This window comes from Sminthopsis crassicaudata, chromosome 3 (assembly GCF_048593235.1).
Source record: "Sminthopsis crassicaudata isolate SCR6 chromosome 3, ASM4859323v1, whole genome shotgun sequence".
NCBI lineage: Eukaryota > Metazoa > Chordata > Mammalia > Dasyuromorphia > Dasyuridae > Sminthopsis > Sminthopsis crassicaudata.
Window position 1 is genome coordinate 617786894 of NC_133619.1, and position 272500 is coordinate 618059393.

Genomic DNA, 272500 nt, shown 5'->3' on the forward strand with positions numbered 1-272500 from the left:
GCAAAATACCAAAATAGAAAAAAAAATTCTGCCCTTCCATCTGATTAAGCAGACAAATAATATGGGTTACCAACTGAAGAGAGGAGATAATGAGAAAGTCTACTCAGCTTTTTATCTCCTGAAACCTTCCACACCACTTCTATAAACATCTGTTCCGGGCAGGGGGCAAGAGTCAATGGGATTTATGTATGGCAAGCACAAATGCTTCTGGACTGCTGATTTTCATCTGTTCTCCTTGCTTGCTGGTCCTGTGCTTCCTCATAAACCCAAGATCAAGGTCATTGTTTGCAATACCACTTTCCTGACCTTTTTCTTTTCTTGTCAGCAGACAGGGTTGCCCATGAGGAAGACTTGATTTTAACCAGAAGAAGGGGCCATCACTGGCAACCTAGAGACCTCTAGCTTGGAGATGATTTGCCCTGAGGACTATGGTATATATATTTTTACTACCAATGGTTTTGTCATTGTGGACACTCCTTCCACTAAGGTAGAGAGCAGCCCCTCTGATATTTCAGAAGTAATTTTGCTTGGGTAAGAGAAACCCACCTCTACTTTTGTCTTTCTTCCCAAGTTATTTTTACCTTCTGAATCCAATTCTTCCTATGCAAGAAGAAATTTCGGTTCTGCACAAACATATTGTATCTAGGATATACTATAACACATTTCACATGTATGAGACTGCCTGCCATCTAGGGGAGGGGGTGGAGGGAAGGAGGTGAAAATTCGGAACAGAAGGGAGTGCAAGGGATAATGTTGTAAAAAATTACCCAGGCATATGTACTGTCAAAAATATATAATTATAAAATTAATTTAAAAAAAAGAAACCCACCCCTGTGCCAACTAGGCAATAAAACTCTCTGTATTCAACAAGGCTGATCTATGGACCACAGATTCAGGGTCTATCAGGAGACCTATATTCAAAAACTTTTCTAAGATCCATATGAGCTCCTAGGATATGCATTATGTTGGCAGAGCATTCAAGAAGCCATGTTTTAGTGAGGTAATGAAGGAGTAGAATTAACAGAGATAAAAAACCATCTTAGATAATTTTATATGCCTCTCAAGAAATTTGCAGCTCTTAAATGCCACTTAAAGAAGCATTCCAATTCAATTACTAGGCACCGATCACCATCAAGAACAAATATTTAGTAAGGACCTACTATGTGCCAGGCACTGTTCTAAGCAGTGGGAACAAAAGAAGGGCAAAATGTGGTTGCTGCCCTCAAGAAGCTTACAATCTAATGTAGGCAACAACATGCACAAGGACAAATAAGATATATACAGTAAATTGTAGGAGAGAAACTAATATTGGGGGAAAGGAGCAGGGAGGTTTGAAGGTGAGATTTGAGCAAAACTTGAAAGAGGTTCAGGAAGTCAGGAGGCAGAAGTGAAGAGCTAGGCATATAAGCATATAATCTGTGTTTGAACCTTGCCCTTCTACTTATCAGGGTCTATGTTTCTGTCCCAAGTTCATAGCTTATTTAGGGTTAGAAATTCTTTATGATTCTCATAGGGAGCCTTTGCTTCAAATCTATTTCATGATGGAGAGTCAGATATCTCTACTAAAAGCAAACAAAAAAAAACTGCAATAACTATGGATCTGAAGTATTTTGATTTTACTTCAGCATTTTCATGCAAATTAATTGGAAGAAGAAAGGCAAGGATAAATAAAAAAATTAAAAAGAAAAAGCTAGATGGGGTCAGACATTGCCCTAGGAGTTCAGCAACAAATATTCAGGACTTTCAGCTCCCATAAATGAACATGGGCAAAAAGTGCTAGGAGATTGAACTAAATGGTGATTTTATGGATTGAGATTATAATACCTCTCTTTGTCTTTTCTTCCTATTCTTCTCACTCATCCCACACTCCCACATTCATCCTTCCTGCATTTCTCCCTCCTCCAGTACTGCCCTGGCAGAAGTACCCACAGACCTAGCTCATCTTTCCTAAAGGGCATAAGGCAGATCTTCCTGACTTGGATAAACATGAAGCATTCTCTTCATGGTATACTGTAGGGCATAGATTTAAAATGATAAACAAGTTTCCATCACATCTCAAGTGAGTACATATATTCCAATGGCTCTGTTCCATCAACTAAAGGTCAAAACCAAAAGCTGAAACAAATATCTGGCAAGATTTTTCTCTACACTTCACTTGCCCTTTATCTGATTCCAGGATCTGAGTCATGACCTGGAATGGAGAACGGCAGCTGAAAGACGGACTACAATGAGAACGGGGAGAAACAATGGCAGCTACAGTTGGCCAAGGTGATCCAATGGGGAGAAAAGGAAACAGTTAAAAGTCCTTCCAGCACAGCCAATCTAGTGATGCTTGAAAATAAAAACCTTCACATTCTTAGTCAAAAGAGGGGGTCCCCCATGACTGGAATGTTTGCTCTCCTCAATTTTAATTTGTAGACGCCCTAACTTCCTGCAAAACATACCTCAGATACCGCCTCCTACCCGAGGAATTTCCTGATTTTCTCAGTTGTCTGTACTTGTCTCTCTTGATATTACTGTATTTAGTATCAACATTATATTGTAGCATATCAATTTTACTCTATCAGTATAACAAATTTAATATAACATAACTAATATATCTACACAAAAGTATGTGTAGATATAGTATTTACTTATAAAATCATTGGGAATCCAAGACAGTTCCAAAGGACTTATGATGAAAAATAATATCCATCTCCAGAAAAAAAAAAACTGATTGAATCTGAATGGAGATCAAAGCATACTATTTTCACTTTCTATATTTTTCTTTTCACTTTGTTATTTTTTTTGACCTATTATTTTTTCATGCCCTGTATTTTCTTTTACAATGTGACTAAATGAAAATGTTTTGCATGCCTGTACACATATAACCTGTATCAAATTGTTTGCCTTCTCAAAGATTTTTTAAAAAATGAAATGCTAAATGAATGTTAAAAATTCTTTTGCATATAATTGGGGAAAATAAAAAAATTAAATTAAAAAAACATAATTGGTAACATAGATTTAGAATTGAAAGTGCCTGTAAAAGTTCAATTAATCTCATTTTACCAAGGATGAAATGGAGACCTAAACAACCATCTGAAGTGACTTGTCCAAGATCACACAATTGATAGTGATAGAACTGGAATTTGTACTCAGTGCCCACTGACTCCAAATCTATCACCCTTTGCCTTCTACTAGATGGCCTCTTAGGCATGTTATCTATGTACACATGTATCTTGTATACTTTTCTGTGTAGATTTTATAGATTGTGTAACAGTATAATCTTAGTTTCTTGAGAACAGAGATTGCTTCTATTTTTGTCTTTGTATTCCCCAGAGGCATGGAGAAAACCCTTAATAATGTTTGTTGAATTGATGACCTCTAAGGCCTCTTCCAGATTGACTTCCTATGGATTTATGAATTTGGTTTGCTGGAGGAAGCTTGTTTTTTTGTTTTTGGTGTTTTTTGGGTTTTTTTGGTTTTTTTTTTAGTCCTTCATTCTCTAAGAGGACCAATGACCATGATGGTGATGTCTTGACTTGCAAGTAGAGTTTAAGACAGAGCTGTGCGGAGTCATCAGCCCCCTTGGAGATGGCCAAGGTCAGTCCTTGACTCTCAAAACCGGTTCTAACTCACTGCCTCACCTTCGGTAGGTTGCTTTACCTTACTTTCATCCTCTATAAAAAAGAGAGGATTAGATTATGTTAGTGGTTCTCAAACTTTCTAATTGTGAAGACATCTTTTTATTATCAGAAAGCTTTATGGACCTCTATATAGCATCAACTGCAGTCATGCAACTGTGTATTTTGTTGTAATGAATAAAGATGGAATTATTGAACCCTATGGGGATTCATGGATTCTTTGCAATAACTCAGGGACTTCAGAGACCAACTTCTTGTATAAGATCCCCCTCCAGACTTTACTCAATGAAAAGAAATGCACTACTTCCCAAGGAAACCCATTCAATTTTTGGATAATAGGAATTGGTTTTCCAGTCCTGTTGAATATGAAAAAGCATGTGACTTGATAAAATAAAATTTCATCTTATAAGTAAAAACAATCCTTGTTCTCAGGGAGCACATTAGTAAAAGATGTCATTAAGGGAATATATGATAGGAAAAGAAGATGGAGTGGTCACATAGTGAAGATAAATTTGCTCAGTGGATACTCCACTCATATCTTCATAATGTTAGACAAAATCAACAGGCTCCAAGAAAGTTGTGTTCATAAATCCTTTTAGAAAACTGATGAGATATCACACGACTAAGAGTTGCATAGGACAGGCAGGTATAGATGGATGTAGCTCTTTGCCATTGGAGGAAAATAGCCAAATTAATGAATCATAATTCTATTTGTATATTTGAGAGTAATAAGTCTAAACTTCCCTGTTTGCAACTTCCACTGATAGTTCCTACTTCTACCCACGGTGGTCAAGCAGGAAAAAAATCCAATCTCTCTTCCATATGATAGCCCTTCATATTCTTATAAGCAAATATCATCTTCCCCACCCAACTCTTCTCTTCCCTAAGCAAAACATTCTCAGTTCCTTCTGATAATCCCCATAAGCCCTTGCACCATTTTGATAATCTTCCTCTATATTCTTTCCAGTTTATTAACATCATTCCTAAAACGTGGTGTCCAGAACTGAACATAATATCCCAGATGTGATCTAACTAGAGCAGAGGACAATGCAATGACAATTGCCTCCCTATACTGGTCATTATGCCTCTCAATTCAATATAAAATATATTTAAATTATCTATTATTATACTGTTGACTTCCTCTGGGGTCCAAGAATAACAGATTAGGAACTTCTGAACCAAATAATCTCTCAGGCCCCTTCCTTCCCTATTATTCTCTAATTTCTATTCTTCCTTTGACTTTTAGTAAGTGAGCTAATATATAGAATGCACTCCACTAGCTTTAAAGCATTAGATGAATGTATGTGATGATGATGATGATTTTCAGGAATCATATAATCTCAGTTTCTCTTTTTTCCTATTAGCATTTTCATTATTAATCTCACAACATAGTTCCAGGACAAGTCACTATCCTGATATGATTCATTCATATTTAATGTTCTCTTGACTATTTTGCACAAATGAATAAAATAATTGCTTTTTATTGTTAAATTATATCTAGCTTTAAAGTTTGCCAAGCACTTAACATGCATTTTCATTTAATCACCACCTTCGGAAGGTAGATGCTATTATTATTCCCAAATAACAGATGAGGAAACTGAGGCAATGAAGTTGATTGATACAACTAGTGGCTAGGTTTGAATTCAGTCTCCTTGTTGTTAAATTCAGCATTCTATCCATTATGCCACCTGGATCTTTGTTAGGATATGTTTCTTTATGTAGACTCTCTGAAAGCATCTTTGGGACAATTCCAACAGCAAGAGGAGATATAAGGATGATATTTACTTTATTCTTTTCCCAAATAATTTTAATTTCTTCTTCTAGGTCTCTATGTGTTGAAAGCTCGGAATATTTGCTATGATGGCATCCATCCACCAAAAAAAACATTATCCCAGGGGCAGCCAGATGGCATAAGTAACACTTTGATGGCACAAGGGATAGAGAACTGGTCCTGGAGTCGAGAGGACTTGCGTTCAAATCCAATACTAGATACTTATAAGTTGTGTGATCCCAGACAAGTCTCTTAATCTCAATTGCCTCCAAAAAAAATCCTTAAGTTTTTGCAAATCACTACTATGTCTGGGTGATTGTGGGTACTAGTTTTGTCTCTGAAAATTCTCTGATTCTAACTCTCCGATAATTTGCACCTTCCAATGTATAATTCTAGCCACCAGATTATGTCTTGCTAGGTATTCAGTAGATTCTAGTTTTTTGCATTTTTCAGTGATATGTCATATAGTTTCTAATATTTCTATGAATAACATTTTGTACTGTTGTTCTGTAGTCATTTTGTTTGCAGAAAGGGACAGAGAAAAAGAACATTTGTCAGTTGGACACTGACAAAATTAGTGTAAGAAGCAACATGATCCCACAGATAAAAATGCTTGAGAAGAGACACGAGGACTTAGAGGATGGGAAATAGAACAGTCTCTCTTAGAGGCAAGGTCGGGATGACTATAGGGAATTGTTATCCATCCATTCCTTTATTTATGTCTGCTTTCAGGATTTTAAAGTTATAACAGAAACTACAAATCAAACAACTAGTTGGTGCTATGAGACAATAAAAAAGGACTACTGGGGTCATAGCTGAAAGAAAGTAGATTTTTTTAAGTTTTCCCATCATAAGGTAGAAATGAGTCACTTAACAAAAAGTGTTCCTGATTTGAAATTGAGTAGCTATAAGAGAAGATTAAAGATAAATGTTGTTATAAAAGGTTTTGAAAAGAAGCCAAGTACAGGAGCTAAAAGAAACAATAATATTTAGAAAAATAATAGGAGCTTAAAGATGACAGTTGATATAAATGATAGATGGTGAGCCCAGCTGACAGGCAGGTTTTGCATCTGCTAAGAACTGACAGAGAGCACTATAGCTGCTGGAAGCTGATTGGAGAAAAGTAGAATACTCCTCCTTACTGAACAGCTGACTAGATAAATCTGTTGCCCTTAGAATTGTTCATAGTCTGAGAGAGTGGAAACTTCTCAGGGCTTAACCTGTTTCCATTTATGGTTCTCAAGAGCTTAAAAGAAAAAAATAGAGGGGGGGGAAGATAGGCTTTTACTATTTTGTTTTTAAGCTATGCCTGTGAGAAAATTAATGTTTTGCTGAGAGCTGTTCAGAGTGGGGATAGAGAGGAATAGAATCCTCTTCTTTTGAAGAGCTGATTGGGGAAAAGTTGATTTTTCTTGCTGTTATGTTTAGTAGGGCAAGTCCCCATGTGCTTGACTATGTTGTCTCTACAGCCCTCTCTGACTTGAGAGAAATTCCTCACAATGTCCAAAGTAGACCTGAAGATCCTTGAAATTCTCTGGCTTCAGGCAGCTACTCATCACAGAAATAACTTAATATATTCTCAGTGCCCTGACATAAGTGACTGCATGCTAAAAGGACTTGATATTGCTACAGTTTTATAAGGGTAGCAGATAAGCATCTTTGTTCTGGAGGAGGGCTACTGAGAACAAGAAAAGAAGCAACAGGCACATTGATTGATGCAAAAATCTGCTTTGATTTATAAAGTATTCTTAAAATCTTGTCATTCAAGTTTTAAATGATCTCCTTGAAAGGTACCACATTTTACATCAAATGTTCTTGATGTTAGGGTGTAGATGACATGTCTTAAACAGAGACCAATTTTTCATGTGGACATTGGACATTCTAATACTCTATCATTACATCTCTTTCACATATCTGTAGTCTAATTGAAGAACTGAGCCAAAGACTATAATTATCTATAAAGATTCAACATAAATGTTACAGAGCTTTGGGTTACCTAATTAATGGTTAGTTGTTCTTTATATCCTTAGGACTTTTTGCCAAACCCTTTTTTCTTCCCTCAGCTGATACAATTTTTTTCATCAGTATATAAATACACACATATATGCATATGTATACAAATAGATCTACTTAATTCTAACTCTCCATGCCCTAAATCTCCTCCCCCTCAATATATATGCATATAAATATATACATGTGCTCTAAATCTCCTCCTCCTCAATATATATGAATATAAATGTACACATATGTGCATACATAGCTTCTATATATTTATGCAAGTTGTGAATGCTTTGAATAAGACATATAAACATATAATTGGCCTATATTTGAAAGAGTCACTGTGTTTGGTAATTAATACAAGATGCCTTCTGTTAAGAAAGGTCCATCTGTGGCTCAGGTTTATATCTGAGAGGAAGCTGTAAAGTATTTTGCTAGTAATTATGTACTGTGAAGTATTTGAGTCAATCATCACCGTTCTTATCCAGCCTCTGTTCTTTCTGGGTTCACAGAGAGAGATACCTCCCTCAACAGCATCACTTTTATTATTATAAAATATGTTAGCAATTGGTAAACTTTGTTTCACATTTGTTTTCATTGCATCATATTTCTTGCAATCATATAGATGACCAGAAATTTTCTATATTTTCCTTCTTCAGAAGTTCTTTCTTTCCTCAGATTTCTGTTTTCAATGTTTTAGATAATATTGAATTGTCTATTTTTAACAGCAGGTACCAGCTAGATATTGATGCAGTCTTCCATTTTGTTTTATTAATGTATGTATATGTATGTATTATTCAATGTTTGTATTAATGTATGGTAATTGATACCAAAGGAAGTTCTTTTTATTGTGGGCCATGAGTTTGCAGTAGAAAACTTGACTCATTTGGAGGCACCAAATCTTTATAATGTGGCATTTCCAGCCCAGGATCATAGAAATGAAAAGATCTTTAAAAAGATAAATCACCCCAAGGGACCATCTTGTTTTCTTAGAAGATATATACACAGCACAGAAGGGTGCATGGGAAATACAGTGAAGCCATTAAAACTAAAGAATAGAGCTAGACAAAACCAGAATCTATTTTGATCCCAGTTCCCAAGAAACTGTCTACTGGACTGTGAGAACCATGGTGATCCAAATCTTGTCTAATTTAAGCATTTCTTCCACAATGAGAGACAGTGTACTATAATGGATGGAAGATCAGCTTCAGAGCCAAGAAGATTTGGGTTTAAGGTCTGCCTCTTCTGCCTCGTTGTGTGACTTGCAACAAATATTGAACCTCTTATTTCCCCTAGGAATTCTCAAGTATTCACTATATTACAGACACAGGAGATACAAAGGAAAAAAAATTAATTCCTGATCTCAAAGAGCTTATTTTCTGTGGAGGGAAAAGGACATTGGAATATATTTATAAAAAAATGATAAAGTGGTATGGGGATATGGGAGGGATGGGGCTTATATAGAAATAACAACAGAGTTGAAATGATGAAAGCCATTTTCACACGAGAATTCACCTACACAAATGAATCACAGATTTGAACCTCCCAGAAAATCGTTCCCCATACAATAAACAATAAAAAAATGAAGTTGGATACATCCAATTTATTACGTTGTTATAAATGCTTTTTATGGCCTTTCCCCTAGAGCTAAGGTCATATTAATCAATTCAAATAATTCAAGGTATAGGGTGGTCTTTCCATTAGCAAAAACTCATTGGCTAAGGTCCTGAAAGTTACTTTTCCCCCCTTCCAATCTATCCTATATGTAGCCACCAGATTTTATCATTCTAAACTTTTCATCATCTCACTCCCTTGCTGGCTCCTGATTCTAGCAACAAATTTCTTAGCCAACTATCCCAAACCAACTACTTCCTTCTGCATTGCACCCTCAGCTCTCATCTGGCCATTCTGCTCCTGTGTCCTCAAAGTGAAGACTGGTGGAAAGAGCATAGGACTTAGAATCATGACGGGCCCTCCCATGTAGGATTGGAGAGTTAGGACTAGAAGGATCCTCAGAGGCTAGCTTGTCAACTCCAACATTATAGAGATGAGAAAACTGAGGCATGGGGACATTGTGGTTTATCCAAAGCCATACATGTCGAGTATCAGAGACAGGGCACATACAACTCACATGACCTTGGATAAGTCACCAATTCTAAACCTCAGCTGTGAGATAAAGGTATCGAAGAGAGGCCTCTGAGGTCCTCCTCCCAGCTCTCAATTCCAAAATCCATAAGGGTGATGCTCATTAAGAAATGGATGTTTTCTCCCTCACTTCAAAGTCAGCTCACAGATGACAGTTCTACTGTGATCTGCCTTAGACTACATCTGGTATAGTTATTTCTGGACCCCATGGTTTGGGAAGATTATCCAATAAACTGGAGGGTTGTCAGTATAGTGATGGGACTTAGCATTATTCCATTCAAGAACCAGATGAAGGAAACAGGGAAGTGTACCCTGAATTAGAGAACATTTAGAGGTAGAGGAAAGAGTCATGAAACCCGCCTTCAAGTATGTGTAGGATTGCTGCCTAGAAGAGGGATTCAACTTATGACTCAGTACCAAAGGCAGAAACATGAATGATTAGGGTAGAAACCAAAAATAGGGAAATTTGGTCTTGAAGAAAACCACTTCTTACAAGAGACTTCTCTAGAAATGAGATGCATCATCTCTAAAATTAGTGTTTGTCCTCACCGAAAGTCTTCAAGCAAAGGCTGAGTGACCATTTTTTGAGTAAACCATCAAGGGGATCCTTTTAAGGACATTAATGGACTCTGAAGTTCCACTAGGAGGCTCTGTGACTCTGTGATGCTCCACAAGGCCTTCCCTGCCTAAGATAGCACTGGCTCACATACTGCCTTCTACTATGCTCTTCTTGTTCAGTCATTCAGTCAAGCCCAACTCTTCATGGCCCCATGGAATATAGCCCCACTATCTCCCAAAGTTGGTCCAAGCTCTAGTTGCTTCCTATTTGTAAATCATTTCCTACATGAGACCATAAACTCCTGAAGGGTATAAAATGTTTGTTGGTTCTGAATATCCCACAAGGCCTAGCACAGTGCTAAACATAAGAGGTAATTCATAAACTTATTAATTGATCGAGTGAATCAGTTCCAAGAGTTTGGAAAATCAGGTGGTAAAAAGGGCATGAGGTGCAAACTATATATACCATTATGGAGATGGGAATGGGGAGCCTAGTATACATAGGCAATTCTCTAATTGCCTAATTACAGAAGGTCAATACCTGAGAAGAGGGGTGGGGTCTTAATCAGGTTCTAAGTGAACCAAAAAGTTCTGGCTAAATTGTTGTCTTCTTCAAAGGTCCAAAATTCAAGATGCTGTTGAGATGTTTAAGAAATGGCTGAAAAATAACTGTTTGGACGTGTATACATATATTGTATTTAACATATACTTTTAACATATTTAACATGTATTGGTCTACCTGCCATCTGGGGGAGGGGGCAGAGGGAAGTAGGGGAAAAATTGAAACAAAAGATTTTGCAATTGATTTAATGCTGAAAAATTACCCATGCATATATCTTGTAAATAAAAAGCAATAATAATAATATTAATAATAATAATAAAAGAAATGGCTATAAAGAGTTCATGGTAATAGAGTCAGAGGATCTACATTCAGATCCTTCCTGTAATGTTTTATTAGCCCCTGGGACTTTAAGCAAATCATTTCCATAAGCCTCAGTTTTCTCACTCACAAAATGAAAGAGGTGGCCTAGATGGCTTCTGGGGTCTTTTTCAGTTCTTAATGCATGACTAAGTCTAGCAATAGAAAGTGAGTCAGGATGTCAATATGGCGACTGTTAGTCTGACCACCTGTTTCTCAAAGTTCCAAATGTTCACCACAACTTTGTGTGTCCCCTATCCCTGACCTCAGCTGTCGGCTTGATTATGTTGTGCCCATTCCTACAAGAGCCCCACCAGAAAGTAAGCAGAGATGTCAGCCAACTTGGACCCAATCACATCACAAGAGAAAGAGCCGGTAGTTGAGGAACTGAAAAAAAAAAAGAATATTTTTTTGAGTGTATGTGGTGTACATACTTCCTTTTGAAATCAAAGAGAACATCCACCCTCGTTCAGAGGTTTATAAATTTAAAGTTTGAAGAAACCTTAGGGATCATTTATTCTAACATCATTTTTATACAGAAGGAAACTGAGTCCCAGAGAGGAAAAGTGACTTTCTAATTCTGACAATCTTCTCTTTGTCTTTCTCTTTCTGGCTCAATTTATTAATCTCCCTAGCCACCTTTAAATCTCAACTAAAATCCCCTTTTTTTTTACTGGAAGCCATTCCCAACTCTTCTAATTTCCAGTGCCTTTCTTCTATTATTTCCTATTTCTCCTGTATCTAGCTTTCTCAACCTATATCTATTCGCTTCTTGACTCTGTCATGAGATTGTTAGCTCACGGATTGTCTTTTTGCCTCTTTTAATATCCTCAGCACTTAGTACAGGACCTGGCACATAGTAGGCACTTAATAAATGTTTTTTGAATTACTCGTCTATTATGGGAGGCTCCCAGAGTAAGGAAAGCATTTAATAAATAAACGCATAGAAATTGGCTGGTTGAAACCCAGGATTTTTGTCTACAAGTCCTATATATTTTCCCCTACAACACATTGCCTTCAACTCTAGATCTCAGAAAAAGAAATTTCTAGGACTGGCTGACTGGATTAAGACAGATTAACAAAGTCCTCTAGGAAGACAATGAGTTTAGGGAGCCAGGGGTGCAGGCTTCTGGTGCCTGGAACTTGGCTGTCACATGGGGCATACAAGAGCAATTCATTTTGACGGAACTGTAGAATACAAACATGAAGACTGCCCATCTCTCCACCCCAGGACTTTGCATAGGCTCCTCCTCTACTCCTCTCTGGTGCCTTTGCCTTGGAACCTCCAGCACTATCCCCTAGAAGAACCTTTGCCTGATAGTGTCCACCAGCACCAGATGTATGTATTATGTATGTATGCATGTATGTAAGTATATATAACCATATACCTATATGTGTGTATGTTTATGCACAGTATGTATATATGCATATACATTCATCTCTGAATATTGTATGTGAATGAAGTAAAGGTAGTCCCTGTCCTCATGGAACTTAATTATATTGAGGCAGAAAGGACACAAAGGGAGTAGAGATCAGGGAAAGGGAACAAGCATTTTTTAAAATGCCTACTATGTACCAGGCACCGTGCTGTTTTACAGCATTTGAAGGGATTTGGATAGTGACAGGGCACACTTCATATGGAAACAGTGGCATAATGGGGGAGTTGCTATGGCCCCAGAAAAGGGATCGAGGACAGAGAAAGAAGGACACCATGAAGTCAAGCACAAGCTGGGGCTGTCTGGGAGAAGGTCACTGGTAAGGAGAGTAGTCCTCCATGGCTCCCCTCCCAGGCAGAATACAATAAGTTCCTATTTTCTTTTGCCTACTTTTACCCCCAGTGCTTGTCAATGCTCAACACATAGGAAATATTTAATAAACACATACACATTGGCTGGCTGGTTGAAACTCAGTATTGTTGTCTTCAAGTCCTCTATATTTTCCCCTATAACACATTGCCTCAGAAAAGGAAATTCCCAGAACTGGCTGACCGGAAAGACCAGTAGGTGAACAACAAGTTTGGCCAAATCAGGAAGATAATAGAATATGGCAGATCTATAACTAGAGCAGGGAAACAGATTTGTGTACAGGGCAGCTCAGTCCTCCGCAACATAAACAATGAAGCTTAGTAACTGTTTAGCAAGAAAATAGGAAGCTGATAAATGACATCATTTCCTCTTGCCACGGCTGTATTTCTCTGCACTAACTCTGCCCTCATCCCTGCCACTCCCAAAGGAATGGCTTAAAAAGTTGGTTTGGGGCTATGATTTGTATCCCTTGGCCAGGGCACAAAAGTTGCTATTTTCAGCTCTCGAATCAGTGTTCAGCCCATCTATCAGTCCCAGGCACATCTAAAGCCAGGATCATGTATATACCTGGTTAAAGGGGCGGAGGGGGTCTGCCCTGAACTAGCAATAGGACACTTTTCGCCAAAATATGTCCAGATTTAGACTAATCTATACGGAAAGATTCCTCCGACCTGGTGAGTTCCAGAACTCCAGTAAAGCTGGGTTATCTTCCCAGCTTGGTTTGGGAAAGTCAAAGCCCAGGGGATCTTGTGACAAAAATGTGAGTTTTTCTAAAAATAAAAGTAGCCACTACTCAGTAAAATAGTCTACACATTTCCAGTTAGGGCCAACCCAAGAACAATGCTTTTCCTGCTATTCCAAAGATTTAGCAAAGGATTCATGATATAGATGCAATGGACCTCAGAGGCTCCAAACCTTTCATTTTTCAAATGGGAAAATTGAGGCAGCAGAGGTAAAGTATCTTGCCAATTATAAGTTGTAAACATCAGAGACAGGATTTGAATCTAGGTCCCCAAGGATCTTTCCACTGTAATAAAAAACATTTAAAAACAAAACAAAATTGGGTGATTGGTCTAGAGAAACCCAGGGTGTGGATGGTAGGGATGAAGTTCAAGCTTAATAGCAGGAAAAACTTCCTATGCATTTAAGAAAATAAAATAAAACTGCAACTAGAAATTGTTCCCTGGTATTTATTAAGAACCTTCCATGTGGTCAGAACTGTGCCAGTGACTGAGCTTTCCCTGGAGGTCTTAGGTCAGTTATTGAGTAGACAGAGCTTGGAGTTCAAATCTGCTCTCAGAGACTTACTAGCTGTGTGGCCTTGGGCCACATTTATATACACACATACATATCAATGTACATATACACATGTGTGTCTGTATACATATGTATATGTATGTGTACACACACACACACATTTTGTAAAATGAAAATAGCAGCAGCCTCTCCCTCCCAGGCTTTTGTAAGATCAAATGTAATATCTGTAAAGTGCTTAGTACAGTGCCTGGCTCACAGCAGGCGCTTTCTATTCTTCGTACCCAGGCTGAAGACCATTCGTTGGATATTTTTCTGGAGGCTGTTACGTGGCACCGTGGAATTTTGCATTTGAAGTCAGTAAGATCTGAGTTTGAATCCTGCCTCAGACACTTAGTACAGATATGTGACCTGGACAAGTCACTTAAACTCTCAGCCTCAATTAACTCACCTGTAATACCTAATATTTAATACACAGGATTGTTGGAAGCAGCATAAGTAAAACACTGGGACACCTGAGAGTGCTACATGAGTATCACCAATCAAAGGAAACATGTTTTCAAGTATGGATTCCACTAGATGGCTTCTGAAAGTCTGTGAGAGCCTGAAGACGTCATCAATACTAACTCCATTACGTGGAGAGAGCACTACTAATAAGTCAAGAGACCTGGATTCACGTCCAAGCTCTAATTACTATCTATGGGATTTTGGAGCCTGTCTCATTGGTGAAATGGGGATAACAGCACATATACTATCTACCTCACAGGGCTGTCATGAACCAAGTTTCTCTTTGTCTCTGTCTGTCTCTCCAGCTCTGTCTCTCTTCCCTCTTTTCTCTGTCCTATATAAAAAAATATGCCATATGCTAAGTGAAATGAGCAGAACCAGGAGATCATTGTACATGGCAACAAGAAGATTATGCGAAGATCAATTCTGATGGACATGACTCTTTTCAACAAGGAGATGATTGGAGCCGGTTCCAATGATCTTGTGATGAAGAGAATCATCTGCACCCAGAGAGCAGACTGTAGGGACTGAGTGTGGATCACAACACAGCATTTTCACTCTTTTTTGTTTTTCGCTTGCATTTTGTTTTGTCTTTTTTTTTCCTTTTTGATCTGATTTTTTTTGTGTGCAGCACGATAATTGTATAACTATGTATACATATATTGGATTTAACATATTTTAGCATGTTTAACATATATTGGATTACTTGCCATCTAGGGGAGTGGGGGGGAGGAAAAAATTTGGAACACAAGGTTTTGCAAGGATCAGTGTTGAAAAAATATCCATGCATATGTTTTGAAAATAAAAAATATTAAAATTTAAAGATATATATCACACATAAAAATATAAATTTATATACACACATACATATAAATGTACATATATACATGTGTGTCTGTATACATATGTATATATGTATGTGTATACACACACACACATAGACTATAGAGACATTTATATGTCTGGGCGGCTTGACAATGTGAAGTAGTGTCATTAATCTTTCTTCAATGCCATTTGTCAAAAGTATATTTGAGCCAGTTTAAGCGACAAGAGATTTTCTTAGGATGACTACTTTTCTCATTTGCCAATTCTTTTATACAGGACATTTTGCCCCCATCAAGTCATGACATGGGATTACAGACAGAGCTGGATCTAAAAGGCGAGGAGTCAGTGTTAAGTTTTGGGAGCTCATTAACACAGCATGGTCATTGCCTGAAAACAGATGAGTGTCCTTTACTTTTCAAGCGTGGAGAGAACAGGTCTTTGAATGTCCTAGAGAGGTTGGCAGCCAGGGCAAGGCCACAGTTTGAACAGGCTCTCCCATCATCTTCTCACAAGGAGGTTTTCCCTCCTGCTCTAATCCACAGGGCTTTGGACAATATCAGCAGGACAGGATGTCAGGGGGAGGAAAAAGTACAGTTTCTGGCTGAAACAAAGCCCTTAGCTCAAACAGAGGAGGTGGTGTCAGAATGGTGTCAGAATGTCTCTCAAGCCCTTCCCTGTTCTTTCCTTCCCTCCCCTCTCTTCTCTGGAAATGGAAAGGAAAATGGCAGAGTGCGAGACGAGCTAAGAGAAAAGGACTAACAATCTATTGCTTTGGCCTTTCCCTTTCGTTTTTGTTCTTTCTAGTCTGAAGTAAAATGTGTTTATTTCTTTTTTTTTCCCCCTGAGGCTGGGGTTAAGTGACTTGCCCAGGGTCACACAGCCAGGAAGTGTTAAGTCTGAGACCACATTTGAACTCGGGTCCTCCTGAATTCAGGGCTGGTGCTCTCTCTACTGCGCCCCCTAGCTGCCCCAAATGTATTTATTTCTTTTCATTTCTTCAGGCAAGGTGGATAAGGGAAGATGATGCATTAATGAGAAAACTTTTGAGTTTTTATTTCTAACCTTTGAAGAATTAAGCCAATTCTGAGCCGCTCCTGAACCTCCCTTATCAGCAATGTTCCCTTCCTAACCTTCCCCTTTACCTCTTCCATTGATAGCTAACCTAACCTGCATATTAACACTCCCACTTCCCACCAGTAACTTAATCTCTCATCAGTATCTTCTCACTTCCTGTCTACAGCTTCCCCAACTAATCTATTAATACTCCTTCACAACCTTCTCTGCCAATGTCTTCACTTCCTAGTAATGATTTCCTCCAATTTCTCTATCATATCAATTTCCCATCATCTCTTATCAATGTTTATTCTCATCTTCCCTGTCAAGTTTCCCCAAATTTCCCATCAATGCCTTCACTGACTTCCATTTCTTTGCCAATCTTCCATTAATGAAAGATTTTCAAATGCCCATCAATAGATGTCTTTAATATCACCTATCAATGCTTCCTTCCCCATCCTCCCTATAAATATCATCTTCTCCTCAATCTCCTACATCGGTACCATAATCCCCCCATTTGTTATCTGTTTCCCAATTCTACCTTACAAATATGGCCTCCTAGCCCAGACAGGCTTAGTAGTCCCCTGGAAAGCCCTATAATGCTGAAAATGTATAGAAGATGTGGCTCCTGATTGGGGAGGAGGTAGGCAAAAAGATAAAAACAGACAGAGAGGAAGAGAACAGAGGAGAAGGAAGGGGAGAGAGCGATAGTAAGCAACAGAGGAGAGGGAGAGGGAGCAGGAAGAAAACTGTGGATGATGAACAGCAAAGGGGATAACAAGTCAATGGCTCAGCCCCCAGAACTTCTATTTCCCTCTCAGAGTCAGAAGCTCTGGGCTAGCCCAACCTCCCACCAAATGCAGAATTGCTACTGCAAGCCGAGACTAAGAGAAAAGGACCCTTCTCCACACGTGCTTCTCCTATAGATGCACTTCGTTTTTGATTGTTTGTTTTTATTGTTAATTTTCTTCACATGGCAGACAAACAACAGAGTCTTCAGCAATCTGACTCAATGTTCAGAAGACCAGCACTGACCAGGAAACACCACTTTAAAAAAAATAAAACTTTTTTTCTTTTTTTTTTCTTTTCCATTATTGGGACACTCAGATCAGGAATCACATGAGGAGAGTGCTAAAAGATGACCAGCAAAATTTCACATGCAAAAAAATGATTTCCCCTCAGTTAATAAACCTTACCCCCAATAATAGTCATTATTTTAGGGTAGAAGGAGAAACTCATGGACTTTCAGCCACAAAACCCTTTCCCTGGAAGCAGAAATACTTTGGGAATTGGAGGAGGGAAGAAGGAAAATTTTGTGAATTTGAACAATAATAGGGTCAAAATTTTATCATTGGGATAAGAAAAATCCACCATTTTCATGCTAGAGAACTAATTTGGAGAGGAGAGTAAGGCTTCCATTTTATTATCTACTGAAAAAAGTTTTCCATTGGGTAGAAATGTGCAAACTGTGACATTAAAACTGTGATTCCATTTTTTTCCTGCCCATGTGAGGATTTATCTCCATGAGATCCTTCTCCTGGACCCATTTCCATCACCTTACTGCAGTTGGTTGAGTCATTAAATAACACGAGTTAGAAAACTTTAAAAATGGAGCATTTACAATCAGGGACATAAATACATGCTTTTAAAATCATCTTCATTCATATTTACAGAGTTGGGGGATTAAACCATTGTAGCCCTGAAGGAAAAAGGAAAAAACAAAACAAAACAAAACAAAAACAAAACCCAATAGCCTCCAATCACATTATGTCAAGATTCTTATATTTTCATAAATGTCCTTCAACTTTGGGTTTGAAATATCAAGCCAAGAATATTTAATGGAGCCAAAATGGTCCCAAGAGTATCTTTCCACATGGCCCGCCTTCAAAAGCACAAAGCCCGGGAACTGCATTGGACCAATTCAAAATCCCAGCCTTAGTTCATCTATTCTTCCTAGGTGTAGAGGGCTCTCCCACCTCCACCCCTACTCCATCTGGTGTTCCTGACCTCTTTTTCTATACTTTTAAATCTTTTTTTTTTCAAACTCATATGTTACTTGAAACTAAGAGCCCAGGGACTTCAGATGTCCATGACAGCATCACAGTCAGGGACAACAGCAGAGGTGAAAGCATCCCAGCCCACCTTCTCTGCCTTCCCTGGAGAGGCCAGACCTGAAGGGAAGGGCCCAGGCCCAAAGTCAACAATACAGGCACTGATGGGAGTTTGAAATCTGGAGGTAAAGACCCACCAAATCATTTTTAGGCAAGAAGGCTCGCCTCTTCCTTATCCCCTCCCAGGGATGGGGGAGCCTCAGGTCACCAGGAGAATTACACAAAACTCCAGGAGCATCTCTGCCCTCTGCGGATTTCTGCTGAACTTGGAGAAAAAGAAGCTGGGATTGGGAAGTTGGAGGAGGGGAGTATCAAATCCAGGAACCTTCTCCTGGGGATTCCCCCTTGGACGGGATAGAAATTGGTCACAAGATTGAAGCCCATCCCACTAATGGCAATGGATGACTTTAGAGGCAAAGACAGGGTGAGGGACTCTTGAAAAACAATTGCATAGAAAGAGAGACCCAAACCTGGCCATGACCTTCTGCCATGGGGTCATGTTGTTCTTCCCCTGCAGCCCACCCCAGAAAGGAGACACTCTAACATCACCCTTGAAGGGACCCAGGGGAGTCAGTGACCATCACATGTCCCCCTAGGGCTCAGGTCTCCTTTTTGAAGACAGAAATTCACACCCAGAGACTCGTCTTTTTCTCTCTCTCTCAGGACCAAAGGACAGGAGGAGCGCGTCATGCATGGCAGCCTCGGGGCCCGTGGGCCTTGCTCATGCAGGTGTCATCTCAGGAGCTGTGGAGGAGCAAAAAGGCACAATTGGGTTAGGATTCGTTTGCCTGGCACCGGCTCTCACACTAGGGCGACTCTGCCTCTCCTCCAATTGCACATCTCACGCCCTGTGAGGCTCCTCTGAGCATCACCTCCTAGACAAGGCCCTTCCTCATGGTCCCAGGTGTTAGTGCTCGCCACACATACACCACCCATTACTTTGTACATGTTTCAAACTTACTGGTGTATAGGTTGCTTTCCCTTAAAGTACACAAACTCCTCAAGAACAGGAAAAGGTTTGATTTTTATTTATGAACTGCTTGGTTCTTTGGATTGGACTTTGGACCTGGGGTCAGGAAAATGGGAATTTCAACTTCAGACACGTAGTAGCTGTGTGAGCCTGAGCGAGTCATTTAACCTATCTTCCTCAGTTTCCTTAACTGTGAATTGGGGCTCATGGTAGCAATTACCTCCCAGGATTGTTAGGAGGATCAAATGACATAATAAATCACTTTGTGATTTTTAAGACACTATATGAACGTGGACTATTATTATTACCATCTTCATTATTTTTACTGGCACCTGGTTGTTCAGCCTTCATTGAAGGAGGATATCATGCAGCAGAGTCTTGATTTGTGTGCAAACTGGATTTAAGTGAGGCAGAGTTCCAAAGTCTCGACCTCATTCCCTCTTCTAGAGTTATCGCAGTTCAGAGGCAGGACAAAAGTCAGTAGGACTGTGATGGTCCAGGAGGCAGAGGATGGTTTGGGCATCTTTGATGTCTGAGTAAGCTCTAGTTCCACAGCTGCTGCTTCAGCCGCCTTCAGGGCTCCTGGAACAGGCTGTTCTCATCTGCCCATTCCAGAGAGGCAAGTCTTCGCATGCTTGGGGTAGACACCATCCTAACTCACCAAAGGACCACCTATTACCCTAAACCTGGTGCGGCCTGTCTGCCGTGAGGTTCTACCGGGGTATGGCTGCCAGAAATGCTACAGCTTCTGGGAGCCACCTGGGAGAACTGACTAGCAGGTGGACACTAAAGGTGGATGAGCAGCCCTGAAAAGTGCTCGGTAAGCCCCCACGTCAAAGCTGCTGGTCCTCCCTGTACATCTGCACCCCACTAGCACCCATAAGTGTCTGGCAAACAGTAGGCATTTAGTATCTTTTTGTTGAATGGACTGAATTCCCATATATGGCTGCATGCAAAGATTTTCTGTGTGTCAGGCTGCTGGGTTTCTTGTTTTAGGTACCTGGGGAGGGGGTGTATTCTGAGATCCATTTATCCTCCTAATGGTCCCTGGAAGATCCAAGGATCAATCCTTCTCTTAACCCTTAGCAACCACCCAAAATGGGTGGAGTCTAACTACTATGCCTTAAAAAATGGTGAATATAAGGAATCCAGGGATTCGTAGGAAGATGGACAATGGATGAAGTGACAATGAACGAAGTCAGCAGACTTCATAAAGTTAATAAAAAGATGAACTGGGGCAAACTGCAGAGAGCAGGAGCGAGGGGAGGGCAATGGATGCAAGATCCTGCTTTGCTGTCAAGAGTTACAAGGATGGGGCAGTGGCAGAGACCATCAGGGAAACTATCAGGAAAGAGGAGAAGTCCAAGGATAGGACCCAGGAATTCCCAGGCACAAAGAGCCCTTCCAGAAAGGGAGCTGCCTCTACCAGTGCAGGTCAGCACACTGTCCCGCTCTTAGAGAGTTGCTTAGAGCACAGAATGTAGTAAGAAGATTTGCCCAGAGTGAAAAAGCCAATCACAGGTCAGTGGCAGAATTTGAATTCAGGCCTTCCTGGTTTCGTCATCAACTCTCCATCCATGTGCAGCATGATAAAATGTATAAATATGTAAAGAATAATTGCACATGTTTAAAATATGTTGGATATCTTGCTGTCTAAGGAAAGGGTAGGAGAAATGAGGGAGAAAATTTTGGAATATAAGATTTTGTAAGGGTGAACACTGAAAACTATCTTTACATATATTTTGAAAATTTTTTTAAAAGTTATTTTTTTAAAGAGCAATATGATGGCATAGAACAAGTTTGACAGAAGATGTCAGGGCCACAACATGAAACATCCCCTTAAAGCCATCTACTCTTTAAGACAAATATAGTTATGAGGGTGAGCAGAGATACCCCTAGACATAGGACCAGGAGGGAATACAATGGGAGATATATTTAGGGAGAAGATGGATCACCAGGTAGCTTTCCAGTTTATCTAATTTGTTTTGAGAAGCACTTTAGTGTAGTGGAGAGAGAGTTGGCTTCAGAATTAAGTTTTGCCTCTGAACCATGCTGGCTAAGCGACCCTGGGCAAGTCTCCTAACCTCTCAAGGGAGACAGGCAGCTCTTCAAATCTATAAATTTCAGAGAAGATGGCCAATGTGAATTGGGAGAAAAAAAGAAATAGACATTTATCAAGCACTTACTATATTATCAGTGTGTTTGTGTGTGTGTGTGAGTGTTGGTCACTTGTCAGGGGCTTTATAAATATTATTTCATTTCATTTTCACAACCACCCTGGGAGGTAAGTTCTATTATCCCCATTTTTAGTTAGAGAACCTGAGGCAGGTAGAAATTCCCAACATTACACGTCTAGGAAATGTCTTAGGTCAGAATTAAACTCCAGTCCTCCTGTCTCCAAGTCTGGCACACTATCTACTGCACTATCTTGCCACCTCTAAGAGATGAATAGAATTTCTTCAGCCCAGAGTTCTCTATATCAATGAAATCAGGCCCCTTTTCCATCCCTATTCTGACTAGCTAGATACTAAGCTCAGCTGTTTCTGTGCTACTTGGTGAAAATAATGCTGCTAAATGCTAGTAACTAATTACTACTTCTAGTAACAACTGTCTAAATTCGTGTTCCCTGCAACAAAGCCCTGGTTATAGCTCTGTCAGTTTATGTTCCACCAACCTTGTCTTTGACAATCCGGGATCATATTCACACACACACACACACACACACACACACCCTAAATGTGGGGCCACCCTGGTACCTGGGCTTCATTATGTAGACAGCTCCTACCAAATATAAGATATATTCTAGCCCTTCTGACCCACGTCTCTGGGAGTTTCCTGGAAAATGTGTTACTCTTTGAATTAGGACAGTAGCACTTCAGGCAGCTAGGTGGGCCAGGTAAATTGGAGCGAGGCAGACCTGAGTTCAAATCTTTCCCCTCTAATTAGCCTTGCAAGTCACTTAAGTGCTTTGTGCTTCAGTGTTTTCAACTGTAAACCCTACCTTCCAGGGACACTTTGATAATCAAGTGAAATAATACTAGTAAATCATTTCACAAAATTTAAAGTGCTATTTAAATGCTAGCTATAATCATTAATATGATGATTAACTAGCTTTGCCTTGTCCAACTTTGAGTCTAATGCCAAGTGTAATTCTCACTATGTTCTGAGAGTCCTATACAAGAAGCAGGGAGGGGTATGAAGTTCGTAGCATCAGCAACAAATAAAAATAAAAGAATAAACAGGGGATACTGGAGGCCCTTTCCACTCTGAGATCTGGTAAACTATGAAAGAAGGGCTGGAAATTTGGAACTATGCTCAAAAAGTTATCACACGGTGCATACCCTTTGACTTGGCAGTGTTTCTATTGGGCTTGTATCCCAAAGAGATCTTAAAGAAGGAAAAGGGACCCACATGTGCCAGAATGTTTGTGGCAGCCCTCTTTGTAGTGGCCAGAAACCAGAAACTGAGTGGATGCCCATCAATTGGACAATGGCTGAATAAATTATGGTATATGAATGTTATGGAATATTATTGCTCTGTAAGAAATGAGCAGCAGGAGGAATACAGAGAGGCCTGGAGAGACTTACATCAACTGATGCTGAGTGAAATGAGCAGAACCAGATCATTATATATGGCAACAAGACTAGACGATGACCAATTCTGATGGATGTGACTCTTTCCAACAATGAATTGATTCAAACCAATTCCAATTGTTCAGTGATGAAGAGAATCATCTACACCCAAAGAGAGGACAGTGGGAATTGAGGGTGGATCACAACATAGCATCCTCACTCTTTCTGTTGTTGTTGTTTGCTTGCTTTTTGTTTTCTTTCCCAGTTTTTTTCCTTATTGATCTGATTTTTCTTGTGCAGCAAGATAATTGTATAAATATGTATACATATATTGGATTTAACATATATTTTAACACACTTAACATGCATTGGACTACCGCCATCGAGGGGAGGGAGTGGGGGAAAAGGAGGGGATAATTTGGAACAAAAGGCTACCACAAAGATCAATGTTGAAAAACTACCCATACATATGTTTTGTAAATAAAAAGTTTGAATAATAAAAATAAAAAACTTTATTAAAAAAGAAAGAATCAAGAAGGAAAGAATAAAAATGCTCAGCAAATAGCTTTGAAGATTTTGAAGAAAAAAAAAAGAAAAGAAAAAGGGGCTGCAGCATGGGCTCCTGGGAAAGGTAGGTTTAGTAGCAGCACTGACAGGGTCGGCTGTGACCTAGGGCCCAGAAGTGGGGAGACTGAGTAGCTGCAAAATAAATGTCACTAGCTTTCCCATCCTGCCTGGGGCAAACTGTGTGGGTGGCAGGAACTAGAGTTCAAAATTTTCATTCTGTTCCAAATCTAGGACATAAAGCTATGGGCCCAGTTCTCTGAAGAGAACATAAGTCTTAGACAGGAACCAGAACATGGTGTTCTCCTGGTAAAATGTTTTTGAGCCATGTCTTTAAAAGCCTGAGCAATACTTAAAGTCTCCTACTTAAGGTTAAGGTTAGTTTGGGGCATACTTCATTTGACTTGAGACTGAAAATTAAACACCAATAAGCAGAAGTATAAAGTGTAATCCTTGCCTGAATCTGAAGCCCACTGGGCTTGTTGAGCCTGGCTGATTCATGAGAAGTGTGAATGTTATGAAGGCAGATGTGACTGCTTTGGGGTGTCTGGATCAATATGTAGGTGAGAGCTGACACTGTAGATGGAGCATGAGGGCTGTCTTACACACATGCTACATGTGATTTCTCAGTTCTGCCTCTTAAAAGCCCTATCATTTCTAGGTAGGAACCATCACTTGTAGAGATTCCCAGGTACTGAGGCTCTTTCTCTTCTCTATCTCTTTGATAGAGCACTTATCTACACATCCATTTTTGTATGCTGCTCTCCCCATTAGAATCTAAATGCCTTCACATCAGGCAACCTCTTTTTGTATCCTCAGCACTTACTACAGAGCCTGGGACAGAGGAAACATTTAACAAATATTTTTTGCCCCCAATTCAGTCTAAAAGTCCACTGAGGTCTGTTTTCCCCCCACTATGGGGGGGAGGGAAGGCTGCCAGGGAAGCACAGAGCTACAGTTTACATAAAACTTCTTCAGAAGAGTCATTGTGAAGGGGCAACGGGACAACAAGAAGAGTAGACATATATGGAATCAATTCACCGAAGATGAATCAGGAATAGTATAGACATTGCTCTGAGAAGATAAAGTAGATCAATTAGGAAATCAGATCAAATTTTCAAAATCTTCATCATGATGCTCAACTTCTCAGGCAGCACGGGGATGATTTGAAGAACATTGGATTCAGCATGGGAAGACAGCTTCAGGTGCTGGCTCTACTGTTTGGTGAGTGACCTCTTTCTGCCTCAGTCTCACTATCTGCCAGACCTGACCCAGGCAAATAAATACCTGTTCTCATGCTGCAGCCAAAGAATCTTTTTATTACCTCAGGCTGCCTTTCACATTTGGGAAGGGATAGAGCTAGAACTTAATTTTGTTTGGATTGGACTGTAACCTTTTCCATTTTTCCCTTAGAGAAGAACAAGAAAAGCCTCTGACCTTCAAGCAATGTACCATTTCATTTGTTTTTTAATAAGTCATTAACTGATATACTTTTCACTTTTTTCATAATCTCAACCTTCCAGTGATTTCCCCCAAATCTTCCTTCAATAAAGAAGCACAACCAAGAACAAGGAGCCAACTCATTGTCCATGGCTGACCACGCACGCCTCATTCTGTACTAACAGTCCGCCACTTTCCTACCGAGAGGAGTTATGTTGCACAGCAAACCCTCTGGTCAAGATCGCACTGATCTGAGAACCAGTGCCTTTTGTTGCTGTTTTTCTTGACATGATCACTTTTGTCTGAACAGTTTAATTTGTTTAAGCAGTTCCTAAATATTTCCTTAGGATAGGAAAGAAGCTTTGCTGTCTGGAATACCCACTCTGCTCTGCCTCATCCTATGAATTTACAGATGTTACCCTTCCCTGAAATGTCTCTCTCTATATTTTTATATATGGCTTCTTCTCAAGCCTCCCAGGGATCTTTTTGGGGGCATGCACCTGCTCTAGTCCCTCATATCTCCTTTCAGCACAGCCATGTACTCCAGTCAATCTTTGATATGTATATATACACAAACTGTATACATGCATGTATACGTGAGTGGATAGGCCAGATATAGATAGATAGATGAACTACAAAGACAGATAAACAGACAGATAGGTATATGAACAGTTAGAAAGATAGACAGATAGATGATAGATATATAAATGAACAACTACAAAGATAGACAGATGAACAGTTAGAAAGAGATAGATAGACAGACTGATAAATGAACGACCACAAACATTAGTTAGATAAATAAATAGATAGATGAACAACTACAGATAGGAAGATACATGCATATATACTATCTACCCAATGAAGATTAAGAGGCTCCAAAAAATTCCCTGGACTCTAATATCTGCCCATTCATTGCTTTATTTCAAATTTCTCTGTCAATCAAGACTCTTGACAATCTAATAACAGTATTTTTCCAGGCACATCATTTTCTCTGTATTCCTTACCCCCCCACATATACATATACACACATATATTTGTATGTGTTTATGTGAATATTTTATATACACACATATATACATATACAGACATACACATATATCATACACACACCACCATTACCACTTCTGGAAAATAAGAAAAAGAAAAACTTCTTATGACTAATATGCAGAGTCAAGAAACAATATTGGCCCCTTTCAAACTTTTCTGATTCCTTCTGGCCCCTGAACCCATCCACCTCTGTCAGGAAGGAGGTAACCTGCTTTATCACATGTCCTCGGGAATCATGATTGATCACTGAATTAATTAGGGCTTTTGGGACTTTTAAAGTTGTTCGCTTTTCTGGTTGTCATGCATCAGTTGTTCCAGGGGTTTATATTCTAGCAGAGGAGATAACATGTAAATAAATAATCTTTCCCTAAAATATGTATGGAGTAGATAAAGTCATTTCCAGGGGAAGGCACTGGCATCTGTCCTTAATGTTGATGCATAGATCTGATCACAGTCCCTCCTCTGCTCACAAAATGCTAGTAGCTCTATACTAACCCCTGGAATAATTAGGGGACACCACAGTGCATAAAGCATCAGGTCTGGAGTCAGAAAGATTCATCCTCCTAAACATCAAACACTTCCTTAGCTGAATGACTCTGAGAAAGTCACTTAACTCTGTTTGCCTCAGTTTTCTCATCTGTAAAATGAGCAGGAGAAGGAAATGGCAAACCTCTCCAGTGTCTCTGCCAAGAAAACTCCAAACAGGGCCAAAAAGAGTCAGATACTAAAAGCAACTGAACAATGAAAACTAACTCCTTAGAAAACTTTTTTGTCTGGCATTTAAGGCCTCCACAAACTAAAACAGACTACTTTTACACCTGCCTTGTAATCTATGCTCCAATCATATTAAACTTTTTTCTTTCCCTCTGAACATACCCTGTGCAGTCCTGCCTCCATGCTTTATATCACACAATTCCTTATCCCAAATGTCATCCCAAACCCAACGTAAATGTTGCTACTTCTATGAAATCTTCCTCACTCTTTGTTAGCAGTGATGACCTTGTTCCTGACTGGCACTTCCCTCTCCCCAGCATCAAGACTCTGATACATTTAAGCAGAAACTGTACTGTGTAGTTATCTATGTTCTGTTCTCCCTTTAAACTTTACATTTCATAGAAGAAGGGTTCCTGTGTCTAAATTAAACTCTTCCATTCTGGCACCTAGCACTGTGCTCAGCATAGAGAAGATGCTATACAAATATTTGCTGCATTAAATTGGCACTCCAAATTCCCAGCATTACAGCCATTCTTTGGGGTTTGTTTTTAGTACAGACTGTGCATTGGGAGAGATCTCAGAATTTATCTAGCCCAACCCATATATGAAGAGGAATCTCCTCTTTGATCGTTCTGACATGTCAGTCAGCCTCTATGTAAAGTCCCAAAGACAGGGACCTCACTACTTCTTGGGGCAGCACATCCCACTTTTTGTCAGCCTTAATTGTGAGGAAGCTTTCCCTTTTGTGGAATCCAACACTGCCTCTGTGTCACTTCCATCTACTGCTCCTAACTCTGTTAGAGCTGTAGAACCATAGAGAAGGCTGGTTCCTCTTCCTCCCTTTTGAGAACAGTAGAAGACTTCCTAAGGTATAAATGTTATCTAAAAGGAGTAATATATTAATCTATCACCATCTGTTCCTACAAATGCAGTTGTCAGAATATGAATTTATAGACTACCATGAGTTTAAAAAATAAAACCTTAGAACACTGAATGTTAGACTGAGAAAAGGATGGGGTTCTATTAGCATAGGAACTGGTATAGGGAAACACACACATAAAAGGCTACTTTGAGTCCAGCTCTCAGGCTAAGAACAGGGGCAAAAAGTGGGGAATGGGTGGGGAAACTATTCCCCTAAAAGTGCTAAGGGAGAGAAGGGGAGGAACTTGTGAGAAGGCCTTTGCAGACTGTTCTGACCTGCCAGCTAGAGAGTGATTGCATCATCCTCACACCCTCCTTACCGAGTAGGCAGTACACACTGTCCTAGGCATACATGGGACAAGAGACATATCCAAGACAAAAGATCCCTATTACTTGTGGGCTAGGAAGTGGAACACCATGATCCACCAGCTGAAGGAGATGAGTTGACTTCAGGGTACTTTGGAAATGATAACAATTATGAAACACTGAAATTAGGAACACTTAATGCACTGTGACGCCTCTTAGCCAGAGGTTATCCTTACCATTGTAAGGAGGGCAAGGAGGCAAAGGGTATGGGACGAGCACAAGAATACAGAAAAAAGATATGGGCTTGAAAGGCTGCCCCGCTCCCCACTGCTTTTGTGAACTTAGACAAGCCCTTTTGGGAAAACTGGGGTGATGCAGAGAATTGCCAAATTGCATACAAGTGTCTTCAGAAGCCATCTCACCCAACCAGTTCTTCAAAAAGCATTCCTTTCTACACACAAGACATTTTCAGGCTTCCAAAGAGAAGCTGGCCTCTAAGCTGAATTTTGAAGGAAGCGAGGGATTCTAAGAAGCAGAACTGGGGAGGAGTTCACTACTAGCATGGGAAACAGCGTGAAGGCCTGGGCATGGGAAATGGAGCAGCGTGCATGAGGATCAGAAAGCACAGTATGGCTGAACCATAGAATGCATGAAGGCTGATAATGTAGTAGAGGTTAGGAAAGGTAGGAAGAGTCAGGTTGTGAAGTGCTTCATATAGCAGAAGAGTTTATGCTCCATCACAGAATTAAAAGGGAGCCCCTGGGATACAACAAACAGGGAGTGCAAAACTGGCCTGAGCCTTGATCACATCACTTTAATGACTCTGGTTTAAATTCCAATATAGTGGAGACAGAATTGAAGCAGAAAAACCAAAATGAAGGATTAGAAGAAAACTTTGGGAGCATTTAATTCAACTAATCCACAATCATGGTGAGCATTAGTGAAAGGATTCCTTAGTTTTCAGTTTTATATTCTTCTCAACCCATTATTATCTCTCAATAATTCAATGTTTAATTTATCAATATTTATTTATTTAGTAAATAGTATTTTATTTTTTCTAATTCATGTAAAGATAGCTTTCAACATTCATTTTTATAAGATTTTGAGTTTTACATTTTTCCTCTTTCCCTCTTCCCATCCATCTTCCCCAAGATGGCAAGAAATCAAATATAAGTTGTTCATAAACAATCATGATAAACATAATTCCACATTAGTCATATTGTAAAAGAAGCAACAGAACAAAAGAAGAAAAACCTGTAAAAAAGTGAAAATAGTACACTTCAATCTGCATTCAAACTCCATAACTCTTTTTCTGGATATGGACAGCATTTTTCATCAGAAGTCTTTTGGAATTGTCTTGGATCATTGTATTGCTGAGAAGAGTTAAGTGAATCACAACTGATCATCACACAGTGTCACTATTACCGTGTTAGGTGTTCTCCCAGTTTTACTCTCTTCACTCAGTAGTGTCTTCATGTACGTCTTTCCAGGTTTTTCTAAAACCCGTCTGTTCATCATTTTTAATAGCACAATAGTATTCTTTCACATTCATCTAGTACAACTTGTTCAGCCATTCTCCAACTGATAGGCATTCCCTCAATTTCTAATTCTTTGCCACCACTAAAAGAGCTGCTATGAATAATTTTTGTACATATGGGTTCTTTCCCTTTTTTATGATCTCTTTGGGAGTCAGACCCAGTAGTATGGTATTGCTGGATCAAAAGGTATGCACAGTTTGGTGGCCATTTGGACATAGTTCCAAATTGCTTGCCAGAATGGTTGAATTAATTCACAACTTTACCAACAATGCAGTAGTGATCCAATTTTCCCATATCTTCTCTAACATTAATCATTTTCCTTTTTCTATCATGTTATCCAATATATCCAACATCCAATATGAGGTGATACCTTGGAGATGTTTTAATTTACATTTAGATTTAGATTTAGATTTAGAGCATATTTAAATAATAGTGTTCATTTCTTCATCTGAAAACTGCCTATCCATATCTTTTTACCATTTATCAACTGGAAATGACTTGTATTCTTAAAAATTTGATTCAGATCTCTGCATATTTAAGAAATGAGGCCTTTATCAGAATTGTTCCTATTTTTCTGCTTTGTCTCTATTCTTAGTTGCATTTGTTTATGCAAAAACTTTAAATATCCATTTTCCATTTCAAAATATTCTCTAACTCATTTGGTCATAAATTCTTCCCTTCTCCATAGATCTTACAGGTAAATTATTCCCTGCTCTCTTACTTTGGTTATGGCACCATCCTTTATATCTAAATCATATACCCATTTTGACTTTATCTTGTATGGTCTATGAGATACTATGGTCTATTCCTACTTTCTACCATACTATTTTCCCAGTTTTCCCCAGCAGTTTTTGTCAACAGTGATTATTTATGCCAGAAGCTGAAATCTTTGAGTTTCTAGTTCCATAAAATAATTTTTGGTAATTTGATTGATATGGCATCAAATAAGTAAATTAATTTAGACAGTCATTTTTATAATATTAGCTCAGTCTACCCATGAGCAATTGTTTTTTTCCATTTTTTTATTTGATCTGACTTTGTGTGAAATGTGTTTTGTAATAGCGTTCATATGGTTCCTGGTTTTTTCTGGGGAAGCAGACTCCCAAATACTTTATATTGTCTAGTTATTTTAAATGAGATTTTTTTTTTTATCTCTTCTTGATGAGGCTTTGTTGGTAACATATAGAAATGCTTTATTTCCCTGCAACCAAACTAAAGTTGTTAATTCGAGTAGTTTTTTAGTTGATTGTTTAGGATTCTCTAGTATGTACCATTATGTTATCTGCAAAAAGTGACAGTTTTGTTTTCTCTTTGCCTGGTCTATTTCCTTCAATTTCTTTTTCTTTTGTTATTGCTAAAGCAAACTGTTCTGGTACAATGTTGTGCTCATGGGATATTGTATTCATGGGAATCCTTATTTGATCCCTAATCTTATTGGAAAGGTTTCTGGATTATCCCCATTATAGAGAATGCTTGCTGGTAGTTTTAGACAGATAATATTTATCATTTTAAGGAAAGTTCCATTTATTTCTATTTTCTTTAATGTTTTTAATAGAAATGAATGTTGTATTTTGTCAAAAGCTTTTCCCACACCTATTGAGATTATCAAGATAATTATATAATTTTTGTTGATTTTGTTATTGATATAGTCAATTATGCTAATAGTTTTCTTAGTATTGAACCTGTTCTGCTTTCCTGGTATAAATCCCACCAAATCATGGGGCATTATCCTCACGATAAATTGCTGTAATCTATTTGTTAATATCTCCTTTAGGTATCAGCCCCACATTTGTGTCCTTCTTTGCCTATTTTTCCAAATAATTTATTTAATTTAAATAAATTATTTAAATAAATAAATAAATATAAATAAATTTATAAATAAAATTTATATATATATATATAAATTTATAAATATAAATAAATTATAAATTAAATAAAAATGCATTATTTAAATAAATTTATTTATTTAAATAATTTATTACTGGAATTGATTTTTAAATGTTTGACGGAATTCACTTGCAAATCTGTAATGGACTAGAACTCTGGAGAAATATACTTAGGCAAGCATTCTTACATGATGATGTTAACTCAGTGGAATTGATAAGACAATGGTCATCTAGTTTAGCATAGTGGTTAATAGTTCCCTAGTTCAGTATGACTGATTTAACCTAATAACATATAATGATTCCCTAGTGATATAATGATTGGCTTATACTCCCTATGATGAATGGGTATTTAAGAGGTCAGAGTCAGACCTAGAAGGGGACTAGAACAGACTCGGAGAAAACAAAGGACTGGAGGCTAGCCTGTTCTCCTGCTTCCCCCCACTGAGACCAAGGTCCATCAGAAAGCTTCAGAAAGCTAGCCCGGACCCCAGGCAAGGAGACAAACTGTGAAGGAGACAATAAAGGCCTTTGGACTTTATCACCTGGCTCTCGTAGTGATTACTATACTGAAACGAAGGCTGGTCTAGAAAGCTAAACCAGAACATTACACAAATTCATGTGGATCTGGATTTTTTTTTTCCTTAGAGATTTCATTGATGACTTGTTTGATTTATTTTTTCTAAAATGGGATTATTTAAATATTGTATTTCTTCTGCTAACTTGGGAAATTTATATTTTTGTGAATATTCATCTGTATCATTTAGATTGTCAGATTTATTGGCATACAACTGGGCAAAATAGCTCCTAATTATTATTTTAATATCCTCTTCACTGGTGATAAATTTACCTTTTTCATTTTTGATGCTGGTAATTTGGTTTCTTTTTTATTTTTAAAAATCAAATTTATTAAAGGCTTATCTATTTTTTTTTTACAAAACCAGCAATTAATTTTATGTATTAGTTCGTTTCCTTATTTTCCATTTTATTTATATCTCCTTTGATTTTCAGAATTTATAATTTGATATTTAATTGAAGATTTTTAATTTGTGTTTTTTCTATGATTTTAAGATTAAAAATTTCCCCTAAATACTGCTTTGGCTGCATCCCATAAATTTTGGTATGCTATCTCATTATTGTCATTCTCTTTGATGAAACTATTGATTGTATTTATGATTTGTTGTTTGACTTATTCTTTAGGATTAGGTTATTTAGTTTGCAAATACTATTTCATCTATTTTTGTAGCATTTTATTATACATATGCATTTATATTAAATGCACACAAGAATGAATTTCATTTTTTCTGCCTTTCTACTGGTTTTTATGCTCTAATACATGGTCAATTTTTGTGTAGGTGCCTTGTACCATTGAGAAAAAAGATTTTTTTTCCTATCTCCATTCAATTTTCATCAGAAGTCTGTTATATCTAACTTTTCTCAAGTTCTATTCACCTTCTTAAATTTTTTTATTTTGTGGTTAGACGTATCTAGTTTTGATAGGGAAAGATTGAAGTCCCCTTAGTATAGTTTCGATGTCTATTGCTTCCTGTAACTCATTTAACTTCTCCACTAATTATCTGGATACTATAACACTTGGTACATATACATTTAGTATTGTATTACTTCATTGTCTATGGCATCCTTTAGCAAGGTGTAATTTCCTTCCTTATCTCTTTTAATCTATTTTGATTTTGCTTTGAGATCAGGGTAGCTACCCAAGCTTTTTTTTTTTTTTTTAATTGTAAGTGTTTCTACATTTCAAGTGTGTTCTCTGTAAACAATATGTTGTAGGATTCTGGTTTTTAATCCACCATGCCATTCACTTTTTTATTGGAGAATTCACAGTTTCGACTACTAACTGTGTATTTCCCTCCATCTTCCCCCCACCTTTTTATACTTTTCTCTTTTCTTTCATTCTGTCCCTCTTCACCAGTTTTTTGCTTCTGATTACTGTCTCCCACAATCTGCCCTCCTTTCTATTGGCCCCTTTCTCTTTTCTTTCTCCTTTCCTCTCTTACTTCTCTATAGGATAAGATAGATTTCTCTACCCAACTGAGTGTTATGTTATTCCTTCTTTGAGTCAAATTTGATGAGAGTAAGATTCAAACAATTCTCACCCCCACCCTTTTTTTGCTCTATTGTTTTAAGTCTTTCCTGTCTTTTATGCCCCATTCTGCCTCACCCTTTCCTCTTTTCCCAGTACCTTTATTCACCCCTTAATTTTTTAATCATCCCCTCAAAGTCAACTTATATGCACAAATCCTCTGTCTAAATATATACCTTCTAACTAGCCTAGTAGAGATAAAACTCTTAAGAGTTACAAGCCTCATCTTCCCATATAAACAATTTAACCTTTTTGAATACCATGTTATTTTCTTTCCTGTATACCTTTTTATGCTTCACTTGAGTCTTCTATTTAAAGATAAAATTTTCTGTTCATCTCTGGTCTTTTCGTTAGTGAAGTTTGAAAGTACTCTATTTCATTGACTATCCATCTTTTCCCTTAAAGGGTACAAGGAGCACTATCCCAGACTTCTTGCACTGGTCACTGGCTTTCTATGCCAGGCCATCTGGGACTGGAAGTTTGCCCACTGCAATGGGATGGCTGGCCAAGTCAAACCTGTTGTGTCCTGGGTTCTAGGGCTAGCAGTTTGCCTGCTGTGCCTGGGGCTAGAGGTCTCATAGCTGGCCTGCTGAGCCACAACTTCTGCACTGTGTCCAAGAGCCTCCACTTGTTTGCCCAGGCACCATCTGTACTGTGCTGCAATCCCTTTTACCCAAGGGAGGCAGATCTTTCAGGAAGTCCTGCTAGCTGGAAGTCCATGGGATGGAAAATTGTTTCACTCCATCTTTAGGTGGATTCTGTCATTCCGGAATTCTTTTAAAACTTGTTTTATCATTGTTTTCAAGGGAAATGGGAGAGAGCTCAGAGAACTTCCTGGCTTCTCTCCACCATCTTGACTACTCCCCCTCATCAAATATTTATGAAGTGCCTTCTAAGTCTTAGCATCAAGAATACAAAGATAAAGCCCTGGCACTCTACTAAATGGTAAAAATAGAGAGATCAGTGAATTCAGACAAAAGACCTCGGTTCCTATCCTGTGACTTGCTTATCTAGAGCTTCAGTTTCCCCATCTAGACAAGGAAAAGAGGCAAACATATGGGCTTTAAACCTTTTTCCAGCTCTAATTTTAAGGACCCTATAATAAATATTATTTTTATTCCCAGCACTTTTATAATGGGAGTAATGTTTTTATTGATTATTAATATTTTAATAATTTTTAACTAGATGAGGCACTTATGTGTTGTACATTCCTAACTCAAAAAGTTAGGAAGAAAAAGGTATTTTTGGGGGGAGTGAAAAGAAAAAAGGAATGACTAGCCAGGTTCAAGGGAAAGAAGTTCATAAGGTCACTGAAAACATTTCCATAGGGAGATAAGACATATTGGGTGAAAAGTCTCATTGGGCACAAAGCCAGACCTCAAAGATTTTGCTACTTCCCCATAAGGACTTAATTGGGGGTTTGTTTAGTTTGCTGAAGAGTTTGCTACTGGCTTTTAATTAACCTCAGGGGAGCTTTAGAGCACAACACCACAGATAGGTTATCCTGGTAACTGAAGCATAGAATGTCACAGCTTGGAGAGACCTTAGAACACAATGTCAGAACACAGAGGAGGACCCTTAAAAGATAGAATGCAGAGCTGGGAGGGAGGGACCTCAGAATTTAGAATGTCAGGATCAAAAAGGGACGATAGGATATGAAATGTCAAAGCTGGGAGGGCCCTTAGAACACACAATGTCAGATGTAGATGGGGTTTTAAGACACAGGATGTCAGAAGTGGGGGGATGGGATCTTAGAACAAAAGGCTTTCAAAGTTGTTGGTGTAATCCTGTGAATGCAGATGTAAGGTAGATAACATAAGCTTTATTATTTTGTTTTTATTTATTTGTTTATTTTTTTATTTATTATTATTCCTAGTTTACAAAGGATAAAATCCAGAGGCTTCAAAGTTAAATGAATTGTCCAAGATCAGAGTGAATGTTTAAACCTGGGTCTCCTGACTCCAAATTCACTATTTTTTCCAGTCTACATGCCTTTGAATTGGCTATTCCCTATGCCTGGAATGCCCTCCCTCTTTACCTCTATTTAAATCTCCAATTTTCTTGAAAGCCTAGTTCAAATAGTACCTCCTACATGGGGCTTTTTCTGTTTTTCTAACTGTGACTCTAACTGAAATTACCTCATCTTTAGCTTGCATATAAATATATGCAATATATTTATTTATATATATAATAAATATATGGATACATTTATACATATACATAGGATTTGTACTTTGAAGGAATCTCCAATGGTCAATAAGCATTAAGTGCTTACTGTGTGCCTATGAAATCAGCCCTGTCCTCATTTATATTCTGATATAGGAGACAGGGGAGTAGACAAAATGAATATGGTACAAAATGGCATAAGGAGGATTGGGGATATCAGGAAGGCTTCATGAAGAAGGTGGTACTTGAACCAAAAGAAACCAGGAATAAGGATGAAAACCAGAAGTAGAGGGAAGGGAGGAGTGCATTCTCAGAATGAAGGGCAACCAAAGCAAAGGCATGAAAGTATGCAATGGAGAACTTTACGCTTGGAGAGACAAGGCCGTTGTATTCGGATCATAAAGTTCATGGGAGTTAAGTCTAAGAAGACTAGAAGCTAGCAAGGGGCCAGGTCATGAAGGGGCTTAACTGAGAATTTACATTTGCCTCCTAGAGGCCCAGAGGCCATCCATGTTTGTTGAGCAAAGGGAATGCTTTAAAAAAATCGCTTTTTTGTCGAAGATGGAGTAGGAAGAGACTTGAGGAGCAGAGACTATTGCAATATTACAGGCGAAGGGTGATGAACTCGGGTGGTGGCTGTTGAGTAGAGAAGAGAGGATGTATATAGAAATGTTTTAGAGAGAGATGACAAGTTTTGGCAATTGATTGGATAAGCTGGGGGAGTGACAATGATTTAAGGGTGGTGATGATGCGACAAACCTGAGTGACCAATGAAAGTTTTCATCAAGTCCCAAAGGAAGTATCAGAGACAAGCTTCATGTCCAGTTCCTCTGAATCCAGAGCCGTTCTCCTACACTGCCTCCCAAACATGTAGTTTCTCCCTACAGAATAAAAGCTCCTGGAGGACAGAGCATTTTATTTTTGTCTTTGGAAAAGCACTTCTCAGAGTATCCAGCACAGCATTTGGCATACTGTGGGTATTTTAATAAATGCTCACTGATTGAGTAATTTCCTTTTTTTTTTCCATATTACATAGAATGAATCTTTTCCATGGACTGGAAGGGACCTTAACTCCCTTTACTTAGACATATACTTAACCTTGGAGTATCAGTCTTATTTTCTGTAAAGCAGAATCACACTTGAACTATTTGTTTTACCTATATTCACAGAGTTGTTCTGAGATTTTCAAATGCAGAAATTATGATCTTCTGTCCCTACAATATATAACAAGTCATGAGTGTGAGAAAAAATGCCTAGAAAAGGTTGAATCCTCTAAAAACGCTATTGATCTGTCCTTCAAGCCCTCAGCCAAGCTCCGCCCAACCTCAGGCCTCTGTTTTTTTCTTTCAGGGAAGATCCTGCAATGATAATTCTCAATTCTAGCTTTGCAGCATCAATTTTTTCCAAAGGGATTGGGGAGAGGGTTTCAATTTTAACTCTATGTTTTTCTGTGCTCTTTAAGGAAGAGGAAGTTGATATAAAAAGGGAGGGAGACATGGACCAGTGAAAAAGAATGTGCCAAACTCTGGAGAGCACCAAACTAGGCAATGCATTCTCCTTTCTTGCCACTGGAGGGCACACTGATTAGTAGTGATAGGTGATTTCTGGGCAGGAGAAGTAGAGCAAGAGAACACAACTCTCAAAGGAAAGCAAGCCTGTAGCTTCCCCAGGAGACTGAACAGAAAAGAGCCTTAGAGATCACCTGGTCCAACCTCTCCCTTTTTACAAGAGGGAAAACTGGAGTCCAGAGAAGGGAAGGAACTTGCCCAGAGTCAGATAGCTAGTAGAAAGCGATGAAATCTGTCAAAATAACTCTCATTGGACAATCGAATACTGAAGCTGAAGCTGAAACACTTTGGCCACATAATGAGAAGACAATACTCACTGGAAAATACCCAGATATTGGGAAAGATTAAAAGCAAAAGGAGAAGGGGAAGGCAAAGGATGAGTTGGACGGAGAATGTCATGGAAGCAATGAACATGAGCTTGGACAGACTTCGAGGGAAAGCAGAGGACAGAATGGCCTACACTATAGTCCATGGGGTCATGGAGAGTCTACTGTGAATGAATAACAAAGTGAGAGTGTAAGAGGCTGAAACTCTTGAGTTAATGCACTGAGATGGGACAATCAAGCACTTGAGGCTAATTACTGATTGGACAATACTCTATGAGAATATGCTTGGAAAATGGCCCTTCCCACTATCCTGTGCTGGCCCAATCATTTGGTGTATACAGAGAATTGTGGGAGGGACTAGGAGGTGCAGGGAGACTAGCCAAGGTCACTTCTGGGAGAGAGACAAAGAGGTGAGGTCGCAGAGATCCTACGAGTCCACTCCCTTCACTTCTACGGCTAAAGACCAAGAATAAATACTTTTGCTTATCCTGACTCAGCTGATTCTAAGGTATCCAGGGTGCTAGCTCGGTGGCCACATGGGAGAATCAGAACTATCAATCAAGTCCCAAACATCTGTAAAGCTCTGATTATGAGCCAAGCACTGTACTAAGAACCAGGAATACAATGATGAGAAATAATGAAATAATCCCTCCTGAAGAGGAGCTTGTACTCTATGAGGAAGATCATAAGGAGACAGCCTAAATATCAGGCAGTTGGGGAAGAAAGAGCCTGGGCAGATGGGGAGATGAGACCCCAAGTCTACAGATTCCCAGACCAGAACTCTCTCAACTAGGCTAGAGAAGTATTTAGAATTGTGGACTCTTACTGGAAGAGATACCTTAGGTCATAGGATCATAGCTCTAGAGCTGGAAAAGAATTCAGAGACTAGTTCAACAATTTGGAGATGAGGTTACTGAAGCCAGAGAAATTAAATAATTTATTCAAGGTCACACATCCAGTAGGCATCTGAAGTGGGATCTGAATTCAGGTCCCAATGCCAGGGCAAGGGGTTTTTCTTTCCAGCAGACCTCCATTTTGTCTAACCCCTCTACAATACAGCCATAAAAAGGATTCTCCAGATTCAGTTTGACCACTTCCAGGGGAAAAAGAGCCCACTGACTCCAAGATAGTGTTTTCCTATGAGACAGCTCTAGTTGGGAAAATATTTTCCCTAATGTCTAACAAAATTCTTGCTTCTCTTAAACTCATCCCTCCCACTCCTCATTCTGACCTCTGGGGTCAACAGAACAAAGTTAATCTCTCTTCCCATGGGCAGTCTGAGTATTTGAAGATAACGATCTTGTCCCCCTAATTCTTCCCTTCTCCAGCCAACATTGATTAAAAAAAAAAAAACAAACCCGATGTCTTTGAGAATGTCAGATTATTACACAAAGCAAGCAGAAGTCCCTCTTCTGATACACAAAGACTTCACTTGGATAAATCTCTCCAGTCTCCTCAACAGATTATTTTCTGAGAGGATGGCAGTCCTCTGCAGTTCATTAATCTCCTCTAGAAGCTCCCCACCTACTCAGTGCATCTAAGTGTATGGTCCACAAGTGATGTTACAGGTGGGGTCTGACTAGGGCTGAGTTCAGTGAATCTATCACTTCCTTATTTCTGAAAAACCATGCTGCTGTCTATCTTACAGTAGCCTACAGCTGTTGTAGCTTCCATTAACTGATGTCAATCCACTAAGATAATAGGATCTTCTTCTCACAGCTCATAATCTATCACTCCCCAAAGCTATAGCTCACTTTCAAACCTAATTGTAAGACTATGGATCTCTTCAATTTTCCATGTAGTACAAAAGAACAATCATGGGCAAGAGGAAGGCACAATGGATAGAGCATCAGGTCTGGAGGCAAAAAAAACCTGAGTTCAAATGCAGCCTCAGATATTTAGGAGTTGTATGATCCTGGACAAGTCAGTTTATCCTTGTTTACCTCAATTTCCTCTTCTGTAAAATGAGCTGAAGAAGGAAATGGCAAACCACTCCAGTACCTTTGCCAAGAAAACCCCAAATGGGGTCACAAAAGAGTTGGATATGACTCGAATGATTAAACAAAGAAAACCGAATTTGGAGTCAGAATTCTTAACTTCAAATTCTAGATCTGTTGTTCCATAACTGCATGACCTTAGGAAAGGTCACTTGCCTTTGATACTGTCTTATTATTTATAAAGAAAGTCTTCAATCACAACAAGGCTTCTGAAATTTTTCTGTGCCTTGGGACTACATGGGCAATATCTAGGGAAGCCTGGGGATCTCTTAGTAGAAGAATATTTTTAAATGCATAAAACAAAATACAAAGGACTACCAGGGAAACAATTATGTTGAAATAAAGATGTAATTTTTTTCCTGTCTAGTCTCAGAGATTCTCTAAAATCTATGCACAGATTTCCTCCAGTCTCCAAGATCCCTTAAAGCTCTAAATCTTATCCTATGAATATGTCTACTGTTCATCAGAATCTTAATTGTAACAGTCAACACACTAGCAACTATGAAACAAAATTCTAGAGGTTTGAAGGGAATGAAAGAATGAAGAATTTTAATAACATAAATGAAAATTACAGTAAAAAGCAGCTAAACACAGGTAACAACAATGTCAGATTACAAAATGTTAATAATGTTGGCTCTGAAGAAATGAGAAAGAAACAGACACACCCCTCTTCTCTGTAAAAAAGTAGAGGATTAAGGGTGTGGAATATTACATACTATGGAAGAGCTGTTTGCTCTTCCTTAACTGTTCTACCCATATGTGCATTTGCAATAGTGGGTATTAGGAAATTATTGTGATGTTTACCCAAAAAAAAAGGAATTTTGTTGTTGTAGTTGTTGTTGTTTAAAGAATAAAAGGGAAGGACAGTATCCAGAGGGCATGGCCTCTTTAGATACATGAAGTCCCTGCTAGTAGTACTAGAGGCCATGCTGTCCTTCTCAAAGTCATACAAACTTGAGGATCCGGCCTCCATGGCTAAAAACCTGGTAGTTTCTAATGCAACATGATACAACCCAATGATTTACATTAAGGCCATCTCTTGGTAGTGAGCCCTCCAAGGGAACCAAACAATGGGCCCCTTCTCAGGCTGCGCAAGCCTGCTTCCACTTACAGGTAAGATATGTGGCCGCCTACTATTGCATCAGCTCTCCACCAGCGGACCATATTACAGGGGCTATTGTTCACCTGTACCTGTTTTGCTTGAACTATTAAGGTCCCAGGGCACAACAAGCTTGCAAACCGCCGGCCCTGGAGAAATTGGAGGAGCTCGGGGGAAGCTGGGCCTGGCATGTGGTTACCCCAGCAAACTCCAAGAAGTGCAGAGGGAGACAGGCAACTCAACTAATAATAGTGGCTGAATAACAAGTTGGAAGCAGGCTTGTGTCTCCGAGGGGAGAGGGACAGAACCAGAGATTTCATTAGCATAGAGAACTCCTGGATAAAGAAATCCCTCTCTCAATGGCAGTTGGTACCTTCTCTGCTCCTGATAGGGTAGAGAGCTAGAACCCAAGTCACTGTGTGCCAGAGGTGGCACTTCTGGCTCTAAGGCTACGGTGACTTCCCACAGGCAGAGGAATCATAAGATCGTAGAAATATTAGCTAAAAAGGAACATCAGGGATAGCTCACCCCATTTTACATAGGAATATGCTGAGGTCCAGGGAAGAGAACAGACTTCTCAGCGATCACAAAGAGAAAACCTGGCTGTATAAATATTGGGGGGGAGGGAGGGAGAGGAGTAAGGGTAACACTGGCGATAGAGGCTAAGCTTTGGAGTCATAAAGACCTAGATTCAAATCCTGCTTTTGACATGTAGGATCACAAGCTTAGAAGCAATCTAGTCCACCCCCATTTTACAGTTGAGTAAACTGAGGCCCATAGAGGCTCAGTGATTTGCCTGGAGTCACTAGATAGCTCAATTCAAAGCCCCTTGTTTCTCTCCTCTGCTTCTTACCACATGACCTTCCTCTCACTTTGCAGGGGCATTTCTGATCCTCAATAATCTAAGCAATCATATATTCCATTACAATCATAATCAGAGCTCAGAACCCAAGATGTCAGAGCTCGGAGGGCCCTTAGAACATAAAGTATCAGGGTCCAGATTCCTCTATATTTTAAGTAATCATAGTCATAAATTTATATCAGGAAGGGATTCCAACTCCTTCATTTTACAGAACAGTAAAGGCTCAGAGAAGCTAACTGGTTTTTTTAGGGTCACTTAGCTAATCAGTGCCTGAGGTAAGACTAAAAGCTGGGTCATCCTGCCTCCAAGGCCCAGCACCCCATCCACTAGAGAACTGTTGGTCCATATTAGTTGAAGAAGTTTCCACATTAGAGTTCCTAGATTAAAAATCATAAAAAAGGTCATCCACACAGTTAGGGTCCAAACCAAGTCTACTGGCTCCCAACTGCAAGCCCTTTTTATGTATTCTATTGTTTCCTGATAGGAACCCAAACACTCTGATCCATAGGGCACGCCCTCCCACCTTCTTTCACAAGGCTCCATTAAGACCTATGGTTCAATCAAAGTCCGGTGTTCATGTTCTATGATAGGAAGATATCCTATTTTAGCTCCTACTGCTGAGGGGGATCACCAGGATCCTTAAACAGGTTTATATCTTGTTAAACAGGAGAGCAGGTGAGAGATGGGGAGCTCTTGCCCAACACTGCATGGCTTTGTAGTCCACCGGCTTTTTCAGATGGCCTTGTCATCTCTGAGGTATAAGCCCTGTCACAGAAAAGGCACGCTTGCTATATGTGGTTCTGTAAGGCCATAGAGTGAGCTGACCTCCCAAAGAGACAAAAGGTCACTCATCTACTAGAACCTAGAAGAAAATGGGCTGTTGTCTCCTCCTATAGAATGTAAGCTCTGAGGGCAGGGAATGTTTCATTTTGGTTCACAGAATCAGAGCTTCTACAGAATCTAGTGTTAAAAGAGACTTTCAAGGCCATTGAATCCAGTCCCTTTATGTTCTAGAAGAGTTAACTGAAACACAAAGAATTAAATATACTCAGGGCCACACAGCAAAGCCTGAACTCTCTTAGGAACCCCTAGCCCAATGTGCTCTCCACTTCAGCACCTGCTTTGTTAACTGATTAAGCTGGGTCCAAGTATGATTGTGAATAAAATTCTGGAAAAACCTGAGCTCAGATGCCTCCATTTATACTTCCCAGGAGCAGAATAGACAAGTCCAGCTCACCAAGACTCAACTGCCTCAGCGTATCAGTAGGATCTACTGCAAAGCATGGCATGCCAGCTATTACATCATCTGACTCCTTCATTTGACAAAGAAAGAAACTCATGTTCAGTAAGAAGAATGAATTTGCTGCAGACAAAGCAATGAGCTGAAATTTCTTGATTCCTTCCAAATCAAGCATTCTTTTGTAATAAGAAGGCTGAGAATTAAAAGAACTCTGAGATATCTTATTGTAAGTTTCAAAATGGCTAATAAGACAGAAAAGGAGTGACAAATATTGGAGGGAATATGGGAAATTAGGACACTAATGCATTGTTAATGGAGTTGTGAACTGATCCAACCACTCTAAAGAACAATTTGGAATTATGCCCAAAGGGCTATACAACTGAAAATCCTTTGATCCTATAATACCACTGCTAGATATATATCCCAAAGAGATTTTTAAAAAATATTTTATTATAATTCTGGTTTTTCAAAATACGTGCAAAGATAGTTTTCAACATTCCCCTTTGCAAAATCTTGTGTTCCAAAATCTTCTTCCTCCCTTTCTATCTACCCTCTCCCCTAAACAGCAAGTGATCCAATATAGGTTAAACATGTGCAATTCTTCTATGCCAAGAGATTTCAAAAAAAGAAAGACAGACCTACTTGTTCAAAAATATTTATAACAGCTCTTTTAGTAATAGTAAAGAATCAGAAATTAAGGGGATGCTCATCAATTGGAGAAAAACTAAAACAAGTTGTGGCATATGATTGTAATGAAATAGTTCTGTGCTATAAGAAATGGTGTACAGGATGGTTTCACAAAAACTTGCAAAGTCTTCTATAAACTGATACAAAGTGAAGTGAGCAGAACCAGGAGAAATAATAGATTACATACACTGCTGAAATGTGAATGACTTAGCAATTCTCAGCAAAACCTTTTCTTCAAAACAATTCAACAGATTCTTGAAGAAAAATTCTATCCACCTCCAGAAAAAGAATTGATGGCATTTGATTGCACAGATCGAAGTATGCTATTTTTCACTTCCTACATTTTAAATTTTTTTTTCCTTTAGGTCTGTATCTTCTTTCACATCATGACTAATATGGGAATATATTTTGCATGACTGAACATGTATAATCTATGTCAAATTACTTACTGTCTCAAGGAGGGAGGAGATAAAAGAAGAGAAAATATGGAATTCCAAATCTTTTAAAAATCAATGCTAAAAATTATCTTTACATGTAATGAGGGAAAAACAAAATATTTAAAACAAATAAAAAGGTTAAGGATAGCATAAGTCATCTAAATGACAAAAAGACTCTCAGACACTGGGACCCTGCAAGGGAAAATTTAAATGGCCCTTTTCCATAAGGTCCAACCATTTTTCTACTTGCCTGGAAATAGCAGAGAAGGAAGATGGGTCGGCCTAAGCAAGAATTTTTTAATCAAAGGGAGCCCAGGTAGCTCAAAGGACTATATGTTTTGGACTGGAAGGGACCTCAGAGACTATGTAGTCAACTGGGTGTCACAGAATATCTGACTCAGAATAAGCCACAACCTTCTGGGGATTCATTTTCTTCTTTAAAAAAGACTTTTTTTTTCCCACAGTAGAAAAAGCTCAGAGAGGTTGTGACTTGCTCAAGGTTAAAGAATTATTAAATGGCAAAAATCAGGGTTTGAATTCAAGTCCTTTGATTTCAAATATAGAGTATAATCCAATGCATTGTGGTGTCTCATATGTACATGCTCCAAAATATGTCAATCCCAGTTTGGTCGTCATCAGCAATGTCAGAGCCCTTAGAACACAGGATATCTGAGCTGGAGATTAGAGTAACTTCAAAAAAAAAAAAAGTTAGGATGTTAGAAGTGGCAATGATCTTAAAAGATTAGCTAGTCTATCATTGATTCAAAGCTGGAGAGGTAAAGCCTGGTCATACAGATTAAAAGACTTTCCAAATATCACAAAACTAGTTCATCAAAATTAGAGAAAGCAAAAAAGACTGATCTTTTCACATCAGCATTTAGTTCTAGAGGTAGAACTATGATGAACTATGGATGCTACCTAGCCTGGGATATAAAAAATAGTTAGAAACCCAAGGCACCAAATAATTCTAACCCTTGAATGCTGAGCCCAACAAGTCCACAAATTATACTCTGTGCAGCTCATCTGTGAAGGGGCTTTAAAACCCTTTTATATAATATTAATAATAATAACCGGAGCAGCTAGGTGGGGTAGTGGATGGAGCATCAGTCCTGAAGTCAGGAGGACCTGAATTCAAATCCAGCCTCAGATACTTAGCACTTTTTAGTTGTGTGACCCTGGGCAAGTCACTTAACTCCGATTGCCCCAGCAAAATAAATAAATACATACATATATACCACAACAGCTAACATTTAATACAGAACTATAAGCTTTGAGAAGTTTTTTGCAGAAGTTATTTTATCCTCACAATAAACCTGTGAGAAAGGGTCTATGGTCATCTTCAGCAAACAAGAAAAAGAGGTTCAAAGTTCAATCACACAAAATAGACCTGAGGCTGCATTTGAACTCAGGCCATCCTGAATCTAAATCTGGCACTCTATTCACCAAGTCACCCAGAATCTCATTGTTAAGCCTCCTCTTTGAAATTGTGGAACAGGGAATAGGCCTGAGTCTATGTTTGAAGCAGTGACAGAAAAGTGACTTCTTCCAAGATCGCACAGGTAACCCAAGAAATGAGGTTTTATAAGGACTTGTTTCTCTTAAGTACCCTAGAGAAGGTTGTGTAGAGTTTGATTCAATGACATAAATCAGTATAATAGGTTATCATAAACACCCCCACAAAATTTCTGGAATCAAATGTTTCCAAGGCCTCTGACTTGCCTTCATTTAGAAGCAATCCCCTCCTTGCCAAAAAAAAGCAATTACAACAAAACCTAGAGCTTAATTTCTCCTTCCCTCACATTACTTATTAGAAGTAATTCCTTAGTGTTGACTGGAACACTTCTCAGGTTAGCTGGGCTCTCACACAAGGCATTCTTGTGCCTCACCTGCTATAACTGGGACTGTACCCAGATAAGGGAATGAAATTCTGCAGACTGCTGGCTGTCCCTCCCCACAGGATCAGGTTCTTAAGGGTTAGAAAGTTACAGAGTTAAGATGCCGCCCCACTTTCAAAGGCACTCCTGGCCAGCAAGCCTTCCTAAGTAAAAGTTTGAGGGAAGGTAAGAGCAGGACAGCCTGTCAGCCTGCATCTGCTCATGGATCTGTTTGCTTTACGGGGTTATGCCATTTTTGATCTGGAAAAGATCATCTGGGCCAGTCCCTCATTTTATGGAGGAGAACATTGAGGCCCTCCAAAAAGGAGTGACTTGCCGATGATTACAAAGGACATAAGCAAAGGATACAAGATTTGAAAAGAGTTTCAGATCAGGATTTTTCAGGGTAGTTAGGTGGTTCAGTGATTCTGGAATCAGGAGCACCTGAGTTCAAATCCAACCTCAGAGACTTACAGCTGTGTGACCCTGTGTAAGTCATTTAACCCAGAATGCCTCAAAGAAAAAAATCACTATACTGCAAACTTAAAGACAAGGGAATGAAAAAGGAAAGAAAAAAACACTGATTGAATATTAAAAATTGCTTTCAAGGTTGCAAGGGAAATAAATTCTTAGAAGAAACATTATGGCCACTTGTGGTATCTAAATCATTGCCTCTGTGTCTCCTTCTCTCTCTTTTCTGACCCACCTGAGTATTATACCCCATGGGTATTTCCTGGCCTTGGCAGAGAACTTCATGGTACACAAGAGGCCCAGTCATTCTAAACTGTCAGTTTTGCAGGGATTGTAAAGTGGTAGATGTGAAGTTATCTAGGAACTAAGAAATCACCTAACCTGACCTCTTCATTTTACAGATAAGGAAACTGAGTCCTGGAGAAGGTCATGGAAGGGGTGCCAGAAGCAAGTTCTCAAACCAGGTCCTTGGGTTCTAGATCCAGTCCACAAGAAGCTAGAATCTAGTTTCTCACAAACTGGAGCAAAGCTGGAGAAAAACAAAGGAAGGTTTTCAAGTCTTTTAAACTTTACAAAAGCCAGATACTATTGTTAAGAGATACTTTTTTGCTTTTGTTATTGAACTTTTCTCTTTGGTTTGAGAACAAGGCTGGGCAGGCACAGGGATTCTTACAGGTTCATGCATGATTTACTCCACAAATGGCTTTTCAGAAGGAAGCCACACCACCCACCCCACCCCACCCCACCAGCTGGAAGAATGGTTGGACAGCTGTAGGTGATTACGCATGTCCCTCATTTGAAGAGGCAGAAGGGCATCTTGACCCACCATGCAGAGCTAACGAAGGTTAGATTTACACAGAAGCACATAAAAAATTCCACTTGTGAAATAAGACTGCAGGGGTGCTTTGGTCTCAGGGCAGGCTGCCCCAGACTTCTCAATAGCTCCCGTCATCCACCCACCATCAAGACATTACTTCCTTAGTTAGCCACAGAACATGCTTGTACGATTCCCATCTTGTATCCTATTCTAATCAGAGAAACAAAGCTGGAATGAACCCTAAGGTCGAAGGTCCCATTGTACCGAAGAACTAGCTCTCAAGAGAGATCACGTTGTCTTGCTCAAAGTGATACAGCCAACAAGTGCTGAGGATGGTCTGAATCCAACTCTTCTGACTCCAAATCCAGCGCTTTGTGAATATGGCCCTAACACCACCAGGATACCCTGTGAACCCAGAGAGAGAGGTAGAAAGGTGTGGGGGAAGGGCACTGAGCAAACACTTAACCACGCACATGAGGTGATCAGATAGGAACTCTTAATTCTTGCTATAATCAGATGAATAGAACCATGACCATTTAAAACTTTTTAAAAATTCGTGTGGCTATTTGTAGCTTTTTAAAATACCATTTATTTTAAAGACAAAAAAATTAAAATAAAACACAATTTATGTGATCATCTCATTTAAGATACCATAATAATTTCTAAAAGGAAATGATAATGGAAATTTCTGCAGTAGAATTAATGACTATTATCAGTCAGGGACAATATTGGATTCTTCCCATTTTAATACTTCTGATGATTTAGGAGAAATCTAAGTTTGAATCCAGCCTTTTTGATTACTAATTGTGTGACTCTAAGCAAGCCTCAGTTTTCTTATCATAAAATGAGCATGGTGCTATTGAACTCAAAAGGTCACTGTAATCAAATGAAAAAAAGTTTCAAGACATTTTAAAGAATAATTTTAAAGGATACAAGATATATATAATAACAAACCTTAAATCATTATATAACTTCATAAGTTAATTGGGAGGTAACAGGATCCATAGTTAAGAGATCTTAAAAATTATCATTGGACCCAATGAAACAATCTGAGAGGAAGGTACCTTTTCTTACTCACAGATTGAAGAAATAGAATAATTTATAATATGACCATGAAAATGTCAAGGAGCACAATACTGAAAGACTCCAGAATCGATCCATTGATGGTGAAGCATATCTCCTACCTCTCAGTAGAAGAGGTAGTAGACCACAAGAATGAGGCACACATTTTCAGACATGACCAAGGCATTGATCTATTCTCCTTAACTATACTTATTACAAAAAGAGATTTCCATGAGGGGCTGGAAGGAAGGGGACAAAGTCATTGCAATCAGAAAAGGAATAAATAAAACACTGGATTTTAAGTCAAAGGTTGGTTCAGTTTTAAAACTTGTTTCTGCCATTTACTACCTATACAGCACTGGGAAAATGGCTTCATTCGAGACCTCCCTCTTTCTCTTTCTCTCTCTCTTTTTTAAGGCCTGTTTCTTTAATCTATCAAAGGCGTGTATCAATCTAGTTGGGTGCTAAAATCTCTTCAAAATTGAAATGTCTTTTTTTTCTAAGGCCACCCAACATCTTGGCTCAAATCCAATATCCTTATTTTACAGAAAAAGAAACTGAGGTCCAGAGAGATAAAGGAATATAAGGGTTAGTTTTCCAATGAGGCAATGTGGCACAGTGGGTGAAATGTTGTAGGTGGAATCAGGAAGACCTAAGTTTAGACCCAGAATTAGCTCTAATTCAGGCCTGTAACTACTGTGGGTCACATGGACTTTGTGAGCTTCAGTTTTCTTTACTGTAAAAATTTGAAAGTGAGAAGAGACCTTAGTGTTCATCTCATCCAAACTATACACAAAAGGAATCGCCATTATATCCTACAAGGACTCATCCAAATCTAAACCATCTCTGAATCTTATTACAAGCTCATACATGTCCTATCTAGCTGGAACAATTTCGAATTAAGACAAAATACTGGATTTGGATTCTTCTACCCAAAGACAGGCCCTGCTAAGGTTCTGAGGGAGGCTCATAACATTGAAGAAATCATAGATTCCTGACATACACAGATAATTAGGGCCTTTGACAAGCTCGAAGAAAATTCCTGGGTATTTAAGACATAGTCTGTTGGTGTTTTCCTTTGTGGTTTTACTCAATATCCATTCAACAAATATTTATGAGTGCCAGCTACATACGGGTCTTCCTGCCCATGTCCTGCTCAGATTTAGGGGATTTTTGAGCCAATGACTCATAAACATGCTCCGTTCCAAGTACTTGTAGCACATGGAATATTGATATCTATCTTTGATGTAGATTTTCTGTAGAATAAATGGCAGCTATTGGTGTCAAGTTCACAGAAGAGAAAGCAGAGATTCAAAGAGTGACTTGAGAGAAAACAACAGGGCAATATTTGAGCCATACATTCTTGATTCCATGCTAAACTGGATTTCTTGGGATTATTGTATCCTTAAATAAATATCTCATGGATAAGAAAAAGTTACAAGAATTAAATCTGTCTCTTAAAGAATTAAAATACTCTACTTCAAGATTTTAACACTCTAAGGAGCCTTTCCCGAACCCTTCCCAACATAGCTGTCTCCCATCCCTACCACTACCATTGTCTCTATGTCTCAATAAATAATTCTGTGACCAAAATTATTCATCATCTTATAAGTAATCTGGAATGAGGTCTGTAGATCAGAGATACACAGCTCCATCCGGGATGGTTACTCAGAATCTTTCCAGCCTAGGAAGATCTGCCAAAGCTTATGCTCCTCTGACTAGTGTTTGAGAACACAGGGTCACATCCATGTCATTTGGGGTATTCCTGGACATAGGAGACTTTACTAAGCAATAAGCAAGCTTTCATATTATTTGAGAAGGATGGAATTTTAATCTTTTGCCTGACCTTTCGCTTAATAACCTTTACAAGCTATATTCAACTCCTCAGGTAGAGGGAAAATACCTCAATTCACTAGTCAGATTAATAAGCATAATACAGCATCATATACAGGGAGGTGTCTTCAATTCTAATAAAAAGAGAGTTCAGTTATAGCAGACTGGCTGTGTGACTATAGACAAGCCAATTATCTCTCAGTGCTCTGAACAGCTTTCTGTAAATTGCAGAGAAGATGCCAGCCTGAATCAGTATTAGTATTTAGTATTAGTAGTTTCCTCTCCTGAAGAGTTTCCAGCACCAAAGAAATACGAGGTATGGTACCATTTAACAACTCAAAGAAAATTAAGCTCACATTTTGTGCTAGACACTGTGGTAGGTGTTGGAGAAAACCAAAATCAAAATTAACTACTTACTACCAGTTTGATTTTGAGCAAATGATTTCACTTCCCTGAGCTTCAGTTTCTTTATCTGTAAAATGAGGTTGGGCTAGAAGGTTTCTGAGCTCCCTTCCACTTCTGGAGTTATAATATTATGACACCAGATTCAGCCCTTAGAGAACTTACATTTATTACCCATGACTCTCTTTGGAGCTCAAATATATATTTGTACTGCCAGTTGAACATTTCCATTTGCATATACTGTTGTCAAAGATGATAGGTCTATAACCAAAAATCACTTTTCCTCATGGAAACAACCAATCCTCCTCCTCTTCTTGATTTCCTGTTTCTGATAGAAGCAGAAAAATTTCCCCATTCAGACTGGTTTAAAAGTACCAGGGAAAAAGCACTAGGAGCACTGGGTAGAAATCACAAAGAGGGAGATTTAGCGGGATTGTAAGAAAAGCTTCCTAACATTTGGAACTATCCAAGAGAGGAAATAAACTATATGGGAGTTCTTGAGTTCTCCTTCGCTAGAAATCTTTAAGCAAAGACTAGATGATAGCTTGTGGGGTATGTTGTAGAAAGAACTCTTGTACAAGAGTTAGTTGGACTATAGTTTCCATGGATCCTTACAACTCTGAAACTAATTGTAATATCTCTGGTTCACGAAATGTCAAGTTGATATGCTATTTCACTTAGACAAAAAAAAACCTCCAGGATCTTGGTATGGTAACATCTCAGTTACTTGATCCCTTATCTAGAAACTTCATCCACCCAACTGAGAAACAGGTGGCCAAAACAGATGTTATAAAATCCATGTGACAGAAAAGAGAGGATTGTGATATACCCCCTCCCAATCTATTTTATACTCAGTCCCTACAAGTTCAATTATCTGATTTCTAGTCCAGTAGTTTAGAAGCAATGGTGAAAGGCGTGGCTAGAGGCAGCAACAACTTAATTTGGCAAAGACAAGCAAGGAAGAGGGTGAGGGGGGAAACTATAAAAAGCAGATCAAGCTGTGACTATTTATTCAATACAGGGAGGAAATAGCCTCAACAAGCCCCTGGAGGTCTAGATCAGAATAGAAATTAGTGATGATGCCCAGACATTTAAAAAAAAAAAGGTTTAAAATATAGTCAGTGTACTCTGTCCGACAAGCAGCTTCAGGCAATGCCTCCGGTGTTTGGTTTGGAGTCAGGAACACTTAGATTCAAATGTCATTTCAGATACTTTAAAACTACACAATTTTAATCCAGTTTTACCTCCTTGAGCCCCAATTTCCTTATCTGTATAATGAAGGGGGTTGAACTAGATGATTCTCAAGTCCTTTCCTGCTTCTAGTTGTGAACTGTCTCTGTGAAGGAAGTACACAAGAAATTTCTCATACCGACAGAAACCAGCTCTTTTGGGATATTCTCATACCTTTTTTAAAGGAAAGAAGGGGCAGCTAGGTGGCGCAGTGGATAGAGCACCAGCCTTGAATTCAGGAGGACCCGAGTTCAAATATGGCCTCAGACACTTAACACTTCCTAGCTGTGTGACCCTAGGCAAGTCCCTTAGCCCCAATTACCTCAGCAAAATAAAGAAGGAAAAAAAATGACTCTTTTTTTCTTTAGGATTAGGGTTATATGTTAAACATGGTTAAGGGGGGGGGGGGGAGAAACCAAATAAGTTTTTTTACCTAAACAGGTAAGCTTCTGGAAAATTCATTGGTATGAAACAATTTATTTCTCAATAAGGTGTGATCTTTGACTCATCCCCTTCTCCCCACATCCAATTAATTAGCAAGTTCCCTCAACTTCAGCTCTGACTAGGTGCTTGGCTGCAAGCTTTGTAGAGAGCCAGCCTGGGCTACAGAAACAGCCTCCTAATTGATCTTCCTGTCTCTTCCAAATCGGCCCATACTCCACCCAGACCATGCCACTTCCTATTCAAAAACTGTCCCTGCCTCCCTCTCTCCTGCAGGTAAAATACAAACTCCTTCTCCTCAGATACAAGAAAAATCTGGACTTAACCTACCTCCTACCTTATTTCAGTCCATTTCACATTCTTAATATTCCAGGCCAAATGTCAACATCATATCCCACCTCCACTCATTTCTGCAGGTCATGCCCCGCGCTTGGAATGCAGTTATTCATCTCCACCTGTCAAATTCCTTCCCTTTCTTCAAGGCTCAGCTGCCACCCCCTCCTCAGGAAGCTCCCCTTCCTACCCAACCCCTCAGCTGCCAAACTACAAGTGTTCCCTCCTTCCTGACTCAAGTTCTGCTATTGTCTGCATCTTTTAGTTGCCCCCATACATCCACGCTTATATATTTAGTTTTATCTGTATATTTCTTTCTTCTCCCAAACTGTAAGACTTTCAAGGGCAAAGATAGATTAATCTTTTTTTCACTTCTATAGCCCTAGTTAGCCTAGTATTTTCTATGCTTTAAGTATGTAAATGCACGCCTGTTGAATTGTTTGTTGGTTAATTGCTGCCCTCAGATATAAAGAAGGGTGATCTGTGAATCACTGATTCCCAGCTTCAGATCTGGAAGGGACCTCAGAGGCCATTTAGTGCAACCCTCTCATTCTTCAAAGAAGGGAACTAAGATCCAGAGCGTTTAAAGTGACTTGCTCAAAGACCCACTGATTCCAATTCCTGAATCTTCTCATTGTGCCATTAGTTCCTGCTTCCTTTGTTATATTCTACATTGAAGCCAAAATAATTTGTTATGCTTCCGAGGTTGGGTAGGTTGCTTAGATCTTCCAGCACCTAGATATTTCCTGTTTATGCTGAAGTCATTATTATTTGAGCAATCATAGACTGCCTTTGTACAGCAACACAATCTGAAATAGTGGGTAAAATATAGGACTTTTCCTCAGGAATACCTGGATTCAAATCTCTCCTCTAACATTTGTGAGCTGTGACCATGATAAGTCACAATCTCTTTAAGCTTTTTAGCTTCCTCATCTTTAAAATGGGGATAATAATTTCTACAATATCTTGTTCATGGAGTTATTCTGAGGCTCCAATAAGATGTTAATAAATTGTGTTAGTAACTTGAAAGCAACTATGTAAATGTTAGTTGTTGGTGTTATTACCTCTAATCCTGGTTTCAGCAGGTTCAGGCAAGTCAAGGGAAGACGGGGTAGGGAACAAGAATTTGTTAAGTACTTACTATGTGTCAGACACTCTGCTAAGCACTTTGCCAAGATTATCTTATTTGAAGAGAGAAGCCCCATGGCAAATTATCTGAGAGGAGAAGGCACATGGATTCAGATTAGGACTTCCATTTTATTTCTTTATTCACAACATAATGGCATCAGGCTCCTTTAGTTTCACTTTCAAATTTCTTTTCTCAGAATTATAAGAGAAATCTTTTCTTTGGACCCTAACCAGTTTCCCTTCTCTCTTCTTAACCCCCACCTTTCAGCTTCTTCGGACTTTGAAATTCAATACCAGAGGAATAAAACATTATACAGGGGGAAAACAGAAAAAGATGGAATCATTATATTTCTTCGTTCTTCTTCTCACCCTTCTCATCCTGTTTTACAAAGGGCCTATTACTTCTGAGTTCTGAATAGTTGGAAGAATAGGACATAAGAAAAAGAAGCTTGTATACTCCTTTTTATTAAAAAACAAATAAACAAACAAACAAAAAACATCAAACCTCTGGCCCAGGGCATAACAAAGGTCTCTTTGTGCCACTGAATTCAAGGCCAACAAACAATTTACAGGCAAATGAATGGAAATTTTTCTTTCTGCACAGAAAGATAACCAATGGCAGTTTTGGCTACTACAGCTGAGGGAGCCACAGAGTCCTTTCCAAGGCAAGCCCACCCCACCACTGGTTGTGACCTTACCATTCATCTTACTAGGTTCATTTTACTAGATTGATCCCATCAGCATTCAATAGCACATATGAGTTAGGAAAATGATGCTGAGGCATAAGGTCTGTATGAACACTGGAGTCTTACCTTCTCCCTTTTCCAAAGAAGATTTTTTCCAAGGTCTGGTTTGGGCTTTTGTTTCCATTGGATGACAGGGAAGGACAAAGGACAGCTTTAAGAAGTGCACTACACAAAGACACTCTGGGTCAGTTGGCTGACTAAGCACTGTGCTAAGATAGGATGTTACAAAGGAAAATTAAAAACAGTCCTTACTCTCAGGTGCCCCCAGTCTAATGGTGGAAACAACATATAAACAATTACATGAAAACAAAACATAGGAAGTTGAACTATGGATAATGAACAAAGGAAAAACACAATGGGAAAAACTTTTTATGGGAGAGGAGGGTTTTCTGGGACTTGAAAGAAAGCAGAGAGGCCCGGAAATAAAGATGAGGAAGGGACATGGGGAAATGCGGTCAGGAGAGGAAGTGTCCTGAAGAAACAGCAAGGAGGCCAGGGTCAGTGGACTGCTGAATCTTGAAAAGGCAAGGGGCAAGTGGTAATGTAAAGTTTAAAAACTGCTAAGTTCTCCCCAGGCTATTTCAACCTACATTTTGTTTTTGTCTTGGCATGGCAAACAAGCTGAAGACATCTGGGATATATAAACATGAAATTCAATACAAATTATTTTCTAAAAAGTGAAGAAGGTTATTGATGAGAAACTTATGAACCAAATAGACTAAAATAGAGGATAATTAAAATAATCATTGAAATGAAAAAGTAACATAAGAAAGCAGACGATATTCACTACATTAAAAATGTTCTCATGAGAAGAATCGTACCCTATAATGAAAATCCTATCCTCAGGAAGAGAGACATTCTAAGGCAGTATTAGTGAAGCTATCAAACTAGTTCAGTTGTTTCAGGTCATTCCACATTTTCCTCTTTTCTACAATGAGGGGATTGACTCTTTTGGCTTCTAAGGTCCCTTTCAGCTCTAAATCTATGATCCTATGAATAGATTTAGGAATTCTAGAAGAAAATATATATCCTTTGACTCAATAATACCACTACTAAGTAGATACTTCAACCAAGGACACAAATGGTTTTGTAAAAGTCTCACTGAATAAAAATACTTGGCATAATAATAAAAATGATGGCAACAAAGAACTGGAAACAAAGTGGATGTCTTTTGGTTAGGGGACAGCTAAGCAAACTTAGTGTATGTATGTATGTAAAGATATTAACCCAGAAAAAGAAACAACAAACACAAAGAATTAAGTATAACCTGAGAAAATTTGTATGAATCAATGTGGAAAGTAGACTATGAAGAACAATTTACACAAACTCTCACAGTAATGTAAAAAAGACACTGATGGGGGTTGGGGTCCCTTTAAGATTCCTTTCTAATTGTCCAACCCATGGCTGACTTTGATTCACAAATCCTGGTCAAAGGCACCCTTTGAATATCTGGGCCCAGCCCCACTATCAGCTCAGCTTCCCCCAGCCCTCACCTGATCTGAGCTAACTGAAAAGCCCACCAAGAACTTGGAACTGCCCACTATCTTTTGGGTATAAAAGATGTGAGCCGGAACTCTTTCTTTGCAGGAGCCCTCCCAGCCAACACATGGTATCCTTCCAGCCATGTAAGGGTTCCTGCCCGCCCAGCGGCCAGCTCTGGCCCTGGAGTCTTTCTAACTGAGCTTTACTTCCAAATTTCTACAATAAACCTTTTATTTATCGATCTAGGTTTCCGGGCCTGTAAATTCTTTTACAAGGGACACTGCGCCTCATGGGATTATCTTACTATCTATGCACCGAGAAATGGGGTTCTCCCTTTCCTTTCCCTCATTAACACTGAAAGACTTCAGAATTCTGATCAATTCAATATACAATCATTTCAGAGTACTGATCAGACAGGCAGCCTTTTCTATGCAGAAGTAGTAGATTTTAGGTGCAGAATGAAGCTTACATTTTTCATATCTGGATACCACAATGATTTTTCTTAAACTATATCTATAACAAAGAAATATTATGGTGGGGCAAGGCAGTTGGGGGAAATGTCAATGATATTTAAAAAGAACATCAATGAAACATTAAAACAAACCCGCCGAAAAAAATTAGATTGGGGAATTGTGGCTGACACAACCAATCATGTGAAAAAAGACTTAAGGTGTTTGGTAGGCTACAAACTCAAACTTAATTAGTAGTGTGATATGACAACCAAAAAAAGACAGTGTAAGTTTTGCTTCACTGAGGGACACGGTGATGAGGATTACAGAAATTGCAGTCCTATTGTACTCTGCCCTCATCCTTCTGAAGAATTGTGTTCAGTTCTGAATACTGCAGTTCCAGAAGTTCTTTGGCAAACTGAATAGTGCCTGAGAGAAGACATCTAGGAAGGGAAGGGGAAGGGGAAGGGCCTTAAGTTCATACTATATGAAATACCAGGGGATATTTACTGCAGAAGTAAAAAGGAGAGAAAGATATTTTAGAGTGCTTCAAAGTATCTGAAAGGACATCAAATGAAACAGGTACTATTTATTGTTCTTGGCTCCAGAGATCTGAACTGGGGCAAGGATCAAAGCTACAGAGACAAATTTAGGTCTGATGAGAAGACAAACTTCTATCAGAAAGAGTAACAGGCCCATTTTGGAGATAGTGGATTCCCATTCAGTTGAGTCTTTAAAAATAGGATGAACTGACAAGATTGATGTAGTAAGGATTCTTGTTCAGGCTAGCTAAGGTCTCTTTTCATTCAGCCTATGCACAAGAGCACGGGACTGGTAGTCAGAAGCCCTAGGCTTAAATCCCAGCCAGTGGTTTAATAAGTCTCTTAATTTGTTTCCTCATCTACCAAATGATAGAATTGTATTATAATAGTCTTTAAGGTAAATTCAACTTCCAAATTTATGATTCTCTGACACTGTGCTTTGATTGTGGGTAGGAACCACATTATTCATGTTTTGATATATCATAGCAAGTGATCAGTAAATATTTATTTAATTAAAAAATCTAGTAAACAATATGCATTGACAAAAAGGCCCTTGTAACTAATGCGACAGATACAGCTTTGTTGTGTGCTGAACCAATAAATAAAAATTACATTCATTGATATTTATTACTTTCTTGCTCCCTACACACTCCTTCAGGATCCTTGAAATATAACATTTCTCTCACATATTCTGTAGCAACACAACTATTCTTTTAGGTCATGTGCTTCTATGAATAATTCAACAGATAAGAATATATAAGCTTAAAAGCTTCTCTTAGATAAAGTTTTTAAAGTACTACAGGGAACAAGTAAAATGGAGGGGAAATATAAATTTTAATTGTTATAAGGAAGGAAAAAAAGGACATCTTTAGAACAAAGTAAAAAACTAACTACAATGTAGACTTGTATATCTCTAGCCACAGTATGATAAAATCTTCTAGCAAGAGAGGTGATGGAACAATAGGCAGAATGAGACACATTTTTGGATATAGCTAATAGGAGAATTTGTTTTATTTTACTAAGCATTTATTATAAGGATTTTTCTCCTTTTCCCTGGGGGAAAGTGGTAGAAGAGAAAAACAATAAATGTTTGATAATTTTTAAAATTTTTATATGAGGAGATATGCATATATAGTCTTATTTTTATACATATCAAATATACATATATATATTTCCTACATGGCAATGTGGAATGTAGCATACATTCATATGAGGATAAAATGGTAGATTGGCAACAAGCTGTAAAGGGTTTTAACAGATAACAGTAAGAAATTTTATTTTTTTCTAGAGATAATAAGGAGTCATTGGAGGCTTAAAGAGGGCAGTTTACTGACCAGGTCAGTTCGGCACTTAAGGAAAATCACTTTAGAAGCTGTTGAGATGATGTATTGGGTAAGAAGAACCTAGTAGCAGAGAGAATCCATATGTAGAGTCAGGAATGTCACTTGTACCTTTTTTTCTGCATCACTCTAGTAAAACGGGACCAAATTTAGATGTTTTGCAATAGCTTCAATACACGCATTTGTGAGATTGGAGAGGCAGTAATTGTTATTGGGTCATTGTTCAGTCATGCCTCACTCTTCATGACCCCATTTGAGGTTTTCTTAACAGAGATGCTGGAATGGTTTGCCATTCCCTTCTCCAGTTCATTTTACAGATGAGGAAACTGAGGCAAACAAGGTCAAGTGACTTGCCAGGGTCACATAGCTATTAAGTCTCCGAGGCTAAATTTGAACTTTGAAAGATGAATCTTTCTGACTCCAAGACTGATGCTTGATCCACTGCTGGAAAGAACAGTGAACTTGAATGGCAGAAAGCTTAAGTTCATATCATGGCTGTCACTTATGAGCCATTGATTCCAAAAAGACACTGCAACAATTTGATTTCCTTATACTATGGGGATGTCTTACTGCCTATTTCACACATAGGAACCAGGCTTTTGGTCTGGGAGACAAAATCTTTCTTGAGGTTTTTAGGCTTAAGATCCTGGACTGTTTGCCTCTGGGTCTGAGGGACAGTAGTAGTCCAGGTGCTTTGGTCCACCTACCCTGTCTTCCCAAAGTATATCATTAATGTTGTATCTAATTGTTTTTTGGTGTTTTGGCTTTTTTTTTCAAATGTTAGTAATAAATTCTATTTCCATAGTATTTTAAGGTTTCCAGGAGTGGAAAATATTCATCTTCAAAATTGTAGGATTCCTATATGTTATCGAGCTCCCTCTCTACCTCCCCTTGTCCAGTTGTCATCAAGACCAGTCCTTGCAGAGAAGGGGAATGGCCTTTCCCAACACAAAAGTCCTGGGAAAAGTAGCACTCTTTAATCTTTCAGCCTGCTTTCAGGCTGACCCCGGCAACCACAGTCCAAATTAGCAATTGTTATATACATTGCATGCTGGTAATTTCCCTTGTACATAGTACAATTCCTGTTTCCTAAACAGCCACATCTACTTAAGACCTGGGAAAGAAAATTCTTTCCCCCAAAATCCCTGGTACTGTCAGCTGATTCACTTTATGTTTTTAATAATGAAAATAGCATTATTGCCTGCTGTTGTACTTTAAAGACCACTGAGATATTTCGTATATGATGTTCACGTTAGAACATGGACTTGAGAGCCTGTTCTGATTTTCTATTTGTATACTAAATCGGTAGTGAAGTTTAATAAATGCTTTATAATTATTACTTTTTTATTCATTTTTAGTACAGCATGTCCAACTCCATAGCATGCTGAATGGCTCTCTAGCCACCATTTTCTTATAGTAATTGAAGGGCCCGAGCTCTGTAACTCAGAGGTGAGACTAGCGAGCTTTTCACTTACCTTGCCCAATTTCTAGCTGACTAGGACTTTCCCAGACATCTATAGGCCATTATGCATTGCCATTAAAGGAACCCTCTTCTCCTGCTCCCGTACTATCATTCTTGGCAAGGACATCTTAAGCAACTGCCCTGTTACTCCTATTGCTATATCGACTTTCCTCCCCAAAATACTTCTTCCCTGATTGCCAATCTCTTATATGTGTTGTCTTTTCCTATGGAAATTTATTCTTGTTTTGGACCTGACACAAAGTAGATGCATGACAATTTTATTTTTAACTCATCCAGGGGTAGCTAGTTGGTGCAGTGGTTAGAGTACCAGCCCAGGAGTCAGGAGGACCTGAGTTCAAATATGGTCTCAGACAGTTAACACTTCCTAGCTATGTGATCCTGAGCAAGTCATTTTACCCCAATTGTCTCAGCCAAAAAAAAAAAAAATCCATCCATTCAAAAACTGTTCTAAAAATTATTATCCTATAAAAAGCACATTAATATTTGCAGTGTTTATCACTATCTAAAATCTTTCCTTATAGTACTTTTTCAAGATTATGGTAATCCATCTTCAGGGATCTACTTACCCTTATATTGTGTAAATGTTGCTAAATCAACAAAGAGGGATGAGTAGTGGCACTTGTAGATTCCTTGCTCAGAGGTAAGAAGCTAAATAGTTATTGCCCTGATAATGTCTGATGTCTTCCTAGGATATGCATCTAAGACATGACAAGAAAGTGATATGTCTAACTGGGATATATTAATACGATTTCAAGTGATTGACAAGGCCAAAGATGGTACTGCCAGAAGCCTAGACAGCACAGCTAAAGTTTCTATAGTTTTGGGCAATGGAAGACTTGAGGGGCATAGAAAAGGGCATACTGCCCTTTGAAAGCAAAGGATTTAGGGGGGGAAAAAAAGGAATATCTTTGAGAAAGGTGTGGAAAATGAGAGATGTTTTTCTGGAAGATAGGGCAGTGTCAAGAGAACTGGCCTTCCTGTCATCATCAAAGACCTGGGCCCACATCATACTTTGGATACTTAATAAGTGTGTCATTATGAAAAGTCTAACTAGTCTTGCTTTCATCTCAAGGTTATCATAAGGCTCAAATTAGTGTGCATAAAGCACTTCTTAAAGTGTTAGATAATTGTCAGTTATTCCTGAATTTAAAATACAGGTATGCCAGGCTCATGATCATGAATCATGGCTCGTGGATGGAGGGCACCGGAGCAATACCTAGGAAAAATCTATTTGCCAAAGGCCTTGCAAATCTCTTCATGGGGGCTTTCAGCCAAAAAAGGCAGGTGAAAAAACTATGACTCAGGAAAAAAAAAGGGACTCTCAGGAAACAAAATAAAAATCTAAGGAGTCAGAAAAAATTACTTTAATCATCCACAAATAAATGCACAGGATGGTTAATAAAAATGAATTTGAGAGCTTCTTGACCACTTCTTCTCTGCCTCCTTTGTTGCTCATCCTTCACAGAATGCTTCCTAAATGTGATGTACCCCATCCCTTGTAACTTCAGTCACTATTTAATGATCACCTCTGCAGAAATCACACACACATCTATCCATTCAGTCCCAGTCTCTACTGAGCTCATACCGTATCACAAATCAATTCATTCAGTAAATATTCAGAATGCATCCAATTATTTGTTAAGCATTATGCTTACTGCTGGGGATAGCAAGAAAAGTAAAATGGCAATTGCTACTTTCAAAGACCTCACAGTCTAATGGGGGAGATAGCATGTGAACAACTACTCGTAAACAAGCTATATATCAGATAAATTAGAAATAACTAACAGAGGGAAGGCATTAGAATGAAGATTTATAAAAGTTTCCAGTAGAAGGTGGGATATTAGCTGAGGTTTGAAGTCAAAGAAGCCAAGATGAGAAGAGAGAGCATCCCAAGTTGAACAACCAGTGAAAATGCCCAATGTTTAGTTCAGTGACTGAGGAGGCCAGTGTCACCAGATCAAAGTGTTACATATGTGTGTGCCTATGTGTTTGTGTGTAAAATGTAAGGAGACAGAAAAGAACATGGCAGGGTATGAAGGGTTTTAAATGCCAAGCAGAGGATTTTATATTTAACACCTGAGGTAACAGAAAGCCACTAGTTTAATTGGTGGAGGGTGGGGAACAAAGTAGTGGTGACACGATTAGATCCGATGTTTACGAAAATCACTTTGTCAATTAAAAGAAAGATGGACTTAGAGTAGGGAGAGATTTGTGGCAGGCAGACCACCTATCGGGGTATTGCAGTAGTCCAAGTATGAAGTGATAAGGGCCAGGACTAAGATGATGGCAGAGTCAAAGGAGAAAAGAGGCACATATATGAGATTATTATCCTACATTCATAAAGATTCACACCATTCTTCAAAAGTCTCATATTTGCAATCTTGGTATTATCCCAATTCCTTCCTTTCCCACATCCACATATCTAATCAACTACCAAAATTTGCTTTTCCTGTATTCAAAAAATCATCTAATCCCCTTTCTCTGCAGTCATATAGCTTCCAACTTCAGGCTCCTATCACAATCTAGATTATTTCAAAAGCCTCCTAATTGGCCTACCTGCTTGAAGTCTCTCCTGATCTCCAATCCATTCAGAATTCAGAGTTTCAAAGGTGACTTTGTGCTAGTATGCCCATATCACTCCCCCTTTTAAATTTAAGTGGCTTTCCCCCCCCCCCTTTTTTTTAAAAAAGAACAAAATGCAAATTTCACCTTGTGGTTTTTAAAGCACTTCTTTATCTGGCATTAAATCTACCTTTCTAGTCTTATAAATTAATTGATTTTCTGCACTCACCAATCTAGTCTTCTTGTTATTCCTCACACAATCTACTATCCCAGACCCTGGAATGCAACCCCCACCATTACCTCTTCCTCATATGTCTTCCTGTAAACAGCAGGGAAGGGAGGTGCTCTTAGATGAAAATATTAAGCATTTATTTACTATGTTTCAGGTACTTAGCACCAAAGTTTCACTCCTGAAGGAGTGTACATTCTAATAGGGAAAGGAGGGAAGGGGTAACACTATGTAAGTAATCCTGTACATGCACAATAAAAACCAAGTAAGTGGGTAGTATAGGACACTAGTCTCTGAGTGAATCAGGATTGACTTCCTGAATAATGGTTGTTTGAGATAAGTCTTGGAACAAGCTAAGGAAAGTAACTAGAGGTGAGGGGTGAGATTACTGAAGGTGTGAAGAAGAGTTAATGAAATAACCCATGGAAGTATCATTTGTGAGAAACTGTAAATCATTGAGTGTGACTAGAGTGTAGGAATAAAGTATAAGACTATAAAGTTAGGAAAGGATCAGGGTATAAAAACCATTAAATGTTAATTTTACTTTAATCTGAGAGGTAAAAGGGAATCATTGGAGTTTAATGAATGATATGGTCAAAATAGTGCTTAAGGGAAATCACTTTGATATGAATGAAAGAAGAATTGGGATGGGGAAGATACTTTAGGCTGGAACACTAATTATTGCAACAGTCCAGACAACAGGTGATAGAGACTACATTTGATATAAAGTAAGAAGCCATGAGAATTTACAATAGATTGGATATGCAGGAAAAGAAGATGGTGGTCCCTATGACATTTCTAAGGAAGAGAGAAGGGTGTGGGAGAAAAAAAATGAGTTGTTTTGGAAATAGTACATTTCATACAAATTAAAATAACTGAGGTACCACTTCACCCCTCTCAGATTGGCTAGGATGACAGGAAAAGATGATAAATGTTGGATGAGATGTGGAAAAACTGGGACCCTAATATATGGTTGGTAGAGTTGTGAACTGATCCAAACCTTCTGGAAAGTAATTTCGAACTATGCCCAAAGGGCTATAAAACTGTGCATACCCTTTGACCCCACAGGGCCATTATTGGGTCTGTATCCCAAAGAAATCATAAAGAAGGGAAAAGGACTCACAGGTGCAAAAAATGTTTGTAGCAGCCCTTTTTGTAGTGGCAAGGAACTGGAAACCAAGTGTATGCCCATCAATTAAAGAATGGCTGAATAAGTTATGGTATATGAATGTAATGAATTGCTGTTCTGTAAGAAACGATCAGCAAAAGGATCTCACAAAAGGCCTGGAGAGACTTACATGAGGTGATACTAAGTGAAGTGAATAGAACCAAGAAACATTATACACAAGAAGATTATGTGATGATCAACTGTGATGGACTTGGCTCTTTTCAACAATAAGGTGATTCAGACCAATTCCAACAAACTTGTGATGGAGAACCATCTGCATCCAGAGAGAGGATTACAGGGATTGAATGTGGATCACATTAGTATTTTCACCTTTTTTTTTTTTTTCCCCTGCACTCTCCAATCTTCTGGTTATTCCTCAATCTATGGTCCCAGACGCTGGAATGCAACTCCCACCATTATCTCTTCCTCATATGTCCATATTCAGGAAGTCACTCCTGATTCACTCAGAAGCTAGTGTCCTATACAATCCACTTACTCAGTTTATATTTTGTTCGTTTGCTACTTGTTTTTTTCTCATTTCTTTTCCTTTTTGATGTGATTTTTCTTGTGTAACATGATAAATGTGGAAATATATTTAGAAGAATTGCACATGTTTAACCCATATTGGATTACTTTCTGTCTCAGGGAGAGGAAGAAGTGGGGAGAGAAAAAGAAAATTATGAAATACAAGGTTTTTGCAAGGATGAATGTTGAAAACTATCTTTGCATGTATTTTGAAAAATAAAATTATAATAAAATGGTACATTTCAGATTACAAGATGCCTAGTTCAAGATGTCTAAGATGCAATTGGTAATGTATATAGCATTATATAATTATAATTGCATAATGCATATACTATAGCTCAAGAAAGTTCTAGAAATCATTTGCTTAGAGATAATTGAAGAGATCACCAAGGGACAGTAAAGCAAAAATAGGAGAGAAGCCTGAATATATCACAGGAGTTCGGGGAGAGGCAGAAGACCCATAGTGGGCATGACAAGGATTAAAGCTAACAAAGGAGATTGAGAAGGAATCAGGTAAATAGGAGAAAAACAAAGAGAAAAGTGTCATGAAAACCAAGACATTATCCACAAGGTGATTAACTGTGTCAAATATTAGAAAAGGTCAATAGATTTAATAATTATTAAGAGTATTGTTAATTTTAGAAAACAACTTCAGTTTAACAATGAGGTCAGAAACCAGACTACAGAGCTTTAAGAGAGTGAGGAGAGGAAGAAGAGGCAATAAGTGTGGGTGAATTTCTCAAGTTCAACTAAGAAAGGGAGGAGAAATGAAGGTTAATATAAAATTGGCAGGAATGGTAGGATCAAGTGAGGCCTTTTTTTTTTTTTTTTTTAATAAAAAGATGGGCATTCTTGCAGGTAACAAAAAACTGAGAGAGAGAGAGAGAGAGAGAGAGAGAGAGAGAGAGAGAGAGAGAGAGAGAGAGAATATGAATAAGAAAGCAGGAATAATAGTGGATACAATTTGCTGGATAAAGAAAGAAATGAGATTAAGAGTACATATGGAAAAATAAATAAAAGTATATGCAGAGGGATTGGCATTGGCAAGAAGGATCACTTTATCATCTGAGACCATAAAGATGATGATAGAGGAACACATCTGAATGTGAAATGAAGAAGAGAGAAAGGGGAACTCTTGGTACATAACCTCATTATTTTTTTATGTGAAGAATGAGGGGAGGTATAGTGGAAGACTGAATTGGATCACACTCTATGGAATATGTACCAATCCTCCACTTTATTTCTTTTACAAAATTAAAGTAATCACCATCTTTCTATAAACTTCTCTTAACCTCCTACAAGCTAGTGTGTTGCCTTCATTACTTGATAGATGGAATGTAAAGATGGGCATATACACATATACACACTGTCTCCTTTGAAGCAGGTAAGGTTCTGGAAGACAAAGACTTCCACTTTTATCAGTGTGACCCCATCATCAGAAACAGAATAGGCTTGGTAGAATGAAAAATGGCTAGAGAAGATCCTTCCTTGCTCAATATAAACAGGAAAAGCAAAGCATTTAAGAACATGGAAATCTAGCACTGTATATCATGAAGATGGATCAGAAAAGGAAGGAAGGATTATAGCTTATAATAAAGGATTGAAAAATTCCTGGCTAGAGACGGAGTACATGTCACAAAGATATCTGATCATTTAGCTATATATCATGTTAAGTTTAACAAATGGGCCTTTAACTAAAAAAGTTGGAGGGAAAATAATATGCAACAAATCAACATAACTTATAATTAAACTAAAAAGAATGGGAGGGGGGGGAACTAGTTGGTGTAGTGGATAGAGCACAAGCCCTGAAGCCAGAAGGTCCTGAGTTCAAATCTATTCTCAGATGCTTAACTCTTCCTGGCTGTGTAATCCTGGGGGCTGGGGGAGGAGAAAGAGAGGAAGAAGGGGAAGGGGAAGAGGGAGGGGGGAGGAGGGAAAGGAGAAGGGAGTTAGGAGGAAGGGGGAGGAGGGAAAGGAGAAGGGAGTTAGGAGGAAGGGGGAGGAGGGTTGCAGGGTTGCTGTGTCAAATGAGACATGACATAGTAAATGCTATATAAATGTTTATTCCACTTGCCAGACTCCAGAATTCTATACATCAAGCTATCCTATTTTCAAATTCTAAACACAAATACCCAGAATTTAGGTATCTTTGAGATTTGGGTGGATGAAAACCTTGACAGATTCTGAATGAATAACCATATTCAGGTTGTCAATCAACAAGCATTTATTTATTAAGTACTAGGTTCTAAGTACTATGATGTTACATGCTACAAAGAAAAGCAAAAACCATGTTTGTCCTCAAGGAACTTACATGATAATGGGGAAAACAACACTACAAATATACAAGACATAATTTTTGTTCTTCATACTCAAAAAGGACCAAAATGACATCATAACATCAGGTTCATTGTAAAGAGTGTCTGACTATGGCTGATTAGACTAATATGAGCTCAGAAGGTTCTACCACAGATCAAGCCCACATAGTCCAATGTATGAATGTTGGGATGGATTTGTGCATCTCAAGTTTCTTTAGAACTACTTTGTATAAGATATATAAAGGATAGATGAAAAGTAATCTTAGATGGAAGACAATAACTTTCAGGGAGACCTCCGAAGGTTTCTTGAAGGTAAGATTTCAGCTGATACTTGAAAAATGAGGAGCCAGAGGGTGAGGAGAGCATTTCATACATGGGGTACAGTTGGTGAAAATGGAACCAGGAGATGGAATACTTTGTGTGAAGAACAAGCTAAGAGACTAATGTCACAGATCCTAAGTGAATGAAGGGAAATAAAGTATGAGAAAAATCAGAAAAGTAGGGAAGGGTCAGGTTATAGATAGCTTTAAAATTCAGAGGACTTTATACCTGATCTTAGGTGTAATGTTCAAAGAAACAAGATAGGCAAAAGTAGAAAGGGGTAGGAGGAAGACGAGGAAGAAAAGTAGAGGTAGGGAAGGAAGGAGAGAGAAAGAAAGGGAGAGCACAGCATTTTATGTTAACAATGTACACTAACTTTTGGGAATCCATAAACCAGAGAGAGGAGGTGAAACATTATAGGATTGAGGGAAGAAGACCAAAGGAGATACAGAAATGACTAAGTATACTACATAAAAAACATCTGGTCAGAAAAAGGAAGTATATAAAGTTTGGAAAACTGATCACAAGCTTGGTGTAGAGGCATGATATAGTAGTAATGGGGGTACTTCAATTAACTAGACATCCACTAGAGTTCTCTCTTTACCAAAATAGGAGGAACAAATAGTTATCTTTTCTACATCATGGAGATTAGAGGGTATAGCACCCCCATGATTTGGAAAATCTGTGTAAAATTTTTCAGTCCTCTCTTCATCCCAGAGAAGTCTTCCATTTTTCTTTTATGGAGTAATTTACAGCATCTTATTGTAAAAGTTGGGTTAAACATCTTATCAGAGATTCCGTATAATGTGTCGTCCACCAAACTGCCAAAATTCCTATTTAACTGGGACACTAATGTATTATTGGTAGAGTTGTGAAATGATCCAACCACTCTGGAGAGCAATTTGAAACTATGCTCAAAGGGCCACCAAACCATGCATACCCTTTGATCCAAAAGTGTCACTTACTGAGTCTGTATCCCAAAGAGATCATAAAAGAGAGCAAAAATGTTTGTTAACAGCTCTTTTTGTAGTGGCAAGGAACTGGAAATTGAATGGATGCCCATCAGATATGAATGTAATGGAATATTATTTTTTAAAATAAGCAGGCTGATTTCAGAAAAGCCTAGAAAGATGCAAACTGATGCTGAGTGAAGTAAGAAGAACCAGAAGAACATTACACACAGTAACAGCAAGATGATGTGATTGTGATAGATGGACCCAAGGTAATAAGTTTGTTTTCCACAGATAGCTAAAATTGTGAGAATTATGATAATATTTAATGAAATTGCTTAACAGGTGGATCCAACCAATCAGAAGTGAGTTTATGTATCCTCTTCAACCACATTCTTACTACAAACTCCGATCTGGCTCAAACTAGTTAGGGTCAATGACTTGGCAAAAGCAAATGCAGAATAAGCATGCTTAATAGACTAATTGTACATTAACCAACACAGCCCAAAGGAGTAGTTTTCTGCCATCTTTGAATATGGGACACATGTGTGACAAGGGAGAAGAAACATATCTGGGAGGGCATAAAGAAAGGAAAGGGAAATACTGTTATATTTGTTGGTCAGCAGTGACCAATCAGGGATGACTAAGAGGAGGCTGGATGGTACATAAGAGGAGTTTGGTTAATAAAAATATGCTCTTGCTTCTGTACCAACACGCTCTTCCACATGCTTCCTGCAGGAACATAATAAATGCTCCTTTACTCACTCTTGAGACTTGTTTTTTGGGAATTCTTGGACCCTTGATCGAATTGATAACAGTGATGATTGAGTATGATGGGTTTAAGTCTTCTCAGTAACAATAGCGATCCAAGACAATTCCAATACCCTTGGGATAGAAAATGCCATACACGTCCAAAGAACTATGGAGACAATATGTGAAGTATAGTATTTTCACCTATTTTCATCTTGTTTGTTTTTTTGCTTTTGCTTTCTCCTACTTTTCTTGCAAAACATGACAAATATAGAAATATGTTTAGAAGGGCCGTACATGTATATAACCTGTATCAGAATGCTTGCTATTTTAGAGAGTTGTTGAGGGAGAAAAAATTTGGAACACAAAATCTTACAAAACAATGTTGAAAACTATCTTTACATGTATTTAGAAAAATATCACTGAGGAAAAAAAAATTACTACTTAATTTCTTATGCCAACCTGCAATATATTGAAAGTCTGATGGTAGGGAAATTCATAATGTGGAACGGATAACTAATTTTTTTGACTTGCCTTGACAATTTCATCCTTCAAAAAGTGGAGGAATCAAGAATGAAAATTCTATTTTGGATCTCAACAATAGGATTGATGAGAATTAAGTAAGGGGTAATCAATCCCTTTTGGTTCCTCGCAAGGATGCATAGTTAAATGCAGAGAACCCTGTAAAGGAATTTACAGGCCTGAAAACCTAGATTAATAAAAGAGGTTTATTTGGGGTTTGGAAGTAAGGGTAAAGGTAGAAAGATGCCAGGGCCAGACCTGGCGCTGGGCGGACAGAAACCCTTGGCATGGCCGATATAAGGATTCCATGTTTGGGTCTCCTGGAAAGAGTGGACTCCAGGGTTCCCCTTTTTATAATGGGGGCTTCTGATTATCTTGAAGGTGGGTGTCCCACATTCCTGGCGGGTTTCGGCCAGGATTAGAATTGAATAGTATTCAATGGGTTTTTAGATAAGGAAGAAGCTGTTTGTGGGGGTTGGGGAAACCTGAGCAGATAGTGGGGCCTGGAAAAGCCCGGATATCATTGGAATTCAAAAGGGTGCTTTTGACCAGGATTTGTGAATCAAAGATCTTAGCTTCTTCAGCCATGGGGAGGGGAGGGGCGAGAGAATCAGAAAAGAATCTTAAAGGGACTTCAATCCACATCAGGATGATTTGCTGGGATGAAAATGATGGGATTCACAAGGGGACAAAAAATTACTCCACACCTGTTTGCCATAGGAAATCTGAGAATGGGGGGGCATTTGTCCATTTTAGAAAAGCAGATTTCAAAGATTCAAAGGAAACATAGATAGAATCCTTGGACTTAAAATGTTTCAGGGGGAGCAAGCTTAAGGAAGAAATGGAGATAATGAAGAATGAGGAGGAAAAATAGGATTTTTTTTGGGAAAACATCAATGTGCATGCAACCACACTTAAATACACATATACACACAAAGAGAAAATAGACAAACTCAATTATAGAGAATGAATTTTAAGTGCTGCACAGAATGTCAGGAATGCCAAAGCTGAAACTAAAGAGAACAAAAAAGTGTTTTAAGTCATATTGAGAGAAAATGATCAAAGAATAGGGCATTTGTTGGAGGTGGAGAGAAAAATAACTGACAAGAGGGCAGGCAGAGTTGCTGCTCAAATCCTTTCCACATGTAAAAAAGAATACATTAAGAATAATGGGACAAAAATAACTAACCATCAACAAGTTGTAATTAAATACCCACTATGTGCCAGGCACTGTACTAAGTGCTGGAGATACAATGGTTCTCAAGGAAGAAAATGAAAAGAACTATGTATAAACAGCTGAGGAGGAAAATTTTAGTTGCAGGAATGGGGGATAAGTCAGTGAAAATGCCCAGTCAGGACAGGAGATAGAATGTAAGGAACAACAATGTGGCCAGTGTCACTGGATCAAAGAGAATGTGAAAGCCATTAAGGGATAAGATGACTGGAAAATTGGTAGGAGCTAGATTATGAAAAGCTATTAAAAGACATTGAATTTTTGATCCCAGAGGTAACAAGGAGTCACACTAGGGAAGTGGGGATAGAGGGGTGCATGGGTGCCAGTAAGACCTGTTGACAGTTGAGGGGAAGGAAGACTAGAGTAGGGAGAGACTTGAGGAAGTGAGATCAACCAGAAGGTAATTGTACAGGTGTGAGATCATAAGGGTCTGAACCAAAATGAAAGCAATGACAAAGAAAAGGGAAAGTAAGGAAGAGGTATTATAAAGGTAAACATAATAGGCCTTGACAACCCCTTGAATAATGGAGAGAAGAGAGGAGTCACCTGAGGATGGCATTTACATTTTAAGTTTGTATGACTGAGAAGCCAGGGGCACTTCAACAGTAACATCAAAGTTAGAAAAAGGAGAGCGCTTGGTGGAGGAATGCATTGCAAGGTAAATGGGGACAAAGAGATGGGGACAAAATCTAGCTGCTTTTGATGAATGAACTCTAAATTCAAGTCACATGGCCCAGATGAACCTAGGTTCTTGAACGAAGTAGGGGAAAAAAGTGACTGCTGAGGCATCATCAGTGATATCTAAAACATCATGGAAAATGGAAGAGTTCCACAAATTGGAGAATAAATTAAATGGAAGCAAAAGAATCTGCAAACTAATCTGTAACACTATTTTAAGATTGACTTTAATTTCTTAGAAAATTAAGTAATGTATCATTCAAGAATAAGTAGGCCAACATTTATCAAGGGAAGCAATGATTTACAGGAGCCAGCATGAATTCAAGCTGTAAAGCATGCCAAAGAACATTTGCTATTTCCTTTAAAAAAAAAAACAAAAAACCAAGATCACTAAATTAGAAGGAAATATTACTTGTATATTTCAATCTAACTAAAACTTCTGATAAAGGATTACATGCCTTATGTGAAGATAAACAATAGAACCAAATTAAATTCAGAATTGGCTGGATGACTAAACTCAAGGAATAGTTTTAAATAAGTTCAATGGCAACATGGTAGTTAAGAGATGTACTTTGCCCTATGCTATTTAACATTTCAGTCAATGACCTCATTAACAGGTAACAGAATCAAGCCCTAAAAGAATCCTGAAAAATTGGAGCATTGAGCTTAACCTAGAAAGATGAAATTCACTAGGATTACACCCTACACATGGTACTGGGGGGGAAAAAAGTCACCTTTACAAATATGACTGGGATAGGAGTAGGGAAAAAGTCACTGATATAAAAAGTTAACAACATGATGCTTAAGAGGAAAAATAAAACACTAATACAATTCAGAATTTCACAAGAAGGACTTCTAGGAAGAGAGTAGACAATTTTGTCCTAATCTAACCTTATTGGAGTACTTTGGTATCAGGTATCATGGTTTAAGAAGGGAATTGATAACATGAAGAGCATAAAGTTCCCTAAGTCCATGACATGAGAATCAGCTGTATGAACTGGGGAAGACTCAGAAGAGACAGAAAAATTGTCTAAAAATTTCTGGAGGGCTGTCAAATGGAAAAGAAAAATTTGACTTTTTTGGCCACAGACATGAGAACCAAAAGGGGTGAGAGTTATAAAATTATCAAAGTAACCAGTTAGGGCCTATGTCAGGAGGGGAAAATAAAGTTTCATTAACAACTAGCTTTTCAAAAGTGCATTATTGCTTAGAAAGGTGATGGGCTTCCCCTTCCTGACCCTCTCCAAATAGAGGTTGAATGACCATCGATGAAACATGTTAAGAGTTAAGAGTAAGAGTTTTTTTTCACATGTGGCCTGGACTACATGGACAATGAAATCCTTTTCAAATCTCAAATTCTGTGATATCTTTGGACAAAATCAATTAAATATTTCTTGTACTGGTTAAGGTTTAGCTATAACCTGACTTGAAGCTATGTGGGATTTAGTTTTTCTATTCCACTCTAGACAATCCAGAAGCAGGACTAATTTTTATTGCAGAGAGAATGAAGGAAGTTGTGTTAAATATAAATTAATTCAGTAATTCCAAGAAAAATTTTTGATTATTCAAGAAATAATTTTTAAATGCTGCAAGGTAGGTGACCCTTAGTAATCAATAACTAGGAGTTAGTAGACAGACAGCCAACACAAGGCAAGATGAATAGAAATCTAAAAAAAAGATATTGCCAAAGATAAAAGGGAACATATGCAGTGGACTCTTGAAAATCTGATAGGATAAATATCACCTACAAAAGGAAAAGAAAACTATTTTCTACTAACAGTATCATCTTTAAATCACTTTCATTTCATTCTCTGGTTTTCTGATCATATCTCTTGCTTTCTGACTGCTCCTATTCCACCTTCAAGGTTGCCCATCTTTGATAGTTTGCATTCTGATTAAAAAAAAAAAATCTCTAAAAGGATTCCATAAACAGAATAAAATTTAGATATAATGAACACAATATCAAAGCCATAAAGTATGCTGTTATTTTAGCAAAAAAAAATTTTAATGCATGTATGACATCTACAATTTATTATTAATAACTGGCATTTTAATAGTGCTTTAAAGTTTGCAAAACATTTTACATACATTAATTCATTTGACCCTCACAACAACCCTGTGAGGTAGGTACTGTCCAGGTATTAACCCTATTTTACATATCAAGGAACTGAGGCTGATAATTAAATAGTTACTTGTCCAAGGTCACACAGCTAGAAGTGTCAGAAGTGAGATTCCAATCCCAGCCTCTTATTTCCAAAATCCAATTTTTTTCCACTATGCTGCAAATATCATCCTTCTGAAGGTTTAAAACTCTCACCTGTTCGTTTTTAAAGTTACAAAAACAAAATCACCACTTAGATTAAAAAAAAAAAAAAAAAGTTAACCACTGGTTTGGGAAAAACAATAACCAAGCAACATTTGATTGAATCCATATTCATTTTGCATGAAAGAAAATTTTTAACATTCAAATGAGAACAAGTAGAATAAAAATGAATTTCTAATGAGAAACACAAATTGACACTTTAAAATAGCAACAGGAACAAACTGCTTCCATGAATAGTTTTTAATCCTTCAGATTTTTAAGCCTAAAGAGATTCAAACCAGCCACTCCTGTTTTAAGAGCCTTACTGTCAAAAAGGTAAGCAATTATCTCAGTTCTTGTGCTTTCCCTTTATCAGTGTCCTTTACAGTAAAAAAATCTGTTCCAGAACCTTAAAGAGAATTCCAGTGATATATTTAACTCATATGGAGCTAAAAACAAGACCAATAGGATGTGCTGGCACAATAAACTAATCACTTTGGCTCCAGGTAAAGCATGTCTTGAACATTAGAAAAACAGGTAGAGATTAATATAGAGACAGGCTTAAAGCAAATAAGAAGACTATCCTGACATAAACTACACTGTCATCATCATGAGTATAAGGAGTCTGTAGATCTAGATTGGGTGGTATTGTAGGGCAATCTCATCGTGGGCAAGATAATTACAAAGTCGATCAAAAGAAAAACATTTGTCCCCCAACAATTAGCCAAATCCAGAGTTAAGTGCTGAAAACATATCAAGGATCATAAATGTTATTCACATGAACTGTAATGGATGTTAGCCAGTTCTATGGAATGGGCAGTCAAGCAGAAGAAAAAACTGAACAAGTATGTCACTAGTATATGCTAAGCAAATTTCAGTGAAACAGGTAAACTGTTAATACTAAGTATCATCTCCTCTAGGCAGAAACCTGGTCATACAGCACAGAATGGTTATACCATTATTTTAAATTTCCCTTTCTGTCTGAGTAGTGAGGAGCTTTTAAAGCAGGTGTAAATACAGCCATCTGAAATATTAAATATGTTAGAACTGTTGTTTTGTTTCATGGTATGAGATTTATATAATTTAAAATGACATCAACTTTGTTTAAAGGTAAAATGATGTCAACAAAATCAAAACACAGAGCAATGTTTAAAACAAGTGCCATGTGTATGAAATTCATTTCACTCTTGCAGACATTCATTAGTTCTCATTAGCACCAGTGCTATTATACTGCAATCACCTTTTGGTGCAGTGTCTCAATTAATACATCTTTAGCTCGATGCCAGAGAGACCACAAAACTGAATTTTTTTTTTTTTTTTTTTTTTGGTTTGCCTTTTTATTGCACTACTCTTACTGAAGAGCACAGGCTTTCAAAAAGTCTTCTCCCATATTACTTTGATGATTGGGAGGTGGGGAAAAAGGTGGGGGAATTTGGACAATCTGGATTTCTGTACAAAATGAAAGCCTTTCACAAGTGTTTAGAAAGTTTACTTTATTGGTTACAATTATAGAAAAAATGTTTCATTAGAGCCCATCTATCTGGCCATTAAGTGTTTGCAACAGCATAAAAAGATCTTTTTAAAGATCTGACAGGTTCACAAAATTTATTTCATGCTGGGGGGATGGGAGGGAGAGCAAACACCACTCTGTAGTCTTCTACCTGTACTAAAGATTTCTGTCAATGGTACATTGGTTAAAAGCAAAGGGACAACCCCATTTGTACAACAAATTGTAAATTTTAATGTTTGCATTAGAATAGTCTTTAGATCACTCTTCAACAAGAAACAGTAATGTAACTAACAGCAAACTTCAAATACAGGAACACTCTCCAGATTAACAACTCAAAATAAAACAAAAAATTAATGTAAAATGTAAATCACATATAATACAATTGAAGTGTCCAAAACAATTTAAATAATTTTAAATATTTTATTTTTTTAAACTGCTACAAATGCTTTATACAATATTTCAACATAAAGTCCCCATAACAGAAATGTAACAAAATGGGAATGATAGTGAAAGAGTTAAAGTGGCACAGATTCACCAAACAAGTATTAAACTACAAATTTTAAGAGGTAGATTACTTTTAAAAGTCAAAAACAAATAGGGTATGTGAATGAAATTAACCATTTCCACAAACTCTGTCATTGACCCTTTTTGAAAAGGGCATAGAAATGCATGGTAAAGTATTTTCCAACAGTAATATCATACTTAAGGAGACCAATTTGTTACTTTTAATCTCAATAAGAGAGTGAAGTGTAAGACCTGGTACAGTAAACTCATTTAATATTTATGTGTAGAGACATACATTTATACAGACCTGCTTTCTTTATCCTGTGCATTAATAAAATGCTACACAGCATCCAATAATATTATAGTTATAAATTAGTGCCAGGTAATAATTTGTAGAGGATAGTTTCCATTTGGATACATAAAAAAGAAAATTAGAAAATGCATAAGAGTTCAAATCCAATCTGGTTTCCTCAAAATTATACTGGCAATCCACTCTTGATAAGAAAAAAACAAAAGAAAGAAAGAAAAGAATGGGATAGGGAGAATCCTGACAATTTAGATTCCTTTCCTTCTACTAATTCATTTAAAAGAAGGCATCAAGACAAGTGACCAAAATACTTTAAAATGAGTGCATAAGAATTTGTCATCCCTGAATCTACAAGAAACTATTGATAAAACAGGGAACTTGCTTTGCAAGAATAAATTCAAATTGTCTTTCTCTGTGCCATTCACCAGAAGCAGGGCAACACTAAAATCTGAGTTAACAGTCCAATGATGACAGATTCAGTTCACCTCAGCCCATTTTTACAGTACCCTTCTCTTTGCATCTGAATCATCCTGTAGCCCAGCATGCATCAGGCACCAAGGGAGAAACATAAGCCTGACACTAACAACATTAGCACAAAGCCTGCAGGCAATCACGGTTGCATTTAAGATTTTTTTTTTTTTTTTTTTTGAGTCAGCTTCAACCGGTCTTGAAAGCTTGGTGGATTTCACATCCATTGTCGTAGTGCTTATCCTAAGTTGAGCATGCAATAGCTTTACTTTGTCAATTAAGATTTGTTTTGTTTTGTTTTTACAGGAGGTTCCTAGAAAATAAGAAAACTGAAGATAAATGACAAAATAATATAACCTGCTTATGAACTGAACATGCTTAAAAAGAAAAAGGTGAGTAGACCATAAGACAAACAGTATTAAGACAGTGATGCAAATGAGCCTGAAGGAATGCCTAGGACTTAAACTTCTGATCAAAAGAAGACAAACTAAAAGAAGTCAGTCAGCAAAGAATTGCTTTTGTTTTATCAGCAGACTTTCATGGCAAAATCTGTTTCTCTTTGCATCAAGTTAATATTAATTAGAAACCTAACATTTAAATTCTCTTTAAATACAAGATCTCCTGTTAATTAAGCAAGATACAGGACTTCTATCTACAGGATTTCTTACGCAGTCTATGCATAAATCAATATGAAAATTATTCTAAACTATGCTTACTCCTATTTCACAAAGATTTTAAAGTATATCATTACTGGAATGACGACAGAAGGAGATGGAAAATGCACTTCTTTCTCTATAGCCTTCATTTGGCTATCCTAGAAATTAATCTAGTGCTGCAGACCTGATTATTTAGCATGTAAAAGAAAGGTCCCAAAGCTAGCTTTGGAAATAGCATTAAAACAGAGTTCATTTATTTTAAGCAAGAAGTGTGATAGGTGTAGGGGAAGTCAAAGATTGGTGACACATAGTTTCCTTTTCTCCTTTATGCCATGAAATTTCTTTATCTCATTTTGATTGGACTATCCTGGGCTAGGTAACAATATTGAGTAAGATGTAGATTGTGCTGAGCCACTCAAGACACTGAATGGAAAAGTTTGTATGACTAATTAAAATGGTCAGTTTCAAACAAAAAGGCTGAAAAAACTGTGGTGGGGGAGTGGCATAATGGGGAGGAGGTATCACTATTATAAAATGGTCCTTACACTGAAAAGTAAGGGTAAGAACAATGTAAAATCTCTGGTTACTATTCCTTAAAAAAAAAAAAAAAAAAAAAAAAAAAGTTAAGAAAAGAAAAAATATATATTGTTTTGTAATGGTGTCTAGAATATGAACCTCAACCAAAATGATTACTAAAAAATTATAATAAAAATAACTTTCTGCCATATAATGGCTGACTTTTAATAATACAATGTTTTCATTAGAAAGAATTTTTGAAGCTAAAAAGTATTGGAAAGTAAGGAGAATTTTCATTTGTTTTTAAAGGAGAAAATTCTTTAGTTTCCAATTTAATTCAAACAAATATTTATCTGGGCTATAGAATCAAAAGCAGCTGCCATACTTAAAAGAAACTAACTCAGGAAACCAATGTTTAGAGTTGCCATTCAGCAGACAGAGTTTAGAAAAAGAAAATGACCTCTGCCCAAGAAGCATTCTTTATTACACATTTTTAACAACCAAGTCTCCATTTCCTTGTGAACATTTTGGTTTTTTTAAAAGAACACTTCACAATATTTATGGTCAGCTACATGATAAGAGCCCAATAGTGAAAGTGAGACTGTTTAGGATTCACTCATTTTGAAGTCACAATAATCATGTATATGACCCAGGAAGAGACAATGATTTCATACCTGTTAAATGAAAAACTGTATCATTGGTTCAATTCTTTATCTAAATGTTTAAGTCTTTCTGCATATCAAATTTTAATTCAACAATATAAAAATTCTTCAATTGACTACTGAGAGTAAAAAAAGTACCACTAAACCATAGCAACAGGAGTAATGCTATATTCTGATAAGACTTTTCAAACTGTTAAATATTTTGAGATTATTCAAAGTAGTTTTTAGATAAATTCCAATAAAGGATGTACTTTATTTTATTAATGCAGCTGTTGTGTTATTCAAATAATTTATGGGGTTTTTTTAGATCAACTTTCCACTCAAAACCAAAAAAATTAGGATTCAGAAAAAAAGAAGCTATTCCCTTTATAAAATATTCAAATAAGAGGCCCTCCCCAAAGACCTATGTGAGGCACATACTGGAGGTATTTTAAAGAATTACATGGAAGTGCCTGAACTCTTAACAAATTCATGAGCCTGTTCTTAAACATGAATATAGGCAGAAGAAAACAAAAAAGAATCTGTGCCCAACAACCTCTTAGAGAGGTGGCTTCATCTCAAAATATATATAAGCATATATTTGCATGTGGTATATTTATGTAGGTAATGGCTCAAGAACAAATGTAGCTTAATATTTGCAACAAAAAAACAATTAGTACATTCATGAGGTTTATAACAGTTGAAGCTAACTATCCTAATGGTTCTTCCTCTGTTGCTTGCCATGGTATAGTATATATCCTATACCAAAGCACAAATACTTTGAACAAATGTACAATGATACATAACAGATTTTTTTTTTAATGTTCTTAAGATGACTATGTCTCCAAGGCAATTTCTTCCCAGACAGAGTAAGAACGAATAAGCAGCTAGAAAGAAATTCTGGAACCACAGGTTAAGTAGTACTGTTTCAAAAGGCAAGAATTTTGCAGAACTTGGGGCATTATATCTAGTAGGGAATGCATGAATGAATATGCTCTTGTGGGATTGCTTTGTACACAGGAATCCCAAGAATGTGTTCATCATCTCCAAAATTTTCCCCTAGCTGATTAAAAACATCATAAAGTAAGGGAATCTAATGTGGCAAAAATAAGTGCCACAATCATTTTGGCTTTCATCAAAAACCATGGTCATTTTAACAACAGTAAAAATGGTATCAAATATTCCACCAAGATTCAATTCTTTAGGTAAAAATAAAGAAGCACATCTATCTCATTAGTATGCAATTACTTTCATGGTAAAATTATATGCAAACCAAATAACTGTTTTAAAATAAATTTCTTTATGATTTATTAACAGTAAATGTTTGATTTACATATCTTATTTTATAAACCTATATATTCAGGGTTATATAAAAGCTTCTCTGATGAAAAAAAAAGCTTACGTCCTGCTACAGAACATAAAACTCTGGTACTAAAATCAATTCATACATTCTAATTTAAAGACAGCAAAGCAAGAATCCTGATCCATTAAGTTAACGGGTCAATTAATTAGAGGGGGGAAAAAAAGACTTGGGAAATTTTCAGGGTTCCTGTGTTGCTGTCCCATTCCAGGTTCTCACAGTCTATCTAACCTTCATCTTGCCTCCCTGACCAAAAAAGGAGCATTATTTACCATTTTCTTGCTAAAGAAAAGCATGGGTAGCATGTAGCATATTCAATGAAAATGTTGACATATTTATTAATATGCTAAATACTTCAAATGATAAACAATGAGCAATAAGAATGACCTGATGAATGGTAACAGAGAAACAAATTACTGTCATCAAAAGAAGCAGTCAGCATGCTCAACAATGTCAGGAATCATGTTTAAAGTATGTACAAGCAAAAACAACTCAAGACACAAATTACAAAGGACATTTTCAATGAGTTTCGTTTTCTTCTAGTGCACTGATAGTACTTTTACCAGATTTTCAACCCTAATTACAACCAACTATTTTCTGTAAATAATGCTAATCCCTCAAAATTTCTCAGAGATGAAATAAAACCTGGCCATTGATTCACACACCCAAAGCACTGATAGTCTCCTTCAATTTTTACAATAAAGATTGTCTTTTAGTGCTCAAATTATTTGATTCAAAGATATTAACAGAAATGGGGGCTTTTCTTCCACTAAAAGAGAAAGGCTTACCTGAAGTCCTTGGGCTCCTGCTTTGTACTGCTCTCTTCCCTTTTGCTTTCAGTGAGGTCTGCTGAGGCTGCCAGTTGCAAGCTTCGAGTTATGGGCCCTCCACTCCTTTCTCTAGATTTGACACTAAATCTGTCTGATTTTTTCTTGCTCACTAAAGCAGGCTTGCTTGGCAAAACAGCTTTGTTTTTCTGTACCCTCACATGCAGATTCCGGGATGTTTTGCTGGAGAGATGAGCAGAATGATTCTTGGCTACTGCTTTTGACTTCTTTCCCTCCATATGAGATATTTTGGCCATTCTTACAGGACTGGAGTTTCTTACAGAAGTAGAGCTTGATTTTTTGGACTTCACTGAAGGTACAAACTTTACCTTCTGTTTCGCTCTAAAAGACGGAGAGGGTGATGGATTTGTGGTGGGTCCTGAGCTTCGTGCTCTTGTCTTACCCAAGTGGGTTTGCATGCTCTGCATTTTAATCTCAGCATCAGCTGTCCGTCGTCGTTGGTTACCATTTTTCTCACTGTTTGCAGGTGATGAGATCCCACCTTTCTTGGACGAATGAGAAACACTTCTTTTGGTGGAAGGAGAAATTGGCTTTTTAGGACAGCTGTAAGCTGCATGTTTATTCAGGCTTCCAATGTAAGTGAACTCACGATCACAGTAAGGACAAATGTGTGAGTGAGAATCTGAATCGTTATTTTTTAAGTCTGCTTTTTGCTTGGCAGATTTATTTTTTTGCAGAATTGCTTTATGTACTAATTGATTTTTCTTCTTCAGTGCACTTAGTTTGAGCTTGTTAGATGACATTTTGCTGAGTTCAACACTAAAATTTAGTCTTTTGGGTTGTCCCATACGTCTAAAGGCATTTTTCCCAGAGTTATCTATAACCACGACACCATTTTTGGGTTGTACAGTCTGTTTCAGTGGTACTGGATTTTTCTTGGGTGTGTACCTCTTTTTGTCACTAGCTGAAGCACATGCCAAGATATGTTTGTGTAATTCAGGCATATTGTCAACACCTTTCCCACATTTGGTGCAGCGAATGGCAGTAGTAAAGGTCTGTGGGATATTGTGAGTGGTGAAATTTGTGGCGGTAACCCCAATGCCCATAGGGTTTCGGTGGTGATACTGAAATGGGGGTGGTTTAAAGCTTGGGTAGTGCTGATTGAGGCCCAATCGAACATCTGGATCTTTCGACTTAACTCCAGAAGCCATTATTTTTATGGTAGTATAAAGTTCTTCTGAAGAATCATTGACCTCTTCTTCTTCCTCCTCCTCTTTTGAAGCTTCTATAGGATGCTCCGGTAGACAATGAACATGGTCTGCCTTGGCCTTGGAGGGATCTGTAAAATTCTGGGGCCTAAGGGTGCCACTTTCAAACTGATGGTGTGTGCATTCTCTATCTGGATGGAGATCTCGCTGGTGCTGCTGTAAATTGCACAAAAAGGCAAATTCTTTTTTACATACTGAACACACAAATATATTCCCAACTCCATGAAGCAAAAAACGATGTTCTGACAAGCCTGTTTTGTCCCTAAACAGTTGCACACAGAATTCACATTTGAAGGGCCATTCTTCAGCATGAACAGTTAAATGTTTGGTTAAGTCTTTAATAGAAAGAAAAGGTGATTCACAAACATTACAAATAAAGTTTTTATTGAATGTTTCTTGAACAATATCCTGTTCATCTGATGTCTGTGGATCATCACTTGGTTTCTGATCCTCATTCTCTGTGTCTTCTTGTTTGAAAGATATAGGGAGAGGAGCTTCCAAGTTATCACCAGATGAAACAACAGATGAAACCACTGAGAGGGGTGGTGGTGATGGGGAAGAAGAAGAAGAAGAAGAAGAAGAAGAAGAAGATGAAGAAGAAGAAGAAGATGAAGATGAGAATGAAGAGGAGGATGAAGAGGAAGAAGAGGAGGAAGAGGAGGAGGAAGAGGAAGAAGAGGAGGAAGAGGAGGAAGAGGAAGACGACGAGGAAGAGGAGGAGGAGGAGGAAGAAGAAGAAGAAAGTATAGGTGGCCCAGGAGAAGCTGCAGAGTTCAGAGGCTCAACAGATGGAACAGGAGATGCTGATGGAGACACTGTAGGTGAAAGAATGGGAAGTGGTGATTGTGTAGTAGTATTAGAAAGTGGTGAGGAACATGAAGGAGGAGAAACACTGGAAGATGGAGCTGGAAGTGTAGGAAGGAGAGGTGGCGGAGGTGTAGCCACAGTTAATACAGGTGGGCAGGGTGGAGGAGAAGATGGATTTGTAGGGATTAGAAGAGGAGGCAGCTGACCAGAAGATACAGAAGTCTGTGGGAGGGGTGATGGAGAAGTGCAAGGAGAGGAATGAGCAACTGGGGCTGGTAAACTAGAATCTGGGTCAAGATCTGGTTCTGGCTGGGGATCTAATGATTTACATGGACTAGGACTCCTATTTTCATCTGGAGCCTTTTCCACAGCTAAATCCACACCATTGTATTCATTGAGAAGAACTTTCTGTAACATGCAGGTTGTTGGTTTCTTCTTCTTTATACCACTGCAGGTAGGTTGTGCTGAATTGTTCTCTTTGTATTCCTTGATATCCATGTCACCACAGGATTTCTTATTCACACTAAGATCCAATACAGATTCCCAAGGGACCTGGGCCTTTCCTGTAAGCTCAGACTTCTGCTTTACACCACTGGATAAATCCAGAGGCTGCTGATTGCACACATTACCAAAAGTGGTGCTGGCTGCCCAGTCTTTGGATATTTTGTAATCATCAAAGCAGGAAGGGCTCACAGTGTCACTCTCTTCCCGTCCAGATAAACTCCAGGCAGGGGAACTGCTATGACTTTCTAATTTGGGTATTTTAGAACTAACTGCTGGATCGTTCCATACTGCTTTGCCCTCACTCTGTTTTCCAAAATCTCGGAGAGCAGGACTATGCTGTGGAGAACTTGGAGGAGAGCTGGTTCTTCGCTTAAACCTACTTGATGACACAGGCAATATAGAAGAAGATGATGAGACAGATGAACTTAATTTAGGGATGTCTGTTGCAGAGATAACTGCTGTTAGCTTGTTGCTATCTTGTGTTTGAAGAAGCTGTTTGAGCTTTGAAGACAAAAAGACATTTTTCTCTTTGTGATAAGAAACAGTCTCTGCAGTGGATCCACTGAGAGGTAAGTTTAAGGAGCAGGATGGTGTTATAGGTTCTGCATCAGTTTCTGCCTTAATTTTAGGTAAAAAAGGTGGACTGGTGGTTCTTCGCTTCTTTGAATCATTATTTGTGCTACTAGAGGAGTCCTTGGGAAGATCCTCTGTTACATGCACTTGAGAAGCCTTTATACTCTGAGTAATTTCCACTGTAACAGGAGTAAGCAAACAATTTAGGCCATACAAATCTGCAGTATTAGGTTCCATTTCAATCACATCACAATTACTAGTGCTGTTATTAGACTGAATCTTCCCATCAATATAATAATTTAAATTCTCAGAGATATTGCTGGAAATATCCATAATGTAGACATCATCTGATTCTCCTTCTTCTTCTAGCTCTGTGCTTGCTACATATACATTCTGGGTCGGCTGAGTCTGCTCTGCTGGAAGTTGTGGCTCTTCAAGTAAGAATCCTTTTCTCCTTACTCCTTTAGGAATCAGATGACGTTCATGAACCCTACGCTGATGCCTCCTCATGTTTGTATGTGTTCCAAACACTTTTTTACAGTATTTGCATGGATGCAGTTCTTTGAGGTCTCCATTCTCTTCTGCAACAGAAGAAACGGCAATTTCTTGGGAAACTCTCTCTGAATCCAAAGTCATGCGATCTTGCAAAAAATTTGAAGCATTTGATTCATCTTTAAGGCTTATATCATCTCCAAACACTGGGCCATCTACAAGGTCATCAGGCTGTTGAAGAGTTGAGATTGGTTTCCTTTTTGGCCCTGCTTCATGACGTCTCTCATGCCTTCTCCTGTTAATCTGGGTACCAAAAGCTTTTCCACAGTACCTGCATTTGAAAGCATGATTGACAGTAGATATATGGATGTGCATGTGACGTTCCAGTCCTTGTTTGGTTGTAAACTTCCTTTCACAATGTTGACAAGGAAACATGAATGTTTCAAATACATCACCGTTGGAATCTCCCTTTGTTTTAGGAATTTTGACTGCTGGCATTACTTCAAGAGAGCCATCTAGATTTTCTTCAGTTGCATTTCTTGGTTCTTCTGATGTTTGTTTTTCTTCACATTCTACTTCTGGCTCTCTCTCAGAACTTTCATTTGGTATATTAGTATCTTCTTCCCCTTCCTCCTCTTCTTCCTCATCTTCATCCTCCTCTTCTTCCTCCTCCAAGTCATCTGATCCACAATGTACTACTTCAGGTGTCCCTTCTGGCAGTGTTTGAGGCTCAGAGACAGGAGGAGGGATTATTAATTTGGGAAGTACATCCTGATTTACCATCTCCTGAATAACAGCTGTCTGTTCTAGGGAGAGCACTGCTGAAGCTGAAGGCTTCTCTTCCTCCTCTTTAGGTCCTAGAATGAATAAAGGAAAGTAGAAGTAAAAAAGAAATATGAAGTTTGCCAAGTGGAAATATTGTTCTAAATATTCTTGACACTAAAATTTTTACAACTCACGAACAGTAACATATAACTCCTTTCTATTCAACTGTCTAACAGAGTTGTATAATAATTACTTCATATTAATGAATCACTTCAAATTTACAAAACATTTTTTTCAAAACAATCCATTTTATAAGATGAGAAAACTTAAATTCAGAGAAGGTAAGTGATTTTCTTCTCAGCCATATAGCTATTAGAAGCCTTAAGCCCAGAGTTTTCCCCCACTACTCTTCAGTGAGTATCTGTAACAAAGCTCAGTACATGAGAGGCAGATGATGACACAGCAAAGGAATAATCAAGATATAGGGAAGAAGCAGGAAAAACCAGGGAGGGCCATGTAAAAGGAAGAAAGAGTATCCAGAAAGACTAGTGCCAAAGCCTACAAAGTAATGATACTATGAATAAAGATAATTGAGGAAAAAGCCATTAGATTTGACCACTATGGAATCATTAGTGGAATTGGATGAGAAATGAATGAAAGGTTAGGAACTATATATATAAAAATAGACTTTTTTTTTTAAATAAGAGAGAAAAATATATAATAATTTAAGGAAATGACAGGGTCATGAAAGTGAGAAGTTCTTAAAGAAGGAGGAGCCTGGGGCACATTAAGTAAGGCAGTGGAGGTAAAAGACAATTGAAGTAGGGAGAGGGGGTAATCAAAAGGACAAGCTCATAGGCCTTGGCAAGAATACCTCATTTTGAAATTGCTGAAAAGACAGGATGAGGGAGGGAAGGAGGGAAGGAGGGAAGGAGGGAAGGAGGGAGGGAGGGAGGGAGGGAGGGAGGGAGGGAGGAAGGAAGGAAGGAAGGAAGGAGGGAGGGAGGGAGGGAGGGAAAGAAGGAAGGAAGGAAGGAAGGAAGGAAGGAAGGAAGGAAGGAAGGAAGGAAGGAAGGAAGGAAGGAAGGAAGGAAGGAAGGAAGGAAGGAAGGAAGGAAGGAAGGAAGGAAGGAAGGAAGGAAGGAAGGAAGGAAGGAAGGAAGGAAGGAAGGAAGGAAGGAAGGAAGGAAGGAAGGAAGGAAGGAAGGAAGGAAGGAAGGAAGGAAGGAAGGAAGGAAGGAAGGAAGGAAGGAGGGAGGGAAAGAAGGAAGGAAGGAGGGAGGGAAAGAAGGAAGGAAGGAAGGAAGGAAGGAGGGAGGGAGGGAAAGAAGGAAGGAAGAAGGGAAGGAAGGAAGGAAGGAAGGAAGGAAGGAAGGAAGGAAGGAAGGAAGGAAGGAAGGAAGGAAGGAAGGAAGGAAGGAAGGAAGGAAGGAAGGAAGGAAGGAAGGAAGGAAGGAAGGAAGGAAGGAAGGAAGGAAGGAAGGGAGGGAGGGAGGGAGGGAGGGAGGGAGGGAGGGAGGGAGGGAAGGAAGGGAGGGAGGGAAGGAAGGAGGGAAGGAGAGAGGGAAGGAGAGGAGGGAAAGAAAGGAAAAGGAAGGAAGGAAAAAGAAGGAAGAAAACCAGTACTAACAAATGGCATCAATTTATTCAAGCAACTAAGGAAGAAAGGAGATGTTGTCAAAGAGAGGTGGGATTTTTTCCCCCTGTATTTCTTTTTCTTTTGAGGAGCTGGTACAGTTTTTGTGGTCTGTAAAATCTTCTATCCAGTGTTTTCTCAACAGCACTATTGTAACCAGAACATTTTTCTACTCTTTGATAATTAATAGAAGATGTAAATAAGCAAGGCTTCAAGGCTATCTGGTGAAACCCTACTCAGGAACCAGATGGCAGGATTAATCTATACAATAAATTATTTTGCCTCAGAAATCTCTATCCTGGCTTGCTTTTGAAAGGAAATCCCTGGACTCCAAACAGAAAACCCCAGGATTTCAAACAAAAATGCCAATAATAAGGAAATTTAAACTACACACATCCATTCCAGCACATTATGTCATAAGTCCAGGAACAAATACTTCAGATCAATTCATTTTAAAATAAGTTATTTCTCCCTAAATGGGGAAAAAATGTTAGATATAAATAGGCTAAAAAAGAGGTGGCAAGCATGCAACCCAAGAAACTGAAGCCCAAATCAGATTAGAATATAATTAGAGATATTTAACGAAAAATTAAAATGCAACAAAATATAGATAATACATCGTGAGACACGAGGCCAGGAAAGTCTGAAGATTGGTGACCTCCAATTCCATTTTAGCTTGAGTTTCACACCATTGGGTACACAGCATGCTACCAATAACAACTTCTGCTTATACAGAGAATATAACACTAAAGAGGTGTATAAAACAGAAAAGCTGTTAACTAGTTATGTTGTTAAGATGAATAATGCTAGACAGCTCACCTATTCCAAACTGATATCCATAAAAAATAGAATTAGGATCCAATGAAAAGGTATGGATCATAAATTTAGTTCTGGAAATAACTACTGATCTCATGTCCCAGATTAGGATCAGTCACACAGGGAATAAGTGGCAGGTCTAGGAGTCAAATAGTGGATGTTTTGTAATTTATACCAAGAAAAAGGTATTCAAAGGGATAGGACAAAAGAGCTATTAAATTATTGCATTTGAATATCCAGAACCAGAAGATGGTATTCACTACTATAGAAAAAATAAGACACTATAAAATATTGAATAAATGTATATTCCATCATCTATTTGGGCTCTTTGTTTTGAAAAACAAACTAAGAAAACTAACCTCTTCCTTGTGTAGAAATGTCATTTTACTATTAAAATGGAAAATATCAGAAAGCAGAATATTTTAAATCTAAAGGAAATCATGATTAGATAACACAAATAAACAAAGATACCTAAGTATAATCACATATAGTGTTCTCTTGAATTTTCCAATACTTGGATATTTTTGGTTTTTATGATCTCTAAGAAAATGTAAAAGTCTCCGTCAAATCTAATATCATATAGCATGAGCATGCAAGAAAAAAAGAAGCAATATATACTGAAATTTTAAGACTTGGGGGGTGGGGGGAGAAGAGAGAGGCAACATGGGATAGTTAAAATAATACTGATCTTTGAAGTCACTTCAAGTTCCAGCTGACATTAATACCTGTATTACCTTTGGACAACTTATCTCAATTTCCAAATCTATAAAAAGAATAAAATACTTTCTGCCTTGCATCTCATCTAAGATTGCCATTATTAATCCAGTCACGTAATGATGATGATGTTGCGTCCTCATAGGCTATGCCAGCAGAGAACGGATTCCTTCTGAAACTGGAAAGTCTTGGCATACAAGCCAGGCAACAAAAAACTGTTTTTGTAAACTAAGAACAAGTCTAGCTCAGCTCAAAGAAGCTCATTACCAGAAAGCAGGCCACCCCAAGTAGTGAAGTATTTAGGCCCAGAAATTAGCTGATGAAATGGCAAAGGATTGTGTTGTCATGACAAGATATAATAGGAATCATGGAAAGTACTCAGATAGAAATTCAGATATAATGATATTTCTATAATGATTTTGGAAGAACACAGGACAGTTTTTATTGGTAGGGTGAAGGGAGGCAGGAAAAGTGGCTCAGAAAAGTCCAGAGAAGGGAGAAGAGCAAGTTAGCAAGAACTGGGCATTTTAACCCATTAATCATGAAATCCACAAATACACTTTTCAATATGTTTTAAAAACTGTCATTCTGATATTAAAAGGGGAGCCCGTCCAGTCTATTTAAAATGATTCCAAATGCTATTTGATTTACATTTTTGTAATTATCTCTTTGAACCTGAGTAAATCAGTAAAGACTTTCCAATTACTCAAATAATCATTAAAATACCTACCTACCCTTTTTCTCCACAAATGACAAGATTTGTTTTCTTCTCCTACTGAGCTTTTGTTCTTTAAGTCATTCCCTACATCAAAAAGCCAAATGAAATAACTAACTCTGTATTAGTATCTGACAACTTTAAAAGTATTCTGTTTAATCTGAAATATCATTTCTATATTCATCAAGCTTGGTCAAGAATTTTTTTCAGCTTTCACTACACAAATTTGAAGAAACATTCTAAACCAATTTCTTCAAAAGACATATCATGCCTTCTCTAAGTTATTACTTTAATACAAGTAATAAACAAATATATGTTATTATTGAGATATCAGCACACAGTCAAAAGATTGGCTAAAAAGAAATTAATTTCTTCTGTCATGGTAATAAAAACGTAGTTTAACAAAGGCAACTAGAAATTACATCTGTGTCCATGTAGGGAAGTTTCATATCAAGAATACACCTCTGAACTCTTAATGAGTAGTAGTATTCATTTATTCAACAAAAAAAATGCAGTGAATTAAGGAATGGCCTCAAAGTCCTTCAGTCCTACCTCAGATGCACATTAGCTCTGTGACCCTGTGTCAACCTGGCCAAGTTACTTAATCTCTTGAGGCTTTAGGCAAATCTCAACAGAGCTACTGTTATAAGTTTCTTCCCCAAGAACATTCCTATAGCAATGAAAACATGTGTCCAACCCCTACAATATCCCTTTTTCTTATTCATTTATGTCAATCTCCCCTTTTTTCTAAGCATACCACTCTTGCTTTTCCTCCTGTTCTAATATATCTATACTATAAAAAACCAATGCTAAGTGTAGTGATTAATGAAAAACTAATTCTCTATGTTCTGAAAAATACACAAAGTGGGGCTGCAGGACTCAGTCATCAAGCAGAAAGACAAGAAAAGTGCTAGGGGCATCAGATAACAAAAAAAAGCAGAGTTATTAATTGAAATGTTATGTAGTTGATGTATGTGTTTAGCAGTATGGTTTTTTCTCCTTTAATATAGTTTAGCTTTTCTTCTTTAAGTCAAATTTTACGAATTCTACTTCCATGAATTTTTCCACAAAAATGAGGAAAACCAATAGTTTCAATGGTGCTAATTTCAAAAAGAGATTCATTTGTGACCTTTCTTAACCAAAATTTCCACACAGGATGTTGCTTTAAAAAAGACAAAAAGAAAATAAAAATAATCTTTTCAAGTTTTGGAATTCTATCAATAGCTCAGTTTACACAACAATAACTTGCTTTTTTATAAGGGTAAAAACGTATACATTTAGAAGGAAAATAAAGTGCTATTTAAATAAACAATTTCCAGACTTGGCACTTAAGATTTTGAGATACAGAAGTGTACAAAGTAATAAAAGCTAAAAGCTATTCAGCTCTACTCACTACTAAGGAGAACAAAAAACAGTCTCCATGCCTCTGATGCAGGTTCTTTACTTTCTATCTCTAGAAAGAACATTGAGTACAAACATGCAGCAAGTAAAATTGTTTAATGAACAATGGCAGAATTAATTACTCATCATATCCATCATTTTGTTAAACAAAAATACAGCACACATCCAGGGAAAGTACTACAAATGATTTTACACAGTTGCAAAAGTATTTTTAAATATTAACTGAATCTCTTGTTTCAAAGATGTAATTGTTTTTAGAAAATCTAATGTTACATCAGGGAAAAAAAAAACAGTACTTTTTTGAATGTAATCTTTTTAAAACTTAGAATTTTTTCAATGGAAAAATACTGACAAAATTGATTAATGTTTTTTCCTTCCTGTTTCTGACAATGTTTCTCAGCAAAAATCCATGGTCCCTACTCTGATTAGTCTCCTAATCTCCTGAAAGTAAGATTGCTTGTATGCATTTTTATAACTCATCATGAAAAATTTTACAATCCTGTATAAAATATAACCACTGGTGATAATATTGAGGAAATGATGTTAAAAGAAAAACTCAGTTTCCAGAATAGTTTCTTTGCAAATGAATCTGAAAATCATTCATACAACTCCATTTTTAGAGTCCATATAAAACAAAAGAGAATTGAGCAAGCTACTTCTTTTACCTTCATTTAGTACATAACAAATGGAGATACCTTATTAGATAGCTCTACTAGCAGCTCAATAAACCTAACCATAAAACCAGTAGCTCTACTTCTTAAGGAATTCTAAAAACCATGTCTCATTTGAGAGGCTGACATACTAGTGTACCCAGAATATTAACATTTAAGGTATCTTTAAAGCATAACAAGAAAATAGAATGAGGATTGGAAGAGCCTTGGGGGAGGGAGGAAGAAGGGATGAGAAACTATCAGGTCCCTTGAAGGTCTAAATCTTTTTTTTTTTATTTTTTTATTTTTTTTTAATTTTTTTTATTATATATATATATATTTTATAATATTATCCCTTGTATTCATTTTTCCAAATTACCCCCCCTCCCTTATTCCCTCCCCCCGACGACAGGCAATACCATACATTTTTACATGTGTTTACAATATAGTCTAAGTACAATACATGTGTGTGAATATCATTTTTCTTGTTGCACAATAAACATTAGAATCCGAAGGTACATGCAACCTGGGGCAGACATATATTAGTGCTAACAATTTACATTCCCCTCCCAGTGTTTCTTCTCTGGGTGTATCTACCTCTGTCCATCATTGATCAAACTGGAAGTGAGTTGGATCTTCTTTATGTTGAAGATTTCCACTTCCATCAGAATACATCCTCATACAGTATCGTTGTTTGAAGTATACAGTGATCTTCTGGTTCTGCTCATTTCACTCAGCATCAGTTGATTTAAGTCTCTCCAACCCTCTCTGTATTCCTCCTGCTGGTCATTTTCTTACTGAGCAATAATATTCCATAACTTTCATATACCACAATTTACCCAACCATTCTCCAACTGATGGACATCCATTCATCTTCCAGTTTCTAGCTACAACAAAAAGAGCTGCCACAAACATTTTGGCACATATATGTCTCTTTCCGCTCTTTAGTATTTCTTTGGGATATAATCCCAGTAGTAGCGCTGCTGGGTCAAAGGGTATGCACAGTTTGATAACTTTTTGGGCATAATTCCAGATTGCTCTCCAGAATGGCTGGATTCTTTCGCAACTCCACCAGCAATGTATTAGTGTCCCAGTTTCCCCACATCCCCTCCAACATTCATCATTATTTGTTCCTGTCATCTTAGCCAATCTGACAGGTGTGTAGTGGTATCTCAGAGTGGTCTTAATTTGCATTTCTCTGATCAGTAGTGATTTGGAACACTCTTTCATGTGAGTGGATATAGTTTCAATTTCTTCCTCTGAGAATTGTCTGTTCATATCCTTTGACCATTTATCAATTGGAGAATGGTTTGGTTTCTTATAAATTATGGTCAGTTCTCTATATATTTTGGAAATGAGACCTTTGTCAGAACCTTTGTTTTTAAAAATATTTTCCCAATTTGTTACTTCCCTTCTAATCTTGTTTGCATTATTATTATTTGTACAGAAACTTTTTAGTTTGATGTAATCAAAATCTTCTATTTTGTGATCAATAATGATCTCTAGTTCTCCTCTGGTCATAAATTCCTTCCTCCTCCACAAGTCTGAGAGGTAGATTATCCTCTGTTCCTCTAATCTATTTATTATCTCCCTCTTTATGCCTAAATCATGGACCCATTTTGATCTTATCTTGGTATATGGTGTTAAGTGTGGATCCATATCTAATTTCTGCCATACTAATTTCCAGTTTTCCCAACAGTTTTTTCCGAATAATGAATTTTTATCCCTAATGTTGGAATCTTTGGGTTTGTCAAAGATTAGATTGCTATAGATGTACCCTTTTTTGTCCTTTGTATCTAATCTGTTCCACTGATCTACCGGTCTATTTCTTAGCCAATACCAAATGGTTTTGGTGACTGCTGCTATATAATATAGCTTTAGATCAGGTACACTTAGACCACCTTCCTCTGAGTTTTTTTTCATTAGTTCCCTTGCAATTCTTGACCTTTTATTCTTCCATATGAATTTTGTTGTTATTTTTTCTAGGTCATTAAAATAGTTTCTTGGGAGTCTGATTGGTATAGCACTAAATAAATAGATTAGTTTGGGGAGTATTGTCATCTTTATTATATTCGCTTGGCCTATCCAAGAGCACTGAATGTCTTTCCAATTATTTAAATCTGATTTTATTTTTGTGGCAAGTGTTTTGTAATTTTTCTCATATAATTCCTGACTTTTCTTTGGTAGATGGATTCCCAAATATTTTATACTATCAACATTTGTTTGGAATGGAATTTCTCTTTGTATCTCTTGCTGTTGCATTTTGTTAGTGATATATAAAAATGCCGAGGATTTATGTGGATTTATTTTGTATCCTGCCACTTTGCTGAAATTTTGAATTATTTCTAGTAGCTTTTTAGCAGAGTCTTTGGGGTTCTCTAAGTATACCATCATGACATCTGCAAAAAGTGATAGTTTAATTTCCTCATTTCCTACTCTAATTCCTTGAATCTCTTTCTCGGCTCTTATTGCCGAGGCTAGCGTTTCTAGTACTATATTGAATAGTAATGGTGATAGTGGGCAACCTTGTTTCACTCCTGATCTTACTGGGAAAGGTTGCAGTTTATTTCTATTGCATATTATGCTTACTGACGGTCTTAAATATATACTCCTGATTATTCTAAGGAATAATCCATTTATTCCTATACTCTCAAGAGTTTTTAGTAGGAATGGATGTTGGATTTTGTCAAATGCTTTTTCTGCATCTATTGAGATGATCATATGGTTCTTATTAATTTGATTATTAATATGGTCAATTATATTAATAGTTTTCCTAATATTAAACCAGCCCTGCATTCCTGGAATAAATCCTACTTGATCATAGTGTATTATCTTGGAGATGATTTTCTGAAGTCTTTTTGCTAATATCTTATTTAAGATTTTAGCATCAATATTCATTAAGGAGATTGGTCTATAATTTTCTTTCTCAGTTTTCGATCTACCAGGTTTAGGTATCAGTACCATGTCTGTGTCATAAAAGGAATTTGGTAGGACTCCTTCATCCCCTATTTTTTCAAATAATTTATATAACATTGGGGCTAATTGTTCTTTAAATGTTTGGTAGAATTCACATGTGAATCCATCTGGCCCTGGGGATTTTTTCCTGGGGAGTTGATTAATAGCTTGTTCTATTTCTTTTTCTGAAATGGGACTATTTAAGCAATTTATCTCCTCCTCTGTTAATCTAGGGAGCCTATATTTTTGGAGGAAGTCATCCATTTCACTTAAGTTATCAAATTTATTGGCATAAAGTTGGGCAAAGTAACTCCTTATTATTTCTCTAATTTCCTCTTCATTGGTGGAAAGATCCCCCTTTTCATTTGTAAGACTATCAATTTGATTTTCCTCTTTCTTTTTTTTGATCAAATTTACCAAAGGTTTATCTATTTTATTGGCTTTTTCATAAAACCAACTCTTGGTTTTATTTATTAATTCAATAGTTTTTTTACTTTCAATTTTATTGATTTCTCCTTTTAATTTTTGTATTTCGAGTTTAATTTTTGGTTGGGGGTTTATAATTTGGTCTTTTTCTAGCCTTTTAAGTTGTAAGCCCAATTCGTTAATCTTCTCTTTCTCAATTTTCTTCAAATAAGCTTCTAAAGATATAAAATTTCCCCTTATTACCGCTTTAGCTGCATCCCAAAGATTTTGATATGATGTCTCATCATTATCATTATCTTGGGTGAAATTGTTAATTGTTTCTATAATTTGCTCTTTCACCCAGTCATTCTTTAAGATGAGATTATTCAGTTTCCAATTACTTTTTGGTCTATTTATCCCTAACTTTTTACTGAATGTAGCTTTTATTGCATTGTGATCTGAGAAGAAGGCATTTATTATTTCTGCCTTCCTACATTTAATTTTGAGATCTTTATGTCCTAGTATATGGTCAATTTTTGTATAGGATCCATGAACTGCTGAGAAGAAAGTATATTCCTTCCTATTGCCATTCAGTTTTCTCCAAAGGTCTATCATACCTAGTTTTTCTAATGTTCTATTTACTTTTTTAATTTCTTTCTTGTTTGTTTTGTGGTTTGATTTGTCTAAATCTGAGAGTGCAAGGTTGAGATCTCCCACTATTATAGTTTTACTGTCTATTTCTTCTTGCAGTTCTCTTAACTTTTCCTTTAGAAAGTTAGATGCTATACCACTTGGTGCATATATGTTTAGTATTGATATGGCTTCATTATTTATGCTACCTTTCAGCAGGATATAGTTTCCTTCCTTATCTTTTTTAACGAGATCTACTTCTGCTTTTGCTTGATCTGAGATAAGGATAGCTACCCCTGCTTTTTTGGCTTTACCTGAAGCATAATAGGTTCTGTTCCAACCTTTTACCTTTACTCTGTATGTATCTCCCTGCTTTAAGTGTGTTTCCTGTAGGCAACATATTGTAGGGTTCTGCTTTTTGATCCAATCTACTATCCGTCTCCGTTTGATGGGATCGTTCATCCCATTTACATTTACAGTTAAAATTACTAATTCTGTATTTCCTGCCATCGTATTATCCCCAGATTATGCTTTTTTCCCTTGACCCCCCTGATCCCCCTCCCCGATATTTAATTTACAGACCCCCCTTGTGACGCGCAACCCTCCCTCTTTTTTTTTTCTTTTTTTTTAGGATCCCTCCCCCCTCCCTCCAAGTCCCTTCACTTATTCCCCTTTTCCTTTTCCCTTTTCCTCTCCCCCCTTTTAATGAGGTGAGAGAAAATTCTCTGAAAAACAAATATGTTAATTATTTACTCTTTGAGCCTCTTCTGATGAGAGTAAGATTCACACAATGATTCTCCCCCTCACTAAGTTCCCTCAGATATGGTGTATTTTCTATGTCTCTTCCTGGGATGTAGTTTCCCTCTTTTTATCACTCCTTCCCCTTTTTCTGAACCGACCTCCTTCCCTTTACTACACCCCCCTTTTTTTCTTTTATATCAGTAAAATCAAATTATCCTTGAGTATTTTTTATATACCCACAACAGAGTTACAGTTCTCAAGGGTTCTGTGTACCTTTTTCTGTTTCTCTTCAGTCTTGTGGATGTAGATCAAATTTTTTGTTTAAGTCTGGTTTTTTTCTTAGAAACATATAGAATTCCTCTGTTTCATTGAATGACCATCTTCTTCCGTGGAAAAAGATGCTAAACTTAGCTGGGTAGTTCATTCTTGGTTGCAGTCCTTGATCTTTTGCCTTACGGAATATCAGGTTCCAGGCCCTTCTATCTTTTAATGTGGAGGCAGCCAGATCTTGGGTGACCCTTATTGTGGCACCTTGGTATTTAAATTGTTTTTTTCTAGCTGCTTGCAGGATTTTCTCCTTTGTGTGGTAATTCTGCAGCTTAGCCACAATATTCCGTGGTGTTCTTTTTTTAGGGTCTATTTCAGAAGGAGTTCGATGAATTCTTTCCACATCTACTTTCCCTTCTGTTTCTATTATCTCTGGACAGTTCTCTTTGATAATTTCCTGTAAAATAGAATCTAGGCTCTTTTTTTGGTCATAGTTTTCTGGAAGTCCAATAATCCGCAGATTATCTCTCCTAGATCTATTTTCCAGGTCTATAGATTTTCCCAGTAAGTATTTGACGTTGTTCTCCAGCTTCTCATTTTTTTTGTTTTGTTTGACTGATTCTTGGGTTCTCTGTGAATCATTCATTTCTATTTGTTCCATCCTGACTTTTAAGGAGTTATTTTCTTCTTTCACAGTTTTTAGTTCTTTTTGTAAATGCCCAATTTCGTTTTTAAATGAATTATTTTGCTCTATTGAATTTTTTTCCATTTCCCTAATTTTTTTTTTTGAGAATTATTTTCTTTTTCCAATTCAGAAATTCTATTTTCTTGAGACTTTTTTATCTTTTCCAATTCAGAAATCCTACTTTCCTGTGTTTTTTTAACCTTTTCTAATTCACTAATTTTGTTTCCCTGCATCTCCTGTGAATTCTTTATTTTTTCCAACTCCAATTTCAGGACGTTGTTATTCTCTATCATAACTTCCCTTTCCTTGCCCCATTTTTCTTCGATCTCCCTCAATTTCTTAAGAGCTTCTTCTAGGAGAGAGTTATGTGATGGGGGGCAGGAATCGTTCCCCTTTAGGTTGTTATCTGATTCTCTGCTGTCAACTTCCTCGGGGTTGGACACCCGCTCTTTCTCTGTATAGAAGGAATCTATGGTTTTTCTAGCTTTTTTGCTCATACTTAAAAAAAATCTTTTGGGGTCTGTCCCTGGGGTAGGAAATTATTTACTTCTTTACCAGCTTCCTCCCAGACCGGATGGATGCAGCGGCCCCTGCGCCCGCACTAAGAGAGAGCTCTGGGAGAGAGTTCCCCACCCCCTCCCTGGAAGTGCCTCAGAGGTGATTAGCACTGCTGTGCTTTGAGGGCGTAGAATAGTGAAGACAGCAAGAAGCTCAGCCTATGTGTCCGGGTGGGGAGTGGATGTCTGCAGCAGGTGACGTGAGAAGCCCCTGTGCTCAAACTGGAAGTGTCTGCCAGAAACCGCGGTCCCTAGTTCAAAGGTTCCGCTTCTCTGGGACTTCCTGGAGCTGAGTTCCACTCCCTCCAGCTAAGCTAGGCAGTGTGTGTTGCCTTGGGCCGTATCCACCCACTTGTCAGTCTCTTAACTATTCTCAGGAGGTAGCTGAGGCCACACCCCCTGGTGCCGAGTCTGCCGAGTCACCCCCAGGGTGGGGGGAGGGGGGGGAAATCTAATCTGAGTTTTAAAATATTTTGGCTTTCTCTTCTGAACTGCTAAATAATTAGCAGAGAAGAGCTAACAGCCTGTGCCAGATTCCTTTACCTCAGTGGCTTCTCTGATCCCAGAGCCCCTCCCAGCGCAATGGGCGCAGTGTGCCCCTACCCCACCGTCTGTGCTGGTCTTTCTTATTCCTCCCCTGAGAACTGACCTTTCCTGTTGAAACTCCAGATTCTCTTCAGCTGGTAAGTCGTGCTTCCAGTCCTTGTGGTATCTATCAGTCCTGAGCTAATTTTGAGACTTAATTTATCTAATTGGTTGTGAGGGAGTGAGGACGTTCACTGAGTAGTGTGTTTCTTCTCCGCCATCTTGGCTCCGCCCCCTTGAAGGTCTAAATCTTAAAACCTCAGATATGGGTGAACAATTAATGAGGAGCTATAGAGAACATTTTACAAGCCAACAAGACTTACTCCCCTCTCTTATTCTGTCACCACTGTTTGTTTTAAGGAAGAAAGACCATTGTCCCATATAAATACATTTATAGCTTGTTGCTATTAGGTCAATGATTTAATCAATATGGAACTTCCCTAAAGAGCAGCAACTCTTCTGTAACTAATAGTCTTGGCTATTGCCTAGTGCATTGAGCAGTTACATGACCGCCATATGGTCAGTCACATCAGTTATATGTGTCAGAGGCAGACCCTAAATTTGGTTCTTTTGAATTCTAAGTATATATTCTATATATATTTTAAATTTCCATCTTCTTCTCCTATCTAGAAACAATTAAGATTACACCACTAGAAGTCATTAATTTATCCCTTAAACATACAAAGCTATATTTCCCCATTATCAACCTTTTAAAGTCCTCGGAAAGGTGGGACACCAAGAGCACAAGTAATCAACAAGTCCGACATGGTCAAATCTCATTTTAAAGTTCAGTCTCAAAACTTACCTTCTTCAGAATCCCTCATGTTTGTATTAGCTGAGTCACTTTCACCTTTCTTTAATTTTGCTTTGTCTCCGGTCTTGTTTGCCTTATTTTTACCCTCCTGGGATTTTTTCTTTCCTGAAAAATAAGAAATCCATATTTTACTGCTATTCTTGACATTAATCAGTGGTATAAAACAGTGAAAATGATGATGACAATTATTAATCTAATCGTGGGAAACTGTTTACCTTTGGACATTAACTACTTTAGTTTCTTTTAAATAAAATAACAGACAAATTACCAATATAAAAAGTTGAGTAGAAAAAGTAAAAGGCAACATTTTGTAAAATAAATACTAAAAGAAACTTGCTGTGCCTATTTTAATAAGGGGCATGGGGGAATTAATTCACTTTATAGTTATGTCCACCTTAAAAAAAATACATAAAATCTGATTCAAAAGTAAAGATGTTGATTTAAAATTGCTGAAAAGAAAACAAGATAACAGCATCATATAATACTGGTAATTCATAAAAAGCAATTGGGCAGTAAATATTAGCAAATTTAGAGATTTTAAAATTATTTTTATTTATTTTGTTAAATATTTCCAAATTATAGGCAAATATTTTTAAACAATTTTAAAAAAAATTCGGAGTTCCCAATTCTCTCCCTTCCAATTGTCCCTCCTCACCTCTTGAGTTTGAGGCAAACATTTTGATTACAAGTATACATTTGATATCATACAAAATATCTTCTGGTGCAAAAGAAAATATAAAACAATAAAATATTAAAAAAAAAAAAAGATATGCTTAATCTGCAGTAAGAGTTCATTACTTCTCTCACTAGAGGTGAGTAGCATTTTTAGCATGGGTTCTTTGAAATTATGCTGCCTCACTCTCTTGATCAGTCATTCACAGGTGATCATCATTACAATAATGTTATTACTATATACAATACTTTAGTTCTGCTCATTTCACTTAGCTCTATATCATATGAATCTTGACCAGGTTTTATGAAAACCATCTCGCTTGTCATTTCTTACAGCATCATAGTATTCCATCACAACCATATACCACAACTTGTTCAACCATTCCTTAATTGATGAGCATTCCCTTAATTTTCAATTCTTTGACACTAAAAAGAACCGCTATAAATATTTTTGTGCAGATGATCCTTTCTCCTCTTCTTTGATCTTTTTTAGATAGACTTAGTAGTGGTATGACTGGGTCAAAGGATAAATTTCAAAGCCCTTACAAATTGCTCTCAAGTGGATGGGTCAAGTCCACAACTCTACCAACAATGCATTAGTTGTTTCAATTCTTACATTTCCCAAAGGCATTTAACATTTTTCTTTTCAGTCAATTGATAGGTATGAAATATTAAATAGTATTCCACAACTGTTTTAATTTGCACTGCTTTGATCAGGAATTATTTAGAACACTTTTTTCATATGACTATTGAGAGCTTTCCTAAAACTGCTTGATCCTATCCTTTCTCAACTGGGAAATGGCTCTTGTTTTTATAAATTTGGCTCAGTTGCCTATATATTTATGAGAATGAGGCCTTTATCAAAGAAACTTGCTGTAAAAATGCTTCCCCCTTTTCCCCCTACCAGTTTCTAATTTTGGTCACACTGATTTTGTTTGACAGAAACTTTAATTTCACAAAATCAAAATTATCAATTTTACTTCAGGTCACTTTTTCTCTTGTTTGGTCAGAAACAATTCCTTTTATCCATAGATCCGGTAAGTAGATTTTTCCATCTTTCCCTAATTTACTTATAATTATCACTCTTTATGTCTGAATTATTTATCCATTATGATTTTATTATCATGATATACAGTGTAAGATATTGGAATCTATGTTCTGCCAAACTGCTTTTCAATTTTCCCAGCAATTGTTGTCAAATGCTCCAAAATCTTTGGTTTGGGGGTTTATCAAACATTAGATTACCATGGTTACTTATTACTTTATATTATACACCTAAATTATTCTACTGACCCACCACTCTATTAGACATTACTAAATTGTTCTGTTGATGACCATTTTGTAATATAGAATATGGAACTGTTAAATTGTTTCAATTCACACATTATTTTTTTTTAATTGACTCTCTTGATATTCTTGATCTTTTGTTCTTCCAGATAAATTATTCGACTTATTTTTCATAGATCTATAAAATAATTTTTTGGCAGTTTGGTATGGCACTGAATAAACAAACATAGGTAGAATTGTCATTTTTATTATATAGGCTTAACTATCCAGAAGTAAATAATATTTCTCCACTTATTTAGATCTATTTCTGAAGTGTTTTGTAATTGTCTTAATATAATTCCTAGGTTTGTATTGTTAGATAGACCCTCAAGTATTTTATACTATCTGTTATTTTAAATGGATCTTTTCTATCTCTGGTTGCTGAGTTTTGCTGGTAGTACATGGAAATCCGCGCATTTATGTTGGTTTATTTTATATCCAGCAACTTTGCTGAAGTTGTTGCAACTAGTTTTTTTAGTTAGAATTCTCAAAGTATACCATCATATTATTTGCAAAAAAGTAATAATTTTATTTCTTCACTGCCTATTTTTTCTTTCAATTTCTTGCTTTGTTAATTGGTTTTCAATAGATGCTAATCATTTTAAGAAAGGCTCCCACTGACTTCTATACTTTCTGGTGCTTTTAAAACAAATATTGGATTTTGCCACAAATTTATTTCTGTTTCTCTTCATATAATCATGATTTTTGCTGTTTTGTTATTGATATTGTCAATTGTGCTGATAATTCCTTAATATTGAATCAATCTTGTTTTTTTTTTCATATAAATCTCACCTGGTAATGGTATGATATTTGAAATAGATTCTAATATTTCATTTAAAATTTTTGAATTTCTTCTCAACAGTATAATCATCTAAAACAATTCCAAAAGACTCGTGATGGAACATGCTATTTTTATCTAGAAAATGATATAGCATCTGAATGCAGACCAAAATAGAGTTATCTTCACTATTTTGGAAAAGGGAATATTTTGTTCACAGTTTTATTTTTCACAAGATAACTAATATGGAAATATATTTAATATGATTTCACACATATAACCTATAAGGTAGGAGGGAATGAGAAAAGATTTTAAACTCAAAATCTTATATAAAATGAATGTTGAAACTATCAACCTAATTTCTTTGGGGGGGGGGAATTTTGCATCAATATTCATTTAAGGAAGTAGATCTATTAATTTTCTCTCTGTTTTTGTTGTTCCTAGTTTAGGTATCAAAATTAAATTCTCCTACTATATGTTGTTTACAGGAAACACACCTGAAACAGGATGAGACATTCAAACTAAAAGTAAAGGGTGGAGCAGAATCTATTATGCTTCAGGCAAAACCAAAAAAGCAGGAGTAGCCATCCTCATCTCAGATCAAGCAAAAACAAAAATTGATCTAATTAAAAGAGATAAGGAAGGGCATTATATCCTGCTAAAGGGAAGCATCAATAGTGAAGCAGTATCAATATTAAACATGTATGCACCAAGTGGTGCAGCATCTAAATTCTTAAAAGAGAAATTAAGAGAGCTGCAAGAGGAAATAGATAGCAAAACTATAATAGCGGGAGATCTCAACCTTGCAATATCAGAATTAGATAAATCAAACCACAAAATAAATAAGAAAGAAGTCAAAGAGGTAAATAGAATACTAGAAAAGTTTGATATGATAGATCTTTGGCGAAAGCTAAATGGAGACAGAAAGGAATATACTTTCTTCTCAGCAGTTCATGGAACCTATACAAAAATTGATCATATACTAGGGCATAAAAATCTCAAAATCAAATGCAGTAAGGCAGAAATAGTAAATGCATCCTTTTCAGACCACAATGCAATCAAAATAACATTTAATAAAAAGCCAGGGGAAAATAGACCAAAAAATAATTGGAAACTAAATAATCTTATACTAAAGAATGATTGGGTAAAACAGCAAATCATAGACATAATTAATAACTTCACCCAAGAAAATGACAATAATGAGACATCATACCAAAATGTGTGGGATACAGCCAAAGCAGTAATTAGGGGAAGTTTTATATCTCTACAGGCCTACCTGCATAAAATAGAGAAAGAGAGGGCCAACGAATTGGGTTTACAACTAAAATTGCTAGAAAAGGAACAAATTAAAAACCCCCAGACGAACACAAAACTTGAAATTCAAAAAATAAAAGGTGAGATTAATAAAATTGAAAGTAAAAAAACTATTGAATTAATTAATAAAACTAAGAGTTGGTTTTATGAAAAAACCAACAAAATAGACAAACCCTTAGTAAACCTGATTAAAAAAAGGAAAGAGAAAAAGCAAATTGATAGTCTTGAAAATGAAAAGGGTGAACTCACCACTAATGAAGAGGAAATTAGAACAATAGTTAGGAGCTACTTTGCTCAACTTTATGCCGATAAATTCGATAACTTAAATGAAATGGAATACCTTCAAAAATATAGCTTGCCCAGATTAACAGAGGAAGAAGTAAGTAGTTTAAATTGTCCCATCTCAGAAAAAGAAATAGACCAAGCTATTAACCAACTTCCTAAGAAAAAATCCCCAGGACCAGATGGATTTACAGGTGAATTCTACCAAACATTTAAAGAACAACTAACTCCAATGCTATGTAAACTATTTGAAAAAATAGGGATTGAAGGAGTCCTACCAAATTCCTTCTATGACACAGACATGGTACTGATACCTAAACCAGGTAGATCGAAAACTGAGAAAGAAAACTACAGACCAATTTCCTTAATGAATATTGATGCTAAAATCTTAAATAAGATATTAGCAAATAGACTTCAGAAAATCATCCCCAGGATAATACACTATGACCAAGTGGGATTTATACCAGGAATGCAGGGCTGGTTTAATATTAGGAAAACTATTAGTATAATTGACCATATTAATAATCAAATTAATAAAAACCATATGATCATCTCAATAGATGCAGAAAAGGCATTTGATAAAATCCAACATCCATTCCTACTAAAAACGCTTGAGAGTATAGGAATAAATGGACTATTCCTTAAAATAATAATGAGCATATATTTAAAACCTTCAGTAAACATCATATGTAATGGTGATAAACTAGAACCTTTCCCTGTAAGATCAGGAGTGAAACAAGGTTGCCCACTATCACCATTACTATTCAATATAGTACTAGAAACTCTAGCCTTGGCAATAAGAGCCGAGAAAGAGATCCAAGGAATTAGAGTAGGAAATGAAGAAATCAAATTGTCACTTTTCGCAGATGACATGATGGTATACTTAGAGAACCCCAAAGACTCTGCTAAAAAGCTATTAGAAATAATTCAGAATTTTAGCAAAGTCGCAGGATACAAAATAAATCCACATAAATCCTCAGCATTTTTATACATTAACAACACAATCCAACAGCAAGAGATACAAAGAGAAATTCCATTCAAAATAACAGTCGATAGTATCAAATATTTGGGAATATATCTACCAAAGGAGAGTCAGGAATTATATGAGCAAAATTACAAAACACTTGCCACAAAAATAAAGTCAGATTTAAATAATTGGAAAGACATTCAATGTTCTTGGATAGGCCGAGCGAATATAATAAAGATGACAATACTCCCCAAACTAATCTATTTATTTAGTGCTATACCAATCAGACTCCCAAGAAACTATTTTAATGACCTAGAAAAAATAACAACAAAATTCATATGGAAGAATAAAAGGTCGAGAATTGCAAGGGAACTAATGAAAAAAAAGTCAGAGGAAGGTGGTCTAAGTGTACCTGATTTAAAGCTATATTATAAAGCAACCGTCACCAAAACCATTTGGTATTGGCTAAGAAATAGACTAGTTGATCAGTGGCATAGGTTAGGTTCCCAGGACAAGATAGTGAATAAAAATAGCAATCTAATCTTTGACAAACCCAAAGATCCCAAATTTTGGGATAAAAATTCATTATTTGACAAAAACTGCTGGGAAAACTGGAAATTAGTATGGCAGAAACTAGGCATGGACCCACATTTAACACCACATACTAAGATTAGATCAAAATGGGTCCAAGATTTAGGCATAAAGAACGAAATCATAAATAAATTGGAGGAACAGGGGATGGTTTACCTCTCAGACTTGTGGAGGAGGAAGGAGTTTGTGTCCAAGGGAGAACTAGAGACCATTATTGATCACAAAATAGAACATTTTGATTACACCAAATTAAAAAGTTTCTGCACAAACAAAACTAATGCAAACAAGATTAGAAGGGAAGTAACAAATTGGGAAAAAATTTTTACAGTTAAAGGTTCTGATAAAGGCCTCATCTCCAAAATATACAGAGAATTGACTTTAATTTATAAGAAATCAAGCCATTCTCCAATTGATAAATGGTCAAAGGATATGAACAGACAATTTTCAGATGATGAAATTAAAACTATTTCCACTCATATGAAAGAGTGTTCCAAATCACTATTGATCAGAGAAATGCAAATTAAGACAACTCTGAGGTATCATTACACACCTGTCAGATTGGCTAAGATGACAGGAACAAATAACGATGAATGTTGGAGGGGCTGTGGGAAAACTGGGACACTGATGCATTGTTGGTGGAGTTGTGAAAGAATCCAACCATTCTGGAGAGCAATCTGGAATTATGCCCAAAAAGTTATCAAAATGTGCATACCCTTTGACCCAGCCATACTACTACTGGGCTTATACCCCAAGGAACTACTAGAGAAGGGAAAGGGTCCTGTATGTGCCAAAATGTTTGTGGCAGCCCTTTTCATAGTGGCTAGAAGCTGGAAGATGAATGGATGTCCATCAATTGGAGAATGGTTGGGTAAACTATGGTATATGAATGTTATGGAATATTATTGTTCTATAAGAAATGACCAACAGGAGAAATACAGAGAGGCTTGGAGAGACTTACATCAACTGATGCTGAGTGAAACGAGCAGAACCAGAAGATCATTATACACTTCAACAATGATACTGTTCGAGGATGTATGCTGATGGAAGTGGATTTCTTCAACATAGAGAAGAGCTAATCCAATTCCAATTGATTAATGATGGACAGAACCAGCTACATCCAGAAAAGGAACACTGGGAAATGAATGTAAACTGTTATTTTTACCTTCTGAATCCAATTCTACCTGTGCAACAAAAAATTCGGTTCTACACACATATATTGTATCTAAATTATACTGTAATATATTTAACATATATAAGACTGCTTGCCATCTGGGGGAGGGGGTTGGGGGAGGAAGGGAAAAAATCTGAATAGAAGTAAGTGCAAGGGATAATGTTGTAAAAAATTACCCATGCATATGTACTATCAAAAAATGTTATAATTATAAAATAAAATAAAAAATTTAAAAAAAAAAAAAAAAAAAAAAAAAAAAAAAAAAAATCGAGTAATAATAGCACTGACCTCACAGAGTTGTTATGAGGATCAAATGAAATAATACATATAAAGTACTTTGCAAAACTTAAAGCACAATACAAATGTTAACTATTATCACAAAAAAAAAAAAAAAAAATTAAATTCATGTCATAAAAGACATTTGGTAGGACATCTTTACCTATTTTTCCCCAATAGTTTACATGGTATTAGATTTATTGTTCTTTAAATGTTTGGTAGAATTCACTTGTAAATCCATCTGGTCCTGGGGATTTATTCTTAGAGAGTTCATTGATGGCTTATTCAATTCCTTTTCCAAAACTAAGTTATTCAAGTTATTTTAATTCCTTAGGGCAGTAAAAATATGTAAACTGGGAAGTATAAAATATGTAAATATACAAAGGATAAAATATAAGCTGGTCAGTTTATATTTTTAAAATATTAATCCATTTCACTTAAATTGTCAATTTTACTGGAATATAATTGGGCAAAATAATTCCTAATAATTGCTTTAATCACCCTTTTTATTTTTGATACTAGTCATTTGTTTTTTAATTTTTTTCTTACATCATACAATATTAGTCTAGTTACTTAGAAAATAGAATAAAGTTGGGTATCTTTTGGCTACAATACAGTTAATCGCTTATCAAAATGAAACCACAGAAATATGGATTCTATTGAGCTGAAAAAAAGCAATAATGGACTCCAAGATCAAATGCAGAATAATTCACTATCAAGTTATAAGGCATTCATAGTATCCTATGGGATTCCATTTTATTTCAGTATAATTCAATATTTCATTAACAAATATGAAAAGAACATTCTTAAAATAGTAATTGCATTTTTAAAAAAGTAATATCATAATCTTCTGGGATAGGAAGCAAACACTTTAAAAGACAGAATGAAAATGCAATGTTTCTGGTAAATTTAAAAGGGTATGCTAAAAGCATTAAGATAAATATTCAATAAACAAACATGTTCGCAATAGAAAAAATATGAAACATTCCTAAACTAAGTCTAAGGAGCAGGGCTTGATATGTTGTGACTTTTATCCCCTTCTATTTCATATTCTATTTATTTTCTTTCTTCATAGGTCTCACAATGTTTTGTTTCAAGGACAAGTACTACTTTTAATGAATTTGCTTAATGTTCATTTCCTAAACCTTCCCAGCCAGACGTCAAGGTATCAATCTGATCTTTTCTCTTCTCAGCGATGCTTCAGCAGCAGTTTTAAGGTTTATAAAATGTTTTCTAAAAAAATAAAAAAAAAGGGGGGGGGGAGGCAGGGGAATTGACACAGAGTAGGTGTTAGACAGCTAATAAGGAAAAGAGGTAAACTTGAACTCAAATCGGATTCCAAGTTCAGAGTTCTCTCCATGACACTACACTTTCTGTAACAAATGGGTAACATGTTAAGAACTAGTGCTAGGAAACATAAGATGGCCAGCTATAGAGCAATATTTATGAATTAGTATAGAGGACTGCAAATATTGGGGAACTCTAAGAAAAGTATACTTGAAGCAAAGATTCTTATAGCAAGGTATTAACTCAGTGTGATTAATGAGATGATGGTGCTCTAGTTCACATATACTTAGTGTGCTGTAATGATGTAATCATACTGAGGTATTTAAGGGCTGAGAGAACTGCAAAGAGACATTCCCTCTTTGACCATCCTCCTGATAGCTCTCCTACCTCCTGCATTCCTCCACTAAGAGCAAGGCTGGTCCCAAGATCCTCCAGAACTAGTCCAGATATTACAAATTAGCTATTATACCACATTAAAAAAAAATGGCTTTCTAGTAAAATAACAAACCTAGAAAAATATATACTTTTAGGTACTGAATTTTGCAGAGATATGAAGAACATGACAAATTAAAAAATATTCAACACTGGGGGTGGGAAGGGAGAGAGCAAATGATGTGGTTTCTCAGAGACTATCAGGTACAGTAGATGAAGCTTTAGGCCTTAGTTTTGATTTCCTAGAAATCATGAAATCTTAAAATTGTAATTTTTGCTTGCTTACCTCATTTCAAGTTGGCCCATTGTCACTCCACCCTCCATATAAGGGAAAAGTAACTGCAAGAGCCACTCAAGACAAAACACTTTGCTTAAGGGGGGGTTTGAGGAGGGGTTGGGTACTGCTTGTCTATTTAACCAGCCCTTTTATTTCTGGATCCAGCTTTCCTCATTCTGAGTTTGCATTGTCTGCTTCTCGTGAGATTCTAATGAAGATTCTACCTTCACTTTTAGATATCGTTGAGTTGTCAATTTGGATTAGGTTCTCTATACCTCACACAAACACTATTTAGAATTAAAGACTAATCTTTAGAAGAAAAGGATACACATGTGCAAAAATGTTTTCGTGGCAGCCCTTTTTGTAGTGGCAAGAAACTGAAAACTGAATGGATGCCCATCAGTTGGAGAATAGCTGAATAAGTTATGGTACAAGAATGTTACAGAATATTATTGTTCTATACAAAACAATCCAGCAGGATGATTTCAGAGAGGCTTGAAGAGTCATGAACTGATACTAAGTGAAATGGCAGAACCAGGAGATCATCGTACACAGCAACAGCAAGATTATATGACAATCAATTCTGATGGACTTGGCTCTCATCAACAATGAGGTGATTTAGACCATTTCCAATGGTCTTGTGATGATGAGAGCCATCTCCCAGAGAGAGGATTGTGGAAACTGTGTCTGGATCACAACATGGCATTTTCACTTCTTTTGTTGAAAGTTACTTGAACTTTATTTTTTCTCATTTCTTTTTCCTTTTTGATCTGATTTTTCTTGTACAGCAAGACAATTGTATAAATAAGTATGCCTATGTTGGATTTACATATATTTTTACCATGTTTAACATATATTAGATTACTTGCTATCTAGGGGAGGGGATGGGGAAAGGAAGAGGAAAATTAGAACACAAGGTTTTGCAAGGGTCAATGTTGAAAAATTATCCTTGCATATGTTTTGAAAATAAAAAGCTTCAATAAAAAAATTACTAATCTTTAAAAGATCTCATTAAAATTATAAATATTTTGCCTCAAACAAAAACAAAGGAGTATAATATTGTATAAATATGTGAAGATTCTTTTAGATAACTGAGAAATTTTTTGGATTCTTGCAGAACTGAAATAAATTTTTTTTAATTACTATGTGAAGTTTTATATACACTCTCAAAATTAAAACGAGTTATTAAAAGTTCACACTTATTCATCATACTATTTGTAATCTACTCCAGTCCTTTCTTGAAGAGCTACTTCTGGACTTCAACAATTTTTTTCTGTATAGAGAATTCAAGAAATTTCCAATTTATTAATAATTCATTATTTCATCTCCCCTCAATTATTTTTTCTCTTTTCAAATTAACAAAGATAACCCATGACTTTCTCTCAACTCAAAAGTTTACTATCTTTTAAGTTCTTTTTGGATTTGGTTGTTTGGGAAGTGGGGGCAGGAGGGAGAAAGGGACCAAGATGTGAGAAGAGAAATATTGCTTAAAGAAAACAGGGATTCTATACTTTTTTTTCAATTCTACAAATTTAAACATTTCCCTATATCTCTCTTCTGTACATAATGTCCCTTTTGGTTCTCAAACTTTCATAACATCTTTTTTTTTTCCCAATTAAAAAAAGACCCTTTCAATGATATGGACAAACCTAAATCATGTATAAATTATTTTGGCATTATGATCTACCATTGATGAAAACATAGTAACAAAACAATTTGTCAAAATAATATTTAACAAATGATACACTTAATAATACTTGTTTCATTTTTACTAATGATTGCATAAAGAATAAATGCTTCCTTGTTGGTTGTGTGAATCAAAATTCTGCTCCTTTGCCAAAAATTTAAAGAAACTAATAGTTCATTTGCCATGCTTCCTAATACAAGAATATATATTAGAGTTCTTTACTTTCTCAATAATCTGGATTTAATTACCTTTTGTGGAAAAGTTCTATATCACCCAAGCAGAATGAAATTCAAGGACAAAGTTTTCATCTTGGCTTCTTTGTCACCAGACTGCGCACAAAGTAAACACTTAAGAAATGTAAGCTGAATGAACAGCAAACTAAGAAAATTGTAGACTGTTCATTTCTCACAAGACAAGAAGAGTCAAATATTGTTACCATGATGCTTCATTGCACAGATTACCTGATCTGGACCACACTGAGTCCATTCATATCAATCAATGCCTAGAAACACACCTACTGATCAATTACTGCGGATACCTAGAAAATAGAATCTTGATCAAGCGCTTAGGGATACAGTGCCACAATTCTTTAGTTCTAGATGCAGTCAAAGGTCATAATAAACATCTAGGAGAGCTTGGTATTCACCAATCATCAAAGCAATACTGGTAGTTTACAAATAAATACAGACACATACTAATTTTTTTTTTCTACTTCAAAATGGGAAGAACAGAATATGCAATCTCCCTTCCATCCCCAAAGTGGCTTACTAATTGTTACAGTGTATAGAGTACAAGGTCTGGAGACATCTCAATTCAACTACAATTTCACATAAACTGTGTGAGACCCAGGCAAATCAAAATCTCTTATTTGCCTCAATTTCCTCATCTTCACATCTCTTACGTGAGGATTACAATAGTAAATCCCCCAGGGCTTGTTGTGAGATTGAAATTTGATTAAAATTGTTAAATGCTTGGCATTGCATCTGGCACACAGTAAACAATCTATGTTAAAAATATACATAATAATATACAAAAATGTCACTATTACTTTAAAAGATAAGTATATGGAATGTCAAATATCACATTGCAAGCAAAAAGACATGAAACCCATATCGAATATATTTATCAAATCTTTCTTAGAATAATCAAAATTTGTTTCACTAAAAATACATTTGGTCTGATACATATGTACATATATGTTTGTGTACATATGTATGTGTGTGGACACATATCTATATCTATATATATCTATAGATATATCTATATAGATATATCTATATAGATATCTATCTATAAACAAGATTCTCAGCACTAAAAAAAACCAATTTCAATATTTATGGGATAACCTACTCACTTCGACTCTAAGCAATTGTGACTACCTACCACTAGAATGAACTAATATTAGGGCACTGGTTCTAACTTGGAATATAAATGCAAATTATTAAATTGGGCAAGATCAGGGATTTCACAAATTTGAATATTCCTGCAATGCAGAATGTTACCTTCCAGGTCTTATACATACCATCCCAAGAAAAGATTTTTTTTTAGCTGTTCAGTTGATGTTAATGGAGTTTATAAATGGCATCCTTCTTGCCATACTCTTCTCTGATCAATTACATCTTTATTCTAATTATGTTGTAAAATTCCTTGCTTGTCCCTCCATCCAATTTTGGGTAATTACACAATTTCTTTTCCTCCAATACCACTATTTGATCTGTATTCCAAAAAGATCAAAGAAAATGGAAAATGACCTATTTGTACGAAAATAACTCTTTGTGATGGCAAAGAACTGGAAAGCTAAGGAGATCTCTATCAACTGAGAAATAGCTGAAATAAACTTATGATAAAATAGTTTTGTGCTATGAAATGACAAACAGGATGGCTTCAGAAAAACTTGGGAAGTCTGATATGAATGGATTTAAATTGAAGAGAACTGAACTAGGAGAACACTGTACAGAGTAACAGCAATGTTGCAATGATGATCAAGTGAAAGATTTTGCTACTTTGGTCAAAACAATGATTCAAGATAATTCTAAAGAATGCGTGTATGTAAGTTCTTTTCTGCAAGATGGCTAATATGGAAACATGTCTTACATAACATCATATGTGACCAATATCATATAGCTTGCCTTCCAGAAATTCATTATTAAAAATGAATGTTACAAAAATTTAATTAGAAGCATTTGAACAAAACAAAAATATATTTGAAATACATATACACAGTCAGACTAAGTTGATGTGTTGGTTAGTTTTAGAGAACTACTTTTGGGGGAGGGGGGTCTTTTTTATTCTTTGCTACCCCAGTAAGGATGAGTAGGGATATATTTGAAAATGAAGGCGATATATTTTTAAAGTCAGTAACAATTTTAAAAGAATATTTTAAAATTTATTTTCATCTTTTGTCCTTTCAAGTTTTACTCTTAAATTTACCAAACATTTATTAAGTGCTTACTATATGTCTGAATGACTGCTCCATTGGATCCCTTATGAAAGGTTTGTTGGACTAAGTTTTCCTTCATGGTTTTGGTTTTATGAGGTACTCAATCTTCCATCATTCTTCCTAAGAATTTTTTAAAACAAGTTTACATTCTAAATCAATGTTTCTCTTGGCTCCATCTCTCTTCACTTGACAAATAATTGTGTTTGCTGGCTGAAAAAGATAGCTTCTAATGTTTTTTTTTCTTTTTATGGCAACTAATTTATATTAGGTAAATTTCTCTATGAAATTATCATAATCAATGCTAATATACTTTCCTCCATCCACACTCCATATCTTCCAGTATCAGTGTAAACATGTCTGAATAGATCAAGTTGGGATTGTTTTAATTTCATGCAACAGTTTTATTTTCATTTTTTATTATAGCCACCTTTTCATTTTCATCTTTGCTCTAACAACTTTTATAACCAACTTTAAACAAAGAGTTTATTCAAGAGTGACTAACTAAATTAACTAATTAGTTATTAGTTAATAGTATAACTAAATTAAAACAATTTTATTTCTAAGTGATGTTTGACATTTATCCATTGTCCACTTATACTAGATGATGCAATGAATAAAATGCCAATCAGTGGCCAACTAGGTAGCTTCCCCTTTCCCTCCTCTTATTCTTAACATTTTACAATCTGGCTTTCCACTTCATTCCAAGAAAATGCTCTCTCAAAAGTTAACAAAACTTTTAATTGCTAAAAAGAATGACAACTGTTTCAATCCTCACTCTTTTTACCCACTCTGTAGGTTTTGACACTTTTGGACCATCATCTATCTTCTCCTTGGCATTCTCTTTTCTCTAGGTTTTGGGGATATTACTTGATTCTGGTTCTCCTCCCATCCAAGAGCTTCCTCTGGATTAAGACTTCTAATCATTTGTCTCCTAAAAATGCTACCCTGGTCTCCTCTCCTCTTTCCTTTGAACTACTCCACTTGATGATCTCACCAATTCCTATGGACTTAATTACTAATACTACTATATCATTATTCTATATATCTTACTATATCATGATGACATCCCTAACATATAGAGTACCTACCATGTCAGGCACTGCACTAAGCACTTTACAAATCTTAGCTTATTTGGTAAGGCAACCCTGGGAGGTGATTGCTATTATGCCATTTTCCCAGATGAAGAACTGAAGCAAATATTTAGTGACTCCAGATCTTGATTTCCTAGCCCAGCACTCTTTTCCTTGTAGTGTGCTTCCCATCTCTATGCTGATTGTTCTTAAATCCACTTCTCTTGCTCTAACCTCCCTGCTGATTTTCAATTTAACATCTTCAACTACCTTTCAGATATCACAAACTGAATGGTCAAAAGACATCTTAAAATCTCCACTCCAATCCATCTCCCATTTAGCCACCAAAGTGATTTTCCTAAAGCACAAATCTGACCCTGTCTCTTCTCCTTCCTTACCCATAATCTCAATTTTTCCTATAAGCTTCTGAAACAAATACAAAATTTTCTGTTTCACTTTCAAACTCATTCATAACCTAGCACCCTCCTACCTTTCCAACTTCTTATACTTTATTCCCCCATCAAATGCCCTTCAATTCCATGACACTGACTCTCCTCCATCTTTAAGGTCCAAGAAAAAAAAAAATTTTACTGCCCCCTATGCCTGTAATATACTTCCCCCCTCATCTCTGCCTGCTGCTTCCCTGGCTTCTGTTAAGTCCCAACTATAATTCCACTTCTATAGGCCATTCCCGGTGGCTCTCAATTTTAGGGTCTTCCAATTATTTCCTATTTTCCAGATGTGGTTTATTGGCTAATGTCTTTCTTAAGGACCATGCCTTAAATCAAAAACAATTTGATTCTCATTGGCCACCCATAGGTCCTAGACCAAGTCCATTTGTTCTTCATTTGAGTTTGGCTCAGATTGAATGTAAACAGCAACCATTTGGCCAAAATCCTGAGAGATTCTATGCCTCCACTACTACCTAGCCTTAATCACTGAATAAATGTGGTTTAAGTCAAACTGATACTTGTAGAAGACCTTAGCTTAAAAAAAGCCAAATTCTCTCATTACATCCAGTCAGCTTGAGAGCCGATAAAGTGAGGCAGCTACTCTATGACAGCCCTCCCTTCTTTAATCCAATCACTCCCAAGTCATGGCATCTCCCTTTCCTACCCCCACTGATGTCTTGGGTTCTCTTCAACAACTTTCCAGATGTAGAAACTACTGCCCAGAAAAGCTCTAACTCAGTTCGTTGCCCACCTAATTAGTAACAAAGTCAAATTAGGACAATGGGAGTCAGTTTCCCGATTTGTAATCAATGCCACTTTCTACCATATCATACTATCTTCTTCACAGAAAGGAACTTCTCATATAAAATGAGGAGATAAATAATATTATTATATGTTTTTCAACAAGTAAATGTTACTCTTGGAATTTATTTTGTACTTTTGTTTTTATACTTTGATTTTTAAGCCATTCTCCAATTGATAAATGGTTAAAGGATATGACCAATTTTCAGATGATGAAATTGAAACTATTTCTACTCATATGAAACTGTTCCAAATCACTATTGATGAGAGAAATGCAAATTAATACAACTCTAGATACCACTATACACCTGTCAGATTGGCTAAGATGACAGGGACACTGATACATTGTTGGAATTGTGAACAAGTCCAACCATTCTGGAGAGCAATCTGTAATTATGCCCAAAAAGTTATCAAACTGTGAACACCCTTTGATCTAGCAGTGTTATTACTGGGCTTATATCCCAAAGAGATACTTAAAAAAGGAAAAGGGACCTTTATGTGCCAAAATGTTTGTGTCATTTGTGTGACTTTGTAGTGACTAGAAACTGGAAAATGAATGGATGTCCATCAATTGGAGAATGGCTGAGTAAATTATGGTATATGAATGTTATAGAATATTATTGTTCTGTAAGAAATGATCAGCAGGATGAATACAGAGAGGCTTGGAAAAAGCTGATGCTGAGTGAAATGTGCAGAACCAAGAGATCATTATACACTTCAACAACAATACTTACTGTATGAGGATGTATTCTGATGGAAGTGGAGATCTTTGACAAAAAGAAGATCTGATTCAGTTTCAATTGATCAATGATGGACAGAATCAGCTACACCCAGAGAAGAAACACTGGAAAATGAATGTGGACTACTTCCATTTTTGTTTTTCTTCCCAGGTTATTTTTACTTTCTGAGTCCAATTCTTCTTGTACAACAAGAGAACTATATGATTCTGCACACATATATTGTGTATCTAGGATATACTATAAACTATTTAACATGTGTAAGACTGCCTGACATCTAGAGGAGGGGGTGGAGGGAGGGAAGGGAAAAAGTCAGAACAAAAGTGAGTACAAGGGATAATGTAAGAAATTACCCATGCATATGTTCTGTCAATAAAAAGTTATAATAAAAAAAAATCTTAAAAAAAAATTACAGTGATTTTGCAAAACACACCAGTGCATTTTCAGATTCTAAAGCTATATAGGTGCCTATAGATCAGCACAGAACCCCGTGGAAGCCTGATAAGTACACATGTGCACTTACCATAAGGTTCCTGTAGGGTCCTACATGGTGGCTACTGACAGCTGGATCCTCCACATGGTCTAAACAGAAAGATACAGGAATGAAACATAAGGAAAGTGAAATGGAAACAGTAACAAAGAATATAATGAAGAACAGAACAAAGCTGTGTAAATATAGAGGAAAGAGTGATTCACAGCAGGGTGAAAAAGAAATCAGAATGAAATGCAAGACAAGCAGTCAAGTAATCTATGGCACAGTGGATAATATCATACCTGAAGTCAGTACCTTTACTAGATGTTGGCCCTAGATAAGTCACTTGACCCTGTTTAAGTTTCCTTAACAGTAAAATGAACTAAAGAAAATGGCAAACAACTCCAAGATCTCTGCCAAGAAAACGCCAAAAAGGGTCAAGAAGAATCAGACACAATTAAAAATGACTAAACAATAAATTTATAGCAACAAAGTTGACATAAGGGAAATTTCTGATATAATATTGCTTAAATTTATATTTTGGGTTATTAAAATCAATTTGGCTTTTCACTATTTTTCATCCTATATTTCCTAATGTCTATATCATACTGATGTATTAAAAAGGATAAATTTTTATTACCTTAAAGAAGGTAGCTTATAGAGTTTCTGGTCCAATCCTCTCATTTTAAAGATGAAAAACTGAATTAAGTCTTGAGAAGGTAAATGATTTAAAGTCTGACAGTAAGTGGTCTGGCAGAGTTAGGATTTGAACCTAGGTCTTTAAACTCTGATGAGAGGTTCATTCTATTCTATTATAATGTCTGCTGCAGAACTAGACAGCACAATTCTTATTCTTAAACCTAAGGACCTCAGAGAGCTTCTATCTTGCCTACTCATTTTATGTGTTAAGTCTGGGGGTTACTCAAACCTGGATTCCCATACAACTTGCCTAATGTTATACCTATTTTCTAGGGTATTTATATTTACTATCTCATTTAATTTAAAATACAGTACTAGAAAACTGAATTAATCAAAAAGGAACACCAACAATTGTTCAGATTGCAAAAAAAAAAAAAAAAAAATTAATTAAAAAAAATTAACAGTCAATGGACTTCCTAATTCTTTGACAAATATTCAATTCAAAACCACTACAGTAAATGCAACTAGCAAATACAAAGACCTATCTGAATGAAAATGATTCATTTTTCAAAGAACCATGAAGGAACACACAGCCAAACTGGGGCAAATGAGTTACACAGCTAAAGGCATGAGAGACAACACAGAAATAATTCAACCCCAGTCTAAAACATGAATTGCTAGTTTTAGACTCAAACCATAAGACTTAGAAAAGAAAGTAACTTTGCCAAAAGCTATGGGTGAAATTTTCCAGAAGATACAAAACCTTAGAATAACCATTCAAGTATCAAAAAGAGAGATAGAAGATAATTTGTATGTAACTTCAGTTTTCCTATAGATTGGATTAAGATACATTTCTAAATTTCATTAACTTTGAAATCCCACCTCTTTTATTTGGGAGTGCTTGCTACTAGAATGTATAAAATATAAACCTAAGCACCAGTGCTTTCATCACATGAATGTTTACTTTTTTATACAGTTAATCTTACAGAATATGCCCCAAATAGGTGATAAAAACAATTTTTCAAACAAATTTCATTTGGCAATGAAAGCAAGGAGTAACATGTATTGGTCAACCTGCCATTGGGGGGGGGGGGGAAATTAGAACAAAAGGTTTGGCAATTGTCAATGTTGTAAAATTACCCTTGCATATATCTGATAAATAAAAACTATTTTTAAAAAATATATTAACAAGCATTAAACTGCCTTGTCTTCAGTTTTCATTCAACTTATCTGTTACACAAAATTCAGCTTGAGAAGCCCTCTTGAATTCTTTCCTTATGTTTAATATGTTTAGTAGGATTGTACATGTTTAACCTTGTTGTCTTGGCAAGAGGGTGGGGTGGGGATGAAAGTTTAAAACTATCTTTATATGTATTTGAAAAAAAATAAAATACTACTGAAAAAAATTTCTACCTTTGGCTTCTATAATTCAGATTCTGAGTTGGAAAGAACTTTAGAAAACCTACTTAGATCCAATACATTCACATGATATGAAAAATGGAAAATCTTTTATTTATCCCTATTAAACTTCAGCCCAATACTCTGGGCATGTAACAAAAATTTTAAATCCTGATCCTGCCATTCAGTCCTCCCAGCTTTTGTCATTTGTGATTCTATTAATCACGGACAATTATAGCTTCACACAAATTACTGATGATAAAAATCTTATAGTGTTTTCACAAAATAACATGTTTTAAGGGGTTATAATCACCAACACAATAAGGGCAAGTATTGTTATATGGAAGCCATCTGTCTGTGCTGCTAGAACTCTAACTCAGATTTGTAAAATGGATCTCTTCATGTGAGGGGATGATGATGATGATATAAGGAGATTGAGAGGCAGTTGTGTTGTCTGATCTCTCTCCTCTTCCCTCTGCCTCCAATTTATTTCATTCCCAGTCCACAAGCAACACCTGTGTCAGTAAAGGCTGCTTTGCAACTCTTTCAGACATTATGATTCATAGCTGTGGAGGCTTCTGGAGAATTGACCTGCCCCTTCACCTAGGCATGGTCCTTAACAGACAAGAATTAATTGAGTAAATTCACATTTCTATAGCAACCTTTAAGTTCATAGAACATGAGACTAAATAACCATAACAAGAATAATATACTCAAAAATATGATAAAGCAGCTACACAATAAGGATCCAATCTCCCTATGATCAAATAGGTTCACAAAGACAATATTTTTTAAGGATCTGGCAACTCCCTTTAGAAAAAAAATAAAGAAAAAAGAAGGAACAGAAAACACCTCAGAGAATGAATTATTTGCTCTCCTTCAAAAGGAAACTTTCTGTTCATAGGTGACATGATAAATATTCTCTACCGAATTTGATCAATACTACAATGCTATCTTTATGTATATTTTTAAAAGTTTCTTTGATTACTGCCATGACTCTTCCATTCAATCCTTAAAAAGATAAGAGATTCAATTTCCACTATGCAACAGAAAACTATACCTTGATCACTACATCAGACAGAATTTAGTCCAAGTCTCATCTTTCTAACACTGTCTCTCCTAACAATAAAGAAGCAAGGTTCCTTTTGCTTTCTGCACTATTATGTTTCTCAAACTGACACCCATATAAATAAGCAGCCTCACTTTGGGAAAATGGAAATTATTCTGCAGAAATAATATACCAATCTTGAATTGGATTCAGTTTCTGATAAACAATTGCAATATTGATCATGCTGACAGTAGGGAAATATGTAGTAACACTTTTTGATTCTGTTCCTACTTCCTCCTAGGCCTGATTCTGGCTGTCTAGACGACTTCAAAATCATGTCTCTACTGACATCTTAACACAGAACTTTCCTCAGTGCTAGGGCCATTCTCATCCTAAAAAAATCCCACCACTCCTGCAGTGTATTTACCTTGAATTATCTATCCCTCTGCATGACCCTAAATCACTCCACTTTTCCCCTACTGCTAAATCCCTATTAGTCCTTTAATTTTTTCTTTATTTTATTTTTTTAATTATAGCTTTTTATTTACAAAGCATATGAATGGGTAATTTTTCAACACTGACACTTGCAAAACCTTGTTCCAAATTTTCCCCTTCTTCCCCCACTACTTCCCTTAGATGGCAGGCAGTCCAATATGTTAAATTATATGATAAATCTAATACACACACACACACACACACACACACACACACACACAAACACATATAGTTATCTTGCTGCATTAAAAAAAATCAGATCTAGAAAGGGAAAAAAAAAACCTGAGAAGGAAAACAAAAAATGCAAGCAAATTATAATAGAAAGAGTGAAAATGCTATGTTGTGGTCCATACTCATTTCCCATAGTCCTCTCTCTGAAGAGAGTGACTCTCTTCATTAGTGACCAATTAGAACTAGTTTGAATAATTTCATTGTTGAAGAGAGCTTTTAGACCCTTCATTTTGTAGGAAAAAAAAAAATCAAAGACATCTGCCTTCATTCCTCTTCTAGACCTGTATTTAACCTTGATGGATGACTTCAAAATAATGTTTCCCTTTTCAAGTCCCTTATGAGTCGTCACTCCATCTTTAAGCTCCAAGTGGGCAAGGGACTATTTTTCTTTATGTTTATATTTGCATCTCTGTCCCTTAGTACTGTTATTTAGCACTTAATTGCTTCTTTCCTTCCTTCCTATCTCTATATGTATTTCCCTTTTTTCGTTCTCCATACCCAAATGTCATTGTTCACAACCTCTACTTCAATCAAACAATCAGGTAATTTAAGAGATAAAAAAGTGAACTGGGTCTGATTCCAGGCTCAGTTTGCCATCCACTCTACCACCCAACTGCTATTTCTCCATCTCTTTATGAAGTCAGAAGTCAGAGATGCTTTGATTTTGCCTAAGAGAGCATTAGCAGATATCCAAATGAAGAATTCCAAATTATAACATCATGCATCTTAAAAGTATTTAAAGTTCTAAATGCCTGATATTATTATGCCAAGTTTCTAATTTTTTCTCCAACATCTCAATTAGTTCTCCCTTCTACCTAAGTGATTTATATCACATCTGCATGGAAACATTGCATCTGTTGTATCTTCTATTGATTTTCACCCAAAAACTATTCCCTTTCCCTGCCTCAGTAATCCCCCAGAGATGGAGCGAAAATGGCAAATAAAAAGTAGTGGCTTGCCAAGATCTCCCTAAAACCCCTCTAAACACCTTTAAATATCGCCATAAAACAATTCCTGAAATGGAAAAACCCACAAAAAGGGCAGGGTAAAATAATTTTCCAGCCAATGAAGTTAGAAGGCCAGCAGGAAAGATTTGTCACATCAGGGCGAGAATGAAGCACAGGACAACTTAGGCTAATACAATCAGCACAGGCCAGCTCCAGAAAACTAGGAGCAGGGCTTGGGAGCTACTCAATCTGCAGTGGCTACTTTTGGAGTTGTAAGGCCATGTTTAGTAAGGGGGCATCAAACAACTGAAATGAAGATTACAAAGGTCTCTTTGCTAGCAATAAGGCAAGACTGTTGCTTTGCCCATGGTCAGATTTAGGAGGAGCACTAACACACCAGAGCTTGCAGCCACAGTAGAATGGGGATCCTCCTCACAGTTCCAGGGCAGAAAAGAGTTCTTTTGCTCACTTACAGACTAGCCTAGAACATAGGCCAGGAGAATAATAAATGTCTCTCCTTAGATCATACCATACTTTAAAAGAACTGAAAACAGGTCCCTAGAAATATCTCTGAAAATTGTTGCACAAAAACTCAATGTTGAGATAGTATACCTTTCACTCTGGAAATAGATCCCATTTTAACAAAAGAGCTAGAAGCAGAGAAATAGACTGAAAAAATGAGCAAGAAACAGAAAAAATAAAAAGTTACATATACTAAAAAGATTACAAAGTCAAAATACTCCCCAAACTAATCTATTTATTTAGTGCTATACCAATCAGACTCCCAAGAAACTATTTTAATGACCTAGAAAAAATAACAAAATTCATATGGAAGAATAAAAGGTCGAGAATTGCAAGGGAACTAATGAAAAAAAAGTCAGAGGAAGGTGGTCTAAGTGTACCTGATTTAAAGCTATATTATAAAGCAACAGTCACCAAAACCATTTGGTATTGGCTAAGAAATAGACTAGTTGATCAGTGGCATAGGTTAGGTTCACAGGACAAGATAGTGAATAAAAATAGCAATCTAATCTTTGACAAACCCAAAGATCCCCAATTTTGGGATAAGAATTCATTATTTGACAAAAACTGCTGGGAAAACTGGAAATTAGTATGGCAGAAACTAGGCATGGACCCACATTTAACACCACATACTAAGATTAGATCAAAATGGGTCCAAGATTTAGGCATAAAGAACGAAATCATAAATAAATTGGAGGAACATGGGATGGTTTACCTCTCAGACTTGTGGAGGAGGAAGGAGTTTGTGTCCAAGGGAGAACTAGAGACCATTATTGATCACAAAATAGAACATTTTGATTACACCAAATTAAAAAGTTTCTGCACAAACAAAACTAATGCAAACAAGATTAGAAGGGAAGTAACAAATTGGGAAAAAATTTTTACAGTTAAAGGTTCTGATAAAGGCCTCATCTCCAAAATATACAGAGAATTGACTTTAATTTATAAGAAATCAGGCCATTCTCCAATTGATAAATGGTCAAAGGATATGAACAGACAATTTTCAGATGATGAAATTAAAACTATTTCCACTCATATGAAAGAGTGTTCCAAATCACTATTGATCAGAGAAATGCAAATTAAGACAACTCTGAGGTATCATTACACACCTGTCAGATTGGCTAAAATGACAGGAACAAATAACGATGAATGTTGGAGGGGCTGTGGGAAAACTGGGACACTGATGCATTGTTGGTGGAGTTGTGAAAGAATCCAACCATTCTGGAGAGCAATCTGGAATTATGCCCCAAAAGTTATCAAAATGTGCATACCCTTTGACCCAGCCATACTACTACTGGGCTTATACCCCAAGGAACTACTAGAGAAGGGAAAGGGTCCTGTATGTGCCAAAATGTTTGTGGCAGCCCTTTTCATAGTGGCTAGAAGCTGGAAGATGAATGGATGTCCATCAATTGGAGAATGGTTGGGTAAACTATGGTATATGAATGTTATGGAATATTACTGTTCTATAAGAAATGACCAACAGGAGAAATACAGAGAGGCTTGGAGAGACTTACATCAACTGATGCTGAGTGAAACGAGCAGAACCAGAAGATCATTATACACTTCAACAATGATACTGTACGAGGATGTATGCTGATGGAAGTGGATTTCTTCAACATAGAGAAGAGCTAATCCAATTCCAATTGATTAATGATGGACAGAACCAGCTACATCCAGAAAAGGACTGGGAAATGAATGTAAACTGTTATTTTTACCTTCTGAATCCAATTCTTCCTGTGCAACAAAAAAATTCGGTTCTACACACATATATTGTATCTAAATTATACTGTAATATATTTAACATATATAAGACTGCTTGCCATCAGGGGGAGGGGGTTGGGGGAGGAAGGGAAAAAATCTGAATAGAAGTAAGTGCAAGGGATAATGTTGTAAAAAATTACCCATGCATATGTACTGTCAAAAAATGTTATAATTATAAAATAAAATAAAAAATTAAAAAAAAAAAAAAAAAAAAAGATTACAAAGTCAAAGCTCCTACATTCAAAGCCTCCAAGAAAAATAAGAATTGCAGGAAAGGTAGAGAGAAATGAGAGTGATGCAAGAAGACCATGAAAAATTAATTTAATAGACACAAAAAATACTGGAAAAATAATATCTTAAAAATGAAGAGGAAGAGGAAGAGGAAGAGGAGGAAGAGGAAGAAGGAAGAAGGAAGAAGAAGAAGGAGAAGAGGAGGAAGAAAGAAAAGAAAAGAAAAGAAAAGAAAAGAAAAGAAAAGAAAAGAAAAGAAAAGAAAAGAAAAGAAAAGAAAAGAAAAGAAAAGAAAAGAAAAGAAAAGAAAAGAAAAGAAAAGAAAAGGAAAGAAAAGAAAAAGAAAACCCCACTGGAAAGACAGAAGGTTGAAAAGCAGAATAAGGAGCAGTTAAGTGCTCAGGGGATAGAGTCCTGGAATCAGGAGGACCTGAGTTCAAATCAGACCCCAGACACTTGACACTTAGTAGCCCTGGGGCAGACAACAGATGGAAGGAAGGAAGGAAGGAGTGATATTGGCCAAATGGAAAAGAATCACAAAAATTCACTTAAGAATAAACTTTAAAAGTAGAATTGGCCAAATGAAAAAAGAACTATAAAAGCTCACTGAAGGGGAACAAAAAAAGCACTTCATAAAAATTAGAATTGAGCAAATATAAACTAATGACATTATGAGAAATCAAGAAACAATAAAACCAAAAGAATGAGGGAGGAGAGGGAAATGAGAGATTTCACATGGAAAAATACTTGACCTCCATGATCTAAAAAAGCCTAGATATAATTTTTGAAGAAATTATCAAGAAAGGAGGATGCCAGAGAGATGACAGAACAGGACAGAAAGTTCCAAACTCTCCAGAATTTTCCAACAAACGAACAACAACAAAAAAAAAATTGTACTTCAAGGCAAACAGAGACCAGTGAAAAACAAATAAAAACTGGGGGAGAATCTGAGAAGATGGATGAAAGTTCTCAAAACAGAGGATAGGGTGATGTGAACAATAATCATCCCCAGGCTAGCTCCTCAGAAACAGCAAGTGAGGAACCCTGAGGCAAAAAAAGGGAGGCCAATAAAAAAAAAAAAAAAAACAAAACACACACACAACGAAATAAAATATAAAGAATGCAAAAATGGATAAGAATGTGAGGCACCTCATAAGAAAAATCAAGATTTAGAGAGCAGCTCAAAAATACATAATAATTGGACTATATGAAAGCTATATCCACAAAAGGAACCTTGATATTATAATACAAAAAATAATTAAAGAAAATCATACCAAAACAATAGAACAAGGAGGGAAAAGTAGAAATAGGAAAAAAAAAAATCCAATTACCCCCCTGAAGGAGATCCCACAAGGAAAACATACATGTGCTACAATAGGAATTAGGATTATAACTGAAAATATTACATCCAGTATAACACTGAATCAAAAAAAATGGACATTCATAAACGCTCAGATTTTTATGATTTTGTTGCAAACAAACTTGAACAATAGAAAATTAGACAAATAAGAATCAATATAACTGGGTAGATCAAAAGAAAAATTGGGGTAAAAACTGGGGTATGTGATTCTAAAAAGGAAAATGACGTAGAAAAAGTTAAAAAGAGAAACAGCACTGTACAAATAAAGTACAAGAGCAGGAACTGACAGAGGAATTTGATGGGGAAAGAGGGCTTGTAGTTCTAAATTCTACTTACAACTTGAATGGGTTAAAGAGGGATCTATTTATAAATCTACATATACATACATATTATATCTGTGGTGTGTTACACATAGCCATACCCAATAAGAGCATATAGCATTCTCCAAAATCAGTGAAGAGGGAAGGGATAGTATAAGGCAGGGTATACATGGTATGTAGATTAAAGGGAATGGGTAAGATAAGTTAAGCATAGATCTACCTTAGGAATAAATAAGGCAAAATTACATCTTTGCATGACAACTTCCTGCAGCATTTGAACAAAAGTATTTAAACTTGTAGTTACACAGATGCTAAAAATTAGTTGGAACATATTTTGCTTACTTTTGCTTAATTAAGTGCCTATTTATTCATAAGCTATTCATATTGGAGTTATTCATAGGTATCTATGTGAAAAGTTTCATTATCCCAACATTCACTTATTCATTTGTCCACTAAACATTTATTAAGTACTTACTGTATGTAAAGAACAGTGCTAGACATATTTTGTATGCAAAGTGCCAAGTATCTGGATATTTGGCAGCCTCTGGATGCCTGAATTCCAGATAAGATTGTTCACTATTTAATTATAAGATATTTATGTTTGTGTTACACAAGTAAATCAGATTCCTTTATTTAGTAAATAACATGGTATAAGTCCTGGGAAACCTGGGTATATTCACCGGCAAGCATTTTGCTATTAAGAAAACCTTTTAGCATACTTAAGTATTTTGTATGTCCCATTTGAACATAATAGTATCGGTACTGTATAAAAGCCATAACTTCACCCCTTCTAATAGCATAAAATCAACTTGACCAGAACCAGGACTAGGAACAAGACTCCCTGGTTTTGTTTTATTTTGTTTTCCCTTTCCATTTATCACCTAGAGATTTTGAAACTGGAATAATTTTTATTCATAATCACTGGTCTTTTTAATTAATGTCACAATTAAACTGTAATTCCATTGGACAAAGATCATCTGTAAATTGTACCAGGATCCATAATCATGTATGTTATTATGTTACATTGTTTATAAGAAACAAAAGTAGGGTTGGGCTATTTCACATCTGCTTATTTTCTTGGATTGTTGACATATACATTGTTCTTAAATCTGTATTAAATAATATTATTTGCAAGCCATCTCTACCTGCAGTTTATACTTTCTTCCTATGAAAAGATGTATCTGTTACTATTTCTCTCCCCAGTTCTTTATTAATCTAACAAAATGCTATATCAGTATCCACCCAGGAACTTCAAAAATTAACTCTGCTCTGTTCTCTTCTCACCATGAAGAGATGGATGGTACTTGTGCCTCTCTCTATCTACAATTTCTACTCTGCAACTGTAGGGTTGCAGTAGTCTTTTCTCCTTTCTCAATATCCTATTCTTCAACTCTCCAATGTCATTCCCCTCTGCCTCTTTTTTTTTTTTTTTTTTTTTTTTTTTTTGCTTCCACAATGAAACACTTCTAAGAAACATTTCATTTTTCAAGAGAACTTGGAGTAGAAATGCATTCCCCAGCTTATTCATTTTCTCCTTTAGCACAGTGATCAATATGTACTCCTTACATAAGGAAGAGATGTTACAGAAAAAACATATCATCTCTGGGTACATCACTCAAATTTAACCCCAACCCAGAGCTCGCTTCTAATTAAAAAACTGGTAATCTACACCTGAATATCCTACTTGCACCTAAAACTGACACATCCAAAATCAAAATCCAATCTAATTCTACCACCCCTCCACCACTAGAAAGTAGTTAGTTCATCTAATAGCATCATGAATTCCACAATTTATATGGAGTTGGAAGAGAGCTAACAAATCTCTCATTTTAAAAATATATGAGAAAAATGAGGCCTTGGGAGCTTAAGTTTTCTAAAGATAATCTAATAAACTTTTACTAAATGCCTGCCACATAAATGATATTGGGCTAGATGCTAGAGATAATGAAGTAACAAGTTCTTGCTCAAGAAGTTTTCCAAACTCCTTATATTCTAGAATCTCCACTTGTAAACAATACTAACCAGCTCTGTGAAGAGCAGAGAAACCGATTTGTGCTTGTAAGCATTCTGTTACACATGATAATCAGACCATAGGCACGGTGCAGTCTTCATTGAAGACCTTAGTAGAATAATATCTGACTGCCCAAATCTACTCCACTTCCACCATTCCCTTTTATTGTAGAAGACACCACTACCCTTCTAGTCACCCCAATATGAAACTTCAGCATCATCTGTAACTTCTCCCTTTTCCTACCTCCATTTCTAAATAGATGTTAAGTTGTCATTCTCCACAATATTTTTTTGCATCTACTCCTTTCTCTACTCTCACAACTACCAAACTAGTTTATGCCTCATCATCTCTTATCTGGATTGCAAAAATGTTTTAATCGATTTCCTTTCCTCTAAAGCATAGGTCTGAGAGTATAACTCCCCTAACTCAAAAAATTCTAGAGGCTCCCAATTGACATCAAAATATTTCATCATTATCTCCTCCTTTAAATTTTCCTTTTAAGTTTTATGATGTGCATAGTAGTAAGGTGTTACATGTACCAATTTATAAAATATACACAGATGGAGGGGGCAATTGAGGATTTTTTGTTTTTACAGAGGGAGTACACAATCATAAAAAGTATTCACATGGAGAAGAAATCTGGAAAGATGGCAGATCAAACTGGTAAATTTCAAGCTCTTCAGATTTCCCCACAAATAGAACAAATTTGTACTTCAGGGCAAAGAGATGGTAAAAATCCAAGAAGACTTGGGGCACAAAAGGGTCCTCCTCATACAACTGCAGAAGTTCAAAGAAAGATGCAAGACTGGGGATTAACTTCTCTGAATCCCTGTAGTCAGCCAGTGGGGTGGCAGGAACCTCAGCAGGAACCACAGACACTTTCATCACCCAGACTGTGGAGTCAGAGTTTGAGTTTGGGAAGACTGAGTGAACCTCAACTGAATGGAAATGCCAGGCCCAGCTGTGCTGAGACTTGGCCCTGGACAAGAAGAAACTAGCACCAGCTTGGTACAGCAGCTGAGCAGGGGCCCTGCTGGTTGTAGGCACTTACATGAACACAACTCTTCATTTGGGGCTTTTGGTCAGAGTGGAGAGCTGAAGAGAAAGCTGAGGAACTATCCCTTCACCCAATGATTGATTAAAAGTGCTTACACGACAAAAAAAAAAAAAAAAAAAAAAAAAAAAAAAAAAGCTGGCAAAGAGGAAAGAACCAAAGAACCACACCATTGAAACATATTAAGGGAACAGAGAAGACCAGGAGACCAGGACTCATGTTCAGAGAGGGACACTTTAGTTTAAAAAAAAAAAAAAAAAAAAAGTTTCTACCCTAAAGAGTAACCTGAAATGGCTTCTTGCCACCCAGAAAGACTTAATAGATCTCAAAAAAGAATTTAAAAATCAACTGAGAGGCACTATGGAAAAACTAAAAAGAAAAATAAAAACCATCCAAGAAAAAAATTCATGAAAAAAAAAGTTAACGAACTAGAAAAACTAGGTACAGAGCCTCAAAGATGAAGATAATTATTTGAAAATTAGAATTGGGCAAGGGAAAGCCAGTGAAGCTATGAGAGCTCAAGAAATAAAACATTATAGAAGAATGAAAAAGTAGAACAGAATGTGAAGCATAAGAAAAACAACAAATTTGAAGAACTGATCAATTAGACAAAACAAAAATAATTGGACTGTCAGAAAGAAAAATAAGCTTGACACAATAATTCAGGAAATAATCCAAGAAAATTGGCCTGTAGTAACACAACATGAGGAGAAAGTAGAAACAGAAAAAAAATCCACCAATCACCACCTCCAAGATCTTTTGTGGAAAACACACAGAAATATTACTGCCAAATTTCGAAATGCCCAAATCAAAGAGAAAATTTTGCAAGAAACAAGGAAAAAAAATTTGAATATGCTGCAGCTACACAATTAGAATTGTGTAAGATTTATCAGCAGCTACAATAAAAGAACTCAGGTCCTTGAATCATATTTACCAGCAATCAAAAGAAGTAGGCCTGTGGCCAAAAATATCACATCCAACAAAATTATATATAATTTCGAATGGGGAAAAACAGACATTCAACATACTTTAACAGATTTTCAGGCCTTTCTATTAACCAAACACAAACAGAAAATTTGAAATATAAGAGCTAATATTAAAGATCAATTTTAAGGAACTTAACATGGACAAACTGTTCAAATATGGATAAATTATTTGGTTTTTTTATATATGTATACTATATGCTTTAAGATTCACATCAACAATAGGGTAGCTCAAAAAAAAAAAAAAAAAAAAAAAAAAGATCAGCCGAATTAAGATAAAAATAATAACCATGTTACACAAATGAGGTACAAAGGAAGAATTAGACACAGAGGCACTGGGTGGAGGGGCTCCTAGTTATGAAAATTTAGTCACATCAGGAACAAGTTCAATAGGCAATACTACATATATACCAAGAAGGATACAGCACCCTCCAAAATCTATAAAGTAAATAAAGGGGTAGGGATGGGCAAATGGAGAACCAAAGGGTGAGGGAAGAAAACAATAGAAGAATCCCTGGATGGGAGGAGATTAAGTAATAACAAGGCAAATTTTGGAGCAGAATTTAATTAAAGAAGCAGCAGGGATAGGAAAGACTTATATGTGTATGTAGGGTAGGTGTGAGTGTGTGAAGTATCTATTTATGCACACAGGCATATATAAACATATTTTTTTCTTAACTGTAGCTTGCTTGGAGGTAGGGCGTCGAGATAGAAGAGGGAAAAAAAGAATAAAGTAAATAAGGTGTGCAGCAGAGAATCAAAAAACAAATTGCAAGGAAGTAAAGAAAAAATGGACATTCATGAATATAACTGTTTTCTACTAATATATACTTTCTTGATCTAGTTATTTGTTGTTATATATTTCTAATCTTCCCAAATGTTCTACTGAAAACATGACAATGTTCTCTTTTGTTTTGTTTTATTTTGTTTGTATTTTTCTGTTTTTCTTTTTATCTTACTGTTTTCTTAAATTAAATAATTTTTTTAAAAAAAATTTTAAACTAAGAACTTCCATGTCCTTGATTTAAGAGATTGGCTTAATTATGGAAATGAGGGGGAGGGGAAGAAGAGGGGAAATATAAAACCAAATACTTGAAGAATACATATTGCCTTGATTATAACATGATGCTTATCTAATCATGTCAGTACATACTGTCTTGGACTAAACAAGGCAGACAGCTATATCTTTCTGGGTTCAGTTTATTAACTAATAATAGCTAGGATTTATATAGTGCTTTAAGGTTTGCAAAGGACCTTATATTTGTCTCATTTATAATACTATCATTTACTGTTGTATTTATTTAGAAGACTATTGAGCTATACTGAATTGGGGAAAACTGACAAGCCACCCAAACTGCTCATTGCCACAAAAATCCATCTTTTTGATGCCAAAATTTACCTGCTGTAAGTCTAATGAATATATCTTGTCAGAAAAGGAAATAACTCATCAAGAGTTGGGGATTACAGAAGAATAATTCAAATGCTGCAGCTATAACTACACAAAAGTCTTCTACATGGTTCTCTTGAATCTAGTTTGCTTTACTCTGCATCCATTGATATTTTTCCAAAATACAAAAACTAATGTTTGGACAAATGATCATAGATTACTATGAGGAGAGCATTAATCTCTTCAATTGTGATTTGCTAGCTTTTATTTTGCTTCTAAAAATTCAGAAATGGCAATGATATCATACATGGTCATCATAACCATGCTGGAAAACAATTTGGCTTTATGCAATTAAGATGATTACAATCCCTCTGACCCAGAGATTATACATACCAAGCACATACCCCCAGTAGGTCACTGACAAAAAGAAAAGTTCCAAACATACTATTTACAGTAGTACTTTCTACAGAAGAAGAACTGGTAACCGAAAGGATATCATCACTGACTACATAATGGCTAATTAACTGAATGCAATGAAATATCACTTTTTTAATGGATAGATCAATGGCTAGTTATGTTACTTCCAAAAGTGCATTAATAATTCTGTTTTCTCACAGCTTAATTTGCATTTCTGTTATGGACTTGGAGTATTTTTTCAAAAGGCTATAGACAGTTTGGATTTTTTCATTTCTTGAGAATTGCCTATACATATCTTCTGCCCACTTATCAATTACCAGATGTCTTATATAAGTCTCTAACAATTCTTGAAAAAACGAAACCATTACTGGAGAAAACTGGTGCAAAGATTTTTCACCACCTGTTTTCCTTCAAATCTTAGCTGCATTGGATTTGTTTACATAAAAACTTTCCGATTTTATGTACCAGAAATTGTGTTCTTTATATACTAAAATCTTCTCTGTTTGGAATATGAACTCCTCATAGATTTGAAATTTCTTCCTTGTTCTTCTCATTTTTTATGATTTGTTCTTTTACATCTAAATCCAAACAGAACCTATTTGGAGCTTTTATGTGGAATGAGGTATTGATATCTACTTTCTACTGGACTTAGCAGGGTATTTTGTTTAGTTTTTGTTTTTTAAATAATTAGTCTTTTCCCCAGGAAATGGGGTATTTGATATCAAATATTATTTGTATATTGAGTGCTTATTTGCTCCACTGAATGTCTTCTTTATTTTTTTTAACTAGTACCAAACTCTTTTGATTACTGCATTTTAATACGGTTTGAGATCTGGTACTGCTGCACCTTCCTCTTCTTCCTCCATTTTTCCCTACCCCAAAATATTAATACTTTTTGAGGTAGCAAATAACCAGAAATAAAATAGATGCTCATTAATTGGTAAGAATAAAATTAAGTGTTACATGAATATTACTGGGCCATAACAAATAAAGCTCTAAGGAATCACAGAAGTAGAACCAGAAAAATTCACATGATGATTATAATGTTAACAGTAAACACAAATAACACCAAATACTTGAAATTACAAATATTTGGCAATTATCTATCATTAATTGTAATTATAATAACCAAGATTAAGCAGTCCACAAACATTTACTAAACACTTAATAAGCCAGGCACTGAAGATAAAAAGCAAAAGCCCTCAAGGAGCTCATAATCTAATGGGAAGACAACATATAGAAGTTCCAGGAAAGCACCTTCTCTTCTTTGTAGAAGTAAGGGACATAAAGTGTGGAACATGACATTGATTGATGTGAAATTGATAGGTATTACTGATGTGTTGATTGGTGCAGCTGAAAGGGAAAGGGAAATTATTCTGAAATGATGATGGTAAAAAAGCACAGAACCCGTATAAAGTGGCCTTGAAATGAGGAAGACCTAAGTTCAAGTTCTAAGCAGGATTCAGGAGATCTGACCCTGAGGCAGCCCTTTTAACTTTCCAGTGCTTCAGGCAACTCTTCAATACTATTCTGCAGTAGGGCAACCATTACTCTTGCATTAACAGAACAAATTCCTTTTCTCACCAATTAAATCATAGAAAAGAAAGAGAGGAAAGAAAAGGTCTTCTCAAAACAAAAAGTATTAATGAAAATAAGATTCTAAAAAAAGACAACAGAAAAAGCGTTTGAAGAGTCCAGCAACATTTAACATGTTTCATAAATCTCAATGCAGATCTCAATCTCTGACTATTTCTGGGGCTGTCAATTATCATTCTTACAAAGCAGTGTCAACTACTTCCAGGGAGAATAGTGAAGAAACTAGTGCTGGAGGGGTTCCCCCAAAACCATAAAAGACAGGAGGTCAATTATTAATCAGGCAAGACTATAGAAACAATTTAATTTGGTTTGTTCAATTCCTAAACTTGATTTAGCATTCTTCATTTCTAGCATCACTACTTTAAAAAATCCTCTTTCAGATACTATATTTGTGCTGTTGAAATGAATATCAATGAAAAACAACATTCAACAAGGTTGAAAAGTCCAACATTTTAAATAAACCAATTAAGACCAACGAATATAATAGACCATAATAGACCATAACTAAGTTAGATTATAAATGCTGGTTTTTCTAATGGTTTATTTGTCATTTTGCCTTATTTATTAACAAGACTTTATTACTATTGAAATTCATAAATTGGTCTGAGTTGGAAAGTATCTTAAGAGTTCATCTAGTCAAAATGAAGAGACTACCAAGGCTTCAAAGGGTGAAAAAACTTGCCTATGGCCATATAGAAATTAAGTGACAGGGTCAGGATATCACATCTCCTAGACTCAAAGGGAAGGTTTTTTCCACTCCTATCAGCATGCTATAAATCCCTTCTGCCTAGCTATTAACTTTCATTGTCAAACTCAAATCACAGAAACAGACTCAGAAAACAACTATAAGGCCATTTAGTTCAAACTCTTTAAACAAAGAATTCCTTCTAAAAAAGAGCCAATAAGTTATTTTTGCTTGACAAGTTCTAAAAGAAAGGAACCCAATATCCAAGATAGTGCAGCCCACTTTTGCATCATTCCAATCGTTGGGAAATTTTCTCTATATTAAGTCTGTCTTTTGGAGCCAAGAACAAGTTTAATCTTTTACTTGCATGAAAACCTTTCAAATACTGAAAATAATGATATTTCCTGCAAGTTTACTCTTCTTCACATTAAGTATTCTTATTTTTTACTAATCCTCTTGTGCCATGAATTAAAGCCTTATTTTTACCATTCTGGTTGCCTGCTCCTGGACACTATAGTTTACGAAAGAGAGCCCAGAACTGAAAATAAAAAACTGTATGTATGGCCCCAAATAGGGCAGCGTGGGAGGAGTACATCCTACTATTTTTTTTGACTACCTCACCTCATCCCATCGACTCACACTGGGTTGGGCAGGATCTCCCAATTCTTTTTCTAGCTATGTCTTCTTGATCTTGTAAATGTGAATCTGATTTTTTGAACTTAACTCAAAGATACCACACTTTTGTCAATATAGTAGTCTATCAAAATCTATTTAAATCCTGTCATCCACCATGTTAATTATCCTACCCTACTCTGTCAAGGACAAATCTGATCAATATACCATCTATAACTCTCTGAAGGTCTCTGTCTCCCTTATTTTATAATAACTATCTCAGTGAAAAACAAAAGCAAAAGAACAAAAATGAAAAATCAAAACAAAAATCCTCAAGCTCCTATATGGGGAAAGAATTTTTTTTAATGAAAAAATTTTAAAACGAGAGAAATAGCATATCTCATTATATGTGTGTGTATATATATATTTCTCATTTTATATATATATATATACATAGCATGTAATGTATAAAGTAGTGAAAAGACAAGCCCAAAGAATATACTTCACAATACTTAGATTCTGTTTTAAGAGATATAAAACATTTTACATATATTATTTCAGTTTAAAATAACCTTTGCTTATGGTTTCAAAGGATGGTACTATCCCCATTTTCAAGAATTAAGGATCAGTATAAATGTTTTGACTGAGGTCACAAAGTGTCAGAGGGATTTTAAACTCAAGTCCTCCTATCTTTGATCCTAGCAGTCCACCCACTATACCAATTTAGGTGTTTCAAAAGTTTTCTTGTCAAAGAATGGTCTGCCAATTCCTTCTCCAGCTCATTTTACATGGGGAAACTGAGGCAAACAGGGTTAAATGACTTACTCAGGATCATACAGCTAGTAAATGTCTGTTGTCAGGTTTGAAATCAGGAAGGTAAATCTCCCTGACTTCAGGTTGGCTCTCTATGCACTGTGCTACCTAGCTACTTGGATGCCCCACCACAAAAGAAATAGGCAACAAAACTCACATCAAAACACAAAGGATAATATTGATTCTACCTCATTAAGTTTAAAGTTTCTTTGTTAAGTCAAAAATTACTATGTAGTAGGGAAGCACCCTTTGGTATGATTTTGCTAGACTGTTCAGGAAATATATTTTGTATTTAATGTCTCCTTTTTAAACTCAAAATTAATCAGTATTTTTAGAAAGTTTTAACATAGAAGCATTAGAATTATACCAAATCATCTATATTGATTTTGTAGAGCAGACTACAAAGCACTTCAGCACCCAAAGTCTAAAATATCAGATTTTTTATCTTTCATTTGTTCTACATCTGTAAATTAGATTCCACTCACCAACATTATAGAAATGTGCTAGGAGTATATAGCAGCAACAATGTCATTTTATCCTAAAGGCCAGGGGAAAAAAAAAATTATCAGTCTTGTCCACATTTACTGATATCAACAAAAATGAGTCAATTATTGATAATCATTTTAAAAATCTTTTATTCAAGTTAGAATTTCTCTTTGGCCCAAAAGCATTCAATTAATTTTTTCTTCAGATTCTTAAGAGCTTTTCTAGAATCCTTTAGTTAGCTCCATCTCCCTCTACTGTAATACTTACAAGCCCAAGTAAGTTTGACTCATAGAACTGCAAAGTTTTTCAAAATTACTCCCAAAAACTTTATGAAAGTTACTCAAAGACAAGCAGAACATAAGTTCATTTCAACAATCATTTATTAGAGTTGTCTATATGGATGGTAAAGTGCTAGATGTAAGGATACAGAGATGGAAAATAGTCCCTGTTTTCAAAAAGCTTATAATCTAATAGAGAAGATGATATGTACAATAAAAGAATGTCATTCATTAAAAATTACATTTATATATAAATTACATATAGTATATTTAGGGTAGAAATCACTTTTTGATGGCAGACATAAAAAGGAAGAGGCCACTTACTAAATAATACATGAGCCAGGCCTTTAAGGGATGGTTGTGCACAAAAGGAAAAAAGAGCAGGATGAGGTCAGAGAACAGTTTGGAAGTTTATACTGTTTGTAGTAATACAGTCAGTGAAGAAGTATTGAATGAAATAAGTTTAGAGCTTTCATCCAATAGAGTATAAGCTCTTTGAAAGAAAGGATTGCTTCATTTTTTACTTTATTTCCCCAGGACATAGTAAATAAATAATAAATGCTTGCTGAATTTTAATACTGTGGAAGACTTTATAACACCCAATTAAAACATTTGTATTTTATCATTTAAGTAATGAGGAGTAACTAAAGGAATTTTGTTTCTGGTTTTGTTTTTTAAACAAGGGAATAACTTGGTCAGACTTGTACATTCAATCAATCAATTTCCATAAAGGTTTTACCAAGCAGAACAATTTGGCAGAATGGTAGAATGCATATAAGAGAATAACTTCTGAACAACCTGGAAAAGAAGCAGCAATCTGTTGTTATATCATTAAAGCTTTTAAATGTCATTAAGAAACAATATTTTATCCTAGAGGCAACAGGGAAAAAATAAAGCTTCTGAAGCAGAGGAGGAATACAAACTTGGTGGCTGTGTGTGGAAGATGGGATGGGAAGAGATCACAAGAAAAAAAGACCAATTAGGAGACTATAGCAATAGTCCAATCAAGAGATAACAATGGCCAGAACTATGGTGATTGTGTCAGGAACAGAGAAATGCAAGAGATGCTGAGGAGGAAGAACTGATATAGGACTTTTTCATTAACTACATAGCACTATACAGCATCTCAGCTATATCCAAATTAAATTTTCCGGACATCAGGCCTAGCCCTGTATCCACTGTTTCCTAGCTAAACAAAATAAACAGTTGAAAATGACATCTATTTTACAAATCTAAATAACTAAAATAAAATCACAGATTCCCAATATTAAAGGAGAAATTCATTTTGTAAATAACTGTTGAGTATCCAACTTCATACTAAAGCTTGGGGAGGGGGAGAAAACGGGGAAGGGAGCCCTTGTAGTATGTCTACTTTTTCTCATGGCTCCCTTTGAAGTAAGAATTCTTAGGTTCAATGAAGAATAATTTGGTAGGGAGGAGATCCAGTGGACAGAGTGCTAGAGTCAGGGACGCCTGAATTCAAGTCCTACCTCAAACACTACTATCAGTGTAACCCTGAGCAGGTCACTTAACCTCTATCTACCTCAGTTTCCTCAATGTTGAATTGGGGGTCATAATAGCACCTACCTCCCATGGTTGCTTTAAGTTTCAAATGAGAAAATATTTATAAAGAGCTTAGCAGAGTATTTGGCACATGATAGGTGTTTAATAAAAGCTTATTTTCTTCCTTCTTTTATACTACAACTAAGATGCATAAACATTACATTTTGACAACTAAATCCCCTGTCTCTTCAGTATCTTTGATAATGGCCAGTGAGATTCAGTATAAAATTAGAGACAACATAGTTATGTAGGTACAAACTCAGAAACCATTTAGTTCAACCCACAATGGTTAGTTAGGCATAACCTGTTCTAAGATTAATACCCAATTGCCCCCTCCTCTTTGGTAATCATTTCCATATTATCATTTTACATCTTTTTAAATTATGAAAACTGGATTTACAAAAAAATCTTTAAAACACTGATTTTTTTTAAATTAACTTTTATAAATAGCAATGAACTAACACTAACACTTTGCAACAATACCTGATTCACCTCTTTCTCCAAGGAAGAAATGCTGACTTGGTGAAGAGTAAGCAATAAAAGAAACTGATGAACTGAGATAAATTTTAGAAGGGGCAAACTTTATGTAACAATGCTTTTGAAAGTCCTAGTTTAATTCCCCAAAAAAAACTCAGTGACGATTGAATGTAATTACTACCTGTTTGATAACCTATGTGAAGCTGGAGTTTCTATTCCAGGCATGTGTAGGCTAACTACAAATAATTCAAAAATCACAATCACAAATGATGGCTTCTTGTCAAGTCTTTGGCTAAGCAGACAAGAAAAGTATCAAGTATTACTATCTGACAAATTTCATGATACTATCTGCAGTTCAAATCAGCCATGGAATAATAGAAAACTCTACCTTTTGATGATTAAAAGGCCCTATTTAAATCTTTATATTAATGCTAAGCTACAAAGTGGGAGACAAAAGACAGGCATATTAACCCCAAATGCCTCATTGGGGGCTTAAATATATTGCCAGGAGCATTTTCAGAGAAAATGTTATAAACACACAAAAATTCAAATTATAATGAACACAAGATCACACACAAATGTTCTTAAATCCAAAGAATAAAACTAATAAAGGCCTAAAATGTTAAGGGGGGGGGGGGGGGGAGAAAGCTAAGGAATTAGATTTCTGCATACCTTGTTAAAACAAATATGCACTGTCAAACATTAAGTATACAAAAGCAACTATTCAGTTTAGGGTGCTAAGCACCAGTGAACAAACCAGTTTGCCTTCATTTTTTGTGGCATGCAGTGGCTCATGAAATCTTCAGTACAAGACAAATCTATTAGGATTATAAGAACAAAAGAAAAACTTATCATTCTACCTTTACTAGAAACACTTAATATCAGTATAAACAAAGAAATAAGCTTGACTTGAATCACTGGAAATTAAGGCCTTTACCACTAAAATGATTTTTTAAAAAACCTACTTGATTGATTAGCAATTTTTGCTAAATCATCAATAAAACTTAAAATACAATGTAATTGCAATGCTTTAGAAAGAAATGCACCAAAACCTATTTTTTAATTTTAAAATATCTGGAATAAAATGAATGGCTCACTTTTTTTGTACAATAAAAGACATACTCCTGGAATTACTCATCTTTTTTTGTGAACTGAAAATAACTTATAAACATTTACCATTCTACTGTTAAAATAATCTCTTGAAAAACATTTTAATTAGTCACTGATAAACATGATGGCAAACTCTTTAGAATGCTAAGAATTTGCCAATATCAGAGTTTTATTTTTTAAGTTTTTCTAATCGATTTTACTTTTACAATGCAGGTTTTCCAATCTATCTTAACTATCATCACTGCTCAACATGTCTGCTTTCTATTCAGAATCAAATCTTTTTAAAATAAAGCTACCTCCATCTGAGTTTCTGGGAGGCAAAGTTAAAAGGAGAGAAAATACTACTACTTAGAATATTTTTTTTAGGGGCAACTAGATGGCAGAGAGGAAAGAGCACCAGCACCAGAGTAAGTAGTATTTGAATTCAAATTTGAACTCAGACATTTAATATTTCCTATTGTGTGACCTCCAACAAATCACTTAATCCCAATTGCCTCAAAAACAGAAGGAAAAAAAAATTACATTTTTTTTTTTTTTAAAATTAAGAGCACACAACTGTTAAGCGGGTTGGTCTTGCCTATATAGTAAAAAAACAGCTATTTTTAAAAAAACTCATTGGACAGAGTTTTTATAGCTGTGTTCATAAAAAATCCAACTAAAATACTTTCAAAATATGTTTATTCTCTATTTTATCAATTAAAGGCTTTAAGCGTATATTGTTCAACACACACGCGTGCGTGCTTGTGTCTACCTATACAAATTCTCTTTTTTCTATATCAAAAATTGAGTAAATAAAAACGATTAAATAATTTTTTTACACTCATTAAGAAATTCCAAAGATCTGAAACACAAAACAGGTTAGGACAGATTCCTTCATGTTCCTTCTAGCTTTGTTTTTTAATTTTTCTTTGTAACAAATAAAATAGGTTACCAAGAAGGGGAAAAAAAAGTTGTCATCCTAAAAAAGATGCTGCTACACTAAACATGTTCAACATTAATTATTTGGTTGGAAAAATTAAATAATAAAAAAAAAAATGGCACAAACTCTTACTCCAAACAAAACCAAAATCTATTTTAAGGGGAAGAATAGTCATTATTAGAACAAGATAACAATGAAGAAAATCTATATGGATGAGATTAGAAGGCAAAAGTACTAGATCTGGAGCCTATAAAGACAAGCCAATTATTACTCTCGGACTAAAATTCACTTGCCTACTCTAGGCCTCAGATTTCTTAAATATATATGGGGGAGCAAGCAAGGGATGTTTAGACTACAGAGCTAGCTGAAAGGGACCTCAAATGTGACCTAATTCAGCCTTTTCACTTCACAAATGAGAAAACTGAGGACTAAAAAGAGATGTATTTGTTTATCCAAGTTCACACAAATAGAAACTAAACTTTAAGGTCCTTTTTAGCTCTAAATCCAATAATCTTATGAATTTAATAAATATCACAACCCCTAACTGATTCCCCCCACCCCAAACCAAGCCCAGGTTGAACAGATTCATTTTTAACCTGGAAAGATCTTTAAAATAATTTCTGAAACTTGATTTTGCGTACTTTTTGTTGCTTAACACATTTTGCATAAAAGAGTCTGATTTTGTTTTCTTCCACTCACAGTCATTCTGCCTTATTAGGAGACTATCTGCTACAGATAAGAAAACTGAACGTAACACTAGTACAACAAACTTGGTGAAAGCAGGACTGCAAAATTTTCAATTTCTTTCTGCACCCTGCATTGCAGGGGAACGTAGACTCTTTCACACAAAAGTGTAAAGAGCAGATTTTTCATGAACCTCCTGAATAGGAAAATGATAAATCAAAGAAATGTTTATAAACAGCTAGTAATGGCAGGTTAGTATAAAAATACTTTAGAAAAACAAGAAACAGCAAAGAACAGAAAAGTAACTACATATCAGTTTATTTTTTAATGTAACATGAACCAAAGTTACCAGCTACAGTGTGTATATCCAAAGCATCAGACAAATATATACCTATTCTAAAGTACTGAGGAAACAAAATAATTTAATACACTGCAAAAAATAATTACACAAATCTCAGAATTTGTTAGTCACAGCCTTATTATTTGGATTTAAAAGAAGCTATTCTCTTTACTGAAAGAATGAGAAAGCAATGAGAACTTAATGTGGACAACAGGGATCAAATAATAAGATTTAAAGTGCCATGATTTTTAACAAGTCATTATGACATGATATAAAAGACAGACCAATCATGTAAAATCCGAGAATTTATTTTGTACACATGCACACAGTGGAATTATCAGATAAAGGCAGAAAAGGTTTCACTGATAACAAATGGAAGGTAGTTAGGGATTAGTGAGGAAAGTCTTCCTCTCCCACACACAAAATTTCTCAAACTACAAAAAGTTCTTATTAGAACCAAAATAACCTCACCAACAGCAAGGCCAGGAGTGTAGAATATATCCCCATGCAAAGGGAGTCTCTACAACTTTGCCAGTTGTGGACCATGGGCTAGATACTTCCTCTTTCTAGAAAGGATATTACCACCAGAGCTAAAATCCTTTAAGATTTATGATTATTCCTGAGCACCAATCTCTGAGCATCAATGAATCTATAAACTTGAGAGATTGGCAGGTCCAAAAAACCCCCCAAAAACCTTCTCAAAACAAATTGAGATACAAGACTCAAATGAGATTTAAAGCTAATTATTGCCATTAGTTTATCCAAAACTATGGCGATGAAGCTTTAGGTAGGAAGGAAATCTACTCAGTAAACAGTGACAATTATTATTATGATTCCAACTAGAGGAACTGCAAGAATAGGGTTGTGGTAGAGGACTGAGAATACAAATAAAATGGAGATATTCCACATAAGCTGTTATTGATTATACTATGAGATATACTCGTGTGGCTAAAAAAAGAACAATTAGTCTTCCAATATGCATTAATAAAGAAATTACATTATATTCTTAAGTATGATCACAGAATTTAGAATGGAATGATCATCGCATCCAGGGTGCTGGAATGTCTGCCCGGCAGATCACATATCATAAAATTACTTGCTAAGGCAATCCCAATAATAGCGGAAAACTGGGTACAACAACCTCTTACTGTTTGAGTTCTGTAAATTGATAATTTTTAATGGCCTATGAATGATGTTATAAATATCCAAATGACCGCTGACAGAAAAAAGGTTTTCTAACTCCTGATCTAATTCAACCCTTCCCCCAATCTTCTTTTAAAAACCCAGGGGCTCTAAATTCAAATAGAGAATTGTATGCCTCTCAGAAATTTTTGGAAAACTAAATACTACAAGATGCATTGGAATATAGTCAAACAGAATTAACAAACCTAGGCCAAGAGACCATACAGTAGGCTATTTGATGAAGCTAGTAAAATTTGGGAAATTTATTGTTCCAGCTGCTTCACTGAGAATCATAATTACCTATTAAATGTTAGAGGAGAACCTAACTTTAGCAAAGAAAGTGAAGAAAATGTAGAAAATAATATAAACACAAATATTTTAAGCAGGTTGGTTTTTACAAGTTGTTAGGAGATGTTGAGGAATCAGAGTAATGTGAGAAAATTCATTTTCACACATCAATATAAAAAGGTGAACTAGCTATGTGTCATACAACATCAGAAACTCATTACCTCAATAAACTTAGAATATCTTTGGCTAAACAGCCATGAACTATTATAACATGCTTTTTTATGTTCATTTGCACAATTTTTTAAAAAATCATATTTTTAGTATTAACATTTAACAGTGGGGACAGCCATAATATTACATATTTTCTTTATGTTATAAAGAAACTCTTAAATTGACATTTTAAAGCTTTGAAAAAAACAAAAACTATTCTGGACCCCAAAACCAAGATTCCAAAGTATACTATTTGAAATACCAAATCAAGTGTATATTAAGAGTATATATAGAAAAAAAAGAAAAAAGAAAAAAAAAAAAACAACTAGAGAAGCATACACTTAAATATATGTAAATTTCTCATCTATCCACTAAAATTTGAACTACATAAAGATGTGGAAAAAATAATGTATTTGTGACTTTTATTAATTTTTTAACAATAAAATTATTGTGACTTTTATCCATAAAATTTTAGAATTTCAGATTGTAATTTTAAAGATCAGGTAATTCAAGCACACATGGTCGGAAGAGCCCAAAACTGTTATGTGACTTTCATGAAGTGATGCAGTTAAGAGGCAAGGTAAGGAGTGAAACAAGGTCTCCTGACTGATGCCAGGGATCTTGCCACCTCATTGCCTTATCTTTCTCACAATAAACCTTAAATCTTAAAATCCTACTATTCTTCTTGCTCTTCTTGTGGTTCCAATATGCAAACTACAAGGTGGAAACTCTTGAAACCAGGAATGCTTCATTGAGAACATCAACATCAACCCTGTTGATGAGTTTTTGTTATTTTAATGGAGGAGAGAAAATTGCTTAGCTAAATGGAAAAAATAAAATTATTCTTTAAAAATTTTAACTTTACAGATTCTTGGGCACTTGAGAACGAGCAAACCATGCATGGCAAAAGAGATAAGATGATTGGCTATATTGATATCCTCAAAATAGAGGTGAATCGTTTACAGAAGCTAGGGACTTACTATCGTCAGTTTTTATTAAAAGTGATTGACTCATTTTTCTGAGTTCAAATCCAGCCTCGGACTCTTCCTAGCTGTGTGACCCTGGGAAAGTCATTTTATCCTGCCTGTGTGCTTCAGTTTCCTCATCTGTAAAATGAACTGGAAAAGGAAATGGCAAACCACTCCACTATCTTTGCCAAGAAAATTGCAAATTTCAAACCCCAATCTTATAAGAAAACCCTCATGAAGAGACAGATATGACTGAAAAATGATTCAACAATTATCATGAGTTAAACATTGCAAAAACACTGACTAAATTTTCCTTTTTTTTTTCTTTTTTTTGAAAGAAAGTTATTGAAATAAGTTCTTATAAACGTTACAGTCATTCTTACAGTAAAATAAATCTTTCCTAGCACCTTGACATAAAGAGATATGAACTAATATGCTAAATTAATTTCATATTTATAACAATTTATACTATATCTATCTACTTTGGTTGCTAGTACCCATACCAACCAGGCCTGGGGAACTATGGTTTCAAAGTGTGGAGTTTCTTGTGGTGCCAGAGTGGCTAAGCTGGTCACTTCATAGAACTCCTTATAGCCCCATCTCCTGGCACTTTGCCAATCTGCCATTCTGCATGCGCCATGTGGCCTGAAATAGTCACAGAACGTCAGCAGGAACCATCTCCACTAGAGTTCAGCTGCTGTCTCCATCTATTAAATGTATTATTTAACTTTAAATAGAATCACTCTTGCCATTTTCATCCTTGCTGTTTGTAGCAGAGGTAAACTGACTTCTTTACTATGCTAAACAATAAGGTGATTTTGGGGAAAGAGGAGGAGTTGGAATTTCTATATGGTTGTAAATATAGTAGGAAAGGATATAAAGAAAAAGGACAAGTTAAGAAGAGAAAGAAATTAAGATGATAGGCAATGAAAATCTTCAGTGGGTGACAGAATTCTCACATGAAATTATTTCTTATCCAGTATAACAGGAAAATCAGGCTTAACACAATCTCAATTAAGATCAAAGGATTTAAGAATGAAAGGGACATAGGAAATAATCTAATTCAACTCCCAAATTTTACATATAAAGAAATTAAGGTGAATTGACTTGCCTATTATCACACAGCTAGTGAGGAGCAGAAAATAGAAAACAATCACAAATTCTTCATCACAGCACAATATCAATTAACACAAGAAACTTTTCTGGGTGAAGTCAAGTTCTCCCTTCAAGGTTCTAAATCTAAAACTTCATTATCAAAAAGGGGACTAATATAACTAAGAATTCTTTCAACATGTTTTCTTTAGGCACAATCCATCCAGAGAATACCAATTCATAATTTCCAATTATAAAGTAGTTTAATGTTTGTGAAGTGCTTCCCCCAAAAAATCCAGGGAGGCAGGTTGTACAAGTAGCCTTAATCCCATTTTACAAGTGAGGAAACTGAGGTTCTTAGAGGTCCAGGATCCCAGCTAGCTAATGAGAAAGGCTTTGAACACTGAAGTCCTAACTCTAAATCTAATGCTCTTTCCCCATAATACTAAAATGCCTCCCTAGAAAGAAAAATTCAAAGAACAAAGTAAGTTTTATAGCTCATGTAGATTGTTGCCCAATACTAAGCACAAAGATTAAAATATCAGGAAACAGATTTCATTTTCTAAAGCTCCAACCTACACAGAAATGAAACCTTCCAATGAGTGCTAGAGAGATCAGTGACAGTTATTTTGTTTTTAGAACTCAAGCACTAACTCTATCTCTAGAAAATATTTCTTTTTCTTAGAAACAATGAAATATGCAAGTAAACTTATGAAGATATTTAAAGATCAAAAAGCTGGACACAAAAGCTCAAAGTCTGTTATGGTCAAAAATCATCTTAGTTGATTTCTCTCTAGACACACATGCCCATGGGTATATACCTTATTCCATGAGTACATACATAATAGATATGTACACAAAATACACACACACACACACACACACACACACACAACTTAGTGGACTCAATCAAAAAATACCTTAATTGTATTAATGACAACATAAGGATGAAGAATCTCTGATCTATCTATGGGCAAAGATCTAAACAGAGTCAAATGCAAGTTACAAGTACCAAGAAAGGTCCTGATTCTCTGACATTAGAAATGCTTCTCCATTCAACACTCAACATAGTGTAATCTCCTGTCTCAGATCTTTTCTCAGCCTCCTACTAATATCTTATCAATCCTTTTAAGCCCAATTCCAATACCAACAGAATCTGCCAGTAAAGACTATTCCACAAAGGAAACATAGGGAACTTTAGTACTAGTTGGTATACAGATACTTGTGTACATGTCATTTCCTTCCCTCTAATATACAAAATATAATTATACTAGACTATAAATTCCAAGAAGCCAAAACTATGGGTTATTCAAATTTTATCTCCTCAAATGTCTAGAATAGTACTGAGCACACAAAAGTTCTGTGCTTATTAAAAGTAGTTATTCAATTCAACAGACATTTATTAAATGTCTATTTTAGAGTCTCTCCCTCTCCCTCTCCCTCTCTCTCTCTCTCCCTCTCCCTCTCCATTCTGACAACTTGGAGAAAAAGGTATTTCTCTGAAGTTTTGTCCTTATGTGATGAATTTTTTTTTCATTTAAATGGATTTTTTTTCCCTAAAATATATTATGTATTCTCCTTTCTTCTTAAACTGAAGAGTATTTATTTTTTTCTGGAAGGCCCTAGGTCATCATTCTGAAGAAAACCTCTGATTAAAAGACATTCTCAAGACATCTATGATGATGGTGAAAACTGGCATCTCCTGGGTCCTTTAAAGGACTTTGTTCAGGTTCTTTAAACTTGATTCAGCTTTCTCTTCCCAACTTTGGAATCAGTGCACAAGTCTTACTGGCCCATCTGTCAGCTGAGGTCCAGGTTCAGAAGGGCTGAAAGGATTCACCCATGTCCTAAAGCAGGGGTTCTCAAACTGAGGCCTGAGAGGCTATGGAAAAAATGGGCTGTGGGGCGGAGACAGTGTGAGTCCGGCCCTCCAACAGTCTGAGGGACAGTGAACTGGCTCCCTATTTAAAAAGTTTGAGGACCACTGTCCTAGAGTTAGCAAGTGCTATTCAACTCCATCGAGGTCAGTTTTAAGTCCCAGGCTCTTTGAACGCCTCCATGTTGTTGTCCATCTCTTCCTGACCCTGTGAGCCATACTGTCCATAAGATTTTCTTGGCAAAGATAGTAGAGTGCTTTGCCATTTCCTTCTGCAGCTTATTTTACAGAAAAGGAAACTGAAGCAAGTAGGAGGATACATGACTTGCCCAGGGTCACACAGTTAGTGTTTGAGCCTAGATTGGAACTCAGATCCTCCTCACTCCAAGTCCAACACCCTATCCACCAAACCACCTACCTAGCTTTCTCCTTTATGCTTTCACTCACCAAAAAAGGCAAGCTTTCCCCCATATATTATAATATGCCAGACAATTATACTTTTTAAATTCTGGAGTTGGAGGGGCAGCTAGGTGGCGCAGTGGATAGAGCACCAGCCCTGAATTCAGGAGGACCTGAGTTCAAATGTGATCTCAGACACTTAACACCTCCTAGCTGTGTGAACCTGGGCAAGTCACTTAACCCCAGCCTCAAAAAAAAAAAAAAAATTCTGGAGTTGGGGAAATGCATGTATATTTCCTTCCTGTAAAATGCCATTTAATACTAGAGTGATGTCACTATAACAATCTGATTATTTGGAAATACCTTCCTTTGGCAATGTATCCCTTTTTTTCCCCCCTACTATGACATGATTAATTAATCAAAATACCAATTTTGTAAAAATTTGTCTAAAAACCTAATAAATTTAGAGCATGTGCCTATGAGGTTCCCCATGAGCAAAATATACAAACTTTGGGATACAGACTTTGTATCACCACTTAAACCATTTTTGGTTGTCATAAAGTCTTTTTTGTTGTTGTTTCTTTCTGTTTCTCAGACCATGTTCTAAGGAAAGTTGCTAGCTAACCAATGTTAGGCTAAGTATTTTGTAACCCCCATATAATTGAATAGGTACCACAGAGAGAACACGTAAGGATCATTCCGTTCTGTATCTGCCACTCTGCTACATTTCAACTCCACTGTATAGAATTAACTCATCCTTTTTAAACTCAGCATTACTCTGATAACTCAAACTAGCACCATCTTCCTTCAGCTTCTTCTCCTCTCTGATTGGAAGACATCACACCAAACTCTTCTCAAAGCATTCCTTTATAGTGGACTTAGGCTCATTCCACTTTACACCTGCTGCTCTGCCTAGTTTCACCTCCACAGAACAAGACACACCTCCAGTCGGAGTATGACACTTTTCGTAAGATTTTAAGTTTTTTGAGGGCAGGGATTGTCCATTCATTGTATCTCTATAACTCGCATAGTGTCTGGCACATCAGAGGCACTAAATCAATATTTATTGGACTGGATTGTAGATCTAGAGCTAAGGAGTCTCAAAAGCCATTTTCCCTTATTTTAAAAATGAAGAAAATGAGAACCACAAGTTCATACAGGGAGGTGCTATAAGGAGGATACCAAATATTTCTTTAGTGGTTTGCATTGTTGTTTTGCTCTTCAACAAGGAAGCTAAGCAAACTATCATCACAAACTATGCATATAAAACATAGTCTTCCTGAAGTTCAAACCAAAGTAAATGTTCTACATTACCAAATACTAAATTTTCTCAGTAAGGAATCAATTTGTAAACTGAGAGGATGAGACCTAATCCACCCAATATAGTTATCATAACCAGTACAATTTAATGGATTCCTCAACCTTAATTATAAATACCATCACCCAAAAGTAAGATCAAAATTAGGCGACCTTCAAAGTTAAGACGCCAAAGAATGTCTGATATACACTTATAGTCCATCTTCAGATCAAAGCAAAATTGTGTTGGTTGCATTCATTGGTCAGAAGAATAAAGATGACTTGTCCACTTTGAATCTGCATCACTCAGAACGTCCATTCTATTCTAGCCTACATGAGGATGATGGATTCTGAAATGTATTATATTCAGTACATAGCAGTGCATACAGTAGCTGTTACAAAAAGAAAACTTAATAAGTGACACAACTATGTACTGCATGTATCATCATATGACATGCACATATATCACTGTGTGGTTTTACATTACTTTTACATTTACTCAAATAGAGCCTTGCAATAAACCAGGAAGTACAGTACAAATACTAGCAACCCAAACTCACAGCTACAGGTCTAATGGGAATCAAACCCATATCTTACCTCCTAGTCCAGCTGTCTCAGACATAAGATTTGAAGTTACATAGCTTTTTCTCCTCCACACCTAAAACAACGGATTTCGATTAATTTTCATCATCCACCATACAACTTCAGTGCTTGACATTTGCATCCAATTGTCCGACAGGATAATGGGGCTCAATCAACATGGGCAACTTGCCATATGCCTTTTTGTAACAAGCATACACTATCCTCCCTCTTGTCAACTTTTTATCTGGAAATAATCAAATCAAGACTATCTCTGCTACTGGAAGACACACAACAATTTACTACTTCAGGGAGTAGGGATCCACACAGAAAGCCCCTAACTGTCCAGATCAAAATTCCTTTCCTGATACTGCCCTAGTAGAATGAAGGAAGCACTATTTGATTTTTGCATTTATTTTCTCAGGACCCAATAGAGTACTAGGCATAAAGCAAATGCTCAATAGATTCCTGCTGACTTATAGCGAGCTGTAGTCTCCAGAAGCTGCCGGATCGCTCTCTGGGAAGAGATCTGCTGTGTCTACTCAAATCTCTCAGACAGATTCTTCTTCCTGTGGTGAACCGTTGTCTCCAGGCAGTTGCTGTTAACTCTCGTCCAGAGAAGTGACTTCCCTTCCTGCAGAGAGCTGTGTCAAGCCAGATGTAGTGCAGAGTCTTCTCCTTGAATCCTGGCTCTGAATCTCCTCCAGCTCTTATCCTTCTCCAGGCAGACTGCTCTCCGGGCCCAATGTTGTCTCTTTTATCCTCCCAGAGAATGGGCGTGGGATAATGCAAGGGCTTCTGGGAAGAACCACTTCAGCCAATGAGCTTGCTCCTTCTATCAAGTCAACCTGAGTTCTCACCTTGTAATTGTCCAGACAACCTGAATTCTCACCTTGTCACTGTCCAGACAACCTGAGTTCTCACCTAGTAATCCTAACACTGACTGACAACCCAAAAGTGAAATTTAATCTGATTCACTTAGCTGACATCACTGTGGGAGAGGCTTTTTATCTAAATGTTTTTGAGTTTACACATAAATCCTATATAGGTTTTCTTGTGGTCACATGTATTTTTTTTTTAAATATGTATCCAAATCTTTGGCATTTAAAAATCTGTTCTCACATAATAGTTAATTCAAAAGAGATTAGGAGTTACCACATGTCAAACTTTTGGTTCTGAATGACAAGCAGGACTTTTTTTTTTTTTTTTTTTTTTTTTTACTCATTTGGCCCTAATTAATTTATCTAGGGAATGAATTTCAAGTTAAGTATTTCAACCAAGACATAGTACTCATTGGTTTTATGTTGAACTATAATTACTAGAATATCATTCAACAAATGATGGGATATCCAGCAACGTGTTACCTAAATTCAAAGTTGTCTCTCTCTTTTTTTTTCCCCTCTGAGGCTGGGGTTAAGTGACTTGCCCAGGGTCACACAGCTAGGAAGTATTGTGTTTGAGACCACATTTGAACTCAGGTCCTCCTGAGTTCAAGGGCTGATGCTCTATCCACTGCGCCACCTAGCTGCCCCCTAAAGTTGTTTCAAGCTCCACAATGTTATTAAAAAAAAAAAAAAAAAAAAAAGACTAAACAGAATGTTCCCTAACTTTCTTTTATACAATTTTAAATATACAAACTATAAGACCTCATTCTTCATGGCAAATGTTTCCAACTCAATTCATCAACAACAATATTAAGTAACAGTGTAAATAAAAGCACACAAGATGAAAGATGCTATATTAAAAGGCAGAAAAGCTTCAAGGAAACTCATATGAATCAAAAAATTTGCCTTTAGTGAGTGAATATAGATACCTATTTAGCAACTTATTTAAAAAATCTATAGACAGATAATGGTCATTTTTAAGTATTTTTAAGGTAAATTTACATCATTACTTTAACAAAAAAATTAATTTAAGAAATGCAAAACAATCCCAAAATTTTAAAAGAACAAGAATTGGGCAACATTTTGGTACTAACAAGTTTTTTTCCAATTATAAATAATAAGATATGTAAAATTACTCTTAGGGAACATATCCTTGATTTTGATGAAAAACCAATTTTACTGAGCAAAAAATGTTATTCATAAACAGGCTGGTCTTTTCAAAGTTTTTTTTCCTTGGATAAAACTTTTGCACCTCCATTACCCAGTGGGGAAAAATGGCAAAAAAAACAACAACTATGTAGTTAAAAAGTAAAGAACAGTTGAAAATGTTTAATGTGCATTTAATATGACAACCCTAAATAATTCATATTTAGGGATATCTGATGCATGGGATATTACTAAATTATTGACATTTATAACTGAAGTTGGCAAACAAATGTGAAAATTTATTTTTAATAAAATCTCCAAGCTTACGACATGAATTATGTATGTATATTCAATCTCTGTGAAAGTTCCTCAAATTCACAGCAATACTCCAAATAAAAGCTTCAACAATGTGTCAAATGGATTATCATATGAAATATTCAATCAAAAAATTGTCCTAAACAGAAATGAAATGGGAGAGGGAGAAAGGGTAACCGTAACCTTAAACTCAGATTTCAAAATGTCTTGTCCATTAATTATATTCTATTACATTTTGAAGGAAATTTCCACCGCGAGCGACATTAAATGACATTGTTTTTATTTTCCTAGAATACCACTGCTGAGGTGGAGTCTTCACAGCCTACCTTAGAGCTTATTAGTAATTTAATTTTTTTTCTCTCTATCCCCCTGAAAGCAAACCATATGTACCTAGAGTAACACTGTTTTTAACTGTAATTATACAATTATTTACAAAGGTTCAATTATTCATCCCTTGAACAGTATTTAAAAAAAAATTAAACCATACGTCCAGTTTTACCAAAAGTCGAATTACGTCTGACACTTTCAGCTGTGGCTTGCTGCCTTAAGACAAAAAGGAAACTCTGGGACCGTCTTGCACTGAGGTAACGCTTCTACAAACTGAAAATGTCGCTCTTTACATTTTACGTCCCTTGGGCTAAAACTGCACTTCAAACACAGTAACTTAAAAATACTCCTTTCCCGTCAGAGTTCAAACTCTTTTTACATTTACACGGACCGGTCGCCCACAGCCCACTTTCTTTTCCCCAGGAGCAGCCGGCTCTTGCACCCTCTATCTGCGGAGGAACAAGTCAGAAAGGCACCGAGTCGGTGCCCGATTCCAGCCCGACTCAGGGAGCCGCGAGTCCGGGGGCGCTGGCGCGGCCGCCTATGATTCAGCAGACGCGCCGCGGTCCCTTTAAGTCAGAAGTGCTGAGCCCGGCGGCCGAGCGGGTGGACCGCGGAGTCCGCAAAGGTCACCCAGCTCCGGGAGCACGGCCCGGCCTCGGGGTGCCCCGCCGGCGCTGGGGAAAAGTTTCTAAGTCGGACGACCCCCCTCCCGCCCCAGTGCGGGCAGGCCCGCGGGGTGTGCGGCCGTTCCTCGGGCCGGGCCGAGGCCGGCGGGGCGAGGATCGGGACGAGGCCCCGGGAGGTGAGGGAGGGAGAGAGGCCCGGGAGGAGGAGGAGGAGGAGGCGGCGGCGGCGGCGGCGACGGCGGCGGGCGGCCCCTACCTTTCTTGGCTTTCGGCGAGCTCCGCTTGCTCCGGGTATTGGCTCTCTCTTCCTCTATAGCAGCTGCTATCTCCGGGTTGTCTTCCCCATTGTACCACACTAGCAGCTCCTCGCCCGGCTCAATTGGCTGCAGGGAGAACAGAGAGCCAGGCCACACCAATCAGGACGAGGGTTGTTAGCGAGGGGGGAGCCAGCCCGGGCTCCGGGCCAGAGGGCGTGGAGCTGGCGCTGGCGATTACAAACAGCTGGACGCGGCTCTCGCCACAGATTTCCTAACTCACTCACTCACTCACTGACTAACCAAACAGGAAGAACCCTTTAACCCTCGGCGGCGGCGGCGAGGCAGCCAAGTCTGGGCCGAATAGAGCGGCCGCGCCTTCGCTCCTGCCCCCAGAGAGCAGAGCGCCCCTCAGCGGGGAGGAGGACCGACGCCCGCCTCGGGGCGAGCGGGAGGAGGTCCGCCAGACCCGCTTAACTGGGCTGATCCAAGGAGATGGGAGATCGCCTCTTTATTTAATTAAAAAAAAAAAAGAAAGAAAGAAAAAAAAGGATGCAAGTCCATGGCAAAAGAGGAGTGAGACAAAGTATAGCCAGGAGAATATCTGCCCCTAAGAGAGGTCATTCGGCTCTACCGAGAGAGGGTCCTGAATCTCACTCAAGGTTCATTTATTTATTTTTAAAATTAAAAAGAAAGGGCGGGGACAAATAATGTAACTGTTTAGCCTTGGGAAGCTATTAATTCCTTCAAGGCTGTCAGATTTCAAAAAGGTTCAAGATTTCTTCCCATATTTCATTGTAAAGTCCAACTAACTAAGAAGAGTTTCAACCTGAAAGACCCCAAAGGAGATTGAAAATTGAAAAAACTTAAAAAGCAACAATATAATTGCTTATTTTACATACATACATATACACACATATATGTACCCACACATAACTGAGAGGCAATAATATATTTGCATAAAAATCAAAATTATTAAATTATAAAACTATTTATTATTCAAAAAAGTCCAAAAAGAATTTAAGAAATTCAGCTTAATAATACTGCATATTTGGAAAGAGATTAAAAGCAAGAGACACAGAAGCACAGAAATATGTTTAAGAGAATGCCAATTAACTGATATAATGACAAAAGTATACGTGCCATTCCATTTATATACTACTATTTATAGCATGCTAAAAAGAGACAGACATCAGGAGTACAGAAATACGTTTTATTAATATGGCATTTTAATACTAGTCAACTACTTAGGAAGAACCATTCAGGAATAGGACAATTATTTTAATGTTTGTATCATATCAGAATACTTAAACATCAGTATGAAAAGAAAATACTGAACTTTGAAAAAAATATATCACATACAAACGGATTAAATGGAAATTTTGATCCTTTTAAGGTGAATACTGGAATTGACTAAAATTCCTTTAACCTTTACAGCTTCTCCATACACTACCAACACTCTCCACACATAAGATCTTTCAACAAATATAAAGTCTCTCATCCATAACAACATATTCATCTATAATTTCTTAACTAGAATCAATTAAAGTCTAATGAGTCCTTTGAGTTTCTTGGTCTAAATTTAATAAATCAACAGTTAAAATTGCTATTTAAAGTTACTTTTTAACATTCATGGGAAACTGAATTATGTTTATCAACTTATATATATTTCCCATAACTTATACATCCCAGACATAAGCATTTCTTACCCATAAGTTAGCCTGTTCCATAGCAATATAATTTCAAAATATTTTGTCTTCTTGTTTGTTGGCATGTACAATAAATGGAATATGGGAAAAATTATTTGAGGAAAAAAAGCAAAGTAAAATAAATATCTAGATGACCTAGGTGAAAAATAGGAAGAATGTTAGGGAAAGTTATTTTCCTTTCACAAAATTCAAAGAATCTTCAATTTTTAGAGTAGCACAAACTGCAAGCAATTTTTACAACTCTAGTATTCTATTCCATAAGAAGATAAACTACACGAGAGTTGAGATTATGTGTTTTTTTTTCTTTAAATTCCCAGCACCTAGGTATTTAGGAAGCATGTTATTTAGCTGAACAGAGTGATAATGGGAAGAATGCTATATTTAAAATCAATCAGGAGAGCCGACGCAGCCTGGTATAAAGAATGAAGTCTGAATGTGGGAGCCAAAAGACTTGGGTCCAAATCTCTTGGTGGTCTCTAGCTGGTGATTTTAAACAATTACCTTAATCCTTCAGGACATTAACTTTCTTACCAATAGATTATTAGGCCATAAAAAAGTCATCTACACAAAATCTGAGTTTGAGGGAAGCTAAAAGGTCTAGTCCAACCTGTGCCAAAACAAGAATTCATTCAAAAATACAAGTGATATACACAGGCTTGGCGTCTGAAGACCTTCAGTGAGTAAAGCCTACTTCATACTAACCCAGTCTGTTTTTTTCCTTCCACCAGGCCCCCCATCTGCCTCTCTGAGGCTTTTACCAAATGCTTCATATTCATATTCTTCTGAGCCAAAAGAAACAAAAGTACTATCTCTTCTATTTTATAGCACCTCAAAAACTGAAGGCAGTTATCCTGCCCTTTCTCAAACCTGCCAACTCCCTCTTCTATGATTCTGATATAGCATTATATTGAGGTCATCAACCAAGGTGCCCTCCTCTGGAAATGATTCAATTTATCATCATACTTCCTGAAATGTAATACCCAAAAATGAATAAAATACTTCAGGAGTAGTGTGGCCACCTTAGTTCACATTCAATTTCACCTTATTAGGCTTACCTCAAATTAAGACCTTTTTGGATCCTATCATTCAGTATATTAGCTGCCCCTTCTCTTCCAATTCTGTGTCATAACAAATATGACAAGGCATAGATTTAATGCTTTCATACAAATCACTGACAAACATGTTAAATAGCAATAAATCAAGCATAGATTTTTGGAGGCACTCCACTAAAGACCTTTCTATTTGGTCATTCCACTAGTGCTAAATTCATGTAAGTAATAATACTTTCCCATCTTATTCATAAATATATGATGCTATTCTGTCAATGGCGTTCTTTAAAATCTAAAGTTTGTATTCCACATCCCCCTTATACCCTAAAAAAAAAAAAAGGTCCAAAAATAAGAAGTAAGGCAAGATTTGTTCCAGACTTTGTGATCACTTTCTTGCTTTTCTAGATATCTTCCAAGTATCTCTTTTATAATATATTTTACAGTTTTGCCAAGATTAAACTCAAAACACAATATCCTATAGTTTGCAGGATCCATTCTCTCTCTCTCCCACAACTCTATCCCTTGCCTCATTTTTGGAGAAAGGCTTCTTTCCCCTTTCCCCATCCCATGGCATGTCTTCAATTTCCAAAATTTTTCAGAAATAGCAACTTGCCAATAACATTTAACATGTATTTTGAAGGGTATAGTTTATCTGAGCTAAATGACTTGAATTTATCAAGAACAGCTAGATACTCTCATTTATTTGGGATTTCAACTTTCTATATCATTTATGTTCTGTCCAAATGAGTACAAAGACAGATTATTCATTCACTATGATAAAGAATACAAAAGCAAAACAAAAGCTTTCTCACCACAATTCATCATCCTTGTTCCAGCAACTGCAAGTCCTATACTGCATTAGATCTTTCTCACTTAACAGATGGAAGAAGGAAGATTACAAAAGTAAAAAATAGCATTTGCAAGGTTCTAATCCATATCCATTAGCTCCAGATTCATTAGCTTTTCTAATGGTTATTTTCAGTTCTAATGTTTATTGACTGGAGATTCAACACCTATAAGTAACACATGAGCAAGTCATTTAAGTTGAGTTTGGGTTTCTTCCTTTGTGAAATGACGATAGTAGTACTTACTAATTTCAAAGAGCTAATTTAATGCAAGTACTTTTGTAAATTATTATAGAAATGTTACTTATTAATGTCCTCAAGGAACAAAAAGTTTCATTTTAGGGAACTATTCTGCTATAAACTTCTGAAAATATTAAATTACTATATATTGTGATTACAACTTTGGTGATACAATTTCTGTATTTTGGAGAGCTCCTTTTTCTCAAAATATCATCCTCACCCTAAAACTTTATGTAAAAAAAACTTCAATAGTTGTTTGTTTTTGTTTTTGTTTTTTTAATCTGAAATCTCCTAAACTATACCACACAGAGAGAGTAAGATCATAGATCCATCAGAAAATAAACAATAATACAAGTAACATAACACTTTAAGGTAGACTTTAAAAAAATCTATACTAACATCCAAGGAATTTTATCCCTTTTTAGAATCATTTCTGGTCTTATTTGAGAATAATAAAAAACTAATAGCAAATATCTCAGAAAGTACAGACAATGCCAATTTTTTAAAAGGCAAAGGATCACAAAAATTCCCAAAGATGCCTCAGTGCTATTTATATTAGCAAATGGTTTCCTATAAGAACACAGTTTCACAAATATTAGTAATACTCCTTCGATTTACCATAACTCTCTCACTCCTTTTTATGTCCTATCTGAACGGAAAGGCAACATTTTTGCTCCCTGAATTTCAGAGCTTTATATAACATAAGCTTCTAATATTCTCCTGGGGGATGACTAGCATATAACGTTTTAAATGTCATAAAAACTAACATGCTTCAGATAGAAAATTTCACAAATTGAAAAATATATGAAAAAAATAGTCTAATAAATTATTTGTCTCTAATAAAATTTAAAATTAGATACCTATACCGTTACTACTATGGCTTCTCTTCAGTTCAAATAACTACCATAACACATTACATAAAATACCAAGAAGAAAAGTTCATATAAGTCAGCCTGTTTTTTATATCATCTAAACCAGAGTTACCAAACAAGGGGCCAGTAAAAGCAGGTAGCCCAATACTCCAAAGTGCAATCAGAACCAGATTCAAATGTAATTAAGGAAATATTTAAGAAAATAAAAACCTAATAAAACATAAATAATGTCACATTTTAAAACTAAGTCAATAAATATGCAGCTTCAGGGATCCTTTTATAAAAAGATTAGGTGACACACCATTTCTATTTGACACCAAATATTTAAATAATTAGATGAAGACTAGATGTGAGAGCAGGGGAGAGAGAGAAGTAAGCATAATGTCAATTTCTTTCTTCCTTTAAAACCTTTAACACAGAAATTTGGCATAATGAATATAATGAAAAATTAGATAACAAATGAGACATTCAGAAAAACATAGGAAGATCTATATGAACTGATCCAAAGAGAAATAAAGAAAAATATGAGACAAAAAAGACATGCTATATTTACATTTAGAATATATGTAATATATATAATATATATGCATTATAGTATATTATATATATATATTCACACACAGATACACATATATAAATAAACTGGGAAAGACGGAGAGAAGGGAGAAAGGGAGAGAACATGACATCACATTTAGCTAATAGAACCTAGATATTATCGTACAACATCCGGAACTCTTAAAATCTTTACAATTTACTAATGGTTAACTTGTGAAGTGGTTAAGACAGATTAGATTTCAATTTGGAATTATAAGTGAGCTCTTGATACCCTTTAACCCATAATCCCACTATAAAGTAGAAAGACAAAAACAAAAGTTCTATCAATATAGTAAGAGAAAGAGAAAAAGAAATAAATGTATATATTTTACATACACATGTCTTGCTATGTAACTAGATATTATATCCACTAAGCCTTAGTTTAAGTTGTAGCTTAATTGAGCTATAAATATAGTATGATAGAATCATACTTTTTTTTGAGTTCACCACTATAATAATAAATACTACTATGAATGGAGGTTGGAGAGCAACGAGAGGTGTATAAAGAGCCCCACTTTGTCATAACCAAGAACTGAAAACAAACTATGTTCTTATGAACTGGGCAAAGGCAAAACAAACAATGAAATTAAAAAAAAAAAAAAAAGCAAAAAACTAAGGCATAATGAACATAACAAAAAATTAGGTAGTAAAATATAAACAAATGAGAAATTCAGAAAACCATGGAAAGATCTATATGAACTGATCCAGACCTAGAGAAATATATATAGTGAATCCAACAATGTAAATTAAAAAAAAAAAAATTAGGTAAAGTGAAACTGAACTCTAACAAAAACAAAAAAACAACACAATAAAGTCCTGGAGGACAGCTAATAAAACATTTTCCCTTCTTCATGACAAGAAGTTATAAACTTCCAGAAGAGAATATTCTATATCACGATAAAGACAGTCACTATTTTTGATGCTTTTCTTTTTCTTTTTTAAAGGGGGGGGGGACATGGAAGGGGAGAAGAAGAAAAGAAAGGAAGGGAAGGGGGAGGAAAAAATAAAAATTAAAAAAAAAATATATATATATATATATAAATATATATATATGAAAGAGAGATCATAATCTAGAAGGGATTGGAGGTATAAAATTACCAACATAACAAAAGGCATTAATAAAACAATTTTCAAAAAAAATTTAACTTAAAATCTTAAAAATGTGACAAAACAAAGTCAAAATTGGCTAAAAATAGGGAAGGCCAAAAATAAAATTAAGAACATTCAAAATTGACAGGGCAGCTAAGAAATAAGCAATCAAAATATCTGGCACAGATTATTCTCCTTATAGAATAATTTGACAATATAAATTAAGAGCAGAAAATGGGTCATACCCTTTGAGATAATTATCTCATTACAGATACTATATTTTAAATATAACATATAAAAAATTTTTTTGTCTATTTAAAAATAGTTACTCTGTACAAGCAAAAAACTGGTAACAACCAAAATAGTCAACACTCAAAATCTGAAGAAAGTATAATCTGTGAATATTATGATGATATTTAAAATGAAAAAATGTTCACTTGTAAAGAGTGAGCTAAGACCTTGTGAAAGCCCAATCGGCTTGGGATAGTTTCTACCAGACTGGAAAGCCTATTTCTACACATTTCCTAAGGATTTTCTAAGTATGGAAAGTCATATACACAGAATATTTATAGAAACACTTTTCAAGGTAGCAAAAAGGAAAGGGGGAAGTAGGATAGAGAGGAAACAAGTGGTAACAAATCAATTGAGAAATGATTAACAAGAATGTGAATTATGATGTCAAAGGAAAATGATTATACTATAGAAAGATACAATTGTACATCAGGAATTCAGATATATGGAATGATGTCTACGAACTCACAGCACAAACTAAACAGCACCAGAATATACACAATCACAACAACATTAACAAAAACAATACTAAAAGGTAATGGCATGTTGCAGAACTCTTTAATAACCAACCAGTCTAGAGAACTGATTATGAAATATTCTTCCTCCCTTCTTTTAGTGGAGAGGTGAAACACAATCGATTAGGAATGTGGCACAGTAAAAGAAAGTTACCTTTGGCTGATTTTCCTATAATTTATCTTTGTTATAAAGGGAGGTTTCCAGGGGGAAATTCAAAAGGGGACAAGAAGAATGAAAAAAGAGGGAAGAGGGAAGTCTCAAGAAGAAAAGACAAATTTAAAGAGAAATGTTGGTGTGAAAACAAAATAGAACAATATACAATTTTGCTTACAGACCTTTTAAAATTTATGATTTTTGTACCCTTGTGCTTCTATACTTTGTGAATATATTACATTTTAGAAAAACTAATTCTAGAGGCAAATAGTGTCTCACTGTTAAATGATTGTCGAACAAAGAAAATGTCCTGGAGTCAACCATTTAATACTAAGAATGAAAAATATAAATGATAGTGATATACAAAATAAAAATGATCCAAAAACCAGAAAGATGGAATAAAACAAATATATGGTATGTTATTGTGGCTTTGTTCTCTTTTTCTTAACAAAATAAAAATGATTGAAATTTTGGAGTTTAGCTTCAAGATGAATTCCACATTTGGTTCTCTTGGAAATGGTAGCTCTTTTTAAGTGTTGTAAATAACACATTTATAATTTTTAAAATATTTTAAAATGATACAAATACTTATCAGAAAACAGATAACATGGCTTATAGTTTATTTATAAAACATACATATAGTAGCAAGGATAGAATTCCATTAAGCGGCAGTGAACTGTTTTAAGCATTCCTTAACAGGCTTAATGATCCTATGATCCTTTTCCAATGAAAAAGTTTCTTTTGTTTTTTGTTGTTTTCTTAATGCATGAAATAAATGTGTTTTCTGGTGAATACTAAAGATCAAAACTCATAAGAAATTCATAGGCAGGCCAAGAGTAGGTGTTTCCCAATTACAAGGCACATCCAGGTGCAGAGCAGCTTCTAACACTTCCCTACAGGTTCTCCTGGTGTTACTCCTTAGACCTTCTACTTATATCACTTTTTCCAAAGACATATTAATTTGCAGGTACTACTCTAAACAATCAAAGAAGTTGGGGAAGCTAAGTGGTGTAGTGGATAGAGCACCAGCCCTCAAGTCAGGAGGATCTGAGTTCAAATCTAGTCTCAGACACTTAATACATACTAGCTATGTGACCCTGCGTAAGTCACTTAGCCCTAATTGCCTCAGCAAAAAAAAAAAAAAAAAAAAAAATCAAAAAAGTCGATATTATCAAAGGAAAATGAACTCCTAGGGGTCTAAACTACCAACTCAAGGCAGGGTAGTTGAAAAATTCTAATAACTAACCAGTCTTTCCTCCTGAAGGGGAAAAAGGCACATTTCTTATTCAGTATTTAACAGATTTGATTGGACAACTTTCATATGGAACTTAGGTATGATTCTAAATGGTGAGTAAAAATGATATTCTCTTTATAATTAATATTGCTAAACCTAAGTCATCATACAAAGAAATATCTGTATTTATGGCCACTGGAGGCTGAGAGGCTTGGAGGAGTATTTTACCATACACTAAAAATCATAATGCTACTTGGGTTTTTTATTAGGCTTTTTGATACTTCTTAAAATTGTGCTATAACTTCCTCTATTCAGGTAGGAAACGGTTAATTTTATCATGAGACCTCACTGTCCTGTAAGTCTGGGAGTGCTGCTCTCTTGGTTTAAGTTACACTATTCTGTAGTTCACAAAGGTTTGTTTCCCCAGTATCTCTGATTATATTCCTTGTTTCTTAAGCCATATTATTATTCCATTACATCCATGTGTCATAATATGTGCAGCCATATCTTAATTAAAGTACATCTTAATTTATTTCAAATTTTTGCTACCGCAGAATGCCACTAAGATTACACTGTTATATATTAATCAACCAACAAGCATTTAAGCAGCTAGTATATTCCTGGCACTAAGGCTTCAAAAACAAATAAATGAAATAATCCCTATTCTCAAGAAACTTATATTGTCAAGATATAGCACAAGCACATATACATGTAAATTTATTTAGGACAGGACCTGTAATTTTATTGACTTATAAGTTAAGAAGCTCCCTCTCCCCCAATGTAGGTAGGGGGGATCATTCCCTGACATATTCTTGAGCCCTAAGAATTTAAGTGCCTTGCCCAGGGTCACACAATTAAAATTATAAATTATATATATAGATATAGATATGTACATATATATCTATATCTATATATATAAATAATTACATATATAAAAATTGTAGAACTTGAACTGAACTGAGTTTTTAGTGATTTCAAAACCAGCTGTCTATTATATTATGTTGTCTTCTCAGTACATACAAAATATTCAGAACACATGTCTATTTAGAATTTTTAAAATGCACATTTATTATTACTATTATTAATAAAGTAGCTAGAGAACACTCGTACTTGTGTAAAAGAAGTGCTTAAACTGAGCCTTGAAGAAAGTGAATTTTATGAAGCAGAACTGAAGAGGGAATGTTTCCCAGGCAGTAAGTACAAAGGCAGGAGTTAAAAGATGGAATGCCACATGGAAGAAGCCCAGTCACACTAAATTGGAGGGGAGGCAGCAGCCATGTAAAGTAAGGACCAGAAAAAAATAGGTTGGGTTCTATCTATGAAGAACCAAACCTAATCCAAGTTCTGCTACTCTACTTGTTGATGACCTTAGGACAAGTCATCACCCTACTGTGGGATCTCAGTTTCCTACAAAAGATGAAATAATTGGATTTAATTGGACCTAAATCCAATTACTTCTAGTTGCAAATCACTTCTATCACTTCTAGTTGCAAATTCTATTATCCTACAAAATACCATTTTGTCATTTATTTGTGGCACATAGATGAAAGAGGGTAGAGACAATGCAAGCAGATCAACATCAAAAGGCTATTTTAATATTCCAAGGAGGGGCATTTAAAGGCAAAGATAGTACTCATTCTAATAAAAGATTTGGCAATATAGAAGTAATAAACACTAAAAGATAGTTATTTGAAAAGACCAATAAAAAATATAAATCTTTAATCAATCCAAATTAGAAAGAGGAAGAAAACCAAATAAAATTTAAAATGAACAAAAGGAAATCCTAACAGAGAGGACATAAAAATTATCAAAATCAATTATGCGTTTAGTTATATGCCAACAAAATAAGAGATTCAGAAGAAAATATACAAAAATATAAAATACACAAAATAAAAGAATATCAAATAAAAAATAAAAGTGGGCTATATATAAATGAACCACTAAAGGGGAAAAAAAAGATCCAGAAAGATTTACAGAAGAATGCTAACAAATTGTATTATTTATACTTCACATACTTTTTATCCTTTTATTTTTAGTACCAGATTCTCTCCTTCTCCATACTCATTAAGATGGCAAGAAAAATGTTTTTTGTAAATATGAAGGTATGTTAAACAAAACATTATTGTCTAAAACTGAGGGGAAAAGCCATCTACAAAACTCAAGAAGTACATATAATCCTAAGACCTAAGCTAAGGAGGAATAAAACAAAGGAAGAAAAATGTAGAATTCACTAATGAATACTGATTCAAAAATTTTTTCAAAGTCTTATTCAAAAATGATTATAGAAATTTATTCCAAAAAATTATTCATTATGATAAAAATGTATTATCACCTACTTCACAGGATTGTTGTAAGGACAAAAATGAGATAATTTCTGTAAACTATTATATAAACTAAAACCACTATATAAATAGCATCCACATAGCAATAACAAAAATTAAAAAAGAAAACAATAAAGGAAGTTCCAGTCAAAATAAAGATGAAGTAAAATATTGGAGCCAGTTAATTAATACACACTCAAAATCTGTGTATGATCCTTAAAGAAATAAAGAATAATTTAAGTAAGTGGAGTAATAGTTTATGCTCCTAGCTGGACCATTCCAATAGAACAAAAATGACAATAATACTTAAATTAATTTACAGAATGAATACTATAGCAATCAAAATAACCAAGGGGATACGATAAATTTGGAGGAATAAGGGACATACAGAATCAAGGTAGGTATTATGAAAAATAATAGTAGACAAAGTAGATAATTTTAATTGACTGAAATTTTAAAACTTGGGGGGATTTTTTGTTTTGTTTTGTTTTGTTTTTTAACAATGGTTCCTTCTAGCTACAAAATTGTTCTACAAAATAATTCAGAAAACCAAAAAACAACGGATGTACAAAATCTCTGATAAGGATCTAATAAGCAAGAAATATAGAGAACTAACAGAAATATATGACTAAAAGTCATTTCATTATAGTAGGTAGGTAAAGCATATGAATAAATAGTTCTCAAAAGAATCACAGACAACCACATGAAAAAAGATCCTAATTTACCAAGAAGAGAAAAGCAAACAAACAATAACTAAAAACCCTGATGGTTTCATGCCACACCCAGAAAATTAGCAAAGATAAAATAGTGAATGTTGGAGGACCTGTGACAAAACAAGTACACTAACATGTTGTGTGTGGAGAAGTAATTTGTTCAAATAATTCTTAATTTCAATTAAAAATTCAATTCAAAAAGTGACTAAAATGCCCATATCACTTGACCCAGAATATATACCACCTAAGTGAATGACAAAGAGAAAACACCTATACGCACCAAAATAATTTATATGTACTATATTTTCCCCAGTAGCAACAAACTAGAAGCAAAGTAAATACCCAAAGACTGAATAATTGCTCAACAAAGTGAGATGCATATATGTAAATGGAATATTACTATGATATAAGAAATTATGCCTTTTTTTATTACTGTAAATTTAGTTTGTTACAAAGGAGGAGTGTGAATATAAGTGATATAAAAATAGAAAATAGGAACCTGTGATTTCATTGATGCAGAGAGGAAGGGAAAGAGAGAAGAAAGCAAAGAAGAAAGTTCTCCCAATGCAGACACCAATATAGTTGCAGATTGGTAATTTCTGTTTTATAGTTCCTTAGAATTGCTTTGATCATACTGCATGCTTAAGTGGCTTGTCCACAGGAGCACTGCTAGTACACGTCAGAGGTAAAAACAAAAGATATCCATCTTTTGCTCATCAGAAACAAAAGATAATAATAAATACTTTATACACACATAAGCATACATATACACAGATTTTCTTTATAAAAATGGCATTTGAATAATGGAGACAAAAGATACCTTCAAAGTTTTATAGTAAATGGTCCTGTTGATTTCCAGTGGAAAAAGATTTTGCTCCTTTCCTGATCGGGCCCAGTTCACATACCGAAGCCAATTCCCTTTCTTTGGATCAGTGGCATCAACACACATCCATCCCAAGTTTGGATAATATACCTTTAAAAAAAAATATTATTGTTGGTGTTGTTACAGATGTGACACCTTACAACTTAACATATAATGCTTTATGGAACACAGAGAACTTCCCTCACAATTTTGTGAGATAGGAAATATAACTGACCACCCTAGCCAACAGGAGTTGCTTTTATTATTTAGAACAATGATTCTAAATAATAATGGGGACCAACATAATTATTTCAAAAGGTGCTGAGGCCTAGGTGCATAATAAACCTTGTTATTTTGAGTTTTCTTACCTCTAACAAAATGAGCCTTATGATTCCGAATAGTAAGAACAAATACATCCTATTAAAAACAAGTTTATTTCTATTTTTCAAAAGAGATTTTGATTCTGGTTAATATAAATTATCTTTTCAGCACAAATTAATTCATAGTAACTTTTTATCACATTTATTCAATTAATACGGGCTAAGAATACAACTACTATCACATGGAGGTTTCCAAAATAATGAAATCTGAAGAAACAAAAAATACAGAATATCAAAAGAAATAATGGGAAAATATGGGAAAAGGGAACAGCACTTCTAAACTGCAAACAATAGTATAAATCAACATTTAATATTGATTTTTTTTTATAAAAGCATATCAATGGAATGGATTTAACAAAGGAGAAACAAATAATGAATTTCATTATCCCAGGGTTTGATAAACCTGAAAACATAAATTGCTTAGGAAAGAATTTCCTATTTGATGAGAGCTGCTGGAAAACTGGAAAGCAGTCTAGCAGGAATCAGGTTTAAAAGCCCATTCTATATATATTCAACAATAAATTCAAACTGATAAACAACTTGAATTTTAAAGTTTATACCATTAAGAATTATAAGAGAAGCAGATCCTCTATACTTTTTTACAACTTTGCAAAAATGTATCCCTAAATAAACAAGGGCTAGAAAAAATTTTAAAAAATAGAATAGATAACATGAAATAAAAACGGTTCAATAAAAGTACATCTAGTTAAGAAGTGGTTAAAAAAAAAGAAAAAAAATAGCAGTTACACTTAATACCAAAAGTCATTTTTCACCAGGTAAGTGAACAGAAGATATAAACAGATTTCTTCAAAAGAGCTGTGAACTATTAGCAACTATATAAAAGAATGCTTCCAATTACAAATATTAAGAAAAATGAAAAATCAAAACAATCCAAAAATGTTTCACCTCATATCCAGCAAAAAGACAAAAATTATCAGATGGAAAAGTCAATGTTGGAAAAGGAAGAGTTGTAGAGATAGACTAGTGCATTGTTGATAGATTGAATTAGAATAATTTTGTAAGATTTATTGTGGAATATGTTATAGAATGTTAGCCAAAATCTAATTTCTAACAGACTTTTCCAATTTTGCCAGGTATAATTAAAAATTGGTCATTTATAATTTCAAGTTTAAAGAAGAGTGAATTATTGAAAAGTAGGAAGTAGGTCCTTAAAGCAGGAAATGTATGTTGTTTTTTTTTTTTTTAAATCAAACAGAGGTGTCTGTACCGAAAATAAGAAGCCAGTGACACCTCTTGAACAGGGAAGCAGCACAGTTAAACCTGTGCTTTGAGAATATCCATTTGGCAGTTAAGTGGAAAACAAAATGAAAAAGGGAGAAACAAAGAGACCAATTAAAAAGCCACTCTCCCAACCTTGAATATACGTGATATATACTTGTATTTTTATTTATTCACTGAATATTTATGTCTCCCTCATTAGAATCAAAGTTCCTAGTATGTACATTCTTTATACATGTTATTTCATTCTTTATACATGTATCTCCCATACCTATATGGTACATAGTGGACACTTAAATACTTATTAATATGTATTTATAGAATGTAAACTAAAAGTCCAAGCAACTAAATTATGGAGTGGATAAAGGACTACTTGATCTTAGGAATCTCTGACTCCAAATTTTGCCTCAGATACTTACTATGGAACATTGAGCAAGTCACTTAACTTCTCTTTGCTGCAATTTATTATAATACCAAAGTATTGGACTTGATATCCTCTAAGGTCCATTCTAGTTTGGAGTTTATGATCCAGTGTTTCCTATTTAGGGATTCATTATAGTCCAAGCGGTTTGAGTTTAAAAAATCTGTAATTATCCCTTAAGCAATAAATGACAACAAATATATTTTTGCTATGTATCTTGAAGTATGTACATGTTTGAAACATTGTTATCACCTAAATGAAACCATTACGACCATATGCAAAACAACTTTGGTGTTCATGCAATGATTACATTCACTTCAGACCACTTCTAACTAAGCATAATGTATTCTTGCAATTTGTCAACCTGTCATCAAATAGTTTCGAAACTATCCAAAGATTCAGCATTTTAGTAGCAAACCCAATAAATGGTCAGATGTATGGCTATGCCTTCATTGGAATTCTGTAATCTGCACCAGAGTAATTCTCTCATTTCTATTACCCATAATCAAGCTGTTGACAAATGCATTCTTACACCCAGTATCTGGTTATTTGAAAACCATGTTCACTAGGCATTCATATTACAAGTCATGTAGAAAGCAACATAGACTCTCATAAATGTTCTGCCAAAAACAACAACAATAACAACAAAAACCTTACTGAAGTATTAAGATTATTTTCCAATTTAAATTTATCATCCATTTACTTCCAGCTGGAAGAATTTCAAATGCACTGAATGGAAAAACTGATCAATCATTCTGTAATCTCTATCAGTGTTACTGGGTATGCCACTAGTAGAAAAAAACAAATTCTGCTGAGAATCTTTTCTTACAAAATTTAATTTATATGTAAATATTGTTAAAAGTGAAGCAGTATATGAAATTGAACTTCCAACTATACTCATTACTTAGTACAGTATTTACCACTAGGCAATAAAAAAGTAAATATCTCATATAATAGCAATTCATGTTCATTAATTTGCTAGGTAGCAAAAATCAATCAATTTCTACTGTCCAGCAAAAGTCCTTGTAAAATTCTAATAATACCCAATACATATTTGTGTGAACAAGCATTTTTACTTTGTTGTTTCAAATCAAAATGTATAAATATATTTTACACAGAACTGGATTTCAGTTTGTCTAGTGCTTAATTAAATATTTTAAACTTTTGAACAAAAAAAAATCACAATACTGAAATTAAATTCATGTCATTACATGGTATTAAATAAAAGTTATGGTGTTCCAAATTGTACTATTTATTTAAATTGTTATTTCTGGGGCAGCTAGATGGTGCAGTGGATAAGAGTAGTGGCCTTGAAATCAGGAGGACATGAGTTCAAATTCAAATCTGGTCTCAGACACTTACTAGCTGTGTGACTGAGCATATACCAATTGCCCCCCCCACCCCCCCCCCCAAAAAAAACTATGTTAACAATGTATTCACAACCACCATGAGGTACTACTGGTATTATTCCCATTTTGCAGATTTTTAAAAAACCAGTTCAAAGGGGAAGCTAGGTGGTACAATTGATATAGAGCACCAGCCCTGAAGTAAGGAGGACCTGAGTTCAAATATTACCTCAGACACTTAACACTGCCTAGCTGTGTGACCCTGGGCAAGTCACTTAACCCCAATTGCCTCAGGGGGGGAAAAACAGTTCAAAGAAAAAACATCTGTACTTTTAAAATACCTGCAGAATGAAATGAAAGAAAAATACTAAAATACCCTTTCCTTTCAAATTAAGATAAGTCTTGCATCTTAATTTCTCCTAATTTTAGAATTCCTAAAAATTCTTAAATTTGAACCAATACATAGAGCTCTATAAAGTACAAGACCACTTCACAGGTAGTCAAGATCTTATTGCAAAGCTTACAAACAGGGCAAACAAAAAAACCATAGCTGATCTTTACTGCAGAACAAAGCCAAGTTTCAGCTTCACGAGCAAAATAATTGCACAAGCTCTTATTTGTGCTTCAAGGAAGAACATTTCATGTAATATAAACATTCCTTGCTTTATCTAAGAATCTAAAATGTAAGAAGGGAAGGATTAAAAATATATTAAGAAATATCAAATATTCAGGGAGAAAAAAAATCATATGCTAAAAAAGATTGCATGCGACCCTTATCCATAGCTTGGCTCAGAACCCTGTGTATACTCACCTCCCACATGTACACATTGTTCTTCACCTGAGATCTTTTTTTCTTGTCACCAATAAATGGGCCAAACTTTTTCCCTTTTAAAATTGGCTTTGAAGCCCAGACACCTAATAGGTAAAAGTCAACAACAAATAGATTGGTTATTGGTTTTTCTAAAAGAGTAAAAATTTCAAAAAGTGAATAAGAAAAGATCAAAAAAGGCTAGCTTAGCATAAAAGTAAAATTTCCTTTAAAAATGGCAACAAAAAATTTGTTTTCTTATGAAGAAAAAAGTATACATATCTTAAGCCACCAAGGGTATATATTTTATATCACAAAGCTAAATATTATATTTTAAATAGAATTGCATTATATTTAAAGGACAGATATTTAGACAACTTCTTGCTTTATTAATTTAAAAGAAATATTTTGTAAGTCAATTTAGTATAAGCAAATCACCATATTATTAACTGAAAGCTTTTCATTACATAAATTAATTAATTCAATCTTAATTTGCATAATTAATTAGCAATGGGTCATATCTAAATGCTAAAAAAAATTGAAACTATCACTTTAAGGGATCTTTTCCTAGCTTTGTAACTCACTGTCAATGCTGACTCATTCATAAGCTTAGTTCAATCAAAAACTGTGGAAACAAAATTAAAATAACAAGACAGTATTTTCACAGTAGCACCATACTTATCCAGCCCCACCAATTCAAAGCAAAGCAGGAAAGAAACCTCCCCAAAAGGCTTCCCTTGGCAGCCCAAGAAAATGTCAAAGTCCATGCTGCCCTATAGCATATGTATTGTCCTCCTGGTAGAGGCTCCTTCCACAGTTATTTCATACAAATTCTTAACTAGAAAATGGAAGTAATTTCAAATCCCCAGCAGATTAAGAGAATCTGTACTATTTTTTAAATTAAAACTTACTGAAGATAATATATACTCCTATGATGTTCTCCCTATCAGAACAAATGTCAGCGTGACCATATAAGAAGGAAAACACTGGAAACACCAGAGACAGAACTTGAAATGCATAGCTACATGGAGCTATATATGGAGGCAAATAATCCTAGATACCTCAATAATGCCTAGTAATATCACTGTACTCCAGCACAGTAGTGTAAGTAAGCGATGATGACTGAATCATCAGGAGAAAACAATTATTTTGTCTACTGATCAGTATAAAAGCAACACATTTTACAAGATTTCCTATAATGTTTGGGCTAGTTTTCTGGAGGTCTTTCATCTCAGCAGGATAGTCATTACGAGAATGGTCAGGAATAGAATCTAGAGTCTTCATTCTGGCCCAGTCTTGATCTTAGTGAAGGAGTGCAGGAGGCAGGAGAGCCACCAGGAATGGAATGTCTCCTTTCTAGTCCTTCTTAGCCCTTATATACTTTGTTGTAATTACATCATTACAGCATGCTGATTATGTATGAACTAGAGAATCATTCCATCACCATGCTAAGTACTAAGTATATATGTATACTAAAGAACCATCATCTCATCAATTCCACTGAGTTAACATCTTATAAGTATCCTAGTTTCAAGTATACTTCTCCAGAATTCTGACCCTCTATAATTTCTATGAAAAAGTACTCTAAATATAAAAAGTTTCAGTATTTATGGAATAAATCCTTCAATTAAAAGTTGAAGTCAACAAACTCAAACTCATATTCCAGTTCTCCTACTACTATTTACCATATAAAATTCACTTCTATTCTTTGGATCCATATTTTCTCCATAAAACAAGGGAATTAAAATAGGTAAGATTCCTCTGCCATTTTCAAGCTAATGAACCTATGAATAATTTGAATAAATCTTCTATGAAGAATGTATTATTACTGATTTAGTACCATTTAAATTTTCCTGTAGTCTTATGGTTTTGTTTTCTAAGAATTATAAACAAAATTTAAGGGGCCTCCTCTGAAAAATCAATAATGCTAGATTTAAAAAGAAACCCCATACACTACTTGAGACAAATGGATATCTAAATAAGCTACCACAAATGTCCATCCAACCTTTATAAACATTCAATAAAAGAGAACCTATATTACCACAAATATCCATCCAACCTTTCCTTATAGACATTCAATAAAAGATTTCCAAGGCAAGTGATTATCCTTTGGGAGAGCTCTGTTAGCAGGTTTTATCTTATTTAAAGCTTAAATTTGCCTCTGCAGTTTCTAGGTCTGTTCTCTCCAGGCAAGCACAATAAATCCGATCCCTCTATCATATTAATTTCCTTCACATATATTATCAATTAAATCAAACATTGATTTTACCTCTACCATATGTTAGGCAGTCTTGGAAGACAGCCACCATGTTCCTCCAAGATTTACCTTCTCTAAGTCAAACAACACCTTTAATTCTTTCAAAGAATCCTCATACCTCATGAACTGTTAAGTCCTTCACCTTCCTGGTTCCAACCTTTCCTCTGAAATGCTCCAAATTATCAATGCCCTTCTTACAATTAAACACCCAAAATTTAAAACAAAACAAAACAAAACCATGCTCTAAATGTGGTCTGACTCAGAGATTACATCAGGGCTATATTCTTCTTACTCTTGGAAATTACTATTTTAAATACAGCTCAAGATCAAATAAGCTTTTCTGGTTTCCATACTACATTGTTAACTCATATTAAGCTTATGATCCAATAAATCGTGCTGAGACGAAGGTCCTCCAGGAAAGCTAGCCCAACCATTACAGGAAATCTTACAAAATGTGTTGCTTTTATGCTGATCAGTAGATAAAATATTCTGAAAATAATTGTTTTCTCCTGATGATTCAGTCACCATCGCTTACTTGCACTATTGTGCTGGAGTACAGTGATATTACTAGGCATTATTGAAGTATATAGGACTATTTGCCTCCATATATAACTCCATGTAGCTATGCATTTCAAGTTCTGTCTCTGGTGTTTCCAGTGTTTTCCTTCTTATACGGTCACACTGACATTTGTTTGTTCTGTTAGGGAGGAGAATTGCCTTTTGACATCTTTGGTTCTAAAGCCACAAAGAGGAACCAGTACAATGAGGAAGAAAATATCACCTAGAGCCAGAAATGGATGTGAAAGAAGCTCCCCAACTGGTTCTGATTTTAAAAAGAAAATGGAAGGGCAAACAACTGGGTATGGGTAACAAATTGTGACATGGTAATACAAGACAAGTATCAAGAGTGTATAAGATCACAGCGCATGGAATCTAATAAGGAAGACAAAGGAGTTCTGATGAGAATCAAAAAAAGAGATCAGCCCATGCTGGAGCATTGGGGAAGAGGGGGAACAGTAGCCTGCTGGGCCCTCACAAGTACTTTCTTGAGTGAGAAACAGAGAATAAACTTGCCAAGCTACTTACACTTTGATTTTTGAGAGACCATACACAACCTGAGAATACTAAAGGCCTAAAAAAGGTAGGTCTCCCAATTTTGAGAAAGAGAAACAAATGGAAGCAGGAAATCATAGGCCAAGTGATTTGAATTTGATTTCTGGGAATTTCTAGAATGTATCACACAAATTTTAAATTTTTATCTGTATCTTTTTTTATATAAATTTCATTTCCTTTTCATCCTGCCTCAAACACAAAGAACTTTCCTCTTATTCTTTGCCATCTCCTCCAGCAGACTGCCTCACTGTCACCTCCACTTACCCTCAATTTTTCCCTACTCAGCCCCTACTGCCTACAAATATGTCCATGTCTCCCCCAGCCTCAAAAAACCATCCATCTCTACTACTCTGGGATAAAACAAGGCCCAGAAAGAACCCTTCTGTGACAACAGCATGGCCATGACTACTAATTAATCAACTCTTTCTGCTAGGTGAATTCACCTAATAGTATTATCAGCCCACTTCTCTCTATCTTACCAGGAAAGTCAACAACTTTGTTATAATAATTCTATGTCTAATGAATTCACCTAACACATACTAGTCTAATTTGGTTGGTTTTCTTATCTGTTTATAGAAAGGCTTGTCCAATTATAGGATTATTATGACTATAATTATGATATGAGTGATATTTATGACAGTACAGTAAAAATTGTAATGGACTCTATAAAGGGAATGGCTATCATTATCATTTGCTATTCAAAGAGAAACTTTTAAGTACTTTAGGCATAATCTTATTCTTAGGTAGTAACTACTCTCATTTACTTTCTTTTTACGTAATTTTTTAACGTTTCCTGTCTCATTTCAATTCATTTTCAACCTGGGATGTAGATTATAAAGTTCTTAACAACTATTTCATCTATTCAAATCAGACAAAAAATATGTAGAAAATTCCCTTATCTTAAAATATGAAAAATTAGATAGCATTCCAAGGTTACTAATTTTTTTTTTTGTTCTTGTTGCTAAACTATGTCTAATGTTTCTTCCTAACTGTTACTCACCAATCCGTGTCTTGTCAACAGCAGATGGAAAAAGCCTCACTTCCTCAGGAAGTCCTCGAAACACATGTTCAGGTACATCAGCCAGGGTCTCCGGGGCTTCCAAAGACTCAAGAGTGTTCTAAAAAGTTAAAAAAAAACAAAACAAAACAAAAAAAAAAACACAGAAAAATGTTATCAGAAGGAAAAAAACAAAGTTTAACTTGTTGTTCTTCAAGTTTAATTAAGCAGAAAGAAAAATAAATAAATACAAGAAAGTGTCATGAAGTGGGCATCCCAAGTAAAATATGCTATGAGGTACTCCAATAGTTTCTATGTTATTTCCCACTACTTGTTTATAGGCCCCCAAAAAAGTGGACAAAAGGATTTTTAATAATTCAAAGAAGCTTTTTACCTCTATCTCATTCCATAGTACTGTACCTGGCACATTACGTTGCTTAACTAAATGCTAGTTGTTTAAATAGATAGCCTATTTTATCAAACTACCTTAACCAAGCAGCCAAATAATAAAAAAGTTCACTTTTAATCAAAAGAAAAATATTTTAGTCTAACATATACCTTAAAAACATTATGATATAAATAACAAACAGCTTATGATATTGTCACTATAATAATTACATTAAAATTTTCTATAATAAAAAGAGGTAACCCTAGCTTAATGGATGGAGACCATCTTGTAAAACCAGGAAGACCTGGTTTCAGGTCTCATCTATGACTTATACTGTCTGTCATCATAGGCAAGTGACAATTTCTCTCTCAGTGCCCCTCAGACAAGCATTTACTAAGTACTTTCTGTGTGCCAGTCACTATGCTAAGAACTAAAAATACAAAGAAAGGCAGAGTCCTCCTTGTTCTCAAGCTCACCTTCCAATGGTAAAGATAACTAAAAATAATGGAGATCCACATAAAACATACAGAAGAGATGAAAAGGAGTATCAAGAAGAAAAAGGCAATAGCTGCTGGGAGAGTGGAAAGAATAGGGAAGTTGATAAAGTCTCATAGGTAAGGTCTCCTGAAGAAGGCAGAATTTGGGCTGTCTTAAAGGCATGCAAATGTGATGCAGATCACATGTGAGGTATAGCAAAAAGGCCACTGTAGCTGTAGAGTATGTGGAGGGAAGTAAAGTATCAGGGGATCAGAAAGGTAGAAAGAGACCAGCTTATGGCAAGCATCAAATGCCAAACAGAGTGTGTTATCCCTGATTTTGGAAATCATAAGAAAACACTGGAATTGAATGAGAGAGTAAAACATCCACAGACCTGTATTTTAAGAAAATCATTTTGGCAGTTGAGTGCAGGATGGATTAGTGCTAGGAGAAATTTCAGGCAAAAAGATCATGGTGTTAGGAACAGAAGGAATACAAGGGATAATGTTGTAAAAAATTACCTATACATATGTACTGTCAAAAATGTTATAATTATAAAATTAATAAAAAAAAAAAAGAACCATGACCCCCTCCCCCCCCAAAAAAAGATCATGGTGATGGTCCAGGTAAAAAGTAGTAAGGGCCGAATTAGGATGAGGACTATATGAGTAAAAAAAAGGGAAAGCACACATGGGATGGTTTTGAAAGCTGAAATGAAAATATTTAGAAATAGATCATAAATGTGGAATGTATGAGAAGACAAGGATGACTCTGACACTACATGTCTAAAATGTCTACAGGACATTCCAGTTAAAGATAAAGATGATCAAGATAGTTGGTGACTGAGACCTGGATTTAGGAGACTAGCTATGGTTTGAAATTCTATATCTGGGAACCATTTGTATAAATATGATAAAGTTACTTATCTCCATTAATAGAGGGAAAATTCTAATCAATAAATACAAAAATGAGATTGAGTCAAAATAAATTGAATCAAAATAAAGTAAAAAGCACACTAAAATAAATTAATCACTCCCACCCCCCAATATCCCTGCCCCCCCCATACACATACAGAGTGATCATAGATTTAGATCTATTAAGGTAACTTGATACACTACCCTAGAGTTTTAGAAATAAGGAAACTGAGGCCTAGAGTAATTAATTGTCTTGCCCAAGATTCCAAAAGTAACAGATCAAGATTCAGACCTATATCTTCTGACTTTACATCTAGAACTTTTCACTGTACAACACTGTTCCCTCAAAAAAGGAATTGTATTCTTTTAAATTAATAGTAATTTAGTGCCCTGGATAAAATAACTTTCATGTAAAGTCACCAGAAATGAAAAATGACTATTATAAAGCTACAAATGTGGAAGATATATCAATTTAGAGGATTAAAAACAAAAATTACAAAATTTTATCACATAAAAGCTAAAAAAATAAGAACAACAATTTCAGTTCATCGCTAGAAAATTTTAAGAGGGAATAAGCATTCTCTAGTTCTGTAGATCAGACAAGATGTGGCACTTTTTTATTTGATCATTTAATAACAAAATAACTTTAAATAAAAAGGAAAAATCAATCACTGCAGACATCTCAAAATTACTAAGAAGATATTTTGCACTAAACAGGAAAAATATCAGTTGAGGATTGCCAAAGGAACCAATTCCAACAATATGTAAATTGAGTACTAATTGGATGAATTTGTCCCCAAATCACAATAAACTACTGCTTCTTCTTGGGGATCAAATTATAGTACAAAGTATGGTAGCATAGTAAAATGTTCTTTCACTACCTATATCAGCACCACCACACAAACTTAGCTAGGTGTAATGTCAGAAATAGCTACATGGCACAATGGATAGATGCCAGGCTGGGACTGGAAAGATTCACCTTTCTGAGTTCAAATCTGGTCTCAGATAATTACTAGCAAGTGTGATCCTGAACAAATCATTTAATCCTGTTTACTTCAGTTCATCATCTACAAAAGGAGCTGAAGAAAAAAATGGCAAGCCATTCCGGTATCTTTGTCAAGAAAACCCCAAATGAAAAGGAAAAGAAAGAAAAGAAAACCCCAAATGGGGTCACAAAAGAGAGAGATGGCTGAAATGACTTTGAAAAACAACAAAAATCTGTAAGTCATGGAATTTTTGAGCTGGAAATGATTTCACAAACTGTCTAGTTCACTCCATCCCACTTCATTTTACAAATGAGAAGAAAACTAAGTTCCATAGATTAGAAGATGATTTAACTCTAAGGTAGACCGAGGAGCAGAATCCAGCTCACCTAATTTGCCTTATATCATAGATTAAACTCCCTTCTCTTCTACTAAGGACATATTCAGTTCTCAAACTACTTAAGTTCTCCATCTTTGTCTCAAGTTCAGAGAACAGAATTTATACACTCCTCAGAGTAAGGGTACTGAGCTAAAAAAAGAAGGAAAGATTTCAGGTTAATTCCCATGGCAGAAAAGGAGAATGAGAGCACATTTTACATAGCACAAGTTTGCAAAGTGCTTTATGCAAATTATTTCATTTAAGAAACACAATATTAAAATAACCAAGAGAAAGGCAAGTTCAAACAACTAAGGTTCTCTCCCATACCCAGTAAAGTGGTTCATCTGACCCAAAAAGAAAGCAGTCTCTACTGAAGAGTCTATGGGAACATAGAGGAGAATAGCATATGGGAGCAGATTTGTGAATATTCAATTATGTAAGAAATTGTTCTTACTCTTACACACAATAATCCTATTATTGAATATATAGCACAAACAGTTCAAATGCTTATAAAAAAGGTTAAAATACAACTCAAAACATTTATAATAGCACTTTTTGTGGAAAGAAAATAGTTATCTATCAGTTGGAGAATGCTGCATTCTTATTTCAGTATCCAAACATAAGGATATTTTATTACACCATCAGAAATTTAAAATATGTATTAATCAAACATAAAAGACTTGTTATTGAATAATGAAGGGAAAATAAAGCAAAATCAAGAGAACATTCATATACCAAAATACTATAAATGGAAAAAATAAGATATAGAGAAGGCAAACTGTGAGTTGTTATTTTGAAATTCTGACCTTAGCAACAAATAAAATAGGCATTTCTGTAGATCAGAAAAGGAAGGATGCCTATGAAACTGTAGTTCTCCACTCTGTACAATGTGACTTTCCTTCCAAATACATAATAAATTTACTATGTATCTATCAAATCTATCTTGCCTATATATAAATTCCTTCTGATCTCAATGTATTCTGTTCATTTGCCAAAATAGACCACTTCTGTGACCCTCCTCTCTTTTTTGTGGGGGAGAAGTTTGGGAAGGATGTCGACCACTATCATAAACTAAATCTTCTCCTTCCTATCTTCAAAATTGAGATGGAAAGAGAAGGAAAATATTTATTTTTAATTTCTCTCTCACATACTCCCAATTTTAAAAATATAAAAATAAGATTCTTGTAATAGGTAGTATCAAGCAAAACAAATATTAGCCAGGTCATAAAATATATGGCTCATTCTGCGCAATGAATCCATTACCTGTGTCAGGAGCTAAGTAGCATTATTCAACTTTTCCTAGAATCATGGGTTAGTCATTGTGTTGAAATCTCTCAAAATTAATCTTTTAATAATATTTTTTTTAAAGTTCCTTTCATTTTATTAAAACATTTAAAATTAATTTGTAAATGCTAAAGCTTACAAATTGTTGCAAGTTTTCCCATCAATTCTTTGTAATAACTGAATATTTTGTACTTTTGCAATATTTCAAACTTTGAATATTTGGTACTTTGGCTATATAAACTGCTAGTTGAGAAGTTTGTGTTAGATTATATATCTCATGGTATCAGGAACTTAAGAAATATGTTGTTGCTCCTGAGAAATTCAATCTCTGCATGATTTCTGTAGTTTGTATACCACATGGCAAGCTGCTATATTAATCAAGTGATTAGAGAAAATTAGTGATATACACTTTGGCAGATCTAAGGTTGAATCATCTTTTGATTCTAACAATTAATCTATAGTAAGTGTTCTTTTTTTTTATTATATATATATATATATTTTATAATATTATCCCTTGTATTCATTTTTCCAAATTACCCCCCCTCCCTCTATTCCCTCCCCCCGACGACAGGCAATACCATACATTTTACATGTGTTACAATATAGTCTAGGTACAATACATGTGTGTGAATATCATTTTCTTGTTGCACAATAAACATTAGAATCCGAAGGTACATGCAACCTGGGCAGACAGATATTAGTGCTAACAATTTACATTCCCCTCCCAGTGTTTCTTCTCTGGGTGTAGCTACCTCTGTCCATCATTGATCAACTGGAAGTGAGTTGGCTCTTCTTTATGTTGAAGATTTCCACTTCCATCAGAATACATCCTTATACAGTATTGTTGTTGAGGTGTACAGTGATCTTCTGGTTCTGCTCATTTCACTCAGCATCAGTTGATTTAAGTCTCTCCAGGCCTCTCTATATTCCTCCTGCTGGTCATTTCTTACCGAGCAATAATATTCCATAACCTTCATATACCACAATTTACCCAACCATTCTCCAACTGATGGACATCCATTCATCTTCCAGTTTCTAGCTACAACAAAAAGAGCTGCCACAAACATTTTGGCACATATATGTCTCTTTCCGCTCTTTAGTATTTCTTTGGGATATAAGCCCAGTAGTAGCGCTGCTGGGTCAAAGGGTATGCACAGTTTGATAACTTTTTGGGCATAATTCCAGATTGCTCTCCAGAATGGCTGGATTCTTTCACAACTCCACCAGCAATGTATTAATGTCCCAATTTCCCCACATCCCCTCCAACATTTGTCATTATTTGTTCCTGTCATCTTAGCCAATCTGACAGGTGTGTAGTGGTATCTCAGAGTGGTCTTAATTTGCATTTCTCTGATCAGTAGTGATTTGGAACACTCTTTCATGTGAGTGGATATAGTTTCAATTTCTTCCTCTGAGAATTGTCTGTTCATATCCTTTGACCATTTATCAATTGGAGAATGGTTTGATTTCTTATAAATTAGGGTCAGTTCTCTATATATTTTGGAAATGAGACCTTTGTCAGAACCTTTGTTTTTAAAAATATTTTCCCAATTTGTTACTTCCCTTCTAATCTTGTTTGCATTAGTATTATTTGTACAGAAACTTTTTAGTTTGATGTAATCAAAATCTTCTATTTTGTGATCAATAATGATCTCTAGTTCTCCTCTGGTCATAAATTCCTTCCTCCTCCACAAGTCTGAGAGGTAGATTATCCTCTGTTCCTCTAATCTATTTATTATCTCCCTCTTTATGCCTAAATCATGGACCCATTTTGATCTTATCTTGGTATATGGTGTTAAGTGTGGATCCATATCTAATTTCTGCCATACTAATTTCCAGTTTTCCCAACAGTTTTTTCCGAATAATGAATTTTTATCCCTAATGTTGGAATCTTTGGGTTTGTCAAAGATTAGATTGCTATAGATGTACCCTTTTTTGTCCTTTGTATCTAATCTGTTCCACTGATCTACCAGTCTATTTCTTAGCCAATACCAAATGGTTTTGGTGACTGCTGCTATATAATATACCTTTAGATCAGGTACACTTAGACCACCTTCCTCTGAGTTTTTTTTCATTAGTTCCCTTGCAATTCTTGACCTTTTATTCTTCCATATGAATTTTGTTGTTATTTTTTCTAGGTCATTAAAATAGTTTCTTGGGAGTCTGATTGGTATAGCACTAAGTAAATAGATTAGTTTGGGGAGTATTGTCATCTTTATTATATTCGCTCGGCCTATCCAAGAGCACTGAATGTCTTTCCAATTATTTAAATCTGATTTTATTTTTGTGGCAAGTGTTTTGTAATTTTTCTCATATAATTCCTGACTTTTCTTTGGTAGATGGATTCCCAAATATTTTATACTCTCAACATTTGTTTGGAATGGAATTTCTCTTTGTATCTCTTGCTGTTGCATTTTGTTAGTGATATATAAAAATGCTGAGGATTTATGTGGATTTATTTTGTATCCTGCCACTTTGCTGAAATTTTGAATTATTTCTAGTAGCTTTTTAGCAGAGTCTTTGGGGTTCTCTAAGTATACCATCATGTCATCTGCAAAAAGTGATAGTTTAATTTCCTCATTTCCTACTCTAATTCCTTGAATCTCTTTCTCGGCTCTTATTGCCGAGGCTAGCGTTTCTAGTACTATATTGAATAGTAATGGTGATAGTGGGCAACCTTGTTTCACTCCTGATCTTACTGGGAAAGGTTGCAGTTTATTTCTATTGCATATTATGCTTACTGACGGTCTTAAATATATGCTCCTGATTATTCTAAGGAATAATCCATTTATTCCTATACTCTCAAGAGTTTTTAGTAGGAATGGATGTTGGATTTTGTCAAATGCTTTTTCTGCATCTATTGAGATGATCATATGGTTCTTATTAATTTGATTATTAATATGGTCAATTATATTAATAGTTTTCCTAATATTAAACCAGCCCTGCATTCCTGGAATAAATCCTACTTGATCATAGTGTATTATCTTGGAGATGATTTTCTGAAGTCTTTTTGCTAATATCTTATTTAAGATTTTAGCATCAATATTCATTAAGGAGATTGGTCTATAATTTTCTTTCTCAGTTTTCGATCTACCAGGTTTAGGTATCAGTACCATGTCTGTGTCATAAAAGGAGTTTGGTAGGACTCCTTCATCCCCTATTTTTTCAAATAATTTATATAACATTGGGGCTAATTGTTCTTTAAATGTTTGGTAGAATTCACATGTGAATCCATCTGGCCCTGGGGATTTTTTCCTGGGGAGTTGATTAATAGCTTGTTCTATTTCTTTTTCTGAAATGGGACTATTTAAGCAATTTATCTCCTCCTCTGTTAATCTAGGGAGCCTATATTTTTGGAGGAAGTCATCCATTTCACTTAAGTTATCAAATTTATTGGCATAAAGTTGGGCAAAGTAACTCCTTATTATTTCTCTAATTTCCTCTTCATTGGTGGAAAGATCCCCCTTTTCATTTGTAAGACTATCAATTTGATTTTCCTCTTTCTTTTTTTTGATCAAATTTACCAAAGGTTTATCTATTTTATTGGATTTTTCATAAAACCAACTCTTGGTTATATTTATTAATTCAATAGTTTTTTTACTTTCAATTTTATTGATTTCTCCTTTTAATAATATTTTTATATAAATTGTTTTAACTTCTATATCATCTTATATAAATCTTCCCAGGTTTCTCTGAAACCCTCCATTCCCTTCTCTCCTTCTCCCTCCCAATCCTTTTTCTAACTTCCTTATTACTATTAAGAGTACTACCATCCTCCAAGTCATCCAAGCTCTAAACCCCCAATGTGCAAGAAGCCTGTCCCATTCATTTTCTAGTGCCTTCCCAGTGAGACTACCTCCAAATTATCCTGTATATATATATATATATATATTCTGTTTCAGTCAGAAACTCTGAAGATCTTCCCCTCTCAGATTCTTTTGTGAAGGCAAACTAGGCCATCTGTTGCCTCCATTCTTACCTAGCCTTTAATTACTTGAATGGCTGTTGCCTCAAACAACTAAGATCTGGAAGTCTTTAGCTTGAAAAAGTGAAGGTCTCCCACTGCATCCTGGGCCATCTCCAATCATTCTGATCTATATATGGCCACTGGACCCTGAGGACCCTGGAGGAGACAGGCTGGTGACTTTGCATAGTTCTGCCTCACCTAAAGCCAATCAATTCCCAGAATAGACATCACCTTCCAAATGTCACTGGTTCATTATTCAGTCCTCTTAGAAGAGGAATGATTAATAACAGCAAATAATATAACTTCTTTATACACTTGTTGTTGTCTCATATCTGATTCTAGAGAAGAGGCTTTTGTTTGTATCCCTAGGATCATAAACACAATGACGCACAGAAATAATAAATGCTAGGTGACTAACAATAATTCTCAATTACATTGTTTATTTTAGCAATTTCCCAATTGATGGGCACCCTCTTAGTTTCCAGTTCTTTACTAGTACAAAAAGGGCTGCTACAAATATTTTTGTACATTCTTTTCTTTTTTCTAAAAAAAAAAAAAAAAATTTCTTTGGGGTTAGTGACTTTGGAAGCATAATTTCAAACTGATTTCCAAAGTGGTTAGACCAATTCACAATTCTACCAACAGTGCACTACTTTTTAAAAGCCTCTCCAAAAATTGTAATTCTTTTTCTGTTCTCTTTGATGGGTATGAGGTAGTACCTAAAAATTATTTTAACTGGCCATTCTCTATTCGTAATTTGGTATACTTTTTTCATATTGTCCCTTTGCTAGCTTGGATTTTTTTTCCCTTGGAAAAGTACCTGTTTATTATTTTTTGAATATTTTTCTATTATGGAAAATGGTCTTGTTCTAATAATCTGAATCTATAGCTTATAGACTTTGGAAATACAAACTATAAGAAGAATTTCCTATTTATCTTTTCCTTTTCATTTTAATAGCAGTGGTTTTGTTTATGCAATTAACTTTTAAAATTTTATGTGATCAATATAGTCAATTTTATCTTCTGTGATCCTCACTGTCTCTTGTTGAACCATGAAGGGTCTCTAATCCATAGCTCCAAAAGGTACTTTCTTCTTCACTCCTTTTAATTTGTTCATGTCATCCTTTATATGCCATGTATCCATATGAAGTTTAAATTAATATAGTGTTTTATGTTTATTGTATTATGTTTTATATTTTATATTTATTATATGTTTATAAATATTTTATAAATTAGTATATGATATATATATGTATGTATACATATATATATATATGATGTTAGTATAACTTCTGGCAGAGTATATTCCAGTCTTCCAAGGAATTTTTGTCAAATTGTAAATTATTACCCTAGAAGCTGGGGTCTTTGGGTTTATCATACAGTAAATTACTGGGGTTTTTGTGCCTATATACTGTATACAACTTAGAGGGGGTAGAAGTAGAAAAGAATCAGATTAAAATGTAATTGGGAAATATTTAGCAAAATGCATAAAAATACATTGTTGCAAATGATGTTAATTTGTGGTTTTCTAAATCAATATTCAATAGTCAGCATAGTCATGAGTAATTAATATTTCTTCAGTTATTTAGATCTATATTTCTCTAACATTTATAAGCTTTCCATGTCTGTCCTGATAAATAGACTCCCAAGTACTAGACTCCCAAGTACTTTAAACACTAAAGTTACTCTAAAAAGTTTCTCTTTTTATCTCCTCTTCCTTAATTTTGTGGGTAATATAGAGAATGTCAATAACAGCAAATATTTACATTATAATATTTAATTTACTGTGTCCATTTGATCCTTGTAACAGCCCTGTAAAACTGAGGCAGTTATTACGTTCAATTACTAGATAAAGAAATTGAGCTCAGAGAAGTTAAATAACTTATCCAGGTATACTAATTAAGTATCTGAGGCAGGATTTGAACTCAGGTCGGTCTTCATGACTCCAAGTCCAACACTAACTACTGTACTACTTAGCTACCTCTTATATTATTTTAATTAAATTTGTGGTTGAACATTTAAAGTGCTTACCATTCATAAGAAGTGATAAGTTTTATTTCTTCATTTATTCCCACATCTTGTTGAACTGTTATAAATCACTTGTTATTATTTCTTGACCACTCATCCAATGAGAAAGGGCTCCTTGTATCTTCTCCCCCTCCCACCCCCAATAACCATCTTACAGAAAATAATTTTTTAAAGAAAGGAAATGATGTGGAGAAAAGAACAGCAAATGCTTTAACTTGTAAAGTTAAATCTATGGCCAAGTAAGTCACCAACAATAATTATCCAGGGTATATGATAACTTTGGGATCAACTCATGGTGTTTTCATCTTTGTTATTGGTTGTTTGCTTGTTTTTTGGTGAATGGTGAAAATTTTTGCATGTATTTGGAAAAATAAAATATTTTTAAAAGAAAGATAACTTTGGCTGTATAATCTATAATAGTTGTGACTTAATATAGCAAAAGCCTATTTTCAAATAGTCACACCTAACAGCCCATTAACCCTTCAAACACAAAATAGTTCTATTTTGAAAACTAATTAACCAAAAAACACTTCTCATTAAATTTTTTCACAAGCTAATTGTGCTGCTCATCCCTAACTTTCAAACCAACAGTAGGCCCAAGTAAGCTACTGGTCAATGGATTTCATTTAAAAAGGTCAAAATTTGAAGTAATGACTCTTCTTTTGAAACATATGAGAGTTCAAATTTAAAGTTAGCAATTTTGCACCTCAGAATTCCCAATTCCAATGAAATTGCTGGGCCAGTCTTTATGCCTTATAATGTAAAAGGAAACAATAATTAAGGATAATTAAGGACAACTCCTCTGAAAACAATATCTCTCAATTTGTTGTTATCACATATCAAATTAAAACAACTGGAACTATGCCCCCAAAATTACTAAACTGCAAATCCTTTGATCCAGCTGTATTTATCAAAGCATCAAAGCAAAAGGAAAAGAGCTATATGTTTAAAAAAAAAAAAAAGTTTACACAGCTTTTTTTTTTTTTTTTTGTGATGGCAAAGACATGGAAACTAAGAGGTTACCTATAAACTGAACAACTGTGTTATATGAATGTAATACTATTGAAAACATAAGAAAAGGTGGCTTGAGAGAAACCCGGGAAGAACAGTATGAACTGATATAGAATGAAGTGTACTAGGAAAATAGTATATACAATGACCAATATTTTAAAGAAATATAACCTACAGAACTCTGAGCACCTCCTAACAAAGACTCCATGGATGAATAAAATGAGACTTTCACTCATGGCCAATGTTCAGATTTGTTTTGCCTTAAGATGCTTGTTACAAAGGAAGGTTCTTTTTTTGTTTGTTTTGTTTTGTTTTGTTACTATTGGCTGGCTAGTAAGAGTGATGTCTTCCAAAAGAGAAAGTATCATTAAAGCAATTTTTAAATGCACAGAAAAGGATTCAAAAATATTCAAAGGAAACAAAGACAAGGGCATTTTTGAAATTCATTATTGAATTTATACTTTAAAACTAAGCTGTATGTAAGTGATTTAGAGTCACAGGCACAGAACCCCTAAATAAATGCTTGTAAAAATTAACTGTTGAATTGAATATACTATGTGCTCATTGTTCTGAACATTTTTCTAAAAGTGGAAGTTTCTAAAACATTATTCTAAATATTTTAAACATTTAATATTCATCATTCCAAGAAATATAATTTATTCAAAACAGAAAAGTCAAAGAAAGCTCCCAAACCAAAAAAAAAACAAACAAAAAAACCAAACCCACAATAATTCTTATCATAAAAGTTATCAAAAAGGTTTAAATTTTTCTTCAAATATTTTGTCATTACCTTATTGAGAATCTAAATATAATCATTAAAGGGAGTGAGGTGATTCAATGGATAAAAAACTAGTCTTGAAGTCAGTAAACCTTCCCCTCATACCTCTGGTTCATATCTATTCAACTGGTGAACACTAAGCAAATCACTTAGGCTTTCTCTGCCTTATTTTCCTCATCTGTAAAATTGGGATCCAAATAGCACTTGTTCTCAGTTATTGTGAGGATCAAACAAGGTGAACTATTTCTCTTGGTGGCTACTTCCCTGTTTCTTCTTTTAGCTGGCTCAAGGGGTATGAGAAATTTAGCACCTATTGAGAAGTCAGTGTGAAAAAAATCTTAAGCACTATAGAAATGTCACCCATTACCACTGCTAATTCATACAACAGTTCCAGTGCTTAAATCATAAGGGTAGAAAGGACTCTAGATGTTCAAAGGCTAAGCCAGAGCAGTACTCAAAAGGCCTATAAAATGGAAGAGAGTTCCTATACAGATCTGATGACAGCTAAACCTTTTTTTAAAATCACAATTTACCAAGAGATTATGAAATACATGAAGCAGCTACATGGATACAATCATAAGTCTTTGAAATACTGAAGTAAATAAATAAGATAGGAATAGGCTTATTTGATTCCTTTTTTGTGTTTTATAATCTGATTGACCTTTTAAAAAATGCCTAATCAGAAAATCAGATTCTTCGAGCAATAAACTAACCTCAAGCCAAGCTTAGCACAAAACACTGTTTTCAAACTTTTATTTTTAAAAATTTGTATACATATCTCTACACACATAGATGTGCATAGAATGTAAATAATATTCTGGTTTGGGGCTCACGTTCTATATTTTATGTTCTATGATCCCACTAACCCCCCAAAAAAATTCCTAAGCACAATAAACTGGGAATGGCTTACATACTGGGAAGTGGGGGGGGGGAAATAGGGGGAAGACAGAGAAGTCATCACAAATAAATCTTTTTTAAAAATTATTTTCATAAATAAAATTGCTTATGTATAATTCAACCTAGATATACAAAGCAAAGAAACCAGATGGCCATAAACTAATTTGAAAATAAAACATAAGAAAATTTGGTTTTAAAAGGAAATCCTACAACCTTTTCTCTACAAGGTAGGATGATAATTGATACTCTGTTACAGAAAGGGGAGAGGTGAAGAGTTGGGGAGAATCACATTATCTAATACTTAAATTAGGAAAAATGAAGACCTTGCTAATAAAATTAGTTCAAGAAAACCAAAATTGAACTTTACAGGGTATCCCAAAAGTCACAGTGCATTTTAAACTGCATCAAAGGCAGCTAGGTGGTATATCCCACTAAGAGGCTTTTGCAACAGTCCAGCTCAGGTGATGAGGACTGAATTCAGTGGTGGTTATGTCAGAGGAAAGAAGATGGCTATAGGAGATGCTATAGAAATAAGAATCATCAGGACCTGTCATTCAGTGTGATGCCAAGATTGTAAACCCAAGTGCCTGGAAGGATAATGATGCCTTCGCATAAAACAGAAGTAACAAGCCACCTCTGATTTTACATGTGGAATCTGAGGTCCTGGTAGCGGGGGAAGGGGGAAGAAGGTTATTTCAGCAATCTCCAATTCTAAGAGTAAACCATAGGAGCTAGCTAAGCACAGGGCAAGCAGTGTCTTCTGAGTAAGACTCACACCAGCAAGAGACCTATGAGGCAAAGACTAAATCATTTCTCCAAGAGAGATGGATTCAGAGACTTTCTGTACATAAGGTCTTAGCAGCAGGCGCCTCACTGGAGGCTCTGGTCTGGCAGGTGAACTTAAGCAGATACTCCAATATTCCAAGGAGTTTGTGATCTCATTAATTGGGAGGAGGGGGGATTCTGAAATGTCACAAACCACAACTACCCATAACTACTTATCCTGTGCAGCTTTTATCCTTGGCTATCCATAAATTCACCATGAGGGGAAAGGAAGGATGCTCCACCCAAAGTATTAGGCTGTTTTCTTGATACAAAGAATTTTAGCAGAACCTATGAGCTGCCCAATTCTTCATGCATATGTGGCAAGGCTATCTTTTTGGATACATTTTTACATCAATTCTACTTCAGAAATCCTTGTTTGCAACGTGTAGCACCTTCTTACATCTACCAAACATTTCTCTTCTGCCCCAGAAATGATGCTCAACCTCATTACTCCAAGACTCTCATATTCTATGACTTGCAGCTATAAATCTCCAGAAAAACAGTGGCATTTTAGTGGATCTTTCTCACTAAAAGAACTCTAATTTCCCAAAAATAGAATAACCTACTCTTTTCTTATCCCATTATGTGTCCAACTCTTTGTGCTATTTTTTATTGGCCATAAAAAATGAGTAGAGGAAAATGACTTCTTTGCAGCCTCTCCTCCAAAAAGATTTCCCACATAAATGTCAAATTATGCAATATTTTCCAAAAGATACAACAAATAATTATGTTAAATCACCTTCTGATTGTAATGGTAAGGAACAAAACAAGGAGACAGAAATCTGCCAAATTTATCCATCTCTGTCACAGAGAAGATACGGCAGTGAGTTCTAGGCCCAGGGCCACCACATGCTCTTGTTAGTACTTGACATTGTCTTTATTGCTTTAAACCCTGAATTAATTACTCAAAAAATGTGGCCTAACTATCCACACAGGAAAAACTAAGTAGACTTAGGATACCTACTGTCTGGTCTACAATAACCAATTCAGAATTTTTTCATCAACATCTATGGACAATTAGCAAAGTAAACAATGAATTAAGATGATTTTTTAAAAAAAATTCATATCTGTGATTTTTATCATTATAAAGAACATCCTATGAAGAAAATCCCTCAAACCATGAGATTAGTACCTGATGTGAACCTTAAGCATCAATTAACTAAGACTTAATCAGGGGTTTTGACTTCAAGATAGGTTATTTTCATGATGCTTCTCAATCAGAAAACTAGCTTAGTAGAAAATAAAATGCTAAAATGGAAAAAAGACATATCCCAATTTTAAATGAAAGTGTGAAACTGGTTCCTAAGTTAATCACTTATTCTTAGTCATACTTTCCTCATCCATAAGATAGGGATCATAATTGCATCTACTTTGCATAAGTGAGGATTAAGTAACATATCTATGAAAATAATATATAAAAAACTTAAAGCCCTTTAAGTTATTATAATTATTTGTGCAGAATTGTTTAACATATTGTACTTAAAAATCCTCAAAACCACATTCATTCTCACAATGAGCCAACCTAGGACCGAGGTCATATGTCCATTTAGGTAATCCCTAGTGGAAACCATCACCTGTCTACATGGCAATTCAGTAATTCTGAGATCTAGACTTGACTTGTGCTTAATATACAACACATTGTGTATGTCAGTCAATTAATCACTAAAAGCATTTACTATGTGCTTTCTATATGTTATGCACAGAGCCAAGTGTTATGGATGCAAATAAGAGAGAGAATCCAGATGCTCAAGGGACCAAAAACAATCAAAGGGGAAAAATACTACAAAACCAGAAGTTCAAAGGGAGTGGGGCCTTGATAGGTACCTGGAGGGGAGATAGGATATTCCTGTGGGGCTGATCTGAGCCACATACAAAAGAAGGCTTTGGGAAGGAGTGTAGTAGCACTTGCCTGTAAAAGCCAAAGGCTGACATCAGGTGGTTCTAGTCTTCTCATTTTTCCTTTCTCTCTCTTCCAATCCCATGACCCCTGACTCCCATTTATGTACCATAATAATCTTTCTTCTATATACTTTAAAGTCATTCTTCTGCTCTTAAGACAACTTATTCCTTCAGAAATAAAATTCAAGCTTAACCACAATGCGAAGGCACCATATAACATTGCAGTTGCTTTTTCACTGTGCTATAATAAGAAAAAAAAAAAAAAACTTTCTATCTGCCTTAGCTGAACTTTGTATTTCCTCCAGTATTCAATATGGTAGCCTAATCCCCACAGATACTTAAAAATGTGTGGTGACAGAGATAACGAACTGTCCATCTGTCATTCAAGGATCAATCTAACAAATGAGAGGTTCATCACCAGAAGGCTAGATACTGGATGATGGACTATTTTGGGTCCTATGGACTTATAATTTCTGTGGAGGATTATGATACTCATCCTAAGAAGCAGTATTCACTGTCACTTGAAATATTAAAGACGTATTTTAGAATTACAGCTGTCTAACAAAAGGTAGTATAAAAAAAAATCACACAATGGTTCACTGATCCACTGTACAAAAAAAAAAAAATATTTTCAGTACAGTAGAAAACTCTGCCATCCATAATTATACTCATTATGTCCAAGAACCAAGCTTAATTGCATATCCTGAAAAAAAAAACTGTTACCATGACACCCCAAAAGAAATAAACTAGATAACTCCCTATTCTGACCATTGTAGAGTAAATATTACCCTCTTGCCACAAGAATTCCATAATCTATCTTATTCCACACGCTTTCCAAGTCAGGTGATAAAATTAGATTCAATATTCCCTATAATTTTAAGTTATGAAAATAAACAAAAAGATTCTTCCCTTTTAATCATGGCATTTCAGTACCAATAGCTTTTATTATCAGAGATAATCAATTAGCTATTGAACAAGGTTGTAGATTCAGGATGCAACAATTGGTAACTCCAAAGACAAAGTTTATGTTATTTCATTAATGAATTTAAAAGAAATTAAATTGTACTGCTACTTCAATATAAATTTCAAATTTCTAAGAATTAACCCGGATACAATTAGCTGCCACTTGACAATGATGACAATCATAATTTAGCTTACCAGGAGCAGACACTAAAAAATCTCTGGTCATTAAAATAATCTTAAATTACATGAACACTCCTGTATTTGCCATGGTTTGGCAATTTTAGTTGCTATTCTGAGTCCAAAATGTTTATATAAATTAAACAAAGATCTTATAATGAACAAAGCATTAATTCCTAGTTTGTTAATAAAGGAAAAGCTCTACAAAGACTACAAAGAACCTTATGTAAAGACTCCTAAGGGAACAGGAAAAAAATCACATAGCATATTTGTGCACAATTCTTCAGAATGAGATGTGCTTTACGTATTTTCAAAGCTTAACAGGACTATTTGTCAGAATGAAGATTCTTCAAATACTGTGTTACTAAATTATGTACAATTATGGATTTCTGTTATTGCTGTTTATTTTTTTTTTTAAATCATGCCCCCATTTGGGGATTTTCCTAGCTAAGATAATGGAATGGTTTGCCATTTCCTTCTCATTTAACACATGAGGAAACTAAGACAAAAAGGGTTAAGTGACTTGCCCTGGGTCACACAGCTAGTAAATGTCTGATGCTGTATTTTAACTCCAGAAGATGAGTTTTTCTGCTTCTAAGCCAGTCTCTATCTTAATGTGTCACTTAGCTGAACCAAATTAGAAATAGCTAAAATGAAGCAATGGTCATGAATCACTCTCCTATTCAAATGCAACACATATTTGAAGTATCAAATGACCAAGGACTGCCTTCGATTAAAGGCTTAAGAAAACATAAAATTAGTCTATGGCTTCTTTTGAGATCTTATGAATATGACAATATGATACGGCAAGCAGTAGAAAACTGGTCAGAATATGAACATTCTCTTCACCCACTAGGACTTCTTTTCCCAAAGCAAGGAGGAGCATTTCAAATGAAATCTTAAATCCATAGGCATTATTAAGTGCCCTCTATGTGACAAGCCCTGGGAATATAAGTAAAGTCAAAAGGCATTCCCTGCCTTCAAGGAAATCAAAGTAGAATGAGGTAAGACTACATACAAACAGCTTCATATTAAAAAATAATAATAATAAGATATGGAATAAATTAGAAATAGTATCAGAGGGAAGCACAAAGATGAAGGGTGAAGAAGGGGCCTTTTGCAGGGAATTAGGGAAAAAAAAGTTCTGTGGGGAAAAAGAATAAATTCAGTTTGGGTCATGCTGAATATAAGATGTTTATGAAAATTTGAGATGGAACAAACCTCTTAATAAAGATACTCCAATGTAGGATTCAGAGTAGGAACTGAGGTCAAGATCAAGGAGGAATCCTTTGGTTATTATCTTACTCAAAAGTGCAGTAGGGGATAGAGCCTGACCCTGGCACAAAAACTAAGACTAAAGATATGAGTAAACAAAAAGACATCAAATACTATTTTTTAAAGATTACAAACGTAGAAATAACTTAACTCCAAACTACAGAAAAAACTGATTTCACAATAAGCATAAAGCTAATACAAAGAAAAAAATATGAATTTTCTTCAATAATCACAAGAACACCAGCAAAAATGAACCAAGAGATTTTGAAAATTAAATAAGAACTCTGAGAAAAAGAACTGGAAGGAGAATAACTTAAGAGGAAATGATAAACCTTACCCAAATAATGGAATCCCTGAAAACTAAATAGACTAGAAAGGAACCAATCACTATGAGACTATATATATATATATATATATATATATACACACACACATACATATATATTAAAATATAATTAAAGACTGAAAATTGAAAAACAGAAAACAAGACACTTCCTATCATGAAACAACTAACCCAAAAAGCCCTAAATACATCAAAATAGTTACAGTAATGCTTTTGTCTCTGTGCAATGCCTATCAATTGGGAGAGGGCTTAAAAAGATAACAAAATATTACTATGTTGAAAAAATATCAAATAACAGAGAAGTTTGGACCCGATGACCTGATGAAATAGGAGGAAAACTTAAACAAGAAGCCAATATATACAATGATGCAAGAATATAAATGGAAAGAATCCCAATCAAAGAAGAATGTTTCAAAACACAAGAATGATGCCAAGGAAGAAATATAAAAAGATCACACATATAACCCTTTGCTGAGGTAGGGAGTTCTATGGGCATGGAACAATGTATGTAATGCCAGATTTTTTTCAACATATTGATTAATATTACTCTATTTTCTCTATTTCCTCTTTTTTTTTGTTTTGTTGTTTTTGTTTTTTTTTAACAAAAGTTTGTTATTATATGAGTCTCAAGGAAAAGGAAGAGAGAGAACAGTTAAATTTAAGTAATGTAAAAACAGAATATTAATAAAATTTTATTTTAAAAATTAACCTGAACATTAGGTTAAGAAGAGTTATTTTATAATTATCTGACTCCCTGAAAACCATGATCCAAAAAAATAAAGGACTGGATACTATGTTTCATGAATTCAAAGTCAACACACATTTATCACATACAGTTACTGTACTAAGAGCTAGGCATACAAAGAAAGGCAAAAAAAGAGCTCACAGTTTAACCATAGAAAATAGCCAAGATCTTTTTTACATTCATTTATAATTTGTGCCTCCCAATGCCCAACTTTAATAAAGTGATATGGTATTTCTTATCATGAAACAACTGATCTGAAAGCCCTTAAATACATCAAAATAATTTTGTTTTTGTTTTTCTGGGAGCAAAGCTTATCAATTGGGAGATGGCTTAAAAATATAATGGAATATTTACTGATAAAAAATTGTGAAAGAAAAATATAATCATTACAATAAACATGTATAGTTCAACAAAACAAATACCCACACTGTTCACACCTGGAAAATTATGTTTCTATGCATTTTAAGTTCATTACTTCTCTGGTAGGAGAATTAAACTTGGAACCAGAAGGAAAGTGAAAACCTTCTGAAAGAAAGCCAAGAAAGCAAAGGTGCCAAGAATGTGGATCAAAACCCAGAGCTTCCAGAGCAATTAGAAATACTTCAAATAGCCATAAAGGACGCAAATATGTCCTTAAAGGTGGCATCAGAAACTCCCCAGTTTTGTAGACACGGGCAAGTGATTTGGTCAAGGACAAAAAAAAAAAAAAAAACCACCAATAGGGTCACAGAAGACCTAGAAGCTACTACAATAAATAAAGAGATCTTAGGATACAGTATTCCAAAATGTCTAAGCAATTCCTTAAGAAGAAGAAGAAAAAAAAATAAAACACTAAGAAGTGCTTGTTAACTTCCTTATCCTCCAATTATAAACTCTCTTTAATCTGGCTTCAGACCTCATCATTCACCCAAAGAAACAGTTCTCTCCTAATTCAATGTTTTTTGAAAACTCCAATAGCCCTTTCTCATTCTTCTCCATCTCACTTCACTCTTTGACATTAATGATCACCACATATTCCTTTATATCTTCTTCTCTAGATTTCCATTAGACCACTCTCTGATTTATCTATGTCAGTCCCTTCAAAATCTCCTTTGCTTGATCTTCAGAGAAGTCATTACCATTACCAAGGATTTCCTATCATTTGACCTTCTCTTCTGTTCTATGGTATCTCACCATATCATATCAACTACCAAAACTATGCAAATGATTCCCATATCCAAGTATCCAACTATAATCTCTTTTCTTTTTTTAACTAAAGCTTTTTATTTTCAAAACATATGCTTGGATACTGTTGAACATTCACCCTTACAAAATCTTGTGTTCCAAAAATTTTCCCTCCCTTTCCCCCACACCTTCCCCTAAATGATAAGTAATCCAATATATGTTAAACATGTACAAGTCTTCTATACATATTTCCACAACTATTGTGCTGAACAAGAAAAATCAGATCAAAAAGGAAAAAAATGAGAAAGAAAACAAAATGCAAACAACAACAAAAAGAGTGAAAATACTATGCTGTGATCAGCATTCAGTCCCCATAGTCGTCTCTCTAGGTTCACATGGCTCTCTTCATCAGAAGATACTGGAATTGGTCTGAATCTCCTCATTGTTGAAAAGAGTCACATCCATCAGAATTGATCATCATATAATCTTGCTGTTATCATGTACAATGATCCCCTGGCTCTGCTCACTTCACTTAGCAACAGTTTCTGAAAGTCTATCCAGGCTTTTGGAAAATAGCCTACTGATCATTTTTTATAGAACAATAATATTCCATAACATTGCTATAATTACTTATTCAACCATTCTCCAACTGATGGACTTCAAGTTTCTTGCCACTACAAAAGGGACTGCCACAAACATTTTTGCACATGTGGATACTTTTCCTTCCTTTGTGATTTCTTTGAGCTACAGGCCCAGTAGAAACACTAGTGGATCAAAGTATATGCACAGTTTCATAGACTTTGAGCATAGTTCCAAATTGCTCTCCAGAATGGTTGTATCTGTTTACAGTTCCACCAACAATGTATCAGTGTCCCAGTTTTCCCACATCCCTCAACATTCATCATTATCTTTTCCTTTCATCTTTGACAATCTGAGGTATCCAATTATTATCTCTTTACTGGGCTCCAGATCATATCATCTTTGGATATCTCAAACTTTATATCCTACTGATATTTCAAATTCAACATTCCAAAGCAGAACTCATTTTTCTTTCCCCCCAAAAAGGCACTCCTTCAAACTTTTCTATTAATGCCCAAGGCCTATTATCCTCCAGAAGCCACTCAGGCTTGCTTGCAATCACAGTGGCTTGCAAATTGGGTGTCATCCTGAACTCACTCTCATGACACATGGACAAATGTAGACAAATCTTGTTGTTTCAAGGGTGTGTGGTGCAGTGGAGAGAGCGCCAGTTCTGAAGTCAGGAGGACCTGAGTTCAAATCTGATCTAGCTATGTGATCCTGAGCAAGTCACTTAATCCCAATTGCCTCAGGGAGGAAACAATGTCTAGTTATTTTTACTTTCAAATTATATTGCATGCATATACATATATCCCCCTCTTTTCATTCACATAGTCACCATCCTTGGATAGAATTCATCACCTTTTTCCTAGACAAGTACAATAAATAGCCTAGTCTTTCAGTCAAATCTTTTCCTCAATTCAATTCATCCTTCTTGATTTTCCTAAAATACAAGTCTGACCCTGTCTTATCTTACTCAGGATATTCCAGCAGCTGTCCCTTTCCTAAAGGTTCACATGAAACTCCTTCACAATGCGGCACCTTCCTAACTTTCCAGTCTACTACTGCCCCTCTATATACTCTAGGATCTAGCTAGATTGGCTACTGCTGTTTTTCTCATATAACATTCTTTAAACTCTTTCCATGGCTTCCTCCCTCCCCCCCCCCATTTGCTGGAATGCCCTGGAGGGGAAGAAGGAAATAAATATTTATAAAATACCAATTATGAACCAAGTACTGGGCTAAACACTCTATTAATATTATCTCATTTGATTCTCACAACAACCCTGGAAGGTACATACCTTATTATGCTCATTTTATAGCTGAAGAGAAACTAAAGCAAACAGAGTGAAATGACTTGCCTGTGTTTACAAAGCTGGGAATTTTCTGATTCCACATTTGAACTCAACTCTTTCTGACTCGAGGCCCCAAGCTGTATTCACTGTACCACCTCATTGGGTCTACCGGGTCCCCCCTCACCTCTATCTCTAATCTTCCCTGGCTTACTTTTTACACTCAGTTTTTTTGCAGGATTTTCCAAATGGAAGAAGGTGGAACTTACTATTTCTTTTACTTGGCTTGCAGGAGAAAAGCATATTTTAAGATTTTCAAGCCCAATTTGTTCTTTCTGTTGATCAAAATGATTTTGGTTTAGTTGCATTCCTAAAGTTTTTGATATGTTATCTTATTAATCATTTTCATTGGTGAAATTTTCTATTGCATCTATAATTTATTCTTTGACCCACAAGTTCTTTAAAATTATATTAATTAGGCTCCAAATGACTTTTAATTCTTTCTTTAAAGGTCCTTACCAAATATATTTTTATTGCATTATATGATCAGTATATGGTATGTTAAATACTTTTTTTTACATTTTTTGGTAAAATCATTTATATGCCCCAATAGTCAATTTTTGTTAAGTTTCCATGTTCCACTGAAATTCTTTTCTATTACCATTCAATAATCAAAGATCTATAATCTCTAATTTTTCTAATGTTTTATTCAAGCCCTTAACTTCCTTGTCTAGTTAAAGTTGTACACTATTAATTCCCTACCTTGGGGGCAGCTAGGTGGCACAGTGTACCAGCCTTGAATTCAGGAGGACCAGAGTTCAAATCTAGTCTCAGACACAACACTTCCTAGCTGTGTGACCCTGGGCAAGTCACTTAACCCCAGCGTCAGGGGGGAAAAAATCCCTACCTTATCTTTTTTTTATTTTATTGCTATTTTATTTTATCAATATTTACCACAGTCTTATTTGAAATCATGACTGCTACCTCTAGTTTTTCAAGATCACTTTAAAATTATGCAAATCTGTTTCAAATGGATTTCTTATACACAAATTTCTTATATTGTCAAATTCTAAACTTTCTTATACTTTCTGCCCTTCCCTTCCATTTAATGGTGAACATATCATGTTCATTTTCACAATTATGATTTGTCAATTGAGCATTTCCCTCCAACCCATCTACTTATAATTTTTGTTTTCCTTCCCACCACCCACTTTATAAATAAGGTGGTTGACAGAAGGGAGCTTGACTAACACTTGTTTAGCTTCTGTTACAGCTTCTTTTTCTTGTTAACCTGCCCCAATCCAGGTTTTTTACTTTCTTTCTTTCCATTTAATCTTCCCTTCATATTCTTCCATCCAACAGTTAAGTTTGTTTTGCTTATAATTATTCCCTTACCAATCCTAACCCCTTTCTTAGACCTTCTCTACCCCTTGCTTTGTTCCTATTCCCTTCTTGATTCCCTTTTGAATTTAATATACATTCATCTGATTCAGATGAAATAAAAGGAGACCCTGGTTAGAAAAGGGCAGGAAAAGAATGACTGATCTTAGGTATCTAATAATCAGGCAACTCAATTATAAATACCTAAAAATGTATCCACACCCAAGTCAAACAAAATTCTCATTTAGGAAGATAAAGGGGTAAATATTTCTGGTGAGGTGCCAAAGCTAAATCTACAGAGAAAATTTGCTTAGTACAAAAACTAGTATGGTCTAGATGACAGTGATGATGTGTTTATGTAAAATGATTAAGAAACTCTAGGGTAAACTAATTCAAATAAAAATATGTCATAGGTGCCATTGTTTTCTTTGAGAGAATCATTACGGGGACAAAATGTTAACACTTCCTTTCTTTTTCAGCTCCTTAAAAATTAACATTTCTAACAATTAAGATACTATTTCATCAAGTACCATATCAGGTACTACACTTGCCATAACCAACCTAAAAGAATAACCTTTTAAAATAGCTTATGTATAAGTACTTGGAAATCACATCTGGAAACTCAAGTTCCTCTAGCACTGCTTATTAATTATTAAAGAATATAACTAAAAATAACCCAACTCCAAAGACATAACTCAGTTGTTACTATACTCCTAATTAATCCCAATTTAACTCATTTTTAAATAACTAAATTATTTCATATAGAGATATTCTATAAAATCCTTAAGCACTGATTTCCCATGTTCAATGTATTAAAAATTAGTAAGACGCAAATAAATATAGAATTTATCCAGAAACAAAGTGGTGAAAACCCCTTGAAAAGGAAAAAAAAATGTTTCCCTCTTCAAATCAAAAAGGTTTGGTATGACACCAAAAACCAATTATTATGCAACTAATTCTTTTCAAATAATTGAAATGTAGATAACATTGGTATAAATTTAATGAAGAAAAGTGGACTACTCTATGTAATCCAAACAAGTGTTTATTTCATCACCATTTGGACATTTAAATTATACTCAATTCAGAAATGTGCTATTAATCAAGATGATACTTCACTTGATATTACCATGTGGCATTAAAGGCTATTCTCCTGCAGTTCTGATGTTAAAACTTTCCAGAAGCAAAATGAAATCATGAAAGTAAGAAAGGTTCACAGAAAAGCAGTTTTGAACGTTGTAAAAATTGTAGAAAGCAAGTGTGACTTGGAATGCCAAAATGAAAATGGAAAGCACCACAAAAGTTTTTTTCTATTAGAAATAAGGTATTATTCTTGGGCTTAATATTGTAAGTAGCCTGATGCTGAAACTGCACTTATATCTGAAAATAAATCATTACTGATCATATAGCACAAGCACCACCATAATATGGTCTCTTCTATAGGCTAATGCTTAGTGCACATTAAAAAATAATAATAAGACTAACAATAAGAAATAAAAATCTGAACTTATGAATATAATTTCAATGGAACAATATTCCAGAATTCATTATAATGTTTCCCTTCCCCACCCCCATTTGCAAAAAAATAACTCGCCTTCAAAGTATGTCAGTAAATCTGCTAGTCTTAAAATAATAAAAACCACCTGCTCCATATGTTGGCCAGAACCTTTTCTTTAGATGTATAGTACTTTGAATTACAATAAACAAAAACATTTTAATTTTTAAGACATAACTAAAAGGAAGATTCTATTTCCAAAAATTTCCAAAAAAAGGAACTAACTATATCAAATTTGCTTCACTAATTAAAATAAGTTATGATCAGAACTGCATGAAAATATGAACAAAAAGATATCCAAAATGGAAGAAGATTGGGGAAGCGGGAAACGCTAGGGGAGACATGCTTGTGAGGTTCATGGTTTCAAGCTAACTTGTGAAACTGATATGCTTCATTCTTTACAAGAAAATGTTTTTGGTTTTGTTCTGCATAAAATGACAATTGATTTGAAGACACTTTTCCAGCATGCATGACAGGCACTTCCTATAATAACACCTTCCATGCTACTGACATGTTCATGCCATGACAGCTTCAATGCCCATATAATCCCATACCTTTGTAAAGGAAAAGGAGATTTAAATATCTGTCCCTTGATTTTTATGACAATGGCAGATCCTTCAGGACTCTGAACAATGTAATTGTCTCACTGGATCAGTTTTGACCCTACAAGTCCCCATTTTAAAACAATGAAGAATAACCAAAAGAGAAGGTGTTAAAATAGAAGTCAACAGCTTGTATAATAAGAAAATCATCACTGGGGAGTCTAGGTCTCAAATGGTTTCTCAGAGAGCATCTTGGAGCCACTATTTTATAAATGGTACCATGGTTCTTTTGGATAAGAGCACAAGTTAAATGTCAACACTCAACTAAAGACGACAACAACAACAACAACAAAACAACACTAAACTTCACAAACAATGCATACTGTGAAAGACAATGGATTGATTAAAGATATTAAGAAACAACTACACAGTCTTACATTCTATGGGGATGGATGTTGTGTTATTATGTCTGTTAAGAAGAAACTGGACTAACATCTAGGTAATGTACTGTTATAAATTCTTATTGTCAAACTCACCTGATTCATTTTGAATTCCTGTTGTGTTCTGTAAAGATACACACAACAAAGAAACTCCTTTGATTACATGAGTCCTAAAAAGAAAAACAGACAATTGTAATATGTACCTACCTACAAATTTACAGTGATTTAAACCCACACACAGAACACTAGAAAGTTGCTCAAAAGGATATTCATAAAGCAACGCTACACCAAACCAACTTCAACCTAAAATGATGTCTCCCCATTCATCAGCTTTGCTATCACCATCCATAAACAGGGATCTCACTAATTCTCCTTATTTCTACATCATATTCTAATGCTAAAAGTAGACTTATTAGAAAGGATGACATCAACCTTCTGATTTGGGAGTTGCATCATCCTTAAGAACAATGAAATCAGCTTTGTTAATCTCTGGAAACAAATTTACATTTTAAAATGCCCCTCTTTTTTTCAATTAACACTAGAGATAACAGAAAAAACTACTTAAAAATTATTTTCTATTTTCCAAGTTCCTACAGTAGGAAAGCAAGGGAAAGTCTTAGGGCTTTGTGGACCTTAAAGTTTACAAAGCATTTTCACAAATGTGGGACCACCAGTTCCAGAGCTGGAAGAAATCTGAATGATCATCTGATCCAATATTCATTTTATGGATGAGGAAACCAAGGCCATGTCTATAGTCATGGCAGTAGAAGAGGCTAGAAAGCAGGTAACCACAAGTTAAATCTCCTGCCCATTTGTCTAGTATTTTTCATTAGGTTCTCAAAGCAATATCAGATGTTTAGAAACAAATCAATCTTGTAGTAAATGCAGAATGTTTTGATGGACTATATATACTCCCTAAATTCAACCTCTGATAGAATATTATTTTCTTTTAATCAAATAAAACTAAATTATTCCCAATAAAAGTATAATTATGTTAATAGAACAGTTAACCACAGGCCACAGAATAACATTACTCACAAAATACATATGGCATAATTCAAAATACAATGTTACAATTAAAATGGCCTATTTTACCATGAGGATTCTTTCTTCATTTAGTTTGGGAACAATATTTTTATTTGAAAAGTGTGCCATTTCAAATACAACTTTCATTAAAGGTTTGAGGCACATTTCTAAATATGTGTATATGCACATATACACACACACAGACACACACAAGTATACATGTGTATATACCCACACACTGTCCCCAGTCTCAGGGCAATTTAGGCATAGTACATATTTGAAATTAATTTTTGTATCTCTAAGAAATTGATTTAGAACTGAAAAGGTTTAAAAGAACATCTAAACCAACTTCCTCCTTTTACTGTAAAGTAGCAAAGTTAGGAATCCAGGCCAAATCCTAACTCCAAATCCAAATGAAAACTTTCTTTCATATACTTTCTTTTCTACCCAACTACCATTAAGCAAGTCATGTAATATCTCTGATCCTGTTTTGAACTAATGGCCTTTGAAGTACTGTCCAGCTCTAAGTCTTTCCTTAATTTTTAACAGACATCTTCATAACTTTTGTATATTTCTCATACTGGATGTTTTGAATTAATTTAAAATATGATTGTTATCCTTTGTGAAAGATAATGCTAACTCTCCAGAGCACATTTTCCCAATCCATTAAGGATAATGGATTTGATCTGGTCTATCAACCTGACCCTCAAAGTAATCAATGAATGGCAAAATGGTTATTGGCCAATTGAACTATAGCCTCCAATTGTGAAACTGAACAAAGTGCCACAAGGACTGGAAACTGTGGTCCTGGTGTGTTCATTAGCAATATGCTATAACCCATATAGATATAAAAATAAAGGATGATTTACATTTTATTTTATAATAGAATTTTTAGAATTTATAGTTGACTTTGTGTTCTATTAACAGAGTTCAAGAATCCCAGAATCATCTCCTTGCCACTACATACATACAAAGAAAATATAAGTGAAGGAAGATAATTTATCACAAACGAATGTAGCTTTCTCTTCAAAACTCATATTATTATGAACATTAGAATAACACACAGTTTTGGGCTACTATGATATATTCAGTGTTTTGTCTTTACACTGAATCCTCTCTCCCAGCTCTATCCAAGTATATGAGAGAGGTGAGGAGAGTTAGTGACCTCAGTGATCCCAGCCTATGCTCCATTCTGGTCCCTGCAGAATGCTGAATATGCACCTTTTCTCCCTCTCCTGACAATATTTGTACTCTGTTATTTCTCACAGATCTTCTCTAAGTTCTCTTCACTCTCCATTACTATTTCACCTCCACTGCAAAAAAACAAAACAAAACAAAACAAAAAACCCTTAAATTTTGTCCTTTTCTTGCCAATTTTCAAGTACTTCTTGGCTTTGGCACTGGCATAGCCTAGCTTGGGAAACTATCATTAGCCTCTGAGAATGTCCTTTTTCTCAGGTTGGTGAACCAACCAGAAATGAACAACTTTCAGATTCTTTAATCCCCATATTCTCAGATCTCCTAGAGTAGAGGTTAATGATTAAACTTTGTCACAGATCCCTATGATTTTCATAAATTTATGTGCAGGTAATTTGTATCCCAACCAAATGTTCTATAGATGTAATTCTCACTAAGAAGTAGCCTTGATTTCTATTACTCTCCCTCTTTTCAAAACATTTTCAAAATGCAATTTATTAAAGGTGTGACACTTCATATAGTATAAGAACATTAGCATCCAAGTATCTAAAATTCAGTTTTTGACAAGCAATATGGTAGATGGTTCATGATCCAAAGAGCCCCAGGTTGAAGCCCTACCACCTACTTGTATTGATTAGGTAACTAGGCAAGTTACTTAACTCTAAGAATAAGCTGCAAAATGCTGTGATCTGCACTGTCAGAACAGTTTTTCCACTGGGAATTCCCCTCACTGATCAAGGTTCTATTTTCAAAGTCACTTTGAAATAACTGGCTGTCAAAAATAAACTAAAACCAAGAAAAAGGGATGGAATGGAAGATTGTCGAAGATGGCTATATCAGTAGTTATAGGACTGCTAAAATATCAAATTATATCCCTAAACTGAACAAAATGTAAAATACAAGTTACAATGTCATATACTTTTCAGGTGCAATACTTTGGTTTTGGGGTTGGATTTGTTTTTGTTTTACGTGCAGCACTTTGCTAATAGCTCTTAGATCTATATTCTCAGAATCATACACATTCTTAAGAGATACTATTTTTAAAGTTTAGCAAAAATGAAAATTTCATCTATGAATCTTTGAAAGCAAGGGATTTTTCTTACACATTGAAATCTTATTAACAGGTGTAGAGTTTTAATTTTAAAAGGGTAATGTAACGTGCTGTCATCTCCAGAGATTGCCGATGGCTCTCTGGTCTAGAGGAGAGACTTCTTCCTCCAGAGAGCCGCCTCAAGTCTGGCCTAGAGCAGAGACTCTCTATCTCTTGAGTGCCACCCTCTTTTATCCTCACAGAGAATGGGCATGGGATAACGCAAGGGTTTCTGGGAAAAATTACTTCAACCAATGAACTTGCTCCTCCTAAGCATGCAAGCTCCTCCCCCAGGAGTTCACAAGTAAAACTCCCAGTAAAGGCCAGAACTAGAGAATTGTTAAGTACGGACTTAGCACTTAGTAAAAACCTAATATCTCATTATCTCATTAGCACTTAGTAAGAACCTAACAGGGTAATATGGCAGGATGTTGAAAACCTAAACTCTCTGGAACTAAGCAGGGGAATGTTAAAGGGTTTGTTTTGTTGTTTATTTGTTAAGTCAACTTCAAGGTTAAAAATTGTGGATTTCAATAATTATGTCCTTGAAGCTCTAGCACATACAAGTTTATATGTTTCTTCAGAAAGGTCTTAAGACTTTCTAATTTTACAGCCTCAGTCTTTTCTGATACCATTTTTAATTAAGGATAGGCTCCCAAAGAATGACTCTTCATTTAATATAACAAAATCCTTAGTTTGTATAAATTGTTTAACATTTTTCAGAACTCAAACTCAATTGAATTATAAAACCTATGTTCAAGATGAGAAAAGCCACTCATGTCAAAGTGAATAAAGTCGCAAGTGAATAGGTATCTATTATGTGCCAGCTAAGACTACAAAGAAAGGGAAAAGACAGCCCCTGCTCTCAAGCTCCCAAGTCTCCTCTATCTTACTTCCCTCAACCCCCCTCTCCCCCTCATCATCCCCCCAAAAAAACAAGTTCTCTTTGATTCATTGACACAGGCCTCCTTGTTGTTCTCTCAAGATACTGTGTCACCAGATCCTGTAAGTCCTAGAAGTCTCTTCTCCTTACTGCTACTACCTTCCCTCTACAAAAAATCTCCAATTTATCTTGTATACATCTTGTTTGTAAAATTGTTGTTTGCATAATATCTGCCCCATTTGACTGTAAGCTCTTGAAAACAAGGGACTGTCTTTCGTCCTTTTTGTATGTCCACGGTCTAGAGCAGTATAAGCATCTCCTAAGCACTTGTTGACTGACTAATGGGGATATCATGACAGACCTCGTATCAGAACTATGCTGTGAAGGAAGCCAGAGGATAGAATTCTATATAGCAAAGGTGAGGAGAAAATACTTTCCAATATGGGGAACAATTTGTTGAAAAGCATAGAAGATAGAATATCATGTGATACATGAAATATGTAAGAGATGTAGAAATAGGCCAATTGGATTAAAATGGAGTACATATTGGGAATTCAGACCAGAATGGTAGGCAGGAGTTAAGATTGTGATTTGTTTGTTTGTGGGGGAAGTTCAGGGAGAAAACCCAGGTCTATGTTTTAATAATATAGCAACTTGGCAGTAACAGAAGCTATTGATGAATATTGGTTTCAATGGCATTACAAAGTTATTTTGGTAACACGTGCTCAGTAGTAATACAATAACTACAAAAAAAATCACAGAATTTTTTAGTTAACAGAAATCTGGATAATCACCCATATTCAAAAAGGAATCCTTACTAAAATATAAGTAAGTTTCCCATCTTTGCTGGAACCTATTATGTTCCCAAGGTACCCTATTCAAATTCTAGACAATTCTCTTTGTTAGTGAATTTTTTCTGACACCAGGCCTAAACCCATTGCTCCTATTTCTGCCCTCAGAACAAAAAAATCTCACTCCTCTTCCACATGAGTTTCAGACTCTTAGAGAATAATGATTACCTTCCAGTCCCACCCCCCAAAAGAAAATATGGTATAAACAGCATACAGATCCTTCAACTAATCTTCATTAGCATGGATTACTTTAATTGCCACTCCTGGGGATTTTCTATTAATTTATCAACATTATTTCTAAATGCGAAGTTCCCAGAACTGAACAAATTACTCAGAATGTGGCCAAAAGAAGGAGAGTATAGAAGAACTATCACTCCTTACTCGTTACCACTACCTGATCTTAAAGGTCCATGATTCCATTAGCACTCTTGGCTATCATATCATACTACTGATTCATTGAGCTCACAGCTCATTGAAAAAAAATTTAACATTGTTTTCAAACTGCAATCTAGCCATGCCTTTTGAAAGTTAATTTCACAAGTCTAAGAGTTTACACTTTTACCTAGTAAGTTAAAATTTATTAGATTCAACCCAATGTTCTTGTCAAAATTATTTTCTTACAACACTGATCTAGTTATTAAGAAAGCTCCTAGCTTTTTTGCCATCTGAAAATTTCATAAGCCTATAATCCCTGCCGTTAGCCAAATCACTGATAATGTTACTGACATGTAAAGGGCTAGAACTGAGCAATGCACCTGGATAATGAAGCACGTGAGACTAATTGCCAATTGGACAATTCCCTATTAACTTGTTTGAAGGTTGACCCTCCCCAGTTGTTCTGTGCTGATTTATTGGTGGGACAAAGAGTAGGGAGTGACATGTGTGGGAGGAGGAGGAGGAGGAAGAGGAAGTGAGATGAAGAAGGTGACTCAGTCTCTCCTGGCGTTTGAGGGAGGAAGATGTGTGTGAGGCAGCTAGGCCTAACCCCCTGAACTTGATTGTAAAAGAATAAAGACGTTTAATTCACTAAATGTGACTCCAGCTGATTTCTGGGAAGACAGAGTTCCAGCACTGACAGAGCCCAGGACAGATTTCTGATGTAGTATTGAGGGCACTAAACAGTCAAGAAGATATTAATTCAAATTCTGCTTCATTCACTAGCTCTGTGACCCCGGGTAAGTCACTTTTGCTCTATGTGCCTTATTAACCTTATCTATAAAATGAAGATATTGAACTTGATGGCCTCCAAGATCTCTTCCAGCTGCAAATCGACAATTCTTTGAAAGCTGCAACCAAACCAGTAACAATTATTCTTTGAAACTAGTTATTCTTCTAGGTGTAAATTCTTCTAAATCTATCTTTTCCATGAGAATAGCATTAAATACTTTTGTCAGATGCCTTCCAAAGTCTAAGTAGAATAAGACACTGCCACCATTAGTCCCTATTAAGTTATCAGGGCTTCCAAAATGTTTGTGGCAGCTCTTTTTGTTGTAGCTAGAAACTGGAAGTTGAATGGATGTCCATCAATTGGAGAATGGTTGGGTAAATTATGGCATATGAAGGTTATGGAATATTATTGCTCTGTAAGAAATGACCAGCAGGAGGAATACAGAGAGGCTTGGAGAGACTTACATCAACTGTTGCTGAGTGAAATGAGCAGAACCAGAAGATCACTATATACTTCAACAACAATACTGTATGAGGATGTATTCTGATGGAAGTGGAAATCTTCAACATAAAGAAGATCCAACTCACTTCCAGTTGATCAATGATGGACAGAAATAACTACACCCAGAGAAGGAACACTGGGAAGCGAATGTAAATTGTTAGCACTACTGTCTATCTACCCAGGTTACTTTACCTTCGGAAGCTAATAATTAATGTGCAACAAGAAAATGGTATTTACACACATATATTGTATCTAGGTTATATTGTAACACATGTAAAATGTATGGGATTACCTGCCATCGGGGGGGAAGGGAGTGGAGGGAGGGAGGGGATAATTTGGAAAAATGAATTTAAAAAAAAAAAAAAAAAAGAGGTCAACTAAAAAAAAAAAAAGTTATCAGGGCTTCTTCAGCAATGTTACTACCAACACTAATGATAATGACCAATTTCGGTCCAAAGAAAGGAAGATGACATATCATTCCTTCTCTCCTCTCTATAAAAAAGTAAAGGATTGGAGCAGCTAAATGGCACAATGGAGAAAGCAGCAATCCTGGAATGAGGAGGACTTGAGCTGAAAACCAGCCTCAGACCCTTGACACTTACTAGCTGTATGACCCTGGGCAAGTTACTTAACCCCAATTGCCCTTTAAAAAAGGGAAAAAGGACCACAGATCATGAATATGTGTATATGTATAAATGAATATAAATATATACATACACACACGTGTGTTATATAGTTATTTGCATTGGTCATTTTTGATTATTTTCTCCAAATTATGAGGGAGGTTCATTTAACAGTTGGGAAAGGATTTTGAAGTAAAAACAAAAAGATATTAATAATAAAATTTGTCTCTAAAAAATTACTAGCTAATAGTATGACAATTGATGATGAAGGTAAAGAACAGAAAACTACCTATACAGTCCAGGTAAATATTCTAGTGTCTGAGTCATAACCAAATGTCATAAATAACAAATTAGATGGAATAACTTCCGATAGTCATTCGCTGAGCACTTATTTCTAAGTGTAAAGATGCAGAAACTGAAACACATATAAATAATGTGGAACTTCCAGCAGTCTGAAGAGGTCAGGGCAAATTGCAACCTGAATTTCAGTTTCCTTTTCTGTAAAATAAGGCTGTTTCCCTAGGGAATCTCCAAGATCCATTCCAACTTTAACTTCTATAATTCTGACATCAGAAGAAAAATATATGCATAATTCCAGGTGAACCAGGGACTTGGCTAGGTAAAACAAAAAATTTAAGATTTCTAGCCATTTCTGTTGCATAATAATCCCAATTTACATGTATCTATATTTGAAATTACTGTTGCTATCATAAGGAAAGCAACAGAAATTGAAGAAATAAGAGAAATAAGTATCTTAATTTATTTTAAATTTAATTTAATTTAATGCAATTACCATGCATTTATTTTCCTAAGTGTTTCAGTGATTTTCATTAAAAATTACAATGGTTTGAAAAATGTCCATAGATGCTTCAATACTTTCACATCTTTTGTAAAATACTTATCAATCTTTCTGAATTCCTAGTGTTTCCTCATTCCTACAATGAAAAAAGAAATCACTACTCCACTCAAACTATTTTCAGATTTCTTACTATACAACTACATGGCAATATTCACACAGAAAAGAAATTCCTTAAGCTCCTCAAAAGTCCAAACAAATTTTTGAGATATCTGTGTCTTGAGGGGCAGCTAGGTGGCACAGTGAATAGAGCACCAGCCCTGAAGTCAGGGGGACCCGAGTTCAAATGTGATCTCAGACACTTAACACTTTGTAGCTGTGTGACCCTGGGCAAGTCATTTAACCCCAAATGCCTGAGCAAAAAAAAAGAGAGAGGGGAGAGGAAGAGGAAGAGGGAGAGGGGGAGCAGAAAAGGGGGAAAGGGAAAGGGGGGAGTGAGAGGGAGAGGAGGGGAGAGAAATTCACTCAAAGGAGCGAAAAGATAATATTTGGTACTTTTCACAATCCCCATTCTCATTTATCTTAAAATCAAGAAAGGTTTCATGGACCAGGTGAATTTGGAAGAAAACAAGGGATTCAAAGAGGCTGATGCAAGAAAAAGAGTATAATCCAAGCATAAGGGACAGCCAGTACAAAAATATAGTTGGATGTTATAGGATGAGAGAGTTACATGTAAGAAGTAATGAAAATGTAGCATAAGCCTAAATGTGAGGAAATTTCAAGTGTTCATTCTATTCAACAGAAAAACCCTTCACAAGAGTCCAGATCTCCAATAACATCATTTCAGATGTGCATAATTAAAGTATTAGAAAAAAGGTAAACCAGTCACAGAACAGAATCAATGTTCTCTCAACCTAAACTTTATTACTTTAATATTTAAATCTATAGTCCTTGTATTACTAACTAACTCTGTCTTTACAGATACACAATTTCCTCCATATGGGTATTCCCTCCACTAGTAAAGATTAAAAGACCCCTCCAAGTCTCATAATGATTTTTGTCCATGGGAGAGCACAAAACTTCAAGAAGATCCATTCAAAGAACTAGACAGACCATTTTCTAGTTCTTTTAATATCAGGAAAAAGAATATAGCATTTGAGTTGTCTATTTGTTATTCCTCACTCTCAATAACTTCCAGGCCTCGCTCTTTTTTGCAGTTCATGTATTTACTTATGACTTGAAAGCCATTTTCAACAATACTAATTACTGTTGGGAATATGCTGCAACTTGCTTATTCTAACCATCCCACCCTATCCCATCCAATCTAACAAGCTTTTATTTATAAGTGCCCATTATGTGCAAAATATTGACCTAAACACAAGTTGTAAATTCAAAGCAGTCCTTGCTCTAAAGGAACTTTCATCTGGAGTGAGAAGGATAAAAGATATTACATTTGACCAAGTACATAGATTTCTAAGGAGAGAATCTAAAGGAATGGGGAAAGGCTTCCTATAGGTTGGTTCATTCCATTGTCCTTTGGGTCACTTGCAATTCTGGTTCAAGAAGCTCTACAATCCAAATATCTGTTTGGGCAGCTTGATGTCATTTAAAGTTTTGTACAATCTCTCAAAAGAGAGCTCACTCAATTTCAAATATGACTGTGTCCAAATCACTGCCATTTGTGCATGTCCAAACTACACATAGATATTCAACTAATTCAATGGTTCAATGTCAACTGACAGATGCCCATTCAATGTCATGTCATAAAAGTCTGGGCAATCAGCATTTCATCCACTTTCTCTTTCCACTGTGAATAGCTCAGCCACTTAGAGGTGGAGGCAAGCACTAAGCTTCCACCTAGGTTTTGTCAGATTTCAACGCAATACAATTGGCAAAACATTATCTGAATGGGAGAATTGAGATAACTTTACTTTTGATAAAGAATACCTTTTTTTATTTAAATTTAACAGGTCATCGCTAATGGTACTGGCTAGCCCAGACATTTATTTTTAATGTCTTGTTTGATAATAAGACTCAATGGATAAGTGAACCAAGTTATTTCTGGAAGTTTTATCTTTCAAAAAGCCTTGTCTTTATTAAGTTAATAAGACAGCTTGTTCACAGAGAATCTTTAAGGTCACATTTTGTTCTGCTCCATCAATTAGAACTGGAGGTACTTTTAGAGACTAATCCACTGATTTTTTTTTTTTTCCGATAGGGAAATTGACAAAGAAAGAAGAGGCTTGTTCCAAGTCACCCACTGTGTCTATGTTCCCTTCACTACATCCCGCTGCCTTCCTAATGTTCACCTTAACTAACAAGAGTTAGAAAAAATTTTGAGATACAGGCTAATGCTGAAAGATTTAAGTTAGTTTTAAACAGTCTGATTTTTAAACCCTGAAAACAGACTGCAGTGCACAGTGGCATAAAACTACATGAAGACATCTCAGCAAATTCACAGTAGTCAGAATTTTATAATTTTCCATCATACCCAAATAAAATGCAAAGTTCTTCTTCTAAAAAAACCTAGCGGAGAATAAACTGTTTTAACTTTGCAAAACTAGAATGGAAACATAAGACTAATTAGAAATTTTGTTCAAAATGTGAAAGCCACAAAGCTATGAAGGCAACAATTCTCCAAGAACATTTAAACTTGGGAAATTTACAACATAGTATTAAAAGACTCAGCTAATAATATCTATAATGACCCTTCACCCAAAAATAGATAATTAAATCAATATGTAGACTAATCTATTTTACATTAAAATACATTATTTTCTTAAATCAGACAGGAAAGAAAATTCAATATAGATTAAAGCAGCAATTCTAAAAAATATGCTATAAAGAACTAGCTTCAAAATGAAATAGCATAAATTGTGTGTGTGTGTAAACATATATATATATATATATATATATATATATATATATATATATATATATATACATATATAAAATCTGCGTGTGGTATTTTAAATTTTAAATAGCCACTACTGGAAATCTTCACTATAAATTTAAACATATTGCCTTCATTTTTGTTTAAAAAAAAAATGCCTAGTAAGTGAAAAGCAAAAAAAGCTTATTATCTAATTGGGATAAGGCATAATTAATAAAACAAGATGAAAAAGATCACAAATGTTTACTTGCTTACTGATCTTATTGATGTGTTTTAAGGATCATTGAGTTATAAAGCATTTTCATGACTGAAAAATCCAAGCTACCTTTCCTGCAAAAAGCTCAAACTACTTTCAGACAACTTTCAATGTCACAATAAAACTGAGAGGAAGTAGTATAATCTCATCTTCAAATTTTAAAATGTAAGGGTTCTCACAGAGTGCAGAGGCCAGCCCTAAAGTCAAAGTTTGAAGTCTGGTCCCTTATTCTATATGGGTAAGCAAATCACTCACTCTCTTGGCACCCAAGTTGGGGCAGGGGGGAAGATAATTTATAAGAAGGGTTGGAACTTAGAGAGAATTCACAGTTAGGCTTTAGTTTCCACATTGAGAGTTCCCTACATTAATAGAATCCTAGGTGCAGAAAATTGAAATTAAAAAAAAAAAAAACCTTAAATTTGCCAAATTGTTACTATCATCAAAGACATACATTGAGCCAAAGCAAGTTAACGCCCTCAACAAGTTCGTAACAGAACTGAATAAGTTATCCAGCCGAGAGCAGGAATAACTAAGCAACTACCACAGTTACAAAAGAACTCTCTAAACACTGTGCAAAATGAGGCATTCGCTATACTTGAAATAGGAACCTACAAAACTATAGCCAATCTCAGCAAACTTTAAATTAAAAAATAAATTTGAAATATAGTAATTTCCCCATAGTTCACATTACAATTAATCACATTGTCATCATCAACTGATTGTGTGTGTGTGTGTGTGTGTGTGTGTGTGTGTGTGTGTGTGTGTGTGGATTCTAACTACTTAACTTTTATGAAAATTCCATCAAAAGAATTTAAGGCTATCTTAGTAAAACCCTTATAGAGAAGTTCATATAAACTGATTTTTAATGATTTCCAAAATATAATTGCTAACTTATATTACTAGCATTTGCATATAATTGTATATTTCAAGTACAAGGTGTATATATGTAGATAGGCACCACCCACTAAGGAAATGGAAACAAAAACAAAACCTCCAAAGCTATCAAAGTAAGCATGTGCTGAAATGGCTTGGTATCTGAAATTTTCCATATAAAAGTAATCTGAAATACACCACTAAAGATACACTTACACACAATACTTTCTTTGATGGAGATAACACATGCATCTTTAGCAAAGTATTTTAGTTTCTATGGAAAAGAGAATCTGTTATTATGAAGTCCTGTATAAGCACCACAATTATATTATTCACTAAACATCTTTTTCGTTCAAATCAATTTATTAAACACAGTGCTGGAGCATGGAATGGGGTAATAAAAGGAAAAAGAATTTAAATTAAATAAAACATTACATTAAATTAAGAAACTGAAACTTGCCCTCAGGAAGATTACATTCTATTAGAGAGGTTACACATTTCAGTATAAAATATGTACATTTAAACTAAGGTAATTTTTGTTGAGAATTGTCAAGAAAGGCCTCACATAGGAAGTAGAATTAAGCTATGTCTTGACAGAAGGATAGAGATTCCAAAAGACAGAAGTACATGAGGAACAGACTATAAAAACTCATAGAAGCTAAAGATGTAAATGTCATGTGTGTAGGCAAAAGGGAGTTTAGTTAGATAAAAGACTAGGAAGATAATTCATATATCATTAAGTCTGGAAAGGTATAGAAATCTGATGACATGCGGTAATAAGTCAATTAACACTGTGGATACTGAGAGTTAGATGGCTTCATAAAAACTTCCTGGCTCCAAAATACAGAATGAGCGCCTTCCAGAGCAAAACTGCCAAAAAGCAACAATTTACAAAGCCATTAAATCAAAGAGCATAAAGAGACTGCAAGAGGGCATGTAGTTCATGTCCCATCTTCAGAAAGGACAGCATAATAGCATCTTAATAATCAGATAAGAAAATCCTAAAAGATCTTGAGAAAAAAGAATATTCATAAACTCCCTAACTAATCCAGTCTTGGAGTTAAAACTTCAATCTAACACAAGTAAATACAGAATGATATAACTTCACAGTTGGAAGGATTCTTGGAGATCATCAATTCAATCCCCTCTCTTCACAGATGAGGAAACTGAGGCCCATTAAAAGTTTTTTAAAGAATGTGTTGATCAGCTATCAAACTCAGACAAATATTTTGAGAGACTCATGGGCAAATTTAATGACACAATTCTAACTTAAAGGAGAGAATGACAGAATATCTCAGACCTTCACATCAAAAGTATAAATGACCCAATGCGGACAATTCCAAACAGATGTTGCCTCTGCAGGGTTCTGTTTTTGTTTCCTATAAAAGAGTGGGAGGCAAAGGTAGCAGATGGGAAAGGTTCAGTCCAGGATCTCAGACCCAATTCTATCAGTGCTAAGAACTATTTGACCTTGGGCTAGTCACTTCATACCCACAGGCAGGATTTTCCTTATCTGTAGAAGGTGAACTAGAGATCTCCAAGGTCTCTGGTAACTCTAAACTTTCTGATCCTGTGTCTGCAAAAACTGACAGCACACAGTTTTCTTTGTACAGAATTAATAATAGTTTGAAAGCAAGGCTTGCAAAGACACAAACAAAAAGGCAGCAAATCACAAGCTAAGTAAGTCAATACTATAAAAGCTTAAAACAGACCAACATTAAAAGAAAAAATAACTAACTAGGGAAAAAGGCATTTCACCCAACAAAATCACAACTAATATGTTTTGAATTCCTGTATATACCTGGAGAAGGATTAATAGTACAACTTGAAATTGAAAGTTATGCATTCCAATCACAAAGGCAGAAAATACATGCTTAAATTCTAGAAAATCATCTAAATTTTGTCTCTATTAAGGTTGAACAGGAATAGCTTATTTAAAAATTCAGAAAGAAACCTCTTTAAGCAAACTTTTTGTCCCCAGAACCTTTCTCCACAAGATATTCTGCAGAAGCCCTGAAATGGTGACATATGTTCAAAAAAAATAATAATAATTCAGGCATCTTAGTAAAGAGGCCAATAGCAAGAAAAAAAAATGCCAAAGAAATCTGAAACACGGGAGGAAAACATTTTATCAATCAAAGGCCAGAAAATCCAAATCGTGAATTTCCTGAATTTGAAGCCTAAGAGAAAAAAAGGCTTTACCAAACACATCATCAATACATACAGGGGCAATTTCCCAAACAGAAAACTTTTTCAAAACCTAAGATGATTTGTAACAGGCCCTGCCAAAAGATACTTCTCTGAAAACTTCTGAAAAAGCTATATAGACTTTTTTCAAAAGTCAAAACTTTAGTTAACATGGAAGTAATAATAGAACATGGCTCTCAATAATTCTTTCACAAAGCAAACAGACAGTTTTCTAAGATGACTAGAACTCAAAATACAAAAAGCAAATTAAAATGCATTACAAACTCTAAGAAAAATAGAATCAGGGAAAGCACCAGCTAACTCTTTAACATTTTATTTAATAAAGCATTTTTTAAAATCTGCAGAAAAGGCAATTTAAAAGAACTGGCCCGTCAGCCTTCCTTTCTCCCATAAATCATCAAATTAGAATTTAGGCTCTTTCTGAGCACAAGTTTGGATGCAACAGGTGGAAATAAAAGGAACCAAAAACACCCACCTTACACCTCAGGAAAAAGGCCCCCAGAAACGATTACAAACAGATTTTTACAGATGCTACTCAGAATTACAACGGCAGATAGGAACTACCAGGATGCCCGTTTTCCGAACGAGAAAAGGCAGCAGCAGGTTAGACCCCTGCGCCCACGTATTCAGAGAGAAAGCGGACTTCTTGGTTCCGAGCTCCCTAGTCCCCGTAGGGTGGTCGGCTCTCACCACTCCGAGCGCGGAGCGCCGGAAGGCAGAGGGTGTCTCACCTCCTTGTTTTCTCTGCTCCGAGGCTTATCAAATGCGAGCCACACTTAGTGACAGTAGAACTGCCCACACGCCGCAGCCTACTTTCACAAAGCTTTCTATGGGGTTAAGTAGAGGCAAAATGATCTTATTCAAATGTCACTGAATAGTTTATTTGGAGGAACTGCAGTGTATTTAGTCATAACAAGCTGTTAGTTTTATTGCATATTAGGGGGCCATCAAATCATTGTTATGGAAATAAACGCACGCGACACAACTTCGGGACCTGCTTTTACAGCGGAGGAAGCCGAGGCCCTGAAAGGCTCCAGGATTTGTGCGCGATCAGAGTAAGGATCCGACCCAAAATCCAAGATTCCTGTTGTCAAACTTGGGGAATAAAAATTTTCACAGCAGTGAATGCAGCTCAAAAAAAGCATTTTACAGCAAGGGGCATCGTAGCGGTATCGGAACAAACAAAAATTCCCATTCAACACGAATCTGGAGCAAAGGAAACCTTCGCTCAGGAGCTCGTTCCTGATTGCGCGTCTGCGCGCATCTCGGTGTCCGTGGCCTGTGCGCGGCTGCTGGGTCCGCTACTTCCTCCGCTCGGCGCTCGCCCCGCGGCTCGGGCAGGGAGAGCCTGGCCGGAGAGCGCGCTCGGAGCGTGCGGCTGCGGCGGCCGGACAGGTGCACGCGGCGGCTGGCAGCAGGCGGGCGGGCGCTCCCGCTAACTCGGCCGGCCAGAGAGGTCCCGGAGCGGACGCGCGCCCCCTCCTTCTTTTCCTATCCACCCCTCCCCCCTCCCGCAGTCACCTGCCTCTCTCCCCGCTCCGTGCTCCCGCGGCCCCTCCCCCGCGCCCTCCGCTCGCTCCCCACCCAGAAGAGCTGACGGATAAACGGACGGAGGGGGCGGCGGCGGCGGCGTCGTCGCTCCCCGGCCGGGCTGCCTGTCGCACGCTCCCTCCCTCCGTCAGTCCCAGCCGCCGCTGCCCTCGGTGATTCCGGGCCGAGCCACCTACCTGTGCCTGGCGCCTTCGCCGCCACCCGCGGCTCTAAGGATCCCAGAGCAGGCGCAGCCGCCGCTGCCGCTCCACACGCCTCAGGGCCCGGGACTCTCGGGACGCCATTTTGTCTCCCCGCCGGAAGTGACGTACAGTGCCCAGCGGGCGGGAGGGGCGGCGAGGGGCGGGGTAGGGAGAGGAGAGCGTGTGCGGGACCCGGAGTTTTGCGTGTTTCCTAGACCTCGGGCGCCTAGATTTAACTCCTCGCACTTAGCCAGCCCTATAAAGTTCGCTGCGGGGAGGCAGAGCTCAGTTTCTTTACCTGTAAAATGACGGGGTTGAATTCCATGGCCTCAAAAATTCTGTTTTGTGGAGATTCACAAATAGTTAATGCGACTTCAAAAAAACTGACATTGAAAACCAGGAGGAAAGGTCAAGATTAGTCTCTAAATCTGAGACCCTGGAAAATGACTTTTTTTATTTTTTTAACCAGGCTTTGACTAGGACTCCTCCCCTCTGCAACTTTTTTCAGTCATTCAGTGCCATCTGCCTCTCCCTCGGAGTCACAGGGACCTTAGCTGTCACCTGCCCAAACCCCTCTTAGGGGAAGATGGAGAAACTGAGACTCAGAGGTCCGAACCTAGTGAGCAGCACCCGAGATGTGCATCCGGGTCATAGCGTTATTGATGACCAAACCTATCTCATCCCGGAAGTCCCCCCTCAGTCCCAGGCCGCAGTGATAGAGACGGGCCTTTTGAATATCCTATAGACATCTTATACTCCACATTTCAAAAATGACTCATTAACTTCCCCAATGACTCGCCCCTCTTCCTGACATCTCTCTTAGAATGACCATCCTTCTCATCCTTTGTACGGATCGCCTCTCGCGGTCGTGTCATGGGACCTGTGTTCAAATTCTACCTCAGCCACTTATTTTGTGACTTCTGACTTGTTCCCGGGCCAGGCCTGCCCCTTCTCAAGTCAAACCCCACAGAAATCCACAGTCACTAGCTGAAGGTGCAGGTGTATAATTTCATCATCCACCAATTCTAGAGAAACCAAAGAAAGCAACCAATAGGGAAGCAGCACCACTGGAACGTAGATCAGGACATTAAAACACAAACAATCTCTTCCGGTACATGGCACTTGTGCGTTCTCCTTCGTCGTTCTCCCTAGAGTGATGAAGGCAGGCTAATTATAACATGATTACCATACATTAATGTCCCCTAAGTGGGTTTTTCTGAATGTGTTCTATGTTACACCAAGGCTTAGGAGTTTCCCATGTTACAGACTCCTTCTGTAACCTCAGGATTTACATCTTGTGATGTTCCCAGCACCATTTTCTCTATAAAAATCCTCGTCTTGGTTTGCTGGGGCTGCTGCCTCCTTCAAGAAGCTTGGCCCATCCAAGGAACGTATACGTTCCTTTGCTTAAGTTGGAGACTTAGAATTCTTTTTTTTTTTTCCCTGAGGCTGGCGTTAAGTGACTTGCCCAGGATCAACATCTAGGAAGTGTCTGAGATCAGATTTAAACTCGAATCCTGCTGACTTCAGGGCTGCGCCACCTCTGCCCCTGAGACTTAGAATTCTTCTAGACTTGTCTTGGTGTCAGACACCTACCGGATACCTCGCATGCTGCCACTAGCATGATGCGGCCTTCTTACTTTAAGTCCTTTCCAACTTTAGACCTCTAGTCTCCACAAGGCTGCCAGATTGGTCTTCCTAAAGCTCAAATCTGCCCCCGTCACTACCACCTGTATTTAATAAACTCCAGTGGTTCCTATTACCTTCTGGATCAAATATGAAATCCTCATTTGGTTTTTGAAAGTCCTTGCAGTCTAAAATTCCAGGGAAGAGTAAATAGACACAAACTGGCTGAAAATCACTGCCAGTTAGAACCTTCTCCCCACAAAGTGCTGAGAAGAAAAGATCCTTTGGGCATGGGCATGCAGTGATCATGAGGGAACTTCAAACAGCCCTCTGTACTGGGATTGGAGCTTTCATGTGTGCTTTTTTTTTGGATCATTGTGAAATTTACATTGGATTTTATTTTTTTCTGAATCCTAATTCCAGCAAGATTTCAGCAAGAAAAGCATATGCCATGCAGAGACAGCTGAGTTGCACCAATGGACAGTTGCACCTGTCATCACTTCATCTCCAAGCCGTAGTTTCCTCCTCTATAACTGGGGCAGTTACATCTGTGGAACCTCCCTCATAGTGTCCTTGTGAGAATCACCTGAGGTAACTGACTCAAACCATACCTGCCACCTACTATTGTCATGAATGAATCTTGCTTATAATATCTCTCTAAATAGAGACAACATGGTTTAGTGAAAAGAACCTTGGAATTGAACTCAGAGCCTATGGATTTGAATTCAGATTCTGCTCCTTACTGGCAATAATCTTGTGCCCATTATTTCATTCAGTGTTGTCTCCGAGCAACACAAACGACTCCGCCCTTTAAGCCACTGAGACTCTTCCATTGGAGAGAAGGAACTGACCACATAGGCCGCCGTTGGCTGGCTCACTTTGTGGTTCTCTTACTGGTGAGATCATGACCAATCTTCTAACTATGTGTAAGGAAAAGTGAAGTAGTTGTTATATGCCAGGCACTGTGATAAGTACTGAAGATGAAATACAGAAGTCATGACCTTTGCCCTCAAAGAGATTACAATTTAATTAGAGAATAGTGGGGGCCTAGAAAAACATTTTAGTCTAGGAAGTCTGGAATGAAGAGTGGAACAAATAGGAATCAAGAACATATACTAGAAACATGTTAGTGCTCTTTCTAGAAGACAAAATAACTGCACTTAGCACCTAACTAGCAATAATTGTTAACCTAGAAAGGTTGTAGAACATGTATTTGCTCTCCTTTTCCAATGCTACCTCCTCAACCAGTGTTCAAGAGTCTCTGACACATAGTGTCTTGTGTCCTAATTTAAGGCTTCTTTCTTCCTCTCCTCTACCCCCTTTTGAATTTTTCTTCAAAGGTGATTTTAAGGTACTTTTTGTACCACATTTTTTGCTATTGACATCAGAATTGCATTTACAATGCAATTTCCACATCTGCAAAATGGGGGTATTGGACTAGATAGGCCCAGGCCCAGCTGGGCTAACCAGATTCTATGATCCTAAAATCTTTCAAAGACCCTAACTGGCCATCGAGAGAAGGAAAAACCAGGGATAATGCAGTAGAAGAAAAAAACAATGTCATAAAGTATCTCATGTAGTTGAAAAGACACCAGGTCTCTAATCAGCAGTTGCCTTTACCCAGAGCCTTGACCCGAGTATTGGATTTTCACTACCTTGGAACTCATGGGGTTAGGAGGAAGAGGAATCCCATCAAAATACTAATTTAAAAAAAAAAAGCATAATTGACTTCCATATATATAATTCATTTATGATTCTTCTTTGAAACCACAGGAGATGTGCCTAGGTTTAATAGAACAAACTTATGGATAGTCTTCATGACCTTAAAAAAAAAAAGTACTTAGAATCATAGCTTGAGAGCTTGAAAGGGCCTTAGAAATAGAAGACTAATGAAGAGGTAGACAAATGCAGAGAGTAGAAATTACAAATCAGGAAATTTCTGTCACGAATTAGTAAAGAACCTATTAAGGGGCAGCTATGAGTATACTGGATAGAGCACCAGCCCTTCAGTCAGGAGGACCTGAGTTCAACTGTGGCTTCATACACTTCACACTTACTAGCTGTGCAATCCTGGGCAAGTCACTTAACTCCAATTGCCCCGCCCCCTCTCCCCCCTCCCCCAGTTAGTTAGATTGTTCTCCTGGTTCTTCCCAATTTTTTTTTTTTTTCTGAAACCATCCTACTTGCCATTTTTCTAGGACAATAGTATTCTATCACAATTATATGCTACACAAAATAACCGTATCAATATATATACATTCATATTTAACATATACTTTAACATATTTATTTAACATATACTTTAACATATTTAACATGTATGGGACTACCTGCCATCTAGGGGAGAGGGTGGGAGGAAGGAGGGGATAAGTTGGAACAGAAGTTTTTGCAAAAGTTAATATTGAAAAATTACCCATGCGTATGTTTTGTCAGTAAAAAGCTATAAAAATAATAATAAAATTTTATATGCTACAAATTGGTCAGTTATTCCCCAATTATGGATGCTCCCTAAATTTCTAAATTTTTACCACCACAAAAAGAGCCATTATAAATATTTTTATACATCTAGGTCCTTTCCCCTTTTCTCTCTTTGTGATACCTACTACTGGTATTTTGGGATCAAAAGGTATGCACAGTTTTGTAGCCTTCTGGACATGGTTCTAAATTTTTCTCCAAAAGGGTTGAACTAGTTCATACCAACTCACAGCATCATTTCTGCCAAGATAGCAATGTTCCATTATATTCATACATATGTATTTTTATTTGATACCAGTAATAAGGAAGGCAATACAAGTATTAATATCCTCATTTTTTTTTCAGCAGAAGGAACTTAATTTCTTGGAAAAGTAAAAAGTAATATTCTTCTCTAAAGTATAATGCTCTCTGGGAGCAGGTTTCTTTTCAGTTCAATAATTCAGTTTAGATTCAATAATCACCTCAAAGTCTAAATCCTTTATTGTTTCCTTCAAAGTCTTGTCTCTTTTCTTGGGGCCGGTTAGCTTTCCTAGAGGCCTATCTCTCTTTTTGGTTCTGAGAGCTCCAGCCTCTAGTCTTTTGCCTCTGCCAGCTTCTGCTTCTAGCTTTCTCTGAATGAGCTTCCAGTGGGCTTCTCCTCCCTGGCCCTGAGACCTCTTCCTTATATGCCCCACACTGAGTATATACCAATCATTAAATCACTAGGAAACCATTATTTGTTATAGGATTAAATCACTGTCTCCTCAATTCCACTTAGTATCTTGTTTCAAGTTCTGGCCCATAAAATCTCCTTGTAGGATCAGATCAATCATACTGAACCATGCTAAATTAGATAATTATTGTCTCTGTCAATTCCACTGTCTTACAACCTTATAAGAATCCTAACAACTTTTCCAGTCACAAAGCAAGTATTTAGAGAGATCAGGACTTGGACTCAAGTCTCTAAACTCCAAGACCAGAATTCTCTCTATTATTCTATACTTCCTCTAAAACATGGTAAAATCTGAGTTTTTTAACATCTTCACTTTTGCTTCATGGTCACAATTTTCTCCAAATACTTTCATTTCATATTATCATAAAATAAGAGAAAACATTGTCAAATGAATATTGCAATTGATTATTTGTCCTATGTCCTATATCACAAATAGAAATGAACAGTTTATATGAAAGAAAAGCCTCAAAACCTTTTCTACAAATTCCCCAAAGAGGGATGATTCTATTACAGAAATGTGAATGCCCTAGGTTCAAAGATTGATATCTTGTTCCAAGTCATACACATATATAAAAGGAAGTTTATGTCTTGATGATTAGAGAAAGAATACACCATTGGAAGAACCTAAACAAAATATTTAAATTGACAGTAAAGTAGCAAAGCTATTTCAGTGCAGAATAGCAAGTAACATGAAGAAGAAAAAAAGTCAGATACTCAGATGAGGCAAAATCACATTAAGAAGATAAGAAAACCAGATTGAAAATTTTGGTAGTTACCTATTCAAGCAAGACTGGCAAAAGGATAGAAGCAGAACAAGTATTGCCCTCAGAGAGGGAATTCTAATAGCTCTCTAAGGGCAATACTTGTTCTGCTTCTATCCTGCCACTGACAAGATATTGGACTTTAGGGAATCCACAACCTGAAAACTATAATTTCCTTATTTTCAAACTGGTTCCCATAGGCTTTAGAGCAGAAGTGACTTAAAAAGTCTAAACTGGTCATTTTACAGAATTCGGAGAAGGAAACTTATCAAGATGCAAGGAGGCAGAAACGCTACAGTAAACATTTTATCTGCAGAACTGTCTGAATCCTGACTCTTTTACTTACTAGACTTTACTTTGCCTTTGGGCAAACCATTTAATCTCCCTGGGATTAAATTTACTCCTATAAAATAAAACAATCTTTTGCTTTTTTAAAATATCCTTAGCATTTAGCACAGTGCCTGGCACATCACAGGTACTTAATATATACTTAGTGACTAATTGACTGCTTGACTAGATAACATCGGAGTTACCTTCCAGCTCCAAATCTATAATTTCTATTATCCATATTTATAAATGATAAGAGGCAATGTGGTACAATGAGAGAGCTAAATTTGGAGTCAGAAAAGCTGTGCTAGTTATTACTTATGTGATCAAAAAATGAAGGGATTGGTTGAATTTCTTGACAGCTAAGCTCCCTTCTATTTTGTATCTATGATTCAAATAGCAGAAGCAGCATTTGAACCCAGAGTTTCTGATTCCCAATCCAACTCTTCCACATTGCCAGGCACAAAGTATTGTTCTACTGATCAGATTTTGGCATATTTGTCCATATGATTTGAAACTGTAAAGTAAGGGAAAATATAAGAAAGTAGGATGAAAAAAAAATAGACAATTAACAATCATAGATGTGGATAGGAAAGGAATGAATTCAATAAAAATCAAAACATGGCTAGTTAGATTAAAAAATAAAATTGTAAACAGTTTTACAGTTCTAAACAATATATTAATGATTTTGATGGTAACTAGCCCTGATTTTAGAGAAGTACTAGCTAGTGACACTTTTAATGTGACTCCCTACTCTCACTATCAGTCAAGTATGAAACCGATCGTATCTCCTCAAAAGCCTTGTCATCTCATCCTTGGCTGGCTATCATTCTCACATGGTTCTCATCTGTCACTACTTCTGGACACAGAAGGACACACAAAGCAGAACCGAGGTCTTCAAAGAATGCTTGAAAAGTGAAGAGAGTTAGTTGAAGAGGTGTCAGTATGAGACTATACTTCCTCCATGTATTTAAAGGTTGTCAAGGAGAGGTTACCTGGTTTGTTTGGCCAGAGGGACAGATTGGGTGATTGGACTAGAATTACAAAGAAAATCTAAGTCTGCTATAGGGAAAACTTTATAACACTTCCAAGATATGCCGAGGTGGAATGTGCTATCTTGGGAAGTAGTGGGTTCTCACTTTCCAAACAGAAATTAGAGGGTTTAAGGAAAATTTGTCAGGACTGCTATAGAGAAGACACTTTTTTCAAGCATGAATAGGACTTTATGGATGCTGAGATTCCTTCCAATTCTGAGATGCTGTGATTCTGTGCATAAAGATTACTTATCTAGAGGCTGGTCTTTGAATCCTCCTGGATAGAGCAACACAACCCACCTCCTTTGAGTTTTTCCTTCAAAATCCTATCTTTCTTATACTTCTAATTTGCCATTGATTCCGAACCTATATTTAAAGTCACCTCTGCCTCCACCTCAAACTTATTAGAAGGAAGGTGAACTAGTTTTTGTCAGATCGTGGATTTTCTTCAAAAAATTAACTCTTCCACCTATCACCACCTAACCCCAGTTCTTCAGAGATGCTGTTAGGTTATCTCTGTTGGTCTTTGATCTACTCTCAGATTCATTGTGAAAAGTCAAGATCTACCAACTCCTATTCCTCACTCCTACCCACATTCACTTAAGGTGTGAAATCCCCAGTGAGAGGAAACATGACTTTTGATAGTTTTTTTAAAACTAATTATTCTTTCTAAGAGGCAATATAACCTAGCCAATAGAGAGCCTGAAATTAAAGTCTGGCCTCTGTCATACATTGCTTGTGTGACTCAAGAAGTCACTTTTTTTTCCCCAATGCTCTAGGTAACTCTGTAAAACGGGGATTCTTATGTAGGAACAGAAAGAAAGAAAGAAAGAAAGAAAGAAAGAAAGAAAGAAAGAAAGAAAGAAAGAAAGAAAGAAAGAAGGAAGGAAGGAAGGAAGGAAGGAAGGAAGGAAGGAAAGGAAAGGAAAGGAAAGGAAAGGAAAGGAAAGGAAAGGAAAGGAAAGGAAAGGAAAGGAAAGGAAAGGAAAGGAAAGGAAAGGAAAGGAAAGGAAAGGAAAGGAAAGGAAAGGAAAGGAAAGGAAAGGAAAGGAAAGGAAAGGAAAGGAAAGGAAAGGAAAGGAAAGGAAAGGAAAGGAAAGGAAAGGAAAGGAAAGGAAAGGAAAGGAAAGGAAAGGAAAGGAAAGGAAAGGAAAGGAAAGGAAAGGAAAGGAAAGAAGGAAGGAAGGAAGGAAGGAAGGAAGGAAGGAAGGAAGGAAGGAAGGAAGGAAGGAAGGAAGAAGAAAGAAAGAAAGAAAGAAAGAAAGAAAGAAAGAAAGAAAGAAAGAAAGAAAGAAAGAAAGAAAGAAAGAGAAAGAAAGAAAAGAAAGAAAGGACAAAGAAAAGAAAGAAAGAGAAAGAAAGAAAGAAAGAAAGAAAGAAAAAGAAAGAAAGAGAAAAGAAAGAAGGAAGGAAGGAAGGAAAGAGAGAGAGAAAGAAAGAAAGAGAAAAAGGATGAAAGGAAGAAAGAAAAGAAAGAAAAAGAAAGAAAGGAAGGAAGGAAGGAAGAAAGAGAAAGGAAGGAAGGAAGGAAGGAAGGAAGGAAGGAAGGAAGGAAGGAAGGAAGGAAGGAAGGAAGGAAGGAAGGAAGGAAGGAAGGAAGGAAGCCTGTGATGACTATTTCACATTATTCTCAGGAGTTCTTAGGCTTCACCAGATCGCCTAAGTAATTTGTGACATATAAAAGTATAAGAATCTCTGGTCAAAGAGGAGAACTAGAGATCATTATTGATCACAAAATAGAAGATTTTGATTACATCAAACTAAAAAGTTTCTGTACAAATAATACTAATGCAAACAAGATTAGAAGGGAAGTAACAAATTGGGAAAATATTTTTAAAAACAAAGGTTCTGACAAAGGTCTCATTTCCAAAATATATAGAGAACTGACCATAATTTATAAGAAACCGAACCATTCTCCAATTGATAAATGGTCAAAGGATATGAACAGACAATTCTCAGAGGAAGAAATTGAAACTATATCCACTCACATGAAAGAGTGTTCCAAATCACTACTGATCAGAGAAATGCAAATTAAGACCACTCTGAGATACCACTATACACCTGTCAGATTGGCTAAGATGACAGGAACAAATAATGACAAATGTTGGAGGGGATGTGGGGAAATTGGGACACTAATACATTGCTGGTGGAGTTGTGAAAGAATCCAGCCATTCTGGAGAGCAATCTGGAATTATGCCCAAAAAGTTATCAAACTGTGCATACCCTTTGACCCAGCAGCGCTACTACTGGGATTATATCCCAAAGAAATACTAAAGAGCGGAAAGAGACATATATGTGCCAAAATGTTTGTGGCAGCTCTTTTTGTTGTAGCTAGAAACTGGAAGATGAATGGATGTCCATCAGTTGGAGAATGGTTGGGTAAATTGTGGTATATGAAGGTTATGGAATATTATTGCTCTGTAAGAAATGACCAGCAGGAGGAATACAGAGAAGCCTGGAGAGACTTAAATCAACTGATGCTGAGTGAAATGAGCAGAACCAGAAGATCACTGTACACTTCAACAACAATACTGTATGAGGATGTATTCTGATGGAAGTGGAAATCTTCAACATAAAGAAGATCCAACTCACTTCCAGTTGATCAATGATGGACAGAGGTAGCTACACCCAGAGAAGAAACACTGGGAGGGGAATGAAAATTGTTAGCACTAATATCTGTCTGCCCAGGTTGCATGTACCTTCGGATTCTAATGTTTATTGTGCAACAAGAAAATGATATTCGCACACATGTATTGTACCTAGACTATATTGTAACACATGTAAAATGTATGGGATTGCCTGTCATCGGGGGGAGGGAATATAGGGAGGGGGGCTAATTTGGAAAAATGAATACAAGGGATAATATTATAAAATATATATATATATATATAATAAAAAAAAAGAATCTCTGGTCAAAAGCAATAAATTATAGAAAAGTTAGATGGTTCAGTGATTCAGTGATTATGGAATCAAAAAGATCTGAGTTCAAATCCCATCTTCTACACTTACAAGTTTTGTGATCCTAGTCACTTTCATCTTCAATTCTCCCTCTAGGAGTTTTATGAGGATCAAATGAGATAATACAGGTATATAACCTCTGCCAGCCAATAGGTGTTATAAATGCTAGATAATCTGAATTATGCATACAAATACATGGGAGCTCCTCATGGGGAATTTCCTATACTAAGGAAATTACAAGTCCCGTTCCTATCTCCTATCCTAATGAATGAATAAGTGAATGAATGAATGAAGCATTTATAAATCACTTACAAATGCTAGGTACTTGCTAAATGTTAGCAATACCATGCAGAAGCATCAGTCCCTGCCTTCAAAAAACAAATTTTAATTAAGGAGATCACAGATATAGGGGAGTGGTGGCCAGAAAAGAACATTTTGGTCTAGAAAGTCAGGAGGAGGATGAGTGGGAACAAAAAGGCAGTCAGCTGATACGTACTAATAACATATTAGTATTCCTTCAGCAGATAGAAACAACTTAGCTAGTTACTAAGAACATTGGCTTAAATTAGGAAGCTACTAGACGTGTCCTTCCCAACTCCTTCAACTCCTATCCATCAGTGTACTCCTGAAACCCCTTTCCTGAACTAGTTTTTCCTGCTTTCTCTATGAAAGTCAGTCAGTCCAGATTTTAAGTCCCTTCCTTAGCTCCCTACCTGATCTTTCCCCTCTTTCTCTGCTTACCACCCCCCACCTCCCATCAACTGGAATTTGTCTTTAAAAGCAGATTGAATGTGGCTAACAGTGAAATAGCCTGAGTATTCTCAACCATGTCTCAATTGAAGAAGAATGAGAGGATTCCATAGCAATGGCAAACTTGCCATCATTAGAGACATTTGGAGGCAATATTTTTTTAATCAGTGCTGCTTCTATTGGCTGCTATGCATGGGAGCCAATGAGGTATTTCATTGATCTTCACATTACTAAGGGGGAAATCAAAGTGGTTGCCTGCTGTTGAGATTCTGGCATATGGTCTTCACTTGGTTATTTTCCTGTGCATTTGCACTTCTGAGAAAAAAAAATCATTTTGACAAAAAAAGAAAAAATGGCAAGGAGTATCAAAGCTCAGAAGAGACAAGCTGACTCACGTTTATGAGTTGTTTGGAATTTCCATGTGTTTCTCTGCAGCTCATATTGTGGCAGTCAAGCAACAAGTCTTGACATGTGGGCTGAAAAGATGTCTCTATGCTCCAGACCTTGTTTTAGAAGAGAAAAGTTTGTTATTTTAATATCTATATATCTATATCTATATATATATGTGTGTGTATATATATGTCTCTCTCACTCTATAGATAGATAGATAGATAGATAGATAGATAGATAGATAGATAGATAGATAGATAGATAGATGATAGGTAGATAGATAGAGATATGTTATATGGAGGTCTTTAAAACATTAACGACCGATTGGTACCCTTCTACATATTTCCTTTGAAGCCTTTTGAAATCCCTGGAGGGAAATGCATAGTTCTCTCAGCATTAAAGAGTCATTTATGGAGAGGACTGATTTTGAAGGCAAAATACAGATCCCAAACGTAAAACTACCAACTATAAAGGTCATATAGCCCTTCCACCTCTAGCTCCCCTACTAATGGCTCTCTCTTGTGTTCCTAGTTTATGCTGAATTTCCTTTGCTTTTATGCCAATGCAATACTAGTAAGAATAGTTAAAATTTATTCAAAAATATTTACATAATATTTTAGAGTTTATTTGAGTCTCATAATAAACCTATGATGTAACTATCCCTCTCATTTATTCCATGAAGCCCAAAGAAAGGTACCCTTCTTTGGGTACCTTTTGTGTGAGACAATTGGGGTTGTCAGTCAAAAGTGACTTGTCAGGGTCACACTGCTAGTAAGTGTCAAGTGTCTGATACTATATTTGAACTCAGGTCCATCGCTCTATTCATTGTACTATCTCTGCCTCACCATTTAACTGGTCTTAATTTTATTTTTAAGTTGTATTGATACATTTTTTTACTTCCTAGTCACTTTCTAAATTGTCATCCTGTCCAATGAGTCTTTTGGAATAACGAAGAAAAACAGTTCAATTAAGTCATTTCACACAAAGACCATGACTGACAGTGTGTTCCAAATTCTATACCTATAGCAAGTCTCCACAGTAATGAAAAAAAGAGTAGTGCTTTTTTTTTCTTCTCTGGGGGTTATAATGATAAGAATAAAAATAAAACTAGCATGTAGCCCTTTCAGATTTACAAGATGTGTTATTTCATATTTGACTTTTCTTAAACCATAGTTTTATTCCATTACATTCATATAGCATGATCTTTTTCAGGCATTCTCCTCTAAAGTCATTCCTGCCTTGAATTTCAGTCTTTTATAATCAGGTGGCTGCTGGAAAGTTCTACCTATATGTCCCATTGGTCACCACAAATTCAGGGTGGGTTGAAACAGACTGTTAAATTTTCAGTGTGAGGATATGCACCTCAGATATGGGTAAATGCTATAAATTAGGCCTTGATTTATTATTTTGTTGATTACCTAGATTTAAGAAATTGATGTAGAATAAGTCAGGGAAATAGCTTAAAGTTTGTCACATGCATTTTTCCCCCAGAGAGGATTGTTGTTAAACATTAATAAGCAGACTGCTATATATCTCATTTCATTTTCTCCAAAATCCAATTTTTTCCTCTGAAATCCCTATTTCTATTAGGGCAACATTATCTTCCTAGTCACAAAATTTTGTGCCTACAAATTTTTATAACCTTGGAGTCATTCTTACTTTAACTGTTAGCAGTCCTTTCCACCCTCACCAAAAGAAAATAAATAGTCTTGCATATATTTTATATACACTCATTTATGAACCTCTTGTCTCCTCAGATAAAAAATGTGAACTCCTTAAAGGAAAGGACTATCTCAGTTTTTGCCTTGTATCTCTAACACTTGGTAACTAGTACCTACCTAATAAATGTTGATTGTTTCTTTACTCTTCCTTTAATTCACTATTCCCTCCTAGTTGCTAAGTCTTGTTAACTCTGATACCTCACTTTTTCTAAGATGTATCCCCTCCTTTTCTTGAATAGTCTCTACCCTTATTACCTATCACCCTGACTATTACAATAGTCTCTCAATTGATTTCTCTCTCTGTCTCTCTGTCTCTCTCTGTCTTTCTGTCTCTTTCTCTCCCTCTCTTTCTCATCTTTCACATAACTGTTGAGTTAAAATGGTTAAAAAACAGATATGAATTATTATTTTGCCTCTCTAATTATTAGCACATGAAGTTGAAAACAAAATCAATATATTTATGCTAAGAAAGGAAATGATGGAATGGGAATAGGGAAATCTATTTTTCAGATTTCTCAAGATTTTTGTCTATAACATATATAGAAAACTTATAAATATATGTGTATATATGCAACATATATGCACATGTATGTGTGTGTTTTGTCTTATGTATGTGTGAATAAATTTGTTACCATACATATATGTTATATTTAATATATAAAGAGAGAAGTAGATGGGTAATGATTTGTAAATCAGCTACATATCAATATATAATATGTTGAGAGAGATATAAAACCAAAATTCATACTCTAGTATATAGGTAGTATTCTTCATTAGAATATGAACTCCTTGGCCTTTCTGTTTATATCAAAACCTTAGTACAGTGTATGGCATACATAAAGTACTTAGTAAATGCTGTTTCTTGTTTGTCAAAAATATGAACAACTAGTTATCAGAAGAAGAATTGAAAACTATTAAGTATATGAAATAATGCTCCAAATCCACTAATAGTAAGAGAAAGGCATAGAAAAATAACCCCAAGATTTCACTTCATACTCAACAAATTGACAAAGATTACAAGATAGGAATAGTCAGTATGGGGGGAGTTGTGGAAAGACAAATAAACTAATGCATTGTTAATAGAACTGTGAATCAGAGTAATTTTGGGAAATAATTTGGAATCATGCAAAAAAAAGTGATTAAAATATCCTACATTTTTATCCAGAGATTGTATCCTTAGGCATATGCCTTACAAAGCTTATTGATAAGAAGGAAATATGTGTAATATTTATAATAATAATACCAAATCAAATAATATTTAATAATATCAAAATATTTGTATTAGCACTTTTTTGTGATAGCAAAGATTTGAAACAAAGTAGATGCCTAGCAAAAAGGGAATAGATAAATAAATTGTCATGCATGAATGTAACAATGTGACTGTGCTATAAGAAATGAAGAATGTGTCAAATACAGAGAAATGGGGAAAGATCTACATATACCAAGGCAGAGTGAAGTAAGCAGAGCCAAGAACACAATGATCACAATGAATAAAATGTCAATAGGAATAACAATAGATGCAACTGATAAAAATAATGTTGCAAAATTATAAAGGATGAGCATGGCCTCAAACAATAGATATGAGAAGATACCCAGACTTTTTTTCAGAAGTAGAAGGTCTGTGTGTGTGGAACATCATATGTACTTTCTGACTTTTTCAAGGTATTAATCAGTTTTGCTAATATAGTCTCTTAATTTTTTCCCTTAAGAAAATATTTGTTATGTGAGATGGCTATGTGGTAGGAGGAAGGGAAGAATACTGGAATGTAAAAGCAAAGGGGAAAAAAATAATCAGTGGTTCCCGATTTTCTCTACAATACGAATTTTAGCATTAGAAACATTCCATGATATGGCTCCCAACTGACTACCTTTCCAGACTTATTTAATATTACTCTTCATCACATACACTTACCATTAGTCAAATTAACTGGTCAGGTATCATGACATTTAATCTTACCACTCTGTAACTTTGCATCCCCAATATATGCAATGTGCTCCCTCCTTACCCCCACCTCGTAGGACCCCTCTCTTCCTTCAAAGAATGGCTCAGACACCTCCTCAACTCAAAGTCTTATCTGTGCCAGTTGGAGAGCTTTTTACTATGGGGCCAGATCCTATACAAGCCCAAGGATGCAAAAAGAGACAGTAACTGCCTTCAAGGAGCTTATACTCTAATGGAGAAGATAATATGTAAACCAAATATATAAAGCAAGTTAACTCCATATATGGATATATTTTGAAAACTCTTATATGTAGAAACATATCCTTTCCAATTTCTCTTCATTAAAAAAAAAGAAAGAAAAGATTTAATGCTTACTTTTGTTTTTGCCTCACAGGCATTTCTAGTTATAGTCTCCTTCTAACTCCCCCACCTGGAGATGAATCTAATCTTATATAGAAGATGAACAATCAACACAATAACTGCATCTAAAACTGTATGCAATATTTTCCCCTAGTTGATGTCTATCTCTCCACTGAAAAGTAGGAGGTGTGTTTTATTAACTGTGCATCCTAAAATTGTTCTTGCTTTTTGAGTTATGCAAGAGTTCAATTTCCTTGGTTTTGATTATTTCGTTCTTCACTAATTCATACAAATATGGCTAAGTTTCTCTGAAGTATTTTATAGTACAATAAAACTCCATTATAACATACCACAATTTTCAGTCTATTGCTAGGCATCCACTTTATTTCTAGTATTTTGCTGCCAATGTAAAACAATTGTCATATATAGGACCTTTTTTTTCTCTGCTTTCCTTCTCCCTGGGGTATATCTTAGAAGTAGGATTTCTGTGCCAAAGGATATAAACAACTTAGTGATTTTTCTTATTTATTTCCAAATGATCTTCCAAAATGTTTTCAATGTAAAGCAGGAAAGTGACTTAACCAATCCTGTATGTTAGAAAAGTCACTTAAGGCATCTATGGAAAATGGGGAAAAGAAATAATACTGATAGATAACATTTACTTAGCACTTACTGCTGGGTGCTATGCTAAATACTTTACAATTATTACTGCATTTGATCCTTACCACAAATCTGGAGGGTAGATACTGTTATTATCACCTCCGTTTAACAGTTAAAGAAACTGAGGGGAACAAAGGAAAAGTTACTTGCTCAAGATCACACAGCTATTAAGTGTCTGAAATGGTATTTGAACTTATAAATTCTTGACTCCAGGTCTAGTGAGAGAGATACACAATCTAGTTCCCCTAATATAGCACAATGTAACATAGTATAATACAATATAATATAATGATTCATTATATGGTGATACAAGTATGATATACAATATGACATACTATATACTATGTTATATATTATATTATTTTGTCTTAAATCTGTTATAATATCATTTTAATATAATGACATAATATACAATAAATATTACCTAAGACAAGAGATTAAGAGTGCTTCAACTACTGTGGCAGCTATGTTAGTGTATCTATAAATAACTATGTGTGGAAATATTAGTGCCTTAATTTATCTGTTAATCCATATTGTTGTTGGATCTATGAACTGATCCAACCATTTTGGAGAGAGATTTGGAATTATGCCCAAAGCATTATTAAACTGTCTATACCTTTTCACCTAGCAATACTACTATTAGATCTGTGTCCCAAGGTGATTAGGGAAAATGGAAAAGAACCTACATGTCCTAAAATATTTATAGCGGTTCCATTTGTGGTGGCAAAGAACTGGAAATTGCAGGGATGTGTGTCAATTGCAGAATGGCCAAACAAACCATGGTATAAGGTCATGATGGAATAGTATTGAAATTACGAGCTTAATGATTTTAGAAAAGTATGGAGACTATGAAATAATGAAGAGCAAAATGAGCAGAAGCTAGAGGACATTATATACAGTAATAGCAGTATTGTTTTAAGAACAACTTTAAATTATCAAGTCATTCTGACTGTTATAAATATCCCAATTAACCTCAGACATCCTATGAAGGAAGATGCTGTTTGAATGCAGAAAGGGATATTTGTGTAGTGTAGGAAATGATGACCTAGTTGATATGGAAAAACTTGGACTTATGAAAGAAGATGGAAGATGTTATCTACCTTCTGGGAAACAGATCTTAGGAAGAAATGTATGAGTGTATAAGTGTATATATGTATATGTTTATAGATATCTATGTATGTGAATTAATTGTAGCTTAGTTGTAGCCTTCTTGGGAAAGGAGGGAAAAATAAAGTAAAAAGTATACAGCAGAGAGCAAAAACTAAACCAATAAGGAGTAAAGAAAATCTGGGTAGCTTTGAAAATAATGTGTAATATTTATTATATAGTTTTCTTGAAATGAACTTTGTTTTACATTGAATCCTCTCATGATCTGCTATGTACATAGCAATGTTTTTTTTCTTTTCCTATTTTGTATTTAAATGTAAAATACAAAAATACAAAAAAAAATTACTGTGACACAAAAATAGAAAACATTAGTAGAAACTGTAATAAATAGAGCACTACCTCCAACCTCATTCCCAAACCCACATTGATACTGGTTGATTGTGTCCCCAGAGAAGCAGCTGCTGTATTGAGTTCTGGAGGGAAACCTGTTGGCAGTTATCTTCTAAATATTGTAACTCACAAACCCAAATGATGCATTTGCCCTTCACAATCAGCCAATAGAGTGAATTCAATTTTTAGAAAAGCCATTTCCTCAAATGGCACATCAAGATTAGATGACCTTTGTTCTTAAAGAGCACCAAAATGACATCACTATGTTAGTCAAGTAACCGTATGTCCAGCTGTGGCTTATTAGAACAATGCAAGTTTAGAATGCTCTGCCACAGGTTGGGTATAAATAGTCCTTATAAACATTTGGGGTAGATTCTCTGAATTTGCTCATCTCACTTTTTTTTAGCTACTTCAATTCTGCTTTGCTCAAAGAGCACTTTCTCTGATGAGGGCATGCCAGGTTGAGCAGGTTGGAACCAGCATCTGTCATCTCACTCAATCAGTTCTAAAGTTCTTCAAAGAGACCTTGAAAGTGTTCTTGTATCACTTTTTCTGACCATCATGTGAGCTCTTGCCTTGTGGGAGTTCTCAGTAAAATAATCTTTTAGGCAAACATACTTTTGGAATTTGAACAATGTGGCCAGCCCATTGGAGTTTTACTCTCTGCAGTGGGGTTGGAATACTTAGCAGTTTAGTTCAAGAAAGGACCTCAGTGTCTAATACCTCATCCTTCGAGGTGAGCTTCAGAATCTTCCTAAGACAGTTCAAATGGAAAGAATTCAGTTTCTTGGCATGGCACTGGTACAGTGTCCAGGTTTCACAGGTGTACAATAATGTGGTCAGCACAATATCTCTATAGACTTTCAGTTGATAGTAAATCTAATACCTCTTCTCTTCCAGACTTTCCACTGGAACCTCCCAATCACTGAGCTAGCCCTGGCAATGCATGTATCAACCTCATTATCAGTGTATCTGTCTCTGGAAAATATAATGCTAAGGTAACTGAACTTATCCATAGAATTCAGAACTTCTCATTTGCTATAACCAATGGTTCCACATATGGACGGTATGGTGCTGGTTGGTGGACCACCTGTGTTTTCTTGTTGTTAATTGTTAGACAAAAAATATCATAAGCAGCAGAGAATTGATCCATACTCTATTACATATCCACTTCAGAAACTACATTGAATCTGAAAACAAAAATTCATGTACCAACTCTCCCTTCACTTTAACATTGGCTCATAGTCTTTTCAAGTTGAATAATTTCCTATTATCGAAGTAGCTGACCTTAATACTGTATATATCCTCATTGAAGGCATTTGACAACATTGCTGAAAACATCATGTTAAAAAGCATGGGAGCAAGCGCAGAGCCATGTTTCACTCCATTGGTGATTGTCAGTCATGAGGGCTTATGGAAAATTATGTCAAAACTTGGTTGCCTGGAGGATTCATGGGTATTGTACATCAATTTCATGATGACATGCTTGCCTGAATTGTGAATAATGCTCTTGGACAATGCTCTCGACACAGCAAGAACTGTAGTTACAAATCATCCTTCTTCCTACACCCTACCTAAAATGCATACATATTCTGTAGGAGGAAGAGCAGGCATAAACTTAAATTACAATATAAGTGAGGAATACATGTAGGGGGAATGGGGAACACATTTCTCCAAGACAGCTCACAATTCTAAAGCAGCAGGGGCATTGAAGTGTTATCTTTCTGAAACATTCTCATGAAGTTCATTGTGAGATGGGGCATTAGAGTCAGTAATAGACAAGTGTCTCTGATGTTAGGGTGGCCTTAACAAGCTTGGTGACTCTACTAGATAGACAGTTCAGCTGAACTTGCTCTTTTTGGGGTAGGATATCTTGATCAGATGGGGTAAATCAGCTGCTGAGTTGACTCCTTAATAGTCTTGACTATTGCTGAGCTGGCCTGGAGGGGTTTCTCAGCTATTGGACTACTACCAGATTGGTCTAAGCAGATCTTTTGACTGCTGGGCTATTCTATTCAAAGTGTACCATGTCTCTGCTGGATGAATCAATCTTTGGACTCACTAGGCTGGTTCTTCGATTGAATCTTCATCAGCTCCAGCTTCTGGTTCAGCTTGGGGGTACTCCAGGACTCTTCCCAGCATGGGGAATAATTCTCCTAGACAGAATTGGCAAAAGTCTCTTTTATGAAAGTAGAAATCTAGCTTCTTTTGCACCCTTTCTTCTATGATCAGTGTTCTCTAAGTGAGAATTGCTATTGGTGATGATTAGCCTAATTATGCTTACCAGACTCTCTTTGGGCCTTATGCATATACACAGTTAAAGACAAAGGTGTAGAGGATTCTTTAGGGATAAGTTCATTTATCATTTCAGAGCAATTTAAGTATCAGCCCGTTTCTAAGTTGTAGAGTGCTTTCCCTTTATATTTAAAAAAAATGTTTGCCCTCAAAACATTTAAATTAAATTTTTCATACCCTTTATATTTAAAAAAATGTTTGCCCTCAAAACATTTAAACTATACTTTTCATACTCTATTATAAGTAAGAAAAGAGAATTAATTATGAAACTACAGATCTCTACTTCAAACTACTTGCTTTTTAAAAAGTATATAATACATTTTATGTTATTTTCAAAACTCTTGCTTGTTTGTACTTCCTTCTGAACGGTCCTGTTTTTATGCAATTAAAAATGTTTTAATAGCACCCATTTTTTTGGCAGGGGGGGAGGAAACTACTGTTGCTAATGCCCTTCCACTTCATTCCTCCATTTAATGGAAATAAAGAAAGAAGATGGGGAAAAATACTTGTAACAAATTAACATAGTTAAGCAAAATTAGTCCACTTCGTGGCTAAAAATGTCCAAAAATGGTTTCTGGAGGTCAAATCTGTGGGCATTGTTCCAGGTAGGGAAAAACAGCATGGCAGATGGTAAGATGACCTTGCTGGATACCTGGATGAGAAATGAAGCATATTCTAATGTGGGGCTGGCTCAGTATATTGGATTACATATGTTGGAGCTCACTTATTCAGCAATCAAGTCTGCTCAACCCCAAGGCAGGAGTTCTGAAGAAACCATTAGCTAATTTGATTTTAAAGACAAAGATAGTAAAAAAAAAAAAACAAATTAACAAATTAAAAAATGAAAAGGGAATTCACAACAAATGAAGAAGAAGAAAAAAGGTAATCAGAAATGCCTATATTGAATTACATGACAATGAAAATTAAAAAACAAAACAAAATGGATGAATAACCACAAAAATAAATCCTAAAATGAAAGGAATTGAAAATAAAAAAAAATTCTAATAACCCAATCTTGGGAAAAGAAACTGAGGAAGCCATAAATGCACCCACCATGGGAAAAATAAATATTTTAAGTACAGACAGATTTGTAAGTTAATTCAATCAAACATTTAAAGAAGAGAAAATATTCTCTATACTACACAAGTAATTTTTCAGAAGATAATATTATACCAAATTCTATGAGACAAAAGATTGCCTCTTTTGATCTTTGTTCTTAAAGAAAAGCAGAATAAATTAGAGAAAGGGAACAGTGATTCACCATCAATAGAAACTGATTATGAAAAAGTTTTAAGGAAAATACAGTAAAATGATTAGAATAAAATGTAGAAAAAATGATTTATTTACCATGTTGGTTTTATATGAGGAATGCAAAAGTGTTTAGCCTTAAGAAAACATTGTTATAAATCCTAAAGGTAATTGCCAGTAGATACAGAAAAAAAGGGAAACAATACGGTATTCATTTATGTTAAACATTAAAGCAAAATAAGTTGGAATGAAAAGGCATTCCCTAAATATTATTAAAAGCATTTATCTAAAACCACAAGTTAGTATTCGTCATAATGGAGAAAAACTGGAAACTTTCTTAATGAGATCAAGATTGAAAAAAAAAAAAAGAAAAAAGAGGTCCACTATTGTCACTGTTGTTTGACAGTACTAAAAGTTTTGGCTACAGTAATAAGTCAAGAGGTAGAAATTAAGAGAAATAAATTTAGCAATGAAGAGGTAAAATCAACCAAGTTTGTGGATAATTTAATAGTTTACTTAGTAAACCAGTACTATTGTTTAAAATAGCTACATAAAGCATGAAATATCTGGGGGGCTTATTTATCAAGATATCTATATTCTACAAAACTTTCTAAAGATTTGAACTTGTAGAATGAAAGCTCCTAACATGAACTTTGGCATTAATATATTTTTGCCTTTATATTGGAAGCACCCATTTAATTTCTTACATATAGATGGTGTAATATAAATGTTTATTCAATTAAATTGAATTGAATACTCCTACAAAATGATTTTCTCTAAAGTAATGAGCCATTATAAAGCAAAACTTAGCTGGAAACACCCTCTTTTATTCTCTACTTCAAAGAAGAGTCGCCAGTTATTTCCAAATTACATTTTTGTCCTCCTATTGGGACACTCAGGTACAGGAATTTTCATTTGGTCTAGGCTTCTAACTCTCCCCTTCCATCAGAAGGGTGGGAGTTGTCCGGGTCTTCATTTGCTACAGTGAATGCCCAGATTTAGTCTTGAGCTGAAATGGTCCCTGTCTTCTTGGGTCATCTCTGTAGTATTTTAAGAATTAATAAAAGTAAAAATAACATAAAAAGAAAATTATAAAATTAATAAAAACCATCATTATAAGATCAACTTACTATGTATTAAATAAATTTTAAAAAATAAAATCAACACAAATAGCTTGTGGAGGTTCTAGTTATGGAGAAATCCTAATATTTGGACAAAGAACTGTATCCTCCATTTGCTCTGGGTACAGAATAAAAATGTAGGCATGCATCGGAAAGCAACTATATTTTTATCAGATATTTTTATATGGAACAAAATCAAGAACTAGAAATAACTTCAAGAAACATTGAGAAAAAGAACATAAATGTACCTGCTAGCCCCAGGCATCAGGTAGAGAGCTGTGTGGGAGGTGGGGGAAAAGAATCAATCAAACCATTTCATAGTTTGTTTTTCAGTTCTTAAAGGGACAGTCCCAAGTGATGACATTAGTCTGAGTTCTTTGTAAGAGAAAGTGGAGGCTTGATTACTGAATCCAGACTGTCACAATTACTACTTAAACCTAGAACTCACACAGTAAGACACCTGGAAGGAATGGATTACCATGCAACTGTTACAGAATACAGTATATAGTCCTCCTGGAGATCTTTTCTTTGTTCTTACAGAGAATTTCTAAAGATTATACTAAAAAATTTACCATCCTTTCTCCTAAATTTAATTCTAGTTTCTTCCATAATAAAAGAGAACACCATCTCTATAAAAATAGAAATTCAGGATTAGAGAACCAGTCTAAACATGTTTTCAATGGAGAGAACTGGGCCTGTAGTCAAAAAGGCTCAACTACAAGAGTTCAAATTCAATTTCAGATGCTAACTTTAGTTTACTTAGTTGATCCTGGGCAAATCAGTTTATCCTGCCTCAGTTTCCTTATCTGGAAAATTAACTGGTAATGGCAAACCTCTCCAGTATCTCTGCCTAGAAAACTCCAGATGGAACAAAGTCATACACAACTCAACAATAACAACTAAACATTTCTCACTAACAAATGAAAGAATTAAATAAAGATTTTCAATATCCAGTGAGGCAGTTTCAATATAGTAAACATGAAAATACTGTCCAAGTTTATTAATAAACTAGGGAGTCCCAATGTGGGGTATATATACCTCTCATTAAGTATAAGAAGGTTGGCGAGGGGATATGGGGATTGTTTAGTAAATAACTATATTATCCTATTGAAATTAATCAATCTTATCTTTTTATTTATACCCATATACATGATAAAATCTCAAATTTATATCCTTTCATACTGAATAGGGAGTACAGGAAGATTTACTGAAAGTCAAGAGGCATGGGAATTGAGGAAGAATGGGAATTTTTAGTACATAAAGTTAGATCAATTTTAATTACTAAGGGGATACTTTATAAAATTAGCCAAAAATACAACAAATATATTGATATGGATGCTATATGAATAACAAAATTCATATAGGATAAGAAAAAGGTCAAGAATATGTTGCCAAATCATGAAAAAAATAACAAAGGGTGTTTAGCATGACCAGATATCATACAAAGCAGTAACTATTAAAAGTATCTGGAGCTGGAATAAGAAACAAAAGAAAAAAATAAGCAAAGAAGCATAGAAGAAACTTAGTTTAGTTGACTAGTTTTTAATCAATCCAAGAGCACAAAATGCTGGAGAAAGAACTCTTTGTTCAATAATCATTCTTGGGAAATCGGATACAAGTATAGCAGGACGTATTTAATTTTGACAAACATTTGGCAAGTGGCTAATATATAATAGGTTCTAGACCCTGAGCTAACTGAAACCAAATAAATAGGGCTTACATTCTATTGTGTATAAAATGTGCCTGGACAAATATATACAAAATTAATCTGAAGTTATTTCAGAAAGCAAAGTAACACTAACAATTAGCAAACTCTTGTAGGAGGTAGTGCTAAGACTGAAGCTTGGATGGGAACTAGGGATGCCAAGAGATGAAGATGAAGAGAGAAAAATTTCTAGATATGGGAAACAGTGTTAAAACATGGCAGTGAGATGTTTGTAAGGGAGGGTAAAGGAGGGGGGAGGGTTGTGAAGAATAGTAATTACACTAGTTTAGCTAGAATGTAGTATGTGTAAGAAGTAAAATGGATTTAGACCAGCATCTTATATCATGTAATCATAGTCAGTTCCAAATGTTTTAAAAAGTATAAATGTAAACAAATATAAATAAGATCATGCATTTTAAAAATTAGAGAATGGAGTTGTAATATTCCTTACTCTAGATGGAATAATTAGCTAACCACAAAAAAAGAATAGAATAATAGACAAAATAAATTGTTTCGATTTATAAAAATAAAAGGTTTTATACGAATAGGATGTTAACTGTGTGTCAGGCTCTGGCTTGGGTTCAGTCCAAGGGAAATTTGACCCAGAGAAGAGGGGCTCATACTTTTCTCACTTTCTCTGGTTCATTTTTGTTCTATTCAAATCTTTTGAACAAAGCTTAGGCATGATTTTAGCCTTAAGTCTAGGGTATTATTACAATTGAAATGAAGCTAAACTGAGAGACAAAGTTTTAATCAATTTGTTAACTAGGCTAGCAGTAACCAACAAATTAGGTCTATGATGTCTCAATAACCAAAGACATTGAGAAGAGCAAGTAGTGCCCTTTAGAAACAATTAGCAAGGTTATATAGCAAAATCTCAAGAAACATAGATGTGTCTTCTTCTGCTGGACTATTGATAACAATCAGAATTGAGATTATATCATTTGGACCTCCCTTCTGAAACTCTTTTAACCACAATCAAGACTTGTGATCTAAGATCCAAGCCAAAGACTCCTAGGCAATAGGAGTTGCCCCAGTACTTTAAAATGTAGAGATTTGACCTTTTAAATTAATCAGGTTTCTCTGGAAAATGGATGATGAGTGGGATTACTAAAGCAGAAGTAATTATAAGACAAAAGCTTGACCTTTAGGCAAGTTTCTCCATGGATACTGGGTGAAGAATTTTTTAAAAAAAATTATTATTTATTTTAAATTCATTTGTTTATGGGGGCAGCTAGGTGGCGCAGTGGATAGAGCACCAGCCTTGAATTCAGGAGGACCCCAGTTCAAATCTGGTCTCAGACACTTAACACTTCCTGACTGTGTGACCCTGGGCAAGTCACTTAACCCCAGCCTCAAAAAAAAAAAATTCATTAGTTTATTTAAATAAATAAAAATTTAAATATAAATAGAAAATTTAGATATAAATTAAGAAAAAGAAAATGGAAAAAGAAAAAGAACATTATCATTTGTACAGAAGAAATAAGAGGAATCAAAAATATGAAATAATAAATTTCCATTTCAAGAAAACCTATATAATAAATACTACACATTGTATTCAGAACTGTCCATCTTTTCTTTGCTTCTTTGTAAGTTTTATTTTGTTCTTTGCTGTGTACTTTTTATTCTTTTTTTCCTTTTTCTCTCTTCTCTCCCAAGAATGCTACAATTAAGTATGGATATATTTATATATGTCACATGCATGTAGATACATATATATGTACATATACCCATACATATACATACATATAGATAGATAGATATAGCTATCTATAATCATACAGATATATACACATTTACATTCATATACATCTATATAAGGTTGTACTACACTTGTTTGTCCTGAAGGGGGATAACTTTGTCTTTCTTAAGTCCAAGTCTTTCCATATTTTCCTTAATTAAACTCATATTTCTATACCATAGCAATAGTCTGACTTTATAATATTTAGTTTTAAATAGTTTAAAACAATATGGATTAATATGGCTGACATAAAATGTAGTTTCCCTATTTTCCTTCTTTTGATCACATCTATTTTAGCATTCAATTTTTCTAATATCAGTGGTTACTACCCTGCTTTTTTACTAATGAATTCTACTCCTGGTCATCATTATTATGTTTGTATGTATCTCTTTATTTCCTATCTCGACTGACTTCTCTGCTTTACTTCTACTTATTACTTTTTCTTGCTGTTACTTAACCAACCATACCTCCAAGGACCCTGCCCTTATCCTCTCCCTGTACCCTTTCCCTTTCTCTTTTATCCATTCTTACACACATTTCTCTTTTTTACCTATTCTTATACACAAGCACAAAATTCTTAAGAGAGTGATAAGCTCAAGAATTCTTTTTATTTAGTTTTCAGGGAATTAATATTCTCTATTGACATTTGAGTGTTTTTAATATGAAATAGCAGCAACTCATATGTCTTGTTGGCCACCTGATCTGATAGAAAAAACTTACTATAAAAGAAGAAAAAAAGAGGGAAAATACTCTCCTTACTTTGACTTCAGGCATGAGTTATTTAACAGCCAATAATTTACGAAATGTGAAGTATGAAGATAGGTTTATGATTGGTTAGTTGAGAAAATATTTTGTTAGAAAACTGAGTTAAGAGGATACCACCTTAGCCTATACTAAGATAACCCTCTTGACCTATCTTGTAATTTCTACCTTAGCTTCCCAGAATACCAATGTAACATTTAGGGTTATTTGATAACTATCTATTATTGTTTATCTCATGCTATCATATCACTTTAAATCACATTATGGAGTTTCTGATATATAAATATGTAAAATTCTAATTAAGGTTAAAGCGTACTTCTCAGAAAGGAGCTAGAAGCTACTGCTTTTTATATGTTCTTTCATTAGTATTTCTCACATTTATACCAATGAGATCAGTGGGTTTAAGTATCACATATGCTTAACAGCTTCTCATTCCACAAATTGGCAAGGCCTACTGGTTTTTAATCTTAGAACATTTACCTAAATAGTAAGAAGTTAAAGCTATGAAGTGAAACTCTCCTCTTTGTAATTTCTATCTATGATTTTATGGTTATGAGGAACTTTAAAATATATTGTTATTCCCAACCAAAATTATAATGCCACACTCCATCCTGGGTATGGGACAAGTTCTTAAGAGCCAGATAAGTTTAACTTGTGAAATTTTCTAAAGATTCACTGATACTCAAGTCATTTGCAGTTTCAATACATCTTTTTGCTGTCTCGGGGTCCAATTCCCTTTTTTGTTCTCATACCTCCAAAACAACAAATTTGCCATTCTTTGGGGTAAAAGTGATGAAAAGTTGATCCACTTTTCAGAATTTAGATTGAGTTTTCTTTTTTATATTCAATATTCTACTCCTTTCTTTAAAATATCTAGTTATTTTCTGCATAATATATTCAGGTATATCCTATAATTTTCAAATTAAGAGAGTTGCATCTTTCAGTTTTTAACAGCATTGCTTATATAATGATAGCATACATTTTTAAATATTAATTTTGGCAGTCTAAATTGATTGCATCAAGATCAATATGGAGAAATCTTGATCAAACTATATTTTAAGGATAAAACATTAGGGACAAATGATGTCAAATGTTGGATGACAACATGAAAATTAAGCTTAACAACAATAATAAATTTTACTTAAGCTTCTTAAAAATAAGGACTACTCACTCTCAAGTCACTCCTTGATATAAACAAATTACTCTTCTTTTAGGGTCAAGAAGCAAGTTAAATTTGCAAATTGTCTTTGAAATCTTACTGAAAAAGTAAAAACAAACAAACAACAGCCATCTCCCTAAAACAATGAAGGCAGTCTGCATGTAATCTTTTCTTCTACTAAAACAAAGACAATTCTGAGCTACTGCAAAGGCATAACACCCAGTTTTCACACACACTCTATGTTTAAGACTGATAATTTTTATGCTTATACCTATCCTAACTTTTCAAGGCCCACAAGACAAGTTAGTATAATGTATCCCAACACAGAAACACAAAAGATACAAACAGAGAGACACAAACGAACAAATAGGCACAAGACTAATAAAATTTTGTAAGGTCTCTTATAATAGAGACATGGGATCTCAGAGAATGCCATTAGAAATGAACCCCTTTCTTTTTTTTTTAATTGAAGCTATTTATTTTCAAAACATTGTACACAAGGATAATTTTTCAACACTGACCCTTGCAAAATCTTTTGTATCAATTTTTCCCCTTCCCCCCACTCCCTTCCCTAGATGCCAAATAATCCAATAAACATGGTAAAATATATGTAAATCCAAAATAGGCACACATATTTATACAATTATCTTGTTGCATAAGAAAAATCATATCAAAAATGGAAAAAAATGAGAAAAAATAAAATTCAAGCAAACAACAACAAAAGAATTGAAAATGTTATATTTTGATCCAGAGTCAATTCCCACAGTCCTTTCTCTAGATATAGATGGCTCTCATCATCACAAGATCATTGAACTGGCCTGAATCATCTCATTGTTTCTAAGAGTCCTGTCCATCAGAATTGATCATTTTATAATCTTCTTGTTGCCGTGTACAAGGATCTCCTGGTTCTGCTCATTTCCCTCAGCATCAGTTCCTGTAAGTCTCTCCAGGCCTCTCTGAAATCATCCTGCTGATCAATTCTTATAGTACAGTAATATTCCATTACATTCACATACCATATCTTATTCAAGCAATGGGCATCCACTCAGTTTCCACTTCCTTGCCACTACAAAAAGGCTGCCACAAACATTTTTGCACATGTGGGTCCCTTTCCCTCCTTTAAGATCTGCTTGGGAGATAAGCCTAGTAGAAACACTGGAGCAAAGGGTATACACACTTGAGCATAGTGGAACCCATTTCTTAAGGACTACATGCTTCAGCTGAGTAGTAGTCACATTTGTAGTCACAGGCTTGATTCTAATAGATCTGATGAAGTTTTGGGAGCTCCTAAAAGGAGCCTCTTGGACAGTTCATGGCATTCAAACTGGTGACTAGTTTTAGTGCCTGAAGTTAAAGGTTAAGGGAAAAACTCTTTAGGTTGCCCAGAGATGTTGGTGCTTTGGACACAAGTGAATCCCTCCCACAGATACAAGGAGGCATCAGATTTCCCTATTGATCTTTTCTTTCTATGAATCAGTTCACAGTATCATACTCAGCATCAGAATGGCTGTCTTAGGGGTGATTGTGTTGTTTGTCTGGGGATATAGTTTATAAAATAATGGAAGAGAATATTTAGGGCAATTTTTTTCTTATCAGTTATTTAAATATATAAAATGGAATCACAAGATACACATTAAACATCAGTGATGAAATTTCAAAAAGAAATGAGTGTGCACACGTAAAAGATGAAGCTTTTAAAATATAAATTGTCTGCAGCTTTAATTACCCTTTATTTAACTGGGGATTATGTTTCCAAATTTAATAAGGATTTCACCAACCTTTTAAAAGTATTTCTGTTTTCAGACTTATTAGGGCTTCCCCATAAAGCCCTACTGGGGTATGTCTATTTATCCTTCCTCTGCCTAAATCAGGAGCCTCCCCTGACGTGAGGAAATTGCCAGTTGATCTCATTAAAATACAGACAGGACACCAACACCAACAAACAGTTTGAGCTTCTCTAATAGTGTGTAGGACTTTCTTTGCTTCAGAAACATTGGAACTCATGAGTACAATTGGTGCCCCTCTTTGGTACAATTTTTGGTGGAGAAATCTTTGCTACAATCTTCTTTCCACCCTCTCCTTCTCTCCCCACTCCTGCCTCCCAGGTGCAAATGTCATTTGAGCATTCTGGGCCCCTCACTTCCAAGAGGTTACTCTGGGATCAGTCTTCCACCCTTAGTCCCTTCATGGTCGCCATTCAATCAGGATTAAAATTAAGGTAAACCAAGAGACAAAGCTATGAGCATGTTAGCCAGGCTAGCAGTAACCAACAAATTGGATCTAGAGCCTCTCAATAACCAAATACATTGAGTGAGAATTGACAAGGTCTTTAATGATTATTAGCAAGATGACAACAAAATCTCTAGCAACATAGGTGTGTTTTCTACTAGTTGGTTAATGATGGGTGACATAATCAGAATTGATATTACATTGTTTGAACTTTCTCTTCTAAAACTCCCTTAACTACAACTAAGACCTGTTTTTTTTTATGGGAGTTACTATAATAGTTTAAATTGAAGACGTTTAATCTCTTAGATTTATCAAGTTTCTCTAGAAAGTGGGTGATAGTATTGCAAGACAAAAGCTTGACTTTTAGGCAAGTTTCTCCAGGATATGAGTAGTGAATGAAGTTTACAAAGGGAAGGAACCTCAAAAGGGAATGCTAAATCTAATTGAATAAAGTTTTAGCAAAATAGAATTTTTTTTTTCAGTTTTAGTATCCTTTTAAAGGGATTAACAAAGTACCTTTTAGAAAATCTAAGTGTACAAAGTAAATGAGGTATAAAATAGCTATTTCCTCTACAACAGAAGAAATGTCTAAAATGCAAAAAAATTCCTAACTCTGCATTAACAAATATATAAAAATGAAACAATAACCTATCATCTATTATATTCTCCTGCAGGTTAAAGACAATTTTGTAAGACTACTAAAAAAAATTGTTCACATTCACCTCATATCTGTACTGTCCAAACAATTCACAAAGTCCAGTTCTTCTGACCAGCTAGCAGAAGCTCTTTAGTACTTTCAGTCACAGATTCCTCTTGATTCTTGTGGAATATTTTCAAGAAGACAATTTGCCTCTATCACCATATGTATTGCTCCTGAGTTTTGGAGCACCTATCTTTCAAGATTAATTACCTATGCTTAGGAAAACAAAGCAACAGAGGCAGCAAGGGACTTAAAGTTCAGTCTCAGGCTCTTGGCAAACATATGTTTTCATTGTGATGTACTCGTAGTTTGCACAGCTTCCTAGGAGTGGGAAAAGCCCCTTTCCTTTCAGCTAGAAGCACAATGGAGAGCTGTCATTGGCAACAACCCAAAAAAAGAGAGGAGAATTTATCCTTATTTTTTGTATAAATTACTAAGGCAGTATAAGGTATAAGGACTAACGCAGTCCTTCCTAGTTTCATCATCAATCATCTGTCATGTAACTGCAGGATATGGAGACACTTTGGGATCAATCTAGTTACTGGTCATTTCTAGCAAAGCCCAAGCATGAGGTCTACTGTAATAGCTGGACACATACTCAGCCTCATCACTATGGTTACAAGTGTGCAGCAAGAATAAAAGGAAAAGCTATGATCTGGGAAAAATCTTTGCACAAAATATTTTTGAACAAAGTCTGACATCCAAAATCTATAGGGGAATGACATAGTTCTAAGAAAAGAAAAAGAACTGTGTGCCCCAAAGAGGAAGGGAATGGGCATTTATGTAGTACCTACTTATTACATATCAAGCAGTATACTAAGTACTTTATTTGAATATTTCATTTGATCCACAATAACTTCCAGCAAGTAAATGCAATTATTATCATCTCCATTTCTACAGATAAGGAAACTGAGACAGAAAACTGCTAAGGGACTTGCTTATGATTAAGTGTCTGAGGTCAGATTTGAATTTATATCTTCGTGACTTCAGATCCAAAGCTTGATCTACTGCATGATCCAGGTACCATAAGAAATAGCAACAACTGGGGCAGCTAGGTGGTGCAGTGGATAGAGCACCAGCCCTGAAGTCAGAAGGTCCTGAGTTCAGATTTGATCTCAGACATTTAACACTTCCTAGTTATGTGATCCTAGGCAAGTCACTTAACCCCAATTTCCTCATCCAAAAAAAATAGCAACAACTAGAAACAAAAGAACAGGAATAACTCCTGAACCCAACCCCTGGAGAGGAGTTTAGAAAAACATCTCCAGGAATAGGAGAAACAAGGATCTACAATGTAGAGGAGTAACTTCTACCTTTTCTTCCACTTATTCTGTGAGTTTTTTGGATTGATGAAAAGGGAATTGATGCTCTAATTACCTCAGGTGGGAGACTATCTTTTGGAAGAACCCAAAACTTTATGACAATGATCTAAATTTGGTGTGAGATGTTGCTTCTCTGCCAAATTCAAGTGTATTTCTCTTTAAGGGAAGTTTTAAAGCATGTAAGACACTTCCTTTGGTGATTCACATCCTATGGAGAAATATATCTTTGGTGATTCCCATCCTAAGACTTCCCTTAACTAATACAGTTTAGGCTGCACCAATCAATAACTCAATTGACAAACATTTATTAAGCATCCCTGTGCTAGGGATAATGGTAGATACTGGAGACACAAATACAAAAATATCTCCCTACAAACATGGTCTTTTATGCTTAAGCTCTTAGAAAGTTATCTTAGAGGTGCCAACCACACAGCTGAAACACTCTTTAGTTCCTGCTAGAGATTCATTAAAATGTAAATGGGAAATACTTAACAAAGTGAATAAAAGCTTAATAAAACATAGAAAAATTACATTTGAAAACTAAATCAATATGTCACGGAAGCAATCCTTATATTAGTGGATTAGGGGCCCTGCTTTCTATCTGAACTTGACCAACACTAGTCTAGAGAAGGCAAATGACTTGCCTAGAATCCACGTCTACAGTCAGGATTTGGAACTAGATTTTCCTGACTAATATAAGGCCAACCCTCCATTTATTTAGGAAACCCATCTCCTTCTTCGTCCTTCGTACAAGATAAATACAAGGGGAGCTTTTAAGAAAGCAGAGTGGAAAGGGGAAAAAGAATGGGCAACTGGGTAGTTCTGGAAAGCTGTCATGTACAAGATGGAGCTTGAGCCAACGTCTGAAGGGAAGTAGGAGCCCAGGAGGTAGAGGTTAGAGAGAAGGCACTCGGCTTGGGGGATGTAACGCAAAATGCAAAGGCACAAAGATGAGGTGAAACGTGCTTTGTGGGGACCAGCAAGAAATCCCGGTCATCAGACAAAGGCTTGGCTAGCTTTCTGTCATGGATGATGGGGATTATTCAGGTATTAGTTAGACTTAATAATCTCTTAGCTCCATTTAAAAAGCTGAGATTCTGAGTTCTTTCCCCTAATATTTTCCTCTCCTGTCTCATCTCACATGCAGAATAGTATGAAAATATGCCATCTAGTGGTCAATTACAGGATCTGTTTTATTGGGTTTTGTTTTGGTTTTGTTACCATTTTCCTCATTTGAATATATTTAAGGCAGTCAAATCTTTTTCATAGACATTTGTTCTCAAGGACAAAACTATTTCATTCTGTTTCTTTTCACTCTGTATTTAAGATGCTTTGATGTCTCCCAGGCACCTTTAAAACAAAATACGATTCCTATTTCACGCCCTTTACAATGTGGTTCCTTAATCCTCTGCACAGTTTTTGCATTCTTTTTCCCCCTGAGGCAATTGGGGTTAAGTGACTTGCCCAGGGTCACACAGCCAGGATGTGTTACTTGTCTGAGGTCAGATTTGAACTCAGGTCCGCCTCACTTCAGGGCTGGAGCTCTATCCACTGTAACACAGAGCTGCCTCCAACATTTTACATTCTAACCAAACTGACGACCATAGTATTCTTCATAAATGGGATCTCAACCCCCACCCATCTCTGTTCCTTTGTACACGTTTTCCTCATGTTGCTATGTTCTTCCTGCTCACTTCTCCTTCTTAGAATCCCAAGCTCACTTCAAGCTGCTTCTTACAAGAAATTTTTCCTCATTATTGTTAGCATTTCCTCCAGGAAATCAGTGTGTGTGTATGTGTGTGTGTGCATATACATATGTATGCATATGTATATGAGTGTATGTGTATATGTACATGCTACATACTGATGGTCTATATAAATAATATGTGTATATATATGCATATACAATGCAATACACTATATATGTATATATGTATGCATATAGATAGATAGATACATAGTATGTGTGTGTATGTATATGGGATTTACTTGTACACACCCAGTGTAGTATAAGCTTCTTGAAGGCAGGACCTGTTTCATTTTTGGTTTTGTATCTCCATTGCCTAGCAAGAGCCTGACGCATAATTGGCACTTAATAAATGCTTATAGAATTAGATGTAATTTTAGGTGACAGAATCAGAAAAATGGCATCATGGGAGGATGTAGCTTCTAGAAATAAGGAAGTAAGAATCCTGTTGTACTCTGCCCTCTGTTTACATCATATCTGGACCGCTACATTCAGCTCTGGTCAACACAGTTGAAGAAGGAAGTACCTCAAATCATGAGGAGGATAACCAAGATGATGAAAACCCTCAAGATCCTTCCATGGAAGGATCCATTGAAAGAATTGGGAAGTTTTAAGCTGGAGAAGAGAACACAAGATGGAGAGGAGGAAGACAATCACAGATTTCAAATGGAAGAAGTGAAGTCTCATGGGAGCAGGATTAGACTGTTCTGTTTAGGTTGAGATCAGAATTAGAAATAATAGATGGGAAAATTGCTATTGATATAAACTACACCAATAGAGAATGGGAAACCTCAAGAGGTTACATATCATCACACATCATCAGAGCAGAAGGCTCTGAACAAAGGTGAGGTGACTGCAGATTTGTCAGAGAACTTGCAAAGTAGGGTCTTCTTCAGCACCTATGGGTTGGGGCAGATGTTTTCTCAGTTCCCTTCTGGCTCTGAAGTCCATGACTTTGTGATTGTATGTATTAGTTTCCACTTCTCAAGAGACTGTAATCACATTCATAGGAATATTCCCTCCGATGATAAGGATCATGATTCATGCATGTCTGCTCAGCTGGTCATGTCCTTCCATATGTTCACCAAAAGGGGTCCCCCAACTTAGTGGGGGTAGTCTTCCTCACTTTCTCTTGGCATTATGAGATTATCATATCTAGAGTATTCTGCTGCTTGTATCTATACATCATTTGGTATTAAAAAGATGTACTTTCATTTCATGAAGAGTTTTGGAATCATTAAAAGAGCTCCACTATTTCCTGTATTTGCCTCCTTTTGGGAAGATTATCATTATCTGTATGCCATGTATATCCAATGTTTATATATTGATAAATGAACTTCATACATTTTGTTATCTCTGTTATGTTTATATATATCTGTTATCTCTATTTTAAAGATGTTATACAAATGATCAGTGAATCAATAAACAAACATTAAGTACCTACAAATCACTAATTAGTGATAAGGACCTAATCCTAGACAGTTGGGCTGAATACTTCCACCATGATCTCACCAGACCATCATCAAGAAAGGAAAAAGATAATCCCTACCTTCAAGGATGCCACAAATAAAATAAAAATAGCTATGTTTTGGCATACTATATATAAGATAAATCAGAGATAATGAATAGAGGGAAGCCACTAGAATTAAGAGAGATCTGGGTAGGCTTCTATAAAGGTAAGATTCTAAACTGAATAACTCACATTTTTGTTGAATAATGGAATTGTATGGGAAATATCTTTTGAGCCTCAAAGACAGTATTTCACTCTATTAAATAAAAAAAACTTGACAAATAGTCAACAAATAATGACATTTTTTCATATCTCATCTTTACTATATTTTAGGTCAATTGTGTAATTTTAATTCTAGAATATCACTTGTTGAAATACTCCTTCCTCCTAACACCTTCATCAGATGCCCTTGGTGTGTGTGTATATATATATATATTACATATATATATATATATATATATATATATATATATATATATATATATATATAATTCTTATTAAATTTTATGTAGATGGTAAAAATGGCATAGAGGTTAGTAGTCATTGGTGTTCTTTTAGCCTTTTTTTAAGTATTAAAGACCTAAGGTTTGGGGGGTTTATGTTTATTTATTTTTTGTGGGGTGTAGGGTGTTTTCAGGGAAGTCTAATACCTCTGGTGTTAAGGCTGCCAAGCCCTTTACAACTCTGCTTTCCACCTTCAGTGTCCACTTGATCTACCTAACTCTCACTTATGGTTCCAAGAAACTATATGTAACATGACAGTGGCCACATGCTGGGAAGCCATTTTGGTAGACAGGCTAAACCAAGTTGAAAGCAACCAGAGGATCTCAAACTCTATGATGAGTTAGGGGAATGTTTATCCCAGACATGTAAAGACTTCCCTTGGTGGTATGGGCAGATGAGATCAATTTGTTCCAGTGGCCAGGAAGGCAGGTGAAGCAGGTGTTGTGGAGGGTTTAGAACTTGGTTAAACTTTGAAGACATCAAAGTCATCTACTGCATCTTGAGTAATCACCAGTTGTCTTGATTCTGTTCTACCACTGGACAATGGTTATTTTAGAAGAGTGAAGTTGACAGCTCTGTGCAACTCTACCTCATTTAAATTTAATTTACACATGAATCAAAAGACCATACCATTTTTACCACTTCTACCTATCTCAAAGTCCTGTGGCAATAGGTGAGTGATGAAGTAACTGTGGTCACAATCCTATATATAAATACTGAAAACTGTAGTCACAATCTTGCACAGAAGCAGCCCAAGCCATAGGGTTATCTTCTCATTGGGAGAAGGATTCAGATATCCCTGGATATCTGAGCAGTCTGTAAAGGATTGCACTGTTTACCTTCATGAGTGAGGAAGGGTCTAGAAAAGATGCCCTAAAAATTGTCTTCTTACCCAACACTCTCCTGATTACAGTGGCAGTGTGGATCCCACTTTGTGGTAGATACACTAATAAATTACAAAAGTTTCTGAAAAGTTGATTCCTCTAACCATTGGTATCTGGAATGTACACACACACAGACAACATAGAATTTAGTAGATCTGAAAGAACAGCTCTTGTTGGGAGAGAACTCAACGGGTATTATAATATCCAAACATCAGTTTTGAATGCAACAAGGCTGGCAAATGAAGGCCACCTTGCTGAAGTAGGAGCTAGATACATGTTTTTCTGGAGTGGCCACAGTAAAAAGGATCACTGTGAAGATGATGTAAGTTTTGCAATCAAATCTAATCTAGTAAACAAGCTCATATGCCTTCCAAAAGGAGTGATTGATAGGCTCATGGCAATGGGATTGTTCCCTTGCAGGAAAACACCATGTCACTATGATCAATGTCTATGCTCCCACCAAGACAAACTTGATGAAATCAAGGAAAAAATTTCATGAAGACCTGGAGATCCTTATCATCAATGTGCCAAAAGAGGACAAGTTTAGAATTCTGGGTAACTTTAATGCTAGAGTAAGCTCAGACTACCAGATAGGGGAGTCCTTGGGAAGAATGGAATTGGAAACAGTCATAGCAATGGCCATTTACTATTGAAGACTTGTGTATCTCATGGTCTTCTCATCACCAGAACTGTATTCCATTTACCTAAATGCAATAAAACTTCGTGGTTATACTCTAGCAGCAAACATTTAATAGACTATGTGATTATAAGAAGAAGAGACAGAAAGGATGTGAGAGTGACCAAGGCAATGTGTGGTACACATTGCTGGACTGATCATGAACATATCCTCTCCAAACTGAATATTTGCATTCAACAAAAGCAGTGGTCCCAAGGCAAAAAGACTACTAGAAGAATTATTGTCAATAGATTAGAGTTCTTCTTGGGGAGGGAACAGTTTGTTGCCAACTTGGAGAGTAAGTTAAGCTAACACACAGTTGGCAACAATGGAGCAGAAAAGGAGTGAACAGTTTTTGAAGATTTGGTATAAGCACTGCATTTGATCATCTGGGTCAGAATATTTGCAAATATCAAGACTGGTTTTATGAAAATGATGGGGAAATTCAGAAGCTACTAAATGAAAAATGAGAACTTCACAGCATGTACCAGCAGGATCAGTTCTCTGCTGCTTGTCCTAATTTTGGTCTAACAACACTAATAAAAGATATCACTATCCATATGTGAAACCATCAGTCACAGTAAATGGTGAAGTTTTAAATGCTGTGGATAAGTTCTCTTTCCTTGGTAGTATAATTCCCAAGGACAGATACATTGATAATGAGCTCGATGCATGCATTGCCAGAACTAGCTCAGTGTTTGGGAGGCTCTGAAGGAAAGGGTGGGATCGGAGAGGTATTAGACTGACTAACAAACTGAAAGTATACAGAGCCATTGTGCTGATCTTATTGTTTATACCTATAAAATCTGGACAATATACCAGAACCATGCCAGGAAACTGAATTGCTTCCATTTTAATTGTGCTAAGAAAATTCTGAAGATCTTGGCAAGATAAGTTACCAAATCTTTCTCGAATTAAATTGCCAAGCATTCAGACTCTATTGCAGAGAGCACAACCGTTGGGCTGGCCACATTGTTCAAATGACAAATGTACACTTACCAAAAAGGTTTACTTAATGGAGAACTCACACAGGGCAAATGCTCACAAGGTGGTCAGAAAAACTCTCAAGTCTCTTTGAAGAAATTTAGAATTGATTGAGTGATATGACAGATGCTGGCCCCAGACTGCCCAACATGGGGTGCCCTCATCAGAGAAAATGTTATACTCTATGAGCAAAGTAGAATTGAATTAACCCAAAAGAAACATGAGATGTGCAAAATTAGAGAAGCTACCCCAAATGTTCATAAGACGATTTGTGTCCGATCTGTAGCAGAGCATCCTGAGTTTGAATTGGTCTAGTTAACCACAACTGAACACACAGTAACAATGACTCTAACATAATGATGTCATTTTGGTCCTCTTTGAGTACAAAGGACAAAAACCTTTGTACTTGAATAGGACAACTAACCAATCTTTTCCTCATTCAGACACCTTAGGAATCAATGTTTTGATGTCCTTAAAATGGTCACCTCTAACACAGAGCCTCTCTATGTCCAATTGCTTTTCCTGTCTTTGTTCTCTTCAGTGATATTTCTTTGCCCTCCATAAAATATCTTGTTCGAGTACAAGGACGGTAATTATCCTCAATAATAAAAATAATTTGCTAAAAAAATGTGTAGGTCATTTCCAATTTTTAAATATGTTGTCCTCCTTTCAGCTTCATCCTTAAATACTTTTTAAAAATGACTTTGCTCAGCTAAGCTTCTTGCCAAATTTTCTTTAAAATTATTTTACTATGTGCTCCTTTTCTTTTATGAGGTGACACCGGTCATAATCTTTCACAATCTTTCTCTATAAAATTTTACAAGCCAATATATTCTAAGATGGTATTATTGCTTAGTACATGTCTCCATTTGTCAAGTATGTTCTGGCTAAGTTGTTTTTCAGTCATTTTTATCTCCTCATCAATTTACATTTATTGGACTTTAGTATTAAATTATTTTTATTTGAGTTAATATAATTTCCCACACATATCCTATTTTTGTCAACAATAACTGATTTAATTAGGTAAGAGTGAAATTGTTTTATCTATACACCAAATCTTTTCTCATAGCCTGGTACCACAAAGAATAGCAAGGACAGCATAGAATTAAGAAAAATAATAGATAAGGCTAGTAATTTACATGAGAGGATATATAAAAAGAGTCAACAATAAAAGCATGTGTTCTCAAAAGTGTGTGTGTGTGTGTGGAAACATGCAAAGTATGGGTTAAAATTAGGGTTCTCTAGTGATCCTGATGCGAGGTAGAAATTTTCACATCATGTTTTCACATTACTGAGATAAGATGGAAGGGACATATCACTGAAATTTGCCTCTGAAAACTTTAAGCATACCTTATTTGACATGAATAAATCAAGGAAGGGAGGAAATTGTATATTAAGAATATCGTTGCTGTTTGTCTTTTGTTTTTGAAGATGACCAATGATACCACAGGATGATGTCTTCATTCCTGAATAAGTTGGATTTGAGTGCACAAAGTCATCAGCCTCATTCTCTCATCCAGGGTCAGCAAGGTTCAGTGGCAAAAGTTGCAGCTCTGGATGTAGTGGATAACTTTGGAATCTTTAACATATGACCAAACTTTAAGTGCTCCCCAAAACCTGTTCCAGCCACCTTCGTGTTCATTGGAACCAGTTTTCCTCATCTGCTCATTCCATCGGGGGAAGTGTTCACATTCTTGGGGCAGACCAATCACCCCCCTCACTCCCACACATATACTCCAGCTCACCAACTAGTTTGCATGCAGCCAGTTACCCTCAACCTGGTATAACCAGAGATGGTTTATTGGGGTGTGGCTGCTACATGTGCCAGCTTCTTGGAGCCACAGATGACAGCTGGGTGAATCAGGTGAACAACAAAGGGGGATGAGCAATCCTATAAAGGGCTTGGGAAGTCCTCGCCCCAGACATATTAGTCTTCCTTGAATAGCCCCAAACATATTCATGGGAGGAAATACAATTTCATGCTTAGCATGAAGCATGGTATAAAACATTTGGGCAAATAATAATGGAGGTATACATTAATAGTGAAACTTTTAGAAGGCATAAGATTAGAGATTCCTCCAGCAGCACAATCAGCTTTGGAAATAAGTGGATTCATAGCATTTGCTCTTGCAGCATACGTACAAGCCAAACTTTCCTATCAGAGAGAGGTTACAGTTCTAGTTGCAAACATTCATCCATGTGCCTTGCCACACAATGTTTCCAGTTTTCTAATGATTTGAACTTTCTAGCAAATGATGAATTTATCTCTGATCCAGAAATTAAAGATGACATAATTTTATGAATAGAAGCATAGAAGAGTCATCCTTTTTTAGATGTACAAAAATTCAAATCACAAAGCACTATACATGTGACATGTCTCTCTATTGCTGCAGCAATTGCTGTGCTAAATGCTCTGCATGAAAGATAATTTAATGGCAAAACAATTACAGTTGCACATGATCATCTTCCAATTGACCACAACCTGTTCCTTGTTTCTATGATAGCAGTATAATAATGACTGGTTCCCATTTGACAATGAAAAAGGACTAAATCCCTCATGTAGAATAATAGCAATGATATTGATATAGGATGTGTCATAGAGTAGTCAAAATGAGAAATTAGATGAAATTAGATCTCACACTACTCATGTAAGTATTGCTGGCAGACCTTTAAGTGCTGTTAGACATTGTTTGTCTAAAAGACATTTTGTGACTCATTAAAAATAAATTATTGTAGCATTTTATTTACAAAACATATGCATAGGTAATTTTTTCAACATTGCCCCTTACAAAACCTTCTGTTCCAAATTTTCCCCTCCTTCCCCCTCTCCTCTCCTAGATGGCAGGTAGTCCCATACATGCTAAATATGTTAAAATATATATTATATCCAATATATCTATATATTTGTACAGTTATCTTGCTACACAAGAAAAATCAGATCTAGAAAGAAAAAATAAACATGAGAAAGAAAACAAAAATGCAAGCAAACAATAAAGGAAAGAGTGAAGATGCTATGCTGTGGTCCACACTCAGTTCCCACAGTCTTCTCTCTGAGGTTATAAGGCTCTCTTCATTACTGAATAATTGCAACTAGTTTGAATCATCCCATTGTTGAAGAGAGCCATGTTCATAAGAAGTGGTCATCATATAGTCTTATTGTTGCCGTGTATAATGATCTCCTGGTTCAGCTCACTTCACTCAGCATCAGTTCATATAAGTTTCTCTGAAATCATCCTACTGATAGTTTCTTACAGAACAATAATATTCCATAACATTCATATACCATAACTTATTCAGCCATTCTCCAACTAATGGGCATCAATTCAGTTTCCAGTTTTTTGCCACTTCAAAAAAGGCTGCCACAAACATTTTTGCACATGTGGGTCCCTTTCCCTCTTTTAAGATCTCTTTGGGATATAAGCCCAGTAGAAATACTGCTGGATCAAAGAGTACACACAGTTTGATAACTTTTTCAGCACAGTTCCAAACTGCTCTCCAGAATGGTTGGAGTTCCACCACAGTGTATCGATGTTGTAACTCATTCTTAATAAATTTATCTTTCAAAGGTGGAAGAAGGGAAAGGAAAAACCCAATATTCTGAGCTTAATTCTTATCATAGAGGAAAAAAATGGGCATCAAAAATGAGGAAAAAAACACCCCATTATAGAGTCTGTCAGGGGAAAAGAGTAAAGTGTAGATTGACATATATCTTAGATTTGGAAAGAGTTGGTTTCTAAGCATTGAGAAAAAGAATAAGTAGAATCCAAAGGCTTAATGCTTTTGAAGAGTAGGTCGGACAAAAAAGGGCAGGAGAGTCTCAAGAATAAAGTTCTGAAGATACAAGTAGGAATGATTTTGATGAGATAGAAGATGAGAGCTGCCTAAGATACTGATGTGGATGTAGAGAAACCTTTTCAATAAATTCATAAATTATAAAAGCTGCATAAAAGACAGAATTAAGGGCAAACACTAGAAGGTTGACAAAAATGAGTAATGCAGTTCTATAAGAATAATATTTGGAGTGCTAAAGACCAGAAAAACTTAAGGCTGTCGATGAATACTATGGCACATTTTAGCTATGTCAAGGATAAGAAGAGAAATGAATATAAGATAGATTGCTGCTCAAGGTATAGTGAGATAGTGAAAATGGGGAGAAAGTTTAATTGCTGAACTCTTACTTTCCCAAGAGAAATGACAGGAAGTGCGCACTCAAGATCACTGAAGAAATGACCAGGTAATATCTAGCCATCTCAATGAGTTTCAAGTCATTAGATCCTGATGAATTACATCCTAGAGTCCTGAAAGAACTGACAGCTGTGAGTGCTGTGACAGTATAAGTTTATACATCTTTAAAAGATCTTGGAGCATAGGAGACATACTACAGGACTGGAAAAAGGAGACATGCTAAAGGGAAGGGAAGGGAAAGAGGGAAAGAGAGAGACACAGAGAGACACACACACACAGAGACAGAGAGAGAGAGAGAGAGAGAGAGAGAGAGAGAGAGAGAGAGAGAGAGAGAGAGAGAGAGAAGAGAGAGAGACAGATACAAAATATACACACACAAACACATACACATACATACATACACACATAGACACACACAGCTGTAGCCAGAGACAGAGACAGAGAGAAAGAGAGACAGAGGAAAATTTGGAAAGAGAAGCAGGGATCACTAAAAATGGGTATGATTTCATAAAAAAATTAATGGTTATAGGTTAACCTATGCAGTAATTATGATGTTAAATCAGAAAAAAAAACCCTATACATTTAGCATTCTTATATTTCAGCAAATCACAACACAAAAGCTCTTGATCTCTTCAGAAAAGAGGAGAGGTATACAATCGGATGGATTTCAATAAAACAACCAAACCCAAAATCTAGTTATTTATTGGTCAATGTGGATTTGGAAAGAAGTCTGTGGTGATGGACTGTGGTGATGGTTCAAGTTTAGTCTTGAACATGTACTTTTTTATCAATAACTTGCTGAAAACATTGATTTACTTGTCATATTTGAAGGTGACAAAAAGCTGGGAGGAATAGATAAGATACTGGATGACAATCAAGAACCAAAAAGACCTCACTGGCCTAGAAAATAAGTTTGAAAAATTCAATAAAGATGAGACATTGCTTAAGATCCCTTCCTATTCTTTGTACACGTAGTAAAATATGATTAAGACTGGGATCAGAATCACTTGATTTATTGATATAGATTTAATTTTATCCTTCTGTTCTAAAATAAGTTTGGGGTATGTTATGCTAATTTATTTCTCACGAATAAGGTGGTAGAAAGAGCAGAGCTACAATGACATGGCAGAGACAGCAATCCAGCCAAATCTTTCAACATTCCCCTCCAAATAATTTAAAAATAACACCTCAAATCAAATTTTGGAGTAGCAGAGACAACAAAAAGTAATGGTGAGACATTTTTCTAGCCTAAGACAACTTCGGAGGTCAACCAGAGATATCTGTGACACTGGAGTAAGGCCGACCTGGAGCTCATATGGCAGCAGCATTAGTGATGGGCCTTGGAGACGGTCATAAGAAAAGCAGCTTTAAGAACTCGCAGTCCAGAGACAGTAAGGGTGTCAGATAGTTGGTCAGAAAGAGTCTATGGAGACCCTTTGATGGCACTAAGTAAAGCTAGTGCTGACTGACAAATCTATTGCCCATCTATAATTGAGTTGCTGTTTCAGGGCAGAACGGAATGATTGTCACAAGGGCGTTAGGGTCACAGTCCCAAGGCAGAAATGAGCACTCATACTTATGATCATAGAAGATCAATACTCAAGAAGAGAGTACTTTCAGTTACAGCAGAAGAGAGTGCAGAGAAGAACAGGGATCACACCTCTCTTTGAATCATACCACCTTGGAAACACTGAAAACTTTTATACCTCTAAAACTAACTCTGAAAATGATAGCACAGAAAAGTCTGAAGTTTGGGACAGTGCCTTCCCATTCCCATGTGAGCAGAGCACAACTTTAACAAAGTTCAAAGTTAAAAAAAAATAGGCTGAAACAATGAGTTAATTTTTAAAAAAAGAGCTTGACCATAAAAAAAACTACTACTACAGTAACAGGGAAGACCAAGACACAAACTTAGAAGAAAACAATGTGAAAACAGTCATGACCAACGTGTCAATAAAAAAAATACTAATTGGAGCTAAATCCAACAAGAATTCCTGGAAGAATTTAAAAAAAGAAATGACTGGTAGAGCACATAAAGTGGTAAAAGAAATAATAGTGATACAAGAAAATTATGAAAAGGTAATTCACATCTTGGTAAAAAAGAAAACTGAAGAAAAAAATACCTTAAAAACAGAATTGGTCTAATGGTGAAAGAGGCACAAAAATTCACTGAAGAAAAGAACTCCTTAAAAAGCAAATTAGAGGAAATCAAACTATCACTCTTTGCAGATGACATGATGGTATGCTTAGAGAACCCCAAAGACTGCTAAAAAGCTATTAGAAATAATTCAGAATTTTAGCAAAGTGGCAGGATACAAAATAAATCCACATAAATCCTCAGCATTTTTATATATCACCAACAAAATGCAACAGCAAGAGATAGAAAGAGAAATTCCATTCCAAACAAATGTTGAGAGTATAAAGTATTTGGGAATCCATCTACCAAAGAAAAGTCAGGAATTATATGAGAAAAATTACAAAACACTTGCCACAAAAATAAAGTCAGATTTAAATAATTGGAAAGACATCCAGTGCTCTTGGATAGGCTGAGCGAATATAATAAAGATGACAATACTCCCCAAACTAATCTATTTATTTAGTGCTATACCAATCAGATTCCCAAGAAATTATTTTAATGACCTAGAAAAAATAACAACAAAATTCATATGGAAGAATAAAAGGTCGAGAATTGCAAGGGAACTAATGAAAAAAAAAAAACTCAGAGGAAGGTGGTCTAAGTGTACCTGATCTAAAGCTATATTATATAGCAGCAGTCACCAAAACCATTTGGTATTGGCTAAGAAATAGACCGGTAGATCAGTGGAACAGATTAGATACAAAGGTCAAAAAAGGGTACATCTATAGCAATCTAATCTTTGACAAACCCAAAGATACCAACATTAGGGATAAAAATTCATTATTTGGAAAAAACTGTTGGGAAAACTGGAAATTAGTATGGCAGAAACTAGATATGGATCCACACTTAACACCATATACCAAGATAAGATCAAAATGGGTCCATGATTTAGGCATAAAGAGTGAGATAATATAGATTAGAGAAACAGAGAATAGTCTACCTCTCAGACCCGTGGAGGAGGAAGGAATTTATGACCAGAGGAGAACTAGAGATCATTATTGATCACAAAATAGAAGATTTTGATTACATCAAGCTAAAAAGTTTCTGTATAAACAATACTAATGCAAACAAGATTAGAAGGGAAGTAACAAATTGGGAAAATATTTTTACAGTTAAAGGTTCTGATAAAGGTCTCATTTCCAAAATATATAGAGAACTGACCCTGATTTATAGGAAACCAAACCATTCTCCAATTGATAAATGGTCAAGGGATATGAACAGACAATTCTCAGATGAAGAAATTGAAACTATATCCACTCACATGAAAGAGTGTTCCAAATCACTACTGATCAGAGAAATGCAAATTAAGACAACTCTGAGATATCATTACACACCTGTCAGATTGGCTAAGATGACAGGAACAAATAATGATGAATGATGCAGGGGATGTGGGAAAACTGGGACACTGATACATTGCTGGTGGAGTTGTGAAAGAATCCAGTCATTCTGGAGAGTAATTTGGAACTATGCCCAAAAAGTTATCAAACTGTGCATACCCTTTGACCCAGCAGTGCTACTACTGGGCTTATATCCCAAAGAAATACTAAAGAGGGGAAAGAGACTGTACGTGCCAAAATGTTTGTGGCAGCTCTTTTTGTTGTAGCTAGAAACTGGAAGTTGAATGGATGTCCATCAATTGGAGAATGGTTGGGTAAATTATGGTATATATATGAAGGTTATAGAATATTATTGCTCTGTAAGAAATGACCAGCAGGAGGAATACAGAGAGGCCTGGAGAGACTTAAATCAACTGATGCTGAGTGAAATGAGCAGAACCAGAAGATCACTGTACACTTCAACAACAATACTGTATGAGGTTGTATTCTGATGGAAGTGGAAATCTTCAACATAAAGAAGATCCAATTCACTTCCAGTTGATCAATGATGGACAGAAACAACTACACCCAGAGAAGGAACACTGGGAAGTGAATGTAAACTGTTAGCATTACTGTCTATCTACCCAGGTTACTTATACCTTCGGAATCTAACACTTAATGTGCAACAAGAAGATTGGATTTACACACATATATTGTATTTAGGTTATATTGTAACACATGTAAAATGTATGGTATTGCCTGTCATCGGGGGGAGGGAGTAGAGGGACGGGGGGGATAATTTGGAAAAATGAATACAAGGGATAATATTATAAAAATATATATAATAAATAAAAAATAAAATTTAAAAAAAGAATAATTTTAAAGGATACAAGATATATATAATAACAAACCTTAAATCATTATATAACTTCATAAGTTAATTGGGAGGTAACAGGATCCATAGTTAAGAGATCTTAAAAATTATCATTGGACCAAATGAAACAATCTGAGAGGAAGGTACCTTTTCTTACTCACAGATTGAAGAAATAGAATAATTTATAATATGACCATGAAAATGTCAAGGAGCACAATACTGAAAGACTCCAGAATCGATCCATTGATGGTGAAGCATATCTCCTACCTCTCAGTAGAAGAGGTAGTAGACCACAAGAATGAGGCACACATTTTCAGACATGACCAAGGCTGCTATTGGGCTTATACCCCAAAGAAATACTAAAGAGGGGGAAGGGACCTGTATGTGCCAAAATGTTTGTGGCAGCTCTTTTTGTAGTGGCTAGAAACTGGAAGATGAATGGATATCCATCAGTTGGAGAATGGTTGGGTAAATTGTGGCATATGAAGGTTATGGAATATTATTGCTCTGTAAGAAATGACCAGCAGGAGGAATACAGAGAGGCTTGGAGAGACTTACATCAACTGATGCTGAGTGAAATGAGCAGAACCAGAAGATCACTATACACTTCAACGACAATACTGTACGAGGATGTATTCTGATGGAAGTGGAAATCTTCAACATAAAGAAGAGCCAACTCATTTCCAGTTGATCAATGATGGACAAAAATAACTACACCCAGAGAAGGAACACTGGGAAGAAAAATTTTCCCCCTATTTTCACCTCCACTGTAAAATCCTTTCCATACCTCTTTTATGTCATATAATTTATCCAATTCTACTTCTCTTTTTACTCTTCTTCCAGTGCATTCTTCTTTCTTATTCTTCAATTTAATTTAATTTTAAAAATTACCATACCATCATATTCAATCATACCTCTGCTGCCTATGTGTATTCTTTCTAACTGCTCTTAATAATGAGAAAGTTTTTAAGAGTTATAAAACTCATAAATATAAATACCATCATGTAGGAAAATAATTTAATAAACAGTTTAATCTTATCAAATTATTTATTCTTTCTCTTTCCTGTTTACTTTTTTATTTATTTATTTATTTTAATTTTTTTGCATCTTGTGTTTCAAAGTCAAATGTTCCATTTAGTTCTGGTCTTTTTATCAAGAATGCTTGAAAATCCTCCATTTCATTGAACATCCGGTCCTCCCAAGGATTATACTCAATTTTGTTAGAAAGGTCATTCTTTGCTGTAATCCTAGATGTTTACCCTCTAGGATATCATATCCCAAGCTCTCTGATCCTTTAAAGTAAAATCTATTAAATCTTTTTTGTCCTGATTGTGGCTCCATGATATTTGAAGTGTTTCTTTTTGACTGCTTACAATATCTTCTCCTTGACCTAGGAGCTCAGATTTGGTTATAATATTCCTGGGAGTTTTCACTTTGGGATCTCTTTCAAGAGGTATTAGTGGGTTCTTTTAATTTCTACTTTATCCTCTGGTTCTAGAATATCAGGCAAGTTTCCCTTGATAATTTCTTAAAAGATGATATCTAAATAGATATGCTAATAAAGTGTTGATGGAGTTGTGAACTGGTCCAACTATTCTGGAAAATAATTTGGAATTATGCCCATATATCATCCAGCAATATCACTATTAGATCTGTGCCTCAAAGAGATCAAAGAAAAAGGAAAAGGACCTATTTGTAGAAACATATGTATAACAGCTCTTTTGTGGTGAAAAAGAATTCAAAATTGAAAGGATGCTCATCATTTGGGGAATGGCTGAACAAGTTGTGCCATATGATTGTGATATAGTACCATTGTGCTAGAAGAAATGATGAAGGTGATGGTTTCAGAAAAACCTGGAAAGATTTATGTGAACTGATGCAAAGCAAAGTCAGTAGAAAGAGGAGAACGTTGTACACAATAACAGCAATACTATATAATGATCAATTGTAAAAGACATAGCTACTCTGATCAATACAATGATTCACAAAATTCCAAAGAACTCATGATGAAAAAATGCTTTCTACAATTCAGAGAAAACTGATAAACTTTCAATGAAAATTGAAGCATCATTTTCTCACTTTCTTAATTTTTCTTGCTTTTTGTGGGAAATTATGGAAATATATTTACATGATTTCACATGTAATTGATATCCCATTGTTTGCTTTTTCAGTGGAGTAGGGAAGGGTGGAAGAGAAGGAGATAATTTGGAACTCAAAATTTAAAAAAATGTTAAAAATAAATAAATAATAATTTTAAAAATTAATAAAGGGTAATCTTTTCTATTAATTAGCCCAATACCTTACCTTTGGTTTATTATATAACCATTATTTAATAACTAGAAAATCTTGGGAGGATTCTGGGAAAATGGTGGAGTAGGTCACTAAATTTCAAGCTCTCCAGATTTTCCTCAAAAACAGAACAAATCTTCACCTCAGGCCAAACATAGACTGGTGAAAAGTCAAGAGGACTTGGGGTAGAACAGGGTTCCTCCTGGTATAACCCAAGATTATCTGAAGAAAGAACACAGGCCGGGTATTAACCAGTGTGAGTAAGGCTAGTTCTGCAGAAACACCAAGTTGGGATCCCAATGGCTAGCTGGGCTTGACTGAAGTCTTAACAGGAATCACAGAAACTTTCATTCCCTTGGACTGCATGCAGAGTTAAGGGCTTGAGTGAAAAGACTGAGTGAATATCAGATCCAGCTGTATTTCAGAGACAGCCTTGGGTGAGAAGGAACCAGCACAACAGGAGTATAGAAGTAGGGGAACAAGGGTGCTGCTGTCTTTGGGCATTTGCAGGAGAGTCGGAGCTCTTGGGTTGAAGTTCTAGGTCAGAGGGGAGAGCAGAAGTAAAACCAGAGGGACCATTTCCCATCCTATGATTAGAGGAGCTTACTCTACCAATATCTCTTATTTAATACAAACAAACAATTAAATGAGGTACAGAGGAAGAATAGACGCAGAAGCAATAAAGAGGGAAGTAGGGCTCCTAGTTCTGATAAGTTACTCACATCAGGAATGGGTTAAATAGGCAACACTTACACATATACCATGAAGGGTATATAGCACCCTTCAAAATCTATAAAGAAATAAGGGGAAGTATGGGTGAACGGAGAAGCAAAGGTTATGGGAATAAGACAAGGGAGGGATCTATGGGTGGGGGTAGATTTAGTAATAGCAAGACAAGTTCAGGAGCAGAATTAAAGCAAAGAGTCAACAGGAATAGGAAAGATATGTATGTGTATATGAGTATGGGGGGCAGAGAATATGTATGTGTGTGTATGTACATATTTATACATGTATTCATAAATATAAACTTTCTTAACTACAGTCTACTGGGGGAATTAAAGAAGGGAAAAAATAAAGTAAAAAAGGTGTGCAGCAAAGAACAAAAGAGCAATTTACAAGGAAGTAAAAAAAAGGATGGACACTCATGAATATAAGTACTTCTACTAATATATATATATACTTTCTTGAACTGATAATTCGTTATTATATATTTTGAATCCTTCCTTACAAGACAATGTTCTCTTTTATGTTTGTTTTATTTTGTTTTGTATTCTTTTTCTGTTTTCTTTTTTTCTATTTTTAAAATAATTAATTAATATTAAAAAAGAAAAACCTTATCAGTATTAATTATTCTTATCTATAATGAAAATATTTAAGTTAATACAATTCATTAACAAATAAAAGCAAGGATAATATGGATTCTGTAATTAAAATATTAAAGTAAATTGATGTAATTTATTAATAACTTGTTAATTATATTAATATAATTTTAATAGTAAGGACAAACATTGATATATAATTATTTCAATTTTTTGATCGTAATCCATGTCATTGCTTAAGTTATTTCAAATCCTCAAGAGAACAAAATTAAGTTCCTCTTTACTAGTCTAGAAATTCAGTCTCAGGTCATTCTGCTCACTGTATTTGTATCAATACTGATTAAATCTCTTTTTAAAAAGAATCTTCTAAGTATTTCTTACCAAGATTTTGTCTTTTTTTCAGTAATAAGTCTTTCAACATCTCATAGAATTCTTTTTTTTTTTACTTTTTTTTTTATTTTTTTTTATTCATTTTTCCAAATTATCCCCTCCCTCCCTTCACTCCCTCCCCCGGATGGCAGGTAATCCCATACATTTTACATGTGTTACAATATAACCTAGATACAATATATGTGTGTAAATACCTTTTTCTTGTTGCACATTAATTATTAGCTTCCGAAGGTAAAGTAACCTGGGTAGATAGACAGTAGTGCTAACAATTTACATTCGCTTCCCAGTGTTCCTTCTCTGGGTGTAGTTATTTCTTTCCATCATTGATCAACTGGAAGTGAGTTGGATCTTCTTTATGTTGAAGATTTCCACTTCCATCAGAATACATCCTCATACAGTATTGTTGTTGAAGTGTATAGTGATCTTCTGGTTCTGCTCATTTCACTCAGCATCAGTTGATTTAAGTCTCTCCAAGCCTCTCTGTATTCCTCCTGCTGGTCATTTCTTACAGAGCAATAATATTCCATAACCTTCATATACCACAATTTACCCAACCATTCTCCAATTGATGGACATCCATTCAACTTCCAGTTTCTAGCTACAACAAAAAGAGCTGCCACAAACATTTTGGCACATACAGGTCCGTTTCCACTCTTTAGTATTTCTTTGGGATATAATCCCAATAACAGCAATGCTGGGTCAAAGGGTATGCACAGTTTGACATCATAGAATTCTTTATATAAATTTCTCTTTATGGGATTTCCACATAAAATAACACTGAAGGAAATTTTAATTAAAAAAAAAGTCTCCTTCCCTCCACCCCTTTCCTTCAGCTCCTATAGATTCTTCATAAATCCTCTTAAATTATAGCTAAAACGTACATTTGCTCTCTAACTCCATAAGAAGTCAATTTCTCTGACTCTATAATAATACATTTCTTCACCATATTTTCAAACAAGATGACTTCTCTCAAAAACATCTTTGTGTCTTAAAGCTACAGTAATAATATTTGTAGAGTCCCTATGAGAAATATATTTGACGCACCGGTTGTAAAGATTAGTTTAATATACTTGGGCTAAAAAAACCCTGAATTTTCAAAAGAAAGATAAAAGAAGCATAGCTATACAGGAATTCTGGTCTGAGTGGACTCCTAGTTCCATATTAATTAACAAAATATCATCACAGCACAACACAACACCCTCCACCACCAATTCAATGCTCTTTCTTAAGCTGAATAAGAGTGATGCAGTGTCCAGACAAATAGAAGTAATAACTAGACCCTATTCTGACCTGGTTAGACCATATCTGCAATACTGTGCTTGCATTTATTGCCAGAATGGTCAACAGATGTTTTCTTCCCTTTGAAGATTTCCCCTCTCCTGTGTCCTAAGTACATAAATCCCTTAAGTTCTATTCTCAACCCTCTTCTCTCATTTTTCTATGGTATTCCATTTCTATGATATTATGTTTCTGCTATTTTTTCCTTGATATCATTAACTTCTATACAGATGTCTTTGAGCATTTTATAAAAAACATAAGCAAACTGGAATGTGTTCAGAAGAAGGTAACTAGGAAGGAAGATAGACTAGAGATTTTTTCATATTTGAAAGAATTTCATATTTGAAGAAGAAAGAAAACTCAGGAAGGACATAGTGATCAAATTTTAAAGGCTGCCATGTGGAGTTGTAATTAGTCTTGTTCTACTCATTGGGCAGAGGCAAGAATAAGGAGTGGGAGTTGTAAATTGCCAAATTTTAGATTAATGTCAGGCAATTCAAGGTTTCCCAAAGAGAAATGGAATGGCGCAAGAGACATTGGAGCCCACCCTCCTTTGAGGTCTTCAAAGGGAAGCTAGATAACTACTTATGCATTCATTCATATCCCTCACTTGCTCATTGTGATAGGGAAATTGGAGTAATCCTTGTAGGCCCTCTTGCCACATCCAAATTCTCCCTCCTTTGACATTAATTCAGTCATTATTTGTCACCCCAATAGAGATTCTGGTGGCTGTTGTCTACTAGCCTCTAGGACATTTTCTTTACTTCCTCAATTAGATCTAGTACTAAATTCACAATCTCTCTCTTCTCTCCAATTTCTGCTCTCATTTAAAGCAACTTCAGTGTAAATATGATACTTCATTAAACACTAATTTCCCAATTCTTCAACTTGCTCATTTTCCATTATTTACTTATCCACCTTATCTTAATTACACAGAAAAATGATCATAACCCTTTTTAATGATTCATCTTGCCATCACTCACAGATTCCACTAGGCTTTTCACCCCTATTGTAAAATCATCTCACTATTTTGCCACGTAGACGAGTTGGTTCTGATAACTGTTCTACAATAGCTCACTTAATTTCAGGAAGTCGGGTTTTAATTTTTTTTGTCCGGTTTGACGAGCTAAATCATTATGCCTGTTCTATATTCTACCTTTCTGTTTATGAATACTAAAATTGCTTTATATTCCATGATCTGTTGTTATTTTACTTCTCCCTTTCCCTTGCATTCTCTAACCTTGTTTTTTTTATCCACACTATGACCTCCAATTCTTCTTCTACTCAGTTCTTTTCCAGGTCATCACTTTTGCACTGTCTGCATTCTCTCCTATCTCCATCTTGACCCCGTAATAAGTCAGTTCATCTCTACATTGTCTTCTTAAGTCTCTTGCCTCCTTATCATCAATCTTACCCTGCCAAGCGTCAGTCTTAGATTATTCCTATTATCCATTGCCTTTTCTCCTGCTCACGTGCTGTTGTTTGTTTGTTGCCCTTTGTTCTTGAAGAAGACCAAAATGAGACATCACTATGTTAGAGTTAAGTTACAGTGTGTCCAGCTGTAGATGATCAGACCAATTCGAGGTAGGAATATTCTGCCACAGGCCAGACACAAATAGTTCCTATGAACATTTGGGGAGGCATCTCTAACTGTGCATTCATTTCACGTTTCCTCACAGCTAATTCAGTTCTTGAATTGAATTGAATTAGTTTTTGTTACTGAACACAGGGGAAGAAAATAATGGAACCATGCTAACTAGCTCAACACAAATTTGTATTTCATAATTCCAATTGGGCCCTCACTGCTGCAAGACAATCTTTCTTCATCTTCCTAACTAATTCACTACCCCACTTAACACAGTGACTTTTCCAAATATTTTCATTACTCTGCAAATCTCTCATTGTACCCCCTGTACGCATCTTCTCAGCTGAGAATTTTGCATTATATTTCACTGAAAACATTGAGGCCATTCACCAATAATTCCCTCTTTTCCTATCTTTCTTAATTCACGTCACCAAGATGCCTTCTGTAATTTTCTCTTTCCCAAGCATGAGATCCTCTAGATGCACAAGTGATCCCAATTCTCCTGTTTTCTTTAGCAGACGACACTGTGAAAATCTTTTGGGGATACCATGTTTTCTAGAGCTAAGGTCCAGAAAACAGGCTGCATCCTAAGCAAAGCATAATAATAATCCTTTGGGCTCTGAATGATATCACCGTCTAGCAAAGTGTATTGCTTGGACCAGCATCAGGTGTTCCCTGAGAGACTTAGTTCCTCCTATTTCCCAGGATCACCTATCATATGTTCACAATTGCTGTTCCTTGCCACTGACAGGTACTACACTCCTATTTTCATCACAGAACTCTTGTTCTATGGCCCACCAGGTGGCCATAATCCCCCCAAACTTGAAACAATGCCTGTTCCCATAGGACCCAAGAATACCCACTAACCATGAGAATCATCTCAAAATCTAAGAATATTTTTGTTGTCTCCCTGTTAGAGTGTGAGTTCTTTGAAATTGGGGACTGGGATTTTTTTGGTCTTTCTTTATATCACCAGTGACTTAACACAGTGTCTGACTCATAGTAGGCAGTAGAGACACAGAGACAAAAAAAAAGTCCTTATTCCTAGAGAATTTATATTCTATTGAGGAAAACAATGTGCACGTGTAGGTATCACTTTGCTGGTCTCCCTTCCTCCACATCTAGCTCACACTTATACTTTGGGTCCTCCAAATTCAAAGTAATCTGAGGCTACACTCCTATACCTATAGGTCACAACTCTTCACTGGTGCCTTGATCTTTACTTGAGATAGCCAGATGGTTTAAGGAAGAGGCATATAATTAAATGGATGGTATTACATGAACAATAGTAACAAGTCCACACCCCTGAACTAGCTTGTACAAGGATTTGCCATTGAGCAGAAAAAAACTCCTCCCGAGAAAAAAGAGGAGTAGAAATAAATGTCCATTAGTGTTTTCTCTTTCCCACTCATCCAAGGTTTTCCTTGGAAATCTGCGATTCCCTTCTCCTCCCACAATGAACGGAGAAGGGGTTTCCCTTGCTCTACCCTAATTGACCACAATGGCAGCTGCTTGCATATGGCAGCAAGGTGCAATGTGAGCCTGAGACTGAGACCAAAATCTTTGACCGCCTTTTCAATTTTGTGTGTTTTCCCTGGGCAATCCTGAGAAGTGTCCTTTTCAAACCCTGGGAGTTCAGAAGTTCCCATATTCTTAAGTCAATGCTGCCTAGCAGTGGCAAGAGTTTTCTGCTGTGATACCTTTTCTTAGAAAAGATGAGCATTGCTAGGATTAGCCCAAGCCATGTCCTGACTTGTTAAAAGAACTTGGAAAGAGTTGTTCTTACAGTTAAGACCTTGACTCCAGCTCATTTGACTCATAACAGCCAAGTGGAGGAATGGTGAGAGAATGGATGTCAGGTGAGTTCCTATTTCTGTCTTTGCAAATGTGGCAAGAACAGCTCTAAATCAAGAGCAACCTGGCTTTCACTCTGATTTGGAGATTCAGGTTTTAACACCTCTCCTTGCTTCACTAAAAATGCTTTTGACACCTTCTCCAAAGTGTGATTCAGAAACAGAGAACAATGCAAGATGAGTATGGCAGTAAGAGACAGTTAAATTTTAACAAACTTATTTAGAGTGGCTGAGAGAACTGAAGCTTAAGTTAAAGAATAAGGGAAGTGGTAGAGATAGAAATTAAACTTTAAAAAATCTACTGTTGTTTAGTCATTTTTCAGTCATATCAGATTCTTCATAGTCCCATTTGGATTTTCTTGGCAAAGATACTGGAGTGTTTTGTCATTGCCTTCTCTAGCTCATTTTACAGATGAGGAAACTGAGGCAAACAGGATTAGGTAAATTGCTAAGGGTCACATGATGATGATGAAGATGATGATGACTAATAACTAGCATTAGAAAACCTGGGTTCAGGTTATGCCTCTGACACTAACTTGGGCAATTCATCTAACTTGGTAGACCTTGGTTTCTTTCATCTATAAAATGAAGAATTATATGGCTTTGAAGGGCTCTCCCAGTGTTAAGTCTATCATCAGATGGACTTACATTTGCATAATAGTTTATCTCTGTTCTAATAATGCTACACTTTTGCATAGGGCATGTTACCACAGTTATTAAGAATGTTATAAATGGGGGTATTGTCTTCAGTCCTGTAGTATTGTATTTATCTTGAAGGGGTTTTATGGATGTCAACGGTTTTTGTGTTTTTCAGAGTCCTATCTGAATATACAATCATAGTTCTCATTCCTTTTAATGAACCTTCCCTCAAACAGAACAAAACTGATGGACAGTGATATATGACAATATATGCAACATTCTCCACCCATAGCTCCCTATCTCTTTATCAAAAGAAGGAAGATACCACTTTTTCCCATTTTTTTTTTTGGTTTGGAAGCAATTGGGGCTAAGTGACTTGCCCAGATAGCCAGATTTGAATTCAGGTTCTCTCTTTTTTTCTGCTTTAGGCAAATCGGGGTTAAGTGACTTTCCCAGGGTCACACAGCCAGGAAGCATTAAGTCTGAGGCCAGATTCAAACTTAGGTCCTCCTGACTTGGAGCTGGTACACTATCCACTACACAACTAGCTGCCCCTAGGTTCTTTTAACTCTAGGGACAGTGCTGTATTCACTGTGCCACTTAGACATCTCAGGAAATATATATATATTTTTCATTTACTCTTTACTCTTTAGACTGATCATTGTAATTACTTGAAGTTCAGCTCCCTCTACATGATTGTTCCCATGATTTCAGTCTTTGTATAGATCATTTTCCCTTTCTTTGACTGTACAACACTCATAGGGTATCACTTTTTTTTTCTTTTTTTCTTTTTTTGGATGGCCATTACTTAACTGAAGAACTTCCAGAGGAAGATCATTAGGATGGGCAAGAACCTCAACGTTGGACTATCTGAAAATTGTTTGTAGGAACTGAGGTTGTTTAGGCCAGAGAAGAGAAGATTTATAGAGTTCATGATAATTTTCTTCAACTATTCCAAGCAAGATACTTGTTATTGTATAACGAGTACCCTATTATCCCTTGTGTGTCTGTTGAATGCCCTTCTTTCCTCACCATACTTCCCTTAAGATTCAACTCCAAACCCACCTTTTTTTGCAGAAGACCTTTGCCAATCCCATTCCCCCTCATTAGCTATATTTGACGGAGGCTTGGCAGTGATTAAGAAATTGAGATGGAAGTCTTTCCCATGACAAATGAGAGTGTTCTCTCTCTTTTGCTGGTACATATAGGCTCCATTGAGTCTTTCCACTAGCTGGTGCTAGGATACAATTTATTGAGTAAGCAATTGGCTGCAATTATTCATCCTGAGTAGGCCTTTGGTGGTACAGTGGATAAGATGCTGAGCCAGGAGTCAGAAAGATTCACTATCTGTCTGCCAGACACTCATTGTATAACCCTGGGCAAGTCATTTAACCCTGTTTACCTCAGCTTCCTCAGATGTAAGATGAGCTCCAGTATCCTTGCCAAGAAAACCCCCAAATGGAGCCACAGAGTCAGAAATGACTGAAAAATGGCCGAACAACAACAACAATGGGTCCTTCCTCTTGGTTTGACAAGGATGAAGCTATTTGTCATTTCCACGGCCTGGTCTACCATGGCTGGGGAAAGAATGTATTTTGGCATTCTATGCCCTATCCAGCTCTGGTGTAAGCTAGGTTAACATCTCATAGCTTGCTTTAACCATTATTTAAAAAATTCTCTCTCTGGGCTATCAGAATTATAACTACAGTTAGCAGTTCTAGGGAGCCTACCCTGCTAATCGGGGAGAATAGGGAGAGTAAGCCTGGGGAAGGAAAGGTCGAAAGTAGGATCACATAGTGATACAGTGATGGGTGTATGGGTTAAAAAGATCTGAGTTCAAATCTTTCCCCAGTCTGATCTGGTCAAAAAACTTAATCTCTGTCTGCCTCAGTTTCCTCATCTATAAAGTAAAGATAATAATAGTACCTGCCTCCCAATGTTGTTGTGATGATCAAATGACTTAATATACATATAGTAATTTCTAATCCTTAAAGTGCTATTAGGGCAGCTATTATTATTGTTATTTATGAAGATATTTTTAAGAATAAGTATATGTGCACATATTTTTAGAAAGTTTTAAAGTGAAATTTCAGGATTGTAGTAGGAATCAAACATTTTCAGGCTTTCAAATAAGCAAACAAGCTTTTTGTTTTTAACCCATAAAATATGTGTTACTTTATATTGTTAACCACATATGTAACGTCAAATTTCTTGAGATGGTGAGGAAGAAGTATATTTGGAAAGAAGGTTAGACTTGGAATGAGGAAGTATGGGTTAGAATCCAGCCTTAGACACTTATTAATTTGTGAACTTGGACAAGTTAACTAGTTTCTAAGGCATGTTTCAAAGTCCTAAGAGTAATAGCACAGCTCTCTGACTTGAAGGACTTCTGAGGAAAAAAAGACAAAAAAAAAACTGTATTTGTGGATGACGAAAGAACTGCCATTTCTTTTGCAAGCTCATTTTACAAATAAGGAAACTAAGGAAAACAGACTTAAGTGACTTGCCCAGGATCATATAGGTAGTAAGTGTCTGAGGTCAGATTTGGTCTCAGGAAAGATGAGTCTTCCTGACTCCAGTCCTAGTGCAATGTCCACTGGCCTCTAGCTGTCCATCCCTGCTCTAGTTAT

General features: G+C 35.8%; 1 protein-coding gene and 2 long non-coding RNA genes across 8 annotated transcripts; 1 reads left to right on the top strand and 2 right to left on the bottom strand.

The window, feature by feature from the left end:
- Nucleotides 1–18101: 18101 nt before the first annotated feature.
- Nucleotides 18102–214336, bottom strand: PRDM2 (PR/SET domain 2). 6 transcript variants are annotated; one of them, XM_074306217.1, is made up of 9 exons: nucleotides 214200–214327; nucleotides 198204–198277; nucleotides 171829–171946; nucleotides 167462–167565; nucleotides 163223–163375; nucleotides 150779–150905; nucleotides 97921–98034; nucleotides 79950–84450; nucleotides 18102–19313 (listed from the first exon to the last, which is right to left on the bottom strand). In XM_074306217.1, the coding sequence occupies exons 2-9, from the start codon at nucleotides 198210–198212 to the stop codon at nucleotides 19307–19309; spliced, it is 5133 nt and encodes a 1710-aa protein (XP_074162318.1). In that variant the 5' UTR covers nucleotides 198213–198277; nucleotides 214200–214327; the 3' UTR covers nucleotides 18102–19306. The 6 variants fall into 6 exon arrangements, with proteins under 6 accessions (XP_074162318.1, XP_074162317.1, XP_074162319.1 ...); XM_074306216.1 differs by lacking the exon at nucleotides 18102–19313 and adding an exon at nucleotides 72881–76301; XM_074306218.1 differs by lacking the exons at nucleotides 18102–19313; nucleotides 198204–198277 and adding an exon at nucleotides 72881–76301 and having other exon boundaries at nucleotides 214200–214336.
- Nucleotides 20106–64954, bottom strand: LOC141564126 (uncharacterized). The gene is made up of 2 exons (XR_012488581.1): nucleotides 54414–64954; nucleotides 20106–53688 (listed from the first exon to the last, which is right to left on the bottom strand). It is a non-coding gene; the product is annotated as an uncharacterized LOC141564126 (long non-coding RNA).
- Nucleotides 204101–233911, top strand: LOC141564125 (uncharacterized). The gene is made up of 3 exons (XR_012488580.1): nucleotides 204101–204329; nucleotides 216255–216422; nucleotides 232319–233911. It is a non-coding gene; the product is annotated as an uncharacterized LOC141564125 (long non-coding RNA).
- The last annotated feature ends 38589 nt before the right edge of the window (nucleotides 233912–272500 follow it).

Coding starts and splice junctions, on each gene's coding strand:
- PRDM2 (XM_074306216.1), bottom strand. Junction 150,906..163,222: donor TTTACTATAAAACTTTGAAG/GTATCTTTTGTC, acceptor TTCTCCCTGCAG/CCAATTGAGCCGGGCGAGGA. Junction 98,035..150,778: donor CTCGCCGAAAGCCAAGAAAG/GTAGGGGCCGCC, acceptor CTTATTTTTCAG/GAAAGAAAAAATCCCAGGAG.